This window comes from Eublepharis macularius, chromosome 1 (genome assembly GCF_028583425.1).
Source record: "Eublepharis macularius isolate TG4126 chromosome 1, MPM_Emac_v1.0, whole genome shotgun sequence".
NCBI classification, from domain to species: Eukaryota; Metazoa; Chordata; class Lepidosauria; order Squamata; family Eublepharidae; genus Eublepharis; species Eublepharis macularius.
In genome coordinates, this window is record NC_072790.1 from 26,995,269 (window position 1) to 27,283,626 (window position 288,358).

At 45.3% G+C, this 288,358-nt stretch overlaps 4 protein-coding genes across 5 annotated transcripts; 3 read left to right on the forward strand and 1 right to left on the reverse strand.

The window, feature by feature from the left end:
* Positions 1-36,445: 36,445 nt before the first annotated feature.
* Positions 36,446-56,197, forward strand: LOC129342261 (meprin A subunit alpha-like). Its single transcript, XM_054997945.1, has 13 exons — positions 36,446-36,554; positions 36,634-36,664; positions 36,815-36,871; positions 37,036-37,076; positions 37,163-37,238; positions 40,066-40,183; positions 44,823-44,998; positions 46,135-46,356; positions 48,141-48,287; positions 50,151-50,366; positions 52,334-52,801; positions 55,223-55,393; positions 55,843-56,197. The coding sequence occupies exons 1-13, from the start codon at positions 36,495-36,497 to the stop codon at positions 55,869-55,871; spliced, it is 1,812 nt and encodes a 603-aa protein (XP_054853920.1). The 5' UTR covers positions 36,446-36,494; the 3' UTR covers positions 55,872-56,197.
* A 5,933-nt stretch (positions 56,198-62,130) lies between these two features.
* LOC129323939 (meprin A subunit alpha-like) lies at positions 62,131-91,826 on the forward strand. Its single transcript, XM_054970814.1, has 13 exons — positions 62,131-62,155; positions 63,599-63,646; positions 65,797-65,837; positions 65,943-66,018; positions 67,735-67,852; positions 72,430-72,605; positions 74,834-75,055; positions 76,561-76,707; positions 79,355-79,570; positions 81,451-81,924; positions 86,806-86,976; positions 89,560-89,758; positions 91,679-91,826. The coding sequence occupies exons 1-13, from the start codon at positions 62,131-62,133 to the stop codon at positions 91,824-91,826; spliced, it is 2,061 nt and encodes a 686-aa protein (XP_054826789.1).
* Positions 91,827-110,755: 18,929 nt separating this feature from the next.
* On the forward strand, positions 110,756-133,866 carry LOC129323947 (meprin A subunit alpha-like). The gene is made up of 13 exons (XM_054970825.1): positions 110,756-110,768; positions 111,099-111,146; positions 112,304-112,344; positions 112,447-112,522; positions 115,880-115,997; positions 116,369-116,544; positions 122,267-122,488; positions 124,183-124,329; positions 127,423-127,638; positions 128,778-129,254; positions 129,876-130,049; positions 130,613-130,692; positions 133,684-133,866. The coding sequence occupies exons 1-13, from the start codon at positions 110,756-110,758 to the stop codon at positions 133,864-133,866; spliced, it is 1,971 nt and encodes a 656-aa protein (XP_054826800.1).
* A 1,863-nt stretch (positions 133,867-135,729) lies between these two features.
* On the reverse strand, positions 135,730-234,852 carry ADGRF5 (adhesion G protein-coupled receptor F5). Of its 2 annotated transcripts, none has more exons than XM_054996617.1 (21): positions 234,631-234,852; positions 196,453-196,586; positions 188,880-188,946; positions 187,013-187,171; positions 181,280-181,459; positions 179,645-179,763; positions 179,057-179,115; positions 174,674-174,819; positions 171,947-172,159; positions 163,691-163,906; positions 160,217-160,381; positions 156,470-156,688; positions 154,237-154,461; positions 151,995-152,147; positions 149,837-150,030; positions 148,214-148,393; positions 145,348-146,706; positions 141,842-141,883; positions 141,681-141,740; positions 138,224-138,308; positions 135,730-136,536 (listed from the first exon to the last, which is right to left on the reverse strand). In XM_054996617.1, exons 2-21 carry the CDS (start codon positions 196,555-196,557, stop codon positions 136,460-136,462), a joined length of 4,023 nt encoding a protein of 1,340 aa, XP_054852592.1. In that variant the 5' UTR covers positions 196,558-196,586; positions 234,631-234,852; the 3' UTR covers positions 135,730-136,459. The 2 variants fall into 2 exon arrangements, with proteins under 2 accessions (XP_054852592.1, XP_054852584.1); XM_054996609.1 differs by lacking the exon at positions 234,631-234,852 and adding an exon at positions 205,057-205,162.
* Between the last annotated feature and the right edge of the window lie 53,506 nt (positions 234,853-288,358).

Here is a 288,358-nt window from a genome sequence, read left to right on the forward strand (position 1 = left end):
CTCACAGGGTGTTTGTTGTTGTGGGGATAATAATGTCATACATTGTAAACCGCTCTCAGTGGGTGTTATCCTGAAGGGTGGTATATAAATCGAATGTTGTTGTTGTTATGATAACTGCACTGTACATCCTTCAGGCTACACTGAAATATCTTCATGCATTCCAGTAGTGAACAAAAAGTAGACCTAGATTAAGCAGCGAGCAAGGATTTTTAAAGCCTTCCATGGACTTGAGATAAAACACAATTGTACTTTCAGTAGCAATCTTCTAGCTAGCATTTCCACTGCACTTTGCAAAATACAAAGCCCTATATAACTCATTTTTTAATTTGGTGTTGCCCCAAATTGATATCAAAGACTCCAGTGAAATGCAGCTATTTAGAATAGCTACAGAAACAAGATTAGGAATAGGTTTGCCAGCAAAGTCAGTCAACAGCATCAAGAGAATTGATAGGAAAGCAACAACATTGTTGACAAGAAGGGACAATATAATTATCACAGCCTGGAAATGGGCTTTGGTTTGGGAGCTTCTGTGGCCATCCAAACTCCCCAGCATCCTCCGATGGTGCCTCCAAAGAGAAAAAAGTAACAGGAGGGCAGAAGTAGCACAGATGCTTAAAGCTGCAAAACACCCAAGTCCCAATAAAACAAACACATGTGATGCAATCGTTGTTTGGTTGATGAAATTAGAAATGTTCTGATTACCCCTTATTTCAACAACATCACTGCACGCATAGGGCAGGCAGCTTGCTAAGGACAAAACCAGAGAAGCTAGGAGCCAGGTGGATACCAGTCCCGAGAGTCTCAGTTTCAAGTGGATGAAGAAGGGGTGGCTGAAGTTGGCAATCTTCACACAGAAGTAGGTGCACAAGAAAGCCGTGAGCCAGAGGTTCCAAACAATGAAGTTCCAGAGGATGAACATGAACACTTTGTAGATAAGGTCGAACTTAGCAATCCAAGGATAGATTTTTGCCAGGCTGTACCATATTATTGCAATGCACCCAAAACATATTCTGTTGCTTCCTTGTAAGGTCAAGATCCTATCAGTGAGCGTCAGGCATTTCTTGTTCATCCAGTCCCTGCAGTTGACAGCCAGTATGAATATGTCCATCCACATTCTTCCCAAACTTAAAATAGTCACCAGTACGACATGAATTGTGCCCCTATCAAATGAATCTCCTGTTGCACTGCTGTCCAAACTGCTTCCCATTCTTCAGGTGATTTAGATGGCACGCTGCGAGAAAGCTTGCCAAATCTGGCAGGATGGAAATATCAAACTCCCTAGATATCTGAGCAGTTGGAAACTGGGTTACAGATTCAGTATACTTTCTCCCAGTATAGCAATATGGAAAACACTACTTTGTATATTTTCCACTCAAAGGAAAATGTTTTTACTCATTATTTTCTGTAGTGTTCATGTAAATGCTGTCTGTATTCAGTTACTGACTTTTGGAGTCATTAATCTATATATTATTTGAACTGAAGGGTAATTTCCAAAAGCTCAATTTTCTTTTCCCTATAAGTGATTTTCTAAATGCTCAAATGGTTGGATTCCATTTGCTTGAATGAGATCCAGTGAGTAGTGGGCCATACAGCTCACATGTGGAACAAACCAGTCAACCCAAACTGTTGAAGTTGTGGTGTCAATTTATAGTTCCAATCCTAAACTGAGTTACATTCTTCTAAGTCCTTTGAAATCAATGGGCTTAGAAAGGTAAAACTGCAGAGCCTCACAATGTTTGGTTCACCTCTTTCTCACTACTAGTAGGACGTGAACTCCACAAAATAGTTGTTATCTTGACTCAGTTGTCTGACATTTTAAATAAACAACTTCAGAAGATGACCTTCATGACAGGAAATTCTAGTTTCATTAAAAAGTTAGTATCTTTGAAATTGTTCTCTTCACACAAAATGTACTTTCCTCCACCCTACACAAAGGACCCTTAGACTATCCTCAGAGATCTGATTCACAGAATTTTGTATCCACCAAAAGAGACTCATCTTTCCCATGTGTATATTAATTAGGGCTCTGCCATCAGATATTCATAGAATCATAGAATCACAGAGTTGGAAGGGGCCATACAGACCATCTAGTCCAACCCCCTGCCCAGTGCAGGATCAGCCTAAAGCATCTCTGACAAATATTCGTCCAGCCTCTTCTTGAAAACTGCCAGTGAAGGGGAGCTCACCACCTCCCTAGGCAGCTGATTCCACTTTTGAACTACTCTGACCGTGAAAAAGTTCTTCCTAATATCCAGCCGGTGCCTTTGTGCATGTAATTTAAGCCCATTGCTTCGCATCCTACCCTGTGCTGTCAACTGGAAAAGCTCCTTGCCCTCCTCCAAATGACAGCCTTTCAAATATTTAAAGAGAGCAATCATGTCCCCCCTCAACCTCCTCTTCTCCAAACTAAACATTCCCAAGGCCCTTAGCCTTTCATCGTAGGGCTCAGTCTCCAGACCCCTGATCATCCTCGTCGCTCTCCTCTGCACCCTCTAGATTTTGGCCACATCCTTTTTGAAGTGAGGCCTCCAGAACTGCACACAATACTCCAGGTGTGGCCTGACCAAGGCAGTATAGAGAGGGGCTATGACCTCCTGTGATTTCGATGCTATGGCCCCTTTGATACAACTCAAGATTGAATTAGCCTTTTTTGTCACCGCATCACACTGACTGCTCATATTTAGTTTACAGTCCACTCTTACCCCAAGATCCCTTTCACATATACTACTGCCCAGAAGTGTAACCCCCATCCAGTATTTGTGCTTCCCATTTTTGTGGCCCAGATGTAATACTGTGCACTTGTCTTTGTTGAATTGCACCCTATTCACAGCTGCCCACTTCTCCAGAGTATTCAGGTCTTGTTGAATTTTAATTCTGTCTTCTTGGGTGTTTGCTACTCCTCCCAATTTGGTATCATCAGCAAATTTAATGAGCAGCCCTTCCACTCCTTCATCCAGATCATTGATAAAAGTATTGAAAAGTACCAGGCCCAAAACCGAGCCCTGCGGCTCCCCACTGGACACCTCCCTCCAATCTGATGAAATGCCGTTGACCACCACTCTTTGAGTGCGGTCCTCTAACCAGTTCCCTATCCACTGAACTGTCCTATAGTCCAGTCCACAGTCTTCCAGTTTGCCCATCAGAATGTCATGGGGGACCTTATCAAAAGCTTTACTGAAATCCAGATAAATCACGTCAACAGAGTTTCCCCGATCCAGTAAACTGGTCACTCGATCAAAGAAGGAAACCAGGTTGGTCTGGTAAGATCTGTTAGGAACAAAACCATGCTGACTTCCCCGGATCGCTGAGCGGTCCTTCAGACGCTTACCGATTGATCCCTTTATAATCTGTTCTATCTTCCCAGCAACAGAAGTCAGACTGACTGGCCTGTAGTTTCCCGGGTCATCCTTCTTCCCTTTCTTAAAGATTGGGATAACATTCGCTCTTCTCCAATCTTGTGGCACATCCCCAGTCCTCCAGGAGGCCTTGAAGATGATGGACAGGGTTCTGCAAGTTCTCTAGAAAGTTCTTTCAGCACTCTTGGGTGCACCCCATCCGGCTCAGGGGATTTGTATTCATCCAGTGCAGCCAGATGCCTCTCCACAACCTCTCTGTCAATGTCAATTAGCCACTCAGGTGTCCTGCCACATTTTCTACTATCTCTAGATGTGCCTGAGTTCTTCAGGGAGAAAACAGAGGCAAAAAAGTCATTAAGCCTGTCTGCTTTTTTTCTGTCCTGCATCAGAGTTTCTCCATCTACTCCCAACAGCGGTCCAATTGCCTCTTTTACCTTGCGTTTGCTTCTCACATATCTGTAGAAGTTTTTCTTATTGTAGTGAGCCCTCCTGGCCAGACCCAGCTCGTACTGAGCTTTGGCCTCTCTGATGGCTGATCTGCAGTACCTAGTAACCCTCATATACTCCTCTTTAGAGGTCTGCCCTTCTCTCCATTTCCTGAACATTTCCTTTTTCTCTCTTAGCTTATTCTGGAGCTCTCTGTACATCCACATCGGTTTCTTGGAGCCCTTACCATGTTTCCATCTTGCTGGGATAGTGAGGGCTTGAGCTTGCAAAAGCTTGTGTTTGAGAAGGGCCCACTCTTCACTCGCTCCTTTCCCTTCTAGCACACTCCCCCACAGAATGACTCTCATCAAGCCTCTGAGTTCATCGAAGTTGGCCCTACGAAAATCTAACCTACGAGTCTGGCTACAAACTTCCTTGGCTCCCCACAGCAACTGGAATTCAAGGAGGACATGGTCACTTCTCCCTAAGGTCCCCACCACCTTCGTCTCATCTACCAATTCTTCCCTGTTGGTTAATATCAAGTCTAGTATGGCTGAGCCCCTTGTAGCTTCCTCCACCTTTTGAAAAAGGAAGTTATCGGCCAGGCAGGTCAGGAAATTGCGTGCTTCATGACGCTTTGCTGAGCCTGTCTCCCAGCACACATCAGGGAAGTTGAAGTCACCCATAATTACAAGGTTCTGATGTCTGGATACTCTACCAATCTGTTCAAAGAGGGCAGCATTCGTTTCTTCTCGCTGGCCAGGTGGTCTGTAGCAGACTTCAACAATAATACCCTTTGTCCTTCCTCGCCTTATTTCTACCCATATGCTTTCCACCGGGCTGTCCGCCCCATTCTCCATAACTTCTTGACAATCAAGCCCTCTCCTCACATACAACGCCACTCCTCCTCCTCTTCTACCCTTCCGGTTTTTCTTGAACAACTCATACCCATCCACTAGCACATTCCAGTCATGGGAATCATCCCACCAAGTCTCAGTAATTCCTACTATATCTTAGCCCTCTGTTTGCAATAGAAGCTCAAGCTCTTCTTTCTTATTGCCCATACTTTGGGCATTGGTATATAGACATATATCTTTATTGCTTCAGCACAGCCATAGCAAATAACAAGGAAATTACAAAATTATTAAAGTATATAGACACTTGTAGCCTTGTACCTTTGTTTGACCTTTCCTACCCAGGTGGGTCCCCACTGTTTCCACTTTGTCATTGAAATCACCATGTCGATCGTCCCCTTCCCCTTGCGGCATCAGTTTAAAGCTCTCCTGATGAAGTTCCCCAGGTTCGTTCCAAACGTTTTCTTCCCTGCCCTTGAGAGGTGAAGCCCATCATGTGCTAGAAGGCCTTCTCTAAGAAAACCTATCCCATGGTCCCAGAACCCAAAGCGCTCCTGCCGGCACCACCAACTCAGCCAGCGATTCACCTCAAGTATGGTCCGCTCCCGGCGTGCTCCTCTTCCTGTGACTGGAAAGATAGAAGAGAATACCACCTGAGCCCCCAATGTCTTCAACTGCCTTCCAAGAGCTTCGTAATCCTCTTTAATTCTTGCAACAGTATTCGCAGCCGTGTCGTTCGTTCCCACATGAATCAGCACAAACGGGTACTTATCAGCAGGCTTGATGAGTTTCACTGACTAGTCTGATTAGGAAAGATTAGTAAGGGTGGATTTCTTTTTTTGAAATTAACTTCTTTAGATAGAGCCAGATAGAGTCTGAATTCATTAAGGAGGAGGCACTTTGAAGCATCAGAGAATTGACTAACATTAATAAAGGTAATGGCATGATACATGTTAGGAACAGTTCTTTGGCGTTATTAAAGGTCGTCTTGGGTTATTAGAAGTAGTGATGAATCTCAACTCTCCATTTAAACCAGGGTGACACAATATGGTTTGTTTCTAGATGAATTCTAATCCAGCACTTTCACATTATATATGCCTTGTTTTTCTATAGAACGATGGCTTTCAAATCTGACCCAGTATGTCCAGGAAGATTAAAATGTTCGCCCACTGGTTTCTGAGCACTGCAATGATTTAATGTCAGATTTATGTTAATTGATCCTCTCATGTAGGAACTGACACATTTGTGCAATGTTGACAGTAGAAGGGCACTGTTGGCACATGGCATGTCTAAAACGGGATGATGTTCAAGTGATGGTGTAGCTGGTAGCCCTAGATCCTGTAACGGAGTTGTTAGCAGTCATACCCCTTCTCCTTACTGCAAGGGAAACTTATGAATATGAAATATCATAAGCGCCTTCCTCGTGTGCCATAAGCACATGGCACTGCCTAGTCAGGCAGAACAGATGCCAACCTCTTGAGGTAAGTCAGGGTGACCAGCTGCCTCTTCATTTATTATTTATTTAAGTTGTTTCTATTTCTATTCTGCCCTCCCCACATTGGCAGGCTCAGGGCGGATTACATTTATGCACATTAAAATTTACGGTTAAAACACAATAAAAACAATATAAATATTTAAAAATACAAATAGAGCGCAGCACTAAAATAATTCAGTTAAATCATTTCCACTGTCACTAAAGATAATTAAGCATTTAAAAGTTTCTTTGAAGGTGGATGTTCTGTTAGGGAGGGCTCTGTTCTACCCTATTCGGCCAGCAGGGACCCAACCCAGCATCAACCATACGCCTAGCAGAACAGCTCCATCTTACAGGCCCGGCGGAACGATAACAGATCCTGCAGGGCCCTGGTCTCATTAGACAGAGCGTTCCACCAGGTTGGAGCCAGGACCAAAAAGGCCCTGGCTCTGGTCGATGCTAGGTGGGCCTCCCTGGGGCCAGGGACCATTAATAGCTGCTTTTCACTGGATTGCAGTGTTCTCTGGGGCACATACGGGGAGAGGCGGTCCCAAAGATACGCAAGTCCCAATCCGCATAGGGCTGAGAAGCACTTAAGTGAAACAAAGACGTCTTCTGAAGTTCCTGCTTTATCTCATCAACACCTTCCTGTAACTTCCTTCATCCACCTTCCCAATCTGCACTATTCGGGGACCTGATAAGCCCTTCTCATCAAGCTATCGCAGGTCATCAGTCACTAGTCTCACCTATTGTTTCTCCCAGATACGTACAATCAAATCTTTTCCCAATTTATTTTTTCACCCCCCCCCCAGACCAAGCATTAAGTTACTGTTTTGGGACAGAGACACACAATCCTGCCTCAGGGTACAGTTTACACTATAACTTGTCTGCTCTCAGTCCTATGTAATGTGTGTGTTCTAGGCCCATCCACACACCCTCTGAGGCCTCTCTCCCTTTTTGAGAGATGCTGGCCATCCTCGCTACCACTTCCACGGACTTTTTTCCCTATCCAAGACTGGTAAATATCACCCCACCCCAAATGCTCTTTCCCATTTCCTCCCTGTTTTCTAGTTAGCTCTGTGTTTATGCTGTGTGTGTTCTCTGTATGCTTGCCTTTTCCCTCTCTGTTAATAAAGAAACCTTTCCTGTTGAACATCTGTTTATTTGAGAGTCCTCTAAGGGAATATTTTGGTATGTATTGGTGGAGATCCAGCAGTTACCCTCTCTCACTGTGTCTCCTTGAATGCTAATTCCCCCAACTCACAAGGAGCCCCTCATTATCCAAGTGTATGTGAGGACAGAGTTGGCATAGAGGTCTGTTGCAAGGTTTGGTTCCTGGGTTTGTATCTCATTTGCTGAACCATTGTTGTTGGTAAGAAGTGGCTTTAAATTAAGGGGCTGTCTATCAGTGCAGAAAGGTCTGCCTCCCCCAAACCCACGAAAGGAAATTCCTTGATCTAAGAGTGGCTGTGGTTCATTGATGCTGTGCTGTGCTGATTTAAGTTTTGAGTTGTTAGGCATGGGCACGAAGGGGAAAAAAACGAAAGGGGTGTTCGTGGTTTGTTGCCATCCACGAACAACAAACAACGAACATGGATGAACATAATCTGTTACTGAACATGTTTGTTGTTCATTGTTCGTGGGGGCGAGAACCAACCCCCCCTTAGTCCCCCTCCCCTCAAACCCACTTACCTGACCCTTTAAAGATCCCTTTAAACTATCAGCTGGCAAGCGACAGGGGGGGATTCCCCCCTGCTGCCTGCCAGCTGATAGTCTAAAGGGCCCTGTCCTGGCAAAAACAGCAGTGTCTGCTGGCAGCTACTTTGAGGGGTTACCAACTGACCTTCCCAATGTCCAATACCCACCAAATTTTCAGGGAACATAGTCCTCACTGTCCTCTGAAGACCCCCCCAAGTTTCAGAGAGATTGCACCCCAGGAAAGGTGTGAGCCGTGGGTCTCCCCTTTTCATGTCATTTTCTGTTTACAGTGGCAAAAACTGGACTGTCTGCTGCCTGGAAGCTACTTTGAGGAGTAACTTACAAGTCAGAAGGAAAGCCAGAAGGAGTTCAGACAGAGTTCAGGCAGTCCCTGCCTCTGGTTGCCAAGGGAATTGATTGCAGATGCCAGACTGTTTGGTTTGACGAACAGCAATGAAAAACAACGAAAGAGGCTTGCAACGATCACCTGTTCGTTTAGATTGGGGTCTTATGAACAGCTTGTTCGCGAATAGCCGTTTGTGGCTTTTTTTGCTTCATATTGCTGTTCGTGCCCATGTCTAGTTGTGATAATAGTGCAGTTCTGTACTGATATCTGTTCTCCAAACTGGTGGATTGGAAATTGAGTTTGGTTTCTGGGTTTGTGTCACGGTTCATTGACCTATTATTGTTGGTAAAAAGCTGTTTTAAGTTAAGGGGCTTTCTGTAAGTGAAGAAAGGCCCGCCTCCCCCAAGCATGTGACAGGGAAATACCTTTATCTAAGTGTGACTGAAGGTCATGACTGATCTGTTACGTTGGTTTAAGTTTTGAGTTGTGATAACTAGTAGGATTCTGTTGTTGCCTTTGGGATGTACTGATACCTGTTCTCCAAACTGATGTATTGGAAACTGAGTTTAGTTTCAGGGTTTGTGTCTCGATTGGCTGGTCTATTGTTGGTAACAAGTTGTTCTGTCTGTAAGTGAAGAAGGGACCGCCTCTCCCAAGCCTGTGAAAGGGAGATAGCTTTACTCACGAGAGGCTGTGGTTCATTGATGGTGTGTTGAGCTGGTTTAAATTTTGAGTTGTTATAACTAGTGGGGTTTTGTTGTTACCTTTTGGGCTTTAGGGATGTCTGTTCTCCCATCTAGTGGATTAGAAATTGTATGACGGGCATTGTTGTCTCAGTATGCTGCATATGGAAATCACAGTTGTGTGAGTGTATTTAAAGAAACGGCCACTGTTTTCATAGCTGAATTTTGACACACTCTGCATGTAAATGAAGGCAGTGTTCTGTTACATTGGTTGCACTGGCATTGGCTCATTCGTGTTTACTGCTGGTCATGGGGGAAGTGCACAGCCACGGAAAGTGTTCTCAAAATTCCTGGAAGCAAATCGCAATGTCTTCCACCCCCTACATTTTAATTCAGATGAAATTTAGAAATACTGCTGGCGTTTTTACTTTTGCTGCAGCTTGTAATAGCTTTATGGAGAGAAAACCATGTAGTCCCTCCCCCTCCTCCAAGGATGGTAACAAAACTGGGAGCCTGGTTTGGAATGAATGAAACTGAGAGGAGGTTGAAGGGTGAAGTTCCTTCTCAGTCTCATGCACGGTCTCCAGGCAGCTTGAGAATTCAATCTGCAGTTTATGAAGGAAAGCCTGAGGAGTCACCACTGAGTAGCTGGGGAAATTTATATGAACTAACAGTTTCATGAAAGTTTTGTCTCCAAGGGGTCATTACAGATCAGGAAAAGAGAGTGGGAGAGAGGAGGAAGCCCCTTCTGCTTGCATGCCACAGTTCCAATTCAAACCAGGCCTGCAAGCACCTGGGAATGAAGACCCATGTTTGCCAACTTTGCACATTTCCTGAATGCAGGCAGAAGTTAAAACAGCTGGAGGGGGGAGGGGTCTTAAGGAGAAGAGTCACTGAGAGGGAAAGGGTGAAGCACACTCCCACCCCTTCATTGCAGTCTTCCAGATCTTGAATGAGCTTTGCAAAAAAATCAGGAGCCATTAAAGCTGTGACAATCACCGAAGGCAGTTATAATGCTAAGAGCCAAACAACAAGCAACAGGAGTCGTGGTTCCATCCCATGGCTGTTATTGTCATTTTAGAAGCGTATGTAGTGCTTTAAAAATTGCTGTGAGGTCTTGGTCTAGGGAGCATGCACAGCACAGTGGCCCCAGGAGCTCTAGAATCCCCCCCAACACCTTTTCAGGAGCCAAAACAACAACTGGGGGGGGGAGAGAACCAGAGGCTGCCGTGCCACGTGGAAGCTTCAAATTGGGACCTCACAGCAATGTTAAAAAAACTACAAATGGTTCTCAAATGGTGTCAACAGCCACAGAATGTACCCGTGGCCTGTGTCTCTTGTAGTTTGGCTCTATGCGCCAGTATGGATTCTTCAAGAACAAGTAATGCCAAACTAGCCGTATCTCCTTTTTTGAGGAAGTGACTGCTTTGGTGAATCAGGGGAAGCTGTGGACATAGTTTATCTTGATTTCTGATTTCTGATAAGGTTCCATATGATATTCTTGTAAACAAGCTGGTGAAATGTGGTTTGATTCCTACGACTATTAGGTGGATTTGTAGCTGGTTGATAGATCATACCCAAAGAATGCTTGTAAATGGTTCCTTCTTCTCTTGGAGAGGAGTGACAAGCGGAGCGCCTCAGGCATCTGTCCTGGGCCCTGTGTTGTTCGACATCTTTATAAATGATTTGGATGAAGGAATAGGAGTGCTGTGAGAGGAACAAGAACTTCCCAGCTTCCCCTCTGCCCCTCTTTTGCCAGCATACAGTGCACTATTTAAGATGAATTCTGTCACCGACTGTGAAGCTGCTTGCTCAACCGTGACTCAACACATGTTGGCCCTATTGTGTATTTAGAAGTACATCTGGGAGAAAAGAAGGAATGTATTTCTCAAAGTGTTGTCTGCCATTTACTGTGTCATTATTTTTAAAAAGCTTTTGAAAAATCTGCTACCTACGTAATTAGGGGCATAGTTTTACTCAAAGAATTCAGATCAAGTAATGTGGCTGGTATAGAAGATATTCATCTTTACACCAACGAACCTAGCTTTTTGTTCTTCTTTTTCTATCTCAAAAGATGTGTGTTAGATCAAATTGTTACTCCAGGCTCTGTACCAATTCTAGATCAAAACTCCACATGCAACTTAACAATATACATCATGCTACAGTTAAATATCTTTAGGTATTCAAGTAGAACTAATCCACGTTTATTCTAGTTATTAAAAAAGTAGACCAAGATTAAGCAATGAGTAATGATTTCTAAAGCTTTCCATGGACTTAAGATAAAACACAATTGCAGCGTATGTGGTAATGGTCTAGCTAGCATATCCCCTGCGCTTAGCGAAATACACAGCCCTTCATAATTCATTTGTTAATTTTGTGTTGCCCCATACTGATATCAAAGACTCCAGTAAAAGGCAGGTATATAGAACAGAGGCAGCAACAAGATTAAGCGTAGCATTTCCTGAAAAGTAACTTGACAACAACAGTAGAATAGATATGAAAGCAACAATATTATTGATGAGGAGGGCCAATATAATAATCACTGCCTTGAAATGGGCTTTGGTTTGGGGGCTTCTGTGGCCATCCAAACTTCCCAGCATCCTCTGATGGTGCCTCCAAAGAGGAAAAAGTAACAGGAGGGCAGAAGTAGCGCAGATACTTAAAGCTGCAAAACACCCAAGTCCCAATAAAACAAGTATCTGTGATGTGGGCTTTATTTGATGTCAGATTCATTTTTATTTCTGAAGACATAAGAAATATTCCCATTATGCCATATTTCAAAGTCACTCCACACGCAGGGTAGGCTGCTTGCTAAGGACAAAACCAGAGAAGCTAGGAGCCAGGTGGATACCAGTCCGGAGAGTCTTACTTTCAAGCGAATGAAGAAAGGGTGGCTGAAGTCTGCAATCTTCACACAGTAGTAGGTACACAAGGAAGCTGTGAGCCAGAGGTTCCAAACAGTGATGTAACAGAGGCTGAATACCATTACACTGAAGACAAGGCCTAACTCAGTGATGCAAGGATAGAATTTTGCCAGGATAGACCATATCATTGTAATGCCCCCAAAACATATTCTGATGCTCCCTTGTAAGGTCAAGATCCTGTCAGTGAGCGTCAGGCATTTCTTGTTCATCCAGTCCCTGCAGTTGACAGCCAGTATGAATACATCCATCCACATTCTTCCCAAATCGAAAATAATCGCAACCAGAATGAAAACGGTGTCGAGCAAGTCTCCTGTTGCACTGCTGTCCAAACTGCTTCCCATTCTTCAGGTTGTCTAGATGGCCTCTTCGGAAGAAGGCACACTGGGGGAACACTTACTGTACCTGACAGGATGGTAATGCCGAACTCCCTGTATGTCCAAGTAGGCAGAAACTGAGTTACAGATTCACTATGCTTTCTCCCAGTACGTTGATATGGAAAACACTACTTTGTATATTTTCCACACAAGGGAGAATTTGTTATTAACTATTTTGTTGAAGTGTTCATATGATTCTGCCCTCCCGGCCTGCAGACTAAGGCTGCTGGGCCAGGGGGGCTGTGTTTGCCGCCCTGGAAGGGGGAAAGCGGCAGCGCACCCTTTCCCGAACATCCAGGATCAGCATGGGGGGCGGAGAGCAGAGCTCTATTTAAGCTGCTTCTGCCTTCCAGGCCAGCAGTTGACTCCTCGTGCTTGGATCGTGAAGAGTACGCTTGGCTCTCCCTCCCTCAGAGCACTTGGAGCAGCAACGGCGGCTGGTGGCGGCTGAAGTCTTAGGAGCAGCAACAGCAGCAAAACAGACGGAATTCGTTACACTGCTCTACTCTCAGCCCACTTGCCCTACTTCACGGCAACGCTATGGCAGGGCCCAGTGGGTCAGGCCTGCAGCCTAGCCGTTTATCAGGCCTGGGGCCTAGTAGGCCGGTTGCTCAGCAAGCCTCCAATGGACATGCTTTCCACCTAGCAGGCCTTTGGACAAGCAGGTTTTTGGTCCTATAGGGTCTATACTGACTTTACTGGTGCTTTTTGGAAGAATTTTGTATGAGGGCTGCCCTTAACAGAAGCTTGCCTTGGGATCAAATGTACCAGCAGCTGTGGCTGCAGGCTATGTCCCCTGCCAAACCTAACCTGGGTGACCACTTAGAAATCAGTTGCCTGGTCCAATGGCGTCAGTTCATTTCTGGACCCTATGCCCCCACAAGGTAGTCAGTTCATCCACACCTGCTTTGCTGGGAGTTCATCTCTCAGGGGGTGTGGTCCAGGAAGTCAAGCAGTTTAAATAACAATGCTCAATTTTTGTCGGCCTCCACCCATTCACAGTCTGCCCTAGAAGGAAAATCGGAAAGATTCCAGTAGCACCTTTAAGACTAACCAACTTTACTGTAGCATAAGCTTTCGAGAATCACAGTTCTCTTCATCAGATGCATCTTTTCTATTTTGCTACTACAGACTAACACGGCTAACTCCTCTGGATCTATGCCCTAGGAGGGTTAGGGTTACCTTACCACCCCTTCTAGTTTGCAGTTGTCACTTTATATTATATTTCATTAAATTTATAAAAAATTCCATTGGGTTATTTACCTTTATCCTCCAATTGTGGGTCTCCACTTTCCTATTCCAGTTATATTTGGAGGTGTCTCAGTTCTGGGCTTAATGAAGGAGGAAATGGCAGAGATGAAGGCACAACTGTAGAAAAAGAGTAGAAAGCTCTAGAGCTGAAGCTGAGCAGTTGAGAAGCTCAAGAGCAAGCCAACCTTGTCCACATTGAGCACCTGAAGTTAGATGTGGAAGATCAAAGGGAATGGAGAATGAGATCCCTCCACTCAGCTAGCAGCAGCAGGAGCAAAGATAAGAAATGTACAGAGAGCACTACCACATCATTAACATTAGCTGAGTTGAAGCTAGAGATGGGCATGGAACAACAACAACAAAAACAACAACCAGGAGGTTCGTGGGTTTCACGAACCACAGAACTGGACCAGTTACGAACCAGTTCGTGGTTTGTGGGGTTTAAATGCCCCTTTCCAGCCTTAACAGCAGCAGGGAAAGGGGCATTTAACAATATAAAGGGCCCTTTCCTGCCTTGCAAGTGGCAGGTCCTTTGAAACTATCAGCTGGCAGGGGGGATCCCCCCTCAGCACCTGCCAGCTGATAGTTTAAAGGGACCTGCCCAAACCCCAGCCCCTCCTACCCCTATCCCCCAGTCCCACACTTACTTTCCCCTGCAGCGCGGTGTCCTTCCTCTACTCCCAGGAGGGGCAGGAAGGCCATCTTCGGCCTCTTCTGCTGCCCTGGGGCCCCGCAGGGTGGCGTAAGAGGCTGAAAACGGCCTTCTCCACCACCCTGTGGGCCTCCAGGGCAGCAGAAGAGGGTGAAAACGGCCTCCCTGCCCCTCAAATGGCTGCCGTGGTGGCCATTTGAGGGGCATGGAGGCCAAAAACAGCCTTCTTGCCCCTCAAATGGCCACCACTTTGGCCATTTGAGGGGCAGGAAGGTTGTTTTTGGCCTTTTCCACCACCCTGCAGGCCCCCAGGATGGTGGCAGAGGTCAAATACAGCCTTCCCAACCCTCCTGGGAGGAGAGCAAGGATGCTGTTTCGCCAGGGAAGGTAAGTGTGGGGCTGAGAGGTAGGGGGTAGAGGGGGCTGGGATTTGGGCAGTTTAAAGGGCCATACCACCGGCGGGTCCCTTTAAACTATTACCTGGCAGGCAGCAGGGGGGAAATCCCTAGTTGAAACCCTATAGTGAAAGTGAACTGACTACGGAACTGGCAAAAGCACTCAGACGAGAAAAGAAACTGAATGCCAGAGGGCAGACACAGACTGACAAAGGGTCTCATCACATGAGACAAAATACACTCGAATTACTCGGGGGTAATTCGAGTGTATTTTGTAATTCGAGTGTATTTGAGTGCAATTTGAGTGTAATTCAAGTGTATTTTGTCTCATGTGGTTTGACCCAAAGAGCAGTGAAATCTGGCACCCGCAGTCTGCAGGGTTTGTTCATGACTTGAAAAGAGCAAACAGTAACCTTGTAGCTGCCTACGACAACACAAAGAAGAAGCATCAAAATGAGCTGAAGAAATTGGTGTCCCAAATGATAGCTATGGTTGAAAGGCATGAGACACAAGTGAGAATACTCAAACCAAGAATTGCTTTGCAGGAAGAGGAGAACTCAAGACCACATACCATTTGAGGGGCAGGGTGAGTCGGCCAACCCTTTAAGGACACGTGGGAACAGCCCAATTCTAGATCAAAACTTCATATGCAACTTAGAATGTACTATTGGCAACTGCACTGTGCATTCTTCAGGCTACAGTAAAATATCTTCATGTATTTCAGTAGAACTACTCCACATTTATTCTACTGAACAAAAAGTAGACCTCAATTAAGCAGTGAGCAATGATTTCTAAAGCCTATCATGGACTTGAGATAAAATACAATTGCAGTATGTATAGTCATCATCTACCACCGCTTCCCCTGCACTTAGCAAAATATAAAGCTCTACACAATTCATTTCTTAGTTTTGAGTTCCCCCACATTGAAGTGAAAGACTCCAATAAAAGGCAGGTATATAGAACAGACGCAGCAACAAGATTAGGAACGGGACTTCTTGCAAAGTCTCTTGACATAAACAGCAGAACAGATAGGAAAGCAAAAATATTGCTGATGAGATGGGACAAAATAATAATCACTGCCTTGAAATGGGCATTGGTTTGAAGGCTTCTGTGGCCATCTAAACTTCCCCGCATCCTCTGTCGGTGCCTCCAAAGAGAAAAAAGTAACAGGAGGGCAGAAGTAGCACAGATACTTAAAGCTGCAAAACACCCAAGTCCCAGCAAAGCAAGCCCATGGGATGCAGTATTTGCTTGGTTGTCGTCAGATGCATTTTCATTTCTGAAGACGTTAGAAATGTTCCCACTACGCCACAGTTCAAAGTCACTCCACACATGGGGCAGGATGCTTACTAAAGACAAAACCAGAGATCCAAAGAGCCAGGTGGATACCAGTCCGGAGAGTCTTACTTTCAAGTGGATGAAGAGTGGGTGGCTGAAGTCTGCAATCTTCACACAGTAGTAGCTGCACAAGGAAGCCGTGAGCCACAAGTTGCAAACAGTGAAGTACCAAAGGATGAATGTGAACACTTTGAAAACAAGGCCTATCTCAGCAATCCAAGGATAGAATTTTGTCAGGATAGACCATGTCATTGCAATGCACCCAAGACATATTCTGATGCTCCCTTGTAAGGTCAAGATCCTGTCAGTGAGTGTCAGGCATTTCTTGTTCATCCAGTCCCTGCAGTTGACAGCCAGTATGAATACATCCATCCACATTCTTACCAAATTTAAAATGGTTACGATCAGGACTGTGCCCATATCAGGCTCGTCTCCTGTTGTGCTGCTGTCCAAACTTCTTCCCATTTTTCAGGTTGTTTAGGTGACCTCTTTGCAAGGAGGCACACTGGGGGAAAGCTGACCAAATCTGACAGGACAGTAATTCCAAACACCCCAGATGTCCGAGTGGGCGGAAGCTGAGTAACAGATTCAATCTTCTTTCCCCCAGTATGGTGATATGGAAAACACTACTTTGTATATTTTCCACCCAAAGGAGAATGTGTTTTGTTACTATCTATTTTGCTGTAGTGTTCATGTAAATGCTGTCTGTATTTAGCAACTGAATTTTGGAGTCACTTATCTATATTTAGATTTGAGCCGAAGTGTAATTTCTGAATGATTCATCTTTTTTTTTTTTTACAATAAGCAATTTTTTAAGTAACAGAATAGTTGGATTTCTTTTGCTTGGAGAAGATCCAGTGAGTAATGGGCTGGATCACATTTGGAAAGTTACAACAATCTAGTCAACCAAAACTGTTGAGGTTGTGGTGTAATTTACAGTTCTAAACTGTGTTCACAGTCCTAAACTGGGTTTTTAAATCAATGGGCTTAGAAGGGCAGAACAACTTACTATTACACTGTTTGTTTCATATCTTTCCCACTACTGTTTGGATGTGAACTCCATAACATGCTTGCTGTCTTGACTCAGTTGTCTGACATTTTAAATAAATGTCCTAAGAAGTTGAGCTTGATGACAAGAAATTCCAGTTTCATGAAACAAGCATCTTTGAAATTGTTCTCTTCACACAAAATGTACTTTCATCTACCTTCTATGAATTTACCCTTAGTCTATCCTCAGAGATCTGATTCATACAGTTAAGTTTGCTTCCACCAAATGAGACTCATCTTTCCCATAGTTAAATACTAACTAGGGGAAATTGCCAACCCTAAAAGTCATCTCTCTTACTCATGTCAAGTTGGCTCTATCCAAGGCAAAGTTCCCCTAGAACAACTCCTGGTCATTTCTCCCCATTCCACAAGATACAGCACGTTTCCCAGACAGTCATAGCTCACGGACCCATCAGTGAGTTCCCTTGTCCAATCACACAGGGAGGAGAGAAAATTTAAAAATGCAGCTGTCCTGTCACTGCCGTGCATGTGCTGCAGTTGCTGCTCCTTGAGTCTTGGGAGAGATGCTTGTCTCACATATTTACCACGAGGAATATGGATTTGAAGAAAGGGATTTTATATACCACTTCTGTGCCTTTCAGTATTCTGTGCCTTTCAGTATTACATGCCTTGCACTTTTTGTAATGCTCAAGAGCCATTGTAGTATTTGTAATGCAACCTGTAAGAATATGACACTTGAAACAAGAAAACCAAAGAAGAATGTACGCTGAAACTCTGTAAGAACTGAGGACTAAACAATATACTGCTTTTAGAGATGCACCTGTAGAAATATTACACAAATGTTATATTATCCTATAGGATTCCAATAGGAATCAATACAAGAGAGCTTTTTGTAAAAACTGATTAATGTAGCAAGCTAGGTCAGCCACCTGTAGCATTATCTCTCTCAAGGCTGCGAAAGGGAGAGAGTGCAGAAGTGGGGGAACATTCATTCCTGCCCACGGATCTCAGCTATCTGAAAGCCCCAAGGTTGCCAAGATGAGACTTCATGGTGCCGTCGAAGGTAACATTGGCAAAAGGGAGGTGGGCAAAGAGGAGGCAGAAGGTGTCCTTCCTAAGGGAACAGGCACAAGGACAAGATAAGGAACTGCAAATCTTGGAATTCCCCCAATTTAGTAGCTGACCTAGACTTGCGTCTTCCAATCAAACTAACCCTAGACACCTGTGTCAAAGACTACGAGCCAATAAGATAACAAATATTAGAATATTGTAAAAAGCAAAACAATTTTGGGCGAATGTTGTTGATGTGATGTCAGATTTATTTCAAAAAAGTGTACCTAAAAGCCCAGAGTTGTTATTGCTATGTATGAAATTAGAAGATTTTGCGACCGATGATAGAATATTAATGTTTTATATGATAACCACCGCAAGAATTTTATATGCACAATTATGGAAGACACAAGAAATACCGACAATAGAAGACTGGATGCGGAAAGTACTACATATGGCGGAGATGGACAACTTAACAAGAAAAATAAGAGAACAAGATTCAGAAGGATTTATGAAAGACTGGGAGAAATTTAAGAGGTTTATGGAAAAAAGATGGGACGTAAGGGGGAAATTGTGGTCCTTGGACAACTATTGAAGAAGGGAGATAGATTTTCTTTACCGTTAGAAATAACAGATGAATAACAAAAAGATGATAATAGCATAAAATAGCTTTTTATTGTATTTTAGATATAATGAACTAGCGTAAAAATAGATATAGATAGACAAGGGGTTGGAAAACTGTTGGAAGTCTAACAAGAAAAGCGGGGAGGGTGTGGGTGGGGGAAACAAGAATATATGGGGGTGGGAAATGTATACTTAATTTGTATGTCAACTCACCCAATAAAAATTTATTTAAAAAAACCCCAAATATTAGAATATTGTAATATTATTATAATTAACCTGAGGATATTAATTGCCTTGCACTTCTATTGTAGCTTTGATGAGCTTTGGACACAAGGAGACTATCTACTCCTGTGTAAAATTGCTCCTCCATTGTTTAAATTAAACTATCTGTTTTGCTTCAATTCAACAGGACTCCAGGAGTGTCTTTTTCATTGTGATTTGGCTAAGAGGGAGAGAGATACCACAAAGGCACCAAGTTTGTGCATAACAACCACACTGCACATCAGTCGGTACTGAGTGGAAGCCCAGGAAGGAGGTGGGGAGGATGTGGAGCTGGAGCAAAAGCAAAGATGGAGCTTTGGTCCTTCTCATCAAATACAGCCAGAAGCAAAGCAAAAGAGCACGGGCAGAGGTCTGAGGTAGACGCTCACCACAAGCTTTCCTACTCCATGTTGTTTAACAGCCAATTTTATGTTGGTTCAAAGCTGGAACCAGAACGGGGCAGGCCTGAACCCCCAATCAGCTCACACCTTGATCACATCACCTGACAGGTACGAAAAGGGAGGGGTGACAAGTCTGCAGCTCTTGGCACATGACCCAAATCTACAGGTGCAAAATTAATTACCAATTAGCCAGCGAGAACAGCTTATCTTGACTCAAGGAGAGAAGCAAAAGTAACTTATTGCTAGCAAAAACGAAGAGCCTCTCCAAGGCGGGAGGGAATTTTCTCTGGACAAGGAAGCTTCTAACTAGCTCTTAAAAGGGCTTCCCATATACTCTTAGACATAACGTTTTTTTGGTTACAATGCCAGCTCTCCTTATTCGAGAGGGCCCACGCATGCCTTCCTCTCCCTGATGCTGAGATGCTAGCCAGCCATGCAGTGCAGCACCAGCCACAAGGTGCTGGCGTTGCTGCCTGCCCGCCAAAGTTGTTGCATGCACAGGTGCAACGGGCAGAAGCAGCTGACACTGATGTTCCTGTGGGAAATGAATTTCATAGGCTGAAACATTTGCATGTACCTTTACTATTTTGATGTGATTTTACTGTATTCTCAGGTGCATTTACCATATTCTTACTATGCAAGATAGAAGAGGGAACTTGAGGTAGAGCAATCAGAGAGAAGCGCCTGTTATTTGTAGTCTGATAAAAGGCTGCCCACATATACACATACTGAGCTAGCCTACCAAATAGTAAAATATACATATATCACCATACATTATGTTATACTTATAGGTTAGAAAGGCAAACCTTTTTAGAATTAAGTCCTGTAGCTGTAATATTGAGCAGAGAGTGAGGGCCAAACTACAAGTGACAAATGACACCAGGTTGGACACTTGTCAGCTTCCCTCAAGTTCTGATGGGAAATGTAGGCAGCTTGGCGGAATGTTGGACAAGTGACAGTTGAAAAGTCTATTGGACAGCAGTCGGAGAGCCAAACTGCAAGACCAGGATGCCTACATTTCCCATCAAAACTTGAGGGAAGCTGACAAGTGTCCAACCTGTGTCATTCGTCACTTGTAGCTTAGCCCTGAGAAGCTTCGAGAAGGACCAAAGAAAGCTAATTAAGGGGGGGGGGAGAGAACAACGGCTGAATTCTGGTCAGAAAAGCAGGATGGATGGTAAAGAGGAGAAAGTTACATCTGGAATGCAGGAAAGTGGGGACTGGGGAAGAGAGCCATAAACAACTCAGCAGAAAGAAAGAAACTTGCTTCAGCTCTTCGTATCAGCAGAGCTCTCCAAGGTATTGAGGTCCTCCCATGACATTCAGGTGCCAGAGGAGGGGTGCTTGAATATCACCAAATGTATTTCAGGAGAGGGCAGATTGCTCACACAGTAACAGATGGCCGAATACAAAGGGAGATTATTTGTTTAATAACCATAGAGGCACCCTGGTCAAGTGATACACTTTTGCTAGAGCAGGAACTGATAGTAACTCTATGGATGGGAAAGTAACAAGGGAAGAAGACGATGTTCTTTGTAATTATAAACAATGTTTCAGAAGTGATAACTGATGTTAATTGGAAAGTATGCATGGCTAATGACGGTCCGAATTGATCTACCAATGTGAGACCGCCAGATCATTGGGGTGGTCGCTTGTGTGGACCAATGTGGACCTCAAGATTATAATCTGTGCTAATGAACCAAAGGATACAAAATGTCTTGCACGGCCCTTGGAGCCTCGAGGAGTGACTGGCACTGAAGGGCTTTCACTTTCTGTACATCTGTACTCCTCCACGTTTAATAAACATTGTAGTCTCTTTACTCACTCACAGGACTCCTTGTGTGTGTCTCTTCTTCTAATTGGCCGAGGGACACTCGGTCCACCAGTTGTGTGGAACATTCCCTTTGGTTGCCTCGGCCACTCCTTCTCCGTCCACCACATGAAAATACAGGACTAGCATTGCTTGGATTAGACTAGATTATACCAGCCAGACAGCCCTTCTTGACAGATTGGTCAGGTTAATTTAAAATTACTACTACCTATGCTTTCCTCTGTCCTCTGTTAGTAAGGGGGGACCATGTGGTTGTTCATGGTGGGTTTTCAGGAGGGCATTGTTTTCATTATTGCTTTGGCCTCTGTGGGGTTTAATGTTTGATTTGATCTCCTTCTTTCCTATTTCGTGCTTTTGATACTGTTGTTTTGGTGAAGGAGATTTTCCCCCTGACATTCAGTTCTTTGGATAAAGTAAGTCTTATACTCTCTTTTATTTCTGATTTAAAAGAGGTGTTTATCATTTCTTTCTGCTTGATTTCTCTGTTGGAGCCAGTGTGGTTATACCGGCTAGAGTGATGGAATAGGGTCTGGGCCACCCATGTTTAATTCCCTGCTCGGCTGCAGAAGATCGCTGGGTGACCTTGGGCTAGTCTCACTCTCTCAGACTAATGTACCTCACAAGGATGTTGTGAGGAAAGAATGAAGGGGAACAATTGGGGAGAAAGGTGGAGTGTCAATGAAGTTAAATAAATATAAAATCAATACAATACATTCTCGCTCGGCAGGGAATTGGTTTGGAGTTGTTTCCTGCATCAAACACGCCACTACCAGACAGACTGGACAGCAGAGGATGGGAAGGGGGTAACTCGTGCAAGGCTGCAGCTGCCTCTCTCTCACTCTCTTTCCCTCTCCAGCAATGCTTGTTTCTAAATGGTCTACCTCACAATCAAAACCTATGGCATGCAGAGAGATCTACATGGTACCAGTATGCTTTGCCCCATTGAGCAGCTGCCCTCCAGGGTACCGGTGGCAGGGCCCTTGCTGGTTTGCTCTCTCTCGCTTGTGGTGGGGTCCATGTAGGATTGGTAAGCCTGGAAGTTTGGGGAGGGGAGGGACCACAACAGAGTATGGTGCCATAGAGGCCACCCTCTGTAGCAGCCATTTTTCTCCAAGGGAACTGATCACCACAGCCAGGAGATCAGCTGTAATTCCAGGAGCTCACAAAGCCCCACCTGGAGGTTGACAACCATAGGCCCATGCCTGGCTTCTCAGCTTGACATCCTCTGCTCTCGTCCCTCAGCACCAGGGCTTTTTTTCAGCGGGAACATGGTGGAATGGAGTTCCGGAACCTCTTGAAAATGGTCACATGGCTGGTGGCCCCGCCCCCTGATCTCCAGACAGAGGGGAGTTGAGATTGCCCTCCGTGCCGCTGAGCGACACGGAGGGCAATCTCAACTCCCCTCTGTCTGGAGATCAGGGGGCGGGGCCACCAGCCATGTGACCATTTTCTCCAAGGGCAACCCACTGAGTTCCACCACCTCTTTTTCCAGAAAAAAAGCCCTGCTCAGCTCTCAAGGAGGTGCCTGGAGGTGAGCAAAGACAGGTAGAGAAATGACATTAAACTCCATCACCAACATTGCAGTCCCCCCTCCACAAAAGCAAGATGGCCATCATGTGTATATGTATGTGCAGGTGGGTGGGGGATTCTCTCCTTTCCCTGCAGCCAACTTCCTCTCCTCCAGGGTCTTGGGCCATCTCGTTCATTGCCTCGAGGGATCGAGCCAATGTTTAAGTTCTCTGTATAGAAAGGATATATAATTGCTTATAAATTGGATGGTCATCGGTTCATTCATCTTGCCTTGCCATCTTTGACAAAAAATGGAAACGGGATTGAAAAGAACCGGTCCACCCATCAGATGGTCAGTCTTGATTGGGTCACAATTCAGTGCCGTCTACAGAACCCTTGAACTGTACATCAAATTGGACTTCCTATGGACTTAGCACCTTGGTGCATTGATCAGTGAATGGCATTAATTGGCATTTTTGCCTTGGTGAAAATGGTGGGTGGTGGTTGCAGTACAAGTTTAGTGACATTATTAGCAGTTAGATCTGCCCTCACATTAACAAGGAAGCTTATGAACATGGCTATATCATAAGCCCCTCTCCTTGTGTGTTTTAAAAACACAAAAGCACTGCCTGGCGAGGCAGAAAATGGCTGCCAAGCCCCAGCTGGACATGTGAGTCACGAGGTAAGATGAGCTTTCAGCCCCACAGCCCCAGAGATGTGCACAGATCCTAAGACAACAGGGTCTCCCAGGACTTCGTGAATTAATCACCTCCACGCCCTGCCCATATTTCTTTATCCACTCTCCTCACCTGGCTATTCAGGGATCTGATAAGCCTCACCTGTTCCAGCCATCACAGCTCATCCAGCAGCTTTTTACCTTTAGTAACACCCAAAAAAGCTTAATCAAACTTTCCCCAATTTTATTGTCTCACCCTGGAGACAGCCATCAAGTTATTGTTCTTGGGCAGAAGACGTCATCCTGCCCAGAGTACGTTCCACAGGATAATTGGCTACCCTCCACCACAGTTATGTGCTTGCCTTTGGATCCCAGCACCCACCCACACATGCCCGTCAGCCTCTCCTCATGCTGAGAAGTGCTGGTCGCCTCAAAGTCGCTTTCCTATGGATGCCCTCTGCCATCTAGATTGGTAAAAATTATCCGATCCCTTGGACTTCAATCTCTCAGTTTCCTCCCTGTCTTCTAGTTAGCTCCAAGTGTGTGCTTGGTGCAATTGGTTTTTATCATTTTATAAATAAAAACTCTTTTTGATCCAACATCAGCCTGTTTATTAAAGAGTTCTCTAGATGAACACTATACATTGGTGGACGAGCTTGCAGTTTCCTCCTTTTGCTGCCTCTCCTTGCGCGCTAATTCCCCCAACTCGCAAGGAGATCATCCATTTGGGTAACAACATTACTTCTGGGCAAAACTCAGAATTGATGGCAGTTGCTCTAGGAATAATCAAAAACTCTATACCAGAGAGGTTTCAGTGATTCCTTAAGCTACTATTGCTGCTTTCAGGTTTTCCCTAGAAGGGATGTCATTAAGCCTCAGATACCAGTGAGGTTTTTTTTTTTTTAATTTTAATTTAAGTTTTTGGCAGCCGTGTTGCCAAATGGCTTGGAGAAAACTGTTCTTCTCTTTAATAGTAGCTTAATGTTATTATTTTACACCACTATTAAAAGGACAGGATATTTTTCTCCAAGCTCGTAGGCAACCATACTTGCATCAGGAACCCAGAGAGCCTTTTACTTCCCTCACTGCCTTCTCAATAACTGGAACATTGACTTGGAACCTCCCTTCCCCCAAATCCTGCACCGGCGAAGCCTTAAGCATCATGACTATGCTGTATCAAGGCCAGGTTTACCAGATTTCGACTGATGATGACATGGGATCCCCTGTCACCAGTAGGCACTTCCTGCTGCCACTCAGCAGGAAAAAAACAGCTGGGAAAATGGGGAGGCGACGGGCTGTGTCTTGATGGGTTGACATTACTCCCTGTGTGTCTGGATGTGACAACAGCATATCACCAAGGACACTGTAGTGACTGGGCCAAATTCAATGGTTAAACCATAAAGTTTTACCTTAATGCTATAGCATCCCTTGTGACACACTGACATCACTTCCAGCACATGTGGAGTGATGTCAATGTGTAGTCGGCGATGTTTCCTTCCAGTTGCCAGCCTTGTAGATATCCAGTGATCTATTTCAGATGGGGTTGATTTTGGGGGGGCTGCTCCCATACTGGGTATTTTCCCAGTATTGTCGCATATGGAAAACACACCTTTGTTTAATTTCAAGAAAATAATCTAACCTCGATGGCTTTGAATGTATATGTGTGAAGTACACGGTTACTGATACTTATATTTGCACTTGGCTTAAGTGGAGTTGTGTAAAACAATTACCGGATTATCTTGATGACACTTGAATGCCTGATTCATCTCTCCCACCACCATATTTGCAAAATATGCCAGTTCACACAGTATTGAGCAAGATAATCCATTTGGTCTCCTTCACATGGTGATCACTGATGTGTAAAGCCCAGCATTGCAATCCTAAACAGATTACATTGTAGTTCTCCTACTTATGCAGGAGGGATTCTGAAAGGGATTCATCGATTGATAATATTTGCATATAAAGAAGCAGCAGAAGTGATAAAAGCTACTTTTATTATTTTTTAAGGTGTTATTCCTCTACACCAACAAAGCTTTAACTAAATTGGCTAGTTTTCCATGTAGGCCTAGTCTAATTTTAATGCCGTATTAGAGTAAAACCCTTTTATTCGCTCCAATAGCCTACTATGTATTCCAAGCTTGCACAATTTCATTCATTGATGCTAATTTAAAATTTAATCAAATGCTATTTTGAGATCTATAAGTTTTAGAATCAATCAATGTGCCTGATACAGAAAGTATTGTCCTTTACACCATTGAATCTAACATTCTGTACTACTTTTTCTATCTCAAAAGATGTGCGTTAGACTGTCTCATTATTCTAGCTTCTGTATCAATACCAAATCAAAAACTCCACATGCAACTTAAACGATACACTGTGCATCCTTCAGGCTACGCTGAAATATCTTCATGTATTCCAGTAGAACTACTCCACATTTATCCCAGTGAACAAAAAGTAGACCTAGATTAAGCAGTGAGCAAGGATTTCTAAAGCTTTCCATACGACTTCAAATACAACACAATTGTACTTTCAGTGGCAATCTTTTAGCTAGCATTTCCCCTGCACTTTGCAAAATGCAAAACCCTATATAACTCATTTTTTAATTTGGTGTTGCCCCAAATTGATATCAAAGACTCCAGTGAAATGCAGCTATTTAGAATAACTACAGAAACAAAATTACCAATAGGATTGTTAGCAAATTCAGTTGACAACATCAAGAGAATTGATAGGAAAGCAACAACATTGTTGATGAGAAGGGACAATATAATTATCATTGCCTGGAAATGGGCAATTGTTTTGGGACACCTGAGGCCATCCAAACTACCCAGCATCCTCTGACGGTGCCTCCAAAGAGAAAAAAGTAACAGGAGGGCAGAAGTAGCACAGATGCTTAAAGCTGCAAAACACACAAGTCCCAATAAAGCAAGTATGTGTGACACAATCCTTGTTTCATTGATGAAACTAGAAATGTTCTGATTAGCCCTTATTTCAAAGCCAATACAAACATAGGGCAGGCTGCTTGCTAAGGACAAAACCAGAGAACCGAAGAGCCAGGTGGATACCAGTCCCGAGAGTCTTAGTTTCAAGCGGATGAAGAAGGGGTGGCTGAAGTCTGCAATCTTCACACAATAATAGCTGCACAAAGAAGCAGTGAACCAGAGGTTGCAAACAACCAAGTACCAGAAGCTGAAAGAGAACATTTTGATGACAAGGCTTATCTTAGCAATCCACGGATATATTTTTGCCACGATATACCATATCATTGTAATGCACCCAAAACATATTCTGAAGCTCCCTTGCAAGGTCAAGATCCTGTCAGTGAGCGTCAGGCGTTTCTTGTTCATCCAGTCCCGGCAGTTGACAGCCAGTATGAATGCATCCATCCACAATCTTCCCAAACTTAAAATAGTCACTACCAGGACTTGAATTGTGTCCCTGTCCAGTGAGTCTCCTGTTGCACTGCTTTCCAAACTGCTTCCCATTCTTAAGGTGAATTAGATGGCCTCTTTCGAAGAAGGCACAGTGGAAGAAAGCTTGCCGAATCTGGCAGGATGGGAATTTCAAACTCCCTAGATGTCCGAGCAGGCGGAAACTGGGTTACAGATTCAGTATACTTTCTCCCAGTATGGCGATATGGAAAACACTACTTTGTATATTTTCCACCCCAAGGAGAAAGTGGGGTTTTTTACTCACTATTTTGCTGTAGTGTTCATGTAAATGCTGTCTGTATTAAGTTACTGAGTTTTGGAGTCATTAATCTATATTTACATTTGAGCCAAAGGGTAATTTCCGAAAGCTCAATTTTCTTTTCCCTATAAGCAATTTTTTAAATGACCAAGTGGTTGGATTCCTTTTGCTTGTATGAAATTCAGTAAATAGTGGGCCATACAGCTCACATGTGGACAAACTAGTCAACCCAAACTGTTGAGGTTGTGGTATTAGTTTACAGTTCCAGTCCTAAGTACAGTTATACTCTTCTAGGTCCAATGGGCTTAGAAAGGTAAAACTGCCAAGCCTCGCACTATTTGGTTCACCTCTTTCTCACTACTATTAGGACATGAAATCCACAAAATAGTTGTTTTCTTGATTCAGTTATCTGACATCCTACTATATATATAAGGCTAACCATGATCCTGACAACACACATCCTACCCTGGTGTGCCTCCAGAGAGGGCTGCTGCAGAGGAAAGCCCAGACAAGGCAGCCTGAAACTCAAGAGAGCAGGCTACAGAGGGAAGCCCACGCCAGGATCAGGTGCATATCAGGCACCAATGCTTGCCCCCACCTTCACCCAGCTGGGATCAAGAGCGGAGCAGGTGGCAATGCTAGCCCCCCAACTTCACCCAGCTGGGATCAGGTGCTGTATCAGACTGGAAGCGGGAATCCGCCCAGGACTAAGAAAATCACAAATAGTCAGTGTCCAGTTATCTCATATAATTATACACAGACCTAAATATGACCAGTAACACAATACTTCCTTTTCTCACAAGAGGTCATGTGTAACAGAACAATGTTATTACTTATAGGCTATTTTCATACATTACTTTAAATGCCACAATAAACAGCTGTTACATACGAGTCCCACGCAAGGAGACCTCGGGAGTGCAAGGTAAGTCCAAAAAGTTCATACAGGTTCATATGGTTAGTTCATATGGTAATCTTCTCTTATGTTTCATTGCAGGTATCGAGTGGAGAAGGCGCAGATCCAAACTTTGCCCAGAGCTGGGGCTGACAGATTTCCTCACAGCTTTTTGTCTGAGAAGACTTCCTCAGGGGCAACAGCCTAACCCACTGTACAATAAAGATAAATATAATACACGATACAGTGTATAATACATTTCTTTGCACAACTCCAAATGCTTTTAAATTGAAGGAGCTTACCCATACGCATTCCTACTGTCTCATCCACCTTTTGCAGCACCCGGAAGCGATGCCGGAAAGGTCCGGCGTAACCTCAACCATCCTGATGTTACTCATATACCCTTGGTAATTCATCCAATTAAAGCTACAGCTTCCTCCTATATCCCAGGGTCCTAGCCAAGAAAACACTTAAACGATATCTCATTATTGAGCCCCTGTGGTGTCAGGGTGTTCAACAAATGTATCCAAAAAGCCTCTCTACGTAGCAATTCCCGTTGCAAGCCCGGTCCTTTGCACGCTAAATGCAGACCAGCGACTTTCACATCAGTGGCATTGTGATTATGGTCCATATAATGCTGGGTTAGTGGTGCTTCGAGCACTCTATTTTTTACCCTGGATACATGTTCCAATATTCTTACACGCAGTGGCCGTATAGTATTGCCAACGTACAGCTTCGGGCATGGGCAAATGATTAAATAAACGACGCCTTGCGTCTGACAGGTGAAAAATTGTTTTAACCTTAATTGCCTGATTGGTCCCGGTAAATCCAATGACCCTCCTGTCAAAATGAAGCAGCATGCCGCACAATGCCCGCGTCTGTAAGTGCCTATTCGGAGATTCTCTATAGTGAGGCTGGTCTCATGCCTGTCTGTTGGTCTCATCGTGGAGTGTACAAGGATATCCTTAATACTGTGTGTTTTTCTGTATCCTATAGTCAGGCAAAGTTCACAGCCGGTAATATCTGTCAGAAGCGGCCAATGCCTCCTAATTATTCCGCCAAGCTCTCTAGACAGCGGAGTGTAGTCCATTGCCCACCTAATTCTACTGTCCGTAGATCGGTGCTTAACGCCTAACAGAGAGATCCTGGAAACCTTGGAAGCCCTACGCTGAGCTGCCTGCGGGACCTCCTCTGGATATCCCCTATTCTGAAAGTCCTCTATCATGTCCCTGCAACCCGTTTGATAATCCATTGCGGTGGAAGAATTTCTTTTTAAATGCAGCAATTGGCCGAAGGGGTTATTTCTTTTTAAGTGGGGAGGATGAAAGGAATGGTATTCTAAATAGGAGTTGCTGGCTGTGAACTATAGAGAATTTAATCATTTGCTCATGCCCGAAGCTGTACCTTAATTACCTCTCTCTTTTCCCAGTGTTGCTGACTCCTTTTCCTTAATCTTGCACCAGTACTCTCAAATTGCCTGAACAATGCAATTCCCCCCTTTCACCCTTCTCTCCTCCCTCCCTCTCTCACCCCAAAATTCAAAATGTAATTAGAATATAAGTAAAATGCAAAATTTATAATTCTCAATAGTCAAGAAGTTAAACAGTAAGCAAGTTCTGTGTTTTAATTACAATTATAACTGGTAGTCTGTATCACTCACTCCAGTTGTTGCGTCACAAACTATATTATTATTAATACTACAGTATCTATCGCAGCTTATTCCGTACTTTAAGGTATTCTAAATTTACAGCCTGGGCAATCCTGAACTCTATCAACTCTCCCTACTTCACACTTCTAACTCAACTGCAATCCCTTCCCACCTCTTGTCTATACTTCTACTCTATAATGTATATATATATAAATATATCTTTTGTATATTTCTCGTATTTCCTTTTTTTTAAAAAAAAATCTATCTATCTATCTATCTATCTATCTATCTATCTATCTATCTATCTATCTATCTATCTATCTAAATAAATAAATAAATAAATAAATAAATAAATAAATAAATAAATAAATCTATTTTAAAATCTTTTTCTTTTTAAGTGCCCTTATTTGTTAATTAATTTATTTTTAATCAACTAATGTTTGTGGTAAGTATATATATATATATATATATATATATATATATATATACACACACACACACACACACATATATATATATTATTCTGTTTCAATTTAATACTATTTTATTTTCCCTTTCCCCTCCTATTCCTTTTTGTAACTTCCCAATTATTTCTTCCCTCCCACCCCCTCCCTTCCTATCAATCAATAAGACAAATTGATTTGATCAAAATGAATTAAAAAGCAAAATTCAAAGTAAAGAAGTTTTCTTATATTTTGATATGTTATTTATTCCGATTAAATGATTAGTTTTTTTTGATAACTTTACTATATTATAAAACACCACTTCCTAACTTTAGCTCTCTTAGACCAGTGAGTTGTATTCGCTCACTGGTTTTGGCAATCTACCTTTCCCCTTCCCCAAATACTTGAGAGCAGTCAAACCATGAGGGCCGTGTTACGAGAATTCCCCCCCTCCCTCCAAACCTCAATATTTCTTAAATTATTTAAATCAACTACAACTTTATACATTTGATCTTCCCTTTACATTTACAAGATTGAACTTAAAGTCAGTTATTCCTGACAGGAATTTTGTTCTACTTCTGAGGTGATAAAAGATCTGTTGATTTCCTTTTCTGATTCTGTTTGGAGCCCGTTGTATTTTTTCCTACAACGGGCTTTGTTACTAGCGATACATGTTAAGAACAGTCTTTTGAAGTTATTAAAGGTAATCTTGGGTTATTAGAAGTTAAAAGTAGTGAGGAATCCCAAATCTCAATTTAAACCAGGGTGACACAAGATGTTTTGTTTCTTAATGAATTCTAATCCAGCACTTCCACATTACGTATGCCTTGTTTTTCTGTAAAACAATGGCTTTCAAATCTGCCACAGTATCTCTAGGAAGATTAAAGTGTTCACCCACTGCAATGATTTAATGTCAGATTTATGTTAATTGATCCTCTCATGTAGGAACCGACACATTTGTGCAATGTTGACAGTAGAAGGGCACTGTTGGCACATGATGACAAGTCTAAAACGGGATGGTGTGCAAGGGATGGTGTAGCTGGTACCACTAGATCCTGTAATGGAGTTGTTTGCAGTCATACCCCTTCTCCTTATTGCAAGGGACACTTATGAATATGAAATATCATAAGCCCCTTCCTCATGTGCCATAAGCACATGGCAGTGCCTGGCCAGGCAGAACAGATGCCAACCTCATCTCGAGTTCGAAAATTACCAGAAGGCAAGTCAGGGTGACTAGCTGCCCCTCCGTGCCCCGGAGAAGCACAAAGAGGCCTTCCGAAGATCCTGCTTTATCTCATCAACACCCTTCCGTACCTTCTTCATCCACCTGCCCAATCTGGCCCAGGGATCTGATAAGACCTTCTCATCCAACTAGTCATCGCAGATCATCAATCACTAGTCTCACCCAGATGTGCACAATCAAGCCTTTCCCAGTTTATTGTTTCACCCCCAGACCAAGCATTAGGTTATTGTTTTGGGACAGAGACACGCAATCCTGCCCCAGGGTACAGTTTACACTATCACTTTTCTGCTCTCAGCTACATGCAGAGTGTGTGTTGTAGACTCATACACACCCTCAGCCTAAGTCTGAGCCCCCTCTCTCCTTTTGTGAGATGCTGGCCATCCTCGCTACCACTTCCACAGATTGTCCAAGGTTGGTAAATATCACCCCACCCTAAATGCTCTGTCCCATTTCCTCCCTGTTTTCTAGTTCGCTCTGTGTATATGCTGTGTATGTTCTCTGTATGCTTGCCTTTTACCTCTCTGTTAATAAGGTAACCTTTCCTATTGAACATCTGCCTGCTTATTCAAGAGTCCTCTAAGGGAATATTCTCGTATATATTGGTGGAGATTAGAGATGGGCACGAATTGAATTACGGCCCCAAAAAATGCAGGAACCAGGCCAGTTCGTCGTTCACAAACCAGTGGTTTGTGGAAGCTCATTTCCACGAACTTCCACAAACTGGTCTACTGGTTCGTTGGGTCGTATTTAAAGGGGCAGTTTAAATGGCATATAAACTTTTCCTGCCACTTGCAACAGGCCAGTCCCTTTAAACTATCAGCTGGCAGGGGGCAGGGGGGTGGATCCCCCGTTGCCGCCTGCCAGCTGATAGTTTAAAGGGACGTGCTGCAGCAGGACCCTTTAAACTGCCTAAACCCCAGTCCCCCTCCCCTCTAGCCCCAGCCCCAGCCCCACACTTACCTTGAGCTGTGGCCTGTGGCGTCCTCCCCCTCCTCCTGCGAGGGGCAGGAAGGCTGTTTTCGGCCTCTTCCGCCACTGTGTGGGCCTGCAGGGCGGCAGAGGAGGCTGTTTTGGGCCTCTTCCGCTGCCCTGCAGGCCCACAGGGCAGCGGAGGAGGCTGAAAATGGCCTCCCTGCCTCCTGCACAGCAGTGGAGGAGGCCAAAAAGGACCTTCCCACCCCTCAAATGGCCATTTTCAACCTCCTCCGCTGTTCTGCAGGCCCACACAGCAGCGGAAGAGGCTGAAAATGGCCTTCCCGCCCCTCACGAGAGGGAAGATGCCGCAGGAGGCACTGGAAGATAAGTGTGGGGCTGGGGCTGTGGGGGTGGGGGCTGGGGTTTGGGCAGATCCCTTTAAACTATCAGTTGGCAGGCAGCGAGGAGGGGATCCCCCTCTGCAAGGCAGGAAAGGGCCCTTTAAACTGTCAAATGCCCCTTTCCCTGCTGCTGCTAAGTGGCCAGAAAGGGGCATTTAAACCCCACGAACCACTACCATGAACTGGTTCGTAAACTGGCCCGAGTTTGTGTCAGTTTGTGGTTCCCGGTTCGTGAAAACCCATGAACCACGAACCTCATGGTTTTTGTTTTTTTGTGTGGTTTGTGCCCCTCTCTAGTGGAGATCCAGCAGTTAGCGCCTCTTGCTGGTGTGTCCTTGAATGCTAATTGCCCCAACTCACAAGGAGACCTCCCATAAGAGTAACAGTATTACCCAAGGATATGAGAGGACAGAGTTGGCATAGAGGTCTGTTAAGGGGCTATCTATAAGTGCGGGCCTGCCTCTTCCTAGCCTGTGAAATGGAAATACCTTTATCTAAGAGCCAAGCTACAAGTGACGCCTTACACAGGTTGGACACTTGTCAGCTTCCCTCAAGTTTTGATGGGAAATGTAGGCATCCTGGTTTTACAGCTTGGCTCTCCATTACAGCTGCAAGACCAGGATGCCTACATTTCCCATCAAAACTTGAGGGAAGCTGACAAGTGTCCAACCTGTGTCAGGTGTCACTTGCAGCTTAGCTCTAAGAGTGTTTGAAGGTCATGGCTGATGTGCTGTGCTGGTTTAAATGTTGAGTTGTGATAACTAGTGGGTTTGTTGTTGCCTTTGGGCTATACTGATACCTGTTCTCCAAACTGGTGTACTGGAAATTGAGTTTGGTTTCAGGGTTTGTGTCTCGATTGGTCGGTCTATTGTTGTTGGTAACATGTTGTTCTGTCTGTCAGGGAAGAAGGGACCGCCTCCCCCAAGCCTATGAAAGGGAGAGAGCTTTATCCAATAGAGCCTGTGGTTCATTGATGGTGTGCTGAGCTGGTTTAAGTTTTGAATTGTGATAAACATTGTGGCTTTTTTGTTGCCTTTTGGGCTTTACAGATGTCTGTTTTCTAAACTGGTGGATTGGAAATTGTATGACGGGCATTGTTGTCTCAGTATGCTGCATATGGAAATCACAGCTGTGTGTGTATTTAAAGAAATGGCCACTGTTTTCATAGCTGAATTTTGACACACTCTGCATGTAAATGAAGGCAGTGTTCTGTTACATTAATTGCATTGGCATTGGCGAATTCATGTTTACTGCAGATCATGAGGAAAGCACATGGCCACGAAAACTGTTCTCAGAACTCCTTGGAGCAAACCATAACATCTTCCACCCCAACATTTTTATTCAGATGAAATTTAGGGATACTGCTAGTGTTCCTACTTTTACTGATACAGTGGAACTTGAAATACCTGTATGGAGACAAAACCACGCCCCCCCCCCTCCCCATGATAATAAAACTGGGAGCCGTTTGGAATAAATGAAACTGAGCGGAGGTTGAAGGGTTAAATCCCATGCATGGCCTGAAGGCAACTTGAGCCTTCAACCTGCAGTTTATGAAGGAAAGCCTGGGGGGGGGGGGGCACTGTTAACTAGCTGAGGAAATGTACATGTACTAACGGCTGCAGGTAAGTTTTGTCTCCTGGGGCCCATTACAGGTCCAGAAAACAGTGTGGGAGGGAGGCGGAAGCTCCTTCTGCTTATGTGCCACAGTTCCAATCCAGATCAGGCCTGCATAGACTTTAGAATTAAGATCTATGTTTGTCAAGTTTGCATGTTTCCAGAATGCAGGCTGTCATGCCTCAGGTGGGGTGAGCCACCTTACACTGCCACCACTCTGGGATTTAGTGTCCCTTGGGAAGGCCCAGAGTACCCTCCCAACCCTTCTGACCTCCATAGCTTGGCCAATAAACAGGAGTGAGGACCCAGCTAGGGTTGCCAGCTTCAAGTTGGGAAATTCCTGGAGATCTGGGGGGTGAAACCTGGAGAAGGTGGGGTTTGGGGAGGGAAAGGACTTTGGCATGGCATAATTCCATAGAGTCCACCCCCCAAAGTAGCCATTTTCTCCAGTTGAAGTGATATCTGTGGCCTGGAGACCAGTTGTAATTCCAGGAGATCTCCAGGCACTACCTGGAGGCTGGCAACCCTAGACTCAGCACAGTAACAACAAACAAAAGGATTTATTTACAAGGAGGTCAGTTAATCAAACAACAAGCAAGCAAGCAAGCAAGCAAGGTGCATTAGCAACAATAGAGGGGTGAAAATAAACAAAAGGCCCTAGAGTGACTGAACTCCCTGTCCCTCTGCCTGCCAGGCCTGTCTTCTCACCCTACCTGGATGAGGGCCTCTCCCCCCTAGCAGACACCTCCCCTGGCCTGTTCTCCGGGTGAAAGAACAGAGGTGTTTTTCCTCTCAGACTTATATAGCACTAGCCCCTGTGTTCTGATTGGCCAAAAAGGGTGCCAAAACGGCCCAGGGGCTCCTGGGAATTGTAGGCAAGCCTACTCCCACTGCTAATAGGCTTTTGAGGCCTTGCTAGGCCTTCCTGGCACAGCCAGATCATGACACAGGCGTTAGTAAAAACAGCTGGAGAGGGCCTTTAGGAGAAGAGTCGCTGAGAGGGAAAGGGTGAAGCTCTTTGCCCTCCCTGCAACTTCAAGGGAGCTATCTTGCAAACTTCCAGGTCTTGAAGGTGTGTTGCAAAAAATGAGTCATGTGATAATCACAGAAGGCAGTTATTATAATACTAAGAGCCAAACAACGAGTAATAGCAGTCACAGTTCCATCCCATGGCTGCATTTGTCGCTTGAGAGGCATTTGTGGTTCTTTAAAAATTGCTGTGAAGTCCTGCTCTCGGGAGTTTGCACAGCCCCATTTCAATAATCATATGAGCTTGCCCCCAAACTCACCCATTCCCCGCTTGGTACCAATCCCCTCTTTTGGTGGTGGCAAGCGCCAAAATTGTAGCTGACGTACAGTGACCCCACCTGAGGTCAAAGCAAGGAAGTCGCAATTATTTCCAGGATCTTGCATCACCCCTTCTTCCCCTTTGACCTGTCAGGAGACTCACCAGACCCACGTACCTCCTTACATTCTGCTGTTTTACATGCTGTTTAGAGGACAGGCTTTGGTTCCGTGGGAGAGCCACTCATCATCTCCAATAGGTGATGTGAAAGACCTCTGCCAGAGACCCTGGAGACCCTCCGCCAGTTTGAGTGGACGGTACCGATCTTGGTAGTCTGATTCAGGACAAGGGAGCTTCATATACGTTTATAACTGGGGTCAGAATTTGACACAAGGCGTGTGCTTTGGTTGTATTCTGTAGCAGCGGAACTTCTTTACTGGAGTAGTTCTAAGCCTAGACCTTTTAGATGATTTGTTGTCCAGCCATCTGGACCTCATTGGAAGTCAGGATTGGTAGCTATCATCTGTTCTTTCTGCTTCTTGGCCACTTTCTTCTCCTCTTGACGGGAATACCTTATTTGATGTGATGGGCTCTTGAGTGGACTCATGGTATTAGGTATGGTATGGACCTTGAGTGCTAGATACTTCGACACAGGGCTTTTCTTCTGGGAAAAGAGGTGGTGGAACTCAGTGGGTTGCCCTTGGAGAAAATGGCCACATGGCTGGTGGCCCCGCCCCCTGATCTCCAGACAGAGGGGAGTTGAGATGGCCCTCTGCGCCGCTAGAGCAGCACGGAGGGCAATCTCAACTCCCCTCTACCTGGAGATCAGGGGGCGGGGCCACCAGCCATGTGACCATTTTCAAGAGGTTCCGGAACGCCGTTCCCCCACGTTCCCCCTGAAAAAAAGCCCTGCTTCGACCACTTGAGGCACACTGACCTCTCCAGGTATTTGTACTTTTCCCCTGCAAGAATGCTTTTCACTGTCTTCTGTCCTACCACTCCACTGAGCCAACTGTGAAGTCTTCTAAGCTTCTCCTATCACAAAAAGGCTTCTTGGGCCAAAGAGACTTGGCTGAGCAGAGTGATAGGATACAAGCTCCAGAAACGGAAGAGCGGCTTAAACATTAGCTTATGGCTGCATCATCATTCTTAATGAGTATTGCATGCAAAGTCCACTCGTCGATATGGGTTGTTATAGCAGTTTCCCCATAGCTTGCCACAGGTAGTCTTTCGGCATGGTTTCCTCGAGGCTCTTGTGCTTGGCAGCCTGGCTTTCTCTTTCTTCTACCTTCGTGGTATGTTCCTCGCCTGCGAGCTTTCTGATTTGAGGTTCTGTTTTTGTGGGTTTCTAAAAGTGTCCTGTTACTATTGCAGATCAGGAAGACGGAGGAGGACAGTGATGAAGGTACACCAGTTAAAAGATTACAAGTGTGATTGTTTTTTTAAAAAAATAGGACAGCCTTTTCTGAGGTGGGAGATGCATGAGCGGAAATAATTATCTGGAAAGAAGTAACTCTACCTTGATATTCATTCACATTCTTCTCAATCCATTTAGTTGCATACGCCTTAGATGAAGGACAGCCAAGGCGTGGGATCCCTGAAATCAATGCAGGTGAGCCAATTTACTCTGAGGAAATAATATATTTCTTAGATACATGGCCCATCTAAAACTCAAGGTAGATAATATCTTCCTTTGATATATTGCTTCTCAAGATGTGATCGAATCCCTTGATATCAAGGCATTGTTCTTGACCCTTTTAAATCATCTTCTTTTAGCCACAGGAAGGAAATTCTTTGAAGGTGACATTATCTTGCCGGTATGTTTGATTGATTTAATCCTTGGGGGACATTTTAAAGAAAGAAGAACTGTTTAAAGCTGACATGTCCTTCAACTTCTTGACAGTCAGAGAAAAATGCACTGAGGAACGACTCCTACAGGTGGAAACTTCCGATTCCTTACATAATGGGTAAAACCTTGGGTAAGAAAATCCTATATATCCTGGCAAACCTATTGATGTATTTTTATTGCAGGCAACACTTCCCTCCTCTGACATACACAATGGATTGGGTCCCACAAACCTATAGTATTCTAGTGGAACAGCTCTGTGGGACCCAACTAGCGATGCTTTATTTCTGCCGATGGTGAAAGATCTTCCGGCATTGCTGCCTGATGCTGCTCAGCTGGGCAGTGGGAGGAAAATGGTTGGTGATGCAATTGGCAGCCCAGCATGTTAACACAACTTCTGGCATGACCATGAAATGACCATAGAGTTTTGAGCAAATGTTAGAGTTATCACTTGGTGATACTCTAATATTTGTTCAAAACTCTATGGTTACACTATAGTTTGGGATGAATGTTAGAGCATCATCCCTAGTGCAATGATGTCACTTCCAGGTCACACCATCAATGAAGTCATTGAGCTGGAAATGCCAATTGCTCCCTACCTATCTGTAAGTCCCTGCCTCCCCTATCTTCTGCCAGTTGCCAGTATCTGCATGGCTACCCTCGGTCCAGTCCATAATCATTAGATTTAAAATCATAAACTGATTGTTTAATATAGAAGCACTCTGGCACCATATATAGAAAGGTATTTTTTAAAAAAACTATCTGCTAAAATTATTGCTTAGTTTTGTAACTGTCATTACAGAAGATGTTCAAAGTTCTAACGACAACCAGAATAAATATCTTGTGAAAGCAGATCTGTGTGTAATCTTTCAAAAGGGAATGAGATTAGGTATGGCGATAAAGTTTATGATATGCGGCAAAAGAAATCTTGCAGCGACAGCCTGAAGCAATCAAGCAGTTTTACAAGATTGTTACCATCAGGGTCCTTTGAATAACAGCCCTCTCGATGTATTGTTGAAGGCTTTCACGGCCGGAGAACAATGGTTATTGTGGATTTTCCGGGCTGTATTGCCGTGGTCTTGGCATTGTAGTTCCTGACATTTCAGCACTATGTTCAGAAAGACACTGCAGACTTGGCCATCTGGAAAAATCAGCAGTGGCTGAACATAGCCTACTTCAAACAGGACACAGTATCCTATTCCAGGACACTAAAATACTGGACAACACTTCCAACTACTTCGTCAGACTGCAGAGGGAAGCCATTGAAATTCATAAGCATAAGCACAATTTCAACAGGAAAGAAGAGCATGGTTTCCAGTCCTGAAAAACACCAGGCTAACAAAATACTCTGTACCCGACAATAGCCCTGCAGAGAAAATTAGCATATCAATCACCAATCCATATGCAAAAGAACCTCCTCAGGATGCAGTGAAGCCTCCTTCCATTAGTATTCCACACCCAGGGAAACTCTTACAGGATGACTCAGCCCAACCCCACCTTCCTGAGTAGATATAAATTACCTGCCAACATCTTTTCCACACTGTGACATCTCTATCTTCTGGTGCTACACCTCTGAAGATGCCAGTCACAGCTGCTGGCAAAATGTCAGGAACTACAATGCCAAGCCCACGGCTATACGGCCCAGAAAATCCACAACCAACAGCCCTCTCCTTCTTCACCTTTTCCCTCACTTCAAATAATTCTTTAATATCTTAATGATAAACTACAAATAAGGATTAAATGTTCATAGCATCATAGTTTTCTGTTAAGGACATCTGGGCTATAGATGAGCCTTTTATCTTGGATTATAGCTGGCAATGAATGCCTCATTGCTAAAGTCATACTCAGGGCTTTTTTTCAGCAGGAACGCGGTGGAACGGAGTTCTGGCACCTCTTGAAAATGGTCACATGGGCGGTGGCCCCGCCCCCTGATCTCCAGACAGAGGGGAGTTTAGATTGCCCTCCGCACCATGTGGCGCGGAGGGCAATCTAAATTCCCCTCTGTCTGGAGATCAGGGGGCAGGGCCACCGCCCATGCGACCATTTTCACCAAGGGCAATTTAAACTTAAAATAACTCCCCCCATGTTCCCGTTGACCCAAAGTGACATCATTGTGTGGTCCTGAGTTCCATCACTGAGTTCCACCACCTCTTCTCCCGGAAAAAAAGCCCTCGTCATACTGAATAGTTACACCTGGGGTGACTGCCTCACGTTAGCCAGCAAGCTTTATGGCCAAGCTGGGGTTTAAGCCCACATGTCCCTGGCCCAAGTCAAAGTGATGCCACTCAAAATGTATCACTATGGTGCGCTCTCCTCCCCCATAATGCTTAGGGATGCTCATCATGTCACCATCATGCCACAACTTTGTCCTACCTGCTTTGCACATTACCTGAAACTGATGACAGGATGCCTCCATGTCACATGACGGTATGCATTCTTAAATGTTGCAGGGAAGGAGGCGGGGAGAATTTGCCGCAGGGATGCCATTTTGTTTGGCAGACCTGAGGTGGGTGCAGCATCTGCTCCAGCTCTTATACTCACTTCTCTGCATCACGCTGGTTTTCATGGGAGGTGCAGAGCTATGAAAGGAGTAGAGTTGCTGCTTCTTTACTTCTACGGCAGTCATTCTTTGCTACAGAGATGGTGTCAAAATGGCCGATTTTCAGTGAAAAATCACATGGTCTTGGAACTGGCATATAAAATTTTCCAACTTCAGGATTACAGTATTTCCCATAATAATTATATCACCGAACTCTTGCCCAGAATAAATTCCTTAAACATCCATTGAGTTATTTACCTAAGCAATTCAATGCTTTTGACAATGAAATTTGTCTATATAATATTACAGACAAATGTCGTTGTCAAGAGTGTTGAATTACTTACGTAAATAACTCAATGGGTGTTATTTGAAACTCTGTTCCCATCAAAGACCTCATTCGTGTATTTCCCCTTTCTTTCAGATCTGAATACTAGAGGGGTTATCCTGCAGGCATTTGAAATGTTTCGACTGAAGTCCTGCATCGACTTCAAGCGTTATGAAGGAGAAAAGTCGTATCTCCAGTTTGAAAAGCTGGATGGGTAAATTGACCAGAAAGGCTGTTCTATTGTGCATGCGTTAGCCAAGGTCCATTTCATATGGGATCTTTAAACCTACTTGGGCTTCTGAAGGGAAACAGATTTTTTTACAGTTTTCACACAACTAAAGGATAAAGTGCAACAGCCACTACTACCTCCCCGTATTAAAACAGGCTTTGGAAAACCTGAATTAAGGCTTCATTGACTGTGGAAATGCCCTGACCTGGATGGCCCAGGCTAGACCAATGTCTTCATATCCCAGAAGCTAAGCAGGGTCATCCCTGCTTGGATGGGAGACCATCAAGGAACTGCAGAGTCACCACTCGGAGGTGAGCAATGGCAAAGCCTGCCCTGAAAACCGTACAGGGTCGTCATAAGTTGGATGTAACGTGACATCAATTTACACACACAACTTGGGAGGACATTGTTTTATCCTTAAGTTACATGAAGCCTTAAAACATCTGTTTGTCTTCAGCAGGGCTTTTTTTCAGCTGGAATGCGGTGGAACGGAGTTCTGGAACTTCTTGAAAATGGTCACATGGCTGGTGGCCCCGCCCCCTGATCTCCAGACAGAGAGGAGTTTAGATTGCCCTCCGTGCCAAGCGGCACGGAGGGCAATCTCAACTCTCCTCTGTCTGAAGATCAGGGGGCGGGGCCACCAGCCATGTGGCCATTTTCTCCAAGGGCAACCCACTGAGTTCCACCACCTCTTTTCCCAGAAAAAAAGCCCTGGTCTTCAGAAACCTTTATGAAATGGACTCGAGCGATTTTATTTGATGTATAAACATTTAGAAAAGTGTATAGTTTATACCCATGGAAATGTTTTACTTTTTCTTTTTGTACACACAACTTAAGTGTTCCCTTTAGATATTCATTTTTTTTTCACTTACGCATCTGCATTCAACTCTGATGTCGATGGCTGATTTCGATAAAAGTGGATTATCATTAGTAGGGATGTTAATTTCCCATGGAAGGTCATTTGCTCTACTTTCCATTCACAATCTAATTACTTGCAAATATGTGAGCTTATTCTCTTGCTTTGATACATGTTAGTTCATCATCACACTAATTAATCACTCGTGCAATTTAGTCTGGAGCAGTCCTGTGATCTGTAAAAGGAATTCACTTCAGATTTTTTCAACAGGGTTTTTAAACTCAATGATGAAAAGAAGCACCTTCCTAAAATTGCTCTACCTCTTTCCCACTCACTCAGAGCCAAGCTACAAGTGACGAATGACACTTGCCTGGCAAGTGAACAAGGAGGAATACACGTAAGCCTGTTCACTTGCCAGGCAAGTGTCATTTGTCACTTGTAGCTTGGCTCTCAGGCATTGGACATGTAGTTAGAGCTTTGATCAGATGGCCATTTTAGACGGCTTCTCATTATGAAAGTGAGCCTGTAAGTCTCTGTGCACGAGACATTTTACACGAGAATGCTCAAGTGTAGGGAGATGCAATGTTAGCCGGGAAGTGTAGTTTTAAAAGACAGAGCTGGCAGAGATCGCTCCTCAGAGGGTTTGTTAATTCCATCTTCGCCTCCCCAAAGACTCTGTCAATTTCACCTCCCCAAGATAAAATTAACAAACCCTCTGAGGAGTGATCTCTGCCAGCTCTGTCTTTTAAAACCGCCCTCCTGTAGAGAGGTTAATTGACAGAGCCTTTGGCTCTACCTTTTTAAACTACACTTCTCAGCTAACATTGCATCTCCCTACACTTGAGCCTCCCTGCGTCAGACGTCTCATGTAGAGAGACACTTGGTTTCACTTTATCTTTACAAGCAGTTTTGGTAATTGTATACCTCTGTAGTCATTACTAGCAGATGCATGAAGCTGCCTTATACTAGCCCTGTACTGGTGACCTGTCTGTGCATTGAGTGACTATGCGAGGAGGGAGAGTGGGCACAAACATGCTGGCCCCACACCCTGTCTCCATCAGGTGGTCTGCATAGTGCAAACACATGGAGGAAGTGTCTGAGCAAATGTTCCTTCCCCGTGATCAATGCCATTGCTTTCTGCTCGTTCTCCCTCCCTGCATACCAGTCTTGCCAGATCTCCTGCTGAAGCAGCTACAGATGCCAGGTCTCCTGCCTGGGAAATGGGAGTGAGGATGCATTGTGTGCTGGTGTAAAAAACAGAACAGATCTATGGACATTCTAGCATTTTTCAAAAACTCTATGGTAAAACCATAGGGTTTTTTTTGTAAGCATGAGAGCATCCACAGGTGTCATTTCCAGTTTTTTACTGGAAGTGACAACCGGGCTGACATCACACCACCATGCTAGATGCCCAGTTTCTCCCGGAAGCTGCCAGCTGTGGCCTAGCAACCCTAGAAGCAAGAGACCTCTCCTCTAATGGCCCTTCCCACCACCATTCATCTGGATGGTGGTGAGGAAGTGTCAGGGAAACAGGGGGTGATTGGTATCATCCTGATGCCATGACATCACTTTGGTCAAGACTCGGAAATAATGTCATATCAGGTGATACTCCAGCATTTCCCTAAAGCTCTGTAGTTAAACCATAGAGTTTTGGGCAAATTCTAGAATGTTGCCAGTGCTGTGATGACATCATTTCTGGGTTGTGACAGAAGTTATGTTACTGCCTTGCCAGCAATATCACAACATCACCCGCAAGGGCTCCCTGGTTTGCTAAGTCTTCCACCAGGGCTGGCAACACTTCTTGCTTGGTCAGTCAAGGCACGGACAGGTCATTTGTACTGGGCTACTGATCAGACTAGTGGTCTGTCATGGTCAATACTTTGACTGATAGAAGTTCCATAGGATCTCAGTTAAGGCCTTTCATATCACCAACCCAGATCCATTTTACTAGAGATTCAGGGGACGAAACCTGGGACCTTCTACAAACAAAACAGATGCTCTACCATGAAGCCATGGCCCCTTCCCTAAGAAAAGGCAGCCTACAAATATTCTAAATAATATTTGTCCATTGCCTGTACAGTGTCTATTACTTTAAATCAGTGTTTGCTATCTGTTCTACATTGGTGATCTCCTAAGTAATTGGGGTCATAATGTGACTGGAGGCAGCCTGTTTGGGTTGGGAACCAGCTCTGCAGTTTGCTTCGTATAATCATTAACCCAACCTAACCTTGATCATTATCATCTTATTATTGCCTGGCAGAGTCCCTCAAATTAAGCTGCTGAAGATTCTCCGCTCTGCCGCTTGATTCACCTCTACTGGAGATCTCAAGGGAAACCAAATAAAGGAATGAAATCTAGGGTCTCGTACTAAACTCCTCCACAGAGGAACAAAAAGGCTGCCAAGCAGTAAAGCTGTTGACCCCCACCCAATCATAGAACAAACTGGGAAGTAGCTGGCAAGAAATTTATACCAAAATAATGCATGGGAGATCAGAATAGAGGACCTCCCAGATAGACTATAAAAATAACATTTTTTTCCCTCTGAACAAAGTTTATTTGAGTGATGAAATGTCTGATTAAACTAACATTTAGATGCCTGTTATTAATATTATTTGACATAGCATCTATTTAACAACAACAGAGAGAGATTTTGTTTTAGGGCTACAAGGCAACAGAAAGCTTCCTTCATTTGTTCCTTCCTTCCTTCCTTTATAGAGAACATTTCTATGCCACCTCTACAGAGAACAGTTATAACAATACAAGAGAGTATCACGAAAAGACAAAAATCTTAACGATGTATATTGTTAAATAGGTTTTCATAGAAATAATAATTGATTGAAATAGAGTTAATATATTCTTTATTGCTGGTGTGAGTTATTATTGCTAGTTAGGTTCACGAAACCTTTTCCTTGGATTTTTACCTCTACAGAGAACCTGTTCCAAGCAGCTTACAAAGTAAAGCATAATAGTACCATAAAGCCCCATAAAAGTCATCAGTAATTAATAAACTGTTACAACCCCAGCATTAAAAATTCATCCACCTCATACAAGCAGGACCAAACATTTAAGAGCGTAAAGCAAGACTTATAGACCAGTTCTCAGTCTGGAAGCAGATACTGAAAATGATGTTGAAAGATCAAACTCCTTCATTAAAAGGATGAACAAAAAGAAAAAATTAGAAGACAGGGGTGTAGGTGCCAGGCAGTTCAGCCTGAAGAAGATGGGCATTCCACAAGCGAGGTGCCACCATTTAAAAAGCCCTTCCTCTGGTCTTCACTTCCTCACTTTTGAGGCAGGGGCACAGAGAGTAGGGCTTAAGAGGCAGATTTTAACTGGTGGGCTGGAGAATATGGGAAGAAGCAGTCCTTCAAAGAATCTGCTTCCAAGTCATTTAGGGCCTTAAAGGTAAGAAGTAGTGCTTTGAATTGTGCCTGGGAACAGCCAGGCAACCAGTGGGAGAGCTTCCAGCACTTGAGTGACAGGTTCTGGTATCCCGCCCTTGGAAGTAGCCTGGCTTCCTCGTTTTGAATGAACTGAATTTTCCAGGCAGTTTTCAAAGGCAGCCCCACGTACAGTACATTACAGTAATCTAGCCTGAATGTGGTCAGAGTACAGATCAGTATGGCTGGACCATTTTTCTTAAGGGATAATTTGAGGGAGTGGAACCTTTTCCATTTTTCTTGTGATCAGGTGCTTCTAAACTGATGCCGGGCATGTGCGAGGGACTCTAACAAAATAGTTTTAAACATCTATATCCTTGTCCAACAGATGTTGGTCTTACGTGGGAGATTTTAAGACGGGCCAGAATGTTTCTATCGGACAGTATTGTGAATATAAACATACCGTGGAGCATGAAATCCTGCATGCGCTGGGATTTTATCACGAGCAGTCACGGAGTGACCGAGATGATTATGTCAATATTTGGTGGGATGAAGTTATAGAAGGTAAGTGGAAATTCCAAGAGGATGGAAATATTCTGGATTGTGGGGGTCAAACTGGTCTGGGCCATCTTAGGACACTCCCCTGGGCCTCCTCTCAGGAGGGTAGGAGGCTCGGCTGCACCCCAGGTCCTTCCCTTCCCACCTGGCCTTTCCCTTTTCCTTTCAGCACCAAGAGATGGGTAGGTAGTCCCCCTCAGCTTGCAAGGGCCCAAAGCTTTATGATGGGTTTGAGGAGAATCACAGGTTTCAGATGGACCTCAGAACCTGGCCCAGATTGTCTCCTGGAAACATCTGCCTAGGGCTGTCTTCCACTCCCTGCTCTTAGCCTCTTGTGCCTCGCCCAAGGTGAGAGCGGTGCCACCCACCAGATGCGGCCTTTGCAGGGCCAGGATTACCGCTTGAAGAGACCTCCAAACATGAGAAGGTCCAAGTCCTCTCAGATCTTTGGAGACCAATTTTGTACGTTGATTGTTTCAACTGGATACCCAGTTTAGATCTGACTTCTCAAAAATCTGCCCCTTAAAGGCTTTACAGGAGTTGGTTGTTGGCTCTAACCCACTTTTTACCAATCATAATGCAGCAGCTCTATTCTTCTGACAGGAACAAGGAGGAAGCAGATAGACAGCTGCCTTTTGGACCCTCAGTGGTTTCAGGGCCAACCCTAAAAGTGTATTTCCAAGACTGACTAGTAAAGGAAGACTTTAATTGATCAACAGTGTGGATAACTATGGCAATGCAGTGTTGCAATACACTTTAGAAAGGTGCTAACAGTGCAATCCTAAGAATGCTTTCCTGGGAGTAAGCTTCATTGAGTAGACCTGAATAGGATTCTGAATAGACTTGCTTAGGATGGAAGCATCGTAGTCTATGAGGGGTGGTGGAGCGTGCCCTCAAGTCAGAGTTGACTTCTGGTGACCCCAGTGGGGTTTTCATGTCAATAAACTATCAGAGGTGGTTTGCCATTGCCTGCCTCTGCAACCCTGGTCTTCGTTGGAGGTCTCCCATCCAATTACTAACCAAGGCCAACCCTGCTTAGCTTCTGAGATCCAATGAGATCAGGTTCTCCTGGGCTATCCAGATCAGGGGATGGTATTATAATCAGTCATCTCTAATATTGCGGTCATTATTTTTTTCCCTAGGTCAGACACATAACTTCAACAAATATGATGACAAGTTCGTTTCTGACCTCAACACCCCTTACGATTATGAATCTGTGATGCATTATGGACCTTACTCATTCAATAAAAACAGTAGCATCCCCACAATCACAGCTAAAATTCCAGAATTCAACGATGTTATTGGATCAAGCCAGGATCTGAGCAGGATTGACCTCCAAAGGCTGAATCAAATGTACAGCTGTGGTAAGCTGAAACCTTCTTTGCACATAGAAATTGTGGTATCTTTCTGCAGTAAGGAAAAATTAAATTTTGTCCTTTGGGTACAAATTTGTGCTGTTTTTGGTAGCAACGAGTGGCAGGTTGACATCTGCGTTACCCAATAATTCTGCAGCAATGCAATATATTATTCACTCTATTGTATCATTTTACATCAGTGTAATTGTGCAGTGCTGGGACAAGACAATATGAGTTTGTGGGTATTATTGTAGGGCATTATTGAAGCTAGGAAGTCCAAAGGAAAAGAAGAAGGTGACACAAAAGAGGCCTGAGTGATATAGGCATGTACAGCAGTTACCATCCCATTATGCTGTGCAGATTTTGTTGTTGTCGTCATTGTTGAGGCTAAAACATTTGCAGAACAGAGTGCAGATAAACTGTCCCCAGTTCCAGCCAGCTGCATCTCCGTTAATTTCTAGCCCTTTAGAAATGTTACAACACTTTAATGTATTGAGGTGGTGGTGGTGGTTCTCCTTGCATTGTTGATGATATACGTTTGTACTAGACCCTGAACTCTGGTTGGCATGGGACACAGGCACAAATATTGCCTAGTTCCCAGTGAAAACACTTTGCTGTGGAAAAGAACTATATTGCAAGGGAGCTACCTATGGGGGAATGTTTTTCATGTCCTTATAGGAACGTATGCATCAAGTCGTACCATGATATGACAAAGGTGCCCCCAGTCACAGAACTTGGACTTCAAGTTCTTGGGTAGGTAGATGATGAGGTTCTATCCTACCTCTCTGCTCAGTTAAGAAATTTCCCTTCAAGGACAAGTCTCTTCTGCTAGAGAAGCCTCCTTGGGGCTGTGGTATATTTATTGTATACATGTATGAATGTAATGGAACAGTCTACTCCTCCCCTGTTATCTGTGTGATTTAGTTTGGTCCTATTGGGTGGAGCTCCTGTCTCAGTTTTCCAGGTTTTGTATGTTAGCTGAAGTTGTTGGTTGTTGGAGTTGTCTTCTCGCAAATAAACGGCTGATGTTTTGGACCAGCCTATCTCTGTTGAATGGACCTGGGGACAAGTGCCTGAGTGAATGCTTTAACTTGGGAACTCACAGCCAAAGGGGGACAAGAGAAGGTACCTCACTTAGCTGAGTGAAGGATACAACCTGATATCTGCAGGATTTGAGTCCAGTGGCACCTTAGAGACCAACAAGATTTTCAGGGTATCTGTTTTCAAGAATCAAAGCTCCAGAGACCTTCTTCAGATACTTCAGATAGCTTTGACTCTCAAAAGCTTATATCCTGAAAACCTTGTTGGTCTCTAAGGTGCTGCTGGACTCAGATCTTGCTGATCAACGCAGCTACCTACCTGAAACCCAGAATCTGTTATCTATCGTGTCAGTATTTATGTCAGATTTCACTTTACAGAAGCCGTTGCATGATACTCAACAGCTTCACATTACAGAGTGGTGGCCAAATTTTGATTTTAGTAAAAATCGAGGTCAACTTGAAAGGCAAACTTGGCCATTTGTTCAGACATCTGGAAAAAGTTGAAGGTAGTTAAAAGAGTTTCCAGAAGAATTGGGCTTTGGGGGTGGTTCATATGTCTCCAGGTTGTCCCCAAATTTAGATCAAGCAAAATTCAAGGCTAATTTGAAGACTCTTTTTTTTTTTTGGTGCAAAACAGCTGGGAAGTTTGATGGAAACTGTTTAGGAAAGATTCACATTTCTTGGATGCTTGTGTGTTGCCCATCTCCACCAGGGAATTGGTTTTCATTTGTCATATTTGTCCATATTCTACAGCTTCGAGCCTTACTCTCCTTGACCAGTGTTCCTTTGAGGCCATCAATATCTGTGGACTGGTGCAGAGTGTAAAAGATGACGCTGATTGGCAGCACACCCTGTCTACACCTGAGGATAAAGACCACACCTTGGTGGGCCGCTGCACAGGTAACATATTACCTGTATATTTTTCAACTGAAGAGGAAAAATGTAAGTGGGGTTTGCAGGAATTAAAGTACATCATCCAGCCAAAATCAAGCACTTGTAGCTCTCATAGAGTTGGGACTTGAATGGGAAAGACTTTATGGGAGAGATTAAATTCATGGGTTGATCTCTGCTATTGAAACATATAAGATCAAAGTGCTTGTTTTTGCTGGATCATGTCCAAAGTTTCTCAGAAGGTTGTTGTACCACAGTCATTAAGCATCTTGGTTGAATTATCTGTCAGAAGTGTGCTTTATTAGAGTGAAACATATAACAAATAAAGTCAGAAATGGTCCTCTGATCATTCTTGCTTAACTCTAATCCAGTTACTTAGTCTATAAATTTTTGTCAGCTGCTCCACTTATGGCTGGACTTCTGTTGGTGCCCCAAATGGCAATCAGCTTTGCAATTTAGAATTATTATGGGTACAGTGAAGTGGATTTGAGAATCTACATGGGCTGTTGATAGGCAGCCCCTCTGTCACCTGCTTTGTTATGGTTCACTGAAATAATTGTGGGCAGTTGCTACCCAGCCAAATGTTCTCATGACAGTTCATGGTGTGTGCTGGAATAGAGGTGGCTCCATATGCCTCGATACTGAGGGCACTATTTTTCCTTTTACATTAGAAGCAGATTGTGTATTGGTGTGATGTCTCTCTTTGTCTGATCTGGAAGCTCCTCCTTCTCTTTCTGTGCTTTTGTTCTCTCTCTCCTGCTGGTCTTGCAAGAACCAAGAGAGTTCTGCAGAGCTTTCCTATTCAAGCTTGCAAAAGGCACACCCACACTCCCACTCATGTGAAAGTGACCACTTGTAATAAGGAATAGTGATTGTAAGAGGGGATAGTGATTGGATTAGGTTTCTGTGTTTCTTCTGCTACTACAAAAGAGCAAAATAATGTGAATCCTATTCAATAATAGTAAGTTTCAGCTGTTTTGATATACTGCCTTGGAGAGTGTTTGACTGCACATGATTCCATGCTTTCCTGACTGTGCAGCTTTGCTACAACAACTAACAAATATCCCCAGTAGTGTGAAGCACTGGGTGACTACGAGGCAGCTACAATGGGATAAAGAGAAGAGCACTCTCTTTCTCTCTCTCCACAAGAACTGTGCACTGCTGTGTAAAGGCTGTGGCTTGCCATCCGTGGAATGCATGTGGCCCATCCGCAAAGATGGCTGAATTTTCACCCCAACAAGACTATATCCCTCTACGGTGGCTTTACTTAGAATTTAGCTTCATTGTCGCTGTTTAACTGTGCACCATATTTATTATTTGTAACTTAAAGAGACTGCTTTAGCTTCTCTTATTTGTGCCACTTTGAAAAAAAAAACAAGGGCAATAATCTTTCATTTCATAGTGATATTTCAAGATGGGTAGCCGTGTTAGTCTGTCTGTAGCAGTAGAAAAGAGCAAGAGTCCAGTAGTACCTATAAGGCTAACAAGATTTGTGGTACAGTATGGGCTCTCGTGAGTCACAGCTCATTTCTGACTCACGAAAGCTCATACCCTACTACACATTTTGTTAGTCTTATACAGGGCTTTTTTTCAGGGGGAACGCGGGGGAATGGAGTTCCGGCACCTCTTGAAAATACTCGGCAATAGTGCTTGAAAATAATATGACTTCAAAGAATTCCATGTGTTTCTTCCTCATTTCCCTCTTGAGAGCTCCGCCACCTCTTTTCCCAGAAAATAAACCCTGGTCTTATAGGTGCTACTGGACTCTTGCTTTTTTCTACTTCTATAGTGTTATTTGTTTAGCTCAGTTGACTCCTACTCATAGTAAGAGATTCAGATGGTTAAAGCTACCTTTCTGCATTTGCTATGGAGGCAGGGGATACTTCATGCACTTGAATACCACAGCAGGACGTCCCGGAGAATCAGCTGTTTTAGAGTCCCGCATCCTCTACCCGAAAAGAACAGCCAAGTGTCTACAGTTTTTTTACAAGTTTGACGGAAGTCAGCAAGATAAACTCATTGTCTGGATGAAAAGAGATGATGGGACTGGGAATATTAGGAAAACAGTAAAGCTGCAAACGTTTTATGGTGAGTTTTGAAAACCTTCTTTAGGACTTGGTGCCCTCACTGGTAACGAGAGTGTTGGCTGTCTTGGCCTGCCATCCACACATGGTTGGAAAGTGCTATTACCCTTGTCCAGGGCTTTTTTTCTGGGGAAAGAGGTGGTGGAATTCAGTGGGTTGCCCTCGGAGAAAATGGTCACATGGCTGGTGGCCCCGCCCCCTGATCTCCAGACAGAGGGGAGTTTAGATTACCTCTAAAAGGCCCTCTAAAACTCCCCTCTGTCTGGAGATCAGGGGGCGGGGCCACCAGCCATGTGACCATTTTCAAGAGGTTCCGGAACTCCGTTCCACCGCGTTCCTGCTGAAAAAAAGCCCTGCCCTTGTCTCACAGCAATCATTTACAGCTCGATTTTCCTGCATGCATCATGTGTGAATGGAGTGTTGATTTTGAGGTTCTTCCTTTGTTTTATCAAACTGAGAATGAAATGCTTCTAAGGGGAATTAGAAGCCTTTAAAAGGCGTTTGATCTGTGCAGGAGGCAGATCACGTCTATCACCACAGAACTATTCCAAGGAATAGTATTTCTGCCAGTATCATCAAGGCAATGTGGATTAGGCTATGAAAGGGTGGGATAGATGCCCCGGAAGAGTTTTGTAAAAAACCCTTCAGTGATATAGACCATTTCCACATGCTTTGAAAGGGACGGCCCACTCACCGAACATTAGCAACTTTCCCCCAGGAATCCACATGGCTTCATTTGCAAAATGGCTGCGTGCCATTTGGCTTCCATGTTTTCAGTGCCTTTTTTGGGAGCACAGAAAGTGCGTTCCCAGAAAAGGCACCGAAAACATGGAAGCCAAAGGGAAGCCAAACAGCCCGCAGACATTTTGCAAATGGAGCCGTGTGGATTCCTGCATTCGGTGAGTGGGCTGTCCCTTTAAGAGCATGTGGAAACAGCCATATAGATGCATCCACTCAAATTGGCATGGATGAGACAGGGCAGAACTGAAAAATTCTGTCAGAATTAATGTGCTGATTGAAGTAAGCTCTGATGCACATCAGCTCTCTGGAGTCTTAATTCAATCAACAAATATTACTTAATTTATTGAAATCTGAAATCAGGAACCTAAGGGCCAATTCAAATGTGAAGAAACAGATGTGGTACAGTCATCTAGGACAGTGACATGCATGCTTTGTAGCTGATGCATATATTTTACACATGAAAAACAAATCATACTCCGTGTACACTCGTGTACACTCGAAATGGTAAACGTAAGTAAGAGGATTGTACCATATCATTTTTTCTGTGTTCAAATGAGGCCTGATAAATGGCTGGGAAAGGTAAATTCAGACCCTAAGCCATGAACTTGATCAAGAAGCTTGCTTGTGCTGCCGCAGAGAATGGATGTTTCCTTGGAAAAAAAAAGTTGTACAGCCATATTTTTCTAGCAGAAAATCCAGAAAAGAGAACAAAATACACGTGATGCCTTTTATTGGACCAACCAAATTAGTGCAAAAGTCTGTGCACAGTTTCAAACTCACCAGAGCTTGATGTTACAAAATAGCATCGATAAGCCTGATTGGAGTCAGTGGGATGTATCCCCAGGTTAAGTGTGTACGGGATTGCAACCTTAGCCTCTGCTTGTATCTCACGGTGCTGTTCTTGTGAACAGGGCTTTTTTTCTGGGGAAAGAGGTGGTGGAACTCAGTGGGGTTGCCCTCGGAGAAAATGGTCACATGGCTGGTGGCCCCGCCCCCTGATCTCCAGGCAGAGGGGAGTTGCGATTGCCCATTCAACTCCCCTCTATCTGGAGATGAGGGGGCGGGGCCACCAGCCATGTGACCATTTTCAAGAGGTTCCGGAACTCTGTTCCACCATGTCTCCGCTGAAAAAAAGCCCTGCTTGTGAAACCCACTAAAAAGCATCAAGCACTCCTGAAGCTGTTTGTGATACTTTTAAAAGATCACAAGGTTTTCACTCTCCTTTTACAGCTGATGAAGAACAGCACTGGAAGTTAGCAACCGTACCCTTCAGCAGCCAGACCAAATTCCGCTACGTATTTCACGGCATCAAAGAAGACCCCTCCAACTCTACTGGCGGGATTAGCATTGATGATGTCAGTCTGACCGAGACGCAATGCCCCACGGGGGTTTGGCAGATAACCAACTTCGCTTCCCTTTTAAACAGCACTTCCCAAGGCGAATATATTTCAAGCCCAATCTTCTACAACTCAGAGGGCTATTGCTTTGTTCTGAGACTCTATCCCTATGGTTATGTCAGCTCTTCGGGGAACTACCTGGGTGTACGTTTTGCTCTGTGTAGCAGCCAGAATGATGGCATTCTAGAGTGGCCAGCAGGGAACCGGCAAGTGACGTTCACCATTGTGGATCAAGATCCTGATATCACCCAAAGGATGTCAGCAAGCAGGGTTTTTACTACAGATCCTAGCCAACAAAACAGTAAGTTGAAGGATGGTGCAGCAACTGAAAATACATTTGGATTTTTTGCAGGATCATGCGTTGTGGGCTGTTCGGCCCTTAACTTGTGTAGAGTTTTGGAGTGGAGCTTGGAGACAGTGGGATTTGGGGAAGGGAGAGACCTCAGCAGGGCAATGCTATGGAGCCCATACTTCAAAGAAGCCATTCTCTCCAGGGGAACTGGAGTTGCAATCAGGTTTTTTTTTTCTGGGGAAAAAAGGTGGTAGAACTCCATGGGTTGCCAGCAGAGGGGGCCACTCTTGGCGGGAGGTGGTGCCCCTGGTACCACATGTGCACACACAAATTGTGCGCACGCTCCCAGGGCCAATGATGTCACTTTGGGTCAGCTGGAATAAGGGGGTTGTTTTTTAAAGTTTAAATCACCCTCGGCGAAAATGGTCCCAGAGATTTACATAAAGACATTATGAAACTGATCGTTTTTAGTGGCAATTCCTTTCTTAATAAATTCCAAACATGGATTTACAGTGCAATCCTAAGAAGAGTTACTCCAGTCAAATCCATTGAAACCAGTGGGATTAGACTGGGGTAACTCTGTTTAGTATTGCACCGTTTTAGTCTTTTCCTCACTCAGAGGCAGGGGTTTTTTTCAGCTGGAACATGGTGGAACGGAGTTCCGGCACCTCTTGAAAATGGTCACATGGCTGGTGGCCCCGCCCCCTGATCTCCAGACAGAGGGGAGTTGAGATTGCAGCAGGTCCTTCCAGAAAGCAGCAGATAGTGGTAATATAAGGACCTGCAACCTAGAAAGTCAGGATCTGTGGCTTACCTGATGGATGACCTGTGGGTTGAAGAGCATTGCAGGAAATATAATATAAAAAGAAGGGCAGCAATTCATAGTTTCTCACATAAAAATGTGTTTCTCCCCTCATCAGTGCTATAGGAATAACCAAATCCACTGTAGGAGAAGAATGTTTATAACTACATTTTCAATTTGTGAACAGAACAAGAGTTATCATTTCACTTAAAAAATATCTGCAGTCTCAGTATTTGACCTGCAGGCAACCTCAGTTTGGCACAAAACGTTCTAGGCTGCAAAACTGATTTTCTCTCTCTCTCTTTGCTCCTGTAAAAACCATATGGATTTTTAATTCCAATGTAAATTTTTCTCCATGCAATTTCTCAATATTTCAAAGATTATGTAATTGAGATTGTTTAATTCAGTTTCTTAAAAAACAAAATGAAACAAAAATCTGTTTAAGGGCTACAAATGTGGCAGTCATGCATAGCATTTATGATTGTATCCAGAAAAGCTCTTTAAGCCAAAGTGGTATAGTGGTTAGAGAAACAATGTGCCCTTTCAAAACAACACATTAGGGAGCTCAATTTTGAATAGCAAAACCAAATGGAAATGAAAGAATTAAATCCCTTCATCCTTCCCTGCATGGACGCCAGGAAAACGGAGAGGCTCTCTACACAAGACATCTGGCACATGAAGAACTCAGGTCAGGAGAGGCAATGTTAGCCGGGAAGGGTAGTTTAAAAAGACAGAGCCGGCGGCAGGGCAAAGGCTTTGCTATGCACTCCAGCTGTGTGAAGGGGCTGTGAAATGCCAGAAGGGAAACTTCAGCTCATTATAACCTCTCCAGGTCCAAGCCCGGCTCTGGAAGGCAGCCCCAGTCCATTTCCATTCTTCGCTCCCCTCTGGTTGCGATCCCACGCAGTTTTAGACTGGAGGGGTGAAATTGGCAGAGCCCTCTGGAGGCGAAGATGAAATTAACAAACCCTCTAAGGAACAATCTGCACCGGCTCTGTCTTTTTAAACTATGCTTCCCAGCTAACATGATGTCTCCCTACACTTGACCAACATGCGCTCATGTAAAGAGACTCAGGCTGCACAAAACTGCAGTTCACCTTTTATCTCATCTGTTTGAACGCTAATACTTTATAATATCACTGAGGTGAGAGTGCCATTTCCGGGGAAAGGCTGCATTCTGTGCCAGAGCCCTTTTTGATATAAATCAGTGTGACCAAACAGACTCTCCTTTTTTGGAAGATCATGGAATTAATGAAGCTGTAACCTGGATTTAGTACTGTAACGCAGCTTTGGTCAATGGCTAAGCACAAATGTGATCTCTGTAGAAAGCAGCAGTTTGGTGTAGTGGTTAAGAGCTGCGGGACTCTTATCTGGAGAGCCAGGTTTGATTCCCCACTCCTCCACTTGAAGCTAGCTGGGTGACCTTGGGTCAGTCACAGCTTCTAGTTGGATAACCACCACCCGTGTCCGGCAGGTAGTCTCCCAGTCACATTTATATGGACTAAATATTGTGTTATTCCTCATGCAAAATGTATGCAACAGCATCACCTCTTAAATCTTCATGCAATTTCTGCTTCCAGAGCATTTGAATCATACATTGATCTATTTCAACCTCTTTTTTCGTACAGCAAGTGGCCAACTTCTTTGGGATAAGCCGTCTGTTACAGGATCTTTTGATTCTTTCTATAATCGCCATGTAGGCCCATTTTATGGCTGGAGCAACATCCTGCATCACGGAGAACTGCAACGAAGGAGTTTCCTTAAAAATGATGCTCTGATCGTCTTTGCATCCTTCGAAGGTAGAATGCTATGTTCTTATGTCGATTAACCTTTCTAGAAAACACTGTGCTATAAGGTTCTCAAGGAAGACCTAGAACCATAGGCAGTCTTAGTTATGGGGCAACTGAGGCAGGTGCTCTGGCCTTCTGTCCTCAAGGACCCTGCACGGCAACCTCTGTACACCCCCACTGTCCCTCATTGTCATCACCTGTGGAGGTATCCCTCTGGCAGCCTCTGGAAATCAGCTGTACAGTGGTTGAGGTGGTAGTGACCTGGTTGTCACTTTGCCAGCCACACCCAGGGATTCTGGGGGCCTGTTCCATTCTAGACTAATTGTGTTATGGGGTGGTGGCTGACAGATGATCCTTTGTTTTATTTCCTTAGCTGTGGAGCAGGCAGCATGTCCCTCTAGCTAGTGAAAATAAGAATGACGACCTGCTATTTCCTTTCCTTTTTCTTGTATTTCTAGTTGTTGAAGATCCGGGGAGCATTTTATAGTTCGACGTCATATCTTTATGGAGTTCTTCAAAAGGAAGTTCACCTCTCTATGGTTCTTCGAAAGTTTAGAAGTCATTTTTCTAGGATAACTTTGTTCCTGGATTCAAGTTTGTTCATCTTGTGTCTTTTCTTGAGAAGAAGGAAAAATCATAATGTTGGTATTCTGATCTTCAAGGCAGCATTTCAACGTACAGTCCTACCCACTTTACCTTAGGCAAGGCTTGTCTGTAGCAAAAATTCAGATTTTCAATGAAGGCCACACAAATTCTGCACCAAGAAAATCGTTTATGCAAGCTGAATAAATTGTAATACCCAATTTACATATATCTTATGTGTAAGGTTACCTTCTTTGAAAAACCTGGGTTGGAGCCCACCCGCCAGTTATGAATGAACTTGGACTTTGGACATAGGAGATGCAAAGAACAGAGGCAGACTATGGAAGGATGGGCATTGGGCTGCTTCTGATTTTATTTATGCATAACCCTAGTGTGATTCCCTGATTCCCAGGTGAGCTTGTTTTCATCAGATCTCAGAAGCTAAGCAGGGTCAGTCTTGGTTAGTAATTGGATGGGAGACCTCCAGTGAAGACCAGGGTTGCAGAGGCAGGCAATGGCAAACCACCTCTGTTAGTTTCTTGCCATGAAAACCCCACCAGGGGCCGCCATAAGTTATCTGTGACTGGATGGCACTCCACCACCACCACCTGGTGTGATAGGAGAAGGAGGCGGCAAGAGAATTGAAGGGTGTGACTTCCGAAATGGAAGGTCCTCTGGAGTAAATGCTGCTGTCCAATGACCGCCTGCCCCAGTCTGGCCTCTCCTTTCCTTCCTCCAGCTGCCACAATATCCATAAAAAGGAGGGCACAACTTTTTATTTAGTAGATGGTAGTGTGTCGCTTTGTATTCCCTAACGGGCTTGTAGTTATGACCCTACGATTGTGACACAGTTGGAACAAAACAACCAAAGGTTTATTTACAGGAAATAAGCTATAGAAACCGTTAAAGATCTAGTGTTATTCAAATGAATAATAAGCACAAATGTACAACTGGCTCACAACTTCACTCCCCAGAGGCTATGTTTTCCCCACTGGGAGATTGCTAATTGAACCTGAGACTAGTTTAACACACACACAAAACTGAGAGGAGGGAACAGGGCTCCTCAGCAAATAATCACTGTTGACCGGCCTCTATTCAAATCCCAGGCTGTTTTATTAACTCTTAGAGAACCTGGATTCAGAACCAATACAAAACTCTTAGATTTTGGTGGGCTCTTCAGAAAGGGTGCTCGTTTACTTAATTAAAAACAAGCATCCTACCTAAGGTTGGGGGGGATTTCTGGGTGATTTGGGAAGTGAAGCCTAGAGAGGGTGGGGTTTGGGCAGGGGAGGGGCCTCAGCAGAGTATAATGCAATAGAGCCCACCCTTCAGAGCAGCCAGTCTCTCCAGGGAAACTGATCTCTGTAGTCTTGATATCAGTTGTAATACCTGGAGATCTCCAGGCCCAAATTGAGGCTAGCAACCCTAATCTTTCACTACCCTGAACCCCCAAATCCTAACTGAACCCCCCCCCCCCAAGAGACTGACACAGCTTATACCTTTATCCAAGGTCTCAATCTCCATTATGGAGAGCAGATAGAGAGAGATTATAGGGGTACAACATCACATAAAGGATGGGGTCTGTCTAAAAGAAATCAAACAATGATCTCATCTTGTGTCATGGTAGTGGAAAGTGCAGTTACGTTAAAGATGACTTATGGCAACCCCATAGGGTTTTCAAGGCAAGAGACTTCAGAGGTGGTTTGCTACTGCTTAAATAGCCTTATTTGGTGGTCTCCCATCCAAGAACTAACCAGGATCAACCATTCTTAGCTTCCAAGGTCTGATGAGTTTGGGCTAGTTTGAGCCATCCATGCTAGAGCTGTCTCATATCATACCCAGCTATGAAATTTAAACAAGATGAGTTAGACACTACCTCTATCGTATTACTCTACTGAGCAAAAGTTTCTTTACTTATTCATTCATCCATTAAAACGTTCATACCCCATCTTCCCCTTCAGCTCATGTTTGAAGTCCTTCTCCAGTTTAAAGAATCTTACTCCAACTTCAGTGGCTGTTTGAGCAGAATGCCTACTTTTATAAAATTATCCACAGCCTTTCAGGGGTAGCACTCGGGGGGAAGGTCGGGAAGGGGGGGGAATCAAAGGATTATAGGCAGTATGAAGAGAAACTGGCAAAAACTGTCCCTCTTCAATTGGCAAAAGTGCTTTACTCTTGAAGAAAATGAGCCTTGGGTCCAATCCAATGTATTTGTTTATATAATTAACTTTGAATTACCAATCCTCAGAGTACTGTGTTCAATTAGTGGTACAGAGGAGCAAATGAGAAGTTTTTTAGGAAACTAGTTCTGAATATATGCAAACCAGAATAGGACCCCAGCTTAACGTCAGTACAGAACACATAAGTTGATATAGCCCTGCTGAAGTTCTCAAAATTTTCTTACAAGCTCACTTCAAAGGATTCTTCTCACTGTTCGTTCCTTTCTCCGTTGCTAAGGGAAAAGGCATCTTCAAAAAAGCTCTCTGCCCACATGTCTAGTGATAATAAAATTTCATGGGACAACTAGTATTCCTGATATCAAAAATGGGCCAGGAGTTCAGATCTAATCTAAGAGATGTCTTAGGACATAATGTTTCCTTCCAGTGCTTACTGTGCCCTTAAGTGATAAATGCAAATATCAGTTTGTGGAAACTTACTAGTATTTCAGGCTCACTTCAGCCCAGCTACACACATAGGAAAAGAAAAACGTAGCATTTCCTAGTAGATGTTAAATTCTGAGCTGGCAGTCTTTGGATATCTCATGCAATTATGTCTAACGTGCAGGGGTTTTTTTCAGCAGGAACATGGTGGAACGGAGTTCCAGAACCTCTTGAAAATGGTCACATAGCTGGTGGCCCCGCCCCCTGATCTCCAGACAGAGGGGAGTTGAGATTGCCCTACACGCTGCTTGGCAGCGCGAAGGGCAATCTCAACTCCCCTCTGTCTGGAGATCAGGGGGCGGGGCCACCAGCCATGTGACCATTTTCTCCAAGGGCAACCCACTGAGTTCCACCACCTCTTTCCCCGGAAAAAAAGCCCTGCTAATGTGCCTGGATGCATCTCCAACTAAGAGGTCCAGGACCTGAGGGAGACGAAGTAGCAGCCAAGCAAACTTCCATTGTGCTCAGATGCAGCTCCAGCTATCCACCTTCATCCGCATGAGGCAGAAATTTGTTATGGAGCCTCTTTAAATTATATTTTTAATTGACCTTTTTACTCTTTTCTGATCCATGTAAATGGCTTTGGGAACTCATTTGGCTGAAGAGCAGGGTAAAAATACAAATCAGTATTTGAAATTAGTGGCTCTGATTTGGTTATTGGTTATGAGGTCCAACAGGACTAGTTCATACATGTACTTGGTTAGAAAATATTTCTCTCTTGGGCATATCTCCCCTATGTCATGGATCTACTTAGTGTGATGCAAGTGTCTCCTGTAGAATGCTGATTTTTGCAGTTCTTTCCCTTGATAAAAATGTGTGTGTGTGTGTGTCTGTGTGTGTGAATTGAGCCTCCCTGCACACAGACCTCTATCTGATCCACACTATTTATGTCTCATGCAATGCCAGATGCTTAAGGAAGGAAATATGTTGGTGACTGCAACCAATCCTTCGCCATAGGAAAGTCTTATTTGGTGATTAAATCCCAAAGAAAGAAAGAAATCCAAATAAAAGAGTGGGAATTTATTTACTTATTCCACCTCATCCTTCTTGCTCCTTGCGACTCTAGACAACTTACATAAATATAAAAGACAATACAAAAGACAGTATAATACAGACAATGAACAATGCAAAAAATTGGATTAAATAGCTTAAAGAGCAACGAGATAGAAACAGTACAATTTGTCACATAAACTGGATTTCACAGTTTGAGAAGCACTGAAGTACTGACAGAAGTGTGGCATCATTTCCAGGTTTTTCCTGGATGTGACGACATGCCATGGCTGACGACACTGCCACGTCCCAGCCTCCTTTGGACCCCTGGTTTTTGCTAGGCCAGGCCTCACAGTCCTACAGTTCCATTATGTGATAACCACAACAGACAAAGCACGGATATGAACTGCTTTAGTTTTACTCTTTTGCAGGGGACTTTGCTCAGGAGACTTTGCTCAGATGCACGAAGCTATCTCTGTGGTAGATATCAAGAGAGGCAGCCCTGTAGATAAATGAATCCTAGGCCATGAGGGGCTTTGTAAGTAATAATCAGTAACTGGATTTGAGCTCCGGAACTACTCAGTAACCAATGAAGTGACTGCAGGATAGGTGTGATGTGCATACTCCACCTAGCTCTCAATAGTAAACAAGCCATAGCGTTCTACACTAGCCAATGTTTTCGAGTTGTCTTCAAGGGCAGAGGCTCAAGGTTACTCTGGCATGGGTCCATGTGCCTAGATTGCTCAGGTAGGGAGCCATCTTCCATGCTAATTAAAGGTGGAAAAAAGCAATTTGTAATAGTAAGATTAACTTGCTTCTCCTGCAGTTAATGCTGGGTCTAGTATAATATCTAGGCTCTTGATTGAGACAGCAAGGGTCAACCAAACCCCATCAAATGTGGAAAGTGCACTAGCCTTGAAGACCCCAGCTTTCTCTGTTTTGTCAGGTTTTAGGATCAACTTGCTCATTTTTTTTCATTTAACCAAAGCAACTAGGCAATGGCTCAGGATAGCTATACTTGCATCAGGCACACTAGACAAAGGAACGTAGAGCTTGGTGTTGTCAGCAAATTGATGGCACTCAACTTCAGAAGCATGATAGATCTCTCCCAAGGGCTCTAGAGAAATTGAATAGCATGAGAGATAAAACTGAGCCTTGTGAAACCCCACAAGACAATTCCCACTGACAATTGGTGTCTGAAAGCAACCACCTGAATCCAGTTCATAAAGAATTATTTAAACCAGAGCACATCCCTTGATTACCTATTTGTGCCTCCAGATGTCTCAATAGGATGACATAGACCATCATATCAAAACTGCTGATAGAGCCAATGACAACAAAAAAGCATGACCCCTGTCTAGACTCAAAGATCATTGACTATAGCTACTATTGTCTCTGTAACATAGCCTGATCTGAAACCCAGTTGAAAGGGGTCTAAGGCAAGTGTGCCATCTAGGAAGGCCTGGAGTTGCTTTGCCACCACTCTCTCAATTGTCCTGTCCAGAAGGGCAGATTAAAGCCTCTAAGAGGATTGGTTGCAATGTTTTTCTCTAGTAATTTTTTTCTCCCAGTAATGGATGAATAACCACCACCTTTAGTTTCTGAGGGAAAATGTCAGCGATTGATTTAGGATGGATACCAAGGCCTTGCTAGCCCTGCTACTTACAAGATTTCAGTAACCAAGATTAATGTACAACAATGGACACATAATATCCCGAAGAAGGTGAGTGTTGGCGGGCGCACACTATGGTCAGAAACTGGCTGACAAAGAGATGTGTGGTGGAAGGGGAAGCATAAAAAACAAACCTTGTTTTATATTTACTTTTTTTCTTTTTCCATAGTGCCAATAAATGATTACCTTCAGTGCTATGTTTCCTAAAAGCAAACCGAGATGCACGCCCCTAAACAGGTCGACTCAAATGAAAGATCCATGTTATTCAATAATGCTTACTTCCAGGGAAGTGTTATCCTATGAGGTCACCTTGTGAATTGGAAGAATTAGCAACAAGGTGAAGCTGCTAGAGGAAGGGTAACATAGGGATCTTTTACACCTATGTATACGAGGATCCCTTCCTCTAGGGAACTCTTTCAATGAAGAAGCAGGTGTTCAATCAAAAAAGAGTTTTTATTTAAAATAATAAAGATAAATTGCACACAAAATATATAGCACAAACACAGGGCTAACTAGAAAAACAGGGAGGAAAGTTATAATTACCAATTCCAGAAGATAGAGGGCTTCCAAGGAAGAGCAGCTTCAGTGACTAGCATTTTGCAGCAAGACGAGGGAGAGGGGGCTCAGAAATGCAGTCCAAGGATATATGAGAGGGTTCAAAGTACACATGCTGAATGTGTGGAACATATCGTGGGGCAGTACTACACCTTTTGACTAAAAACAATGACTTAATGGTTGTCTCCGGGATGAGACAAAGAATTGAGACACTGTCTCTGGGGTGGGACAATTAAACTGGGAAGGTTTGATTGTGCCCTCCTGAGAGGAACTACAGGTGTAAAAAGATGACTGATGACCCACAATGGCTGGGTGAGTGAGGCTATAATAGGAAAGTGGATAAGGAGGGGATTGGAAGGGTGTGTAGATTAATTCAAGTACTCTTGGAGACCTCCATTGTTCTATGGTTTTGCACATATCCGGGATATGAGGCTGAGAGCTAGTCCTACCTCAGTGCTCACATTCCAATACTTTTCCATCTCCTGCCTAGCCAGGCAGCTTGTCTGTGTTTAAAACACATACAGGGGTGGGGGCGCTTATGATATTGCCTTATTCATAAGCCTTCTTAATATCATGAGGGCAAGTCTGACCACTAACAGAAGTGTCTGTCCAATTACAACCTATGTAGTCTGCATATTCCCCCTTACAAATGTTTCCAAAACTGCTAGGCGGAGAGGGGAGGGGTGTCCCCTTGCAAGGACCAATTGGCAGGGAGACAATGTCATTGCCTGGGTAGCGACAGGGGGAAAGAATGCTCTCGTGTGCATTGTGCACATTCCCCCTTCCTGCCAACAGATTTAATTAATAACATAAGGGCTCTCTCTCCTTAGAGTCCGACTGGTGAATGCCATTGAGGAAAATAAGATGCTGCCATGCGGCCCCACTGCTGCTGCTGCGAGGTATGAACTGAAACTAAACACACCAGCTTATAACTCGGTTTCCCGGATTTGGTTCACCGTTCCAGAATCTGTTTTAACCGAATGAAACAGTGATTTCCATTTGAATTTCTGGCTCACTAGTTTCATTTTGCACACCTCTAATGAATATCTCAAGAGAACCAAAGAGAGAACAAGAAGAAAATTAATTAAGCTGGGAGGGGAAGAATAGAAGGGACAACAAAACAGATTTTTCAATCCATTTTTAGAAGATTGAGCCATAAAGTGTTTCTTTCTGTTGCCTCTTGAGGATGAATACTAACTGTGAAATATGTCTACTTGTATAACATCAGGAACTGGTTCCCGTAACTGGGCAGAGAAGCATAACAGTCTTAGATAGTTATACAGGTGAACTTAAATCAATGCTATTGCCTGAGAATGTACCGTTTGTAATTTTGGTAACACCCACAGGACCAAAAAAAAAAAAAACCCTCCAGGTATCTCCCTTGAGAATAACTTCCAAGTTCTTTTGTAAATTGGCTGTGAGAGATACGCAGGCTGATCTTCATCGGCACAGACATGGCTTTAAATCCAATCATCCAGTTCTTCAGCCTCACTCTGGTTTTTGCACATTGCACCTCATTTTCAGTAAGTCTCATTCAGCTGTGCTAATTCAGCGTTCCTGTCTGTGATTGCCTGCCATAATACGGATTTTTCTCTCTTTTTAGGTTAGGCACTCATTTGGGGAAGATGGTAAGGATATACCAAAGTGATCCTAACAAAAATTCACTTTTTTCTTTCAACGGGAGCTGAGGATGGAGAAGGCCTGAACTCCTGGACAGGAAGCTGAACATTTTTCTTTTTTATTTGCATTGGTTAGATGCTGATTCTGATGAACTGGGAAAAGATATTCCAGAAATAAATGCAGGTATGTTGCCTTTAGGATTTTCAAAGATGCAGTGCATTGAGAAATCAATGTTGTGGTTTTAGAATGAAACTGCATGATATGTGCAAGAGTCCAATAGTACCTAAGAAGACTAACAAAATTTGTGGTAGGGTATGAGCTTTCATGAGCTCACTTCTTCAGAAAGCTCATATCCTGCACAAATGTTGTTATACTTATAGATGCTACCAGACACTCTTTTCTGCTGCTACATACAGAGTGATTCCGCACACATTGGATAATGCACTTCCAATCCTCTTTATAGATCATTTGGAACGGGTTTTTGTGTGTGCGGAACAAAAAATCCACCTCAAACGATTGTTAATGTGCATTGAAAGTGCATTATCCAACGTGTGCGGAATCAGCCACAGACTAACACGGCTACCCATCTTGATCTATTGGCATGATATGTGCAGTTCTATGACTTTTTTGAAGTTTGCAACTGAGTAAACTTTCCACAATCTGAATAAGAGCATTTGGGTGGGGGTGATTTTTCATTTTGGCAAAAAAAAAAAAAGTGTAAAGAGGGTTTTTTTTTTTCCAGATTATCCAATAAATTCAGTGCATTTTCTTCTAACGGTCTAGAATACCATCGGTAGCTTTTACAATTCCTACAAAATCCTATAAAAAAGGAAGACACAGCAAAGAAATTTTAGCACAATCTTGAGCGAATATATTAAAACTGAGGGTAAAAAGAGTTGAAGGTAAAATGAGCTGGTTTCTTCCTTGAGATCACGGCCCCCAAAGCTGCAACCTGGGCTAAAAATTCCTTCTGGGAAATAAGCTGCTTACAGTGTATTTTCATCCTTCCCCCTTTTATTATTTTGATGGTTATTAACTAAAGATCAAAGAAACCAACTCTATTCCCGGTGACCTTGGTAGCAATACTGCATTTTGCCCAGGGGCTTTTTAGATATTCCGTTTTTGACCATAGGTGGCTGAAACGTTGTGTGTTTATGGTCCATTTATTGGAGCTTTGCAAAATGGGCCATGCATGGTTTCAAAAACTGTATTTTTCATTTTTGTGTTATATGATAAATGTTGTTGAAATCAGTGTTTAAATATCCACAGCAATATTCTTGATAGAATTCAACAAATGGTCCAGCCTACCAACTAAGATCTTTCTGAAAAGCCTTGAACTTTTTACTTCTGCTTTCATAAGTAGGATTACCATCTCTTACGGCAGGAAAACTCTTTGGGATTCAATCTTTTTTTTCCAATAAAGGCTCTGGCCTAGTTGCTGGCTTGTCAGGGTACAACCTGTAAGTGACAATGGTAGCTCTAGGAATTGCCATAGAGTTATACCATAGAGTGGTGGTCATTCCTAGAGCGCCATTGCCACTTCTGGGTTGTACCTCCATGGTCCCTACAACTCAACCCTTCTGCTGGTTGCCAAGCTTGACCTGGCAATCTTATAAGTAGAGTTCCCTGGTGCCCACTGGTAGTCGGCAAAGTCCTGGGGATTTGACCCATTTTCCCACTAGCAGGCAACCTGGATAAGTGCACTGCAGGTATGCTTCTGGTGGGGTGCAACATCATTTCCAGAAGTGACGTCAACGTGCTTCACACAGGAGTGTTCCTGCGTTTTGTGGGGGGCGAATTTGGCCCCATACGGACCAATTCTAAAGGATCTGCCCCATGGTAGCATTCCTATGGAAAGTGCAACAATGGCTGATTCCACACACGTTGGATAATGCACTTTCAATGCACTTTATCAATCATTTGAGGTGGATTTTTTGTTCTGCACACAAAAAAATCCATTCCAAATGATCTATAAAGAGGATTGGAAGTGCATTATCCAACGTGTGTGGAATCACTGGATGTCACTTCTGCAAGTGATGTCATACAAAAATCGAAAAAGTGATGTTGTACAAAACAATTACGATGACCTTTGGTCAAGCATTTTTTGTAGGTCATCAACACATTTTTTTTTCACTCATTGAAGTCTTTTGCAAAAGAAAAAACTTTGACAACATGACTCTATCTTTATTTTTTTAAGCAGAAAATAAAAGATACAATAAATAATAATACCCTATTATAAAAGGAGAGAAGGTCAGAGGCACACACACAACCAAAGCAAAACCTGTTTTGCATTTCGATTTAAACCCTTTTCTTCTCCATTGCCTTCTTTCCAGCTGCTGGCTTGAACCTCTTTGAAGGAGATATTTTACTACCCGTGAGTCATTTGTGAACCTCATGCATTTTATTCATAATGAACGTGACCCTTTTTAGGTTCCAAAGGATAAATACTCTAATCTCGATCTTTTCCCATTTTCAACAGAAAAAACGTAGTGCAATAAAAGACAAGAATCTCCGCTGGAAACTTCCCATCCCATTCGTTCTGGATAACAACCTTGGTAAAAGAAAGCTGCCGTTACTGCAGTTCTGTTGAAGTCAAACCTGATTCTTTTTTATGATTTAAGCATAGCATTTGGATATATGGAGAGAAAAATGTATTGTAAGTGTAAGGAAGAGAAGAGAGCTGGGAACCAGAAGTGCTGACACCCAAGAACACTAGTCAGGATCTCCCCCTGTGTAAATTCCATTGAATTAAATGGAGAGGAGGAGCTGTGTTTTCCCTCAACTCCCATTCAGTTTAATGGGGCTTCTAGAACTGTATGATTCAATTAACTTCACCTATGCAAGTCCTGTAGACGTCATGAATGGAAGTTGTGCAAGTCTGCATACATTCCCAATGGCCATGGCTTGCTCTGAGCAATCCCGTTGATCAAAGTGATAAGGTAAGACTGTCCCAGAATGCAACGGGTAAGGATCACAGAGTTTGAAACTTGGGGATCTAAGGGACCTCTCCAACCCTCAAGAGTGGAAAAGCCAGCAAGTGGGTGGAATGGCTTGTTCGTATGAGTGAAGCACCACTTGCGTTTCTATGAATCCAACCCAACTTACGGCATTTCGAGTCACTCATGATCATGAACACCCCCTCCAATGAACTCCTACGGAACAGGGATATGGGGATGGGGGTGAGGCCTGCAAGCAATTCTGGGGTGCCATATGCTCAACGGGGATTTGAGATCTCCCCCATCCCTCCAGCCTCCAACAGCCAGCGGGAGAAAGATTTATTTTAAATTGATGTCGGTATGACCAGATGAGACATCACACCTCTTCCTCAGTGGGCACAATGCCGGCATGGTAAATCCAGCGGCAGCTATATTGTAAAGGGACACAGGTGGAGGCCAGATCTACCTGACCACCAGATTTTAGTCAGCAACTCTCCCCTCGAGATGCTAACTCTTGTTTCTGAGGCCAGTTTCCTCTCTTTCCTGCCTCATTTTCACACCTCCCTCAACCCCCAAACACTCCCAAAGTTCTGGGAGATAGATTTTTGTTACTCCTGGAATTTTGGAAATATTTTAGGTCATTTCAGGTGTCCCCCAGTCAATCCAAATCAATTTCAGGTCTAGGCCGTTTCTACACAGCCCGTCATTCCCGCCTTTTTTCCACCTTAGGTTTGTGTTTCGCTGAGTCACTCCAAAAACTCATCCTCCACACGCAGTCCCCACAAGTGCTTACCTTTCAATGTGTCTCCAAACAGTCCAAAAAACAAAAGCAGTTTTGGAGGGGAGGTTGGGCACTTTCGTTGCCATAGCCTAAAAGTGCCCATTCCCCTTTTAAATTTTTTTGTTTACTTTGCTCATACGCAATTGTATGCAGCTCTTGTTGTAAGCAAGCTTCCATGGGTGAACAGAAATGTGAAGAAGGAAGGGAAAGAGCTTTGGGGAAAGAACTGGGCAGAGGTTGAGAGGAATAGGAAGTGCAAAAAACCCACAACATAAACCCACAATGAAAGAAAACACCAGAGCAATGCGCTCCCAGTAAAGATGCAGAAAACGTGGTAACAAAACAATATGCGTATATTTGGCAAACGATAACTTGCCGATGCTTGGGGAAAAGCCACCACAGTTCCAAGGGTGAACCATATGGTGGAAACAACCATAATTTCTATTTGGGTATACCAGAATGCACACCCCTACTTTGCGTGTTATATTCAGGCTTTAGAAATACAAACGTTTAAGGTGAATGCTAAAAATAAATGTTGTGAATCGTATTTTTAGATCTAAATGCCAAAGGGGTGATTCTTAAAGCGTTTGAAGGATTCAGCTTAAAGTCGTGTGTGCAATTTAAACCTTACGAAGGAGAGAGCTCATTTATAGTATTTCAGAAGTCTGACGGGTAAGTAAAGGACATGCATGAGCCAACTTACACAATGAAGACACCTTTTCTTCCATAAATATTTGGATGAGGCATGTTGGATCCAGTTTCAGATTTGTGTAGACAGAAATGGGGTGGAGCAAGTTTCACCATTTCCCCCCATATGGTGTTCCTGGGTGGACCCTGTTCTCCAGGAGCAGCACTGGGGGTGGTATTTTGGGCTGTAGTAGGAGGGGAAATGTGAAAAAATTATACTCCGTTCTAGGAACCGCTTCTATCGGTGGAAATTTCTAGTAGATCCAAGCTCCAGTCTTTTCTGCCGAGATGGTTGAAGACTGTATTAATAAGGCCATTGATGTTTCACTAGCTTCTAGCATTCAGGTTAGATCACATAAGGAATAGCACAAGTTAGGAAAGTTTCACCACCCTTTATCTTTCTTCTTGCTTTCTGAATATTTTTTGTCTTCTTGTTCAGTACCATTGGGGAGATTTTACCTGGAAATAGGTTTCCCTAGTCTCATTTGTTGTTGTTGTTTTTATTCCAGTCAATATGACTGATAGTCATATGAGAGCTGCTGTAGCACAGTGGATAAGTGATTTGGCTGTGAATCAGCACTCTACTGGTTCGAATCCCACTACTGCCATGAGCCTTGGGTCAGCCACTCCTCTCAGGCCCAGTTCTCCAGCTTTATTGTGGAGATAATAATAATACTAACTTGTTCACCACTCTGGGTGAGGCACTAATCCATCTAGAACAGCAGTATATAATTGCAATTGCAATTGTTGTTGTTGTTATATGTCAGAGGTTCCCAAGCTTTTTGAGCCTGTGGGTACCTTTGGAATTCTGACTTGGGATGGGCACGAACCACAAAAAAAACCAAACCATGAAGTTCGTGGTTTGTGAGTTTTCATGAACCAGGAACCACGAACTGGCACGAACTGGGGCAAGTTTATGAACCAGTTCATGGTTCGTGGTTCATGGGGTTTAAATGCCCCTTTCTGGCCACTTAGCAGCAGCAGAGAAAGGGACATTTGACAGTTTAAAGGGCCCTTTCCTGCCTTGCAAGTAGCAGGTCCCTTTAAACTATCAGCTGGCAGTCGGCAGGGGGGGATTCCCTGCCAGCTGATAGTTTAAAGGGCCCTGCCGCTTGCAAGCGGCAGGAAAAGTTTATATGGCCATTTCCCTGGGGAAATGGCCATTTAAACTGCCCCTTTAATACGACCCAAACGAACCAGTAGACCAGTTTGTGGAAGTTTGTGGAAACAAGCTTCCACAAACCACTGGTTTGTGAACCATGAACCGGCCTGGTTTATGCGTTTTTGGGGGTCGTAATTCAATTCATGCCCATCTCTAATTCTGACACAGGACAGTGAGCACAACCACAAAATGGCTGATATGTGAGGTAGATGGAGAGAGAGAGAGAGGAAGAAGAGGAGTAATATACAAAAATATACTGAGAGGGAAAAGAGAGAGAATAAATCCAACTCTGGCAACAGCTGCTGGCAAAGCAATGTTATTTTTATCTGTATAGCCAATCCGATTTTCAACGGCCAATCAAAAACTGTGTGGGGCAAGAGCCCCCGCTGGATGCTCCTGCTTTCTGAAAACACTTGGTACGTGCCAGGTGAGGTGCTGGTGGGAGCCATGGTGCCCACGGGTACCGCGTTAGAAGCCCCTGGTGTATGCACAAGGAGGGCTTCTGTTTGCAAAGTCCCCATGGGCTTGCAATGGGCCTGTATGTGCTTTATGCACACACATTGTGCCACCTTATCAACTAAACAAAACAGCAAGAGCAAAGCTTCCTAACCCTGTTGAGTCTACAGACTTACAGGAGATGCCTCGTGTGTTCTTCTAAAGAACCTCTAGCTCCAGAGTGCTTTGCTTTGGCAGAGAGAGACTATTTGGTTTTAGTTTCTGAGGAATGTGCAGGGCACCAGGAAACACACCGGTGGGTATCATAGCATCCCTGGGCAGGGGCTTGCTTTTCACTACACGCGCTTTCCTTTCTCCCTGACTTTCTAAACAAAACAATCTGAAACTGAAGTTGTCCAGGAGAGCCTCTTCCCACAAACATGATAACACAGTTCCCATTTCAAATTTTTTGTGGATAGAGGCAAAGATATGTCAGCGGAGAGGAGAGATGATTCAAAACCAGGCCAAGGGACTGCTCTGGGATATATTGAACATTAAAATGTGGGTGGGTATGTTGGAAGACATTAACATTCACAGCCTTAGTTGTGGTTGAATGTAGCCTGAAACATGAGGAAAGAGGGGGAGACTTCCCCTTGCCCTCCCTAAATGATGTTCTAGATTTATGCAAGTGATAGAGGCAGTTGTCAATTTTCTATAGAACCAGCAAAGATCACTCCTCAGAGGGTTTGCTAATTTCCTCTTTGCCTTCTGAAGGCTCTGTCAGTTTCACCTCCCCTTGTAGTTGGCAAAGAGGAAATAAACTCTCTGGGGAGCAATCTTTGCTAGCTCTATAGAGAGGGGAAATTGACAGAGCCTTCTGATCTGTCTTTTAAAACTTGGCTTCCCGACTAACATCGCGACTCCCTTCATGTGAGCGTCCTCGTGTCATTTTTCTCTTGTAGTTTAGCTCTAAGTGGAAACACACTTTCTATTTAGGCAGACAAACTGCATTACAACAGAGGATAAAATCCAAAGAGTCTTGAGTGGTACAGAATAAAACAAGGATCTTTGGGTAACTGCCTGCTGACATTTTGGAAAGGAGACTTGCAATTTGCAGCCACATCTCAGGCTGTGTGTCTAGATTACGGATTAAATTCCTGCTTTGATGACGAAGCCAATAAATTATTACTTGCGAGTCCTGCTGTGATGCCATATTTCCCAGTGCCTTGTAGTTTCATTTCCAGTATGAGGGGCAAATTTTCCTCACCCTAATCTGCTTTTTAGCAGACTGGGACCCCCTGTTTATACCCGCTGGCCTGGCCTTGTATTTTGTGTAGAAGTGCACGGAAAGGAATGGCTAGTTGTTGGTTTTCCCTTCATGGGAAGGGAAGTCGAGGGGGAAAACATGGCCCTCTTCCCCCCCTATTTTTTACTAGTTAAATTGGGAGACTGGATGATGAAGATGACGACAACAACAACAACAACATTCAATTTATATACCACCCTTCAGGACAACTTAATGCCCACTCAGAGTGGTTTACAAAGTGCGTTATTATTATCCTCACAACAATCACTCAGTGAGGTGGGTGAGGCTGAGAGAGCTCTGATAGAACTGTGACAGAGCCAAGGTCACCTAGCTGGCTTAAAGTGGAGGAGTGGGGAATCAAACCTGGTTCTCCAGATTAGAGTCCCGTGCTCTTAACCACTACACCAAACTGGACAGGTTGCTGGCTGCCAGTCTCCCTTTCTGACTAAAACTGTTCACCCAGAGCTGAATGAAAACAAAGATGAGAACTTGAAGGGCAGAGCTGAACAAGAGAATCCCATTGATGTGCCTGAAAATAAACAATCTGACTAGATCAGTGTTTCCACGTCAAATAGTGTTCTGGAATGATGTGGCGAGCATGCGTGTGTGAGTATGTAATGCGCACGCTTGCTACCTCCACGTCATTTGCTACCTCCACGTCATTTAATGCTGGGTTAACAGTTTTAATCAGAAAAGTCCCCAAAGACAGAAGGCTTTCTGGACAAATTCCTCCTGCTGCTCCTTGACCTGCTGTCTTTGGAGGATACGGCACCTAAGCGAAGAGAAGCAGCAGCAGACAGCCACTGAATGGCCATCAACCAGCTCCGGACACCTGGGACCTCCTCAGTGCAGCTCTCCTTTAATAATTTTTCTTTTTAATTTTCACCCTAATCTGTATAACTTGAGCCTCTGGGGCAGCTGGGGATGAAGGCTGGAGCAGACCCTTCCCTCCCGAAACCCATGACCACACGGATATTGCCTGCCTTTCCTTCCATTGTGCATAAAAATGCACAGAAAGGAATGGTGGCACTGGCACCGACAACACCATGCCGTGTGCTGCTCCCCTCCCTGGCACAAGGCAAACCTTTTGCAGTTCGATCCCTGTGAGCCGCTCAGGGCCAATGGCATTGCCCAGGAAGCGCTGAAGAAAAATTGTACTCATGTGCCCCATGCACATCCCCTTCTTGCCAACACAGTTATTGCGAAGGGCTCTGTCTCTCCCTTTTAAATACAATCGGTTGCATGATGAGTGCAGACTGGCTTGCTGTTAAGGAAGACAAGATGCTGCTCGATGGCCCACCACTGCCGGGCCTGCATGTGTGGCCACTGCACTGGCAAGAATCAAAACGGCACACAAAGTTTTTGGCAGGGGAGAGTTGTTATAGTCTTGAATTTGTTCTACTGTTCCAGAAGCCATGTTAATGAGCCAAACCAGGGATTTCTGTGTGTATTTTGGGCTTGTTTTTTTCATTACACGCACTCCTAGTCAGCACTACAATGTTACTGACAGAATACAATTACCACAAAACTGTACTGATTTGTTTGAAATTAAATTTTCTTCTAGATGTTGCTAGTTAATCAATCCCTCGAATGTGGATGAACAGACTAACCACTGAGTTATCTTGATTAAGCCCCATTCTTCGTGTTTCTGTTTTTCAGGTGTTGGTCCTCACTGGGCGATATGAAGACGGGCCAAAACCTTTCTGTCGGTCGAGGATGTGATAACAAAGGCATCGTGTCCCATGAAATCTTACATGCTCTGGGATTCTACCACGAGCAGGCAAGGACAGACCGAGATGATTATGTCACAATTTGGTGGGATCACATCCTTCCAGGTTGGTTTTCCATCTCATAAATTGCAGCTGACTTGCCTTTTCTCTTGAAGAAAGATGAAATCCTTACATATACCCCTTTTGATACTTCTATAAACATGGATACTCTGAGGAAAATGTTTGTGTGCTTTGTGCCAATCAGGTCGCCTCCAACCTATGGCAACCATATAAATGAAAAACCTTCAGAACGTCCTATTGTTAACAGACATGCTCAGATCTTACAAACTGGAGGACATAGGTTCTTTTATTGAGCTCTGCCTCTTTTCCTTTTGCCTTCTACTTTTCCTAGCATGACTTTTCCAGAGAGTTTTGTTTTCTCATGAATGATAGCCTTATTTCTGTCATTTTAGCTTCTAGGGAGAATTCAGGCTTTAAAGACATGCTATCGAAGATATGATTGAAAAATTATTCTTTGACAGCACCTTTGTGCATGAACATGGAGAGTGGGGAATGCTAAGATCATGTGAAATAGCTCATAAAACCATGACTGGTGGACTGAAAAGCATTTGGAACCTACTGAAGGTGATTCCCTGTAGTCAGCTGTAGAGATGGGCACGATCCGCATTACGATCGAAAAAAACCCACAATAATGGCGATTGCGCGATCGTGAATCAGCGGATCGTGATCGTCCACGGCCAATGATCCAGCGATCGAGAGGGGCCCGGATTGGGGCGATTGGGCTCAGATCAGGGATCCAGACACTCAGGCACCAGCAATCTATTCCCCTGGCAAGCGAGCCCTCCTTCTGTTTGCCCTCCTTCTGTTGCCCTGGAAACCCGAATGGAAGCCCAGCTTTCCTTGATCAGCAGGGCTTCCTTCCAACCACAGAGCAGCAAAGCAGTCACCAGCTGGGAGAAAACACCCAAGGTGTTTGGATCGTACCCACCTCTAGTCAGCTGTCCAAACTGATCATTTATTAATTACTTCAATTCCACAAGATCGTCTAAAGCCTGATTTACACACGTGCTTTGACCTGCCAATGACAATAAAACTGGAGCTCCGAACATTAAAAAATATCCTTTCAATTGCAACCATACAGGACTCCAATTCAGATCAGGGCCATATTGTGAGCAAGGGAAGAGTTAACACTTCTCTATATACTACATGGGGAGCCATGTTTATCGGTCTGTAGCAATAGAAAAGAGCATGAGTCCAGTACCACCTATAAGACTAACAAAATTTGTGGTAGGGTATGAGCTTTCATGAGTCACAGCTCACTTCTTCAGCTCACTTCTTCAGAGCTGTGAGCTGTGTGACTCATGAAAGCTCATACCCTACCACAAATTTTGTTAACCATATAGGAGCTACTGGACTCTTGCTCTTTTCTACTTCCCCATATCTTTTGGGAGCCTGCCAACTGTGTGTAGTAGGAGAATATTATACCTGCAGTCCCCCTGATGACACACAATTGCCAAGTGGTCTGAAAGAACCTCTGAATAGGGCATGAACGGGGGGAGTGGGGAACACTAAGATCATGTGAAATGGCTCATAAAACCATACAGCCTCTGAACTTGTTACCTGATTTTTAAGCATTCTAGGTTGCATGTATCATAACCAGGGCTTTTTTCCCCAGCTGGAATGCAGTGGAACGGAGTTCCAGAACCTCTTGAAAATGGTCACATGACTGGTGGCCCCGCCCCCTGATCTCCAGACAGAGGGGAGTTGAGATTGCCCTCTGCACCGCTCCAGCAGTGCGGAGGGCAATCTAAACTCCCCTCTGTCTAGAGATCAGGGGGCGGGGCCACCAGCCATGTGACCATTTTCTCCAAGGGCTACCCACTGAGTTCCACCCCCTCTTTTCCCAGAAAAAAAGCCCTAACCATAACAAAATCCATTTTAGCTTGTTCCCCAATATCTGCGATGCTTATGTTTGACTTTGAGTTTGCCCAGGTAAGTTGGGTATAAATATTTTAAATAAAGAGATTTTGTACACTCGCTCTATGTCTGGATTAGGGCAGATTGAGTGCAGTGACCTCCTAACTTAAGGAGACAGGGCTGCCTGTCTCCTTGAGTTAGAATCCCACCATTCTTGCGAGATTAACCATCTCAGCATGCTCCAGAAAAGACAGGCAAGGGTGCTGAAGAAAGATTTTTTAAATTGTCCTCTGAAGTTTCCTCCATAGAGGGCCTCGTTCAGAATCCAGTTGTGCTGCGGGACTCACTTGGACGGGAATCCCTTTGCAATCACTGCAGACACTTCTAGAGGAAGTAACTGTTTGTTTCTCCAACAGATCAAACACCCAACTTCCAGAAATATGGCCGTGACCTCCTCACAGACCTGAATACTCCCTATGATTATGAGTCCATTATGCACTATGGTCCATTCTCGTTTTCCAAAAATAGGAGTTTACCAACAGTTACCGCCAACATACATGAATTCAACAGCATTATTGGCCAACGCCTGGATTTCAGCAGTACTGATCTCAAACGACTCAACCGGATGTATAACTGCAGTAAGTTCATACAGAATCACAGAATTACAGAATTGGAAGGGGCCATACAGACCTTCTGGTCCAACCCCCTGCCCAATGCAGAATGAGAGGGTGACCTTAAATTTGCAGACGAGACACAGATAAAACACTGTTTGAATAATAAATCACTTTTTATTAAAAAGGTAAACGAGGAATGAGTTTTTGTGCAGTCTATTCCTATTTAATAGTCCCTTGACTTGGATGGCCTAGGCTCATCCAGTCTTATCAGATCTTGGGAGCTAAGCAGAGCTGACCCTGGTTAGTATTTGAACGGGAGACCACTAAGGTAGGCAGGGGTGGCTACACAGAGGCAGGCAATGGCAAGCTACCTCTGAATGTCTCTTGCCTTGAAAAATAGTAAAGAGTCCAGTAGCACCTTTAAGACTAACCAACTTTATTGCAGCATAAGCTTTCAAGCTTGCTATGCCTCTAACAAAGAGAGCTGTGGTTCTCAAAAACTTATGCTACAGTAAAGTTGGTTAGTCTTAAAGGTGCTACTGGACTCTACTGTTTGGCAACTACAGACTAACATGGCTAACTCTTCTGGATCATGCCTTGAAAACTCTCCAGGGTAACCATATTTCAGCTGTGATTTGACAGCAAAAAAAAAAAAGTATGATAAGAAAGTGTGGAATCAGACTGTGGACTGAGATGCATCTGACGAAGAGAACTGTGGTTCTCGAAAGCTTATGCTACAGTACAGCTGGTTAGTCTTAAAGGTGCTATTGGACTCTTTTCTATTTTGGAATCAGACTGAGGACAAGCCATTGTGAATGAGCCAAATATTCATTATCTATCCCATTCTTGGCCCTTCCAAATGTTCATCATCGATCCCATTCTTGGCCCTTCCTTCCTCAGAACAGTACACATGGTTTTCTTCTGTTTTATCATCACAACAACCTGTGAGTATGATCAGGCAGAGAGATACTAACTCAAAGTCTCCCATTTTCTATCATGGTTGAATGGGTATTTGAACCTTGGTCTTCCCTTTCCACAAGGGCTTATATTCTGAGAAAAGAGGTGGTGGAACTCAGTGGGTTGCCCTTGGAGAAAATGGTCACATGGCTGGTGGCCCCGCCCCCTGATCTCCAGACAGAGGGGAGTTTAGATTGCCCTCCGCACCACCACTTGGTGGCGCAGAGGGCAATCTCAACTCCCCTCTGTCTGGAGATCAGGGGGTGGGGCCACCAGCCATGTGACCATTTTCAAGAGGTTCCGGAACTCCATTCCACTGCGTTCCAGCTGAAAAAAAGCCCTGCTTTCCCTACCCTAATCTGCTAGATGGGTAAACATTATTATCCACATCTTGCAGGCGATGGGACCAAGGCTGAGACAATAGCTTGAGAGAGACCTTGGAGTGACTTTGTGGCTGAAGTGAGACTCATTCTCAGGACTTCCTGATCTCTATCTAGCCACCATGCTACAGCAGTATTGTGGCAAAGTCTCTTGGATTCTTTCCTCTTATGTGGCATTCTTTTCCCCCCCAGCAAGACCAGCCATGCTTTTGGACCAATGTGATTTTGAGTCAGCTGATATCTGCGGCCTGATTCAGGATACAAGAGGCAATGCTGAATGGATTCACCAAAAGAACATCTTTAAGGATCATGATAATACGCTCAGCGGAAAGTGTGAAGGTAACTTTGGTCTTGAGAGCCAGTTCCTGACTTATGTCACACTCTGGTGTGACCCCAAAGTAGACCCCGGGATGGGGCTATGCAATGAACAAGGCTTGGGCTGTTTTCACATGTCTTTAAAATAGGACGTTTACAAAATGGAGGCAGACAGTCACAAAAGCGCCATCATCATGGTCGGTGTTAAAAATCGCACAAGGAAGCTAGCAGCTTTCCGTGAGTATCAGGCTATTTTAAAGACATGTGAAAATGGCCTTGGTTTTATGATGCTGTTGCTGCCCAGGTGGCTGGGAGCAGGTTGGCCTTCCAATCCCATGATGCCCCCCGTTGCCATTTAGGTTGAGCTCTTTTATTGGACTGCATTCACACATCATTTCACAGTCCTTGCACTCTAGCCATCGTTCACATCAGAATTTACCTATGTAAAAAGCCAGTCTAGTTGGAAATTATTTTGTGTGTATGTGTATAAAGTGCCATCAAGTCACAGCCGGCTTATCGTGACACCCCCCCACCCCGGGTTTTGAAGGCAAGAAACATTCAGAGTTGGTCTGCCACTGTTTGCTTCTGATTACTTCCATGGTCGTCTCCCATCCAAGTAATAACCAGGGTTGACCCTGTTTAGCTTCTGACATCAGACAAAATTGGGCTACCCTAAGCCACCCAGGTCAGGGGCAGGGCTTTTTTTCAGCGGGAACGCAGTGGAACGGAGTTCCGGAACCTCTTGAAAATGGTCACATGGCTGGCGGCCCCGTCCCCTGATCTCCAGACAGAGGGGAGTTGAGATTGCCCTCTGCGCCACATGGCGCGGAGGGCGATCTCAACTCCCCTCTGTCTGGAGATCAGGGGGTGGGGCCACCAGCCATGTGACCATTTTCTCCGAGGGCAACCCACTGAGTTCCACCACCTCTTTTCCCAGAAAAAAAGCCCTGGTCAGGAGGGAATTATTACTTTAGCTCAACCATAGTGCAATATCCAGTGACACATGGAAGCCACCTTGCAGTGAAATTCTAAGCAGAGTTACTCCCGTCTAAGCTCATTGAAATCAATGGGATTAGACTAGAGTAACTCTTCTTAGGATTCACTGTTAATCAGCCACAACTGGGATAAATAAACCGGGTGGGTGGAAAGACCTCCTTAGACTGACATTATTCAACTGACCCTGAATTGAAGTATGAGCAACACTAATTCTGAAGAACAGCATAAAATGTAAGTGAAAAACGTGCAACTAGCCAAATTCCACTGTTTGCTTGATAGCTGACCAAACTGAGCGATGGTCTTCTTTTCCATAAAGTTTAACTACATTCACTGCAAGGAGTCTCAGCTTCAAAAACGGAACAAGTTAAACAGAATTTTTAAATAAACACAATTATTTGGTTTGCACAAGTTTTTTTGGACCCCAAAATAACATTTTAAATGCATAAACTAAAGGCAATGTCTATTGGAGCCAAAATAACATTTTTTTCTTCCTCTCCTTTCGAATAACCCATAGTGGAAGGTTTAAATTTTTCATTTCATAGAAAGGTTAATTCGACAGTTAGGGCTGGACAAGATGTTTTTGTTGATTCATAGTTTTCTTATCTCTGTGCTTGGTGTTCCTTGACTCATCCTTGAGTACAGATGTTAATATTAAAGCTACCAAACCTGTGATCTTTCAGCAATACCCGGTATGATCTGTGGACCCTGTCAGGGCTGTAAGAGAGGACAAAGACCATGTGTTATAACTTCCACAGGAGTCTAATTTAAAAAAGTGATGGCATATTATATAGGCTAAATTGATTTCCATTGATAAGTACAAGGAAAGTTGCTAATAAAAACTGATAAGTGTTTCTGAAGTAAATATGCCTTTTTGTCAGCAACTGAGGCTGTGATATAAATAACCATTAACGGCCTGACAATTGAAGCAGATTTATGTTGTATGTCTACGTTAAAAATATAGAGGAGTCAACTAGTTCAGTGCAGAGGAATTGTTCTAAGAACGCTCTGTTGAGATTTATATCTTCCTCTCATAGAACAATGATTCTCAGACCTCTTTTGGGAGGAGGACAGCGCCCTTAGGTTCTCACTTTGTCAGAACTTGAGAGTCCCTGATATATAAACCATTCACAGTATTATTAAGGGGGTAAAAGCAAGACAGCATATATAGAGAAATTAAACGCTATTGATGGAATAAGAAAAGATAAATCCTTATACGAGTTGTTAGAGTATTAATACAAGGATACTCTTCCTTCGGGTGACTCAGTTTTCAAGCCTGTGCATAAGTTGTATTAAATCTGTTCTGTAATACTCTTAGAAGTTGTAAGTTTTTGAGTGCTGACCGGTATGTTCTAATCGGTTCTTTTTTCTCGTTTCATATTTGTATATAATTATGTATTGCAAATTTGCAACTAACAAAAAAAAAATTAAAAAAAAGCAAGACAGCAGATAGTATCTTATGACTCCACTTAGCCAAGACTGAAGCCTTACCCTGGTGAAAGAGGGTCCTTCTGCCAGAGCGTGGCTCTTGGGGCTGGAGGTAGGTTTCAGACTTTGCAGAGCAGAGTGGCAGGATCCAAGCCCGTATTTTCTCATAAACCAGCAAGACTGATGCATGCCGTTACTTTAGTTGCACTAATTTAAGATTAAGGAGAGATGTCCCCGATCTTCTCCCCAGATGGTGGCTACTTCATGTTCTTCAACACCAGCTTTGGGAAGGCGGGAGAAACCGCGGTCTTGAAATCTCGTATTCTGCGCCCACGGAGGACGCAGCAGTGTCTCCAGTTCTTCTTCAGAATGACCGGAAGCCCCAAGGATAGGCTTGTCATCTGGGTTATGAAGGACGATGGCTCAGGAACTGTTCGTAGGCTGGTTAAAGTTCAAACTTTTCAAGGTTGTTCTGAAAAATTGCCTGGAAATCTCTCTCTATCTCTCTCTCTCTCTTTCTCGCTGTCTCTCACAAACACACACACACACACACACACAGATTTAGAAACAGTGCAAAGTTTTATATGATTTGGGCCTCTAAGAGCCTTGAAGGCTTTCCTTATTTTAGAGCTGCTGCTATGGTGGTTTTTCCTCCAGTGAAAGACCTTCAGCCTCCTCGCAGGAAAAAAAATCTGTAGAAAATGTGTCCAATGAATTCCACACGAGTCTCTTTCACCATGCGCACTCTTAGAAAGCTCCTACCTCCAACATCCTGTTTCCTATAGTAACCCACCAGATATCCTTGGAAGAAGTCCAAAATGACATAGGTCAAAGCTTCACATTTTTATTGTCCCCCACAACTGATGTTCAGACACACACACACACACACACACACACACAAAATGCTGCTCTCCATTCCCATCTGGTTAAAAAATGCTCACATCTTGCCCAAGGTCTGAGCATCAGTTTAGGGTTGGCATCTCTCTGCTCAGCTCCATCACTAACTGCTTGAAGGCACGCTCGTTTATAGTATTCAGGAACTTTGCCTCCTTGTCATGATGACCTGAATACGCATTTAGGTAGCCAATGTGAGAGTAGTTGAAGTTACGCATTACTGCAACATATTCTTTGTTCACTTTCCCTCAGCAATCTAGTCGGGTAGATTGGCCTGCTATTTCCACCCCTAGTAAATCTGAGTTTTTTCCTCTTAAGCTTTCACATTTTCTAGTTTATTGGACTCTGTGTCTTTCATGCACAGACCAACACTGCCCCAGAGAAAGATTTATCTGTCTTTTCTATAGAACTGATATTCCAGGATAACCATATTCCACTAATTTTCTCCATTCCACTCGATTTCTGAAATGCTCATTATATCTACGTTCTCCTTTAGTATCAAACACTCCAGCTCTCCCATCCTGGCTTGGAAACTTCTAGCATGTGCGTATCAACACCTATTTCTTGTTTCTCTCATCAAACATCACTAACATGCACATTTCCCCCTCCAGTTCTCTCCTTAAGCAGTTGTCATTTTCTTATACACTCTCAGCCGCCCTGAGCCCATCTGTGGGGAGGGCGGGGTATAAATCGAATTAAATAAATAAATAAATAAATAAATAATCACACATTTTCCAATCAAGACCAATTGCATTTTACGCCAGTTGAAGTTTCTAAATTATCTTCAAAGTCAGCTAGAATGTTCCTGGAAGGTACCACATCATGCGTCTGCAAGGCTAAATTTACAGGGCTGAGTTTATGAGGCAATGTAATATATGAGCTGAATACAGAAGGGGACAGGGATTTTATACACAGCACTGAACCTGTTTCTCCTATAGGCCCAAGAGCACCCCTGAACAAAGGACGTCACTGTATCACACCAAAAACATGGATCGATCAATAACCCTCTGAAGCTGCTTTGGACCATTAGTCTATCAAAACCTGTGCCTCTACAGGGTCTCAGGTGGAGGCCAGTCTTATCTACTACCTGAGTCTTCTAACTGGAAATGCCAGGGTTCGAACCTGGGGCCTTCTGCATGCACAACAGATGTTCTGCCACCAGGCCATGCCTCCATCCCTGCTCAGTAAACACATTCCCCGCTTCTCCACTTGAAGCCAGCTGGGTGACCTTGGGTCAGTCACAGCTCTTCCAGAGCTCTCTCAGCCCCACCCACCTCACAGGATGATTGTTGTGGGGATAATAATAACATACTTTGTAAACTGCTCTGAGTGGAGGTTAAGTTATCCTGAAGGGTGGCATATAAATGAAATATTAAATATAGAATGTCTGAAATAGGCTATGGAAACAGAGGCCACACGTACAAATCATGGTATCTGCCTTTCCTTTTTTAGGAGTAAGTGACAAGAACTGGAAAATTGCCCATGTACCCCTAAAAGCTCAACAAGAGTTCAGGTATCTCTTCCAAGGGCAAAAAGGAGACCCCGATCAGTCATCTGGAGGGATTCTCATCGATGACCTCACTCTCAGCGAAACTCAGTGCCCAAATGCAGTGTGGCTGATCCATAACTTCTCTCATCTCCTTGACACTGCTGCCGTGGAATCCTCCATGATAAGTCCTCGTTTTTATAGCCCTGAAGGCTATGCTCACTGTCTCACTCTCACCCCCAGAGTCTTGGATGGTTCAGACTCTGAAAACTACGTCCACATTTCTCTCCACTTGACCAGTGGAGAGAACGATGGTGTTCTTGAATGGCCGGCTCTGAACAGACAGGCGACCATCACCGTACTAGACCAACATTCTGATGTCAGGAAGCGACTGTCCATAGAAAGGAGCTTCACAACAGATGAGAGTCACTTTCTTAAAGGTATGTAGTCTCTGAACGGTGGGAAGGTGGCAGGGGATAGCTTGATCTCATCAGATCTGGGAAGCTAAGCAGGGTTAACCCTGGTTGGCACTTGGGTGGAAGACCACCAAGAAAAATGGAGGTTGCTCTGCAGAGGAAGGCAATGGTAAACCACCTCTGCTCCTCACTTGCCTTGATGACACTCACATACATACATACATACATCGTCTCTGAGCGGAGGAAGCAAGTCTGAAAATGAGGTAAAAAGTGCGCTTCTCTCTGTGAACAAGGAGTGATTCCACACATGTTGGATAATCCACTTCCCTTCCTCTTTATAGATCATTTGGAATGGATTTTTGTGTGCGCGGAACAAAGAATCCACCTCAAACGATTGATAAAGTGCATTGAAAGTGCATTATCCAATGTGTGCGGAATCAGCCACTGATGACCCAAATTTTCCTTCCTGAGCAGCTAAAGTACACAATTCAAGAAGCATATCTCAGAATTGAGCACACAGAAGATGCTAGGAGGTCAATGTAGTGCTGTCTCCATGGGAGAAAAAAAAACCTGTGTAAAACATTCTTGGTGTGTCTCCATCCGTCCATTGTACATTCCAACAAAATGCTCTCCCAACAGCTTAAAAAAGTTTTTTTAAAAAGCTACACAAAGATTTCAGATCCTACCAATAACAACATTTTTGTCAAAAAATTATTTATTTCATTATATTTCTATTCCGCCCTCCCCGCGAACAGGCTCAGGGCGGATTACATCAGTTAAAAACATAGTCACAATACAACAGTAAAAACAGTAGTCCCTTGTGCAAGCACCGAGTCATTACTGACCTATGGGGGACATCACATCACAATACAACAAGAATTTACAAATTCATAAAAGCATATTAAAATCACAGTTTACATAATAAATAATTTAAAAGGTATCAAGAGGGCTGCAACGACAGTATAACTTTAACTTATCTTCGCTTGGATAAAATGGAGTTCTAAAACAGAGTGGTGGTAAAAACATCTGGTGGGGGGGATTTAAGCATTCGTCGACTCCTCCCTCCCACATAGTCGACAGAGGCCAGGCCCAGCCTCAACCATACGCCTGGTGGAACATCTCTGTCTTATGGCCCCAGTGGTAAATAAAAGTAAAAATAAATAAAATAAATAAAAACTGCTCCCACACACCCTCCAAGAACACAGGTCTTCTGTAATAAAAAAAATCTAGGCGGTTAAAGACTAACCAATAAAATCACATTTTTAAGTGCCTTACCTCCTCCCCCTTTCTAAAAAAATTTGATGTAATCTGACCAAGAGTTAATCACTAGGGAAAACACAGCAAGAAGCAAAAGGCCTACCAAAGTTCAGATGCCTGGGGGAATTGCCCCAGGGCTTCTCTTACCTTGAAGGATGCCTGTGTGGAGGCACCTTAGGTTCCAGACCATTCAGAAATTTAAAGATCAAAAACTGCACTTCAACCAGAATCCAGAAATTCACAGGTAACCAATGCACCTCTTTGAGGACAGAGGTTATGTGGGTCTGACCAGCACTTGTCAGCAATCTTAAACAAAAAACAACCACAGTGTTCAGTAGCCAATGTGGAAAAATGCCACTGTGATAAGACTAACATTCCAAATATTTTTGGTAGTAGTCTTCTATTCAATATTATTTAAATTGTTATTCTCAGAAAGATACACAATGCTTAAAGGAATAGTACAACACTCCAAAGATAAATGCAAGGACTGATGGAGTCTCTCGTTGTCAGCAATCTAGCAACTGCATTCTGGACCACACTGAATTTTTGAACGCTCTACAAAGTATGCTTTGCAGTCACTCACCTTAGCGGTTTCCCATGGTGGTCAAGCTCTCGTTTCCCAGAAGATTTAGCTAGTATAATTTCTGGCCATATGGGTTCTACAGGGGCAAAAATAAAACTAGCAAGACCGTTTAATTGAAACAAAATTTCTTTAGCTCAAAAAAGCCTTTGTGGACAGAACAATGCAGGGAAAGTCCTTACAGCTAAACACATGGCTATAATAGCAAACAAAAGCATGCAACTGATATTATTTCTTAAGTACAAGTAAACACCTGGTTCTTGGACTTCCCTTCCAGTCCACCAAGGTTCTGAGTGAATATTTTTGAGTCACACCTCTTGCAAAACAGAGTCAGTGCCAAGTGATTTGGACAACAATAGGAGAACTATTATAAATTGCAGTTTCAAAGACATAGCCTTGTGTTAATAATACAATTAGAACAATCATATCAATTATAGTTAATCATCATCATCATCATCATCATAACAACAACAACAAAAACAACAGTGTGCTTACATACTGCCCTTCTGGACATATTAGTGCCATGTTCAGAGAGGTGAACAAATTCAATGTTATTATCTCCAAAATACAGCTGGGGCTGAGAGGAGTGGCTTACCCAAGGCCATCTGCAAAACCAATGGCAGTAGCGGGAGATGAACCAGCAGAGGGCTGATTCAAAGCCCAGCCACTTAACCACTACGCTACAGCAGCTCTTTATTTATTTATATTTATACCAGCTTTTCTCCCCAGAGGGGACCCTAAGCAGCTTACAATATTCTCCTCTTCTTCACTTTATTCTCACAACAACCCTGTGAGGTAGGTTAGGTGGAGAGTATGATGGGGTGATCCATTTGCCTGGCTGGCTGGGTTGCAGCCATTCCAATGGATGGCCTACACCCGGGGCTGTGGGACTCGCCCAGACAGGTCAAGGCGGAGGTCTGGGAATGACCCCGTGGCTTGACCTGTACCGCTTAGTTGCCCCCTGCCGTGGTTTATGTTTAATGGTCATGTTAATAAACGGCCCTTTAATTCCAAGCCTGTGTCTGTCTCTTCATTCTGGCTGGGGCTGCAATATGACTGGCCCAAGGTCACCCAGCAAGCTTTCATGGCAGAGCAGAGATTTGAACCCGGGTCTCCCAGATCCTAGTCCAACACTCTTACCACTGCACTACACTGGCTGAGTATACACTGAATTATACCGAGTCTAATGTCTCCTTTAACTATTCATAGCTGTAATGTACAGTTACTAGTTACTTTATACAAGGTGATAACAGCTCAGAAAGTCTTATCTACACACGTATGTGCCATCAAGTCGCAACCAACTTATGGCAACTGAAGCAAGGCTTTCAAGGCCAGTGAGAAGCAGAGGTGGTTTGCCAGTGCCTTCTTCTGCAGAGTCTTCCTTGGTGGTCTCTCATCCAAGTTCTGACCCTGCTTAGCTTCTGAGATCTGATAAGATTGGGCTATATTGAGTATGACAAGGACCATTTACACTGACCACCAGAAGTTCTTGGAGACCTACCTGATGCCTTACCTGGGATATTTCTTCACTGGGGGTGAAGCATATTGGACAAGGCTATTACCAGTTAATGCCACCTGGATGATGTCATCGATGTCAGTGGACATAGACTGGGCACTGCTGAGATAGAAGATGTTGTGAATACCCATGGTGCCGTAGCAGAGTCAGCTGTGATTGGGTATCCTCATGAGATCAGAGGAGAAGGAGCCTATGCATTTGTTCTGAACAAAGGCTCTACTCTGTCCAAAGAAAGTTTAGCCTCTGAGCTTCAAGAGCTGGTCTCAAAAAAGATAGCAAAATATGTTAACAAGCTTTAGAGGGTTTCTCTTTCTACTGCACCACGTCAGCACTTTGTTTAGCTGAGGGTAAGTTACAAGATAGACCGATTATGGCAGCTGCACAGCTAAATACAAATGTATGCACAGAGGTAGGTAGAGGTAAAGGTAGTGCAAGCACCAAGTTGTTACTGACCCGTGGGGGGACGTCGCATCACGACACTTTCTTGGCAGACTTTTTACAGGGTGGTTTGCCATTGCCTTCCCCAGTCATCTACACTGTACCCCCAGGAAACTGGGTACTCATTTTACCGACCTCGAAAGGATGGAAGGCTGAGTCAACCTTGAGCCGGCTACTTGAACCCGGCTTCTGCCAGGATCGAACTCAAATCGTGAGCAGAGCTTGGACTGCAGTACTGCAGCTTACCACTCTGCGCCACGGGGCTCTTGTACAGAGGTTAGTAATAAAAATGGTTCAAAGATGAAAAAAAAGATCAGGCTACCACATTTAGTCCTGTTTAGGATTGCCAGCACAAGACTCACATCTAGCCAAAGGGGAAGCCCTTGCTGGCAATGTAGTCACATTGCTAGTGACACAATGACATCACTTCCTATGAAACTGGAAGTGACATCAGCACATCACTGCCAATACCTTAGGATTTGACCAGATGCTCTTAGAATTTGACCAACCCTTAGAGCATTGTCGGTGACGCATAAATATTACTTCTAGTGCACAAGATGGGATGTCAGCTCATTGGGCTGCAGCAATCACACGCACACATTTCACTGACATTTCCCCCTCACTATCCCCCTGAGTGGTAGCAGGAACGGCCCACTGGGCCCACTGGGCCGAAAAATGACCAAATACCATTCCACATCCCTCACATGAAATTATGTACGTATGTGCCATCAAGTTGCAACCAACTTATGGAGACCCCAGCAAGGGGCTTTCAAGGCAGGCAAGAAGCAGAGTCTTCCTTGGTGGTCCCCCATCCGAGCACTGACTTTGCTTAGCTTCCAAGATTGGGCTATACCACACTGTCGTTCCTCCAGTCTTATCTAGCACCTCTGCATAAGAAGCTGAGACTCCCCACCTTGCTTAGCACCACAATCAAAAACTTAACTACACCTTATGCTGTTTATGCATTTGCTCTGGGTCCTGTGAAACCAGATGTGAGATGTTTTGCTCACTGCAGGGCAAACGAGAATATTATGATATGAAGAGAGCTGATATACTCTACTAGAGTATTTTCAGAGCACAACCGTAATGTTATGTATGCTGTGATATTTTGCAGGACAAAATACTTCCAGGTGGGAAAATCCGTCTCTTCTGGGAAAATTTGATCCTCTATGCAATTGTAGCAGGGGTGAAGATTGGGGATGGCGAAAATTTGCTACCCATGAACAGTTAAGACAAAGGAATTATCTGAAAAATGATGTCCTCGTTATATTTGTAGACTTCGAAGGTATGAAAATCTCATCTTTTTATAAAATTGAAATCATTTGTTTATCTCCAAAGGGCACAACAATGAAGAAATCATAACATTGCCGAAAAGCAATCCAAGAAAACTCCTACGGAGAAATAAAAAACAACCCATCATCTTACCAAACTAAAAGTTCACAAAAACAGTATTGTCCTCAAAAAACATTATCACACCGTCTCAAACTGCGCTATTTGCATTGCGCCCTCCTCTTCAACATTAATTAAAAAGCCCCTGGAAAAATCCATGTCCTTCAAAAACACCTCAAAGATGGAGGTTTTCAAGGCTGAGGCTGCTCAGGAAAAGGTCCAACTCCTGATTGACCCCAAATGGGTAAAACTGGGGAAGGAGCTGACCCCAGGAAATGCTGGGCAGATAAAGAGGGAGGGACGAACTTTCACAAAGAAAATCTCAGGAGGTTTGATTCCCGACTCCTCCGCTTGAAACCAGCTGGGTGACCTTGGGTCAGTCACTGCTTCTCGGAGCTCTCTCAGCCCCACCCATCTCACAGAGTGTTTGTTGTTGTCAGGGGTCATTTCGTAGAAAAAGAGCTGGAGGAACTCATTAGCATAACTCATTAGCATAATCCATCAGCATATGCCACGCCCCTTGCCATCACCAGAAGTGTAACCTACTAAACCAGGGGCGTCTCCTCCCACTCAAAGAGCAACAACAACCAAAGGGAAGATAGCACAAATAAATACTATACTATTCAATGACAAGCTATTCAATGGTCACCAGCTAAAAACCAAGCTGAGGACGCGGTCATGAAACTAACGTGCTGTATATCAATATATGCCCGTGAAGAAGCGTTGCTCGTGAAACAGGGATGGACATTTTGCTGGCGTAGACTCGTAGACTGCCTTTGAATGACGATATGCAGTTCCCTTCTATTTGGAGGATGGTCTACACATGAAAATAACAACTTGTGTATTGAAGACTGTACCAGTTGGATTATTTGTGCTTGATATTTATCGCTTGGAATTTATATGGTCCAATGATATCATTCGATGTATCTGTATGATGTACTTATGATTGCTGTATTTATCACTGTAAATCATGCACTTTGCACCTTAAATTAATAACAATATAGAGGAAGTTGCTTGTCATTGAATAGTATAGCATTTATTTGTGCTATCTTCCCTTTGGTGGTTGTTGTATCACCAGGTGTGTCATTAGCATAACTGATTTGCATATGCCACACCCCCTGACATCACCTATCCTGGCTGTTTTGGACCCAATCCTGGCCATTCAGGGCTGAAATTGGGCGGGGCCACCTGACATGTGACCTCTTTGGGGAACTGCCGGAACTGCGTACCTGTGCGTTCCCCCTTTAAATGAGCCCTGGTTGTTGTGGAGATAATAATAACATACTTTGTAAACTGCTCTAAGTGGGCATTAAGTTGTCCTGAAGGGCGGTATGTAAATCAAATGTTGTTGTTTAAAAAAAGTGTTTTCCAACATGCCCTAAGGTCGCCAGGTCCCCGTGCCCTCCCAGCGGGGGTGGTACTGGGGACCTGGCACTTCCCTTTCTTGTTATCTGCATGCATATGAAGAGCGCATGTGCTCCCAAGTCGTTGTGATGAAGTCGCTTTGGGGAAGTGGCATCATTGTATAGGGTCTGGGAACGCTCCAGCGCTTCGCAGTTGGCCAATTTGGGCCCCACACAGGCCCCGTTTGGCCCATTTGAGGTCTACATGGGCCCACTGCGAAGCAGAGGCGCACTCCTAGGACCTGTGTGATGACATCACTCCCAGAAGTGACACTGTCACGCCTTCCAGGGGCGCACCTGGATTACCTGTCCCTCTGCCTTTCCCTCCGGCCAACCAAGTGAGTGGTGGCGGGGGTGGAGGCTGGGAGTAGGGGAATCCCTCACCCCCACCGAGGACCTGGGAACCCTAACATGTCCCTATTTCCCACTGGAAAAATTCAAAAAATCCCCTCTAAAACTTCCCCCTCCATAAACTTTTCAACCCCCTCTCACAAAGGCCTTCACATCTCTAGACAGAAATAAAAACAGTGCTTCTGAGCATGAACAAAGTGCCTTTCCTTTATTATCAAGTAGCCACAATTATGTCCTACACAGGATTTCCAGGAAAGAAGGTTTGATTCCAGGAAAGAAGGCTTGATTCTGAAGTAAAATGATATATATTGCTACTTTAAAAATTTGCTACCTGGCAATATCAGGGCTTTGTGGATGCTGGACTAGATGGACCACAAGTCGAGTCCCATAAGACACAATTAATGTTCATTTCTGGGTCTATTTGCAAATTTTTCCCCAGTGAGTAATAGTAGTTTCTCTGCAAAACAGATGTTTAGTTGGGAGGAGGATTACAATTATGTTCAAAAATAATGCAACATAAGCACTTCATTTCAATCAGTGTAGCACAGCAGCAGGTCAATTTTCATTTAATTTTATCTGTGCATGCTCTTTTGAGCTTTATGAGCTCTTTAAGCTCTATATAATATTAAATAAAGTGGACAATGTGGATACCAACTTTCAGTTCATTTTTGACTGACGATCTCTGCCGTATTTATCCCCCCTGCCCCTTTCTTTCTTTGGATAAGATTTAACCCATCTCAAGAACAGTGAACAATCCGTTCTCAAAACCTGGCATCGCTCTCATGATCATGACCTCCTTCCAGCTCAAAGAAAAAGACGGGCCCCGCTGGAAGACTTGCCAACTTTCTTGGGAGAACCATGTGACCCAAATCCCTGCCAAAACAATGGTGTCTGTGCCAGCTTCCAAGGGAGAGCAAGCTGCAGGTATCCTAGACCATTTTTCCAAGTGTCTTTGCGTGCTGTGGTTGTGTTGGATCAAATGATGGGGATGTAAGTGCCTCATCACAGAGACAGTGTTATGCAGAGTTCTGGACGTGGCATAAAGCAAAAATCAATTTTCAGTATTCTTTACATTGTTTTGCCAAAATCCCAGTCCTGGACATCCCTGCTATTGGACATAAGATCTTAAATTATTGTAGCATGTGCTGCCGCAGTCAGGGGTTTAAAACAGGCCTCCTATGGCCATATGTTGTAAAATCAATTAGGGTTTCTACTGAAGGATAAAAACGGCCAACCTATCAGTGAGGCAATCTCACAACTCCAAATGAGGTATCAAGAGTAGAGATGGGCACGAACAGAAAAAAACAACGAACATGGTGTTTGTTGTTCATTGCCATCCATGAACAGGGACTCACGAACAACCACAAACATGACCCTGTTCATGAACATGTTCCTGGTTGGCTGTTCGTGGGGGCCAACAGGCTCTCCTCCAGCCACCATCCAAGTTTGGTCAAGATCCCTACTACACCACTCCCAGAAACCTGACCTGAGCAGGCACCAGGAAAGGTACCAATCATAAATAATAGCTTGGCCCCAGAGCCTGGCAGCAACCCTGGAACTTGAAGGGGTAGATTACTACCGCACCACTCCCAGGTAGGGTAGATCCATATCCCACCACACACAAAGAAAATTCAAGCTCCAATGCACTCTCTCTATCAAAATGCCAACAGCAGCTGTCTCTCCCTCTCCACTGTCTGCAAAGACTAGCCAGAGCTGGGAGCCCCCCTGCCATGTTTTTTTCTCTCTTGTAACAAATTTGGAGCTCTACACTTGGAAGGAAGACCTGCCTATCAAGCTAAATTGGGCTTCGATTGGGATTTCCAGGGCAACAGCAGAAGTTCAGACAGAGTTCAGACAATCCTTGCCTACGTTGCCAAGGGAATTGATTGCAGGTGCCAGACTGTCTGGCTTGACGAAAAGCAACTAACAAGGCTTGCAACGACCACCTGTTCATTTAGAATGGTGCCTCACGAACAGCTTGTTCTCGAACAGCAGATTGGGCTGTTCGTGGCTTTTTTTTTTGTTCGTATTGCTGTTCATACCAATCTCTAATCAAGAGAAGCCTTCATTTTTTCCAATGTTCCTCCAAGGAATCCATGTTCCTCCATTTCATGAGAGAATCACTGGTCCTCTGTAACACAAGGCAAGCAGGTATTTCAAGGCCTCTGTCTGAGTCTCTCTACACAGTTACTTCTTTTACAAGTTCTCCATGGAGCCATCCTGTGCTCTGCGCAGACATGCATCCCTTTGGGGATTGGCTTCTATTTCAAAAAAAAAACAGCATCCAAATGGGCTCAGAAAGCGGCTGCAGGGGGAGAGAAAGTTCCTGCCTTTCTCCCACGCTTTTTTCCCCACGCAAAAATAGTGTGGAGGGGAGATATTTCCCCATTTCTGTTGCTCCACAAGGAGGTATTGTGTGCATGTGCGGCAGCAGAAAGGGGAAAGCTCTCCCATGCCACATGTTTTTGCATGGGTGGGTGGGGGAGCTTGGGAGAAAGGTAGGACCTCTTCCTCCCCTGACAACAGCTTTCCGAGCCCATTTACACTCTCATTTTTTAAGAGAAGCCAATCCTCAATCTGGTGTGTGCTTGCACAGAGCACAGGTTGGCTCCAGGGAGAACCTGTAAAAGAAGTGACATGTAGCGAGACCGTCACACTCTATCCATGACACCAGACTGGATCTCTAGCCTCTGTTTTGACCTCAATTTAATGTTATCATCTGACCGACTTTATAGACGCTCTCGATTAGAAGAAATTCCCTTCATTTTTAAGTTGCTGTGATCTTTCACAGTGGGGAAAATACAGGCCTCATAATCCATATTTGTCCCTGGTTTATGTTCACAGGTGTACCACGAGCAAAATTTTCTTCTACACTGGGGAGAGATGCCAGACAGCACATATTGATGGGACCATCCTTGGAATGCTGGCTGGCATAGCCGCAGGAACTGTTATATTAACCCTTGTGATTGTTTCTCTGCTCATTCAGGGATAAAATGTTTTTCCAGACTCAATCTGAGCACGGTTTTAGGGTGATATTGTAACTAATGACAATCACGTAACTGCAATTTTCTGTTGATCTTCTTAGAATATAAAGCCGAGGCCATTCCATCCTCCCTTCCATTCAGGCAAATATTATGTATTTCTTTCTGCTACGAAACAGGGGGCCAAAAAGTGAAATGACAGAGTGAAGTCACCAGCTTGTATCCTATTACTCTTGGATGTAAGGCTTTCAATGATAATAATTTCAGAGGGGTTGGTCTACTGCAACAGAATTAAAGAGGGGTCCAGTGGCACTTTGGCGGATAACAAAATTTATTCCAGAGCAGTCTTTTGTATATAGGCCTCACCTCTTCAGGATGGAGGGTGCATTTGTAGCAGTTTGCTATACTTAAAGCCCCAAGCGACAGACAACTGAGAACAGGGAGATGTTACAAAGAGAGACCGGTGCAAACAATAACCAATCAAAGAGAAATGAATCCATTCCGAATGGGGAGGACCACTTCTATTGGTTGAAGAGGAGCAGAAGAGGATCAACACAGGCTCAGAACTGACCACAGAAAGTGCCCTAAAAATTCATTAATTTTGCGTTGAATTCTGTCTTTGAAGTTCTTCTGTAGGAGAACAGTAATCATTAAATCAACAGTAGCGTGTATTAGAAGATGAAAATGTTCCCCCATTAATTTCTGAATCTTCCTATTTCATGTATCTGATGAGCTTTGACCTGTTCAGAAACCCGTGGAGGAACTCTTCCCAGAGGTCATTTACTATCAGATATGAAAACGGGAAAACTTGAAAGGCAAAAAAAATTTTCTGACAAGAACATAATGTGTCTAGCCAACCATTCTAAGCAGTCACATCCTCAGCAGTCATTTGGATATATTTTCTCCCCGTAATGTATGAACAAAAAAAAGCCAGACATATTATATCTGGCTGAGAAACCAGAGCACACAGCACAGCCTTACATTAAGGCTTGTATCCGCTTCATAACATATAGTAATCTAGTTAACAACACCCGTTGCAATGCACTTTATTAAGGTGATACCTCTAATAATTTATCAGCAAAATAAATTCAGAGCATTGTAGCTGGATATGTTACATATGCAATGTTTGAAAACTCAGGTGCCAAATGTTTATGGCAAGTGTTTCAGATCTCCTATGCCTGTACGGTTTGGGAACCTGAACTGTTTTCAAGGCATGATTTGGATTTGGACAAAACACTTAAAATCAAGTTGAACATAGCTTGCAAATAAATGCATGTGTAAGCAAGTAGGTCTCTTCTGCGAATCGATGAAGCGATAGCTCTTGTAACAGTAGTCACTTTCAGGGATTGTATTAGATCATAAACCAGTGGGGGAACATTTTAACCTTCCAAGTAGCAGTTCTCCTGCAGAGGAATTACAAAGGGAGTTTAGGGAGACTGCTGAATTACAACTGAAAATGAAGCTCAAGACATTGCATCCACCAGGATTGAATCGAGACCTAAGTTTCCCATCTTGTTACCAATACTGATTTCTCCATACTCACCACCCCTCTGCATACCCCACCCTATCCAATCACACCTGCTACTGCTGTTCACCAGCTTTTGTCATTTACCTGCTATTGTCATTCAGCATCTGAAATCACTCCAAGATATAAGGACAGATGGACTCACAGTCTAGTTGTATCTGAAGAAGCGTGTCATGTATGACTGTACCCATTCATCCATGCCAATGTTAATTCTGATGCTTATGTTCTAATGCCAGTTATTGCAACCCTAATCCTGGTATAACTCAATTTCCTGTTGCTAGTATTCTAACGGTTTCTCAGGCTTTCACAGGTGGCTATCTGGTGAGCTCAACTATTTACGACCTTGGAATTTCCCTCGGACTATGATATGTCTTTCTTCTTAGTGGCGCAGCGTGATAGCACAAGCATGCAAAATGTTCTCACGCCGAAAAAGCGGCAAGGGATTGTTTGGGAATTGGGAGGGGGAAGAAAAGCAGGGTAGAAAAGAGATGTATTTTTCCCAAGTTGCCATTCTTGTCAAACTTCTACTCGAGCTTCTTAGATGCTTACCTTATTCCTAAGTAGACCTTTGGACCTGAATATGGAAAAGATCTGATTTCTGAATAAAATTCATTTAACCAAGGACCTGTGTCTTGCTATAATGATCCAGGGATCTGTCTGCCGTATCCTGTCATCCAGAGCCTGACAAAGTGAGCTGTGACACACAAAAGCTTATGCCCTACCACAAACGTTGTTATAGGTGCTACTGAACTCTTGCTCTTTTCTACTGCTATGAGTTGTATTAACATATTAAAATGACAGGATGCTGCTGGCATGTTGTGGGGTACTTCTGAGTTTCTTTGGGTAATGATAGCAAAGCCAAACGCTGGCCTGGATTCTGAGTTGGTGAGGAGAAAAGCAGATGTATAGATATATTTAAAATAAATAGATCCCCAAGTAAGTTCTAATGGTGGTGACAGAATGCCAGTACTCTTAATGAGACATGACAAATGTCTCATTAAGTACTCTTAATGAGGCTTTGACAAATTTTCTTTGAATTTAGAAATGGCCTCAAAAATTTAGGAGCCAAATTTATTTTTCAGCCTTAAAGTTTTTATATTTTAGTGACCCTTCTTTCTTATTATTGTTACCAGAGAACTTAATCCTAAACTCTTCACAGTTGGTTGTCATTTTTATTAAAGCTGTGACAAAAAGCATTATTGCCCCCCCCCCCCAGTCGGAATAAGAGGCAGACACAAGGCTTGGGTAATAAAGGGCCACTTTTATTTAGGTAACAACATGAACTGCAACAACTAAAAAAACCCTGGCAAGGGCCTAACCAGTGGTACAGGTCAAGCCCTGGGGTCACTCCCCTGGACCCGCCTTGACCTGTCTGGGTGACACCTGCTGCCCCGGATGCGAGCCATTCACATGCATGGCTGGGATCTGGCCGGCCTGGCGGATGGTTTCCCCCTTAAAGCTCGAAGCACCTCCGCCGTGGAGCATGAGGGAAGGACTTGTCCAGGAGATCCCACCAGGCAGCCCGCCCTCTCAACTGGCCGCCGCCAAGCATGGCAGCCGATCCTGACAGGCCCTTAATATCCCCACCAATGGGGATGTGCCAAGGGTACTCTTCGTCCCGCTAACATTCCCTCAACTAAATTTTGCCATTGACGGCCTATACAGCACCACTGTAGTCCAATAGCCACAGCTCCAGCAAGCAGTACAAGGTAGGCAAAAAACTTCCTTCCCCAAAGCCAATTAGGGAAAGAAAGGAAAAATTCCTACCTGGCCCCCCCCAAAGGCAACTGGTCAAAAACCTGCACTGCTACTGGGCAGGCGGATCGGGCCCAAAACAGGCCCAATCCGGGCCAAAATGGCCCCATTTTGAGGCGCTGAGGAGCGCTCCTGCGCTCCTCAAAATGGGTCTGATCCACAGGCGCGTTTTGGGACACTGTGGGGTGCAGGAGCATTCCTGCGCTCCACAGCAGCCCCCAACGTGAGCCCCTATGGAGCGTGGGGCACGCTGGGGGGGCATGCACAGCATGATGATGTCACTTCCTGGAAGTGACGTCATTGTGCTTTCCGGGAGCACCCCCCTCGGCATACAAGTAGGAACCAGGCCCCCAATCCCCCGCTGGAAGACTGAGGGGGCCTGGCAACCCTACATCCCACACCGGGTCCACAGCCACCGCCACAGGTTCAACATCAGCCCTCCAGCCTGGATCGCCACTTGAAGGTTCAAAACTGCCTGCTATCCTCCTCAACCACAGTGTCTGTTGAAACAGAAAGCCTCTCAAGGGCAGAAAGCCGTTTAAGAACCTCAGCCTGAAAAGCAGCAGCTGACGTCAGCCGAACAGGCCTACCACGCTTTGCTTGCTCCTAGGCTGCAATGTGGCTCAAAATAGCCTGGCGACTAGCGCTTTCATCCTCATCTAAAGATGACAAAGTGGGTGGAGGCCTCTTAGACGGGGCCTCTTAGCTGGTTGTTTTCCTTTGGAAGGGGCAGACCCCTCTTTGGGTGGTGTGGTTACGTATTTATTCTGTCTTAATAATATCAAGAACAAGTATTGTTGTTATTATTATTATTATTATTACTATACTCTTATTATTATTGGTAAGATCACCTATTCAAACCATTAATGCCGCTGCATGTGAGGAAAGGGATCACTCCTTTTGATTGAAGCTTGAGTAACCACATTACTAAACATGCTACCTAGATTGCTACCTCTGCCAAGTTGCAATCTAGTTATCTGAAAGGGAGAATAACCAGAACATCATTTTGCATTGTCACTTCTAATCAAAGAACACTCTGTGACTTTCTAGTACCCTCATTATGTCATTAAAGAATGAAGCTGTCATTCTTTTAAAATGCACATTGTTTTAGAGATGCATTATGAAGGAAAGTCATTTTAGCCAAACAACTGTCAGGTCCAGTGTATATTTAAACTGTACTGACTCCATTTTCTAATGTTTCTAGTGTCTAAGTGCTTTCCCCGCAGGTGCACCAGTTCCCAGGCAGCTTTCCCACCGGAGGAGACTGTTTTGTCTAACACCGTTCCACCAGGCATTGGCCTTGACGGAGAGCAGCTTCCCAAGACTGAAAGATGTTGTTTTGAGAACTGTGGGGGGAGGCTGATGCAGATGGGAACTGTTACTCTGTACCTCATGCTTTGCCCTTCATTGGTAACAATGACTGTGTACCATCCTGAGTCTCCTATTCAGGACAGTGGACTATAATGGACCTTTTCTGCAGTAAAGTTTCCTTATTCAATCAATGGACTCTTGTTTGCTTTTGAAGGGGAACCTGTAGGAAGAGCCTTATCTAGCCACAAGCTGACATTTTTGTTACCAATCATGCCTGAGTCGGGCCCAGCGGAATCCAAGGTAGTCCCGGACAGGGATCCTTTGTTTGATCCGTATGCGTCCCCCGACAGTCAAACAGCGCAACCCCAAGAATCTCAGGTGCCAGCCGGGGCCGGAGCTTCGACGTCTACACCGCCTCTCATCGACCTCGGCAGTGAGGGGACAAGGCCGACGGCTACCGCTCTCCCCTTGATCTCGCTACCCACCCCGTCGGAGTGGGGAGCCAGACCCCGAGAAACGCGAGAGCGCCGGGCCGGAGGGCTACATCCAAGAGTTTCGATGGACGGACGCCGAAGCCTAGAGACTGTCCCTGAGCTGGATAGCAGCCAACCGTGGCTGTTTTGGAAAAGGACGGCCGAACAGACGAACGGGAACACATCTCGCCGCGGCGCCCTGAGTTGGGATTATTCGGAACTTGCCCCATGGAAAGAGCCTACGGAAGTTCCTGAACAAAGTTGGGTGCAAATGCAAAGTCGCACCCATGCTGTAGATTCCGGCATCTCGGCAGTGACGGGCCTAGCCAAAGGAATTCTAGCAGCGAGATCGCGAGTCGATCAAGGAGATCCTCCGCCTTGGGGGCCGTTTTCCCCGGTGAGTACAACCGAGGGAGGTTCCGTGATGGGGCAACCGGGTCCTAGCCGAATGCAACAGTTGGAAGCTAGGCTGATCGATATGGAGGAAAGTTTGGCTCATGCCATTCACTTAATCTCAGCGATGGGGGCAGGAGAGAGAATCTCACCTGAAGAAATGGCGGTACAAATCGCCACCATCCAAAGTGTTATGTCCTATCCAGTGGAGGACGCCCCGCAGCAGCCGCTGCCTTCGGGAGAGGAGGAATCCTACCCTGGAGAACCGGGAGAATCGCCCGCGGAACTCCCTAGAATAGACGAAACTCCGCCGAGCGGGGATACTCCAGCTGAGGTACCTGGAGAGACTCCGACGGAACCCCCTAAATCGGACGGGGATCCATCTCCCGAGGAGACTCCAGCGGAGGAGCCTAGAGAAGGGGAAGAAGGGCCAACCCGTCCAACCGAGACGACGGTGATACCCCCTCCCGCTTCTCCAACAACAGTTCGGCCGGATCAGACGGAAGAGCCTCCGGCCCCTTCTGGGGAGGAATTACCGCAACGACCGCTAGAAGTGGTTCCCATTCAGCAAACCCCGAGGGACGGTCTACCGGCGCCACAAGACCAGCCTTTGCGTCCCAGAGACACGACGCTGGGAGGGGCAAGCCCGCGCGGCCCACCACCCATCAGGCCTTCGCCGCTGCGGCCCCTTCCGCTTAGACCGCAACTAACCCCTTTGCAGCAACCGATACGTTTGCCACTTGAGCAGCCCGTAATACCACCTCCGAACCAACCGGTGGGGCCTACACCACTACGACCCCACCAACCCGCCCCTCAGCGGCCGGTCATTACTCAGCCGCACCGGCCACCTCCACCTCAACCGCTACTGCCAGCACCTCCGGTATTGCCACCACCAGCCCGACCAAGATTGCAGCCGCCTGCCCGACCACGGCTGCAGCCACCGGCCCAGCCGAGGGCACCACCGCCAGCCCAGCCGAGGGCGCCACCGCCAGCCCAGCCGAGGCCGCCACCCCCGGCTCAGCCGGTGATGCCGCCGCCAGCGCAACCAGCGCCGCTACCACAACCGGGTCCCCCCGTACCTCAAGTGCCATTGATGCTTCCGACGGACTTCTACCCAGCACCGGCTCCGAGGCAAGACCTCCCGATGGGCTGGGTGAAACTGGAAGCTACTTTTGATGGGGATCCCTCCAAACTGGGATTTTTCCTAGTGCAAGTCGTGCAATTCTTCAACCGGTGGGGGCACCTCTTCGGCAGCGAGGCCAGTCAAATTGAACATCTCGGCTCCCGCTTACAAGGCAAAGCAGCGGACTGGTATGTAGGACTATACAATATCGGGGCCCCGGAACTCAATACTCTCCAGGGGTTGGTGGATGCTATTCGAGCGCAATATGAAGACCCCTTAGAGGAAACCAGGGCCCGAACAGAATTGCAAGCCATTAAACAGGGCAGCATGTCGGCGAGAGACTATATCACGAAATTCCGACAATTGGCTGCCAAATGCCCTAGGTGTGAGGAGTCCACCAAAATCATTCTGTTCAAGCAAGGGCTAAACCCGAGACTTCTGGACAGAGCCCTTATGCAGGACAATCCCCCTACGTTGTTAGGTTGGATCCAACTTGCATGCGAAGTTGAGAATCGCATTTTGGAAGTCCGTTTGGTTGAACAACAACAACAAACGGAACAAAGAAGACCCTTGACTTTACAGAAGGGAGGACGGGGAGCTGGGTATGCCACCCGTGGAGCGAGAGATGCTAGATGGCAACAAGGGCTGTGTTTGCAATGCGGACAAGCCGGTCACTTTGCAGCACAATGCCCCTACCGGCCTGTGCAAAGACCTCCACTTCAACTACGGCGTCCAACCCTTGCTCCATTTCCTACTCTCCAACGCCCGATTCCCGCGCCACGCGCAAACAGAGGCCGCGGCGCTTCCCAAAGGCCCGCCTCAGAGAGAGGACTGGAAGCGGAAGAAGTTATGGAATACGACCCCGCTTCCCCAAACGCAGAAGTCAATCCAGAAAGCCCCCAGTCGGGAAACGAGATGGATCTGTCGTAAAAGGGCCCAAACGACAGATCCGCCCCAAGCCCGTCCCTGCACGGAACCGGCCACCTGGGTCCATCTTATTCATGCCAGTGACTTTACTTAACCCGGAGAGGAAGATGCACATCCGAGTGCAAGCCCTCATCGACTCGGGTTGCTCGAGAGACATTATCGCCCCGGCCCTAGTCAACGGACTAGTTCTACCAACTCGTGAATTGCAAAACCCAGTGATTTTTGAACAAATGGATGGCACCAATATGAACCCTGTTACTACTGAAACCATCCCAATAATCACCGGCATGGGCCAACACTGGGAGAAAAGGTCTTTTGTCATCAGCGCCACTGCCAAATACCCGTTAATTTTAGGCAGCAAGTGGCTATGTGATCACAATCCCTACATAAATTGGGCAGAGGGGTGCATCACCTTCACTCACTCCAACTGTAAAAAACATCGCTGGAACCAAAACTGGGGTAGTGATCCAACTCACACCGAAAAGGCTCTTCTCACCCAAGAAGAAATAAACCAAATTCCCGAACCGTACTGGCCCTTTCTGAATGCCTTCTCCGAAGAAGAAGCTGATACTCTACCCCCGCACCGACGAACTGACTGCGCGGTGGAAATTGTACCTGGAGCCTCATTGCCCAAAGGACGACTCTATCCCATGAGTCTCCATGAACGAGAGGAGCTCCGAAAATTCATCGACACCAATCTTCAAAGAGGGTTCATCCGTCCAGCCAATAGCCCCCATGCCGCTCCGGTACTCTTCGTGAAGAAAAAAGATGGGGGACTTCGACTGTGCACGGACTTTAGAGGACTTAATGCTGTGTCTACCAACAACGCCTATCCCATCCCACTCATCCGAGATCTTCTCAACGTCGTGGCCCAAGGTAAGATCTTTACAAAATTAGACTTAAAAGATGCTTACTTCCACGTCCGTATCAAGGCAGGGGATGAGTGGAAAACCGCATTTAATACACCCCTCGGACAGTATGAATATTTAGTTATGCCCTTTGGATTGGCGGGAGCCCCGTCTGTATTCATGTCCATGATAAATGAAGTTCTACACGAATTCCTCTATAAAGGTGTAGTGGTGTACCTTGACGATGTATTAATTTATTCAGACTCGGAGGAGGAACACGTTCAAATGGTGCAAAAAGTCCTGTCCACTTTGATGAACAATAAACTTCCCATTAAGCTGTCCAAATGTGAATTCCACAAAACTGAGCTCACTTACCTTGGGTACTGTATCTCCCAAGAGGGGTTAAAAATGGATCCAGCCAAAATACAAGCAATCCAAGAATGGCAAACTCCCACCACCCGCAAAGAAGTGCAGTCCTTCCTGGGTTTTGCCAACTTCTATAGAGACTTTATAGCAAACTTTGCTCAAATCACGCTCCCCTTAACCGAATTGTTAAGGACAAAAAATAAAGGGGACCAGGCTAAAAAACCCTCCTCCAAAATACAGTGGACATCCGATTGCCAAACTGCTTTCGAATGCCTAAAAGAACAATTTGTAACGGAACCCATCCTCTGCCACCCCAACGAAAATTACCCTTTCATAGTGCAAGTCGACGCCAGCGATACGGCGATAGGAGGGGTATTATTGCAGAAGGGGGAGGATGGGAAACTACAGCCTTGTGCATTCCTGTCAAGGAAATTTTCAGAAGCAGAAAGGAATTGGAATGTGTGGGAGAAGGAAGCTTTTGCAGTAAAAGCGGCCCTCACTAACTGGAGACATTGGCTGGAGGGGGCGCGATATCCCTTCGAGGTCTGGACAGATCATAAAAATTTGGAGGCCCTTCGCAGCCCTCGCAGACTGAACGCCAAACAATTGCGATGGGCAGAATTCTTTTCCAAATTCAACTTCACTTTAAATTACCTCCCGGGCAAAACTAACTTTCTTGCAGACGCCCTATCGCGCATGCCCCAACACAAGAGCAAACGGGAGGAGACTGTAGACACGGTCTTCTCCCCTACGCAATTGGGAGGCGTGGTAACTACACGCAGCCGCGCAAGACAGCCCCTCCCGCATAACCAGGAGTGGAAATCGAAACTTAAAGCTGAGGTGGAAAAGGAGGGGGGTAAAGCGCCTAAAAGCAAACTGGCTCAATCCCCACAGGGGGACTGGCTAGCTGGAAGCAAATTTTATGTCCCAGACAGCCTCCGACGGGAGGTATTACAACGATGTCACGATGCCCCCACTGCTGGTCATTATGGGTATCTGAAAACGTTGCATCTAATACAACGGCAATTCTGGTGGCCGGGCATGCGCAAAGACATTTCCCAATACGTTAGCTCCTGCCCCATTTGCCTCAGCGCCAAAACCCGGAAAGGGAAACCTCCAGGCCTCCTACAACCATTGGAGACGCCTGACAGACCGTGGGAAATAATATCTATGGACTTTATCACTGATTTACCTCTTTCGAAAGGACATAATTGCATTTTAGTCGTGGTAGATCTGTTCTCCAAACAAGCTCATTTTATTCCATGTACTGCTATACCCACTGCTCGAAAACTAGCAGATTTATTCTTAAAACACATCGTAAAATTACATTCTTTTCCGTCCAAGGTGATTTCGGATCGCGGCGGACAGTTCGTTGCCAACTTCTGGCGGGAGCTTTTGCGAATGTTGAATATTGAGCAGGGAATCAGTTCAAGCCACCACCCACAAACCGACGGACAATCCGAAAAAACTAATCAAATTTTAGAACAGTTCCTTCGTTGCTACATTAATTTCCAACAAGATAATTGGGTGGACCTTCTTCCTTTAGCCGAGTTCTCATACAACAACAGTGTGCATGCTTCCACTGGGGAAGCCCCTTTCAAAATTGTATATGGAACTCACTTTAATCCCTTCCCGTTGGACACTCCCCCCCGCCATTCCTCTAATTCGCCTGATGTATCTTCCTGGTGGTGGGAGGCCAAGCAGCAATGGACTCTCATTAAAAAACACCTCGAGAAAGCCAAACTGGATTACAAAAAGTACGCAGATCGCCATCGTGTGGCCGAATGGGATTTACAACCTGGAGATCATGTTTATATTTCCACCAAAAACCTGAAATTAGCTCAGACGAGCCGCAAACTAGCATTAAAGTTCCTTGGGCCTTTCCCTGTCCGCAAAGTAATTAATAAAGTTACTGTTGCTGTAAATCTACCCAAGAACTTGCGCCATGTTCATGATACATTTCATGTCAGTCTCCTTAAAAGAGCTCCCACCGACGACAAGTGGCACATCAAAGCTCCACCCATTCCTACTTTGATAGACGACCAAATACACTACGAAGTGCAACAAATTTTGGACTCTAAGATCAAACGGAATCAGCTTTTTTACCTCATTAGGTGGAAGGACTTTGATTCTGGATACGATGAGTGGGTGAACTCTGTACATGTTCATGCTCCTAGATTAACCAAAGCTTTTCATACTCGTTACCCATATAAGCCAGGGGGGGATCTATTTTAAGGGGGGCAGAATGTCAGGTCCAGTGTATATTTAAACTGTACTGACTCCATTTTCTAATGTTTCTAGTGTCTAAGTGCTTTCCCCGCAGGTGCACCAGTTCCCAGGCAGCTTTCCCACCGGAGGAGACTGTTTTGTCTAACACCGTTCCACCAGGCATTGGCCTTGACGGAGAGCAGCTTCCCAAGACTGAAAGATGTTGTTTTGAGAACTGTGGGGGGAGGCTGATGCAGATGGGAACTGTTACTCTGTACCTCATGCTTTGCCCTTCATTGGTAACAATGACTGTGTACCATCCTGAGTCTCCTATTCAGGACAGTGGACTATAATGGACCTTTTCTGCAGTAAAGTTTCCTTATTCAATCAATGGACTCTTGTTTGCTTTTGAAGAGGAACCTGTAGGAAGAGCCTTATCTAGCCACAAGCAGAACTATATTTCTGAAGAGCTGCATCTTACCAACCTGTATTGTTTCATCAAGACTTTGAATAATGCCACCGTACAAACCATAGCCATAGACACTGATAGCCCAGTATTTCCTTACTCCCTATGGCCACTTCATCATCCTCAAAGGTTAACTATGCAGGTAGGGCTGCTTTGCAGGATACGTATTTGGTGGCTGTTTGCCCTTAGCAGAGCTGCTAGCCTTTTTTTTTTTAATACTGGCATGATGGAAATGTACAGTAATGGAATGTACTGTAGTAACCCATACCCCACAAAACGGCAGCCCAAACACTGTGTAAGCTGCAGAGGTCGCTATAAAATGGCTGCCAGTGCTAGGAGGCTAAGCAGGCCACAGGGTGACACACTCAAAATGGCCACCCCAGCACAGCAGAAGCTGTAAAAGCCCCACCAAAATTGCCTCCACTGCCAGTAAGCAGGAGGCAAATCAGACCATATAAAACCCACACTCAAAATGGCCGCTGCTGGAGCTGTGCATATTGTAGATGCCTTCTCAATAAGGCTGCACTGCCAGGAGGCAAAGCAGGCCACTGGTGCCACACTCAAAATGGCTGCACCCAACTGAATAAACTGCCAAGCCTTTTCACAAAATGCCCGCCCTGCTGCCTGAAGGCCTGAAGCCGAGCTATTGCTACTAGAAATACTCCCTCCTATGTAAGTATAAACGGGGGGAGGGGGGGAGCCTAGACAGAGAGGAGGCCTACCAGCATCCGCCCTGCTAAGCCAGTGGCAGTAATGTAATCCACCCCTCAGGTGGCTGCAATTCACCCCTGCGGCCTACAGCAAAGCCTAGTCCTGCTTCTGCTGGAAGTCCTCCGTCCCAACAAAGTAAGGGGGAGGGGAAGAGGAGCCTAATTAGGCCAGAGGCCTGCAAGGACTGGATATAACTCTGCTTTAGCCCTCCTGACTGATAGACAACAGTCCCCAAATGTAAATAAGAAGGGGATAACAACAACAACAACAACAACAACAACAACAAATCTCTGCCAAACCACTGAGCCTGGCGCTGGGCCCTGGCTCTCCTCCTGTTGTTTGAAGGTGTCAAGCAGGGGAATATCACAGCTTTCCCCAAGGCAGCTGTAGCCACCTAGCCCTGAGGGACTTCACTAAAACTGGCCTCAGAGGAGCTCGGCTGAGAGAGCTTGCTCTATGCTTGAGGCGGCAAGTGAAGGCCCCTTGAAAAGGAAAAAGGCCTCCACATAATGCACAAGGCAATTTAGAAAGGCCTCAAAACTTTAGGAGCCAAATTTATTTTTCAGCCTTCAAGTTTTTATATTTTAGTGACCCTCCTTTCATATTATTGTTACCAGAGAACTTAATCCTAAGCTCTTCCTTAGGATTAGTTCCTTGTCATTTTTATTAAAGCTGTGACAAAAAGCATTATAGTGTTTAAACAAATATGGGGCAACCCTGTCATAACAACATAAAATTAACCTCTGTCCCTCACCTAAGTAAGCCTTATACTTCTGCTGAGAATCACCAAGCCTAATAAATGACTAATGAAAATACTAGGCGCAACAATGAAATTTCTAGATGTCCTGGCACCCTGGCGCCTGGGATTTGTCAAGCCCCATGATAATGAGCTCTTGTTTCTTGATCATTCCCCAGTGGAATGTTTTGGTATTTTTGCTGCAACCACAATGCTAATAATAATATTAATAGCAACGATCATCTGGGAGGGAGTTCTCCTTTGTGTAAGCATGCTGTGGTAAAGTAATGGCTATTGTGAGGACTGAGATAGCCAGAGGGCTATCCCAAGCATAACCCAAGCAGATGGCAACAGCTTTCATGACGGTTTTGCTTGTGTAAAATGAAGACTAAGTAGGAGATGATCATAAGGCTCAAGGCAAGCAAATAAAAGAAAATATAGTGGTATGAACAATCAGGGCTTTTTTTCAGCTGGAACGCAGTGGGACGGAGTTCTGGAACCTCTTGAAAATGGTCACATGGCTGGTGGCCCCGCCCCCTGATCTCCAGACAGAGGGGAGTTGAGATTGCCCTCCGCGCCACCGAGGGCAATCTAAACTCCCCTCTGTCTGGAGATCAGGGGGCGGGGCCACCAGCCATGTGACCATTTTCTCTGAGGGCAACCCACTGAGTTCCACCACCTCTTTTCCCAGAAAAAAAGCCCTGTGAACAATGAACAAATAATGTTCCTATCTGAGGTTGCCAGGTCCCCTCACCCTCCTGGAAGAAGGAGGGAGACCTGGCACTCACTTGTCTTGTATTCACGGCTCACTTCTTCAGATACAGCTACAATATGAGTCCATCTGTCCTTATATCTTGGAGAGAGGAGTGATTTCAGATGCCAAATGACAATAGCCAGTGAATGAAAAAGCTGGTGCATGACAATAGCAGGTATGCTAGTATAGGGTGGGGTCTGCAGAGGGGTGGTCAGTGTGGAGAAATCAGCATTGGTAATGAGACAGGAAGCCTAGGTCTGTAGCAAAACAAAAAAAAATCCAAATGTTGTATGAAGATAACACAAATTCAGTGCCAAGGACATCTAAATTGTAACAGTTGAACAGTCTCGATAGATCTGATATATTTTTTATAACTTAAGTTGCTTTGAGGGTTCTAGAGTGGATCCTACCCCCTGGTTTTGAAAGAATTGAGACTTTTAAAACATAATGAACTTTATTTAAAAGAGAAAGAAGAGGCATTTGAAAGTGCATAAAGGATCTTGAACAGAACACAGAATAATAGATTTAAGCTACAGGAGCAGCAATAGTGGCTAACAGAAAATGCCGGGAAGCCCCTTGTCTCTTCTTTATTGACTCTCTTCTGCCCTCCCCTGAGAACTTGAGGCCCTTACTAGCATTAAGCAACATTGCACAGTCCATTCCATCCAATACGAACACCATCCAGACCTGCAAAGTTCACGAGAGAAGAACTTCTAGATGTACTGGGCAAATTTAAATCAAGTTCATCTCTCATCACCTCAATTTGACTCTGTCATTCAGACGTCCTTCCCAAAAGCTGCTGCTTCATTGTGGGTACATGCCCCAGATTTTCCACAGTGAAAAAAATTACAAAGAATCTATTTTGTTTCTTGGCCACCTCCTCTTTAAACAATCCTTCCACTCTCTTGTCGTCCAGTGGACCAGCTGCCTCCTTGGTTGTGTAGAGTTAAGATTTAATATTCCTTTTATCATAAGGGTTTATAATCTTTCATTCTTTCATATACATATTCTTAGAATGAATTAATAGTGCTTGCAACCCCCCCCCCTCTCTTTCACTGTTCCATCTTTGCTGAAAGTTGTTTCAGAACAGCATAAGTAATGCCGAAAATGTTTCTCTTTTCTCAGTTGCCTAGGGAACTTAGATAAGGCCACACATTCTTTAGGCTATTGTCTCATGAGAAGGGAGAAATAGATACAAGAAGAGCACATTCACTGTATCCATAACTTTTGATTCTAAGGTATGGAAGTCAGTAAGAAGTGAGAAATTCAGAGTCAGCAATAGGTAGTGACCAAATAAGGGGAATGAAAAGGTTATATTGATAGATGCAAAATTGCGAGATCAGCTAAAAGAACTGAGTAATAGCCAATCAAAATAACTGGGCCCTTTTCACACTGCTTACCAGCTGCCGCAACGTCGCGAAATATCACTCAAAAAACGCAGAAGGTAGCGTCTTCTTGCGAGAGTTTTGCGTGACATTGCACAAAACTCTCGCAAGAAGATGCTATCTTCCGTGTTTTTTGAGCGATATTTCGTGACGTTGCGGAAGCAGGTAAGCAGTGTGAAAAGGGCCCAGTAGAGATCAGATGTATGTAAAGGACCAATTACAAATTGTTCAGCAGGTAGTTCCTTTTGTACTGAAAAAAATGTCTTTAAAACTGCTTGTAAGCTTTATGTTCTCTCATGGCTCCTTTCAAAGCTGGGTACCCATATTGCAATATTCAATGTAATCATTGAAAAGAAGCACTTGTCTGTCTCCTTCTTTAGCTCTGAAAAATCTGGGTAAGGGCAGAAGGGCACCATTTGTGTAACAGCTGGATTCCTGCTCCCGATATATTTGAAAAAAAATGCTTGTTGTTCCTCTTACTATTTTGAGCAATTCTCTCCTCGAATTCTCATTTTGTTTGCCTTCTTCATCTTCTGCCATAGATCTAGAAGAGTTAGCCATGTTAGTCTGTAGTTGCAAAATAGTAAAGAGTCCAGTAACACCTTTAAGATTAACCAACTTTATTGTAGCATAAGCTTTTGAGAACCGGAGCTCTCTTTGTCAGATGCATCTAAAATCTTCCTTCTAGCACAAATTCTCATCCACATGCCAAGACCTCTAGATCTGTTAAGAAATGATGTTCTGTTAAGAAATTATGGTAAGAAATTATGTTCAACAGGCCTTAAGCATAACTAGATATTTTGTCTCAGAGCACAGCCAACAACAACACTGAACTCCACTCTTTTCTGTCATTCCCCAAAACTATCAGTCCTGCTGTTCCACTGCAGACCAACGCTGCTATCCATCTGAAACTACCTGTAAAACGACAGGGGCTGAAGAAGTTCAAACAACCCTAACTAAAAGGCACAACACCCTCACACGGACACAACTACTTTATTATTTATTTACAACATTTATTTTATTAATTAATTTATTTTATATTCCACCTTTCTGGCCTTGGCCATTTTTACATGTGTTTAAAAGAGCTCGATACTCACGGAAGGCTGCCGGCTTCCTTGCATTTACAAAACGGAGGCAGACTGCCACGAAAGCGGCGTCATCACTGCCTGCCTCCGTTTTGTAAACTGATGCCGTTAAAAATTGCTCGAGGAAGCTGGCAGCCTTCTGTGAGTATTGCGCTGTTTTAAAGACATGTGAAACCAGCCCTTGTAAGGTTCACGAAGTCAGTTTTATAACTGAGTCTGTCCAAAGTATATCTGCCTTATTTGTACCTATTGGGTTAGATCCAAAAGTGGTTTCTGCTAGCATACAGCATGAAGGGGTTGATTTTATGATTTTTTTACCCATGGCAAACCCCCACTTGCCAGCACTCTGGTCCTAAGTGTCCTTCGTCCCCCAACAATGGCATTTCAGGAACCTCAATAGGGGAAGAATCAAAGCGGGGGCTTCGAAATATGAACAGAAATTGACAAAAAATGGGTCTCTCTAGGACTGGTCGAAGAAAATGAACTTTGGGTCCAACCTAGTATATTTCTATATATAATTAACTTGGAATTACAAGCCCATCTGATTGTAATGAATATGAAGGAGCAAATTAGGATATGAAGGAGCAAATTAGAAGTTTATAAGGAAACTGATTCTGATTATATGTAGCCAGAACAGGGCCCCAGCAGATTTCAGTACAGAACATAATGGTTCATATAGCCCCGGGTAAGACTGTTCTTACAAGCTCACTTCAAAGGATTCCTCTCTATAAGTCCCTCTCTCCATTGCTAAGGGGAAAGGCATCTTTAACAGAGCTCTCTCTCTCTGCCCACAAGTCCAGGGTTAATCAAATTTCATGGGACAATTAGTATACTTGATAACAAGAATGGCCTGGGAGTCCATATCTAATCTAAGAGATGTCTTAGGACATAATATTTCCTTAATGAACCTCTCTGTGTCCTTAAGTGGAAAATGTGACTGTGATCTCAATTTGTGAAACTGGTCAGTACTTCAGCCCACGTTACCTCAGCTATGCATACTGGAAAGGGATCATCTAGCATTTACTGGAACATTCTGAGATCGCAGTCTTTAGAGATCTCATACAATTATGCCTAACATAGCTCCAATTGAGAGCTCTGGGACTAGAAAGAGAAGAGGTAGCAACCAAGCAAACTTTCAGTATTCCTGGATGCAGCCAGAGCTACCAGCTTCTATCAGCAAGATCAAAGAGAGAGACGTGTCACTTAGGGATCACTGTAAAAAGTCCTGTAGCACCTTAAAGACCAACCAACTTTATTGTAGCATAAGCTTTTGAGAGCCACAGCTCTCTTCAACAGATGCATCTGATGGCTAACTCCTCTGGATCTGTGACTTAGGGATCACGGAGCACCTTCTACATTATATTTTGACTGTTCACGCTGAAAAGCCTGGTGCTGCAATTGCCTTTTGTGTTTAAAAAAATGACAGATAAAAAGATGGGAAAGAAGGGAGTGTGCTTCTACCCCCTCTCATTGCTTGTTTTGTTTGTATTATTTTTTAGCAAAGAATACTTTCCAAAACGTGGTTTTCCACGTGTAAAACAGTTCAGTCCATCCTACAGTCCATTTTTACTTTGCAAAATATTTCTGCCTTGTTTTGATTGACGTTAAGAGTCTTAATTGGGGTCTCCCTCTATCGGGACATTGGTAATAATCCCCTCGCACCTACCACTTCAGTATTTTACCACCTGATTTCCATCTCATTGTCTTTCATGTGTAAATTGGGCCTAAAGGGGTAATGTAGACGTTTTTGGACTGAACTCATCACTAGGAGTTATTAACAAAGGGGAGGTGTTGCCTTCCAGAATCTTCTTCCTCCTGACCCACAACAAGACCACCTTCAACCAAACAGCTTTTTCTTTCCATTTATTTTAAAAGGATTAAACCAGAAAGTGATTGGCAGCAATTCAAATATTTCTGCTGGCCTCTTGGGATGGATGGATGTGTAAAATGTGTGTGCTTATATCACATTGGGAATTGGTCCTGTAAAACTGAACAAGGAAGTATAACGGAATCAAAAGTCACAAACTATAATGTTCCACTATTGCCAGAACTCATTTTTTTAGACCAATGGGACAATTGTCAAGTTTGCATACCCACAATAAAGAAGGACCTTATTGCTACTTTACTAGTGGCTGTAAAGAGCATGATTACCGCTCTTTGGAAGCCAAACACCAGCCCTTCAATAGACAATTAGTTCGTAAAAATTTGGGATCATTTCATCTCAGAGAAATGACACGATAAAGTCTTTCAAATTGAGCACTTCCCAAGAGTTACAAACTTTTTAGAAAAATGGCTCCCATTCCTGGACTACCTTGAAATTAACAGATCCCGTCCAGGCTTAAAACAGTTTTATACGTATGAATTTGTGTACGTCTTCTTCACGCTCTTCTTCTGTGGTTTCTTATGTTGTGTAACACATAGCTCACTCTCTTTAAGATATTTACTAAGAAATTGGTATAAGTTATTGCAATTTATTGTACTGTATTTTATCTCAGAATTTTTTGTATTTGCCACGGTGTAAACTTTATTTTCTGAATTCAAGTTTTAAAAGTCTTACATGGCCTGCGAGTGCCTACATTGTCCCGGCTGTAATTTTGGTAACGCCCCCATGGAACAAAGTTCCAACTGAGTTCCCTGAGAGTCACAGGAACGTTCAACTACCTCCGTGAGTCTTTACGATCTAAACCTTCCAGCCACTTCAGCTATGACTTCAAAGCCAATCTTCCAGTTCTTCAGCCTCACTCTGTTTTTTGTATATTGCATCTCATTTTCGGTAAGCCTCATTCAGCTATGTGACTTTCTCATTTCTTTCTGTGATTGCCAAGCACAAGAAACACATTATAGACTTTTCTCTCTTTTTAGGTCAGGCACTCGATGACGATAGAGGGTAAGGTGGCGCCAAAACTGTCTTGAGAAGCCATTGTTTTTCTTTCTTTGGGTGTTGGGAACAGAGAGCTAAGCTACAAGTGATGCCTGACACAGGTTGGACACTTGTCAGCTTCCCTCAAGTTTTGATGGGAAATGTAGGCATCCTGGTCTTGCAGCTGTAATGGAGAGCCAAGCAGTAAAACCAGGATGCCTACATTTCCCATCAAAACTTGAGGGAAGCTGACAAGTGTCCAACCTGTGTAAGGCGTCACTTGTAGCTTGGCTCAGAAAAGGCTTGAACTCCTGGACTGGAAGCTAAACATTTTTCTTTTTCATTTGCATTGGTTAGATGCTGATTCTGGTGAACAGGAAACAGATATTACAGAAATAAATGAAGGTTTGTTACCCTTAGGATTTTCAAAAGATGCCGTGCATTGAGAAAGTTAAATGCTGGGGTGATCTTAGAATGAAACTACATGATACATATAGTTCCATGATTTCCCTCCCCCCTTCAGTGAGAATAAAAGCAAGGTAATTTTTAGGAAGGACAAGTCATGATTCGGTAAAAAGTGTTAAATTTTTTTCTTCACTTGTCTCCCCTTTAAATTGCAGCTGTCATAAATCCCTTGTGGAATATAATCAAATTATAATAAACTGTTTGATATATAGTTCTGTCCTTCACGGTCCATTATTTGGAGGTCTGAGATATGAGCTCATATATGGGTGGATGGGATATTGCTTCCGAGATTCAAAGATGGAAACTGACAGTGCAATCCTAAACAGAGTTACTCCAGTGATTTCAATGGGCTTAGATTGGACCAGGGCTTTTTTTCAGCGGGAACATAGTGGAACAGAGTTCCGGAACCTCTTGAAAATGGTCACATGGCCAGTGGCCCCGCCCTCTGATCTCCAGACAGAGGGGAGTTTAGATTGCCCTCCGCGTTGCTGAGCGGTGTGGGGGGCAATCTCAACTCCCACCTCTTCCCAGAAAAAAAGCCCTGGATTGGACGAACTCTTAGTATTGTACTGTGCTCGCATTACAACTTCTCTAGTCTTTAGAAATGATTTACTGATGGCCTTCTAGAGATTGGTTAAAACAATTCCTTTCTGGAGGGCCTTTGAAGGGGAGGGGAATAAATCCTCCCAGGTTTGCTCTTTGGGTGCCCTGCTATGAACGAGACAAGAAATTACCGCTTGCAAAATCACAGCCTTCCTCCTACATGAACTTGACTTTGAACGGCTTTATGTGGCCCCATCTGAATTACTTGAAGCCGAAGAATCCAGCTTGAATATAAGAGACAAGGTTAGATGAACCTCAGATACATTCTGCATTGTCATTCCTCAAGTCTCTTAATGTTTCCTCTCTTTATAATAGGTTATTATTATTGATTGTATCTTTTAGTTTTCTGCTTTTTTTGCTTGGAAATAAGAGTCACGTTGTCTTTTTTTTTTTGCAAAAATCTTCAAAGGGTAAAAAAAAAAATTAATAGCCTAAAAGCCCCCACTTTTGCATTTGGATTTTAACTACCTCCTTCTCCATTGCCTTCCTTCCAGCAGCTGGGCTGGACCTCTTCGAAGGGGATATTGCACTGCCCGTGAGTCTTTTTGAACTGCTTACTCCGTTTATTCATAATAGACGTAACTCAGTTTATGTTCCAAAGGATAAATACTCTAATCTCAATTCGTATTTCTAACAGAGAGAGCGTAATGCATTAAGAAATGAGAAACGCCGATGGAAACTTCCGATTCCATTCATTCTGGCAGACAACCTGGGTAAAAACAAAACAAAACAAAAAAACCTTGTGTTATTGCAATGCACTAAGGTCAAACCTGATCCTTTTGGTGATTTCAGAAAAGCATTTTGATCTATGGAGAAAAATAAATACATATTCTTTTTTAAAAAAGAGAGAAAGGAGCAAGGAATTGGATGCATTGATAGTTAATGCAATATCCAGCCTGGAAATTCCCCTGTGAAAGTCCCATTGAACTGAATGGAAGGGAGGAACAGCACTTTGTCACAATTCTCATTCAGTTTAATGGGGCTTCTAGAACCATAGAGTTCAATGAACTTCACCTATGCTAGTGCCACAGATGTAATGAATGAAAGTCATGCAAGCCGGCAGACATTCCCTGAATAATCCCTTTGATCAAAGTGATATGGAAGGACTGTCCCAGAAGCACTGGGATTGGAGGCATTTCAACCTCAGGATCAGGGCTCATTTCGAGGGGGGAGGCGCAGGAACGCAGTTCCGGCAGTTCCCCTAAGAGGTCATCATGACAAGTGGCCCTGCCCACCTGACTCTCAGCCATTTGGGGCCCATTTCAGCCTGGATTGGGGCTGAAAAAGCCTGGATTGGGCCTCTGATGGGTGGTGGATCACTCTCCCAGTCAGCAGCGGCTTGATCCTGACCATTTTGGGCCCCTTTTTGGCCATTTTCAGCCCCTTTTTGCCATTTTGGGCCCAATTTCAGACCTGAATGGCCAGGATTGGGTCCAAAACAGCCAGGATAGGTGATGTCAGGGGGTGTGGCATATGCTAATGTTATGCTAATGAGTCCCTCCAGCTTTTTTTCTACGAAATGACCCCTGCTCAGGATCATGGGAACACAGGAAGCTGCCTTACAGTGAGTTCAACCACTGGTCTATCAAGATTAGTATTGCCTACTCTGCCTGGCAGTGGAATTTCCAAGGTTTTTAGTAGAGGTCTTTTCTATCACCTACTACTTGTTCCTTTTTAAAAAACAACTGGAGGCATTGGGAACTGAACCTGGTACTTTCTATATGCAAAGCAGATACTGTATGATTAAGCTGCCGCCCCTTGCCCAGGGTTGTTGGAAACTATTGAATTAAGAACCAGATTTAGGCTCAGAGTTGTCTTTCAGCCAAAGTGTCCTACATATAAAATGGGAGTATGAAAGTCCTTAAAGGTCTGTTAAGAGGATGTACTTCCTGCCCGGGGCTTTGAAACCGAACCCCAAAGAACCCCTTGCATTGGGATGAAGGTGGGTTCCCAATTTCTGATTCTCCCTGCAGTCCCCACAGTGCACCCCATGCCTCCACAGAATCTCCCGAACCCTCAAGAGTGGTTTTCAGGGTGCTAAAGGGTCTGCAAATGGAAGGATGAGGTGGGATGGCACAGCTGGTACCAGTGAAACTCCATTTGCATTTCTCTGAATGCAACCCAACATATAGCATTTCAATTCACTCATGAGCATTCCCACCTCCCCACGAACTCCTACAAATTTGAGGAATGGGTGAAACCTGCAAATGGCAGCTAAAGCAATTCTAGGGTTGCCATGATCCCAGAGGGGACATAAGCATAACTGGCATATAATTAAGTGGTTAAGAGCAGCAGGACGCTAATCTGGAGGAGCAGGTTTAATTCCCCACTCCTCCACTTGAAGCCAGCTGGGTGACTTTGGGTCAGTCACAGCTTCTTGGAGCTCTCTCAGCCCCACCCATTCACAGGGTGTCTGTCATGAGGATAACAACACACTTTGTAAACCACTCTGAGTGGGAGTTAAGTTGTCCGGAAGGGCGGTATATAAATTGAATGTTGTTGTTGTTGTTGTTAATCCTGAAACACTATATTCTGGCCACTTAAAAAAATGTATTATCTAAATCATCTATCTAAGATGGTCTCACAACTGAGCCCACAAATTCCATGTTGCTTGTAGGACAGGCACAGCCATCACTCAATAACTCACTAAAATGGGGTTGCCAGGCCCAAATCAGGGGATGGGGGATGGGGGGGTTTGGGGGTGGTGTGTATTTACATCACGTTCTCCTGAATCGTACCAGAAAAGTCATCATTTTCTAGGATGTGAGCGCAAGCCCTGTCATTTGTGCTGCGTGCCACCCACATGGAGTACATGTAGTCAGGCAGTTACTGCACCTCACCCACCCTCCCGTCGGCCACTAAAATGAGCTACACATTCAAATATGACCCTGTAACTTCTCCTCGTATGGGTTCTATGGGGCTTAGGAAGCAAACTTTCATGCAAATTTAAGTTAAGAAAAAAATCTTTTAAAACCCTTTTAACAATTAATACAATACTTCCCCCCCCCTTTTACTAAACTCTTAAGTGCAACCAGCTTTGAAAAGGTAAACAGTTCAACTTAGTGGAATCAGACAAGTGATAGAGTCCTTTTTTCACTATCCTTCCAATTCGAAGCAACTGCAGCCCAGGCTTCTGTCCTCTTGCTGGGGAACTACAGCCCTGCAAAAATAAGATAATCCCAGTAACACCATCCAAACGCAATACACAAACACCACTTTAAGTCATATTGTTCACATACAACATTTGACTACCTTATTCACAGCGATAAGAGCATTTTAATTATTATTCAGCTCCCCATCAACCAACTTCTTCCTCAGCTGCCTGGCTCTAGCTACTGACTACACCCTGCTGGGCTAAACCAATTAACTCATGGAGGTTACAATCCCATCAACTTTAAATGAATTTATAACATGGCTGAGTTTAGTGGGAGCATCAACACATCCCAGATCTAGCATATCCAATTAAAAGGTCTCAAGAGCAAAGCAGGGTGAAATGTCTGCCTGAGATCTTTGGAGGTCCTGGACTACTTGGACTAATGGATTCACCCAGAATAAGCAAGCTCCAAGTGTCCTACTTGAATGTGCCTCAACAAATAAGGCCACCCAGGGCTTTTTTTCTGGGAAAAGAGGTGGTGGAACTCAGTGGGTTGCCCTTGGAGAAAATGGTCACATGGCTGGAGGCCCCGCCCCCTGATCTCCAGACAGAGAGGAGTTTAGATTGCCCTCTGCACCGCTCAGTGGCGCGGAGGGCCATCTAAACTCTGCTCGGTGGAGCAGAGGGCCATCTAAACTCCGCTCGGTGGTGCGGAGGGCCATCTAAACTCCTCTCCATCTGGAGATCAGGGGGCGGGGCCACCAGCCATGTGACCATTTTCAAGAGGTTCCGGAACTCCATTCCACCGTGTTCCAGCTGAAAAAAAGCCCTGAGGCCACCCGTTAAATACTGCTCCCCCATTTATTAGCATTTACTTAGGGAGAATAAAGTATCTTGCTTTGTGCTGTATCCAGTCTTCAGATACAGAAAGTTTGAGTATGAATGCTAAAAATACTTGTAATGAATTATATTTTAGATCTCAATGCCAAAGGGGTGATCCTTAAAGCCCTTGAAGGATTCAGCTTAAAGACTTGTGTGGGTTTTAAACCATATGAAGGAGAGAAATCGTTTATAAAATTTCAGAACCTTAAAGGGTAAGTAAAAGACCTGTGTGATTCGAATTACATAATGGAGATACTTTTTTCCTCAGAAATGTCTGAATGAGGCATATATAGTTCCAGCCAGTGCCTCCTCACAAGGCAGTGAGATTGAGTAATCCTTTTCCCCTCAGGTTGAACTTGATTTTATAGTCTGAGTAACTGCTAGTATGGACTAGCACAAACTGGGAAGACATTCAACACCTTCTAGCCTTCTCCTTTCCTTCATGATTTTTTTTTTTGGTTTGCCTTCTCTTTACCATGCTTAAGGATTCTCTTGTTCCACTGTCTTCTTCTATTATTATTTTTGTTGTTGTTGTTCTGCCAGTTTGACTGATAATGCCATTCTCTCTGCTTCTGTTTCTCAGGTGCTGGTCCTTCATTGGGAATATGAAGAATGGCCAAAACATTTCTGTTGGTAAAGGGTGCGAAAAGAAAGGCATTGTGACACATGAACTCTTACATGCGCTGGGATTCTACCACGAGCAGGCAAGGACAGACCGAGACGATTATGTCAAAATCTGGTGGAATCGCATTGTTCCAGGTTGGTTTTCAATCTCATTAAATGATTTAGAAGACAAAAGTTGCAGCTGGTTTGCCATGTCTCTTGAAGCACGAGGAAGCAGGTGGATCATTTCATTATTTCATTTTCTTGTTTTGTTCTCTTTGGCAATGAAGATTTTATTCACAAATAATTCTTTCAGGACAATGTATGTGGACATGGGGGTTGTGCAGATCACATTCATAAAGCCACAGCACAAAAGTGTGTGTTGTGTACCATCAAGCTGCTTCTGATTTATGAAGACCCTATAAATTAACAACTCCAGAATGTCCTAACGTTGACAGCCTTGATCAGGTCTTGCAAACTGAAGGTGGTGGCTTCCTTTACTGAGTCAAGCCATCTCCTTTTGAGTCTTCCTCTTTTCCTGTTGCTTTCCATCTTTCCTAGCATTGTTGCCTTTCCCAGTAAATCTTGTCTCTTCATGATTTGACCAAAGTGCATTAGTCTTAGTTTTGTCATTTTTGAATTGCTGCCAATCACTTTCATGGGGAAAGTGGGGCAGAGCTCAGTGCAGCGTTTGCGAGGAGGGGTTATCCATGGCCCGCCATTGAATTGGCGCGCTCCAGGGCAATGGCCACGCCCCGAACGGACCTTTTAAAACCCAAAAACTGCCTCAGAAGTGGCTCGTTAAAATGGGCCATGGAATATACCTACCTAACTACCCATATCCGGAATATAATAAAAGCACATTGGCATTTGGTAGCTGAAATTCCGGGATGTGAACAACCCCCAGAAATAGGCTATCGGCGTACGCGTTCCCTTAAAGACATATTAACACGTTCAGAGTTTAAAACAACTAACCAAGTGGGAACTATGCCACAGGGCCACTTCCCATGTGGGGAATGCAACGTTTGCTGCATGATGGTAAAATTAAACAATTTAATAGACGGACCAATGGGCAATCAAAGAAACTTTACCACATGCAAGACCTCGAGTGTGGTATATGTAATTAGGTGTAGTTGTCAGCTGTACTATGTTGGTAGCACCCTGCGCCCCTTAAAAACAAGAATACAGGAACACATCTCCCGGGTCAGAAACAGAGTGGAGGAGGCTCCTCTGGTCAGCCATTACTGGGAGAAGCACGGAGACCTTAAAGATCTAAAAAGCCTTAGAGTCTCTGTACTAGAAGTCATCACGGACCCGTGTATTTCAGACTGCTCGAAGAGACTGTTACAGTTAGAGGCACAATGGATTTTTAAATTGAAGTCTCTTGCCCCTTTGGGACTTAACAACGAGCTAAATTTAGCTTGCTTTATAGGATAAGAAATTAGGCACAGAGACTTAGGCTGTTCTTCTGCTGCTAGATCCTATGGAATACTGTGAGATCGTGGGATATTGGAATACAGGGGGGTTTCCCCTTTAACCATGAGAAGATGATCATGTAGGTGATTAGCAAACGATGTTAATAATGAGGGCATGGAATGGGAACTTCCATCAGGTGGTTAATTGGAATGTCCAGTCGGGTGCTATGGGAATTGGAGCGTCAAGGATTAGTGAGTGAGTAGAGTTTAAAATTGAATTTTTGTAAATAATAAATAGTGTAAATTTAAAATTGTTTTATATTATGGATGTAATTTCTTTCCAGTCTAATGTAATATTGCCCAGGAAGAAGTTATAGAACGAAACGGGAATTGAGAATTGCATGCACAAGCCCGTCGGCAATATGCAATTTGGTTATGTGGTTCCATTCTCAGATTGTGGACTATTTTTCATTGCAATCTGTTCCTGACGCGTCTTCAAGCACTCCGGTTCTTATACAGTGGACATTGCTCATTTGAGCTAAAAAATTGACAACATTGTGGATGACAGATTTTGTACACAGTATTTATTGTATGTATTTATTTATCAATTGATGTATTTATTGCACAATTTTGCACTTGGCACTTTGATAACATTAAATACTAAAAGTTGGTTATAATAGAGTATTGATTCCCCGGTTGTGTGTTAGCAAGTTGTACCTCTTTACCGGTGGAACTCCCTGGTTGTTTCAGCCAATCACTTTCAGGCTTGTGTGTTTGTTATAGGCTGTCAAGTTGCCTCCAACCTATGGCAACCCTATGAATGAAAGATGTCCAAAACATTCTATCATTAACAGCCTTGCTCAGATCTTACAAACTGGAGGATGTGGCTTCCTTTATTGAGTCAAGCCATCCCGTTTTAGGCCTTCCTTTTTTCCTACTGCCTTCCACTTTTCCTAGCATTATTGATTTTTCCAGTGAGTCTTGTCTCCTCATGATGTGACCAATGTACAATAGCCACAATCTTATCATTTTAGCTTCTAGGGAAAATTCATGCTTCATTTGATCTAGAGCTCACTTACTTGTCTTTTGATCATCTACGAAATCTGTAAAACTCTCCTCCAGCACCACATTTCAAGTGATTCAATATTCTTCCTGTCAGCTTTCTACACTTCCCAGCTTTAACATCCATACATAGTAATGGGAAATACCACAGTGTGGATTATGTTGATTTTGGTCCCCAACAACACTTCTTTGTCCTTAAGGATCTTTCTAGTTCCTCCATGGCTACTCTTCCAAGTCTCAATCTCCTTTTGATTTCTTCATTGCAGTCTTTCTTTTGGTTGATGATTGAGCCAAGGAATAGAAAATCTTTAACAATTTCAGTTTTTTCATTGTATTTTTCATTGTATAACTTGTATAATTAAACTTGTATAAGTTTTCAGTAGTGATTACTTTTGTCTTCTTGATGTTCGTTTGTAATCTTGCTTCAGCACTTTCTCTTGTAACCTTCACCAGTTTTCAAGGCTTCACTATTTTCTTCCAGTAATGTGGTGCCATTTACATATTTCAAGTTCCTTCCACCAATTTTCACTCCATTTTCTTCTAAATCTAATCCAATTTTCCTTACATGTTCTGCAAATAGGTTGAACAGATAGGAAGATAATATACTTCCTTGTCTGACAATCTTTGCCAATTAGAAACCATTTTATTTCCCCGTATTCTGTCCTAAGAGTAGCCTCTCGTCTAGAGTACAGGATGTGTGTCAACACAATCAGATGTTGTGGTACCCTCTCATATTTTTAACTGTCCATAACTTTTCATGATTCACACAGTCAAAAGCTTTGTAGTAATTTATAAAAGACAGGATAATTTTCTTCTGAAATTCTCTGGTATGCTCCATTAGCCATTGTATATTTGCAATATGATCTCTTGTGCCTCTTCCTTTTCTGAATCCAGCTTGCACAACTGGCATTTCTTGTGCCATATATGGTATGAGTCTGGGTTGTAGAATCTTGAGCATCACTTTACTTGAGTAGAAAATTAATGCTATCGTCCGATAATTGCTGCAATCTTCGGCATCTCCTTTTTTCAAAATAAAGAATGGCACAAATTGTCCGGGGTCTGAGCCCCAGCCCCCAGACTTGCCAGGAGGGAACAGTGGGAGGCAACCAGGAGGCAGCGGCCCTGCCACCCCAGCCAGCAACCAGGTCCAGAACCTGCCTACTCCAGGGGGAACGGGCGAAAGGCCAAAGCCTCAGAGGGCTGGAGGGAGCAGGGAGAGACCAGCTAGTCCCACCCTCCAGGGGGAGGAGAGGGGGCTAAGCAGGCCAGAGGAAAAGGGCCAAGGCAGGAGGAATAGGGACCCAGCAGCAGCCCAAACAGAGTCCTTACCAGCCAAGGAGGAGAAGCAGCCACTACAGCCCAGAGCCACACCCTGGCTAGAGGACAGTAGCCTGGTTCAGGAGTTGCTAGGAGCCAAGCCCCTCCAGGTGGAGCTGCCACAGGCATTCTGGGGGAGGAGATGGTCAGACCCGCCCAGCAGCAATGAGCAGGCGGCCCAGAAGCTGGCCAGGGCAGCTCCTCGTGAGCAAGGCCAAGGAGACCTCAGCTGGGGATGGCTCACATTCAACCCCACCCTGCCAGCAAGGCAAGGAAGCCTAGAAGGGGTTAGTGATAGGAGGGAAACACCTGAGGGAAGGCACAGCTGGGCCAAGACAGGAGAGGGAACAAGCCTGGAAGGAGGGCAGGGCGGAGAAAGGAAACCCTATAAAGGGTGGCTAGGAAGAGCTCTGAGGTGGTGGGTGTGAGTAAGGAGTGATGGTGTGGAGTGAGAGCAGAGCAGTGCGAGAGTGGAGGCTTGGAGGAGAGTTCTGGGAGGAGGAGATGATGGAGGACGCAGGGGGTGAGCAGGCCAGGTTGAGCAGGCCAGCGAGTGGACTGAGAGGGAGTCTGGGTGATGTATACCGCCCCTCCTTCCACAGAGCAGGGTCCTGCAGCATCCCTGGCGCCCCTCTGACGTCAGGGCCAGCCCAGCCGGTGCCCTGCCCAGTGGCGGCAGCGACAAGCCCTGACACAAATAAGAATTAATATTTTCTCACAAAAATTTGGAAGTCACTGAAGTGCTTTCCTAGAATCCACTTTCCATGGTGGTCTCTTGTAAATTGCTTCCATTCCAAAGGAGTCTATATGGCGTGATTCACACATTAACCTGCAGCAACAAACTCAGTTTTGCCACTGACAAACAGAACAGACAATACAACAGAAAATCCGTGACTAGATATCCTGCCATTTTTTAAAATTTAAAACTCATATTCTAAGAATATTAATGCTTTGAGTAATTCTTGTTAGTCTCTAATTAATTGCATGGAAAAGAAGATGCCTAACTAAGTAATTTTAACTGATATTTTATTGTTTTTGCATTAATGTTTTGAAATAGGGTTACCAAGTCCAGGTTGGGAAATTCCTGGAGATTTGAGGGGGGTGGAGACTGAGCGTTGGGGGTGGGGGGAATTCAGCAGGTTATAATGCTATAAAGTCTACCCTCCAAAGATGCCATTTTCTCCAGGGGAACTAATCTCTGTTTTCTGGACATCAGCTGTAATTCTGGAAAATCTACAGGTCCCATCTGGATACTGGCAACCCTATTTTGAAATGCTATTTGTCACCATTTTTAAATGTTTTACAGACAGTGTTTATTGTTTTTCTACAACTGTATTCTGTATATGTGTATAAAATTCTTAAAAATTAAAAAAAATAATGAACTGCAGCCACAAAGGGCTCTAGTTCAGACTAGAGGCAATAATTTCCCATATAATCTTTGTTAGAATCAAATTTGCCCTTCCAGACTATTTTCTTCCTGAGGGCTGGATACTCAATGTCCCTTGTGCTGTGGCCTTAATCTGATTCTCCAAAAACTTAAAAGTTTAAATATTTGCAGGGGTGAATCACTCCAAGATCTCTGATAGTGGTATACTGTGTAATTTGGTGCTGACTGTACACTTTACAGGACATACAGCTAATCCCACTTCTCTAATGAGTGAATCTAAGGCTACATCTACACTGCCAGTCAGAGAAGAAAATATTGGACTTATAATAGAATGATTTAATGTAAGGTAGCTTTATGCAGGGCTTTTTTCCAGCTGGAACACGGTGGAACGGAGTTCCAGAACCTCTTGAAAATGGTCACAGCGGCGCGGAGGGCAATCTCAACTCCCCTCTGTCTGGAGATCAGGGGGCTGGGCCACCAGCCATGTGACCATTTTCTCCGAGGGCAACCCACTGAGTTCCACCACCTCTTTCCCCAGAAAAATAACCCTGGCTTTATGTGTTCATAGGCCACTGTCCCGATCATAGTAACCTGGCTTAGAATCCTGTTATGTCACTAGGCTGGCCTTGCTTGGGCAAGAACCCCTTTGCAAGTTTTGTAACCACATCCAGTAACTATTTGTTTCTTTTGGTAACAGATCATAAAAAAGATTTCAAGAGAAAGAGCAACAGGTTTGTCACGGACTTGAATACTCAATATGATTATGAGTCCATGATGCACTACCGCCCATCGACGTTTTCTAAAAATGAAGGGTTACCAACAATTACTGCCAAGATACCCGAATTTAACAGCATTATTGGTCAACGTCTGGATTTCAGCCGTACTGATCTCCAAAAAATCTATCAAATGTATAAGTGCAGTAAGTCCATATTGAGATGCTGACGTGGAATTTGCAGACTATAATATAATAAATAAAATTATTTTTTAGTAACATGGTAGATAAGGAATGCAATTCTGTTGAGTATATTTCCTATTTTAAGATTCATTATTTGTGTAGTACTGCCAAATGTTCATAGCACTTAATATCTATCTATCCAGGGCTTTTTTTCTGGGAAAAGTGGTGGTGGAACACAGTGGGTTGCCCTCGGAGAAAATGGTCACATGGCTGGTGGCCCCGCCCCCTATTTCCAGACAGAGGGGAGTTTAGATTGCCCTCCGTGCTGCTCGGCGGCGCAGAGAGCAGTCTAAGCTCCCCTCTGTTTGGAGATCAGGGGGCGGGGCCACCAGCCATGTGACAATTTTCATGAGGTTCCGGAACTCCGTTCTACCACGTTCCTCCTGAAAAAAAGCCCTCTATCTATCCATCCAATCTATCCATCCAATCTATCTATCCAATCTATCTCTCTCACTTGTGCCCCATCTTTCCTCTGAGGAGCTCAGAAGAACATCATACATAGTTTGTCTCTGCAGCCCCGTGAGGTAGGTTAGGCTGAGAGACAGTAACTAGCGCGAAGTCACCCATTTTGTATAGTAGTTGATCAAGGGACTTGAACTTGTTTCTTCTGGGTCTTCGTTCAACGCCCTAAATTCTATGAGGGAAACTACATGAGATGCTTGGGCGCATGTCAGGTCCCACAAGGTTCCCTAGGTAGCGTTACCTTACAAAGAACAGCTGCTCGATGCAATTCTCCACCAGGGGAAGGGAGGGATTTTCTCTTTTGCAAAAAGTCTCGGCTCGGGTTTTCCTCTGAGAGCTCAGGGGTGGGGTGGGGGGAACATGAGGCAGGAAATCTAGTGCTGCTTTTTCTGAGAGAATCCGTAACGTGATTCTTCAACAAGGAGAAGAGCAATGAGAGTGATTCTCTCTCTCTCTCTCTCTCTCTCTCTCTCTCTCTCTCTCTCTCTCTCTCTCTCTCTCTCTCTCTCTCTCTCTCTTGCAAAAAGCCATCCTGGATTTCCTCCTCCTGTTTCATTACCCACCCACCCTGCCTCTGAACTCCCGGAGGAAAACCCAAGCCAAGGCTTTTTGCAGAAGAGAGAGAATTCTTCCCATTGCTCTTCCCCCAGAGGAGAATCACGTTGAGCGGCTGTTCTTTGTAAGACTACACTACCCAGGGAACCTTGCGGGACTCGACACATGAAGAACACGAGTCTGGCGTCTCATGTAGTTTGGGTCTATATAACACTGACTCAATACCACCAGATCATAATCCTTACAACAACCCTGTAATGTAGGTGAGAATTATTGTCCTCATATTGCAAGTGGTGGGATTGACGCAGAGTGTGGATACAGTTGCCAACTGTGCTTTGGGAAATTCCTGGAGATGTAGAGTGAAGCCTGGAGAAAGAGGGGTTTGGGGAGGGGAGAAACATCTGTGGGGCATAATGCAGCCATCTTTTCCGGGGGAACTGATCTCTATAGCCTGGAGATGTTGTAGTTCCAGGAGATCTCCAGGCCCCGCCTGGATGTTGGCATCCCTAAGTGTGGGGTGAGAGTGAGGTGAGACTCAGCCTAGGCACTTCCTGGTGTGTAGCCACCAGGCAACAGCAACATTGTAGTCAAGTCTGTTGCATTCTTTCTTCTCATTTTGCGTTCTTTTCTTCCCCCCTCAGCAAGACCTCTCACCCTTCTGGATCAGTGCGATTTTGAGTCAGCTGATGTATGTGGCCTGGTTCAGGAAACAAAAGATGCTGCTGACTGGCTTCACAAAAAAACCGACTTTAAACATCAGGATCATACGCTCAACGGAAAGTGCAACGGTAATTTCAGTCCGAAAGTCGTTTGCGTTTTACATGTAAGAGCCAGTTCCAGACATACCTTCACAGTGGAGTAACCAAGTTACAGAACCCCAAATGGGGCTAGGCAGACATAAGCAGGTTTGTTTTTAAAGACTGTCATCGGCCAGAATGGAGCAGGTTGCCCACTCGACCCCATAGCAGCCCCCTGGGGTTACCAGCCTCCCGGAATTACAACTGATCTCCAGGTGACAAAGATCAGTTCCCCTGGAGAAAATGGCTGCCTTGGAAGGTGGACTCTATGGCATTATACCCTTCTCAAACCTTGCCGTCCTGAAGCTTCACCCCCCAAATCTCCAGTAATTTCCCAACCTAAAGCAGGCAACTCTAGATCCTGTACAGCAGTCATGCATGAAGCAGTGGAGCTGTGAAGCTTACTCTTACTGAAGTAGGTTCAAAACCGCTGTAGCAGGAGCAGATAAAATCCTAATCTAAAACAATCCTTTCCCCTAAAAGAACCGGCTAGCTTCTCTAGCACTGGGTGTGTGCCAGTCTGGTTTGCTTCCACATGCCTGGGATTGCTCAATGTGGGCTTTCACAGGATGGATCCAGAGAGACAATGGCCTCTTGTAAGACCATGCAGAGGATGGGAGGAAGCAAAACAGGAACCGAAGGAGGAGTCTGAGGCTAAGGAATTCTTAGTTTAGACAAAGAGAGTCTCCTTATTCAGAGTCTCTCTGCACAAGATATCTTACACGGGGATGCTCAAGTGACTTACTTTCTGTGTGGTCATATATTCAAGTGTACTTTGTCTCCATAGCGGTGCATGTGTCTCCAGATTTCACATGGTCATAGATCCAGAGGAGTTAGCCGTGTTCATCTGTAGTCGCAAAATAGTAAAGAGCCCAGTGGCACCTTTAAGACTAACCAACTTTATTGTAGCATAAGCTTTCGAGAACCTCAGTTCTTGGCCATGCATCTGACGAAGAGAGCAGTGGTTCTCAAAAGCTTATGCTACATAAAGTTGGTTAGTCTTAAGGGTGCTGCTGGACTCACATGCTACTGGACTCACATGTTCGGTTTGTGTCTGTTAGCTTCTGCAAGCGTATGCTATTGGCACCACTGAGTTGGGAAGCAAGAGCGTCAGTTCTTCTCCATTTCAGTCTCTGTCTCCTCTAGCATTTCCCATAATATTCAGCACTCTAAGATTGCTATCTCCTGCCCAGCCTGCAAGAAAAAAGGTGCGGAGATTAGATGTGTTTTGCAGAAGAGAAAGGGAGAGCTCCACCTGGTGTCTGTTTGCTGCTAAATACTGGATTGACAGAAAGAAAAAATGAGCACCTGCAAATACACAGTACCCCATTGGTTTGGATGCAAGCCCTCTCGCCCACCCCACCCCAGTGGAGGAATAGACCTCCAACCCGTGTACATCAGAGAAACGTATGACTGTTGCCAGCAAGTGAGGAGCCCGCAGTGAGAGAACATGTGCAGGATCTTTCACTTGAGCGTGTAAGATGTCTTGTGTAGAGAGACTCTCAGTAAGGAGATAATACACCCCACCTGATTCCAAACCAAAGAGAAATATAGCGCCCCCTGCGTCCAGGCACGCTGAGTCACTTTTACGCCCAACAGAGATCTGGTGCAGCAGCAGTGAATGATTGCTTTAACACAATAATAGTGTAATCCTCTTGTGGATCAAAAACTGGCTAATGAATAGGAAGTAGAGAGTGAGTATAAATGGGCAATATTCACAGTGGAGGACGGTAAGCAGTGGGGTACCGCAGGGCTCAGTACTGGGTCCGGTGCTTTTTAACTTGCTCATTAATGATTTGGAGTTGGGAGTAAGCTGTGAAGTGGCTAAGTTTGCTGATGACACTAAATTGTTCAGGGTGGTGAGAAACAGGGAGGATTGTGAGGCACTCCTAAGGGATCTGTCGAGGCTGGGCAAGTAGGCGTTAATGTGGCAAATGAGGCTCATCGTGGCCAAGTGCAAAGTAATGCACATTGGGGCCAAAAATCCCAAATATAAATACACAATGATGGGGTCCAAACTGGCAGAGACTGACCAAGAGAGAGATCTTGGAGTCGTGGTGGACAACTCACTGAAAATGCCGATACAGTGTGCGACAGCAATAAAAAAGGCCAACACTATGCTGGGGATTATTAAGAAGGGAATTGAAAACAAATCAGCTAGTATCATAATGCCCCTGTATAAATCAATGGTACAGCCTCATTTGGAATACTGTGTACAATTCTGGTCACCACCACCACACCTCAAAAAAGATATTATAGCAACTAGAATGATTAAAGGGATGGAACACTTTCCCTATGAAGAAAGGTTAAAGCACTTGGGGCTCTTTAGCTTGGAGAAATGACGACTGAGGGGTGACATGATAGAGGTTTACAAGATGTTTATCCCCAAGGAGTCTAAATTTCAAAAGCCTTGTTCCTTTGGCTTGTCTTAATTGAATGGCTGCGGTCTATTCTTGTAGGCTAAACAAATTGCACAATTTGGTGTAGTGGTTAAGAGCGCGGAACTCTAATCTGGAGAGCCGGGTTTGATTCCCCACTCCTCCGCTTGAAGCCAGCTGGGTGACCTTGGGCTCGTCACAGCTCTCTGGAGCTCTCTCAGCCCCACCCACCTCACAGGGTGTTTTGTTGTGGGGATAATAATGACATACTTTGTAAACCAGTTTGAGTGGGCATTAAGTTGTCCTGAAGGGCGGTATATAAATCAAATGTTACTATGTTATTATTATTGAATAAATACAATTATTCATTTGCACAAGTTCTTCAGAATCCAGAATTACCTCTTTTTAAAAAAAATGCAGAGTACTTTTTCTATTCAAATCACTTTGTCAAAAATATATAAAACATTCACAGTATTAAGGGGGTCAAAACAAGATAGCAGATTGTATCTTGTATCTCCACTGAGTCAAGTCTGGCCCTTCTGCCGGAGCGTGGCTCTTGGGCCTGGAGGAAGGTTTCAGACTTTGCAGAGCAGAGTGGCAGGATACAAGCCCGTATTTTCTCATAAAGCAGCAAGACCGATGCATGCTGTTACTTTAGTTGTACTAGTTTAAGATTAAGGAGAGATGTCCACTATCTTCTCCCCAGATGGTGGCTACTTCATGTTTTTCGACACCAGCTTTGGTAAGGCAGGAGAAACCGCTGTCTTGAAATCTCGTATTCTGCACCCACGGAGGACGCAGCAGTGTCTCCAGTTCTTCTTCAGAATGACCGGAAGCCCCAAGGATAGGCTTTTCATATGGGTTATGAAAGATGATGGCTCTGGAACCGTTCGTGCTCTACATAAAATTCAAACTCTTCAAGGTTATTCTGAAAATTGCCTGGAAATCTCTCTATATGTATCGTTTGAGCCTGGAATAGCCACGAAGGCTTACATTATTTTTGTGCTGTTGCTGTGTGTGAGCACATGATGAGTTGGAGTTCCTCTCTGGTGCTGCAGCACCCTTCAGAGTTCTACTCCTCTAGGCAGGCCCTCATATAGTATGGTGGGGAAGAAAGAATACTTTATTGGGTCCCGGAGGTCATGAAGGGCCTGGCCCAGGCTGTAACCCTGTTACCACGAGGAGGAACATTTTAGGATAAACTGTAGATTATGCTTGAAGATATTGATAGAAACTTGTTTCCTTGTCTTTGTTATCCAGATCTTGTGAGATTTGTTGGAGCTAATCAGAAGCAGTGTTAGAGCAGCAATCTCAAGCAACGTGGTGAACTGTTGGGCTTCCTGGGTTTATCACAAAGTTCAAGCAAAACTGGAAAAATAACTATCCTCGCATGGTTTTCATGCAAGAAAACTGTATTGGGGGGAGAGTCAGGATGGAGTAGAGATGGGCACGAACCTGAAAGAAACCGAACCATGCAGTTTGTAGCTCATCAAATTTCACGAACCACGAACCATGAACTTGCACGAACCTGCCCCTGGTTCGCAAACCGGTTCATTTGGTTCGTGAAAACGTCATATCCAGGTCAGAAAATTATCACTTCCTGGTCAGCAGAAGGTCACTTTCAGGCCAGCAGAAGTTCACTTCCAGGTCAGCAGAAGGTCTGCAGGAAGTCCATCCCCTGTTGCCTAGGAAACCGATTGGTTGGCACCAGGCTGTCTGCAGTGATGAACCAAAAAACGAACCAAATGAACCAGCCTAAAAGTTCATGGCAGTTCGTCAGAAATGGGATCTGACGAACCATGGCCTCCTCCCCCCAGCACCGTTCCAAGCCCGTTTGGGATCTCCTTTTTTAAAAAGAATGCAGTTCCGTATGTGACTGCAGGGAGCATGTTAAAATGAGCGCATGTCTATGCAGAAAAGAAATATCTAGCGGCGCACCTTATTCCGCCCATATCAGACTCATCATTTCCCTGTTCAGTAGGCACACACAGAACATCAGAAACGTTTTTGGTAAAGATGATGATATCGGGCATATCATTGTATCTGCTTTTACTTTCTCAGGTGACAGTGACAAGAACTGGAAAATTGCCCATGTGATTCTCAGAGGTCAAGAAAAGTTTCGGTATCTCTTTGAAGGGCAAAAAGGCGATCCCGAGCACTCATCTGGAGGGATTCTCATTGATGATCTCACCCTCAGCGAAACCCGGTGCCCGAACGCGGTGTGGCTTATCCATAACTTCTCTCTTCTCCTTAACTCCTCTGAGGACTATGCCGCAAAACTGAAAAGTCCCCGATTTTATAATCCTGAAGGGTACGGTTATGGTATGATGCTTTCTCCAAGATCCTCAGGCAAGCCTGATCATAAAAAACACGTCCTTATTTCTTTTCACTTGGCCAGTGGAGAGAACGACGATGTTCTTGAATGGCCAGCTCTAAACAGACAGGTGACCATCACTGTGCTAGACCAACATTCTGATGTCAAGGAACGGTGGTCCATAGAAAAGAGCTTCACAACTGATAGTGCTCACGTTTTGAAAGGTATGTAGTTTCTGAACAATTGTCACAGGAAACAGGAGTGAAAAGGAGGTCAAAAATGCAGTTCTGTCTATTGGAATATGCAATGTCTTGTGTACAAAAATAAAGAGAGGGCAGAGGGCAGCATAATCTATCTAAATAAGACTGTAGGAAGAGTACCTTCTTTCTGAAGGGGCTTTTCCTTGTCTGCAGAATGCTATTCTTAGGCTTTCTTCTAGGACTCTGCAATTCTCTTTCAAGTAGCAAGGCAGCTAGTTTATTTCCTTCTCTTTCCAATCCAGTTTGTTACTTCTATTAATAAAGCTTTTGCTACCTTTAATTGGTTCAGTGTCTTGACTACCGCATAGGCACTCTGCCAACACTGTCTGCAAGCAAAAATGTTTTCCTTCCTGAGCAGCTGAACTGCACAATTTAAGATGTGTACCTCCAAACCAAGTGCACCACTATCCATGGCTATTTCCAGGTAGAAGAAGACTGTGTCAAACTTCTGTCTGATGTCTTCATTCATTTGTTGTTTTGTCCATTACTTAACTTCATCCAGAAGATTACCATATGCAGAGAGTACTTGAATGGAGCATTTGCAGAGTGCAACCACAGTATTACATAAGATGTGGTGTTTTGTAGGCATCAAGAATGCCTCCAGGTGGGGAAACCCCTCTGTTCTTGGAAAATTCGATCCTTCGTGCGATTGCAGGAGGGGTCCAGGGTTGGAATGGAGAAGATTTGTTACACACGAACAACTAAGACAAAGGAATTACCTGAAAAATGATGACCTTATTATCTTGGCAGACTTTGAAGGTATGGAAGTCTCATCTTTTTATAGAATGATATCATTTGTTTTATTTATTTTATTTTGAAACCAACTGAACAGGCCCAGGTCCTACACCTGGAATCCAGTTCCAGAGCTTCTTTGCTGCCTTCCTTCTCTTGGACTCCTGGCCTTCTCTCTTCATCTGTCCCCCTCTACTCTGCCTCCTCCTTTGCCTCTTCCACGACATCCACCATGCTTGTGGTTAGGGTCTCCCCTCTTATAGCTGGAGCTGATCAGGTGAGCTTGGTTTCACACCCCATATCTATGTTCCGTGATCTTTCCCCAACCTTCGATACTCTAACGGGCATTGTTTTTCCGACCCTGACTCGTAGGCTTCCCAGTTGCCTGCCAGTGATGGGCAATCTCCTGGGGGTTTGCCTCATTGCCCAGCAATCAATGAGAGGTTGCAAACCCCCTGGCAATTGCCCACCACCAGCAGGCAATGAAGTGACGTCACCGCTAGAGCCAATTTTGGCCCCAAACAGCTGGATTTGCCCTGTGTGAGGCATGGGAGCATGCTCATGGCCGACTTGATGACATCATTTCCCAGGAGTGATGTCATCGCACAAGCACTGTGAGCGTGTGTGCACTTCCTGCAAGTGTGAGAAAAAGACTCCTGGGAGGCACAAGGTAAGTGCCGGGTGCCGGGTCCCCCACCTCCCACCAGGAGGGTATAAGGACCTGGCATATCCTTACTAGTCTTCTTGAAGAATCAAGAATCAGCTGTGCTGGGTTTGTTCCACAAGGAGATATAGATAGTAGGGATCCCAGCAGGCATCTCAGGTTCCCCAGCAGGGGAGAGGGAGCCCTCACCCCCATCTTGGGAGTGATGTCATCGTGCCACCCTGAGATCACTCCTACGCTTTGCAGTGGGCCAATTTTGGCCCCAAATGAGCCTGCTGAGAAGTGCCCACCCTCCCACACCTGCGTGATGATGTCACTTTCCGGAAGTGATGTCATCTGTCATCGTCAGATGCATCTGAGGAAGAGAGCTGTGGTTCTCGAAAGCTGACGATGCATCTGATGAAGAGAACTGTGGTTCTCGAAAGCTGGCAATGCATCTGAGTAAGAGAGCTGTGGTTCTCGAAAGCTGATGATGCACCTGATGAAGAGAGCTGTGGTTCTCGAAAGCTGATGATGCACCTGATGAAGAGAGCTGTGGTTCTCGAAAGCTGATGATGCACCTGATGAAGAGAGCTGTGGTTCTCGAAAGCTGATGATGCATCTGATGAAGAGAACTGTGGTTCTCGAAAGCTGGCAATGCATCTGAGTAAGAGAGCTGTGGTTCTCGAAAGCTGACGATGCATCTGATGAAGAGAACTGTGGTTCTCGAAAGCTTGTGCTACAGTAAAGTTGGTTAGTCTTAAAGGTGCTACTGAACTTTTTTTTATTTTACTATTAGAATAAGGATATGAAAACTGAGAAGAAACAGTATCTGGTTCATTTTCTATTTCTTTTAAATGTTTTTCTCATCTATTTCTTTTTATGAAATGATTTAGTTCCTTAGTAAATCTAATCTGCCCAGCTTCCCCCCAAATTTCTTTAACACTGCAGGGAATTTCTTAGCACTGCATGCTAAAATGCTCAGCTATGTTCCCCTACCCAAAGAACTCCTTGCAAATAGAAATCTAGCATAGCAAGCAAAAAAACCCTGGGCTATAACTCTCCCTGGTGGGCTAGTTTTCTGTTTTCTGCTAGTTAGCCACTGTGGAGTACTCAGCGGGGACTAGCTGGATCACAGGCTTGATCCTGTAGGGAATCATTTACATTTTTATGTAGATAAATTCACAAATGTTTTCAGTGTCTTATTAATAGTGGATCCAGGGCCGGTGCCAGAGGTTTTGGCGCCTGCGGCGGCGTACGCACGCTCTGCACGCGCGTGCCACAGACTGCGTGATGACGTCATTGCAGACGTCATCACGCGCTGCAGGGGGGTGGGCGGCACGCGGAGGACCGCCGAGCGCAGAAGCTGCGAGCTGCTGCTGGAGCGGCTCGCGGAGGCTGCTCTGTGCGCTGCCCCAGCAGCAGCTCACGGCTTCTACGCCCGGCTGGGGTGGAGGAGTGCGCAGAGGAGCTGGGGTGGCTGGCTGCAGCTGCTGCTGCAGCCATCCAGCCCCGTGCTTCCACTGCCGCCGCCACCGCCACGCGCCCCAGCGGGAGCAGAAGCTGCGAGCCGCTGCAGGGGCGGTGCGCGGAGGCTGCGCCCGGCTGGGGCGTGTGACGGCAGCAGCGGGGCTCGAGCGGCGCACAGAGGCTGCACTCGGGTGGCGGCGGCAGCAAGGGGCTGGCTGCAGCAGTAGCTGCAGCCCAGTCATGCCAGCTTCGCTGCGCGTGCCTCCACCCCCAACACCCCCTCCAGCGCCCCTCCAGTGCCCGCGCGCCCGAGGCCACCGCCTACCTGGCCTCCATGGGCGCGCCGGCCCTGAGTGGATCCTCTCCAAAAAAAAATCGGGGGGATTACAATTGTTTAAAAATGATTTTGTCTTGTTAATGTAACTTAAGTATTTGATTTCAATCAGTATTGCACAGCCAGGCATGACGGCAGGATTTTTGGTGCTGAGGCCGCCTGGCGGGCTGGGTGTGTGTGCGCATGCACACGCATGCGTGCATCAGCCTGTGTGATAACATCATGTGTGCTGTCATCACAGGCACGTGTGCAAGCCGGCCCGATTGCCGCGATGGGCAGCTGGGACGGTGCACGGGTGGCCTCCTAGGTCTCCCACTCGGTTGCCGTACGCCACCCCAGACGTCTGCCCACAGCTGCTGCACCCAGCTAGGGGTGTGTGCTGGTGGTGGCAGCAGCATGGGGTGGGAGGGCTGGGAGGCTGAAGCTCTGTAATGCGTGGTCCCACCCCCAGCGCCTCCTCCGGCACCCCCTCCGGCACCCCGCGCCCTGAGGCAATCACTTACATGGCCTCAATGGGCACGCCGGCCCTGTGCACAGCACCATGCCAATTTTCATTTAATTTATTTGTGCATGCTCCTTTGAGGGTGCGGTTATGCTCTATGTAATATTAAATAAAGTGGACAATGTGGATACCAACTTTCAGTTCTTTTTTGGCTGAAGATGCCTGCTGCATTTATCCCCTCTCCTCTTTCTCTCTTTGGACAAGACTTAACCCATCTCAAGCATAGCGAACGCTCCTTTATGAAAACCTGGCACTTCTCTGATGACTTCCCTCCACATCGGAGGAAAGGACTGGCCCCTCTGGACGACTTGTCGACCTCTCTGAGCGAATCACATCACTCGAAATCCCTGCTAACCTGATGATGTCTGTATCGATGTCCAATGGAGACCAAGCTGTAGGTATCCTAGACCATTTTTCCAAGTGCTTTTTTGCTTTCGTTTGTGTGCTGCAGTTCTGTTGGGTCAAACGATGGAGCTATAAGTGCCTCGTTCCAGTGCTATGTACGGTTCTGGACATGGCATAAAGCACAGAATATCTGGCTTCTCTCTTGAGCTCACTGTAATGTTATCGCCAGACCGTCCTTAATAGAGGCTCTCGATTACTTTAGGAGAAATTCCTTTCTCCATAAGCTGCTGTGAACTTTCACATTGAGGAGAAAAAACAGGCCCTGCCTCATAATAACCTGAATCCTCTCTGTGCTTTATGTCCCCAGGTGCGCCACAAGCAAAATTTTCTTCTGCACAAGAGAGAAATGCCAGACAGCACGTATTCATATTCTTCTTCCTCAAATATTTATCTGCTGTTCCTTGCATATACAAGCAACAACAAGGGATGGAGGCAACGACAAGCCTTCCTCCTCTATGTGCTGTACGAAGCAGCCAGCTTGGAGACTTAATTGCCAACTAAAACACAGCCTTCTGCAGGCATCTCCCCAGCTAGGACACAGATCATGTTTCTGCCCCCGGCAGGTGTCAAAGGCTTGCACAGTTGTGGCTTGTATTTTCATGGGTTCCTTAGAAGCAAGGAGTTTGAATTTCTGGACCAATTAGAAAGTGGGCAGCTCACTCAAAGTTACCATCAAAGTTAACAAATAAACTTTTCCCTTATGAGCCTAGAGTAAGGAATCTGAAAAATTGAGCTGTGATTAGAGGCAGGCCCGAACCAAAATACGAACCAAAGTTCGGCACGAGCTGGACCAGCTTGTGGTTCGCAAACCAGCAGTTCGTCAGAGCCCATTTCTGATGAACCGCCACGAACTTTTGGCTGGTTCTTTTGGTTCATTTTTTGGTTCATCACTGCAGACAGCCTGGCGCTGAGCAATCAGTTTCCTAGGCAACAGGGTGTGTGTGTGTGTGTGTGTGTGTGTGTGTGTGTGTGTGGACTTCCTGAAGACCTTCTGCTGCCCCAAAAGTGACGTTTTCACGAATCAAACGAACTGGCTCACAAACTGGGGCAAGTTTGTGAAAGTTTGCGGTTCGTGAAACGTGACAAACCACAAACCGCATGGTTTGGAATTTTCCCGTTTGATGGCCACCTCTAGCTGTGACTCATGGAAGCTCATACTCTACCACAAATTTTGTTAGTCTTACAGGTGCTATTGGACTCTTGCTCTTTTCTGATCCGAGAGTGTTTTTGCAAACAACCTGAAAATGATGTAGTGGGCAAACAGAAAGCAAAATGCAAAGAAGAAGGAATAGGTGTCAGACTGGGGAAATTCTCCAGTTCCCCTCCATGCTGATGGTTTTCAGGTCAGTGTGGCTGATGTCAGATGGGTCCTCTGAAGCTGATTGCTCTCCGCACACACACACCCTGATGCTTATGCGAGCTGTTCATCTCCATATTATTGAGTTCTGTGTGTCATTGCAAACTCTAAACAGGGCTGCTTCCACCCAGAGATGATGTTCCATGTAGCTTTTACACAGAGCTTTTTTTCTGGGAAAAGAGGTGGTGGAACTCAGTGGGTTGCCCTCGGAGAAAATCATCACATGGCTGGTGGCCCCGCCCCCTGATCTCCAGACAGAGGGGCGTTTAGATTGCCCTCCACGCCATGGTGCGGAGGACAATCTAAACTCCCCTCTGTCTGGAGATCAGGGGGCAGGGCCACCAGCCATGTGACCATTTTCAAGAGGTTCCGGAACTCCGTTCCACTGCGTTCCTGCTGAAAAAAAGCCCTGTTTTTACACATGGGCGGGATATCAGGGCCAACTCCACTACAATTCTAAGAGTAAAGTCCAACGTTGGGCTGAGGATTTTGGAAGGGGCAGGGATTGCTCATTGATAAAAACCCAGAACAGACCATAGTAATATTGCCAAGGTAGGTGCGTGCTTCAGGGTTCCCAACCCTGTGCTGGCAAATGCTGGGAGATTTTTGAGGTGGTGCCTGGGGAGGATGGAGTTATAGGAGGAAGTGATGCCACTTCCAGGTGACACTCTAGGATTCTCCCTTAATGTCTGTGATAAAGACCATAGAGACTAGGTGAAATTCCTAGACTGTCACCATCAAAGCCACTCCCTCCCCCACCATTTTCTCCAGCTTTTCACTTTACTGAGAGCTTGGGATTGAGAGTGGGCGATTGCCTGCTGCCATGTTTATGCTACCATGTTGATGGCTTTGTACTATATGGAGTACTTTTAGTATGCATCTAGGTGAGCTCACCCCAGGCTGCCCACACTATACAAGATCTCTCCCATGGCCCTGCTGCATAAGAATTTTAACTGTGGGCCCCAAAACAGAGTAATGTTTACGCATTATGCAAGCAGCTTTTATTGAATAGTGTCATAAATATGCATATTTACATGTATACAGAAAAAGAGACTCCATCTCAGTATGACTGGTAATTCTTCTATAGTACAAAAATAAAGTGCTTCTCTTTGTATGGAATTTAAAAGGCTGAAAGTGGGACCCTGGTAGAGGCGTTACTTTAAACTGTTGGGGGAATGAATATACCGACGAACTGGTGCAGCAAGGGAGAGCTGGGTGTGTAAGCTGCCTACTGCATACGTAGCCACACACACAATTGTGGCAGGGTGTACACGTCCTTCTGCACTGCAGTCCTTACTTGAACTCACTGAACTTTGTGGATGTGTTTTTTGGTACAACTGGGGAAGTGCAGCCTCATCAGCGACCACCAATTGTTAAAATACAACTAAAATACAAAAAATACAACTTGGTGTCCATGAGTCCAACTGGTTCCAGGCCAAAATGACCTCAGGGAGTGGGGGACTGCCACTGCTCTGAGACACGCGGCATCGAACCACAGTGGGGGGGCTTCCATTGCTCACTTCCTTCTCGCGCAAAGTTGGTATTCAAATTCGCCATCCGCACATCTCACGGCACATTGGGGATATAATGTGTTAAATTAATATGTTGCCATCTTTTGCAATCAAGGCACAGGCTAAATTTCCATTATTCACAGGTTCTTTCTTATTGCTTTATCCGGAAGGAAAGAATACCCTGAGGCCTTTCAAAAAGGCAGGTGTCCACACGATCAGGTCAGCAACGAATAAGCCTTGGAAGTGTTTTCGGAAGATGAAGATGCCGATTCTGTAGAGACTTGATATTTTCCTGGAACATAGAAGCAAAACGGCACTTAAAAGGTGCAGTTCAGTGATGTGAACTGTGTGAGAGGACAATTCCGTGTAGAGTTATTCTCATTTAGAGTTATTCTCATTTAGTTCAGTGGGTAGACTGAGAGTCTCTCTACACAAGATCTCTTCCACGAGGATGCTTGAGTGTAGGGAGATGCAATGGTAGCCAGGAAGTGTGGTTTTCGGCTCTGTTAATTTCATCCTTGCCTCCTGAAGGCTATGTCAATTTCACCTCCCCTTAAGAGAGGCGAAGAACAAACCCTCTGAGGAGTGATCTCTGCTGCTCTGTCTTTTTCAACTACACTTCCCAGCTAACATTGTGTCTTCCTACACTTGAGTGTCCTCATGTAAGATGTCTCATGTAGGGAGGCTCTGAAATAATTCTGCACTGGATCTGGCCCATGCTGTTGCCTGTAGCCAGTTGGCTATGCAGGGTGCCTCCCTCTCTGGTTGTGGAGGACGGCCTAAATCTAAAGACTGAAAACTGAGATTAATTCACATAGGATTTATGTTTCCAGCATGGATAGTACGATGCAATTCTAGACAGAATTATACCCTTCTAGGTCTGCTGAATTCACTTCCTCAAGGCCAGAGATTTGAAACTGGGACTCACATTTGGCCACTGAATCCTACTCCAAACTGCTTTGTAAAAATATGGTTTCATGTTTTCTTTCCACAGTTGGGGGGCAGCCCAGAAAGTGTTAAGCATGCTGAAGCCCATGAGTTCCTTACTTGGGCTAGGGATGCATTGGTCCACACTGTTTGCGTGGAACATTGTGTACCTCATGAATATAACCTGTGATGGAGCAGTTGTTACAGTACACGGCCAACACGTGTCTCAAGTCATTTGCCCCAGTCCACAGACTATGCACTACTATGTGTTTTAAGCAGCACTTGCATTGCATATATCAGGTTTTATCCTGCCACTCTGCTTAGTGAAGCACAGACTGTTCACCTGTTCCAAAGATCCTTCCTGTAGCAGAAGAGGCTCTTCCTCAGAGGAAGGCTCTGCATTTAGCTGAGTGGAGGGGTGGGATACAACCCAATGGTGTCCCCACTCATTTCAAAAGAGGGCAGCTCCAGACATGCAAAGAAAGGTCATTGGGGGCAGTGACCCACAGTGTTAGCTCAGCACCAAGGGGACGTTCCCCCCCCCTTTTTTTTGCAGACAGCTTGTGCAAGTGAAATTGACTGACCTTTGTCAATTTCACCTCCTAGCTAAGGGGATGCAGGTCAATTTCACCCCTAGCTAGGAGGTGAAATCCAGAAAGGTAAATTTTGCACAGGGCTCTCTTTAAAAAAGAATAAAAAGGGAACTTCCTCTCGGTCCTTTCAAACCAGCAATTCATCTAGCGGGTGATGTTTGTAACACTATACTTCCCAGGGAACCTTGCAGGACTCAACATGTCGTGTAGTTTCCTTCCGAGTAGAAAATGTTGGCCTTGATATGGTCTTCTTCCGTATAAGGCCATACTTATATATACATCAGTATAAATCCATGCAAGGAACTGTTTGGGCACGATGGGCCTAGGGAACCTGGATGGGCCTTGCACTGCATTAATACTACTGACATTTGAAGATCCACTTCATGGAATGAGCTGAAGCATTTGGATTTAACTCTTATAGAGCCCTCTTGGCTTTGCTTTTGTTTCATCCTCACTCACCTGCTTTGCCAAACAAGTTGTTTAATGCTCTGGAGAAGGGATAACTGATGGAGAGCATGGGAGCTGAAGTGCCTTGGGTTGATGACTGCAAGACAGAAACAAGTATTGATCAAGAGAACTCTTTGTGTGTGCAGAACATGGCTTTTATTTATTTGCAGGGCTTATTTTCAGGGGGAACGCGGGGGAACGGAGTTCCAGAACCTCTTGAAAAGGGGCACATGGCTGGTGGCCCCCCCCCCCCCGATCTCCCGACAGAGGGGAGTTGAGATTGCCCTCCGCGCTGCTCAGCGGCGTGGAGGGCAATCTCAACTCCCCTCTGTCGGGAGATCGGGGGGGGGGGGCCACCAGCCATGTGACCATTTTTGCCGAGGGCAACCCACTGAGTTCCACCACCTCTTTTCCCAGAAGAAAAGCCCTGTTTATTTGTGTTTGATTTCGCCATCATTTTAACTGCAGGAATAAATCCTTGAATATAAACGCTTTATGATGTTAAGCTACATTTCAATGTACAGACTTCTGAAATACCAAAGCACTAAAACTTTACATGACAGACAAGGGATATATTAAATCTAAACTTTAGTAAATAAATATAAGTAGTTGCATCATGTATTCAAAGCACCCAGGTATATTCTTACTCATATATCCGGCTCCCCACACACAAATGAGCCACCATCTCCATTAAAACTAAAGCTTGTGTCATTTAGTAGAAATGCCTTGATCCAGCTGGGTCTCAGGGAAGCATGCTTTTGTGCACAGAGTGAGAAAAAATTGCACATAAATTCTACAATGGGCTGCAGGTACATACACCTATTGAGATCACTGCCACTAATTTTTAGGGCAGAGCGGGGGGATCAGGGTGCACCTCCGCAGGTGGATGAGGATCTCAGCTGTTAAAACTATAATGGAAATAACACACAAATGAGATACTTCCTGAGATTATGTGGGTGTAAAACAACGGGTATTTGGCAAAATTAGAAATGATATTCACAAAAATGCTGCTTGGTTCCTTCCTTCCTGGCTTTCCAGCACAGACCAGGGCCGTTTCCAGATGGCTTACCTGAAGCCGCTCCATGCCGCAATGTTGTGGATACTGCCAGGGAAAACGCGAAACATCGCGTTTTCTTGTGCGAGTTTTGCGCAATGTCGTGCAAAACTCACGCGAGAAAACGCGATATTTCGCATTTTCCCCGGCAGTATCCACAACATTGCGGCATGGAGTGGCTTCAGGTAAGCCATCTGGAAACGGCCCAGAAAGGAAGGACTGAGTATTTAATGGTTTCTTGGACCATGTGCTGGTTTATATGTTTTTTTGTAAAAGTCCTGGTTGATTAATATCTGTAGTACTGTTTCTGATTTTATTTATTCCTTTTGTATCAATGTTGTGTTTTTTTATTCTGTTCTATATCATGTAAAAATCTTATCCTCTGTAAGCTGCTTGTGCTGAACATAGTAGGTGCCAGAGTATGAATGTTCAAAATAAATAAACACAATAAGAAAAACGTTTAAAATAAATTGCAAGATGAGCTGAGAACAGCTCTCATTTATTGTGGAAAGGCATATTGACCAGTATCTGGGGTTTTAGTGAGTTTCGAGATTAATTCTGTGTAGTGTCCCAGCTGCTGGCCATTCACTTTTTTGTTCAGTTCATTGGAGCTACTGATGTTAACAACTCTATCGATCCATCCATCCATTCATTGATCCATTGATCCATCCACCTGTCCATCTATCTATTTTTATCTTGTTCATCGTCCATGGAATTCAGGCAGCATCCATGGCCACTTTCTCCATGAAATAGGTAAAAGGTAAAGGTAGTCCCCTGTGCAAGCACCGAGTCATTACTGACCCATGGGCAGGTGGGGGGACGACGACATTGCATCATGACGTTTTCTTGGCAGACTTTTGTTGCCTTCCCCAGTCATCTACACTTTACCCCCAGGAAACTGGGTACTCATTTTACCGACCTCAGAAGGATGGAAGGCTGAGTCAACCTTGAGCCAGCTACCTGAACCCAGCTTCCACCAGGATTGAACTCAGGTCGTGAGCAGAGCTTGGACTGCCATACTGCAGCTTACCACTCTGAGCCACGAAAGCTCATTCTCCATGAAACAGATAAAAAAATAAATCATAGCTGCAGTTCCTGTGTCATTACATGACACATTTCTCCATGCTGCCATTTGGGCCTCCAGTAACTTGTATATGCATTGGGTTGGATCCAGACAGCTTTTTAACTCCATCTTTCCCAAGACCTTTCTTACTGTAATCCCCATCTCATGTGCTTTTTGTCCATACAGGACTCATGATCTCCAGCACAGCCATTTTGGTGGTCAAAGGGGACTTCCTCGTCCCTTTTTCACTAGCAGAAAAGCAAACTGGATCCAACCCATTTTTAATTTTTTTTTAATATTATTTTTCTGCATTCACTTAAACTGAGGCACAACTGATCACATCTGCTATGTTCGTATATGGACACCCAATATTAGTTTAAATAGCCTGCTCCTGGACTATTTTAATGACTTTTTAAAAATTATTATTGATTTTATGTTTTTGTGACTTTTAATGTATTTTTTGAATGTTATCAGCCTCTCTGAGCCCATCTGGGGGTGGGGGTATAAATCGAATCAAATAAATAAATAATAAACAATATTCTTTCAATGGAAGCATAAAATGAAAAAAAAATACACAAAGAGCAGGGAGCTAAAACACCACAGACTTAATTGCTTAAATGGACACGAATTTAAGGGTTATGAAATGACAAGAACTGTCAAGGGAAACTTTGCCTATTGATAGCCCTTCGAATTGAGTCATGGCTTTAAAACATAGGAAGTAATGTTTTTAAGTAGAAAAATTGGGACAGATCTTGGTCTAGGCACTGTGTCTATTTTACAGTTAATTGAAACACACACACACAAATACAGCAGGCTGGATTCAAAGCACCGGGGCTTTTTTTCAGCAGGAACGCGGTGGAACGGAGTTCCAGAACCTCTTGAAAATGGTCTCATGGCTGGTGGCCCCGCCCCCTGATCTCCAGACAGAGGGGAGTTGAGATTGCCCTCTGCGCCGCTCAGCGGTGCAGAGGGCAATCTAAACTCCCCTCTGTCTGGAGATCAGGGGGCGGGGCCACCAGCCATGTGACCATTTTCTCCTACGGCAACCCACTGAGTTCCACCACCTCTTTCCCCAGAAAAAAAGCAACCAGCATTGTTCGACAATCGTGTGCACAGAAATTTGTACTGGAGACAGGAAAGTTCTGTCGCAGTTCACATCCTTCATTTACACAAGAGGCTGTTTAAACTCCTGTGCAAAAGGAAGAAAATTTTTCGATTTAGCATCTCTTTTCCCAGGCAATGCACAAGTTATGGAAGACTTAAAACAGCTCTTCCATGAGAAGGGGTTACCACCCATCTGAAGAAGGGTACTTTGGAGCCAGCCAGTGAATTATCCCTGGATTGTGTGTTACCTTTGATGTCTGTGAACTCCATCTGGACAGTGAACACTTACTCAGCAAGGCTTCTCGTACCTGTATATTTGAAAGAAGAAAAATTGAAGCCACAATTTAAGCAATGGTTGTTACTGTTATAATGGTGAAACTGTAATATCTTAACATGATTCTTTCCTTACCTTTCTGTCCCAGAGAATTCCAAACAACAGAATGAATAATCCCTGTAAAATATTTGGAAAATTGAAATTATATAACATTACGTAAAAGTGTGTTCGACATTCTTATACAGCCAGATTTGTAAAGGTAATGGGATATCTCTAATGTCCACCTGTAGATAACTGTGTCCACACCATTTTGCTCTGACTTGGCTTCTTAACTGCAAAGGTTTTTCACCTCCCTTACATACTGTATTGTTTGCTGGTCAATTTCTTCCCCAAAAGCTTTCAGTGTTTTGTCAGCCTACCCCAAAAACCTGGTGTGGACAAGCCCAAAGTAAGAGCATTTCTCAACTCTGAATGTTCCAGAGTGTGAAAAATAACAACAGAAAGTTGAGCGATGAATCATTGGCTCAGCGAGAAAAATGAGTCAATAGCTTTGCACCATATTTCAAGGATACCAACGGGCACAGAACTTTCAGAGTCTGAGAACTGCGGGACCAATGGCTTGAAAGGATGCCAATTCACAAAATATAGCTGGATCAATGATGTGCAATAACGGTGACTGAGAAAACTTGGCAATACAGGAAGGAGAGTGGTTATGCACCATTTCTAATTCTCAGAAGCTGATAGCACAGTCTTTTCAGAGCAGTAATGAGGTAGTTCACAATTATTCCTAACCCTGTCTACCTTTTCTGTACATCTGGGAGAACATACATGGCTGACTTTTAAATCAGCATTGCTAAAGTGGAGTGAATAGGAATCAGGGTAGGTCCAGGGAAACCGGCTGACGAAGAACGCTTTGGTCTATGGAAAGGGTAGTTTCTCAGGCCAGGGGATACATTTTTATAACTCAAGTTGCTACCAGAACAGCTCTCATCCAGGCACTGACCAGACTCGGATCAGCTTTGCATCCGGTAGGATTTCTTGGATCATGTATCCTTCAAGTGAGATTTTAAAAGAAATTACAATGCAATCTTAAGAACACTTTCCTGGGAGTAAGTGCCATTGAGTAGACTTGAGCAGGATTCAGAGAACACCTGCCTAGAATTGCTCTCTTAATCTATTAGTAGCAAAAGGACAAACCGATTAGATTTCTACCATGCATGTAGCTTCAATCAATCTGTACATGAGGTCTCTCATTTCTCTGAATGAGTGTATACACCTTATGGCTTGGATCCCACAAACCACCAGCAGAAAGAGCCGATGGCTCCGGGTCTTCCTCATCTTCATCTCGCCCCCAGAGCCCTTTTGATCTGGGAAAGTTTATGACTTGAATGCTTTAATAGTTGCATCAGCTGGACAACTGAAGTTAGAAGGGGAAATTGAACAAGCTTGCCCTTTCTGCCTCTTGCGTGAGCCGGGGTTCTATTCATGGAAGATAGAGGAAGGAGTGATTTCGCCCTTTCTCCTCTCCCTGCTGCAGCTGCCTGACTTGAGTGGCAACTAGTGCACACAAGTCCCTGACCCCTGACACTATATTTTCCAGGGTAAAAAAGGGCTCCAGGGGAGAAGTGGGGAACAGTCATGACCAGGGCTTTTTTCCAGCTGGAACGCGGTGGAACAGAGTTCCGGCACCTCTTGAAAATGGTCACATGGCTGGTGGCCCCGCCCCCTGATCTCCAGACAGAGGGGAGTTTAAATTGCCCTCCGCGCCGCTGAGGGCAAACTAAACTCCCCTCTGTCTGGAGATCAGGGGGCAGGGCCACCGGCCATGTGACCATTTTTGCTGAGGGCAATTTAAACTTTAAAAACTCCTTCCTTCTTCCAGCTGACCCAGAGTGACGTCATTGTGCGGTCCTGAGTTCCACCACGGAGTTCCACCACCTCTTTGACCAGAAAAAAAGCCCTGATCATGATCCTTGTGTAACATGAGATCTATTCCTATGTATCGTCATCCTCAGTACCTTTCCAAAGGTAAGGATTAATGTACCAATTTGACCTGAATGTGGGAAAACTTGAAAGGCTGCCAAGGACATAATGTGTCTAGTCAATCATTCTATGCAGTCTCATCTTCAGCAATAGCTTGGCTACCTTTTCCCCATAATATATGAACAACAACAAAGCCAGACATCTCATATTTTGCTACCTGTCAGATTGGCCAGCTCTGCACCTGGCTCAGCTTCATGCCAGATAACAGCAACAACAACAATAACATTCAATTTATACACTGCTCTTCAGGACAGCTTAACACCCACTCAGAGTGGTCTACAAAGTATGTTATTGTTATCCCCACAACAAGCACCCTGTGAGGTGGGTGGGGCTGAGAGAGCTCTGGAAGAGCTGTGTCTGACCCAAGGTCACCCAGCTGGCTTCAAGCAGAGAGGAATCAAACCCAGTTCCCCAGATTAGCATCCCGCTGCTCTTAACCACTACACCAAACTGGCTAGTGGAGCAATTTGAGTACTAGCAACAATAACACCTGTTGCAGCGCACTCTGTTAAGCTGATGCCTCTATTAATTAATCAGTAAAGATAAATTGATAGCCTTGTAGTGAGATCTGTGATGTATTCTATAAGCAATTTTGAAGTTTTGAAATTTGAAATATTGAAATTTGAAATTTCGAAAACCCAAATGCCAGATAGTTATGGTGAATGTTTCAGATGGAGCTTGGATGTCCTAGGTCTATATGATTTGGAGATGAGCTATTTTCAAGGCATGCGTGCTTTGGTTAGGTTTCGAAAGGCAGCATGGTAAACCCCAATCTTTTTGGCTCTTGGAAACTACACAGGGTTGGCCCCAGTTAGTACTTGGATGGGAGACCACCAAGGAAGACCTGGGTTGCTCTGTCATCACTGGTAAACCATCCCCGTTCCTCAGTTGCCTTGAAAACCCCTTGATGGGGTCCCCAAAAGTCGGTTGCAACTTAATGGCAGTCATGTTAATATATGAATTGGTTTCCCCCAAAGTACTTAAAATCAAGTCAAGCATAGTTTGCAGATGAATTCACGTGCAAATATAGATAGTTCTTCTCAGGGCTTTTTTTCAGGGGGAATGCGGGGGAACAGAGTTCCGGAACCTCTTGAAAATGGTCATGTGGCTGGTGGCCCCACCCCCTGATCTCCAGACAGAGGGGAGTTGAGATTGCTCTCTGTGCCGCCGAGCGGAGATCAGGGGATGGGGTCACCCCCTGTCTGGAGATTAGGGGGTGGGGCCACCAGCCACTTGACCATTTTCTCCAAGGGCAACCCACGGAGTTCCCCCACCTCTTTCCCCAGAAAAAAAGCCCTGGTTCTTCTGCAGATCTACAAAGCCACAGCCCTTGTTAATAGTAATCTCTTCCCCTTCAGCCGTCACAAACAGTATTAATCTATAACAATAACAAGATGCTACTGACATGTTTTGGACCATTGTAAGATCATTGCACCAAATAACATTAAAAATACATTCAAGTTAACTTCATAGTACAAAAACAGAAGCTATAAATCCCCCGTCTCTTATCTATGAAGTGTTATTTTCTTTTTGGTGGCCTCAAGAACATTTTGGCTATATTTTTGTTATCAAGCAATCGGTATCTTTGATCGGCTCACCTGAAAGGCGTTGAAGAAGTTGAATAAAATATGGAAGACGAGTGAACTTCCTTCGAAAACGGTAGCTAAGCCGAATCCCCAGGTAAGTCCTAATAGTGGTGTCAGAACACCAATACTCTTGGTGATCCGATATAATGAGCTCCTTTCGTCATTTCTTGACCTTTCCCCGATGGAACGTATTGGTATTTTCCCAATGACCACAACAGTTATTACAGCATTAATGGCAACAATGACCAGGGCGGGGACAACCAGAGCCAAGAGCGCTTTGCTTTCATTCCAGTTGAGGATACAGAGATCGTCCCTTGTGTAAGTGTGCTGTGGTAAAGTGACAGCTATTGTGAGGGCTGAGATAATCAGAGGGCAACCATAACCCAAGCAGAAAGCGACTGCTTTCATGACGGTTTTGCTTGTGTTGTGTAAAATGAAGACCAAGTGATAGAAGAGCATTAGGCTCAAGGAGAGCATCCAAAAGAAAACACAGAGGTAGAAAAAATGGACGAAAAATGTGGCTGCTATGCAGATGTTCGCGTCCATTTTTTTTTTTGCTGCAACCACAATGAACCAGACGTCCGCGATCAGGAGAGAAATGGCAACGTTCAGTATACAAACGTGGCGCATGTAGGATATTCTTGTTTTGGTCACTGATTTCCACACGAGAGCTTCGATGACAATGCAGGCCACCAGGCTCAATATGGAAATGCCCAAGCCGATGTAAGTGATATAACTCAGTGCATCATGGTTGTTATGTCCGTCGGGAGACATCAGCACAGAAAATGAGGTCAAGTGATTGCAAGTGCAACTGACATTCTCTCCGTTATTTTCACTTTCACAGCCAGTGTTATCCCAGCCACCTTGGTCCCCCGAAAAACTGAAATTCCAAAAGACACACCGAGGATCTATCAGAGACTTGTTACTCTTTGCAAATGTCATTTTGATCTGGAAGGAGTTATTTGGGCTAGGCTTCGCTACTGTAGATATTACCAAACCATTTATTAATTCTTTTTTCTGTTCATCCTGTGGGATAATAAGGCTGAGATTTGAGTAAGCCACACTGATGATTGTGGACTGAGATAGGTTCCCAGTTTTAATTTGCCTCTCATCGATTAGCACATTACCACTGAGGTTTGAGAGGCTGGAGAAAATAAAATCCTTGTTGTAGTCTGAATAGTTGGTTGAGTTCACGACAACTCCTTGGAGCTGAACATTCTCCAGGGTGACAGAAGGAATAGTGTTGTTAATAGCTAAGAGAGAGTTTGAAAATTGCTCTACTGAATCCAATAACTGAGAGCTCCCATTCTTAACAGCACTCCACGTATCTGTTGGATTGCTGATGATGGTATCAACTGTGGATAAAAAATTCTGTAGCAGAGAAAGAAAAAAGTTATTATTAAACGTATGGAACATAATTGTTATTATGCAGTGGAAACTCAAAGGGCTTGTTCTCAGCCTAAATTTTCCATTCCATCCAACATCTGGACAGTAACTTCAAGACAAAAATGCCAGCAAAGAGGAAAGAATTGTTTAAAAAATAGGCCATTTTCACACTGCTTTCTGGCCACGGAATATCGCTCCAAGCTCCCGGAACGACAGCATCTTCCTGGTGCAATTTCACGCAAGAACTGCAGTTCTCACACGAAATTGCACCAGGAAGATGCTGTCGTTTCAGGAGCTTGGCGCGATTTTCCGTGGCCAGTAAGCAGTGTGAAAACAGCCATGATTTATGCTGCAGTGGGCTGGCTTGATCCTGAACTGGGTGCACCTGCCATTTAGTCAACCTCTTTCTGTCCTAATCGTTATGCCCTTTACTTCCTTTGTAAGGCAGAGAATGCCAGCAGATCCTTTATGATCACAGCAGAACTTTCCCAGGGGTGAGAGCTTTCCCTGGCAAAAGAGGCTCCTTCTGATGGTGAGGAATATGGATTTGAAGAAAGAGATTTCATACACCATTTCTGTGCCTTTCAGTATTATATGCACGTTTGTTATGCCCAGGAGCTATTGTAGTATTCGTAACGTAACTTGCAAGAAAATGACATTTGAAACAAAGGACCAAAGAAGAATGTATGTTAAACATGTTAATCACTGTGAGAACTGAGAATTAACAGTACAACTTGCTTGCTATATGATAGAGATGCACCTATCTATCGCACACCTGCTGTATGATTCTGTATGATTCTAATACAAAAAGCTTTTTGTAAGAACGGTTAATGCAAAATGTTGCAAATTAGGTCAGCCAGAATTAGCAACATCTCTCTCAAGGGCTGGGAAAGACTGCAGAACTGGGGGCACATTCCTTTCCACTCACAGACTTCAGGGCGCCACCGTTAAAAGCAACATTGGCAAAACGGGGGGCGCAGAAATGAGCCCATAAGAAGGAAGATGTTCTTCCTAGAGATAATGCCAAGGACAGATAGGAAATGGCAATCTTGCAATTTCTCCAATTATGCGGCTGACCTAAGTGGCTTCTTCCAATCAAAGTATCCCTAGACATTTGTGTCAAGATAGGAGGTCCTCTTTCTATGCCAATGGGGGACCCCTGCATTCTGCGAACCAATAAGATAACAAATATTATAATTAGCCCAAAAGTATTAATTGCTTTGCACTGCTATTGTAGCTCTGAGTTGGGCACAAGGAGACCTTTTACTCCTTGTGTAAACATCGCTCCTCCATTGTTTAATTAAACGATCCATCTTGCTTCAATCAACAGGACTCCTGGTGTGTCTGTCTCATTGTGATTTGGCTAGAGGGACACTCAAGGTACCGAGGTCGTGCATAACAATGGGAGCCAGTGGATCCCATCCGAAAGAGGAATGGAACTAGCCGTACATAAAACAAACAACAACCACTTAAAAAGTCATCTGTCACTTACTTCCACATTCTTCTTCTCTGCTTCTACGGGTATAACTGAAATTGTATTCAAAATTTTAATCACAGCTCCCAGGTCTGCCGATGAATTTCTTATATCTTTTTTTTCATTCTTTACAGTGTCGCTCAGGTTTTTCAGGTATGCGGGCAATTCCTGAATGGGAGCAGGGCTGGACACCAAAGACTGGAATGAAAAATAAAATGTGTTAACACAGATAAAATGTCACAAGAGACTTGATCCTCAGCGAAATGACGCAGTAAGCTTATAGTGTTCTGTTTGGTATAAACGGTTGGGAAATCATTTCCGGGCAGAAGAGTAAAGGCATGTCTATTAGCTTTGCTTCACAGACTGGTCACTATTTCTCCAGTTACCACCTGGTTTCTGGCATGGCTTCTGTACCTTGAAGAGCAGCATGGTAGACATGCGTCAAATAGGCATGTCCTTTTCTGACAATGAGAAAGCAATAGGGGGAATTGAGCTCATCATGCAACTGTTTGTCCTGCTGAAAACAGGTGGAAATCCTAATTGCTGCTGCACAGTTTTGTACCACTTCAATTTCCAGTTCCAAAGCTACCCACCTAGTAGAAGTGGGTTGGTTCTATTTCAAATTAGACCAGTTTTGCCTGGGGACAATTCACTTTCTTTGGATGCATGAGTCTCGCATAAACGACTTGCTAACAAGCTTGAATTAGGTATTTTATACTTGGAAATCTAACTTGGGTATTTATACTTGGAAATCTATACTTGGAAACTTGTTAGCAAATAGTCAACTATCAACCATTAGCAAGGACAGAGTTGTTATCAATGAAGTCATTAACGAACAGGGCCTGTACAGTAAGTTTCAGAAGGGGTGCTGGGGGACTGCTACACAGCTTGACTTCTGGCCAATGGGATCCTGCAAAGTTCCATCATGTCCCCCATCCTTTTTCATATCTCTATGCTACTGCTGGCTGAGGTCATCCAGAAATTTGGGCTGGGTTGTCACCAATAAATGGATGACACTCAGTTCTATTGTGGGCTTTCAGCAGATCCCAGGGAGGGGCAGGTGGGCTGTTGAACAGGTACTGGAGGCAGATTTTACATGAGTGAGGGCTGATAAACTGAATCTTAATCCCGAGTGCTACTACTGGCCAGAAGGACTGACCAGAGAACTGATATGTCTTTGGGTTTGGATGGGGTTGCAAAAGCTTGGGGGTGTTGTTGGATGAGCAGGGGGCAGCGTTGGCCAGCTGCAGCAGGTGAGCTAGCTGTGGGCTTTCCCAGGTTAAAAAAAAACCCTTACCACTAGATTAGATTACTGCAATGAGCTCTGTGTGGGGCTGCCCTTGAAGAGTATCTGGAAACTACAACTTTTACAGAATGCTGCAGAAAGAAATTTGACTGGAATGGGTAGTAGGGGCCACATAATTGCAGTCTTGTTCCATCTATACTGGCTTCTTCGGCATTAATGGGGAAATGCAATAAGATAGAAAGTCTCCGATTTTTTTGGTAAAAAATAGCAGTTTTGTAAATGCCAAAAACTTTTGTAAAGTGATTAAACACACAAAGCTTCTATTCCTTTTGAGACAGATTATCCGACAGGATCGTTCCCAAGATTACTGAAACGTGGCAGAGGCTTGTACTTACCTCGGCCTTAAGGACAAGATCATTTACTGGGACAGACAAACAGCTGTTTCGAGCAATGACCCAATGCTGCGTATGATCACACTTGTAAGTGACTTCTCCTTGGACAGTGATGTTCTGCTGTGGACAAGGCTTTATGGCTTCTGCTCCAATCCCTCCCAAACCAACTTCTGAAGAGTTACATGTAATAGTATCTTCTTCAGAAGAAAAGAGAAAGAGAAAAGTCAGTTTCATTTTAGGTTGGGAGATGCAAAGCAAACCTCCCTTTATTTTTCTCACATGGAGTCATAGCTGACTTACGGCAACCCCTGGTGAGGTTTTCATGGCAAGAGACGAACAGAGGTGGTTTGCCCTTGCCTGCCTCTGAAGCCCTGTTTTTTGTTGGAGGTCTCCAATCCAATTACTAACCAAGGTAGACCCTGCTTAGCTTCTAAGATCTGACAAGATCAGGCTCTCCTGGGCTATCCAGTTTAGGGCTCTTCTCACATGACACTTATGCTTTTAACTTTAGCAGTTGTTTGAGATATGAAATTTGGCAGGTAAGTGTACGGACACAAAAAGTGCCCTGCTGGGTCAGAACAGCAGTCCACCTAGTCCAATATCCTGCATCAAACAGCAGCCAACCAAGAGCCCTGGAGGTCCAACAAAGAGGGTGTACTAGAGGCCAAGGCATTTCCTTGATGTTGACTCCTAGCCTTGACATTCAGAGGTTCACTGCCATCTTTCCCTGCTGTCTCTGTACCAGAAAAAGCTTTGCTTGCTACATTTCTTTAACAGCTGGCGACCCTTGGTCTCCAACTCGATATAGTAGAAATTGACAGTCATGTCTTCCTGTCAAAAGAGAGGAAATATGAACTAGGGGCCCAGCAAGTGAGGTGAGTCATTTCACCAGATGTGATGAACATGGTCAGCCATTCCAGACCATTAAATCCTGCAAGGAATCGGTTAATCGAGATGGGGCTGCTATGCTTTCAGTGTTGCACACACAATGTCAGGTACTCCCAATGACATGTGCAAATCTTTCAAAGTGCACAGTGCAGACAGTAAGAATTTTGCCAAGGGGCTGTAAAGGCTTTGTGAATGTTTTTGAGATGTGAGGCGCGTGGTTTGATTTTGTGCCACATACTCAGTCCCTTGAGATGTGGGCCTTTAAGACAATTGGATTGGAGGGAAAAAATGTACATCAAGAGGACTGCTCATGCTTTGAATTGTTTGACGTTCACGGGATCGAGGAGCAGGCGCCTCCTCATGCCCGGATAGCAGCGCAGAAGCAGGGTGACCTGGTGTTTCCCACATCTCACCGCACATGCTGAGCACATGCCTTCTGCTGAGACTGAAGAAAGACTTTGCATGAGTAAATGGTCAGTTATTTACCTGCTGCTCATTCCCCAACTTTTGTGGCAAGTGCCAGGAGTAAACATTAAGCAGCTGGTAGAAAATGCTCACAATGATGCGCATGTAGGCTTGCCAGGCCTCCTTCTACGGCGGGAGGATTCCCACTGGCAAGTCCTGTTGCCTGCTGCCACTCAGAGTGGCGGCAGGAGAAAAATAAAATAAAAAAACAGCAACCTCACTGACATCACTGTGTCACTTTGGGGCACAACCTGGAAGTGAAAAAGGGTAGCTCTAGGAATCACTAGCAACTCTACGGTTTTACTATAGAGTTTGGACCTGAAAATGACATAGTGATGTCATGGATGTCACATGCATACCGCTTTGTTCCCAACCCCAGCCCTCCCACCATTTGCCAGGCTTGGCCTGACAACCCTGTTAGCATGCTAACAAACACTTTGCATAACATGCAACCATGTCCCAAGTTAAATGTGATGCTGGCTGGCCAAAAGTGCTAGGTCCCGCACCAGTGACTTTGGAGGGTCTCACTACATGTAAAGTAGCTGTATGCACTTAGCATGCCAACACGGTGCCTGCAAGGCATATGCATATCTGGAGTGCAAAACTAAGCAGGCAGAGCTGTTTTCTGTTGCTGCTGCCCAGGGAAAAGAAGACCCTGAGTCCATGCCGATTTTCACAGGGAAGACCTTTGCCTTGTCACCATCACAATGAGATCTAAGTGTGCTTTGTTTTGGAGGGTCGGGGAAACTGGGGTACATGCAATACTGCAAATACCTATATGACTACCCACATTCATTCTCTGACTTACTTGGTGCAAGCCTTAAGTTCATGGGTGAACTCCGAACCCTCCCGTTAATTTGGTTTGTGAATTCACAAAATACATTAAAAGGTTTGATGTCTTTGCAGTCATTAAAGCGGAGTGTTCCATTGTAGCAGATGAAGTTGCCTTCATTTTTCATTTCTGCAGAGGAAGATTTTGCACAGCAAGACATAACACATTATCAGCCTGGGAACAGAAATTTCATCTCTGGCTTACTTAAAACTTTGCTTGCCTAAATTAGGATGGGGAGATGCAAAGATTCTGGGTGAACACACAATCTGCATGTTAAAAAAAAAACCCATATAGCATATTTGGTTTCATTTAGATTTTTGAGCGGTATAAGGCAAAATTAAGATTACTGAATGAGAATAAATCTGCCTGCTGTATAGTTTTCTGAGATGTGTTGCCATAAACCTACCATTGCAGCCTGTATTCATGACTTAATTTTGAATCATAACCAGGCATTTCAGCATAATTTGAACACTTTCTTGCCCTGAGAGCCAATATTGGGGTATATTAAGAGTGGATAAAGATCTTGAAGGATATTGCTGCTGAAGTACCATGTTGACATTGGAGTGATACACCATGATCCCTCCATGCTCTCCTTGCCCAGGAATACCTGAGAAGTGTGGGGGGGGGGAGGGGGGTGACAGCCTGGGCAGCAGGAAAAGAGTCAGTTTTACAGACCCCACATCAGTTCCAGCAAAGGGTCTGTGAAATTGACAGCCTGGGCAGCAGGAGAAATGGACTGTCCATTTCACAGACCCTACACTGGGTTCAGCCCATCGGCTTCAGCTGCTGGTGCAGGGTGGTTGAAATGCCACGGAACAACTGGGAAAAGGTTGGAAGTTCATGGTTTGAGGTTCTGTGGAATGCTACAAACCATGAATCATGTGGTTTGTTTTTTTCCGTTCCGTGCCCATCTCTAGTCTGGAGTCACTTGGGCTCTTAGTTGCCCTCCCTCAGTTTGAGACATTGACAATGGTGACCCACAAGCCAGCACTAATTGCTACATGTCCCCCACCTCCACCCCACCTGCTAATCCTCCAGCTAGTTTATTTGGTATATATATGGATTAACAACAAGGTGCCTGGGTAAGAATCCTTTGGACATGGTTTGAGAGCTTTACAAGGAAAAAGAAATTTTTATTTGCTATCATACAGAAAACCCATTTCAGAGCATTAGCCTCGGTACTCCAGAAATCAATCCAAACAAACAAAATCATGAAGCTAACTTGGTTGTACAAGTCACTGGTTTTACTTGGACATTCCTTTCTGAGAAATGGACACAAGCCAAGCTGGAGCTTTGAAATAGAGGTCTGGTTGATGCAGACTCCATCCATTTCTCCCTTGGCTTGTACACCTTTCACATTGAAAGTTCAACTTTTTAACTGTGGTTGTTGTGGATTTTCCGGGCTGTATTGCCGTGGTCTTGGCATTGTAGTTCCTGACGTTTCACCAGCAGCTGTGGCTGGCATCTTCAGAGGTGTAGCACCAAAAGACAGAGATCTCTCAGTGTCACAGACTGGGAGGATTTCTCTCTGACCTATCAAATACTCAGATTTGAGTATTTTGCCCTGCGCATTTCCCCAATCATAACAAGATGCACATCCTTTATTTGTATGGCCCTCTCTCAAGATATCTGGACATCTTGCTGTGGGCAAAGTGGAGGAATGCATCTGGAGGGAGGAACTGGTGGATATTACCCTCCCCCACAGAGGTGCCAATCCATCGTTATTAATGCTGTCATGCATTCAACCTTTGCATTCAACCCTAGCAACATAACAAAAGAAAGAAACCATCATGTTGGATTCCTCCCCATCTAGGCTTCCCAGTTTGCTTGTTGGGGCAGGGAATCCCCTGCCCTCATTGGGCTCTATCCACCACTGCTCAGCTTGGTGGTGGGGGGAAAGTAAGGGAAGGAATGGGGGAGCAAGGGCAGCCTCCCAATATGCTGACATCACTCCCTTTGGGACTGAAAGTGATGTCGACACATCGCCAGATATGCTCTAGCATTTGGGCAAAACTCTATGGTTTAGGCATACAATTTTGCCCCAGTGCTAGAGCATTGGGGCCTCCCCCACAGCTGGCAAGTTTCCCTTCAGATGCCATCCTTGTGCCATTTGTAGTAGTATCTCATTAGTTAAAAAACAGAAGGCCTATTGGGTTTTTTTTTAAAAAAAAATAGATTTTGAGAGGGGTTAGGGCAGTGCCCTTAGATTCTTTCTTACCATACGGGATATCGGAAGGGTTTTTGTCGGACTTGAATGTCACAGCATAATTCTCTGCTTTGCTTGCGGCTACACAGCACTTCAGCGCTTGTTCTCCTGGGCAAGAGACAACAGCTTGGATGGGATCTCGGGTGATGTCTTGTTCCAGAGGCAAAGAGAACACTTTCATTGCCAGACGCGCAGAGCTGGCCAGAAACTCTTGGAAGAAGGTACAAGTGTAGGTGCCTGAAAAGAAATGAAACCCAAACACGTATTTAATCCACAGCTCTGAAGTGCAGAGGCCAGCAAACAACTGAGGGTAGAAATACATGTTACCAAGTACCGAGGGACACTCAAGTGAACCTCATTTCACGTGTTCCCCCTCCCACTTCCTATGCACTTGCTCGCAGAGTCACACTTCCACTTGCTCTGCATGAGTACATTCACACATTTGATATTAGTTCCTCCTCAACTGTTAGAAATATCCCATTTATTGTGAGGCACCAGTGTTTCCCATTTTTCCCTTCTGAGAACAATGATAACAATGTGGTTTGATATTCATGCAAACTATTGCATTACATTTCTATAAAGAAATAGCTCTGGCTATGCCTTTCGTTGTAACCCCTGTAGGCAACCTTTGACAAGGAAATTCTCTGATTAGAACTGCCAAAATCCCATTTCCCCCCACCTGCCACCTCCATTCATTGAAATGCAGATCTTAACACTTTCTCACACCTAGAATAAATGCAAATCGACAAGTCAGAGGAGCCAACAGTACTTGTTCTTGCAGCAGAAAGAGAGCTGAATTGGTGCTCTGCCCTCCCGATGCAATCACATAAAGGGAGCTCCTGTATAAGCAGCATACATGTGCACCAAGCAAGACACAGCTTGCACATGAATTGAGGACTATACATACAATCTTACACTTAAGCATTCCCAGGTACTTAATAACATGTATTTCCACTCTGAGTCTGAGGCAGTTTAAAGCATTGCCCCAACTGCAGTTCACCTGCATAAATGAGTCTTATTGAGAAAGGCGGACTATAAATGACATAAATAAATAAAATGGACATATTGTCGAAGGCTTTCACGGCCGAAGAACGATGGTTGTTGTGGGTTTTCCAGGCTGTATTGCCGTGGTCTTGGCATTGTAGTTCCTGACGTTTCACCAGCAGCTGTGACTGGCATCTTCAGAGGTGTAGCACCAAAAGACAGCGATCTCTCAGTGTCACAGTGTGGAAAAGATGTAGGTCATTTGTATCTACTCAGGAGGGGTGGGGTTGAGCTGAGTCATCCTGTAAGAGTTTCCCAGGGTGTGAAATGCTAATGGCGGGAGGCTTCACTGTATCCTGAGGAGGTTCTTCTGCATATGGATTGGTACTTGATGTGCTAATCAAAAAATCAGCAGTGGCTGAACATAGCCTAATGCAAACAGGGCACAGTATCTTATTCCAGGACACCAAAATACTGGACAACACTTCCAACTACTTTGTCAGACTGCACAGGGAAGCCATTGAAATTCACAAGCATAAGCAAAACTTCAACAGGAAAGAAGAAACCTTAAGAATGAACAGAGCATGGGCTCCAGTTCTGAAAAACACCAGGCTAACAAAACACTCTATCCCCGACAATAGCCCTGCAGAGAAGATTAGCACATCAAGTACCAATCCATATGCAAAAGAACCTCCTCAGGATACAGTGAAGCCTCCCGCCATTAGCATTCCACACCCTGGGAAACTCTTACAGGATGACTCAGCTCAACCCCACCCCTCCTGAGTAGATACAAATGACCTACATCTTTTCCACACTGTGACACTGAGAGATCTCTGTCTTTTGGTGCTACACCTCTGAAGATGCCAGCCACAGCTGCTGGCGAAACGTCAGGAACTACAACACCAAGACCACGGCAATACAGCCTGGAAAACCCACAACAACCAAAATGGACATAGCTGTCGAAAATATGTGGTGCTACATTCCTTTTCAGGCTTGGGACTGACCCTCCCTCCCCTCTTTTCGACAGTAATGTATACTTCAACTGCGATGCTACCGTCTGCTTTCCACCCTCCACTGAGCCCATGAGCCAGGGTCCTGGAATTCCAGGGTCCTGGAATTCTGCAAAGCCCTGAAGGCCCCCTTGGAAACTGGAGTGCAAAGAAGATTTCCCTTGGTATACTAATTTATTTGGTATCTTCATTTGTGTGTGTGTGTTCAGAACAGCAGCAGCAGAAGAGTCAGTGGTTCCCATTTTACTCACCATTCCAGTCCTGGTTAGCTTTCTGTACAGCCAAAACTGACACTGCTTCGTTTTCAGTACTTTTGGTAGTGTACCACAAACTGTCGATATCAGTAAGGTTTCCATTTTGGATTTGCCAGCTGACTTTGTCATAGTTGCTGACATCACTTCGGCACGTTAGGAAGAAACTGTACCCCTCCGAAACTTGGCCATTTACGTTTGAATCAAGGGCTATGTTTGCTGGAGAAACATAAAACACGCGAGACTCTCCTTAGGATTTGGCCAGGAGTACGATATCCCAAGTCAGATTCTGCTCCTTTGGATATACAAAAGCACAGGGCCAGCCAACACTAATTGGCTCATTCAGAGGAATCAGGTGGAAAAGCTCCCTTTTGGCGCCATATGGCTTTGGAGGTGGAGGGATTGCAGGACTGAATATTCCCACTCTGAAATGTCTTCCAATGCAGGGGAAACTAGCACGTCGGGGTTAGACTACAACCCTTCTGTCTCCTTGACATGCTAGTTTTTCACAAGGAGTTTTGGAAACAGGTCAGCATTTAAATACGCAACCGTCCGCATGCAATCTGAACTGTCAACGTGACAGCGCCTGGCTGTCACCATTTTTATTGTACATTATGACTGCATAACTTAGGCTGCCATTGATTTTATTTGTGGCTTGGTCCTGATATGATGGGTGGAAGGAGAAGGAGGGAGAGCTCTGAGGTAAAAGGCTATCCTATTGAATGCTACCCTATTCCTTCATTTTAAGCCCTAGCAGCCACAATATCCATAAAAAGGAGGTACCGAAGCTTTTATGAACTGGATGTTAGCGTGAAGCTTTGTGTTCCCTAAAGGGCTTTTATTTGTGACCCTTTTAATGTGGTACTTGATATTGAGGTGATGGTGTGTGTTATTTGCCATCAAGTCGCGGCTGACCTATGGCGACAAACCCCTTTTCCGCAGGTATTTTGACTGGACAAGTACACAGATGGAACCGAACAACAACCAAAGATTTAGTTACAGAGAATATGTAACAGAAACAGTTATAGGTTTTGTGCGGAATAAATAGTAAGAGCAAAGGTACAACTGGCTCGCAAATCTACTCTCAAGAGTTATGCTTCCTGCCCTCCCCCCCCCCCCCCCCGCCAACTAGGAGTTAATTATTGAACCTCAGCCTGAGGGACAAACCACACGAGACAAAATACATTTGAATTACACTTGAATTACACTCCAATACACTCAAATTACAAAATACACTCAAACTACCTGTGTAATTTGAGTGTATTTTGTCTCGTGTGGTGAAACCCTAAGTTAACAACACAAACGTTGAAGGGAGAAATTAATGCTTTTCCTCCTTACAGGGCCCCTCAGCATTTAAAGTTCCTTTTAGGGGTGTGCAATCTGGACCCAAGATTTGAGGGGAAAGCTGGATTTTTGCCAATTGAGCTACATCCAGCTTTCCTGGATTAAAACAGAGAATCTGGGATCCAGTCTGGGAGCCCTGATCCAGACCCCCAGATAAATCTGGGAAACATGGCTTCAGCCTCTGCCTGGCTCCTTCCTGGGCTTCTCCAACTTTTTTCCCCAAAAGGAAGGGGGAGGAGGGACAGAGGAGTGACTGGCCAAACTGTGAAGGAGCTCTCCTTGTCTGCCTGGCTTCTGTGAATGACACTGCTTCAGTTGGGCTAAGAGCAGAACTACAAGTGACAAAAGGCACAGGTTGGACACTTGTCAGCTTCCCTCAAGTTTTGATGGGAAATGTAGGCATCCTAGTCTTGAAGCTTTGCTCTCTGACTGCTGTCCAACGGACTTTTCAACTGTCACATGTCCAACTTTCCGCCAAGCTGCCTACATTTCCCATCAAAACTTGAGGGAAGCTGACAAGTGTCCAACTTGTGCCTTTTGTCACTTGTAGTTCCGCTCTAAGTTGCAACGGTATCCCTTGCTTCAGTTTGTTTGGGGTGGAATTCTCTGTTTTGACATTATTCTCATGTCACGGAAGTTCCAGGAGCTCTGATTGGCTGTCCAGTTTCTGAAGATTGCTTGAGAATCCCCTGGATTGGTTTGGATGAAGCCCTGGAGAGAGGTGGAATCTGGGGGATGATTGCCACACCACCATTTCAGGAGAACCGTTCCTCCTGATTCTTCAGAATACTTCAGTTCGGATAACAGAGTATAGAGGTAGGATAGAGCACACTTAAGTTTGTTCTGCCCTATGATTACATTCCATATCTAGGTTTTTTTAAAAGTCTCTCAAAAGTTTACATCTCAAAAAAGAATTCCAAATCTTCCCATAATTAGCCCAGACAGGCAGTTTGCCCTTTCCAACATCTTGCACCTCATTCAGTGTGGTGTAGTGATCAGAGTGTCGAACTAGGACTTGGGAGATCCCAGTTCAAATCCTCGCTCTGCCATGAAGATCACTGGGTAATTTTGGACCAGTCCCTGTTTTCAGCCTGACCTGCCTAACAAGATTGTTGTGAAGACAAGGCAGAGGAAGGGAGAACTGTGTGTGCCAACCTGAACTTCTTGTGGGAAGGGTAGGATAAAAATGGAGGCAGGCAGAGAGTGGATTCTCTCCTGCATTTTAAAAAATAACAGTATACAAAATAATAATAATAACAACATTCGATTTATATACCGCCCTTCAGGACAACTTAATGCCCACTCAGAGCGGTTTACAAAGTGTGTTATTATTATCCCCACAACAAAACACCCTGTGAGGTGGGTGGGGCTGAGAGAGCTCCGAGAGAGCTGTGACTGACCCAAGTTCACTCAGATGGTTTCAAGTGGAGGAGTGGGGAATCAAACCTGGCTCTCCAGATTAGAATCCTGCTGCTCTTAACCACTACACCAAACTACACCAAAGAGGCTCTTTCCCATCTTTTCAATAGATGCCCATTCACTCTGCCTTTGTGTCTTCTCCACATTTATGGAGCAGGGGGGGGGCATTTTTGGCCTTGCAAAATCCTAGACACTGCATAATGTTGTACCAAGTCTCCATGCCTGTCCCCTCCCCACTCCAACGCCATCCCAGATAAGCATGGGGCAAAAAAGGCAAACTCACTTAAAACCCCTAAATCACACTATCAAAGATATGATGTGCAAAGCATAGAATGATCCTTAACATGGAAGCTGGAATTCATGACAAGAAATGGCACAAGAACAATGAAAAGAAAGCCTCCATAAAAAGTAGAAGAAGAGAGCAGGAAAATGTTCATATCAGGTTAGATGATGGTTTTTAGACCTGAAGTGGGACTTTGGAGGCAACAGCTACAGGACTTTGAAGTGGGCAGTCCTGCCCCTGATGTGGGCAGGACTTTGGAGGCAACAGCTACAAGCCCCCTCCCATCCCCTTTAGCCCACTGCCTCTGCATTATATCATCCCTCATCCTTCACAACTCCAAGTAATCTGTTAGGTGAACATGTTCATCAGGAGTATTTATCACTCTTAGCCTAAAGGTAAAGGTGCAAGCACCAAGTCTTTACTGACCCATGGAGGGACATCACATCACGACGTTTTGTTGGCAGACTTTTTGTTATGGGGTGGTTTGCCATTGCCTTCCCGAACCCGGCTTCCACCAGGATCGAACTCAGGTTGTGAGCAGAGCTTGGACTGCAGTACTGCAGCTTACCACTTTTGCGCCATGGTGCTCTTTACTCTTAACCTAACATTTCATTTTTCCTGGGGTGATTTTTCTGCTGATTGCCTCCAGCCCTGGACACGTACAACCAGGGTCTTAGCGGCTGGCCCCAAAGGATGCTTACCTTTCCGCAAATACTTCACACTGATGTGTTTACTTTGGCGGGCACCATCTGCCGTGCTCAGTTCACAGGTATAAGTTGTGATGGTTCCTGACTTGCTTGCTGGGCACTGGGTCTCATTCGCCTGCAAGAGGTAGTAAGTGCAGTTGGACGTGGAATAGTTGGTTCCTGCAATAAAGCAAAACGGTCGAGATGACAAATCAATGGATGAACCATCTCCGGACTGGTCTCCATCTTGACTAAGGTGCTGCAACATTAATGCACAGCAGTGCCCTTGCCGCATCAAGGTGACAGCATGCACCACCAATCATGGCTGGCTCCACCCACCACACTGTGCCCACCTCTTTTAGGGGTTTTGCTCCTGGGAGAAGGGTCTGCCCCAACCAGCAAGCGCATCAGGCAGAGATGGGTGGATTTCTCAAACCAAAACTAAAAATGAAGGGGCACGTGTCACTCAGTTGTTCTGTCTTGATATTCGTTCTCAGGCTCTGCATCTAAGCCCAGCCCGAAATTTCAAAACCATCTGTTATTGGTGATAGTAGGCACGGACGTCAGCACCTCTTCCTAAGGAACTCCACACCTACAATGCAGCCCAAAGTTTTTCTGGGCACCACCAAAAGCAACCACCCCTTGCAACTCTGCAGGCACCTAAACAAATGCTGGACCCAGTTACCAAGGGGCTGGGTAATAAGGTTGCCAATTCTGGGTTGGGAAATTCCTGGAGATTTGGAGGTGGGCCCTGGGGAGGGTGAAGTTTAGGGATGGAGCTCAGCGGGGGTGTGATGCCATAGAGTCCGCCCTCTGAATCTGCCATTTCCTCCAGGGGAACTGATCTATGTAGTCTGGGGATCTGTTGTAATTCTGAAAAAAACTCCAGGCACCCCCTGGATGTTAACCAAGAATAAGCAAGAGGGCTCCTCCGAGTCGGAAACAAACCAACAGCTAAGGAAAAAACCTCAAAGGTCAAAAGGAATAAATTGAAGAAGAGCCTAGACGAGCTTCTGGAGATGAAAATCTTGGTGTTGGAGTAATTTATGTAAAATTAAGAACCTTTGATAAAGATTTTGCCGAAACAGAATAACAAGCGGGCAGTACCCAAGGCTCTTGGGCGAATGGTTGGCCATCAACTATAACCATTGGACTGCACTGTCCTTTGAAGAAAACTCCATATTAACACCAATGAACCTATAAAGGAACAAGCAAATAGAACTACACCACATAGTACATCTCTGGAAGACTTGTATTATCTTCATAGGATGGAACTTTACCGGCTGAACTCTTGACTGTATTTGTATATAATTGTATATTTAGATATTTATTGGATATTTATGGAATGATTTGTTGATATGTGTAATATTTATTAGAAATTGCATGCTGACGCCTTAGCACTTTGCACTTTGAATTCAAAAAATATATTTTTAAAAATTTTAAAAATTTATAATATCAATTTATTTCTTTTGACCTTTGAGGTTTTTTCCCTTAAATATTGGTTTGTTACCACCTGGATGTTGGCAGCCCTAGAAGGTAGGCTTTTCCTCACACAGGCTGGACAACCATCCATTGGGAATGGATTTCCTGCACTGAGCAGGGAGCAGATGGCCTATACAGCCCCTTCCATCTCCAGGACTCAATAGTCTGGGTCTTTTTGCCTTTCAGGCCCAGCAACGCTTTTCACTGAGGGACCAGACAGCTGCCAGCCACTATAGTGGGAGACCTCCTGGTAATCCACTGTTTTGCCTGCTTGTGCCTAAACTACTGGAGGAAGGAAATGGGGGTGGGGGATTGGAGTGTGCACTGGCATGCTAATGTCACTTCCAGTTGAAACTGGAAGCAATGTCATGGACACTCTAGGTTTTGGGGGGGGGGAATCCTCAATGGTTTCACCATAGAGTTTTTGTAAATTCTTGAGCATCCCATGATGTCACTTTCAATTTTCACAGGAAGCTGTGGCATCATGCTGGCATCATGGTGTGCCAGTCCCTACCCCCTAATTGCCCCTGGGGATCGCAGGCTGTGGCTTGGCAAGCCTACTCATATCTGATGTGTTCAGGATGACACTTCTTCATAAAAGGATTATGCCCTATTCCTCCTCATACTGCATCATCTTCTACTTCCGTAAGTCCATTTTTTGCACTTTGGCTGGCACCCTGGGGATCCCTCCCCCCTAAAGCAAATAGGTCTTTGGTCTATGCAGTGAGCTGAGCCCAGCATGCAGATTATTCCTCACTTTGCATCCATGGAGCTTGCTTCTACTTCAAGTGGCTTTGGCTAGGACAGAGATGTGGGAAATGAAGAAGTGCAAGGTTAGCACTGGTCTACTCCGACTGGCAGTGGCTTTCTGGGGCCTACCATAGAGGTCTTTCACATCCCCTATAGCTAGATACTTTCTACAGGAGATTCCAGGGACTGAACGGGCAAAGCCAGGGTTTCCTGGTCCCCTCAACAAACAGCAGAGGAAGAGGAGGTAGGGGGGTTTACAGGCTCAAGGAGCAGTTCACTAGTGATGTCATTATATTGCCCACAATGCATTGATGCATCTCCCCATGTGCCTGGAAGTGACATCAGAGTGTCGCTGGAGGATGCCAGGGATGCTCTAGCTTTTGAGGAAAACGCTGGTTAAACCATCGAGTTTTCTCAAATGCTAGAGTGTCCCTGGCATCCCCCAGTCGCATGCTGATGTCACTTCCAGGTGCACGGGGAATGATGCCTGCGCATCAAGATGCTATAACCCCCCCCCATTTTTGTCATCCTCCCTCCCAGCAGAGGGAAGCCCCAGCCAGCAGTAAGCCCCAGCAGTAAGCCCCAGCCTCCATCCCGCGTGGGGGAATGGTAAGCCTGGGCAAAGCAGATGCTTAGCCATTGAGAGCCAAACTACACGAGACGCCAGACGTGTGTTCTTCATGTGCCGGGTCCCGCAAGCTTCGCTGGGAGGGGTAGTCTTACAAAGACTAACTGCTCAATGGGATTCTCCACTGAGGAGAATCACAACTGGAGGATTCTCTCTCTCTCTCTCTCTCTCTCTCTCTCTCTCTCTCTCTCTCTCTCTCTCTCTCTCAGAAATCCTTAAGGAGCTCAAGGGGGATGACAACAACATAACAGGAGACAGGAAATCCACTCCGAGCGGAGTGGATTTTCTTACAAAGAACAACCGTTCAACTGGAGAGATTCTCTCTTTCAGTGATGGCTCCTCCCTGTAGCTGCCTCCTGATGCCTGAATGTAGCTATTTCTGTGTTGACTCAATCCCAAATCATGTTGTCCAGCTGCTGTTTAGATAGAGGTACCCAATGCTTCCAGTTGTGCGCTTGTGGGGTGTCCTGCAATTCCCTGCACTTCCCAACTGCAAAAGCCTATTATCAGTCATTTATACAGCCCTCCATGTGCCTTACACTCTTTGCACAAGCATTCAGAATTGCAAAACATCCTCACAGTTGACTTCTGAAACCCCCACCCAAGGCAGAGAGATGGCTTGCTCCTACCTGAAATGTTGATCGCTCCATTCGGTTTCCATTGAACATTGAAGAAACTCATTTCTGTATCGACGCAGCAGCTCAGTTCTCTCTGTTCGCCGTTGCACTCCATTACAATGTCCCCGGACTTCACGATTTGGATTGAAGAAACTGTGATGTTAACCTCACCTAAGTGTATCGTGGTCGGTGAACGATCCCTTTCAGTAAAAGCGCAGCTATAAAGGCCTGCAACAGGAACGAAATGGGTGACTAATGGAATTTCCCACCCCCATTCCCTAAATTTTTGGGGATTCAAAGACTCATTCATCAACTTTCTAGCCTGTCTCATCTCCACAAGGCAGCTTGCGGTGAAACAACACACACTGGATGTCAGCCAAACAACGGGCCTGGTGTAAGATTCCATAAAGCTTTACCCAGGGCTTTTTTCCTGGGAAAAGAGGTGGTGGAACTCAGTGGGTTGCCCTCAGAGAAAATGGTCACATGGCTGGTGGCCCCGCCCCCTGATCTCCAGACAGAGGGGAGTTGAGATTGCCCAGTAATCTAAACTCCCCTCTGTCTGGAGATCAGGGGGTGGGGCCACCAGCCATGTGACCATTTTCAAGACGTTCCGGAACTCCGTTCCCCCGTGTTCCCCCTGAAAAAAAAGCCCTGGCTTTACCCATTTTTCTTCTTTCATGAGCTACAGCCTCTTTTTTCCAGGTGCACCCTGGGGGAATGAACTCTAGTCTAGCAAAGTGTATGCTAGTAGAAACTTATGGCAGAGATCAGGAAAGCCCCAATTCTCCTGGCTTTCCTCAAAGGATGCAAAACTGATTTATTCAAGAGGGCTTTCTCACAGATAGGAGAGCGGTACTGTAAAGAAGCGGTCTCAAAGAGAGACTTCCCTAAAAAGATAGGGACCATAGACTGCACTAGTGTGTGCTATTGCTGTTGCTTTAAGTATGTGCTAGAATGTTGTTTTGCATACGATCTTACAGGGTAGTTCTGTGTTGTTTAATGTCAGTCTTACAATTTCTTAAGCTCTGTTTCAGCATTTCCTCAACTCTGTATTGGATTTCCACTGATGTTATGTCTTTGCAAATTCACATTTATATACCCTATAAATGTCTTTGAAATCGACTGTACTAAACTCACACATGGAGTCTCTCTACATGAGATGCCTGAGCGCGTGTTCATCAAGTGTCGGGAGATGAAACGTTAGCTGGGAAGCATAGTTTTAAAAGACAGAGCTGGTGGAGATCACTCCAAAAGGGGACAGATTCTCTCACAGCCCTCTGCCACCTCTGGCATGCCAAACTTTCTCCCCTTCCAGAGCTTATACCCTGCCGCCCTCGCTGCTTAAAACTTTGAATTAACCAAGTCTTAGCAGGGCAAAGGCTCCCAAAGTGGAGATGCCAGAGGCAGTGGAGGGCTGTGAGAGAATCCATTCCCTCTGAAGTGATCTCCGCCGTCTCTGTCTTTCAAAACTACATTTCCCGGCTAACCTTGTATTTCCTGACACATGAAGAACACGTGTCAGATGTCTTGTGTAGAGAGACTCTATGTAATCCACCCTGAATCTCAGTGCAAAAGGTGGGCTATAAATGACATCAATAATGAATAAATAAGATGCCCGTTTGCTTCTGCCGTAACGGTTGAATGGTGCCATTCTAAACTGAGTTACATGTTTCTAAATCCAGCGGTGCCAACGGGCTTAGAAGGGTGTAATTCTGCTTAGAAGGCAGTGCTGGGGAACATGCCTAAGCAGGTCTACTCAGAATCTTATTCAGGGCTGTTCAAATGGGGCTTACGCCCATGAAAGCATTCTTAGGATTACACTTCCATGAAGAGCGTTACACGTGGGTAGCTGTGTTGGTTTGTAGTAGAAGAACAAAATTCATGTCCAGTAGCACCTTAAAAACCAACTACATTTTCTAGCTCCCTAAAGAAACCCACTGGCAATGAGGCAACACAGTACACACAGGGCCAAGCTACAAGTGACACATGACACTTGAATGGCAAGTGAACAGACTCACGTGTATTCCTCCCTGTTCACTTGCCCTCCACTTGACCTCAACTCGATCACTACGACAAATGGAGGGCAAATGTACAGGGAGGAATACACGTGAGTCTGTTCACTTGCCGTTCAAGTGTCATTCGTCACTTGTAGCTTGCCCCACAGTGTGTTGGAACAGAGAGGCCACATGGTGGCAGCAAGAGCACTCCGTGGCCAAAGGGAATGCCGCCTCCAAAACATGGCCAAAACAAAGGGCGGTACATCGATTTAATGTAAAATGAGGAGAATCAATAGAAGGAAGCTCAAGGGGCTACACTGTGGGGAAAACCCAGATGTACAGTTGTAGTTGAACTGACTGCAGATGAAAGAAAGGAGAAGCTGGCAGAGAGAGAACAAATTGTTTTTCACATGGGGATTTTTTTCCCTCCAGGTGGCACACCACTTGCCACCACTTTATTTGGGAGCTTCCAAACAACTTGTGGGGCTCTCAGAGCCGGGCCAGTTAGGTTTTGTGGCTGATGGCCCATGACTAGGCTCCTCTTCTTGCCCTCCAACCCACCTGCCCCCACCTGCCTGTGTGTCTTCCTTTGCCATTTACAAGGTTTCCAAACATCTGCAATTGCAGGGCCCTCCACTGCCTGGACGCCCTTTCCCTGATGTTGCTGGATGGTGGATGCAGCTAGGACTGCCGTTGCCATGGCTACCAGAAACACGGATGCTTTGTGCACCACACGCATGCCCTTCTTCAGCTAGGCAGCATACGCAGCTGGGAGCAGGGGTGACAAAGCACTCACCATCAGGAGGTGGAAGGGTGTGAAAGGAGGCATCGGAGGAGATGTGTCAGTAGGGGGTCAGCATCCGTGGGCCCCACCAGAAGCCACAGGCCCTGACAGCTGCCCCCCCCATCACCATGTTCAGATGCCAACAGCGCCGGATTCAGGCGCGCGGACGCCCGGGGCAAACCTTGCCCGGGCGCTCTGTGTGCGCACAGCGCATGCGCACTCCCGGCGCTGCGTGATGACGTCACTTTTGTGATGTCATCATGCAGGGTGGGAGCCATGTGTGGCAAGCCGGCCGCTCCAGCGCCCGGTGAGCCATGGAACTGGCGACGGCACGGGCGTGCGCTGGGGCGGCTGGCTGGCTTGCCACGCGCGCAGGACCTCCCAACCCGGCGCTCAGCCATCCCGCACGGCAAGCCAGCTGCCCCAGCACACACTCTTGCTGCCGACAGCTCCATGGCTCACCAGGTGCTGGGGTGGCCGGCTTGCCGTGCGGCCGGCTGAGCACAGGACTAAGAGGCCCTCCGTGCAGTTAGCGTGCCCCGCTGCCCTGTGCCGCCTGCGCGGCAAGCCAGCCGCCCCAGCGCCCGGTGAGCCGCAGAGCTGGCGGCGGCGAGGGCGTGCGCTGGGGCAGCTGGTTTGCCGCGCTGGTGGCTGAGCGCAGGGCTGGGAGGTCCTGCGTGGCAAGCCAGCCAGCCGCCCCATCAGCGGGGCTGGCGAGGGTCTCCCAACCCTGCGCTCAGCCTCCTGGGCAGCTGGCAGCCGTGCCCGGCGCCCCCTCTTTGGCGGCGCCTGGGGCAGGCTACCCCCCTGCCCCCCCTTGATCCGGCCCTGGATGCCAACCCTGCTTGGGGCTTGTTTAAAGGTGGAGCTACATATTTTAAAGTTGACAAGGAGGAAATGGAAATGGTTCGAGCTTTTCTATTCCTTGGCTCAATCATCAACCAAAAGGGAGACTGCAATGAAGAAATCAGAAGAAGATTAAGGCATAGAAGAGCAGCTGTGAGGGAACTACAAAAGGTCCTTGAAGATAAAGATCTAGAGGAGTTAGCCATGTTATTCTGTAGTTGCAAAACAGTAAAGAGCCCAGTAGCACCTTCAAGACTAACCCACTGTATTGTAGCATAAGCTTTCAAGAACCACAGCTCTCTTCGTCAGATGCATCTGACGAAGAGAGCTGTGGTTCTTGAAAGCTTATGCTACAATACAGTGGGTTAGTCTTGAAGGTGCTACTGGGCTCTTTACTATTTTAAAGATAAAGATTCTCTCTAGGAACCAAGATCAAGATCATCCATACTGTGGTATTTCCCATTACTATGGGCCAAGCTACAAGTGACAAATGACATTCGTCACTTGTAGTTTGGCCCTATCTATGGATCTGAAAGTTGTACAGTTAAGAAAGTTGACAGGAAGAAAACCGATTCATTTGAAATGTGGTGCTGGAGGAGAGTTTTGCGGGTACCAAGGACAGCCAAAAAGACAAATAAGTGGGCTCTAGATCACATCAAGCCTGAATTCTCCCAAGAAGCTAAAATGACAAAACTGAGGCTATCGTACTTTGGTCACATCACGAGAAGACAAGATTCTCTGGAAAAGTCAATAATGCTAGGAAAAGAGGAAGACCTAAAATGAGATGGCTTGACTCAATAAAAGAGGCCACGACCTCCAGTTTGCAGGATCTGAGCAAGACTGTTAATGATGGAGCATTTTGGAGGTCTTTCATTCATAGGTTGCCATAGGTCGGAGGCCATTTGATGGCACATAACACACAACACACACATGCAGCGTCCCAATAGGGTAAATAACTGCCCACTTAGCCCCTGAGGCTATTTTATTTATTTTTATTTATTTTTATTTATTTACGTCATTTATAGTCCGCCTTTCTCACTGAGACTCAAGGCCGATTACATAGTGTGAGATTAGAACAACCAGTAGCAAGGACGAGGGCATGAAAAGGGCAAGAGGGAAGGGAGGAGCCCCTTTTCCCTCACGGTACAGTCTTGCTAGAGCACACCCCACATGGTACAGTCTTGCTAGAGCACTTGGAAACTAAGGGCCAAGCTACAAGTGAGGAATGACACTTGAACAGCAAGTGAACAGGCTCACGTATATTCCTCCCTGTTCACTTGCGCTCCACTTGATCACGTAAGTGCAAGTGGAGCGCAAGTGAACAGGGAGGAATACATGTGAGTCTGTTCACTTGCCGTTCAAGTGTCATTCCTCACTTGTAGCTTGGCCCTGAGTTCCCAGCAGGATATGTGCAGCTTATGTGTGACTGACTGAAAGGTCTGAGAATACAGACACCACTGGTCTGTTCACTATGCCCAGTTCGCTATTAGTAGGAATGACGATGACAGGCTAAGGGCTTTTTCTGTGGGGGGCGGGGGTGGGGAGGGAGAAAGAAGAACCATCAGAAAACACCCAAAGAAACTGTCAGTGGCATGCAAGATGAGACAAGAGAACATGACAGATTCCCATTTAGGCCTTCTGTCATGCCATTAATGTACAAATGAAATGGAAAAGGTCACTCGAAATATGTGAAGACTTTTAAAGGGCCTGGGAGCTTTTCGGGATGTCTCGTGCTTGTCTGTGATCTTCCCTGAATAACAAAGCATGGCGTTGGCCATTTCCCTCCCTATCTCTACTGGCACCCTTTCTCTCCATCTCCTCTCCTCCCGGCCCACAGCTCATTCCCTTCCCTTCCCTTCAGCTTCTCTTCCTCGTGCAGTCTCTCTACACGAGACATCTTACATGGGGACGCTGAAGCAAAAGATTTTACACTTGTTCTCCCATGGTGGATACACATGCCCTGCTAGGGAGACAGAGTACACTTGAACATAAGACCACACAGAAAGGAAGTCACCTGAGCATCTCCGTGTAAGATGTCTTTTGTAGACAGACTTGTGGTGCTGGTGACAAGCACCATCAACTCCATGTTGGGCACCTTTTAGGATTGCTACAGTAACTCGAAATGCAATCCGAAAGTACTTTTTTCTGTACACGTGCAGACATCAGTGCTAACGATGTATTGTCGAAGGCTTTCACGGCCGGAGAACAATGGTTGTTGTGGGTTTTCCGGGCTGTATTGCCGTGGTCTTGGCATTGTAGTTCCTGACGTTTCGCCAGCAGCTGTGGCTGGCATCTTCAGAGGTGTAGCACCAAAAGACAGAGATCTCTCAGTGTCACAGTGTGGAAAAGATGTTGGCAGGTCATTTATATCTACTCAGGAGAGGTGGGGTTGAGCTGAGTCATCCTGTAAGAGTTTCCCAGGGTGTGGAATGCTAATGGCGGGAGGCTTCACTGTATCCTGAGGAGGTTCTTTTGCATATGGATTGGTGCTTGATGCGCTAATCTTCTCTGCAGGGCTATTGTCGGGTGTAGAGTGTTTTGTTAGCCTGGTGTTTTTCAGAACTGGAAACCATGCTCTGTTCATTCTTAAGGTTTCTTTTTTCCTGTTGAAGTTTTGCTTATGCTTGTGAATTTCAATGGCTTCCCTGTGCAGTCTGACAAAGTAGTTGGAAGTGTTGTCCAGTATTTTGGTGTCCTGGAATAAGATACTGTGCCCTGTTTGAGTTAGGCAATGTTCAGCCACTGCTGATTTTTCAGGTTGTCCAAGTCTGCAGTGTCTTTCATGTTCTTTTATTCTTGTCTGGATGCTACGCTTTGTGGTCCCGATGTAAACTTGTCCACAGCTGCAGGGTATACGGTATACTCCTGCAGAGGTGAGGGGGTCTCTACTGTCTTTTGCTGATCGTAGCATCTGTTGTATTTTTCGGGTGGGTCTGAATACTGCTTGAAGGTTATGCTTTTTCATAAGCTTTCCCATCTGATCAGTAATTCCTTTGATATATGGCAAAAACACTTTTCCTGTAGGAGACTGTTTTTCCTTGGTTGTTTGATTCATCCTGGGTTTGATTGCTCTTCGGATTTCATTTCTGGAGTAGCCATTTGCCTACAGGAAAAGTGTTTTTGCCATATATCAAAGGAATTACTGATCAGATGGGAAAGCTTATGAAAAAGCATAACCTTCAAGCAGTATTCAGACCCACCCGAAAAATACAACAGATGCTACGATCAGCAAAAGACAGTAGAGACCCCCTCACCTCTGCAGGAGTATACCGTATACCCTGCAGCTGTGGACAAGTTTACATCGGGACCACAAAGCGTAGCATCCAGACAAGAATAAAAGAACATGAAAGACACTGCAGACTTGGACAACCTGAAAAATCAGCAGTGGCTGAACATTGCCTAACTCAAACAGGGCACAGTATCTTATTCCAGGACACCAAAATACTGGACAACACTTCCAACTACTTTGTCAGACTGCACAGGGAAGCCATTGAAATTCACAAGCATAAGCAAAACTTCAGCAAGAAAGAAGAAACCTTAAGAATGAACAGAGCATGGTTTCCAGTTCTGAAAAACACCAGGCTAACAAAACACTCTACACTCGACAATAGCCCTGCAGAGAAGATTAGCACATCAAGCACCAATCCATATGCAAAAGAACCTCCTCAGGATACAGTGAAGCCTCCCGCCATTAGCATTCCACACCCTGGGAAACTCTTACAGGATGACTCAGCTCAACCCCACCCCTCCTGAGTAGATATAAATGACCTGCCAAGATCTGGTCCACACTGTGACACTGAGAGATCTCTGTCTTTTGGTGCTACACCTCTGAAGATGCCAGCCACAGCTGCTGGCGAAACGTCAGGAACTACAACGCCAAGACCATGGCAATACAGCCCGGAAAACCCACAACAACCATCAGTGCTAACATTTGGCACACGCTCTTACCAAACTGAATTTTTCTGAAGACCAGTTTAGGGTTTGCAGAACCCTAAACTATGGCGGGCTGGCAGTGGCTGCCTCCTTGTTCAGATGTTTTGTTCCACAGAGCCACCCCTTGGACAGTAGTTAGAGCCAAGCTACAAGTGACGCCTGACACAGGTTGGACACTTGTCAGCTTCCCTCAAGTTTTGATGGGAAATGTAGGCATCCTGGTCTTGCAGCTTGACTCTCTGACTGCTGTCCAATGGACTTTTCAACTGTCACTTGTCCAACATTCCGCCAAGCTGCCTACATTTCCCATCAAAACTTGAGGGAAGCTGGCAAGTGTCCAACCTGTGTCAGGCGTCACTTGTGGTCCCGCTCTTAGAGAAGCAGGATTGAGTGTAAAAGTCGTCCTGAACCTGGGTCTGGAGGGATGTCAGACTTAACTTAACTTTGCTCCGAGGAGGTAATGACAGGATAACCGCAGCTCAAAGAGCAAGGAAAAAGCCTTTTGCTAGGCTGGGGGATTTGTTGCTGCTTGATCCCTAGAAAAGCTTCCCAGTTAGGCCTGCTGACTGCTGTGGGTGGCTCATTGGTACTGCTCATAACCAAGTGCCCGACTGACCTCCTTCCTCCCCACTCCTGCCCTCTTAGCTCTCAGATCAAGCACCGGTCTGGCTCAACCTAGTCATCATTTTGTCCTTGGTTTAGAATTACCAGAGTCAGTCGGGGAAATGTTTCGGATTTTCAACGTCGATGATGCATTTGTGTCTGAAAAGGCACTTGTTACGGAGTGCTGGCTGCCGTTGGAGATTGCATGTCCCCCAAAATGCCAGGTCACGTTGCTCGAAGCCACTCTCGAGTCACACCTGATGGTTACCGTGTCCCCCGTGAAAAAGGGTTTGGGGGAAATTGAGATGTTTGTTCCACCTGGAGAGGGGGAAAAGAAGACGTTTTCAAACCACTGGGAAATGAGCATTGCCCTCTGATTTTAAAAATTATACAGAGTGCCCCTAACCCAGAAAAATCATGCTTCACAGAGATACATGTGGGCCTGATCAAAACATATCCAAGGGGGAAAAAATCTGTGTGTTGAAGGCTCTGGACGTGGCACTGAACCAGTGGTACCTGGAGATGCTAACTAATGTGTGCATTCCTTCAAAAATACCATGGATTCACGTGAGATGTGGGTTTCCCAAAGCGATGAATAGCAATGGATTTTGTTTTTTGAACCAATCTGCTTCTCACCAATATGTGGCAAAGGAACGGCAAGCTCCTATTTTTTGCTTACTCAGCAAAACTCAACCATTTTCCTGTACAAAAACAGCACTCGAGTGGAGGGGGGGTGGGGTGAGCAACAGGGTGAGTTTAAATTTCAACCTTCTTTACAGCCAGCAGTTAATAATGTTTCTGATCCATCCAGGACTAACAGATGCTTGGACAGGGCAGGCATGGCTATTTTACAGCTTCATGGTATAAATAATGGTGCCCCCAAGGCTTTCTATGACAGTCAGGGCTTTTTTTCTGGGAAAAGAGATGGTGGAACTCAGTGGGTTGCCCTTGGAGAAAACGGTCACATGGCCGGTGGCCCCGCCCCCTGATCCCCAGACGGAGGGGAGTTGAGATTGCCCTCGGTGGCGCGGAGGGCAATCTCAACTCCCCTCTGTCTGGAGATTAGGGGGTGGGGCCACCAGCCATGTGACCATTTTCAAGAGATTCTGGAACTCCGTTCCACCGTGTTCCAGCTGAAAAAAAGCCCTGATGACAGTGACTTTCGTTGTGTGGGTGAAGTTAACAACAACAACAACAACAACAACAACATTCTATTTATATTCTGCCCTTCAGGACAACTTAACGCCTGCTCAGAGTGATTCACAAAGTGTGCTATTATTATTCCCACAACAGTCACCCTGTGAGGTGGGTGGAGCTGAGAGAGCTCCGAGAAGCTGTGACTGACCCAAGGTCACCCAGCTGGCTTCAAGCGGAGGAGTGGGGAATAAAACCCGGTTCTCCAGATTAGAGTTCTGGCGCTCTTAACCACTACACCAAGGAGCAACAGAGCCCCTTCTGCGTGGTAGGAAGAAACTGTATGCACTGCCGGTGGCAGGGTCTCTGGCGCCTGCAGCAACCCCCCACGCGTGCCACGGACTGCGCGATGATGTCATCGCGCAGCACAAGCCGGGGGCATTCGCCGGCGGATGGCTGGGGTGATGGGTGGAGGCTGCTCCGTGCTCCGCACGCCACCCCGGCAGCAGCTCGTGGCTGCTGCGCCTGGCTGGGGGCATGTGGCGGTGGTGGCAGCGGCGGTGGCAGCGGCACGGGGCTGGCTGGCTGGCTGCAGCAGCTGTGGGCCAGACACACCAGCTCCATGGCGCGCGCCTCCACCCCCGACACCCCCTCTGGCACCTCTCCAGTGCCCTCGTGCCCTGAGGCCACGCCTACCTGGCCTCAATGGGTGTGCAGGCCCTGACTGTATGGCAGACATAACTTTAGAAGGTGGAGCCCTGTTCACCTAACAAAGCATCACTGTTTACTGGTTCTGGCAGCAGTCGGGGCATTATATCAGAGTGATGATGTTTAGATGCAAGAAACTTTTCATTCCATTAGGTCCAGCTCTTGAACAAGCCTGCAGGTCTCAATGGTTGACTACCCATGCTCTGTTCATAGAGTACTTCCGGGTGGTTCTATAGGCACTGTGTAAACAGGAATGACACAGTGGGTTGAGATGGCATTCATGAACACATGACGCTGCCTTCAATGGAATCAGAAGGCTGGTTGATCTTGATGAGCATTACATGCTTTGAGTTTCAATAGCTCACCACCAGCATCTCAGGTAGAGAAAAGCTTTGCACGTGACCAGTATCTAGTCCTTTTAACTAGGGGTGCCAGGGATTGAACCCCGGACCTTGCGCTTCCAAAGCATTTACGTTGTCATTGAACCACAACCCTGACTTCCACATCGCCTACTACGTGATCCTTTTAAGTGGTGATGCTGAGGACTGACTCTGGGACCTTCTGTATGAAACTGGCAGGAGAGCCATTTTGGTGTAGTGGTTAAGAACAGCAGGACTCTAATCCGGAGAGCCAGGTTTGATTCCCCCCTCCTCTGCTTGAAGCCAGCTGGGTGACCTTGGGTTAGTCACAAGTCTCTCAGAGCTCTCTCAGCTCCACCCACCTCACAGGGTGATTGTTGTGAGGATAGTAATAACACACTTAGTAAACCGCTCTGAGTGGGCATTAAGTTGTCCTGAAGGGTTGTATATAAGTATATTGTTATTGTTACCACTAAAAGCAACAGCCTTTCCCCTAAGAGGATCATGCAAGCAATTTCTCTAGAAGGGCTGTGTGGTGTTGGGACATATATGCATGTGTTCTTTGTTTGGGGAGAAAAACAGTGTTGGTACCATCAAAACAACATTTCTACAAGCAGAGCTTCAACATTACCATAGATTTCCACTGAATAGTTCCCAAAGGAGGTAGGATCTAAATGGTAGGAGGTGTTTAAGGCTTCGGCTATCTTTGCATTAGCTTTTGCAACCGGTATGTCCCCTGCTGATGTTACCTTATAATCAACCACAGTACTTCCGTTCCTAAAGAGACAGAAACATCAGCCAAGGTTATTTCAGATTCATGATAAAATCAATGGCGCTCCAAGGCCTTACTATGGTAGTATTTCAGTTATTTATAAAACAACACCAATAAGATTGCAGCCCCACCTTCAATCTTTCCTCCTGTCCTTTCCTTACTACTTGATCCACAAGAAATGGAGCACCGCACTGCTATGGCCAGCGGCTAGCAGAACAGTTATTAGCTAAAATGTAGTTACTGTACCTAATGGTGTATATTAGAGGCGGGCACAAACCGAAATTCGACCAAAATTTGTCACGAACCGGGTTGGTTCATGGTTCACGAACTGGCGGTTATCAGAGCCCATTTCTGATGAACTGCCATGAACTTTAGACTGGTTCGTTTGGTTCATTTTTCAGTTCATTACTGCAGACAGCCTGGCGCCGATCAATCGGTTTCCTAGGCTTGTGAAAGTTCATGGTTCGTGGTTCATGAAACGCAATGAGCCATGAACCACATGGTTCGGTATTTTCCCAGTTCATGCCCACCTCTAGTGTATATCCAGTCATTACTGACTTCTTGAAGAGGGAATTTTCTCCCTCCTGCTGCAGCCTTCTGAGCTCCCTGAAATTTTGTTCCGGGGTTTAGCACACCCTTAGGAACAGGACTGGGGGCAAAGTGGGAGGCCTGCAGTGGGAATGGGGACTCAGCAGAAATCCTCGCCCCCTCTTCTGCAGATAGAAATGCCATTGTGTCATGGCAACAGTGTAGCTGGATACATTTTTATTTATTTTATTTACAAAATTTATATCCTGTCTTTCCACCCTCATGAGGGCCACCCAAGGCGGCTAACAAAACATACGCAATAAAATCAAATTTTAAAACCAACCAAACAACAACACATCCCAAAAAAACAATTAAAACCAGAGCTTAAAAACACATCAAGACATTAAAAACAACAATTAAAACATTCAAAACAATTAAAACATGGGGCAGGAAGGAAGGATCACTGAGGGCATGCCAAATGAAAGGGGGGGAAGTCTTCTTCAACTGTTGGTGGAAGATGGCAACAGAAAGGGACAAACGAGTCTCCATGGGAAGAAAGTTCCAGAGTTTTGGTGCCACAGCTGAGAAGGCCCTCTTCTAGGTTGCCACCCACTTCATCTCAGAAGGTGGGGGCACCTGAAGTAGGACCTCCAAAGTTGACTGCAGTGATTGAATAGGTTCATAAGGAGGTAGGAGGTCCTTCAGGTATACTGGTTCCAAACCATAGGGCTTTAAAGGTCTAAACCAGCTTCCTGAATTGTGCCTGGAAACAAATTAGGAGCCAGTGTACATGGGCAAAGATTGCAGTGATATGGTTCTGTACCAACTGAAGTTTCTGAACACTTCTCAAGGGCAGCCCCAAGTAGAGACCCTTGCAGTAATCCAATCTAGATGTAACCAGGGGGGTCATGCACCACAGCAGCCAGATCTTTTCTGCCAAGTTAAGGCCACAACTGGCTATCCAGACGAAGTTGGTGAAAGGCACTCCTCCTGGCCACAGCTGCCACCTGCTTATTGAGCAGTAGGCATGCCAAAGATGAAAAAAAAATGGGAGTTGTTTATGGTCATAGCTATAATATTTTAAGTACAAAGAATGATCCCCATGTAAGCCAGAAAATCTGCTCAATGGGGCCGGTCCTGGTTGCAATTTAAGGGCCAAGCTACAAGTGATGAATGACACAGGTTGGACACTTGTCAGCTTCCCTCCAGTTTTGATGGGAAATGTAGGCCTCCTGCTCTTGCAGCTTGGCTCTCCGACTGCTGTCCAATGGACTTTTCAACTATCACTTGTCCAACATTCCGCCAAGCCGCCTACATTTCCCATCAAAACTTGAGGGAAGCTGACAAGTGTCCAACCTGTGTCATTCCTCACTTGTAGTTTGGCCCTAAGTTTCTGCAAACCCAGGGGAATGCCTGGATTTGCAGAAGCATCTGCTTTTTGTAAAAACAAAAAAGAGGAGTTAACCCCACCTCAAATGGCAAGAGCAACATTTGCACATGTGCAGACCCTGTGAGGAAACAAGTTTGAGAGGCCTCTTGGGTTGCCCTAGCAAACCAAACTGGCATCTGACATTGCAGTAGCAAACTTCTTCACCACCAGAAAGAGGCGGTCGGAGGGGAGCTGAGGAGGAGGGAAGAGGCAAACGAGAGACCATGTGAGGGGATGACAGTGGCCAAAAAGGAGGAGGGCAAAGAACGTAGAGCCGGATGGGAGGTGATGGAGGAAACTGTTGAAGCCAGGAGGGCAAGTGGGAAAGAAAGTGGATCCAAAGTCAGGAGGAAGCTGTGAGGGCAGAGAGGGAAGCAGGAAATGTGGCTAGCAAGGGAGGTGGGTCCACGAGTGAGGGTGGGAAAAGAAGGATCTAGGAAGGATGTTAGTTCAGCTAGTGTAGAGAGAAGGGTCACTTGGGGGGGGGGATGGAATTTCCTCTCCCAAGTGGAAATAGGAGACTCAGCATGCCTTGGACATTGGGGGGCGCTGCAGGTCTCTCTCTTATACGTTTATGTAACTCTAGCAATCTGCTACTCTTTTGTCTAAGGTGGGAACGCCTCCTCCTCCCTCTTGGGAGAATCCCTCTCTTCCCATGTGGTCTTCCAAGAAGAAAGATGTCAGTTCTCCATGGAACTTTGTCCACAGACCCGCACTTGCCAACCTCGCCGCCTACCTTTCAGGCCATGGTTTAGAATTAGGGAATGTAACTCTTTAGATTAGGATCTTTCCCTCTTCTCCAAGATACTGCTATGGAAGGAATCTACTTCAACAAAACTGGAAGTTGTATCTTTCTATGATTTTGTCTGAAGACTAATTAATGCACGTTTTAGGGGGGTCAAACACTTCTGCCTAAATAACTATAGTTTCAAACCAAGAAACCTAAATATAATTCCAGTAGGGTTATGGAAGCCTAAACATAAATCTAATATAAAACTTCCAATACCAAGCAAGTCCTCATAGGTGTGTGCGCCTGTCCACTTACATACATATGTGCTGTCAAATCACAACCAACTTACGCAAACCCCGGCAAGGGGCTGTCAAGGCAAGTGAGGAGCAGGGGTGGTCTGCCATTGCCTTCCTCTGCAGAGTCCTCCTTGGTGGTCCCCCATCCAAGTACCGACCTGCTTATCTTCCGAGATCTGATGTGATCAGGCTATACCATGCTGCCTTCCCTCCCGCCTGTCCACCCACACAATCAGGGATGCACAACCTGCCTTCCCAACCAAAAGTAATGTTATCCAGCTGCTGGCATTCCTACCAAAGTTCACTCATAAGGTAAAGAAAATGGTTGTAAGTGAGAGAGGCATTTCCGTCCTGGCTTCTCTGTTTCTTGTTGATGCTGGAGGGCAAGCGCCTCCAGGTCAACAGTGCAGCCTCCAAGAATACACACCTCAGATATCCCTTTTGCAGGTGAACGTGTAGCAATACACGTGTGTGCCATGCCTGTGTTTCTTCTGTCACCCTGCTCCGTATCTGTTGGCTTTATTCCACCAACAGATTTCAATTTCCAGCTGTGCAAACTGGCTGGTGACAATAAGCGGGTGTAACATATGCATAAGCAGGTATATACATATCTGCAGGGCTTTTTTTCAGGGGGAACGTGGTGGAATGGAGTTCCGGAACGTCTTGAAAATGGTCACATGGCTGGTGGCCCCGCCCCTTGATCTCCAGACAGAGGGGAGTTTAGATTGCCCTCCGTGCCAAGAGGCGCGGAGGGCAATCTAAACTCCCCTCTGTCTGGAGATCAAGGGGTGGGGCCATCAACCATGTGACAATTTTCTCCGTGGGCAACCCACTGAGAGCCAAGCTACAAGTGACGCCTGACACAGGTTGGACACTTGTCAGCTTTCCTCAAGTTTTGATGGGAAATGTAGGCATCTTGGTCTTGCAGCTGTAATGGAGAGCCAAGCTGTAAAACCAGGATGCCTACATTTCCCATCAAAACTTGAGGGAAGCTGACAAGTGTCCAACCTGAGTAAGGCATCACTTGTAACTTGGCTCTGAGTTCCAACACCTCTTTTCCCAGAAAAAAAGCCCTGCATATCTGTCTGAGTAAGCCGTATTTAGAAAAGTATTTATTTTGTGTGTATGCTTTCTGATGACCTTTCCCTGCACTCCCCCTCCTCAAATGCCTAGCATTCAATAATTTGGGTGGTACTATTTTATTCCACTCCCTTCTGGAATTTTCTCAAACATAATAAAGAAAAAGACGTTTTCCTTACCTGAACCCTGTGACTTGTGAACTTATGAAGCATCGCAACGTTCCATAGCCCTTAGTAAACTGGAAAAAAAGAATAATAAATAAATGCTTTAAAAATATTAGAGAATTAAACCACATAGAAAAGAGGACTATCGCATCCATTTATTGCCATTGATGAGACCAAATTGCTCAGTTACGTGATTTCAGTAGTTCTGATGAGGCAGACGTTTCATGGGATGAGTGGACTTTCGTCCAAAAACTTTGATTCTAAAACAATCCCTTGCCATTGGATTAAGAGGGGGCATGTTGGGATTCTGAAATTCGTCTTTTTTGAATTTTGAACTGAACCTTCCTCACAGGGTTGTTGTGAGGATGAAATGGAGGAGAGCAAAATGACGTAGGCCGCTTTGAGACTGCATTGGTGAGAACGACAGGGTACAAACGAAGTCAATGAATAAAAATACAAAGATACTTCCACCCAGGGCTTTTTTTCAGCAGGAACGCAGTGGAACAGAGTTCCGGCACCTCTTGAAAATGGTCACATGGCCGGTGGCCCCGCCCCCTGATCTCCAGACAGAGGGGAGTTTAGATTGCCCTCCGCGCCACGTACCGCATTCTCCAAATCTCTTTTGTATTGCTTATACAACTTAGAAGATGGATTCCTGAGATCGTTCTGAAATTTTACATTGAGTCGGACGTACATTTTTCTTATGAAGATTTCTTCAGGACCTGTGAGAGAAGAGAAGAAGAGGAAAGCTCAAAATATAAGAATATTTTACAACAGCATTATTTCAATTGATGGACATTTTTAAACATTTTGTCCACATCCAATTATTTTTTCACATGTGCTGCCATCTGAGATTGCATGACACTTTTCAGGAATAAAAAGGACAACAGTCCTAGCCAGGAAAGTTACAGTCTGAAGTCAGAAGAAAAAACAGCAATTGTATAAGCAGCCACAACTGCATGTACTAACTGTATGGCCAAAACAGCCGTGGAACTGGGGGTGCCACAAATGAGCTCCCAAGAGTATTTTTCCTTTTAAATAGAAGGCACGTGGAACTCAGTTTTGGACTGGGATCATACTGTGGGGGAGGGGAAGCTAAAACTTCTCCCTGCAAATTTTCTCAATTTGCACAATTTCTCTCCCGCCATTTCCCCAGCCTGAAATGACCCTACAGATGTGACCTCTGAGGTAAACATATGCAGGTTCTGATCGGGGCTGGTATGCCTCAGCTCCTAAAGGTGTATTTTATCTTGGAGGAGTGGTTTTGGCAGGGATGGACTGTCCACTTGGCTGGCCTAGGCAGTCGCCTAGGGTGTACGGTTTCCAGGTTTCCTTACCCTCTCGGACGGAGGGGGAGACCTGGCCCTTACTGTCTTCTTCTCCTCTTGAATGTCTACTACAGCAGCTGAGCGGTGACATCACTTCTGGTGACATCACCACATGGGCGCAGGGGTGAGCATGCGCTTCACAGCAGACCGATTCGGGCCTCAAACAGGCCCAATTTGGCCCATATGGGGCCCAAATTGTCCCTCGGGGAAGCAGAACAGTGCAATGACATCACTGATGTCATCACGCCAGTCCAGGAGCGCACCCAAGATGCCCATTCTTGTGCCTTCCTCCTCCGCCAGCCAGGTATGTGGAGGCAGGGGATCGAGGGTGAAAGCAGGTGATCCCCAGCCCCCACCAGGAGAACAGTATCCCTAGGCTCCAGAGATGGAGGGACATTCATCAGCCCACCCCTCAAGAACAGCCTGCTCCCTCCTTCCCTCCTCCATTGGGAGGGTAGGCCCGAACTGGCCCTCCTCCTTCTTCTCTGGACCACAGTTCACCTTATCTGAAAGTGAGGGAAGGGCAAGGATGCAGGCGGTGGATCTTTACTGAGCTGCATCTCTTGGGATGAAGTAGATGGCCCCGCTGTGTCCTGCCACTGAGCCTAGCCCTACCACTGGGGGACAACGAAGACAGGGAGCAGTCCTTGAGGGGGGTAGGGTGAACGCCATCTTCCTGCTTCACCTAGAATGGAAAGGGAAAGTTTGGGTGCCCCAAATCCTTGGGCTGGTTCTGGTTTTTGGTTGCGGGAGAGATTTCCCAGTTATTTACCCCTCCAAGATTCCTTCTCAGGTCCCCAACTTATTTTATTTGCTTGCCACAATGCTAATGTTTTCATTTTGCACCTTCATCGTTAAGAAATTATCATTCCTTGACAGCTACTGCCTATCAGCCATTGCCTCCTCTTACCTCCAGGATCTTGACGCAGGCAGTAGATTTCTTGAGAAGGCAGTTGTGAAATACAGTTGCGGTGCTCTTCTGACGCTGTTGTGGTACTGGGATATGCTGGATTCCTGCATACTTCATTGGACCACCCATAACCATCTTCACAGCAACAATTAGTGCTACGATTACCAGCTGAGTTGCACACTGTTGCAAAGACATTAAACAGAATGAGCTAAAGTTAAGATTGGCATTTCATTGAGACATGCCCTTTTGCAACACAAGCAATTTTTCATTAATGTTTTATTGCTTATGATCAGTCATGCAATTATGATGAATATTTTTTTAAAAAAAATATGTTGCAAGCTTGCACTAATGTTCGCTTTGGACTTGGACTACAGTGGCCAGAGCGAATGAGAGATTCTCTCAATTGGTCTTAAGTGTTAAGAAGTAGCTCTGACCATTCACCCATCAGGGCTTGGAAGAGGTGACCTTCCACCCAGCTAAAGGCAGGGGGAGGTGTGTGTGTGTGTGTGTGTGTGTGTGTGTGTGTGTGTGTGTGTGTGTGAGTGAGTGAGTGAGTGAGTGAGTGAGAGGGGAGGAGGGAGAGAGAATGGAGCAATTTACATTCTGGAAAAGAGAGAGATGCAAACAGACACTGCTGTGAGATGGCTGAAGCAACTGGAGAGTGTCGGATTTTTATCTTTTCCCAAGGATCTGATATGGACTAGTGGGTGTGTGATACTGCAGTAATGCTCTGTGCCTCCATCTGGATTCCACCATGTATATTTGCAAAAAAAAAAGCCAGTCCTTCAAGCCCCTCATTATCTCCACTGTTGAGGGAATCGGCCCACGTAAACACTGCTCCTGGAAGTCCAGGTTATTCTGAAGAGTTGCCAACGCTCAGTTGGGAGTTCCCTGGAGGTTTGGGGGTGGAGCCTGGGAAGGGAGAGGTTTGGGGAGGGGAGAGACCTTAGCAGTGTGCCATGCCATAGAGTCCAGTCTCTAAAGTTGCAATTTCCTCCAGGGAAACTGATCTCTGTTGTCTGGAGATCTGCTGTAATTCTGGGAGATGTTCAGGCCCCCCACCTGGAGGTTGGCAACCCCATTGTTCTGGGAAGTAGGACGAGCACCACAACATTAATGGGCACACTTCACAAAGAGTCGACCTGTAATTGAAGCCTCCCCCTTCCCACATCAGGAACTGAATAAGGGTTTATACCGGTAAGCCTGGGTTGCAGGACCATGAACGAATAGTACACAGTTAAGCATAGAGAACTAAAATTTCTTTGAAACAACCAGTTTAGCAACCAAATGGAAAGACCAATCTCCACCTACTACAGAACTTTGGTTTACAAAAATCTGGAACCATTTGATAATGGAAAAAATAACTGGCAATCTACATCAGACGGAATATCAATCTTCGGGATCAAACTTCTCGGAAAAAAGGATCCCATTTTACGAATTCATAGAAGCAAGAGATCTGTAACCTTCCTCTTCACACCAATCATTGTCGATGTATTAAAGTTGAAGCACTGTGTTAATATTTGTAAATGCAATGTATTATATTGGTTTGTTGTTTGATTATTGTTACAGTTCTAAAATTGAATAAAAATATTAAAAGGAAACAACCAGTTTTCTCTTTGGCTATAAAGTGTGATCACTGATATACAACTTGATTGTCAAGACTTGTAGCTGAACAATTACGATAATAAAAAACTAAAAATGAATTATTTCTTTTGCTGACGAAAGGAAAAGAAGTAAGGAATGTCCCTCCCCTATGTAAAGGGGTTCATTAAAGAATGCACAGGTGATATTTAAGCACTGAGTATCCGACGTTTTAAAACAACAAAAGGAAGAAATGTATACATGGAATGCAACTTTGAAAAGTCTTAGTGGCACTTGGTCAGTCCAGGGCCGTTTCCACATGGCTCCCCGCTGCTCGTAACAACCCGGAAGATCACGCAAAAAACCGCGGAAGATCGCGTTTTCTCACATGAGATTTGCGCGACATCATGTGACGTTGCGCAAATCTCGTGCAAGAAAACGCAATCTTTCGCGTTTTTTTCATGATATTCCGAGTTGTTACAAGCAGCAGGGAGCCATGTGGAAACGGCCCAGATGTGGATGAATGTTTCTGAAGAATAAAATCACCACCAATTAGGTCTGAAAAAAACAGAATGCAAGAGACAGAGCCTTGCTACAAGTGACGTTTTACACGTGAAGGATAAAGGATCATTTTCGCAAGTCTTTCTGGGAACTGAAGTTCCTCTCCCCCACCCCTTTTCCTTCTGTTCCTTCCCCTCGCTGTCTGAAGAGACAGAGCCTGCGGCAACAGCAGCTTTTGCAAATCGTTCCGCCAGTCACAAGCCTGCTCTCAATGATCTTTGGGGCAGGCAGCTGCAACTTTCTCAGCTTTCTCCGGAGCATTCTCCCCACCCCCCAGCAAGACAAGTTGCAAACGCTGCTGTTGCCGTAGGCTCTCTCTGTCTCTTCAGGCAGCGAGGGGAAGGAACAGAAGGAAAAGGGGTGGGGGAGAGGAACTTCAGTTCCCAGAAAGACTTGCGAAAATGATCCTTTATCCTTCACGTGTAAAATGTCACTTGTAGCAAGGTTCTGACTGTGCCATTGTCTGGATTCCCCATGAAAAATACCAGGGAATTCCGAGCAAGACGGCAACAGGGACAGACTTGCCCATGATCAGCCCCTTTTGCCAGCTGTTTCCCATCATCTCTGCAGCTGCAGAATCGGACGCTAGTAAATGAAGAGCTGGCCACGGCTTAGTGGGGTCAGCACTTCTGGCTGCTTCCACACACTTTGGATAATGCACTTTCAGTGCACTCTAGCAATTATTTGCAACTGGGTTTTCCAGTTTCACATGCTCCGTCGAAGGGCACAGAAAGTGCAAATTGAAACTGAACCCAGACAAGACAGAAGTGTTGCTCACTGGAAAAGGAGATAACTTGAAGAACATTGTGCTTTCGATCTTTGATGGGGTTCAGCTGGCCCTGGTTGACTCAGAGCCAAGCTACAAGTGATGAATTACACTTGCCTGGCAAGTGAACAGACTCACATGTATTCCTCCCTTGTAGCTTGGCTCCCAGTTAAGAGCCTAGGAGTTATACTGGACCCAGCACTGCTGCTAGAGAAGCTAGTAAATGCAGCTGCAGAAAAGGCCTTCTGACAACTCAAACTAGCCTGAAAGATAGCCTCCTACCTTGACACGGCTGATCTGGCCATCTGGAGTCATGCCGCAGTAACATCAAGACTAGACTACTATAATGCACTCTTCATGGGTCTCCCCTCAAAGTTAACTTGGAGACTCCCGTTGGTGCAAAATGGTGCAGCTCATTTACCTTCAGGAGCTAGATGGAACACGCATATCGCCACCATTCTGCAGTAATCTGCCTTAGATCTCGGTGAGAAAGGCAGTGTGTGTGTCTGAAGAGGAGAGCACTGATTCTCAAAAGCTTGGTGGGGTAGAGGGCCCTAAAGTCATAACTGACTTATGGCGACACCTGGTGGGGTTTTCACAGCAAGAGATTAAGAGAGGAGGTTTACCATTGCCTGCCTCTGTAGGCCTGGTCTTTGTTGGAGGTCTCCCATCCAATTACTAACCAAGGTTGACCCTGCTTAGTTTCTGAGATCTGACAAGATCAGGCTCACCTGGGCTATCCAGATCAGACTAGAAATAAAATCATTGTCATTATATCCAACATGTGTGAAAGCAGTTAAAATACCAGGCCTACAATGGCAAATAACACTCTACAAGGAAAAATAAACACGGTGATAGAAATACTGTGTATTCAACATCTTTCTGAGAAGTCTAAGAACTTTTTTGTTGTTGATAACAAAGGCCATAGTTTACGTCTCCAAGGAAGACCAGAATCAGATAGCAGTGTAGAGAAGAAATGCTTAAATGATTCAGAATTAGCAACGGTTTGACAAACTAGAATGAGCTATTTTTCCTCCAGCAGATAAGCCCACGGAACCATCGCTGGCTCCCTCCCCTTCCCCGGCTGCATTTCCCACCCATTTCCAATGTTTTTGAATGAGACTTTCCATCCTGTTTTAAGTGGAATCACATTCCGAGAATGTTTTTACACCTTTGCAATACAGTCACCCTTTAATGACACTGAGCGACTTGGCATCAAGAAGGAATTTTACCCGTGATGTGTGATCACAGCTTGAGACATTAACAGGGAAAGGAAATGTGTTGGCAATGCATTGCTACAGCTTCCTGAGACGTGAAAGCAAAGCTCCCTGAAGGAGAACGAGCCCCAGCCTTGAGGCTCATGTTTTCCCAGCCGGCTTCCTTTCCCAAAAGCTTTCAGTTTCCAGCTGGGGCAAATGTTTATAAGGGAACATTTCTGCAGAATGTGAAAGGCCCCGGGTGCTTCATCCATGGGGGTGGAGCTGATTCTTTTGCTACACACGTTCTTGAAACGTGCTGAGAAGGGCGCTAAAGACGTGCATCTTTGACACTCTGCTTTGGCTGGGTTGAAACGTGCAAATCGCCAGAGGACAAAACATATCTTACAATGGTGCACAGTCAGAGCAATGGAGAGGGAATCAGGATTGTGTCTACTGACCCCTTCTCCATCCTTACATGCACTTTAAATACATTTGTGTGACAGCTTATGTACATCTGTGCTGTGTGTGTACAAGCAGGGATGTGCTTTTTGCAAAGGGTTCCTGAGCTCATGGGCAGAGCCTGTGTGCATAAAGGTGGTTGCATGTTGCAGCTCTTTCACACATTACACTGAACTCCTTTAGGAACACGGCCGCAGTCTTGCTCTCCTTCTGTGCACAATGGCCAAATGCCAATGTAACTTGTGGACAATCATAAATTACATGCAACCGCTCTGGACTCCCGTATGCACTTTAATGAAACCTGTAGCCAATCTTTGGTGGGCCCTCTTCACTTGACTCAGAGTCTCTCTACTCAAGACACCTTACATGGGGATGCTCAAGTGTAGGGAGATGCAATGTTATCCGGGAAGGGTAGTTTAATAAGGCAGAGCCAACAGAAATCACTCCTCAGAGGGTTTTTTAATTTTATCTTTGCCTTCCCAAAGGGGAGGTGAGATTGACAGAGCCTTCCAGCAGGTGAAGATGAAATTAACAAACCCTCTAAGGAGCGATCTCCACCAGCTCTGTCTTTTAAACTGCGCTTCCCCACTAACATTGCCTCTCCCTAAGCTTGAGCGTACCCATGTAAGACATCTTGTGTAGAGAGACTCTCAGATGTCAGTAGAACTGGAGAAAGCAAATGAAGTGGAACACACAATGCTGCCTTACACTGAACCGTCAAGGTCAGTATTGGTCTTGGTCCATCAAGGTCAAGACTGTCTACTTGGACCAGCAGTCTCTCACCTCACCTATTACCTGATTCTTTCAACTGGTTCAATGAGCAGGGCTTTTTTTCAGCAGGAACGCGGGGGAACGGAGTTCTGGAACCTCTTGAAAATGGTCACATGGCTGGTGGCCCCGCCCCCTGATCTCCAGACAGAGGGGAGTTTAGATTGCCCGGAGGGCAATCTAAACTCCCCTCTGTCTGGAGATCAGGGGGCGGGGCCACCAGCCATGTGACCATTTTCTCTGAGGGCAACCCACTGAGTTCCACCACCTCTTTTCCCAGAAAAGAAAGCCCTGTCAATGAAGACTGAACCTGAGACATTCAGCATGCTGAACAGATACCCTACCATAGAGCCACGGCCCCTCCCTCAAATTGATGGTAACTGAGTACAGACGACTCACCTGTGGTAAGCTGAATGCTTGAAATCTTTTCAGTTGAATCAGAGGCATTTATCAAGATTGGAAGACTAAGATTGCTCAGGTAACTTTTGATGGTGTTCTCCAGGGAAGAATCCGCAAAATGTATCTCAACGACAATGGTGTGGTTCACAGGTAAGCCGGCTGAAAAACCATTGGAGATATTAGAACCCATCATAATTGATCAGAAACATTTCCTTTCCCACAAGCCTTTTAATATTTCGTATACGTAGAGACAGACCCAACAGTGGACGCTGGGAAGCCTTGCATAGGAACATGTCCTCTGTCCTTCCTTATCCAGCAGCCTTCTGGCTTTTCCCCCTCTCTGCAATTTTCTGATCCTTAATTCTGAGTAACATATGGGCCGTTTCCACACAGATTATTTGCTCCAGGTTCAATGCTGATGGTAAGCAGACTTTTTTCCTGCTTCCACACAGCATCACGGTACATTTGTGCACCTCTTGGGGTTTCCCTAGCTTTTTTCTGGTCTTTCTTAAATCTGTTTTGCTGCAAATTTGGGGGAAATAGTCGGGATGAATGGGTGAGAAAGTTCAGATTTTTGCACCCACATAGCAACCAATTTCCCTGCCCCCCCCTTGCAGCAGCCATTTCTTCCCCCAGCTACTTGGAGACTTCTTTGTTTTAAACTGGCAATTGAGTATTTTTATAGTGACATTACATTAAAACAATTTGCAGTTTCAGAGTCTCAATTTCCAGCTTTCACTTTTTTTTTAAAAAAAAGTAAGTCTCTAGGGCTTTTCATTGCAGAGATATAAGGGGAAAGGCATATCTCTGCAACAAAAGGGGATGGAGACGAACTTTTTTTTAAAAATCAAGTTGGGAATTTAGAGAACTGGCTACATTAATTTATATAACATTATATCGCTATACCAATATTCAATTGCTGGTCTGATACATATCATGTTGCTGGCATGATGCTGACTTGATGTTCAAGGATTCTGACAAATCGCTATGGTAAAACCAAAGAGTTTTGCCTGAATCCTAGAGTGGCATGTCAGTGGCACTCTGGTTATTTGACATCACTTCTGGGTATTTGCTGGAAATGACAGTGCATGAATGAGATGAGCCTTTCCAAATATCCCCCCTTTCTTGCCACCAGTCCTCAACACACTGGTTGACAGTGGACTGGGAGGATGAGCGGTCTTTCACAGAAGACCTAGTCTTCCTACAGCTGGCAACACCTTCCAGCTTGTCTACATATTTTTTCTTCACGCTGTCCATGTTTGCAACAAGAAGCACCTGAGTCCTAAGCTGTGATATAAAGTATGATGTTCAGAGATCAAGGATGCCTGCGGGGCAAAATAACCAAAAGACTTATATCCTTCCTAAATATGTTATATTGTCGATACCCTTCCAAAATTAGTCAGGCGATTGAAAGGCATTCCGGTACCCCCATATACTTATGGGCTCGTACCCTAGCCAAGCGCAGAGACATTTTCTGTCCCAGGGAGCCTTTCTTATGTGCAACAGGCAGTTCCCCCAGCAGAAGGCCCCTTAGGCTTGGTTGGGGACCTACAATTAGTTGAGCAGAGTGGCAGGACACAGCCCCTGATTTCTGGGTTTTATCCACGCAACTCACAACAGGAAGCCAGTCTGCAAGTCCACTCTGTTCATTTCTTGCTTGTGACCAGTGGGTCACTGAGTCTTCCCCCCTCTCCCGACGTGATGAAAGTGGCAATTCGCACTTGTGCCAGGTGATCCTGACAGCCCACTAATCAGGGGCAGAGCTCAACCACAGCTGGAAGAAAGCAAAGCGACTGCACAAATTGTCTGACCAAGAATAACGTTTCCACCTGATATGAACACGTGCTCCTCAGCAGGATGGACGTACCTTGACGCTTCTGCCTGTGCAAGCCTCTCTGCACGGTTACCTCTTCTCTGCCTCTGTTGCCATGAAGCTGAAAGAATAAAAAGGCAAATGTCCCTCTTAGGAAGAGCCAAGTGTAACCCTCAAAGCATTCCTTTCCCGTATTATTCTGCACCTTCCAGGTCTTTGCTATGTGCACTCTCTGTAGTGACCCACGCCTTATGGAAGGCCTGCCTGAAGAGGTCAGGAAAGCTCCCATTCTCCTGGCTTTCTACAAACTATGCAAGACTGATTTATTCAGGAGGGCCTTCAAGCAATAGGGCTGTAATGAAAGGAAATGGTGCAGAGGTGGTATGGTAAAGGGACAGGGACTGTAGACTATACTACTGGGTACTGTCTATGGATGTAGATATGATTTTACTGGGTAGTGGTTCCCTGTCGTTTAATAGGTCACGTCAAGTTTGTATGCTTTGTTCCAGCAATACTTCATCTCTGTATTCCTGTATTTGAATTGTATGCTTCTTTTCATATTTCTGCCATGCATACCCTATTATATTGTTTATTAGTTGTCTCAGCTGTTGTTCACATGGACTTACACTGCGTATTCCTCCTTTGGTCTCTGTGAGAAAGGCGGACTAGAAATACAAATAAAAATTAAAAAATTAAAAAGGAGAGTGGCAAGTTTGGTTTAGGGTTGCCAACTTCTGGGTGGGGTCAGGAGAGCTCCTAGAATGCAGGGATCAGTTCCCCTAGAAGAAATGGTTGTTTTCGAGGGGGGTCTTTATGGCATTACACTTGTGATGGTACTCACCGATGCTGAGTACTGGCCCCTTTTTCGGGGCTCGCCAAAGTCCTTAGGAGAAATGGGTAAAAAAATCAATGCATCTTTATATATGGTCACAGAGCCAGAGGAGTTAGCCATGTTAGTCTGTAGTTGCAAAATAATAGAGTCCAGTAACACCTTTAAGACTAACCAACTTTATTGTAGCATAAGCTTTTGAGAACCACAGCTCTCTTCATCATATATCTGACGAAGAGAGCGGTGGTTCTCAAAAGCTTATGCTAACCAATAAAGTTGGTTAGTCTAAAAGGTGCTACTGGACTCTCTATGAGTACTGACAGAACTGGTTTTAATAAAACGGAGAGTTGGGAGGGAAATAAGGCACTTCCCCTTGTTTCTACACAAACTGAGTAGAAAGTAGAAAGCTATCTAGTATTAGAACAGCAGAGGTCATATTGGGCTACAGCTGCCTGCAGCATCTCTTCCCAACATTTTGAGAGTGCTCTCTCCCTCCCTCCCTCCCTCTGTTGTTCTTGGAAGAAAAGCAAAAGAGATAAAGGGGGGAGGAGATAATGGTTTCCTGGCATGGGCAAGATCAAAAGATCCTTCCACCATTCCTTCCCCCGCTCTTGCGGCACTCGCTCGCAACACACAAACACAGGTAGAAAATGCACAATTTGCGTGCTTCCTTTTGCAAGATTAGCATATCATTTACATCATCTGCAAATTAGGCGTCCTGGATTTGGGAAGCTGAGACAGGGCATACTGTCTTCAAGTAGCCAGGGAGCTTTCCACATAGGTAGGGTTGGCAACGGGCTCTGGAGAGGAAAAAATTGTGTGGAAATGGGCAGCTGAGTTTTCTCATGGTGTGGAGGAAAATGTCACCTGGTAAATACCCCACTTCTGCCATTTTGCAAACTACGTAAAGCAGAAGAGTTTGAGACAGCATTCTTAGAAATGGAATAGGGCAAAAGTATAGCAGAATGATTCAGGAGGGTGCTTTATCAAAGGAAAAGAACTGTGAACATCACCGCTTAGAATTTATTAGCAGCCTGCGGAACCCAGACTAGCCCAATCTCGCCAGAGCTTGGAAGTTAAACAGGGTCAGCCATAGGGATCCCATTCCCCCGGTGGGGGCAGGGGATCCCCCACTTTCACCCTCTTCCCCCTGACCAGTGGACCAGTCCCATGAGTGACATCATCGTGCCACCCCGAGTGCGTTCCCGTGCTTTGCAGTGGGCTGATTTGGAACCTGCACGATGCTATCACCGGAAGTGACATCACCGGAAATGACATCACCACGCAGCTGTGGGAGCCGGCGCACAAAACAAACATAAAGGCAACAACATGGAGGTAAGCACCAGGTCTCTCCCCGCTCCCCGCCAAGAGGGCGAGGGGAGCTGGCAACCCTAGTCAGCCACAATCAGTATGTGGATGGGGGACCACCAAGGAAGACTGTGGTTGCTGTGCAGAGGAAGGCAATGGCAAACAATCTCTGCATGTCTCTTGCCTGCAACTTAACAGCACGTCCTTCTTCATAGTATGTATTCTCTATTTGCTATATTATTTTCCTGCTCTCACTGCTTTGTTTTTATATTTTTATATCCCCATTTTCTGCATCATTTAACATATCATATCTACAGCTCTACGCTTTGTTTCCGACTGCTGTATCCCTAGTCTTATTACATTGCTTATTGGCTGTCCTGTCCTATTTGTTGCTTTGACTTACACGGCGGACTCCGTCTTGAGTCTCAGTGAGAAAGGCGGCCTGTAAACAAAGTCAATATAACAAACAAGCACTGAGAGATCTCTGTCTTTTGGTGCTACACCTCTGAAGATGCCAGCCACAGCTGCTGGCAAAATGTCAGGAACTACAACGCCAAGACCACGGCGATACAGCCCGGAAAATCCACAACAACCATCAAACAAGCAAATAAATCCCATCCAGCCTCTTTAAAGGGACAGGACATTTTCTCCTGCCGGCAGCTGGGACAACTCTACAAAAAGAGTAGATGTTACGGTAGGTCGTTTCTGAAACCGATACAAGGAAATTGTGCGTGCCCCAAAGAACTGACATATGATTTTATTTAATGGATGACTGAGCACAAAATGCACAATGGGCAGGCCTTGGCATCTCAAATAACATAATCCAGGCTTTGAGGCAACTCTACTGCTTGGAGCTACCTGTACTGCCTTCAGTAGAACATGCTCTGGGCCTGTGTTGCGCACAGCTATAAATTCATACTTGATGGAATCCTATAAATTTAGACCAGTTTAAACTGCCACAAGACCTTCATTGGCATAGAGCTGCTTTTTCACTTGAGACAGATTAATTAAGTCATCCAAGTGCTTTCATTTTTAAGGATAACTTCCTGGAATTATGTCTAGAGCCCCCACAGAAAACTTCCTTAGGGTGAACATTCTCATCCCAGGACAACATGATTATAAATAATTATTTTCCAAAGGAAGTTTTTCAGGGCTATTTAATTGATATGCAGCCATTTGGAATCTGGATTTTAATGTTTTCATTCCCCAGTGTGACAGTTTGCGAGAAGCCTTGGGTCACAGCAAGAATGGCAGGGTAGAAATGTTTTAAATAACAATAACAACAACATTTGATTTATATACTGTCCTTCAGGACAACTTATTGCCACTGTCAGAGCAGTTTACAAGAGTAGTTTGCAAAATGTGTTATTATTAAGCAAGACAGCCTCCTATCAACAGGTATGGGTCAGCGACAGGCGCGTTGTTAAATATGTGGGCCCAATACAACTCACGGATGTTGTATAGGGCCCACTGTAAACCTAGGGTTGCAAGACTGAGCCTGGCAACTGTCAGGAGGGTTAGAGGCAGAGACATAGTGTGGGGGGTGTTCTGAACATGATGGCATCACTTCTGGGATAAACCTAGACGTGATGGCAGGTAGGTCTAGGGAGCACCAGAAACTCTATGGTAACATCGTTTCCTGTGATTCCTAGAGCTGCCATTACTTCCAGGATAGGGGCCCAAAATCACTGCCACTCCCTGCCTGTTCCCCCTTCATTCCTGTCTCCTGCCATCGAGGCTCAAACGGGGAGCTAAAAGAGCCCCATGTGAGGCAGACAGGAGCTGCTGCTGCCTCCCAAAGATGGTTGCCCAAGTTGGGCAGATGTGTGTGGCCACTGCTGCTAAGATGGCTGCCATCATCCACTGCAGGGACCACGGCAGTTGGTTCTCCCCATTATGAGGCCCGGGGGAGCTGCTCCGTTTCCCATTGGTGAAGGCCGTCCCTAGTGAAGCCGTACCCTGAAGAATTCTCTCGCTCTCCTCCCTCACAGAATGACAGTCAGAGATTAGGAGAAGAATTATAACAAGCACAACTAGCAACATCAATGCCTGTGTCATCTTGGGGGAAACGGATCCGCAGCTCTGGTTTATTCATATGAGCTGGTGAGGCAAGCCAAGCGGACGTTTTGGGAGCAGGGAAAAGATTCTTGGCCGGGGCTGAAGAGAATGGGGAGGTTGGCGCCTAGTGAGGTACACAGGAGATGGCCCCAGATCATCTCTGCAAGTCACTGATCCTGAAAAGGAGCATGGGAAGCATGCAAGGAAATCCCTAGGAGGATAAGATCATCTCAGTAATAACATTTTCGAGCAAAACACTCCGCTGTTCACACTGGGTCAGCAATAGCCCAAATCCCTCAAGAGTTCTGTTTCTTCGAAGTGTCTATTTATACACACGCTAGCGGAGACCCATAAGGGGGGAATCCAGTCCCCCCCCTCTAGCCCCCTTCATTTGCTGGTCCCATTTCCCTCCCTTTCCTGCTAAAACTAAAGCAATACCTCTCATGTTTTATCGTATGCCTCCGAGAGACAGAACTAGTTGGAAATTTAAATTATTTTCACTCCCGAGTTTTCTGTCGGTTGGGTTGCCCAGTACCTGGGAGGGGGCATTAAACCTATCCGAAGATTCCCAGCACACTCTATGTGAGGCATGGTTCTTGACATGGTGGGGGGTTGTCTTGGCAACCCCAAAAAGTGCTCAAGACCTCACAAAGGTCTTTTTGTGACCATTTGCTTGTCAAATCGTTTTTGTATTTTCGCTCCCTAACCTTTAAAAAGAACAACACCTTTTCCGCAAACCTGGGTGTCCCACTAGGTTTGCAGAAGACTCTAGCGTAGCCCTGGGTGAACCTGTTGTATAGATTTGTTTTTTTTAATCTGCATGGATTTGCCTGGTTCTGCCAGATACACTTCTACTCATACTTCCACTCAAACTCGCGCAAGAAAAAGCGATCTTCCACGTTTTTTCCGGCATGATCCGCAATGTTCCGCAACGTCCCAGCTTCAGGTAAGCCGTGTGGAATCGGCCCTGTGCTCAAATGACTGGCCAGGGGGGAAGTGGGGTGGGGGGAAGGCACATCACAGTGCTCTAGGCATCCCCCGAAATGCTAACCAGAACTTTTGGGGGACATCCTACAGTCTAGTGTTTTCAGGTCCCCTGGTGGAAGTGGGGGATCCCCCACTACCAGCCTTTGACCCCTGCTGCCATTCACCTGGCTGGCGGGAAGAAACGGCCCGGAGAATGGGCCCAGGAAGGAAAAAACATCCCAGGCCAGCCATGATGATGTCACTTCCTTAAGTGATGTCATTATGCCCGGTGGTGGGCATGCTCCCACTGGGAGCGATGGCATCACTTCAGGAAGTGATGTCATCGCGCCTGCTGGGAGCACATGAGAACGTTGCCTCCAGGTAATGCCCGGTCCTCCTGCTCCCGCTAGGATGTTAAGGGGACCTAGCAACTCTACATGAGTCACTTCTGTGACATTGTGATGTCAATTGAAATTTTTCCTCTGGTGCCGCAGCTTCAAATCTCCTGGGGATTGAGGGCAGAGACCTGGGAAGAACCCTAGCACGCAGGAAAGGGGAATTCGATTGCTATTAGATAACCACACAGAGACACAGAAACAATATTTTAGGGTGAAATGACGTACGATTAAGCTACAGTATTTCTGGGTAATATATCCAGGTCAGCAAGATAAGACCGAGAGGCATCATTGGAATTAATGAAAAGTATCACAAGAAAGAGAAACGTGGGCTTCAAGCCTCCCTGGAAACCACTGCCTCTGTACTGCAAGACCTATTGCCTAGTCCCAGACATGTGGGAATGTGATGTTGTTACTAGAAGACACAGGGTTAGATCCAGCCAGCTTTCCCAGTCAGCTCTTTTCTTTCCTACAGCCCCATCCCTCGCGCCTTTTGTCCACGCAGGTCCCATATGTATCTACACAACAATAGTCACACGAGTAAAGAAAGTTTATTTAGGAACTAACACACTTGATAGTAAAGTGGAGAGACAGAGATAGACTTCTAGCTATCTAGCTAAGAGAGAGAAGTTCTGAGAAGAAGCAAAATATTGCCCTGTGAGAAGCAATCTGGAGACAAGACTAGGAAATGTCACTCAATAGAGAGAGATGCTGCTGACCTCACGTTCCCGTCTGACTAGCCCTTGCTGTCCCCTGTAGGGTCTTCTTCTCTTTCTCTTTGTACACCAGACATTGCTTCTTCCAGCACCATGATCCCCGGCATAGCCTTTTTGGTGGGTAAAAGGGACCCCCTCCTCCTTTTTCCACCAACAGAAAAACCTGGCTGGATCTAACCCCAGAATGGCCCCAGAGTACACAGTCTATGTAATAATGCGAGGTGCGTAATGTAATGTGCAAAGCCTACTTGGACATTCCTGTTTGTGAGGAAGCCCTGCCTATGCAGTTACTCTCTGCAGGAAAGGGTTACCCAAAGGAGGAGAGCAAAGCCTTCTCACGTACAGGGGTGCACAGCTAAGAGTCTTTCTACATGAGACATCTGACACATGAAGAACACGTGTCGGGAGATACAATGTTAGCTGGGAAGGGTAGTTTTAAAAGACAATCGGAGGCAGGGCAAAGGCTTTGCTATACACCCCAGCTGTGTGAAGGAAATGCCAGAAGGGAAAGTTTAGCCCATTATAACTTCTCCAGGTCCAACCCTGGTGCTGGAAGGCAGCGCCAGCCCATTTCCATTCCTCGCTGCCCTCACAGTTTGAGACTGGAGAGGTGAAATTGACAGAGCCTTCCAGGAGGTGAAGATGGATTAATAAACCCTCTGAGGAGCGATCTCTGCCGGCTCTATCTTTTTAAACTACGCTTCCCAGCTAACATTGCATCTCCGTACACTTGATGAACCTGCATCGAGGTGTCTCGTGTAGAGAGACTCTTAGTCTCATATCACAAGTTCTCCTCTGCACATAGGCCCCCAGTTCCATGGGTCTCAGCTGCATGTGTATTGAAGGAGAAGCCACGTTCCCAGAAACACTCCTCTTGCACCTTTTTCATCTGCCTTGGAAGAAGGGCTTTTTTTCTGGGGAAAGAGGTGGTGGAACTCAGTTGGATGCCAGCACAGGGGGCAACTCTTGGCAGGAGGTGGTGCCCCTGGTACCACATGTGCACATGCAAAGTGCGCACATGCTCCCAAGGCCAATGACGTCACTGTGGGTCAGATGGAACAAGGGGGGAGTTTTTAAGTTTAAATTGCCCTTGGAGAAAATGGTCACATGGCTGGTGGCCCCGCCCCCTGATCTCCAGACAGAGGGGAGTTGAGATTGCCCTCCGTGCCGCTGAGCGGTGTGGAGGGCAATCTAAACTCCCCTCTGTCTGGAGATCAGGGGGCGGGGCCACCAGCCATGTGACCATTTTCAAGAGGTTCCGGAACTCCATTCCCCTGCGTTCCAGCTGAAAAAAAGCCCTGCTCTGAAGAGCACATTCTCACTCAAACCAGCTACATACAGTGAAGGCTACTCACCGGTGAATGGATGATGGAGCCAGAATTCGATTCCCACAACCCCTGAGTAGACCCTTGGATGATCTGGAGCAGGGCGCAGAACAAAGTTATTCTCCAGGAGAGCATGTTTTCCCCGTGTTTTATGGATGCAGAACCTGCAGACCAAGGCCAAAACAAATGACATTTTAAAAAAAAAATTAAGTTGAAAGTCCTGCCCTGAAAAGGAAATGCAAGTTGCCGTGTAAATTAATCGGATTTTTTTGTTTGGGACTCCTGATTTGTGGAATCATATAAGATATTAACTGTTTATTAGCTGCTGCTATCCCACCGCATCTTGTTTAGGGGTTTATATTTGTAAGGCTTGCCTCTAAAGGACTATAGCAGTGCACTATATTCGGGGCGACCCTTGAAGACGGTTCAGAAGCTGCAGTTGGTGCAGAATGCTGCAGCTAGACTACAGGTCGGGCCCAGCTAGTGGGAGCATGGGACCCTGGTATTACGACACCTCCATTAGCTACCAATCCACTCCTGACCCCATTCAAGGGGTTGGTTCTATCCCATAAAACCCTGCATGGCTTGGGACTGGGTTATCTGATGGACAGTCTTCTCCCATATGTTCCCGCCCCATCATTAAGATCACATGTAGAGACCCACCTGACTGTCCCGTCAATCAAAGAAGCTTGGTTGGTGGGCACACAGGACAGAGACTTTTTGGTGGCAGCCCCACGATTGTGGAACGATCGCTTCAGAGCGGTGTGCCTGGCCCCCCACTTACACTAGCTTCAAGAGGCAGATGAAGACTCTTTTGTTTAGGATAGCTTTTTCAATGTATTTGTTAAACTGTTTTTTTTTAACTTCTTTGTTTAACCATGTTGGTTGTTTATATATTAATTTCTTGTTTTATATTGGAGAGAGCATTGTTTTGTTTGTTTGGTTAATATATTTTTATTTGAACAGTAAACAATACATAAGAAATAAAAACAAAATCGTCTAACAAACCAAACTAGCAATACATATATACAAAAAGAAAAGAAAGCAAGAAAGAAGGAAAAGGAGAAAAATAAGAGAAAGAAAACGTAGAAAAAGAAAATAATAAAAAAGAGAAAAAAATAATTAAACTATAAGTGGGGTTTTGATATGTATCATTTTCAAATGTTCACTTGTTTTCCCTTAAGAATAAAAGCTCGCTTTTTTCTAAAGTTTGTATTCCTTAATCCATAAATCCACATACCATCAAATCATTATTATCTATTTCATGTAAAAAGTCTATAAAAGTTGTCCCTTCAACCAAAAAAGTAGATATTTTATATTGTAAGCTGCCTTGAGAGCCTTTTTGATGGAAAGGAGCCTAATACATATTTTAAATAATAAATAAATACATAAGGGTTGCCAACTCCAGGTTGGGAAATTTCTGGTGATTTGGGAGTAGAGCCTGAAGATGTTGGAGTTTAGGGAGGGGAGGGAATTCAGCGGGGATGTAACGCCACAGAGTCCATCCTTCACAGCTGCCATTTCCTCCAGGGGAACTGATCTCGGTAGTCCAGCAATCACTTTTAATTCCAGGAGAACTGCCCTGAGTTCTCCTGGAGGTTGGCAACCTCACTGTGAGGTGTGTGGCCTACTTTCAGGTAGATGAAGGAATTATTGTTTCATGTTGTGGTGTGAGGCCAATTGCTTTAATTAACTTGTTTTTTTGCAGTGTAACAGAACTGTCTTCCTCCCAAAAAGTGGGCTCCAAACGGTTTGCATAAATTGGCGTACATCATAGTATACACCAAAACAGCAAATAAAGTCCAATGTACAGGGCTTTTTTTTCTGGGAAAAGAGGTGGTGGAACTCAGTGGGTTGCCCTCGGAGAAAATGGTCACATGGCTGGTGGCCCCGCCCCCTGATCTCCAGACAGAGGGGAGCTTAGATTGCCCTCTGCGCCACTTGGCGCAGAGGGCAATCGAAGCTCCCCTCTGTCTGCAGATCAGAGGTCAGGGGCCACCAGCCATGTGACCATTTTCAAGAGGTTCCAGAACTTCGTTCCACCGCGTTCCTGCTGAAAAAAAGCCCTGCCAATGTATATTATAGGTTTGCCATTCTCCTCAGACCTGGCCTGGCAACCACTGGGAAATGAGGAGAGCTGTGGGGGGGCAGCCAGTGGCAACAGTGTGATGTCACTTCTGGGAGACCCCAGAAGTGATCTTATGCCCTCTTGGAATCACTGGAAACTCTATAGTAAACCCATAAAGTTTGTGGACCTCATTGCAGTCAAATGATGCTGAGAGGACCAGAGCAGAAATCAGGGTTCTCAGGTGCCCGCTGGTGGTGAGCAAACCCCTGGGAGTTGGACTCCTTGCCCCCCGAGCTGCCAGTGATTGGTGGGAGGTGGCAAGCCCCCTGGAGGTCACACACCACCAGCAAGCACCCTGGGAACATGCACGGTGCACACACTCCCGGGGGCATAACAATGTCACTTCTGAGAGTGACGTTGTCATGCTGGCTGTGCCAATGCTCCTGTGCTTCATTTTGGGCCGATTTTGGCCCCAAATGGGCCGAATCAGCCCCGCATAGAGTGTGGGAGCGCTTGCACAAATGGCACATTGACGTCACCCCTGGAAATGACATTATCATGAATGCTCCGAGACTCTGCACATGCTTTGCACGTGCGATAGGGAACATGCTGCCAGCTCGAGGTCTCCCCACTCCCACCGGGAGGGTAGAGGGACTTGGCAACCTTAGCAGAAATCCTTTTGCCACCAGCACGAAAGCCTTTCTGCCAACTCCTCCGGAAGAGAAACCTCTAAAATACTAAAGATATTTTTGTGATTAAGTCACAGGGCCTGTGGTTTGAATGGGCAGCCCCTCCCGCTGCCCTCGGAACCTTCCCCTTCCCCAGTAAACAGAAGTTTTCACACCCTCGATCTATTAAGCAAATGAATAGCAGCAGCACAGATGAAAAATGTGCTGTTTAAGTTAGCTGTTCTTTTACTCCTGGTAATGGTTCTCAATTACTTTTTCATTACAGCTGCAACCTTCAGGATTCTCGGTGAGAATCCATTCCCTGCGCAGCTGTGCACAAAGCAAGGCTCTTCATTTTACGCTCTTTATCTCTGGAATGCAAGAAGAACCCTGTAAAAAAATATACTGAATATTTTAAGACCAATAAACCATTATCACGGCACCATGCGCCACAATGTACTGCCTTGACTCTCTGCTAAGTATCAAATATTCCCAGAATGATGTTTAGGAATAACCTTATTTAATTAAAATGGCCTTGTAAAGATGGACAAGTAGGTAAATGATAAGAAATACCTCTGCTGGAGAACCCAAAGACCTCTGCCAGTTTGAGTAGACAGTATAGACCTTGGGGAGGGGCTGTGGCTCAGTGGAAGAGCATCTGCTTGGCACGCAGAAGGTACCAAGTTCAGTCCCTGGCATGGTCAAATAAAAGGACCAGGTTGTAGGTGATAGGAAAGCCCTCCACCTGAGTCGACCCTGGTGTCAAACTGTGGGGGAGATGTTTGCAGGTGATTTATATCTACTCAGAAAGGTGGGTTAGGTTGTGTCATCCTGTAAGGGTTTAAATCAGTTTGACACTGAGAGAGATCTCTGTCTTTCGGTGCTACACCTCTGAAGATGCCAGTCATAGCTGCTGGCAAAATGTCAGGAACTACAATGCCAAGACCATGGCAAAACAGCCCGGAAAATCCACAACAACCATCGTTCTCCGGCCGTGAAAGTCTTCGACAATATAGTCTTCAGAAGGTTTGTTAATTTTATCTTCCCCTCCTGAAAGGGGTGGTGAAATTGACAGAGCCTTTAGGGAGGTGAAGATGAAATTAACAAACTCTCTGAGGAGTGATCTCCACCAGCTATGTCTTTTTAAACTACCCTTCCCAGCTAACATTGCATCTCCCTACACTTGAGCTTCCCTGTGTAAGATGTCTCATGTAGAGAGACTCATAGTGAGCCACCATTTTCCTTATATTTCCCCCCTGCCATGCCACCAGTTGGCTTTTTACTTTTTGTTAATATTGATAACTGCTGTTGTGCCAATGTGAACTAAAGTCTAATGGTCAAGCGTTCCTGGAGGAAGTGGGTTATGTGGACATATTTCAATCTGGATTTGGGTCTGGGTTTGGGACAGAAGCAGTCTTGGTCACCTTGATTGATGATCTTTGCTGGGACAGTGACAAGAGGAGTCCATTCCTCTTGACTCACTTAGACCCCTAGAGGCTTTTGATACTGCTGACCACGGTATCCTTCCAGAGAGTCCAGCTGAGCTGGGGAGAGCACTGTAATTCTGTGGTTCCACTCTTATTTGGCTGACCAGTTCCAGAAGGAGGTGCTTGGAGACTGCTGCTCAGCCCCATGGCATTTATCCTACGGGGTCCCATAGAGACCTATCTTGTCCCCTGTGCTGTTTAACATCTACATAAAACCACTGAATGAGATCATTGGGAGGTTTGGAGTGAAGTGTCACTCATATACAGATGACTCCCAGGTCTATTTATCCCTAGCAGCCAAGCTGTGAGTCTGAAAGTCCTAAACAGATACCTGGATAAATGGGAAGGATGAGGGCCAATAAACTGAAACTTAATCTAGACAAGGTGGTTTCGGTCAATGACAAACCTGCTCAAAGACTGAGGAGGCAGCCTGCCCTGGAGGTGATCGTACTGCCTCGAAGGATCAGGATTGAAGCCTGGGGGTTCTGCTGGATCCTGGCTTACATTTGGAGCCTCAGTTCTCCTCTGTGGCATGAAGCACCTTTCCCCAGATTCAGCTGATACATCAGATGCAACCCTTCCTTGCAACGCGTGGTCAGGCCACAGTGATCCATGCACTGACCACATCCAGATTAGATTACTGCAGAGAAGTGTGCTCTGCATAGGGCTGCCTTTGAATACTGTTTGGAAACTACAATTGGTCCAGAATGTGGCAGCCAGGTTGGAGTTGGATACAGGAATCATATCATCCCCTGCTGAAAGAGCGACAGGGGAAGCTCAAAGCAGCCTTTTTCTTGCCGTTTGCAGTTGCAAAAGGGTTACATCCAGGGCTTTTTTTCAGCTGGAACATGGTGGAACGGAGTTCCGGAACTTCTTGAAAATGGTCACATGGCTGGTGGCCCCGCCCCCTGATCTCCAACCAGAGGGAAGTTTAGATTGTCCTCCGCGGAGTTCCGGAACCTCTTGAAAATGGTCACATGGCTGGTGGCCCCGCCCCCTGATCTCCAGACAGAGGGAAGTTTAGATTGTCCTCCGCGGAGTTCCGGAACCTCTTGAAAATGGTCACATGGCTGGTGGCCCCGCCCCCTGATCTCCAACCAGAGGGAAGTTTAGATTGTCCTCCGCGGAGTTCCGGAACCTCTTGAAAATGGTCACATGGCTGGTGGCCCCGCCCCCTGATCTCCAGACAGAGGGGAGTTGAGATTGCTCTCCGTGCCGCTGAGCGGTGCGGAGGGCAATCTAAGCTCCCCTCTGTCTGGAGATCAGGGGGCGGGGCCACCAGCCATGTGATCATTTTCTCAGAGGGCAACTCACTGAGTTCCACCACCTCTTTTCCCAGAAAAAAAGCCCTGCTGTCTCAGCATATGAACTGTTTTATCAACATAATTTGAGTCTTCTCGGTTTTAAGTGCTTTTATACTCTGGCTCGCTTTAATTGGCTTTTTTATTGGAGTGTTTTTATTGATATTGGTTTTATTTTTATTTGCCCTTTTCAATACAATTTGGTTTTTTATTGCCTTTCCTCTTTTACTTGCGAGCTGCCTCGAGCAGGTCTGGAGAGGCTGCAAAAAATTTTTCTCAAACAAACAAAAATTTTCTCAAACAAACACCCCCAAGCTCTGAAGTCCCAGCTTTCATTTTGGGAAAAAGTGAGTAACCCTTTTCACTGTGGAGCTATAATGAGAAAGGTTCAGACAGCTATTCCCACTTGAAATTGACAAGGAAAAGGAATAGAGACTTAACTTTTAAAAATGAAACGTGGGAATTCAGAAATAATTCCAGTACTTTATTAACGTGCACTTTTGCAACAGCAGTTACTGATGTTTTTTTAAGTCCTCAAAAAGCTCTCAGGTGACACATCAGTAAAAATGGCAGCATGGCTGCCAATTGTCCTGTACTGCACTGAAGGAAGAGATACAGTGAAACAACCTGTCAAGCAGCCACAAGAAGATCGACAAACAGTTGAACTGATTATCCAAAACTGTGCTCCTTGTTTGTTACAGACTAATAGAATGAGAGCCAAATCAGCAGGTGTTCAAGCATCTCTTGTCCAGATTACTATGAGTGGAAGTCTACTGGTAGGCAGGGCCAGCGTGCCCATTGAGGCAGGTCCAGCCCCCGCCTCGAGCACTAAGGCGCTGAACGGGGTGTCGGACGGGGCACCAGATGTGGGGGCGTGCGCTGCGGAGCTGGAGGCTGAGCAGGAGGGATGGGAAGCTGCCTGCACGCTGCCCCAGACACCTGCCGAACCTGGCACACAGCTGCTGCAGCTTGCCAGCCCTCCCACCCCATGCTGCCACCGCCACCAACACATGCCCCCAGCTGGGCACAGCAGCCACGGGCCAGGCGCAGCAGGTGTCCGGGGCGGCATGCAGAACAATGGAGCGGGAGGGCTGGGAGGATGCACATGCACCTCTCCAGCCACCCGCCGCATCCGACTGGGAGCACGGGCAGCCTCGACAAGCTGTCCCAGCTGCCCACCAGACAATGGGGCTGGCTTGCTACGTGATGATGTCACACTCAGTGATGTCATCACACAGTCTGGGGCACGCGCACGTGCATTCTGTGCATGCGTGTAGGGGCAGCCTCAGGTGCCAGAAACCCTGGTGCCACCCCTGTTGGTAGGAGAGGGCAAATAAAGCTTGAGATCATGGCTACAGTGGTGGGAGGGGAGTATTTCTGCAGATTTCCCTTTCCCACTGCAGCCCCTCGTGCCGAATCTCTCATCAGACCCATGGCACCCCTTGGGAACAGCTTTTCAAAGAATGCCAGGAGCTGCAGAATGCAGGCGACAAAAATCCCTTCTGTGATCTCCGCTCCTCTTGTACTGGTCTGGATTCAACCCTAAAGGGGGGGCATTAAACCCCGTTGAACACAGTGAGATTTCCTTCTGAGGAACCATGCACTGGAGGTAGTTGTACCTGTACTATGGTAGCTAGCAACTACGGATATTTGGAAGGAAGCTGGAAAGTAAAGCATCCGCTAGTAAAGAAGATGGAGTCATGATAAAACCGACTACTTCCCTGGCTTCCCCATCTTTGATAACAATATAAGCTGCGAAAGACTGCCTGTGAAGAAGTTGTTCTTATTTTATCTCAGGATCAAAGGAGGCCAGTACAGACTACCAGTAAAAAAGTGGCTGAACCCTCATCTTCTGTTTTTGATCACCAGAGATATACTGGCAAGAAATTGCATTTCCTTTCACCCCTGTCTTATTCTCACCTTTTGTTATATTCATTTAGTACCTTATTACTGCCAAGGTTCTCAAGAGAACATGCCTGGTTCTATTCTCTCTTCCATTTTACCCTCACACCAACCCTTTGAGGTAGGTTAGGTTGAGAAAGTGATCAGCCCAGAGTCACCCTGTGAGTTTCATGGCAAGCATGGATTTGAACCCGGGTCTCTCAGGCCTCAGTCCAGTACTGTAACCCCAGTACCGTTCTGGCTCTCAACTCTTTAAAATCTTACACCTTCAAAAAATGAACATACTTCCATGCAAATTTTGGACATACCAGAAACTATGCAAAATTTGCAAGAGTTCTGGACTTTTCAGTTCTATCTATTAGTACTGCTCATACGGCTATTGCTTTAAGCAGATATTAAAATGGGAAGCACCTTACTTGATAGTAATTGTAAATTATAAAGTATTTTTATACAGCGGGAAGTGTATTTGTCCCTTCGGCCTTAAAGGTATATAACGCCAAGGTTCTCAATCAATTTTTGTATGGCGCAGAAATTTAGATTCAATCCGCTTCCGAGAGAATGGATCACACCCAGTGTGACTTTTTCCAATGCTTATTTGACTACTCCCAAATGTGTTTCGGGAATAGCTCTGAGAGCAGAATTGGGCAAAATATCAATGGAAGCTAAGGCATGGATAAACGCATTTCTTTTTAAAGTAAAGATTTTAAAATCTGAGGGAGGACCTACTCTGCTTGGACTCATCCAAGCAGATAAATATAATAGTCCATGGGATCAACTATCGGGAAAGAAAATGAAATGCCTTGGAATAACAAACAATATGGACTTTTCTGTTTTTAAACACACACACATAGACCTCTTTAAATTAAAAAAGAAAACCCTCTTCTCCCAAAATTGCTATGATGGGATCGCCAGATTTTGTTTTCTCCCAGTTTAGAGGGAAAAGAAACAGGCAGGAAACTTCTTTCCCAAAGCATCTCTTCTTCTGAAACGTCACAAAAAAAGTCTTTTAAGGAAAAAAAAACACAAACCTGAAATCCTACAGAAGAATTATCCTCGAGACAGAGGCACCTGTTCATCCCCTAACCGGTAGTCCACATCTGATAAACTAGCACCGTTTTACACAAGAGCTATTTAGTAGCCTTAAATGTTTCTGATGCCCACCCTCCCTCCAAACACACACACCCAGACACACACTTCTTCTTTTTTACCTGCCCAGTTTTCTCCGGCGCCAACTCTCCTGCTTAGAAAGGAGGTGTCTGAACACAGCTTTCCCCGTGCCTTGCTGCGCGTCTTGCTTTTGTTGCTACCCAAAAGGAAGCCACTCCAAAGCAGCATGTGAATGAAACTCCAAAGGGCGGTGCTGCCCAATCAGAATCCGTCGTTGGATCCTCAGGAACGTGAGGAGCCCATTCTCAGTTCCAGCATGAAACTGGCACACTTTCTTTTTCAAGAGGAGCTCTTTCCTGATGCCCTTTGCCAGGCCCAGCCTTCTCAATCGCCGCTCCTAGCCCTTAAGCCCAGAAAGGGTTAAGGGGAGTGGACTAACTAACTGGTTTGGCAGGCAATCGTTCCAGCACATAGATTTTTCATTTATCATTTCTGTTATTAATAACCAAATAGCAAGAGGAACAAGGAACATAAGAGGACATATTTAAGGCTGACCTGATAGCGATAGAGTGGATTTGCTTATGCACTTTCCGGGAGTTGACAGATTGGCTTTAACCTTGCAAAGCAAATAACAGAAGGTTCTAAGGAAGAGCCCAAATCCTATCAGAGTGATTTATTTATTTAGATACTAGCTTGATACCCGTGCTTCACTACGGTATTTAACTACTTTAAATAGCAACTGCATACTGTTTAGAATGTGGGGGGTGAGGACCAATCAGGTCACATACACGAATGATCTCTGTGTTCCAACTGTCTCTGGGGGAGGGGATGAGGTATGGAATGTTGTGAGCCCCAATCAGCCCACATATGCAAATGACTTTGAAAGGCTGGCCCAATTAGGGAAGAGTGGCTGAGCTGGCAGTGGGCAAGGGTGCAATCAGGGCCGGCACGCCCATTGAGGCCAGGTAGGTGGTTGCCTCAGGGCACGGGGTGCCGGAGGGGGTGACAGAGGAGGCGCTGGGGGTGGGAGCGCACACCATGGAGCTGCAGCCTCCCAGCCCTCCCACCCCACACTGCTGCCGCCGGCACGCCCCCAGCCGGGCTCAGCAGCCACAGGCAGGTGTCTGGGGCGGCGCAGGGCTGGCTCGTGTGCAGCAATTGGGCCGGCTCGTGTGCACTCCTGTGATTACGTCACACGTGACATCATCACGCAGACTGGTATGTGCGCGCACACATATATGCATGCACGCGCCTGGCCGGCCGGCCGGCCACAAACACCAGAAACCCTGGCACCGCTCCTGGGTGCAAGCAGGCAGCATCCTGCCAACCACACAGGGAAGCTGTATCCCTTTGGGAAAACACATTGGACCCCTTTTTACCTTAGGGGGCAAATTTCTTAAAATCCCTTCTTAGTGGGTGTTTACATGATGAAAGGAATGTTCTTTCCAAATGTCATGTTTCTAAGTCCAGGAGTTTGAGCTGGGAGTTGGTGAGTCAGCCAGGATGCTTGTCTTTATATAGATAGATTTATACCCTGCCGTCTCCCTTAGAGGGACCCCAATTTGCTTACAGTATCATTCCCCCCTCTTTTGTTTTATCATCACAACAACTCTGTGAGGTAGGCTAGGGTGAGAGAGAGGATTTGGCTCAAAGTTACCCAGAGGGGCTTGCGTGGCACAGTGGGGAATTTAACCTGGATCTTCCAGATGGTAGTCTGATACTCTAACCACTATGCAACACTGTCAGAGGTTGGGGATACTGGCTGCAGCAAAGATGTACAGCTAAGCCTGTCAGGGAGGGAAGATGGGGAAGCAGCATCAGTGGTGATCAGGAGGTGGCCGAGGGGGCAGCTCTTCTCCCTCTATGAGTTTCTCACACAGGGCTGCCAACCCCCAGGCGGGCTCTGTTGTTCTCCTGGAATTAGAACTCATCTCCGGATGACAGAGATCAGTTCTGCCAGAGGAAGTGGCAGCTTCAGAGAGCAGACCCGAGGGCACCGTATCCCTGTCGAGCTCTCTCCCCCAACTCCACTCTCCCCTGGCACCACCCCAAATCTCCAGAAAGTTCCCATGCCAGAGTTGGCAACCACACATGGGTCCCTGCATGTTGTTTTACATTTTTCTTCTCCGCCATCCTGAGTGGGTTTTTTAAAAAAAAGATAGATGGGTGTGATATAAATCTTCTAAATAAATAATAAACAATGGCTGCTTCCACACACGTTGGATAATCCACTTTCAATACTCTTTAGTGAACATTTGAAACTGATTTTCCATGTGCGGAACAAAAAATCCGCTTCAAAAGGATTGTGAAAGTGCATTGAAAGTGCATTATTCAAGATGTCTAAATTTCAGGCCCAAAATGTTTGCATTCAGGGGACTTAAAACTTCTTAAATATAACCTAGTCTCCATGCCAACTCAGTTCAAGGGGCTGGCTTTGACCTGCGATGCCCTTTATGGCCAGGGCTTTCAAGCTGCCCCCCCCCCATGCTGCTGGACGGTGAGAAGTTGGCACCGCCATCTTTAACCACCCCCCACAAGGGGGCGGTGAGAAGCTGCTGCCTGTCCTCTTCAACAATTTATGGTAGGGTGCAGCCTGGTGGGAGGGCACAGTGGTGTGCCCATGGTCCTTGTTCTCCTGGTGTTTGGTGTGGCAGTGCCTTCCTGCCCTCGTCTCATTGCATCGTGTCAGGAAGCCGCCACCCACCTCCTGGCTTCTGCATGGTCAGGTGAGTTGAGTTGGCAAAGAGGGAAGGAGGAAGGGGGAGGGGGAGGAGGGAGGGAGCAGGCTGTTCACTGGGGCTGGGCGGGGGGCAGTAGCTGGGCTGGTTGGTGACTCATCTGCTCGGGCTCCCTTGGTGATCACTTATGGCTACTTAGTGGACAGACTGCCCCTAACAGCACGTGGGATTGCGCAGAAGACCCCTCAATGAACAACAGTTACAGGTAAGTGCAACCCTGTTTACATTGTTGTGTCTTCTGCGCATGCGCAGTTCCCATGTGGGATTGCGCAGAAGACCCCTCAATGAACAACAGTTACAGGTAAGTGCAACCCTGTTTTTCTGAGCATTTTCATTGGTAGCCTCTGTTTGATCAAATGGCTTACTTGACAAGATGATTACAAAGGGGTAGCCGAGTCTGTCATTATCGAAATGAAACAAAAATCTAGCGGCACCTTAAAGACTAACAACGTAATATTCAGTATGAGCTTTCTGTGGGTCACAGCCCGCTTCCTCATAGATGTATGATGGAAAATCATCCTGGGGAATCTTTATGGGGCAGGTTGCAGGGGGAGAGGGGACAAGGCGCGGTATGAATTACACTATAAGTCTTTCAAGTGTAAATTCTCAACGTATGGGGGAAAGTGAGGGAGTTGATACAAAAAGGGTAATTTTGAGCCCCAACTTAAATCAACAGAACTAGCAATTACACACACTGGACGGTAAGAGAGGTCAAGTTCAAACAGATAAGCAAACAGTTTAAGTGAAAATTAACTTGTATTGGAACAAGATTATAGTCTGATAAAATATGTTAAGAACAGTCAATTAAAATTTCCAATAAGCAGGTCCTATAGCGGTGGTGGAAAGTGCTGTCAGGCCATAGATAACTAATGGTGACACATACACACACACTGTGGGGTTTTCAAGGCAAGAAACTAACAGAGGTGTATTATCATTGCCTGCCTCTATGTACAGACCCTGGTCTTCCTTGGAGATCTCCCATCCAATTACTAACCAAGGCCAACCCTGCTTAGCAGCTGAGATCTGACGACATCTGACGTTGTGTCTTCTGCACGTGCGCAGTTCCCATGCGGGATTGCACAGAGGACCACTCAACGAACAACAGTTACAGGTAAGTGCAACCCTGTTTACATTGTTGTGTCTTCTGCGCATGCGCAGTTCCCACAGCTATCAGAGATTATAGAGAACTAGCAACGAAGTCTGTTGTGTGAAAAAATACAACGGGCTCTAGAAAACTGTTGGTCATTTTTTTCATGAAATATAACGATCAGTAGAGCTTACTCTGAGGAAACTGCCTTCAAGATTGTAGCCAGGCTTCTTTACAGAGGGGAGAATAAGCTCCACACGATCCAGTGGGGATCCGTCCCAGGCAAGAGCAGACAGGCGTCCGACACCACCAGAGCTTCCATCTTCTCCTCAGCAACCCTCAGGTGAGACGTGGGGAGGAGTGCTTAGGTCATCAATTTGGCGGCCCCCGCTCGGCAATGTGCCTGCACAAAGATTAATTTGCATTCTGCTCTTCCTCTCCTCAGCGCCCTCCCGCTCTGGCCTGGGGGCCACCACAAAGTGCCCACTTGCCACCACGAGGGGGCCTGGTGAATCGACAGCCTGAGCCCTCCTCCTGGTGGCAAGCAGGCACTTTGCAGCGGCCTGGAGGCCAAAACAGGAGGGCGCTGAGGGGAGGTGTGAGGTGTGAGGAGGAGTGCTTAGACCAGTGATTCGGCGTACCCCCTCCTGGTGGCAAGTGGGCGCTTTACAGCGGCCTCGAGGCGAGAGTGCACCTGCACGAGGATAAAAAGTGAGCTGTTGGCAATATGGCTTGCCTTTTATATAGTAGGATAAGGAAACCCAAGTCTTTGCTTAAGACAGAATGACATGCAAAGTTTAATTTTTTGATGAGTTCTAATTCAGCACTTTCATGCTATACATTCTCTTTGCATTTTTTTTTTAAGAAAAGTGATTTTTCAGGTCTGAAACAGTATGTCCAGAGATAGAAATGCCTTCCTTGGGGTGACCAAATGCCTCAAACCGGCGCTAAGTGAGGCCAGTTCAACTTGACAGGAAACGGCATTCAAGTTCAAGGAATTAAAAGTTCACAGCAGAAAATTCACACCTGTACTTGCTGCTAATTTTGCAGTCCCTTCTTTCTATGATCCCTCAACATACACCGAGAGTCATTTCGTCCTTCTTGGGCCCTGTGCTATTATTGTGCTATTAGTCATCAGGTTCCAAAATGACCTTCTGAGAGTCCACAACATGTCGAGCGAGCAGTCAGTGTTTCGGAGGCACAACTCCCAGTGACCTTTCTGAGACAAAGCTCTAGACCAAACAATAATTCATGGGAGAGCTTGTGAAAACGGGGCTTGGAGGGAGTATATCACCCTCACCCTTTGAGATAACGCAACCTAGTCAAAACAGCCATAACAAAAATTATTAAAAGCCCAAGTGCTAACTTTGTAAGCGATAAGGATTCAGGGGTTAAAAAGCAGGCATTGACGTATTTCCGGCTTCTATGTGCTAGACGAGAGAGCAGTCAACGGCAGGTCATTTGGCTTTTGCTGGCAGACGCAGCTATGGCTTCAGAATCTATCCATTTGAATTACAGTTAAGGGGCTTGGCTCAAAGGACCCCGAGCGCAGTAAAAATGATGGAGCAGGATTTCCTCATGTCCTCGCTCCTACTGAGGCTCACTCAGAGCCAAGCTACAAATGACAGCAGCCACAAGTCCATCCTATGGCTGTATACAGGGCCGGCGCGCCTATTAAGGTCAGGTAGGCAGTGGCTGCAGGCGCGGGGTGCCGGAGGGAGCGCCGGAGAAGGCGCGGCGGGCGGGAGTGCGCGCCACAAAACACCAGCCTCCTATCCCTCCCACCCCGCGCCTCTGCCGCCGCCAGCACAAGCCCCCAGCCAAGCGCAGCCACCGTGGGCAGGCATCTGTGGCGGCGCAGGCAACCGAGCGGGAGAGCTCAGAGGCCACCCACTGCAGCAATTGGGCCGGCGGCGGCAGCGCGCGCTCCCATAATGATGTCACGTGTGATGTCATCACGTGGGCTGGTGCGCGCGCGCGCTCGTGCGCGCGCGCGGGTGCCCAGCCGGCCGGCTGCGAGCGTGGCAGACCCTTGCGCCGCCCCTGGCTGTATACACCATTATAGAAGCAGTAGAAAAGAGCAAGAGTCCAGCAGCACCTATAAGACTAAAAAAGATTGTAGTAGGGTATGAGCTTTCGTGAGGCACAGCTCACTTCTTCAGATAGAAGAAGAAGTATCTGAAGAAAGCCATTTCCACACGCCCTTAAAGGGACAGCACACCACTAGAAAGCTGGTGATGTCTCCATTTGCAAAACAGACGCAGGCCGCCTGGCTTCTGTTTTTTTCCGGTGCCTTTTCTGGGACCGCAGAAAGTGTGTTCCCAAAAAAGGTGCTGAAAAAATGGAAGCCAGACAGCCTCCAATTATTTTGCAAATGAAGACGTCTGGATTCATGAGGAAAGCCGCCAGCGTTCAGTGAGTGGGCCATCCCTTTAAAGGCATGTGGAAACAGCCGAAGTAAGCTGTGACTCACAAAAGCTCATACCCTGCCACAAACTTTGTTAGTCTTGTAGGTGCTACTGGACTCCTGCTCTTTTTTACTGCTACAGACAAACACGGCTACCAATCTTGACTCATTTTAGAAGCATTTGTACTTTAAAAAAAATGCTGTGAGGCCCGGTCCGAAGAGCACTTCACTCAATAGCTAACGATGTGTGGATCCAACTCCAGGGCCGATTCCAGACGGCCCTCCCCATCCCAAAACGTCGCATGTCGTTGCGCGAAAAATGCGAAATATCACGTTTTCTCACGCGAGTTTTGCGCGACATCGCGCAAAACTCGCGCGAGAAAACGCGATATTTCGCATTTTCCACGCGACGACGCGCAATGACGCGTGACGTTTCGGGATGGGGAGGGCCGTCTGGAATCGGCCCAGATTTGGGCTATCTGCTGGAACACAGCTTTACTAGTTCAACTCACTGACAACGGAACTGTTGAATACCTTTATAAACTTGGTACACGATCCAATAGCTTTTCAAAATGAACAGCACGAGTTAATAACAACAACAACATTCTATTTATATTCCGCCCTTCAGGACAACTTAACGCCCATTCAGAGTGGTTTACAAAGTGTGTTATTATTATCCTCACAACTATCACCCTGTGAGGTGGGTGGGGCTGAGAGAGCTCCTGGAAGCTGTGACTGACCCAAGGTCACCCAGCTGGCTTCAAGTGGCAGAATGGGGAATCAAACCGAGTTCTCCAGATGAGAGTCCCGCCACACTTAACCACTAAACCAAACTGTACTCCTTGATCTTGTTAAGGAGATGTTTACTGTCTTTACCATTTGAATGTTTCATCCGCATTGACACACAATTATAGAAGGGGAAATATCTGCCCCTTGGAGTCCTTTCCCCCCGCACAAGTGGTGTTGCATGGAGCAATGGTGGAAATACATGAAATGTGTAGCTCTGCCCTTACTAGAAGCACTCTTGAATATGGTGTGAGCATTCTCCCTCCCCCTGAAATTTTATTCCACCCAAGCGGTTGTGACATGTTGGGTGGGGGGAAGTAAAGATACCCGTCTTGCTGTCCGGAAGAACATAGACAAATTCTTTTTTTAAAGAAACCCTCTGCTTCCAGTTCTAGGGCACATTCTGCTTGCCAGAGAACCGGTCAATTGCTTTGCTTTCAACATTCAAGAGAAGCAAGGCCACGTTGCTTGTTTGGCAAGCCTTTTAGGTAACAATATTGGGACAAGAGACAACAGGGTGAATCAGAGGCTCAACGAGTTAAGAGGAAAGCAAATAATTTATCAACAGAGTGCCCAACTAAAGTAAACACTGAACTAGAACCAGGATATTATCAATTCATCAAATATACTCAGGGCTTTTTTTCTGGGGAAAGAGGTGGTGGAACTCAGTGGAGGAACTCAGGACCCGCACTTTGGGTCAGCTAGAACAAGGGGGGAGTTTTTAAAAATTTAAATCACCCTCAGAGAAAATGGTCACATGGCTGGTGGCCCCGCCCCCTGATCTCCAGACAGAGGGGAGTTTAGATTGTCCTACGCGCCACAATCTAAACTCCCCTCTGTCTGGAGATCAGGGGGTGAGGCCACCAGCCATGTGACCATTTTCTCCTAGGGCAACCCACTAAGTTCTACCACCTCTTTTCCCAGAAAAAAAGCCCTGCTTGTGGAGAAAACTACGACTGAACACCTGATTCAAAGTCCTTGTGTCATTGACCAACAAATCTGAAGACCATACATCCCGGAGTGTTCCTATATCAAAAAGCAGATCAAAAACTAGATGTGAGAGTTCCCTGTATAGGGGGGGGGAGGTGGATGGGACCTTGGATGCAGGCTTTTTGTTTCTTTACTGGCACTAAAGTTTGATGCATGAAACCAGGACTTTTTTTCTGGGGAAAGAGGTGGTGGAACTCAGTGGGTTGCCCTCGGAGAAAATGGTCACATGGCTGGTGGCCCCGCCCCCTGATCTCCAGACAGAGGGGAGTTGAGATTGCCCTCCGCGCCGCTTGGTGGCACAGAGGGCACTCTCAACTCCCCTCTGTCTGGAGATCAGGGGGCGGGGCCACCAGCCATGTGACTGTTTTCAAGAGGTTCCGGAACTCCGTTCCACCGCGTTCCTGCTGAAAAAAAGCCCTGCATGAAACCCAAGTGTTTGGGGAGCAGATTTTTAAAGTTATGAATTCCATTACATTGTTTGCCATGGATATTACAATTGGTCTTTTGACAGGATATTTCAGTAGCAGGAATCAAGCGGTACGAGGATCTTAAGAAGTCTGCACATTTATTTTTCTTGTTGAAACTCAGTGGAAATACTACGTTATGGTTTCCCAAAAGGCCTGTGAAGGACAAGTGAAAGGGCACAATTCAATAGTTATTTAGTGTTAATATTTCTGATATCCTTTTGCATTGATTCTCTGTACTCATCAGAACAAGTTTGGTATTTTATGATTTTTTTTATGTGAATGCTGTATTGATTAGGAACCTTATGTGTATCCATTAAAGAACATCGGTTTTATTTGGATTACTCATGTTTCTGGAATTGACTTGATGGGTTATTCAGCATTCTCTGGTTTACTGCTAGGTGTGCAGGTGGAAGACTTACTCCCAGCCACCCTTTTGGCTGAACTGATTCATATCGGGAACATGGCACATGAATTGGGGTTTCCCTCCCCATGCACCTTTTCCCTTACCTGAAATGGCCTGGGAGGGCTGCTACTTGCCTCCAGTGTGTACTGATGAGGTACTCGTAGGTTTACCCAGCATTACAAATAGCGGCACTCCCAGGGTTCTTTCAGGGCATGAAAAGGAGGCTGAAGTCTCACCTCCCTTGATCTGTATCAGGGTCACATGCAAGTGGGAATTGAGTTCCCCGGTATAGAAGATGTATCCTGTGGCTAGAAGCTTGACACTTACAATTAGCTTATGAACAGCCAAAGTCAGAGGAAGGGACTGCCTATCATTTTATGGTTGCATTAGCAAGGCAAGGGAGTGAAATGCCACCAGATTGTTTTTAATGTAACAGGCTGAGAGTCTCTCTGCACGAGACGCCTTGGCTCGTGTTTGTTAAGTGTCGGGAGACTCAATGTTAGCTGGGAAACGTAGTTTAAAAAGACAGAGCTGGTGGAGATCGCTCCTCAGAGGGTTTGTGAATTACTTCTTTACCTCCCTGAAGGCTCTGTCAATCTCACCACTCTCAAACTGTGTGGGATGGCAACTAGAGGGCAGCAAGGAATGGAAATGGACTGCAGCTGCCTTCGAGAGCCAGGCTTCAACCTGGGGAGGATATAACAGGCTGAAGTTTCCCTTCTGGCACTTCACAGCCCCTTCACACAGCTCCAGTGTATAGTGAAGCCTTTGCCCTGCCACCTGCTCTGTCTTTTTAAACTACCCTTCCCAGCTAACATTGCATCTCCCGACATGTCCTTCATGTGTCAGCTGTCTTGTACAGAGAGACTCTGAGGGTGAAAAAAACAAAACGAGGATCATGCATTTCTTGTTCCGTTCCCCAAATGCAAAGGGCAGGCAGTGCGACTTCAGTTTGCATCAAGGGTATGCAGGGAAGGAAAAGGGGGGTTTAACCCTTCACCCTCTGCAGGGTATTGCTGAGTGACACCAGCTCCCCTCTACTTCTGCACTTTAAAGGAAAAAAGACTGTCTTTAAAGGATTCGTATCCCCCTTCCATGCTAACAGCACAGTGGGAAAGCCAGTTTCGAATTGTAAAACAGAGTGGGGATGGGAGGGTTAAATCCTGCTGTCTTTTCCCCGCTAGTCCACAGGCAAACTGCAGGATTCTGCACTTTGTAGGAACAAGACCTTTGGCCATCTCATCTGCTAGAGAGAAAGTCTCTATTCCTTGTACTCGGGAAGTGCTGACTAAGGACACGTGGCATTTGGGTACCAGTGCCAGCAGGGCTGTAACTCCTGATACCATACATGCCAGTCCTGAAGACCTCTGGCATATTGCCTCAGTGTTGTGCAGTGGCTGGACACCAGGGTCTCCGGACAGCGCGTGCTGGATCTTTGGCAGAGCTCTGAAGTCCTTAGAAAGCCTAATGGCCGGATGCTTCTTGCTCATTGCAACTTGTTAACCTTTTAAATCCTTTTTCCTGTTATTGTCAGCAAAGTTGCTGAGAAGACATCATGGCAGCCAGACCTGGCAAACTTGGTAGGAAGCTGTCGAGCGGGTCATGTAGGTGTAGAGAGAGCGTGCCGTGCATAGAACTCAGCAGTGGATGCTCAAGCTACTTCCTCGATGAAATATTAATGCTGTGACGCCTAGCAACCGCCAGCTCTAAGTACAAAATAATACTCCGTGCCCAACACGTAATGAAAGCCAGTTTCATTTTTTTTTAAAAAAAAGCATAGTTTTATTCATTGGCGAGGATACAACATAATGCACATCTGATATGGTAACCCACAACTTTTTCAGTGGTGGCACCTCTCCTGTATAACGTTCTCCCCATTGGCATGTGCCTGGCACCTAACCTATTCTCCATTAGGCTCCAGGCCCAAACTCAATTTGCCACCATCCAGGTGGACCACTATATACAAACAAAGGCTGTCCTGGTACCCCAAGATGGCAATAACAACAAGAGAAAACTCCCTCAGAGACAAAATCAGTTAACACGAAATATCCAATCAAACAGTCATGTGTAATCAAAGTGAAACTGCTCGAGATGAAACTGTATCCTATGTTCATAAATATCATACGTCAATCTATATATATAAAGACACGTGTCCTGACTGACTCATCAATGCCCAGCCTAAACCCCTGGACCTAGAAACATGAAATTTGAGAACATTCCTTTTGTGATGTAAACACCAACTAAGAAGGGATTTTAAGAAATTTGCCCCCTAAGGGGGTAAAAAGAGGTAAAATGTGTTTCCCCAAAGCCTATGTGGCTGGCAGGCTGCTGTCTGCTTGCGTCCCACCCACTGCCAGCTCAGCCACTCTTCCCTGATTGGGCCAGTCTTTCAAGGCAATTTGCATATGCGGGCTGATTGGGGTTCACAACATTCCACACTTCAATTCCCCCTGCCTCAAGATAGTTGGAACACAGAGGTCATTTGCATCTGCGGCCTGATTGGTCCTCACCTTCCACATTCTAAACAGTATGCAGTTGCTATTGGGAGTCATTAAAGTTGTCCTGAAATAAAATGCACCTCCCAGTCTTCCCCTTAAAAGCTCATTAGGGTTGCCAGTCTCCCTGTGGAGCCTGCCATAAATATTATAACTGGATTTAAAGTAGTTAAATACGATAGCGAAGCACGGGTATCAAGCTAGTAAATATATATAATTACAATCTCAGAAGATTGATTTCAAATACAAAATGGCACTACCCAAGTTCCCTGCATAATAACAACTTATGTCACAAAGTCCTACAAACCAACTGGTTCCAGGATGTGCTCAAGATAAATATAACAAAGATAATTTTGTCCATATAATGGTGATGTTCTTTATCCTTTTTTAATTACAACAGCTTGACTTACGGCAATCTATAAGTTTTTCAAGGCAAGAGGTGATTGTCGTTGCCTGCCTCTGCAACCCTGGTCTTTGTTGGAGGTCTCCCATCCAATTACTAACCATGGCCAACCCTCCTTAGCTTCCAAGATCTGATGAGATCAGGATAGCCTGAACCATCCAGGTCAGGGTAGGAGATCCACTGAGTTCCATCCCCTCCCCTCCCCAAGCTCCACCTACAGAGCTCCGGGATTTTCCCAGTCCAGAACTGTTTTTACAACTTACAAGTTTTTACTTGCTTCTGACCTTGAGGATTGTTATGCATAGCATTTTGGCTGCTGAAGGTTTTACGCACTGGGATTTTATGCTATCATTTAAGCTGTTTTATTTCCTGGGGTTTTTATAAAAAATGGTTGTTAATTTTAATGGTTTCATTGAGTTTTATTCTGTGAGCTGCTTTGAGAAGGTCTCAGAAATGAGGTTGCCAGCCTCCAGGTGGTGGCTGATCTCCTGAAATTACAACCGATCTCCAGGTGACGGAGATCAGTTCCCCTGGAGAAAATGGCTGCCTTGGAAGGTGGATTCTATGGCATTATAGCCGGCTGAAGCCCCTCCCTTCCCCAAACTCTGCCCTCTCCAGGCTCCACCTCCCCCCCCCCCCCCGCAAATCTCCAGGAATTTCCCAGCCATTTCCCAAATGTAAATTCATATGTAAATTTGACTCAGTCAAGCTGGGATTGAATAGAGACTATGAATGGTTATCTCATTATCAGAAGTAACTGACTTCCTTAACAGAAGCAAACTGATCTCCATATCAGAAGCTACTGTTTGCATCTACTCTGCCCTCCCCTCTCCTCTATATCTGACCAGTTTCTTCTTGCCCTCCATGCATCTGACGAAGAGAACTGTGATTCTCGAAAGCTTATGCTACAATAAAGTTGGTTAGTCTTAAAGGTGCTACTGGACTCTTTTTGATTTTGCTACTACAGACTAACTCGGCTAACTCTGCATCTATGTGAAGAACAGTTGTGTGTGATGGGGGCTGTGCTAAAAAGGGGGGCCAGGTGAGATCAAAAGAAAAAGCTGTCACAATCCAACCTGTCGTATCACCCATCTCCACACTGCTATCAAACAGCAAATCTTCAACCCATGCTTCCAATCCCCTCCCTCAATAAGACTGCACCCTAGTCACAGCTAATTCTAGTGAGAAGCTCCACCCTCTCCTTCTCAAATTCAGATTTTCACTTTGGGAACCACACAGAAGGGGAGGTGAAATGGACCCTTCAGGCGGCGAGGATGAAATTAACAAACCTCTGTGGAGAGATCTCTGCCAGCTCTATGTAGAGAGGTGAAATTGACAGAGCCTTTGACTCTGTCTTTTTAAACTACACTTCCCAGCTAACATTGCATCTCCCTACATGTGAGTGTCCTTATTAAATTTGTGATTTTGGCCCATAGTGGGCCAAAAACTTGAGGGAAACTGACAAGTGTCCAGCCTGTGTCAGGCATCACTTGTAGCTTGGCTCTGAGACAGTCCATCTGTTGGCCCACACTTCCCTTCCACAGCCAGGCAGTGATTTCCACTCATGAGAACATCTTTATTACAAATACAATTAACAACCATGCTCCCAAAAGAGCCAGATATATACACCCAAACTACATCCCTTTTCAGTGACCCACCAATAGGAACGCATGCAACTAGGATCCTTCATTTGCATGCCCTGCATACAAGGTAACTTGTTTACCAAACAGCAATTGGCCCGCATCCCAGAGAATCGATTGGCTGCTGCTAATTTACTACCCAATAGCATTTCAGACCAGAGGAGCCTAGTTTTACTTGAAGCTAGCCCAATATTCAGATTTTCACTTTGGGAACCACAAAGAAGGGGAGGTGAAATGGGCCCTTCAGGAGGCAGGGATGAAATTAACAAACCTCTGTGGAGAGATCTCTGCCAGCTCTATGAAGAGAGGTGAAATTGACAGAGCCTTAGTCTTTTTAAACTACGCTTCCCAGCTAACATTGCATCTCCCTACACTTGAGCGTCCTTGGGTAAGATGTTTCTTGTACAGAGACTCAGAAACGGCGCTAATTGTCAGTGTTATAGCAGCAATATATTTTTTAAAACAAATAGTTGCTGCGCTTTCCTGAGGTGGCCGATAAGCTGAGAAATGGGGCTTATTCCAAAAGAGCACCTCAAAGACGATTCACAAAGGTGGAGATTCCGTTTCTCACAAGCAACAAAAACCCACAAATGACATTGACTCCTGGACAAATCAGGAATCTACTGGGAAAAGGACAAGGCAACAGTGGATGGTTGATGCCCCCATCAGGAAAACACTATTAGAAAGGTTTGTGTTGCCCAAATTCGTTGGATGTGGGACCTCCATGAGATTGGTTCTCACAAACAGCAAATGAGAGCCAAGCTACAAGTGACGCCTTACACAGGTTGGACACTTGTCAGCTTCCCTCGAGTTTTGATGGGAAATGTGGGCGTCCTGGTCTTGCAGCTGTAATGGAGAGCCAAGCTGTAAAACCAGGATGCCTACATTTCCCATCAAAACTTGAGGGAAACTGACAAGTGTCCAACCTGTGTCAGGCATCACTTGTAGCTTGGCTCTGAGACAGTCCATCTGTTGGCCCACACTGGGAATGCCCATCCCCTTCCACACACAATCATTCCTCGAACTTACAAAAGGAGTATGTCAGCCTAGGCACAAATTTCAAAATGAGTATGTCAGATTAGGCACAAATGGCTCCCTTTAGGTGGAGCCAGGCCATCGTGTTGTGCTGCTGCTACAGATCACACTGGGATGTTTGCCGGCCAAACAGCAATGTTTCAACCCCACTCTATGGATCCTGATGCCCTCCCCAGCCACAGCTGCCATACACAAGGGCCGCATGCCATGAAACACCCAACCCACATACCAGGAAGTCTCTTTGTAACAAATCCGGCTCTGCTACATGGTAAAACTGGGGTTTCCTCTTGGCAGCTGTCCTGGAGTGAGTGAACTCAGCCTTGAATGGTCAGGATGCCTCTCTGTGTCCTTAGGAAGAAAAGAGTGGCCCGCCTGGAGCAGAATAAAAGGCTTAGAGCAGGGATAGGCAACCTGTGGTATGTGTGCTGAACTACAGGCACGCCGGACCATTTTGCCTGTATACAGGGATGCTTCTTTACCCAAAGTGGCACAGCCAAGACCCCTGAACGCCTAGTCCAAGACTACCTTTGTCTCTCTCCTCTCTTTTGTCTGCAGGCACACCAACGTCTTCACAGGTAGATATTGCAGTGGGTTTGGGCACTCAGGTTAGAAAGGTTGGGTACTCTGAAACTCTTCCCAGTGGCCTTCTAAGCACCAGCTAGCCAGCTGTGGTAGGGTCAGGGCTTTTTTTTAGGGGGAACGCGGGGGAACGGAGTTCCGGAACCTCTTGAAAATGGTCACATGGCTGGTGTCCCCGCCCCCTGATCTCCAGACTGAGGGGAGTTGAGATTGCCCTCCGCGGAGGGCAATCTCAACTCCCCTCTGTCTGGAAATAGGGGGCGGGGCCACCAGCCATGTGACCATTTTCTCCGAGGGCAACCCACTGAGTTCCACCACCTCTTTTCCCAGAAAAAAAGCCCTGGGTAGGGTTGCCAGCCTCCAGATGAGGCCTGGAGACCTTCTGGAGCGTCAACTGATCTCCAGGCCATACAGAACAGTTCCCCTGGAGAAAACGTCTGCTTTGGAGGGGAGACTCTATGGGATTATCCCCTGCTGAGGCCTCGCCCCTCCCCAAACCCAGCCCTCTCTAGGATCCATCCACAGAATCTCCAGGGATTTCCCAACCCAGAGCTGGCCATCCTAACCTGTGGCCATGTGACTCTATGTACACATTACACTTACAAATTCTGTGCCAAGAAAAACTGACTCTCGTGACCTGTGTTGGCTTATTCAACCCAATTTATTCGACTTCTTCTGCTCTTAGAAAGGTGCACAACGTGACCTCATCCTGATAACTTGAAATCCTGCATCGTGGCATTTCTGGCTTGCAAGGTCCCACCAAACACAGGATTTCATTTTGAGTACTGGGGAGGGCATAAGGAGCATTGAGGGCAGGGGCACGGGGACGCGCAGTATCATCAGGGCCAGATCAAGGGGAGGCAGGGGGTAGCCTGCCCCTGGCACCACCAAAAAGGGGGTGCCGGGACCAGGGAAAAAGAAACTATTTCAGGAAATTAAAATACTTCAAGAACAGCTGACAGCAATGAGTAACAAAGAATTGGAGTGGAACCTTAAAAGATTGAATCAGAAAGCATTTGAAGGTGCAAATAAACCTGGGAAATACCTGGCATGGCAATTGAAGAAGAGAAAGGAAAAGAAAATAATAAACAAAATTTGTGAAGACAACAAAACGTATTTGGAACAGACTACCATTAGTAGAGCCTTTTATAAATTCTACGCTAGGCTGTACAATAAGAAAGAAGTAAAGAAAGAATCAATAGCGTTATACTTGGAGAAAATGAAACTTCCAGAAATCTCGGAAGCTTGGAGAAATAAACTGAACGGTGAAGTAACAGATGAGGAAATAAGTAAGGCAATACAATCTGCAAATCTAGGAAAGGCGCCAGGGCCAGATGGACTTACGGCTAAATTTTATAAGACAATGGCCAATGAACTGGCACCATTCCTAAAAGAGGTGATCAATGGAGTTTTAAGGGATCAAAGGATTCCAGATACCTGGAGTGAAGCGAACATATCATTGATCCCAAAAGAGGGCCAAGACTTGACTAATGTGAAAAATTACAGACCGATATCGTTACTTAACAATGACTATAAAATCTTTGCGAAGATACTGGCGGAGAGACTGAAGGGGTGGCTCTCGGAAATCATAGAGGAGGAACAAGCAGGTTTTTTGCCAGACAGACAAATCAGAGACAATTTAAGGACAGTGATTAACGCTATTGAATATTATGATAAGCGTTGTGACAAAGAGGTTGGTTTCTTCTTTGTTGATGCTGAAAAGGCGTTTGACAATTTAAATTGGGATTTTATGTTTGCCACTATGGAAAAGCTACAACTGGGAGAAAGATTCATCAGAGCAATCAAGGAAATTTATAGAGACCAGACTGCAGCAATTGTGGTGAATGATGAATTGACTAAGAAATTGACTATTAGTAAAGGAACAAGACAAGGTTGCCCGTTGTCTCCACTGTTGTTCATTTTAGTATTGGAGATCCTGATGATACAAATACGACAAGACGAGGAAATTCGAGGAATAAAAATTAAGGACTATTCATACAAGGTCAGAGCATTTGCGGATGATATAATGTTAATCGTAGAGGACCCACTGGAGAACATGCCAAAAGTGATTGATAAGATTAAGGAGTTTGGAGACTTGGCAGGTTTCTATATTAATAAAAAGAAGTCAAAGATATTATGTAAAAACATGACTAAGCAGAAACAACAATTGTTAACGGAAATAACGGACTGTGTAGTAACAAGCAGGGTGAAATATTTGGGAATTGAACTGACTGCAAAGAATATAGACTTATTTAAAAACAATTATGAAAAACTATGGATTCAGATAGAGAGAGACTTAATTAAATGGAATAGACTGAATCTGTCATGGTTGGGTAGGATTGCAGCAGTTAAGATGAATGTGTTACCAAGAGTTATGTTTTTGCTACAGACAATACCAATCATCAGAGACTCTAAACAATTTGAAAAATGGCAGAGGAAATTATCAGATTTTGTATGGGCAGGCAAGAAGCCTCGAGTGAAAATGAAAGTTTTAGAAGATGCAAAGGAAAGAGGCGGAATGCAACTGCCCAACCTGAGACTCTATCACGATGCAATCTGCCTAGTGTGGCTGAAAGAGTGGATGATATTAAAGAACAAGAAATTATTAGCCCTAGAGGGATACAAAAAAATATTTGGATGGCACGCATATCTATGGTATGATAAAGTAAAGGTCAACTCGATGTTCCTGCATCATTATATACGGAGAAGTCTATATACAATCTGGAAGAAGTACAGAATTTATTTACAAGAAGGAACTCCTTTGTGGGTAGTTCCATATGAGGTGATAGACCCGAGAGTTGTTGATAATGAACAACAATGTTTAACTTATAAAGAAATAACTAGAATTGAACTATCTAAACTCAGAATAAAGACGCAAGAGGAACTATCACCTCATTATGATTGGTTCCAGTATAGACAGATCAGAGACTTATATAATTCGGACTCTGTAAAGGGAGGCATACGAATAGAGAATTCGGAACTAGAGCAGACCATTCTTAAAGAGGACAAGAAAAGAATATCCAAGGTATACCAAGTACTGTTGAAATGGTATACTGAGGATGAGACAGTTAAAACACAAATGGTGAAATGGGCTATAAACTTTAACAAAGAAATAACAATGGAGGCATGGGAATACTTGTGGAAGACTACAATGAAGATAACGACATGTACTAGCATTAAAGAGAACATTTACAAAATGATTTATCGTTGGTACATGACACCAAAGAAAATTGCGCTAGGGAATTTGAACACTTCTAATAAATGCTGGAAATGCAGGAAGCATGAGGGCTCCCTCTACCATATGTGGTGGTCGTGTGAGGTAGCTAGGCAGTACTGGGCGGAAATAATAAGGGAAATGAGTGAAATTTTACAATTTCAAATTAATAAGAACCCAGAACTCCTGCTACTAAACTTGGGAATGGAGGGAATTCCAGCCCATCATCGGACATTGATATTTTATATGACGGCAGCGGCTAGACTTTTGTACGCGCAAAAATGGAAAGTACAAGAAGTACCAACCACTGAAGATTGGATTTACAAATTGCTGTATATGGCTGAAATGGACAAGATGACAAGAAAACTGAGAAATCTGGACTCAGGGCAGTTTAACACAGATTGGGAGAAGCTGAAACAATATTTGGAGAAGAAATGGGAGGTGGGAGGAAAACTGTGGCAGTTTGAGAACTACTGATGTATAACAAAGTGCAGAGGAGGGTGACTTTACCGGGGGGGGGGGGGGGGAAGAGATAAAAGTGAATTTATAAGCAGTTAGATTAATAGATGGATATATATATAGATATATGAAGGTTAACAAATAGAACATTGATAGAAAATAATTAATTATAAGGTTTAAATATAAGGATTGAGTAACCAATAATATTTTCTTTCTTTGGTATGATCTGTATAATGCCAAACTGAATGTCTAAGGTTAAAGATGAGTCAAATTGATTGACTATATGATGAGAGTTATACTGAATTATATTGAAGAACTATTATAAGAAGATAACAATATATGGAGTATAAGTTAAATTGTTTGACTTAAATGAATGTATGATGGTTTATAGAAATATCTGAATTATAGAAATTGGGATAAATTGTTTATCCAAGATGGAAACAAGGACTTACAGTTTAGGCATAGAATATTAAAAATAGTTAAGGATGTACTGCTTAGAATAAAGGAGAATATATATTTGTTTTAGATAGAGAAATTAAATTGAAGTAAGGGAAAAGGGACAAGGGGTTGGAAAGCTGTTGGAAGTCAATAAAAGGGGGGGAAAGGGAGGGGGTTAGAAATGAAAAATTGGGGATAATTGAATGTAATGTAAAAAATAATGGATTCTAACCCAATAAAAAAATTTTCAAAATAAAAAGGGGGTGCCGGGTGCGGCTGCCAGCTGCCGGGAGCATGCTGCGGCTTGCTGTGTGGGAGGCTGAGCACAGGGTTGGGAGGCCCTCGCCTGCCCTGCTGATGGGGCGGCAGGCTTGCCGCACGCGCAGGACCTCCCAGCCCTGCACTCAGCCACCTGTGTGGCAAGCTAGCTGCTGCAGCACACACCCACGCTGCTGCCGCCAGCTCCACAGCGCACCATGCACTGGGGCGGTCGGCTTGCTGCGCGGGCAGCACAGGGCAGTGGGGCAGGCAAATCGCACAGAGGGCCTCCTAGCCCTGCACTTAGCCGCCTGTGCGGCAAGCCAGCCGCCCCAGCACATGCCCGTGCCACCGCTGCCAGCTCCGTGGCGCACCATGCACTGGGGCGGCTGGCTTGCTGTGCAGACGGCACAGGGCTGTGGGGCAGGCAAACTGCGTGGAGGGCCTCCTAGCCCTGCGCTCAGCCACCTGCACAGCAAGCTGGCCGCCCTAGCGCACAACGCTGATGCCGCCACCAGCTCCATGGCGCACCAGGGGCTGGGGCGGGCAGCTTGCCGCATGGGTGGCACGCCTCCCACCCCTGCATGATGATGTCATCAGGCACCAGCAACCCTATATTCAGCCCTATCATGTGTGCCATGACATCACTCCTGTAGAAAATCCAGAAGTGAGGTTGGGTAGCTCTAGAAATTGCCAGAAACTCTATGCTAATCATAGAGTTCTTCTGGATTTTGCCCAGAAGTGACATCGTGGTGCACATAAAGGTGACTACCACTGCCTCTCCAAGCAGCTGCAGGAAATGAGAGCGGCTGGTGGGAGGTGTCCTGGCAGCCCTCGGAGGCCTGGAAGCCCATCTGCTCGTGAAGACAGGGAAACAGTTGTGTGGTTTCTTCAGATCTCAGTCCAGACCCCAATTAATCAAGCTGCGTCCGATTTTACCATCTCTCTGCTGATTAACTGTCCAAACAATGTTCGGCGGTGTGATAAAATATGGGCACACATTGAGAAAAAAATACTAGGATTTGACCGCACAGGAAAGCAAGCGAATGGCTGCATCACAGATTAGGAAAACTCAACCCAGATACCATCAATACCTTTTCCAGCAGGTGTCCAGGGTGGTATGAAGTAGCTGTGAATCCATTTTGAAAGGAAGAAAAATAGAATGAAGAAAACAAAACATCTTGCTGGACATATAAAGGAATTTCAAATGGAGATTTTTTTTTAATGATATGATTGAGCTGAAGTAGGATGTTCAGGAATGCTGAAAGATTTGCTCTGCATTTTAACAATCAAAGGAAGCACTGCCTTGCCTGGGTAAATCCCAAGGGCATACAAAAATCTGGATTCCATTAGAACTCTGCAAGAATTGTTTAAACAGCTTGGGGGCAAGGGGAGGATTTTAGATGGCTGAGTTTAAAACGGTTTCCCAGGGCAACTTTTCATTTTTAAAAAGGTCGGGGGAAATTCTCTGCCATGTTTACTTTGGCCTTAAAACAAAGAGGCTCAGGGTAACAGATTACAGTAAGACGGTACTTGTGTGATTATGACTTTCTAGCAAGTTATAGAGTTTTCATTTGAGATATTTCCTACAAAAGATCAGGGTCCTTATAGAAGTGGCAAAGGTTAGGTCTGGAATTCCCAGTGCCTGTCTTGTATGTCTTATTCCATATCTAGTTGACAGCAAAAATTAAAAATTCACAAACTTTTCTCCCCCCCCCTTTGTGCTCATGGGAGCTCAAGGTGGCTTACAAAACCCCACACCATCATTTTAAAATATTGTGGGAACAATGCTAAACGGGTCTACTCATAACCAGGGCTTTTTTTCTGGGAAAAGAGGTGGTGGAACTCAGTGGGTTGCCCTCAGAGAAAATGGTCACATGGCTGGTGGCCCCGCCCCCTGATCTCCAGACAGAGGGGAGTTTAGATTACCCTCTGCGCCGCTAAGCGGCGCGTAGGGCAATCTCAACTCCCCTCTGTCTGGAGATCAGGGGGCGGGGCCACCAGCCATGTGACCATTTTCAAGAGGTTCCGGAACTCCGTTCCCCCGTGTTCCCCCTGAAAAAAAGCCCTGCTTATAACAGAGTCCGATTTTATTCATTGGGACTTACTCCTAGGAAAGTGTTTTTAGGATTGCAGCTGGTACCAACCAAAAATTAACACAAAAACATCACAAAACTGCAGACACACAGCAAAACAGCCTTTAACTCAGTTGCCCAAGCAGCTCAGTGAAAATATCATATGTTACTTCAATGTTCCGTTTGTTTCCGAACAGTTTCCTAAAAACCAGGAAGAGGTGGAGTATGTATAACATATTCTAGAAAACTGTTGCACAAGGGGAAATTCCAATGTAAAATCACAAGACCGGTTGGGGGCAGATCTAACTAAGTGAAAAGACAAAAGGACCTCGTAGAGATGAACAAAAGGGCCACACAGGTTTGCACAGTGAGAGGTGGTCCTTCAACAACAACAACAATAACAACATTCGATTTATATACAGCCCTTCAGGACAACTTAATGCCCACTCAGAGTGGTTTACAAAGTATGATATTATTATCCCCACAACAACCACCCTGTGAGGTGGGTGCAGCTGAGAGAGGTAGAAGCTGTGACTGACCCAAGGTCACCCAGCTGGCTTCAAGTGGAGGAGTGGGGAATCAAACCTGGCTCTCCAGATTAGAGTCCTGCGCTCTTAACCACTACACCAAACTGTAAAACATAGAACTTTTGGTGAATGATAGAGGGTCACCCAATGTGATGGCATCATTTCCAGGTTGCACAGGAAATGCAATGACATCACTTGTGGGTTGCACTGGTAGTGGCGTCATTGTGCCAGATGACATCGTTCACCACCCCGTTTTACCTGGCACTTTTCTCCTGCAGCCCAGCTGAGCAGTAGCAGTCAGAGGGGGCAGGAGAACTTTCATTGTAAGGAATAAAAGAAGTACTTTCATTCATCACATCCACCAGTTTTTCTGCCAAAGGACTCCTAAGCCAGCTGTAGAGAGACAATTTATAAATTAGATACATTCCCTTGTGGTGTTATAGAAGTAGTAGTTTGAGGACTTGCCCTAAGATCACATGACTTTAACAAAGTGCAGAGACCTGTTGTCTGAGATGTTTTACTCACCACATATCAAAGCCACTTTAGGCCATTCCTCATTTGATTAGCCTATCAGCAGACCCAGAAATATCACACCACTGAAAGCAAGATCCAACCCCTCTAAAACAGGCAGCACGATTCCCTCCAGCACATCAGCCCAACCAGCATCTCCTCTGCTTGATATGGATGTCATTTCCAACAACTACGTGGCAGCAGTCCAGCAGAGACAGGCGCTTCCAGAGGTTTGTTTATTGACAGAGTTGGGTATCAACAGCATACTGATGATAACCTCTCTGAAGCTTCAGACCTGAGTCATCCCGGATGTTCTGGTTTTATTATGCATGTATACATCATTGAAAAATCCTGAGCATTTGTCCATTGTACTGGATTGGAGAGTTCCAATTTGAAGAATTTGGATTATTATTGTAGATGCATGTGTATTGCATGGAAAGTGTTATATTTGAAGGGTCATCTACCTGTTTTTTTCTAGGCACCTCCCTAGATCCATCAATTCCTTCTTTCAAATGATCATTAAATTGTTGGATGTGAATCATACAGAGACATCATTTGGACAGGAACATTGAAAGCCGGAGAATTGTTTGTTACGAGTATTTAAGGTACAAGAGAACACCATGTCTCGGAACAGGGGTAAGATTAAGTGGCCTATTTGTCCCTTCAGTGTCTCTAATTTTTTATCCTTGTCATGGGGGTGCATATGAGAGCGGAGGAAAGGCAGCATAGTATAGCCTGATCCTGTCAGATCTCGGAAACTAAGTAGGGTCAGTTCTTGGATGGGCGACCACCACGGAAGACTCTGCAGAGGAAGGCAGGGACAAACCACCTCTGCTTCTCACTTGCCTTGACATCCCCTTGCTGAGGTCGCCGTAAGTCGATTGCCACATGCACACACATATGAGTGCACTGGCAAGTAGGAAATCTACAAAAGGACAACAGAATAGGATTTCTTTAAGGTGCCGCTGGACTTGAATCGAAGGTCAGTGATCAGTTTAGCATGGCTGTCAGTCAACTAAGATGAAGTGCAGCCCATTTCTTGTTAATATGTTGACCTAGATGCAGGGCTTTTTTTCAGCTGGAACGTGGTGAAACGGAGTTCCGGCACCTCTTGAAAATGGTCACATGGCCGGTGGCCCCACCCCCTGATCTCCAGACAGAGGGAAGTTGAGATTGCCCTCCACGCCGCTGGAGCGGCGCGGAGGGCAATCTAAACTGCCCTCTGTCTGGAGATGAGGGGGCGGGGCCACCAGCCATGTGACCATTTTTGACAAGGGCGATTTAAACTTTTAAAAACTCCCCCCTTGTTCCAGCTGACCTAAAGTGACATCATTGTGGGGTCCTGAGTTCCACCACTGAGTTCCACCACCTCTTTCCCCAGAAAAAAAGCCCTGCCTAGATGTGTTACTAAATAGACCTCTCCGTTTCCAGGCGTATTATAATTGATTCATTTGAAATGTGGTGCTGGAGGAGAGTTTTGTGGCTACCACGGACAGCCAAAAAAAAAATGAGTACATGCCAAAGACTGAAAAGAACGGCAGTTGTTTATGGCCGTATCTATACTATTGGGGGTACTAGTGTACTAAGTCGGTACTAGATCAAATCAAGCCTGAATTCTCCCCAGAAGCTAAAATGCCCCTCCAAAAAGGCTATTGTACTTTGGTCACATCATGAGAAGACAAGATTCTCTGGAAAAGTCTATAATGCTAGGAAAAGTGGAAGGCAGCAGGAAAAGAGGAAGACCTAAAACGAGATGTCTTGACTCAAGCCACGTCCTCCAGTTTGCAGGATCTGAGCAAGTCTATTAATGATAGTATGTTCTGGAGGTCTTTCCTTCATAGGGTCGCCATAGGTCAGAGGCAACTTGTCGGCATATCACACACACATAATGCCTCATTAGGCAAAGGAGGGAGTTTATTGTTGAGGCAGAACGTCCTGTCACAAGCAGTGACACTGGAGGGCTGTGTTTTCAATCAAGGCAAACGGGTTAAAGAGACAGGAACTGGAGCCGAACTTCAGCTCTTTCCCCTTTGTGCTTCAACAATCAGAGGAAATGCAGCCTGCTTTGAAGAATTTCCCACGCCTTTAATCCAGACATTAGAAAACTGCTCTGGTGAACTCATGTGAGAGACGTTCGCAGGAAAAGCCTCCCCTCCCCAAAACCTCCCCTCTCCAGGCTCCACCCCCAAATCTCCAGGAATTTCCCTACCCGGCGCTGGCAACCCTCGACTGGGTGCTTTTTTTGTTTTGCTGCATTTGGGAAGGATCTGCTAACAGTATGGTGTAGTGGTTAGATTGTCAGGCTAGGATCTGCGAGATCCAGTTTCTCACTAGGTGACTGTGGGCCACTCTCAGCCTAGCCTACCCCGCAGGATTGTTGAGAGGGTAAAAGGGAGGAGAGGAGAAAGATGTGAGCCGCTTTGGGTCCCCCTGGGGGAGAAAGGTGGGGTATTAGTAAAGTAAATCAAATAAATAAATACCGGCCCATGCTGAGAGGCGCCCTGAGCAGGAGGGAGAGGTCAAGTGACGCCTGACACAGGTTGGACACTTGTCAGCTTCCCTCAAGTTTTGATGGGAAATGTAGGCGTCCTGGTCTCGCAGCTGTAATGGAGAGCCAAGCTGTAAAACTAGGAGGCCTACATTTCCCAACAACACTTGAGGCAAACTGACAAGTGTCCAACCTGTGTAAGGCGTCACTTGTAGCTTGGCTCTCAGGGAAGGAGAAGATTGTTTAGCCCGCATGGGCTAAACACATGACTGATATGCCCAGTGTTTGCAGTTCAGAGGGTCCTATGATGCTACTTGGGGGCTAAAGGTGGCTCTTGCGTCTACAAAAAAAAAGCCACGGGGAAATCTACCTGGATAATTGTTGAGCCATACCTCTGTAATTGCCTGTTGGGTCTGTGTATCTTGTTCCGGGCTGCCCTTTCTCGGATTAGATTGTATAAGAATCCCACAACAGTTACCGGGTCTGAGAGAACGGAGTCCTCTTTTGATTGGTTCTGGTTTTAATCCAGCCCCCTCTTGCTGTTCTGTTGTTAATATAAATGCATCTGCAGAGTAGATATACACTGTGAGCATCTGACAGTGAGGCCTGACTCTCAAAAAAGGTTATGATGGAATATAGTCTCTTGCCAGACGTACCGGGAAGAGTGCTTAGATCAGCTGATAAACACCTACTGGTGGTCCCTGGTCCCAGGGAGGCTCGACTGGCCTCGATCAGTGCCAGGGCCTGTTCAGTCCTGGTTCCAAACTGATGGAACTCATTGACTGTAGATACTCAGGCCCGCCAAAATCTCTTATCCTTTCAGCAGGCCTATAAGATAGAGATGTTCCACCAGGCTTATGACTGGCACTGGTCTCATATAGAATCATAGAATCATAGAATCATAGAGTTGGAAGGGGCCATACAGACCATCTAGTCCAACCCCCTGCCCAGTGCAGGATCAGCCTAAAGCATCTCTGACAAGTATTCGTCCAGCCTCTTCTTGAAAACTGCCAGTGAAGGGGAGCTCACCACCTCCCTAGGCAGCTGGTTCCACTTTTGAACTACTCTGACCATGAAAAAGTTTTTCCTAATATCCAGCCGGTACCTTTGTGCATGTAGTTTTAGCCCATTGCTTCGCGTCCTACCCTCTGCTGCCAACTGGAACAGCTCTTTGCCCTCCTCCAAATGACAGCCTTTCAAATATTTAAAGAGAGCAATCATGTCCCCCCTCAACCTCCTCCAAACGAAACATTCCCAAGGCCCTCAGCCTTTCCTCGTAGGGCTCAGTCTCCAGACCCCTGATCATTCTTGTCGCTCTCCTCTGCACCCTCTCGATTTTGTCCACATCCTTTTTGAAGTGAGGCCTCCAGAACTGCACACAATAGTCCAGGTGTGGCCTGACCAAGGCAGTATAGAGAGGGGCTATGACCTCCTGTGATTTCAATGCTATGGCCCCTTTGATACAACCCAAGATTGAATTAGCCTTTTTTGCCACCGCATCACACTGACTGCTCATATTTAGTTTACAGTCCTCTCTCGCCCATCTGGTGAGCCTCCCTACTGGTCTTCTGTCAGGGAGGGGGCTGTATAGTCATCTTGGACCCCCCACATGAGTCATAAGGTGACCAAAACGGCTGTTCCCTCCCCCCGCACCATTGGCAAGGGTGGATGGTATGTACCGCTATGTTGGGAACTGTATCTTATGATCACTGTGATAATGTGGTTTTATTGTGATTTTAAATGTATTTATATTCTGCTGTAACCTACCCTGAGCCCGCTTGCAGGGAGGGAGGGCTAGAAATCAAATAAATAAATATAAGGTCCCACAGGTCTCCTGTTTTATTAACTGGATACAGAAATGGCCCAAACTAGCCTGGTCTTGCCAGACCTTGAAAGTTAAGTAGGGTGAGCCCTGGTCAGTACTTGGATGGGAGACTACCAAGGTTGCTGCTAGGCAAAGGAAGGCCAGGGTAAACCATCTCTGCTTATCTCTTGCCTTGGAAACTCTATGAGGTTTCATGAGTCAGTTGTGACTTGACAGCACTTAATTGTTATATTTGAAGAGGGAAATGGAAGGCAGCCAAAGCGTCACTCAGGGAGCCGTTGGAGTACTACGCCTGTCCAAGCCCAAATTATTATACATTCCTGAAGGAAATAAGTGAGCCAAGTGTCACTGGTAACTTATGCTACAATAAAGCTGGTTAGTTTTAAAGGTGCTACTGGACTTTTTACTGGTAACTTTGCCAACCTCCAGGCAATCTCCCAGAATTACAACCGATCTCCAGGCGGCAGTTCAGTTCCACTGGAGAAAACAACTGTTTGGGAAGCATTACGGCAGGGTTTTTTCCAGAAGGAATGTGGTTGAACAGAGTTCCGGAACCTCTTGAAAATGGTCACATGGCTGGTGGCCCCGCCCCCGTCTAAGCTCCCCTCTGTCTGGAGATCAGGGGGCGGGGCCACCAGCCATGTGACCATTTTCTCCAAGGGCAACCCACTGAGTTCCACCACCTCTTTCCCCAGAAAAAAAGCCCTGCATTGTGGACTCTGTGGCATTATGCCCAGATGAGGTTCTTCCCATTCCCAAACCCAGTCCTCCCCAGGCTCCACCCCCCAAATCTCCAGGAATTTCACAACCTGCAGTTTGCAGACCTACTTACTTGTATTACTTGGTTTGTAGGATTTATGACGGACGGTGCCATCATTCAAAACCAAGAGGCTTAAAATATTAAACACGATAACATTGCTGTACCACAGATGCACATGTGTGCAGAACTTTCTTCATTCCCCTCATTTTCACTTCAGTGTCAAAATAACAACAGCAGCAACATTCGATTTATGTACTGCCCTTCAGGACAACTTAACACCCACTCAGAGAAGTTCACAAAGTATGTTGTTATTATCCCCACAACAATCACCATGTGAGGTAGGTGGGGAAGAGAGAGCTCTTAGAAGCTGTGACTGACCCAAGGTCACTCAGCTGGCCTCAAGTGGAGGAGTAGGGAATCAAACCTGGCTCTCCAGATTAGAGTCCTGCTGCTCTTAACTACTATACCAATCTGGAATGCTTTTGGTAAAGACTGACATTCAGGAGAAACCAACATTTGGGGTGGAGGAAATAGGCTGAGAATTCTCCAGGATGCCCAGATAGAGCTGCTTGATTAGTAGAATCTACTCACTTTTGTTTGGGATCATTTGGATAGTCTAAGCCCTTGAATTCCAGGCGTGGGAACTAAAAACGTATTTTCTTTTAAATGTAAGAGTGGAAGTTCCAAAGATTCTGTACATCTTCATACTCTTGCCACCAACAATGACCCAGAGAGAAGGAGGCAGGGATACACAAAGTGTGATGGCATCGTGGCACACATATTGCATAATAGGGCCTATGAGGAAGAGAGAGAAGGCGATATGGCAAGGGGGCAGCTCTGCATCGCTTGTAACATTTTTCAGCTGAAATCTGAATCATACTCGACAAAGAATGCAATCCCTAGGAGTAAGCCCCACTGAACAGACCTGTTTAGGATGACATTGAAAATACGGTAGGTTCATTTCAAGATATATATTACTGTACGGTTCAATATGAAACTGGGTACAGCACTCTTGATTCCCAGATCCCTTTGCTTAAATAAGTGACCATGAAGGCAAGATGCTTTATTAAGCAAGCAAAGTGTCAGGAACTAGAAGATGGGAACTAGAGTGCTGGGAACTAGAGGATGTTATTGGATGTCAGGGAATGTCCAATGAAATTCCAATTACAGGACACCAGTTTGCTCCCCCAGGGATATCTTTGAGGTCTTCTCTGCTAAGTTGAGACACTGAAAAGAGGAAAGGCGTAAAAGCAAAAAAAGTATGTGTTCAAAACCCACGAAATCAGCTAAGTGCAGAAGCACCGTCTTTCACGGTAACTCAAAAGGAGCAAACTATTAAAATATAAAACTGAAAAGAATGTCTTTTGCTGAAAATTACAATAAAAGGTGGTTGCAATATCTGGGATATTCCCAGGTTCAAACAATAATACAGTACCCTGATTTTTTGAGATTAGTCCTAAAATCCTGATTTTTTAGGATATTGGGCAGTATATTAGGCAGAGTAGCCATAAGCATATTAGGCAGAGTGGACATAAATATTGAATGTTATGGCATACTTTTTATTAATACAGCGTAATCCCACCAACAAGCTTTTCTCTTCTGAAATCTTTTCTCTTCCTACAGAGATGAATAACCAGCAAGATTGTAATTTTACTCAGAAAGAGTACAGCTCCCCAGCCCATCTGGAAGACTGGAGGAATAGTATGCATCCTTTCTTCTTGCAGATCTTAAGCCTGGGACAGTGTTGTCAAGTTTTGCACAATTGCTAGAGTCGACTGTAGTTCATTGACGATTTAATGAATTATATTTTCTCTTTTTATATCTTCTCTGCATCGGATTCCTAAAAAAATATGTTTGCTAATTTATGTTACGTCTTGCTGGTCTGTGACCGTAATAAGCAATTCAGTTTGCTTCCCCAAACTGTAACAACCATCTCCTTCACGGTGCCCGTCCTTGAGAATATTTTGAGACGAGTTTCACGCTAGTGCCAAAAGTCAAGAATTCCAACTGCAGTACGAGAATCTCACTAGACCGTCTCCTTTCCCATATTCTAAAGTCACGCTTAACTACCGTTACTTTCCGAGTCCTTACCTGAAGGTCAAGCCGAGTCCAATCTCATCTAGATCCAACTAAGTTGTTGGGAGTCCCATCCAATATACTCCAACCCTTGCGCGCCTTCTGGCTTCTCGCCTTCTCATAAAATCCTCTGCAGCGTTCCCAAACCAGCCGGATTATTTTGTGTTAAGCACAGGATTCCTGGCAAATCAGCAGAATATTTGAGAGGGTGAGGGTAAGTTTTCAAGTGTGCCGGATAAATCAACAGAAATACCTCCTCCCGACCCCCACACCCCACCCTTTCCTGTAGCCCATAAGGATGTCAGCAGCCAGATGCCTGGGCAGGGCTTCAGTAAACAAAGCCTTTGGACGGGCGTTCGAAAGCAAAGCAAAGCAGCCAAAGGGTCAGCTTGGCTGTGCATCACCTTCCGTAGCTGTCTGCTGTGTCCGAGCAACACAGCTACATCACACCTTCTAATAATGTTGCTAGTCAGAAATACTTGGTGTTTTGGGAAACGAACAAAAAGCTTCTGTTCAGCTTTTCCTGTGAATTATTAACAGGGCTGATTAGTCGGGTTGCCACTTGCCACCTTCTTTACAAGCTCCTGCTTCTATGTCTTCAGCTGTCGAACTTCACATCTTGCCTGCCATGCTAGACTTCAGTAGCTGTGGCTCCAGCTGAGCAGGATCAGGCCAGGCATGTTCTCTTCTGGTTAGCTGGCTGCAGTAGAAACAAGTTGCTGCTTATTGGTTTTGGGATGTTTGTTGTCTTGTAGCAGGACTAGGGATTTGCCCAAGGACTTGAAACCAAACAGAATTTCTAGAAGGAAAATTTATTAAGCCGGCTGGCTCAGATGTGATATCATATCACTTCAAAATCTCTTCAAAATCTCTGAGCCTCGAATAGAGAGAGTTCAGATGCTGAAATAGTCAAGCTTGCTTACATCACATAGCATGTGGTACATAGTTGATTACAAGTTTACAATATTTTAGCTTCATCATCAGAATCAATTGACCCAGACATGACCTTTTCTTAGTGCAGCATAAATCCAGACAAATTCTCTTAATTCAGCAGTTTCATTAGCTTTCAAGCAGTCTATTCTGAGATATACAATGCAATATACTTCTTCTTTTCTCAGGGTACAAGTTTCCTGTTCCAAAAGTATCTAGCTGACTTGACAGCTATATTTTACTCTGAAGAAGGATTTTATTTAATCTTTCTAAATGTTAGTTAATCAGAACAATATTATAACACTTATTAGTTAATAATCAATATAATATAAAACATTTTCCTTGAGGCTTGCTACAGTCCCACCGCTTTTTATTTTTGTTGTTAAGCTGTACCAGGTTTAGCTTCTTTATTAAAACCTATGCTGCTTTGAGTATTGTTTTGTTCAGGGCTTTTTTTCTGGGAAAAGAGGTGGTGGAACTCAGTGGGTTGCCCTCAGAGAAAATGGTCACATGGCTGGTGGCCCCACCCTGAGCGGTGGCCCCATGCTGAGCGGCGCAGAGGTCAATCTCAACTCCCCTCTGCCTGGAGATCAGGGGGCGGGGCCACCAGCCATGTGACCATTTTCAAGAGGTTCTGGAACTCCGTTCCCCCGCGTTCCCTCTGAAAAAAAGCCCTGGTTTTGTTCAAAAACAAGAAACAAGTGGTCTAGGGGTGTTTGAAATAAAATAAAAGCTATTGCAGAGGGAAGTAAAATGGGAGCATGGTACAAAAGAATGTGGAGTGTGGCTTTTTTAGACGATGATGACGACTTCCAATCAGCGCAGTCCCTAGTCCCAGAGCCAAAAGTGCTTAGAGAGCTGATCAATGTATCCCTGACAGGGCCGTATTAACCCATTAACCCTAGGCTTTGGGTTATTTCGGGCCCCGTCGAGCACTTCAGTCTTTCACCCTAATACAGCTGACAGCATTACCCTGGTATGGCTAGGGTTTCCAGGTCCGGGTCGGGAAATTCCTGGAGATTTGGAAGGTGGAGCCTAGAGAGGTGGGGTTTGGGGAGGGGAGTGGAGTGGACTCACTGGGGTATAATGCCATAGAGTCCACCCTCCAAAGCAGCCAGTTTCTCCAGGGTAACTGCTCTCTTTCAATTGGAGATCAGTTGTAATTCCGGGAGATCTCCAGCCACCACCTGGAGGCTGGCAACCCTAGGTATGGCAGGTACTAGCCCTGTATCCCTTTTGAGGGTCTCCTGAAGAATTCTTTTCACAATTTTCTATATATTTTTATTGCACGAGTAGAACTCTTCAGGAAAGCACATTTTGGGGGTATAATTGTTCAACACTGTAATATTTTGAAGTGAATAAATTTTTTATTATTTATTAAAATATAACAATTATGGATAATTCTTTTAATATGAGACAATTTGATTCACTTCAATAAGGAAGCAGTTAATTAATAGAGGTTATATAAGAGAATCAATTAATTGTAGTTTATGCGGATGTGTACCTCAGCAAAAAAAATGGACGGTCCCCTAGTCCCCGCAGGGTCCCCAGGCTTCGGCCTAGTCAGCCTTATGAATAATACAGCCCTGGTCCTGGAGTTATATCAGAAGATCTGGAATTGTCAGGATTGTGCTCAGGGGTCATTTCGTAGAAAAAGAGCTGGAGGAACTCATTAGCATAACTCATTAGCATATGCCATGCCTCTTGCCATCACCAGAAGTGTGTCATTAGTATAACTGATTTGCATATGCCACACCCCTTGGCATCACCTATCCTGGCTGTTTTGGACCCAATCCTGGCCATTCAGGGCCTAAATTGGGCCCAAAATGGCAAAAAGGGGGCTGAAAATGGCTGAAAAGGGGCCCAAAATGGTCAGGATCAGACCGCTGATGAGTGGGAGAGTGATCCACCACCCGTCAGAGGCCCAATTCGGGCCATTTTGGCCCCAATCCAGGCCGAAACTGACCCAAAATGGCCGAGAGTCAGGTGGGCAGGGCCACCTGACATGTGACCTCTTTGGGGAACTGCCGGAACTACATTCCTGTGCGTTCCCTCTCGAAATGAGCCCTGATTGTGCTACTCACAAGGGAAATAAAGATGTTTCTGCACAGATTATTTGCCCCAAGTTCGGAAGTTGTTTTTTTTCCTGCTTCCCCCCAGCCTCATGGTGCATTTGTGCACTTTGGGGGTGTCTCCAGTTTTTGTTCAATCTTTCTCAAACCTGTTTAATGTTGAAGTTTTGAGAAATAACACAGCAAAGTCTGGGTGGCTGCTGTGTGCGTGGAAAAGTTTAGATTTTCCTTGTTCTGCCTCACAGTAGCCATTTCCCCCACAGTATCCATTTCCTTTCCCTAACACAAAGGGTTTTTTTTCTTTTTTAAAAAATTGGTGATTTAATAGTGTTATATCAATATACCATTATACCAAAATATGCATCAGGTTCTCTGAATTCCAGTTTTCACTTTAAAAAAAAAAAGGGCTTTTTTCAGCTGGAAAATGGTGGAATGGAGTTCCAAAACCTCTTGAAAATGGTCACATGGCTGGTGGCCCCGCCCCCTGATCTCCAGACAGAGTGGATTACCCTCCGCAGCACAGAGGGCAATCTAAACTCCCCTTTGTCTGGAGATCAGGGGGTGGGGCCACTGGCCATGTGACCATTTTTGCCAAGCCTGATTTAAACTTTTAAAAATTCCCCCCTTGTTCCTGCTGACCCAAAGTGACATCATTGGTCCTGGGAGCACGCACGCACTTTGCGCGCGCACATATGGTACCAGGGGCACCACCTCCCGCCAAGAGTTGCCCCCTGTGCTGGCAACCCACTGAGTTCCACCACCTCTTTTCCCAGAAAAAAAGCCCTGAAAAAAGTAAATCTCTAGCCTTTTCCCATGTGGAGTTATATTTTTTTTTAAAAAACTCTGCTGCAACAAAATGGGCGACAGACTTGGTTTTTTGTGTTGTTTTTTAATGAAAGGTGGGAACTCAGAGAATGGATCCATATTCTAGTGTAACCGTATAAGTGTATTATCAATATAATGCTGTGAAACTGCCCATTTAAAAAAATCTGCTAGAGAAACCTGCCATGTGGAACTTCTGTTGCCACGGCTCTGTATTAGCAACCACAGCAGCAACACGAAAACTACACACGTTTGTCTCCTTGTGGAAAACCCCTAAGAAATACTTTTATTATAACAAACTTTTATTTACAGAGGACTGGATTCCATGAAAGGTTTATTGTATTCTCTTATTTCAAATAAGAAATTTTCTTCCTTCTTTCCTGAAGCAGCAACTGAATTTTGGTTTTCATGGTTTTACAGCACCCAGGCAAAGAGGAAAAGTCAACCTTGAATTTAATTTTGATTCTGAATGTTTTGTATACGGTTGGATCCAAAGAGAGACTTTTCCACTGCCGGGGGAGGGGGGGTGTCCATGTGTGTAAGTGTTTGTGAGTGTGTGTGTGTGTGTAATTTTTGTAGATTCCAGTCTCTGCTCAGAGTACTTTGGATATAACCTTGTGCTCTTTTCTAACATTATAATATGCCAAAACTTTTCCCAAATTGGTATCAGAAGGGTTTTAAAAAAAAGATTGTCTCTGAAGCAAACCCATGGATGCTACACACCAATCCATATCAGTTCACAAAAAGTATTGCGTTAAAAGAAAACAGTACTCATATTTGGATTCACGACATTTATTTGTTTACTTGGAGAGGGCGGAATAAAAATCAAAAATAAATAAATAAATAAATAAATACTTAGTACTTTATTATCCTATCTTTCTTCCCCGTTGCTTGGGATGGTACACATTTTATGCCACAAGAACTCTGTGAGGCAGGTTAAACTGAGAGTGACTGACTCAAGTTCAGCCAGCAAACTTCATGGCACAGTCAGGATTTGAATTCGATCCTAGTCTGACATTCCAACCACTGCCACTACTTCATAGAAAAATAATGTGGGTAATAATTAATGAGTGCAATTCTGAGTTTTGTCCTGTGCACAAAAATGTGTCCTACTATAAGCAATTAGACAGCCTTTGGATTTTTTTTGTGGTCATTGCTAAGAACTTATTCATTACTCATTTTGACTCATCTACCTCAATTCATTTCCTGGTGAACAGTTCGATAACACAGCAGACAGAACTATGTCATTTTGTATTTGCTCCGGGAGGTGGGGACAAGAAACAGAATAGAGCAGGAGCAAGCTGCTTTGCCCCAAGGCCCAGGGGTACTCTCAGTCTCAGCTCACTTCAGGGTCACTTGCAGGTGCTCAAAAAAAAAAAACCCAAAACGTATAACTCTTTAATAGGAACATACCTGAAGTTGGGCTCTCAGACTAGATGGAATAACTGCCATGATCAAAGAAAACATCTCAGATCTGAAGAAGGGGGCTCTGATTCTTGAAAGCTCATACCCTGAAAATCTAGTTGCTCTTTTAAGATGCTAGTGGACTGAGATGTTGCTCTTCTATTACAGACCAACATAGGTACCCACCAGAAATCACCTTAGATCAGTTTTTGGTGAATGAAATGGCCTCCTTAATCAGTGGTCCATCTAGTCCAGTATCGTTGCTTACACAGTAGCCAGGCAATTACTCTGGAGGGCCAACAACAGGGCATAGAGAGAGTTGCCAGATCCCCTTACCCTCCCAGCAGCACTTACCCTGGCCACACTGCTTGCGTGTGCGTGATGTGCATGCTCACTCCCAGCAGGCGCAATGATCTCACTTCCGGAAGTGACATCATCACCACACTTGTGATGACACCAAGGCCGTTTCCAGATGGCTTACCTGAAGTCGCTCCATGCCGCAATGTTGTGGATCGTGCCGGGGAAAACACAAAATAGCGCGTTTTCTCGCACGAATTTTGCGTGATGTCGCACAAAACTCACCCGAGAAAACGCAATATTTCGCGTTTTCCCGGGCACGATCCACAACATTGTGGCATGGAGCGGCTTCAGGTAAGCCATCTGGAAATGGCCCAAGTGGGGACCCTGTAAAGCACGGGAGCATGGGCACAATGATATCACTTCTGGAAGTGATGTCATCATGGCCAGCGGGAGCTAGTCCCGGAGACTTTTTTATCCCGGGCCCATTCCCTGGGCCTTTTCCCCGTGCCAGCCAGATGAGTGGCTGTGGGGGGCAGAGGCTGGCAGTGGGGGATCCCCTGACCACACTGGAGGACCTGGCAGTACTGGGCATAGAGGCCAAGGCCTTGCTCTGAAGTTGCCTCCCAGCACTGGGATTCAGAGCCTTTGGTCACCAAGGCTAGTAGCCACTGATAGACCTCTCCTCCACAAATCTGTCTAACATAAGAACAAGCATTCATTCAAATAGTAATTTGAGTGCCCCTGTGCTAAACCAGGAGTTTCCAAACTGTGGCTAATTCCGCACACATTGGATAATGCACTTTCAATGCACTTTATCAATCATTTGAAGTGGATTTTTTGTTCCGCACATGAAAAAATCCGTTCCAAATGATCAATAAAGAGGATTGGAAGTGCATTATCCAATGTGTGTGGAATCAGCCTGTGTTCTGGAGAACTGTGGAAGTTTATCAGGAATCTCTCGATGAAAAGCAACATCAATATCCGTGAAGGTCAACTCTTTCATCACTGCCTGCTGGATATTTTGGCCCATGTCCTGTAGGCATTCTAGAACATGCCCTATAATCCTCTGCAACATGCTGAGTTTTGTGACAGAAGCCCGGGAGTTCCTTGCCAAACGAGTCTTTCTTTACAAGTAGAGCATCCGAAAACCGCTGTCTTAAGCATTTGTTCCAGAGATGTCATAGCAGCAAAGAAGTTGGAAATCCCACCAGATTAACACTGATTTGGGTCTGTTCAAAGTTTCTGTTCCAATCTGGGCCACTGGCAGTCACATGACTTTGCTTCTCTTTTCCTCATTCCTTCACTGGGTCCTGTTCCTTTTCTGACGAGGAGTGCCTTTTATCCTTTGTTTGCGTTATCACCCAGCATAATGAAAAAGAAATCTTAGCATGTCCACAATATGGATCATCATTGCTTACAAATCGTTGTGCCTCTGCGTCACATAATAATAAAAAATAAATAATACCCTTTATTCCAGGAACTCTTTCTGGTTCAGTAAAAAACACTGTTTGAGCCAACAGCTCCAACCTAAGAAGTGAACAGCTTGGCATGCCATTGGGGCGGCTCTCTATGGGACAAACCCCCCTTTTGTCTTCATTGAAAAGATTGTATTTTGTTGATACATACAAATAGCAAGAGGATTATGTAGAGCAACAACAGAAAGGATGACCAAGAAGTCGTTCCAATGGAGTGAGCACTTATGTGTTCACTGCTTCTGCAGGTAGTTCAGGGAAGAATTGGGCCGACCCATTCCTCCAGAAGAATTTCAGGGTCTGAGCCTTCCACACTCGGAACTACTGACAACTAGAGATGGGCACAAACAGCAATACGAACCAAAAAAAGCCACCAACAGCCCAATCTGCTGTTTGCGAACAAGCTGTTCGTGAGGCCCCATTCTAAACGAACAGGTGGTCGTTGCAAGCCTCGTTCGTTGCTGTTCGTCAAGCCAGACAGTCTGGCACCTGCAATCAATTCCCTTGGCAACTTAGGCAGGGATTGTCTGAACTCCTGCTGTTGCCCTGGAAACCCCAATCTAAGCCCAATTTAGCTTGATAGGCAGGTCTTCCTTTCAAGTGTGGAGCTCCAAATTTGTTACAACAAGGGAGCAAAGACCAGAGGGGAGGGGGGCTCCCAGCTCTGACTTTGCAGACAGTGGAGAGGGAGAGAGACAGTTGCTGTTGGCATTTTGATAGAGAGAGGGCATTGGAGCTTGAATTTTCTTTGTATGTGGTGAGATAGGGATCCACCCCTTTAAGTTCCAGGGCTGCTGCCAGGCTCTGGGGACAAGCTATGATTTATTATTGGTACCTTTCCTGGTTCCTGCTCAGGTCAGGTTTCTGGGAGTGGTGCAGCAGGGATCTTGACCAAACTTGGATGATGGCTGGAGGAGAGCCTGCTGGCCCCCACGAACAGCCAACCACGAACATGTTCGTGAACAGGGCCATGTTTGTGGTTGTTCGTGAGTTCCTGTTCGTGAATGGCAATGAACAACGAACATCATGTTTGTTTGTTTGTTTCTGTTCATGCCCATCTCTACTGTCAACAGAGGTTATTTCTGCAGAAAAATTTTTCAAGGTCATTGCCTTTGTAGCAAAGCTAGTCTTCCCTCTTCCTGTGGTCTTCAATTTATTTTATTACCGTTGTTGTCGTTTATTTATAGTCTACCTTTCTCACTGAGAGCCAAGCTACAAATGATGAATTACACGAGGACTGTACATGAAGGAAGTCACAATGTTAGCCGGGAAGCTGAGTTTTAAAAGAGATTGGAAGGCTTTGTCAATTTCCCAAATCTACAGAGCCCTCTTCAGAGGGTCTGTTAATTTCCTCTTCACCTCCTAGAACAAGAGGTGACAGGGACAGGGCCTTCAGAGGCAAAGAAGAAATTAACAAACCCTCTGAGCAGTGGGGGGTCCCTGGCTCTGTAGAGAGGGGAAATTGACGAGGCCTCCCGATTTCTTTTAAAATTCAGCTTCCCGGCTAACATTGCGACTCCCTTCACGTCTTCGTGTAATTCGTCATTTGTAGCTTGGCTCTGAGATCCAAGGTGGATTACGTACTGCAAGTGAATACAATATAATCAATAACTAGAACACTCACAGAGCAAAAATACAATATGATCAACAGTTAGGGGCATTCAATGAAGACATATACAATAGGGTATGGTAGTCGCAAATCTGAAAACTAGCATAAAGCCTAACACATAGGCGAAACCTTTCTGAATTAAAATGTAAACAATTAACATTTAGCAATATTGAGCTACCCAACAGAGCTTATCTACATCAGCAGACATTATTCAATAGCCTAGTCTCTGTTAGCTGAGTGTAAACAGAGCAGAGAAGGTACGCTGTGCTGATTAAAGAGGCAAAAAATTTATTTGAGGAAATACATACTTGATAGTGAAGAGAGAGATAGGGATAGAGTCCTTGCTATCTGACTACATCTTGCAGAGAGAGTGAATGAGGCAGGAGAGAGAAGAAGCCGGATATTGCCCTGTTTAGCCCAATAGGAGACAAGACAAGGAAATGACCCCCAGGAAACAAGAGAGGTGCTGCTCTCACTGTCCTAACTCAGTGATCCTTGCTTCCCCCTGCATGGTAGGCTCTTCTTCCCTTCGTGCTGCTGCAGTACACCAGACATGGCTATTTCCAACACCCCTTCTCAACATCTAGTGTACAAAGTCCACAAAGTTCAGTTTTTCACGTAGACTTTGAAATTTCTCTTTGGCAAGTGGCTTGGTGAGGATTTCTGCTATCATTTCTTCTGTAGGACTGTAGCTCAACAAGCCCTTCTTCTTGCATATTTCTCACAATGTGATTCTTTATGTCAATGTGCTTGGTTCTTGATCCAATTCTTTCTGTATTTGCAAGTTTTATGCAAGATTGATTATCTTCAAAGAGTTGTATAGGCTTGGGTTCATCTATCCCAAAGTCTTCTAACAGTTGTAGAATCCACTTGAGTTCTTGGCATGCTTCTGCTGCTGATATGTATTCAGCTTCTGTAGTTGATGCCACTACTAGGTCTTGCTTTCTGCTTGTCCAACTGATTGCTCCTCCGCCATAGAAGAACACTCGTCCACTGGTACACTTTCTGTCTGTGATGTCTTCTGCCCAGTCAGCATCCATGAATCCCACTAGTCTGGGATTGTCGCTTGCTGGTAGCTTGAGCTTCAGTTGTGCAGTACCTCTCAGGTATCTTGCCAGTCTTTTGACTGCTTGCCAGTCATTCACACTTGGTGATGCACTTTTCTTGCACAGTATTCCAACTGCTGCTGCTATGTCAGGTCTGGTTACTGTACTTACGTAGAGCAATTTTCCAATTGTTTCTCTGTATACTTTGATGTTTCTCAGAGGTTCATTGCTTCCATCTTGCTTCAGCCATGTGACCATTTTCAAGAGGTTCCGGAACTCCATGCCACCGTGTTCCAGCTGAAAAAAAGCCCTGTGCCTTCTACTTATGTACTCCATCATAATTTTGCTAGTATATTGAGAATCGCATGCAATATTTCACGGACTTGATGTTTGTTCCCCGGTAGAGTACCTGCTTTGCATGCAGAAGTTCCCAGGTTCATTCCCCAGTATCTCCAGTTGAAAAGGATCCAGTTGTAGGCAATGAGAAAGACCTCAGCCCAAGACCCTAGAGAACTGCTGCCAATTTGAGTAGACAAGGGTGACCTTGATGGACCAATGGGCCAATGCAGAATAAGGCAGTTTCATGCATTTATATGTGCGTACATTGTAGTTGTATGCTAGGTCTCTGGGCTGCAAAGAGAGTTATCTTGTGAATAATGTGCCAAGAGAAGAGTTTTCAATAGGTAGCTGTCTTTTTTTTTTTTTTGCAAAATATATTTTTTATTTTCTAAAAAAATAAAAGGGATACAGGGAAAAAAAGGAGCAGGAATACAAAATACACTAAAGAAGGATAGATACCCATTACAAAGATTATAACCATTAATCATTTGAATATCGTATTCAGGTTTATAACAGCCATTCTCAGAGGGCCAAGCTACAAGTGATGAATGACCCTTGCCTGGCAAGTGGACAGACTCACATGTATTCCTCCCTGTTCAGTTACTCTCCACTTGATCAACTGGAGCGCAAGTGAACAGCAAGTGAACAAGAAGGAATACATGCGAGTCTGTTCACTTGCCAGTCAAGTGATATTCCTCACTTGTAGCTTGGCTCAGAGACATTTCCTCTCTCTCTCTTACTATATCTCACTATAGTAGGTAGCTGCCTTGGACAGCAGGATTTGGGTATAACGGCATCTTAGAGACCAACACAATTTTCAGGGTATATACTCTGAAAATCTTATCGGTCTCTAAGGTGCCACTGGACCAGATCCTGCTGTTCTATAGCAGAGTTGCAGACCACATCTTTGGATTCTGTAATCTGTTCTGAATGATATCAAGTTTCATTGAAATGCTTAGCCACTGAGTCTCGGTAGCCTTTCTTGTAATTGATGTTTCGCCTGCCGAGATTTCTTAAATCAGTTACAGTTATGTACAGGGCTTTTTTTTCTGGGAAAAGAGGTGGTAGAACTCAGTGGGTTGCCCTTGGAGAAAATGGTCACATGGCTGGTGGCCCCGCCCCCTGATCTCCAGACAGAGGGGAGTTGAGATTGCCCTCTGCGAGGGCAATCTAAACTCCCCTCTGTCTGGAGATCAGGGGGTGGGGCCACCAGCCATGTGACCATTTTCAAGAGGTTCCGGAACTCCATTCCACCACGTTCCAGCTGAAAAAAAGCCCTGGTTATGTATGAATGAAGTATGGAGGAAAAGATCTCATTCACCGATGGATGGCAAATGTCTACCGTCAATTGTCAGAAGTGATAATCCCAAAGGGTCTGAAAAGGGAAAAGGAAGTAAGAAAGGAATTGGTATGTGTTGCTGGCCAACATGAACTGTGCACTCACTCAATTAAATTCTGGCCATATGTCATCTCCTCGCTCTTCGGGATCAGGAGAAAAAGGAAGAAAACATTCTACAGTGAAGGTTAGCAAAGACTGGGGAATAGTGTGTAGAACTTATGCAACAATATAGTGCAAAGGAGCAACGTAATGTGGCTTAATCTTGGATATGCAAAATGAGCAATCTATGAAAGGGCCTCTGAGCACATGCTGAGTGTGTTTTTCTCACTACTTGAGTCATGACAAGCCTGTCTTCCAGAGCCAGGTAGGCTCATGACTTTCTATTGCTGTTTGCAGAAGTTAGCCCCACTGAAGGCAAGGACTTTCAGAATCCAGAAGATTGTCTATGTACATGCATAAGGGGCAGCAGAACCTATTAGCTATGTGTTGGCAACATCCCCTTCCCCTAGGCTTCCCAGAGTTTTGCCCCATTGCCTGCTGATCAATAGCAATTGGGAAGAGGTGGCAAACCCCACCCCACACCGGCGATCAGCAGCCACCAGCAGGCAATCTAGGAAAGTGCGCACCAGAGGCACTCCCAGTGAGGAGTGACAATGTCATTTCCCCAGGGCTCTTTTTCTGGGAAAAGAGGTAGTGGAACTCAGTGGGTTGCCAGCACAGGGGGCAACTACGGGTGGGAGGTGGTGCCCCATGTGCGCGCAAAGTGCATGCATGCTCCCAGGGCCAATGGCGTCACTTTGGGTCAGCTGGAACAAGGGGGGAGTTTTTAAAAGTTTAAATCACCCTCAGCGAAAATGGTCACATGGCTGGTAGCTGCACCCCCTGATCTCCAGACAGAGGGGAGTTTAGATTGTCCTCTGCACCACTCCAGCAGTGTGGAGGGCAATCTCAACTCCCCTCTGTCTGGAGATCAGGGAGCGAGGCCACCGGCCATGTGACCATTTTCAAGAGGTTCCAGAATTCCGTTCCACCATGTTCCTGCTGGAAAAAAAGCCCTGCATTTCCTGAAGTGATATCATCACACCACTCATGAGCATGCATCTGCAATTTTCTGGGGCTAATTTGGGCCCCCAACAGGCTGGATTGGCCCCGCACGAAGCACAGAAGCATACCCATGGCTGGCACGATGACGCCACCTCCTAGAAGTGACGTCATCACAGAAGCGTAGGTCGTGTGTGCACTCCTGCAATCAGAACACTTTTGGGAAGTACCAGGTAAGTGCAAGGTCCCCCCCCCACACACACACACCCAAGAGAGTTTAGGAACCCAGAAACCCTACCTCCCCCCCACACACACACACACACTTGGTTAAGTCTCGATATTCCTGACTTACTAGTTTTATAGATTCTGAACAAAGAAGACCGGCAGAGTACACAGCAGATTTTGTTAAAAAGTGTATCCCAGTACATGCAATTTCTTGGGGTAATTCAGACGCTATCCAGTGCATGTATCACCTGACCTTTATGTGCAATCATACATAGGTAATGCAGAAGGGGAAAGGTCATAAGAACCAGTGGCCCATCTAGTCCAACAACCTGTTCCGAACAGCAGCCCACCAGTTGCCCGGAAAGGCCAGCCAACAGCACCACAAAAGCCTGCCCTGTTGCTGCCTCCGGACACTGACATTCAGAATGTTTCTGCCTCTAAATACGAAGTTCCTTTTACAAGTTATGGGGACTTTTCCCGAAATATGTTTTTTTTAGAGGTTAATCAAAATCTGAACCAACTTACCCTGTTATTTCATATCGCTGTGCTAATGAATCCAAAATTAAACACTCAGATCTGCGGCCTGCTTGTTCCGGGAGGCCAGAGGGTAACAGGGAAAAGAGAGTGGCTCAACAACAGCTACATCACTGATAGGGATATTTACCAATCAACAGAGTTACACATAAGCCTTGCCCTTAAAGGGATTTGCAACAGTTGCTCTGTTGTTTCCACCAAGCACATGGCTGCCTCACTGTCTTGGGGAATGAGCTTTGATTTGATTCTATATCAGCTCAATTGCTGCTTTTTCTGGCTATTCTGTTCCCTCTTGGACTGCGACTGCTAGCCTCGGGGCAAATATTTTCCTTGCAAGCGCTTATTTATCTGAAAAGCTGGTAAAGTGCAGATTTTTCAGGCTCTCACCTTTAGCCTCGTGGGTAGGGATGCCGAGCCCCCCTATCCTCCTGGTGGGAGGGTAGAGGGCCCACCACTTACCTCTCAGACCTTCCTGGGTGTTCCTCGCACGTGTGCACTTCTGGGAAGTGATGTCATTGCACAGGTACGGGAGCATTTCTGTGCTTCTCAGTGGGCTGAAATCAGGCCCCAAATGGGCCTGATTCAGCCCGTTTGGAGCCCAAATGGGTTCGCCCAGAAGTGCAGAAGTGCTCTCAGGGGCAACACAATAACATGACTCCCGGAGGTGACATCATTTTGCTGCCTTAGGAGCAGGGCTTTTTTCCAGCGGGAACACGGTGGAACGGAGTTCCGGAACCTCTTGAAAATGGTCACATGGCTGGTGGCCCCGCCCCCTGATCTCCAGACAGAGGGGAGTTTAGATTGGGAGCAGCGCAGAGGGCAATCTCAACTCCCCTCTGTCTGGAGATCAGGGGGTGGGGCCACCAGCCATGTGACCATTTTCTCCGAGGGCAACCCTCTGAGTTCCACCACCTCTTTCCCCAGAAAAAAAGCCCTGCCTAGGAGCACTCCCAGGCTGGCATTCCCTCACCTTTCCTCCCCCACCAGCTGGTTTTAGTAGAGGCGGGAGGCAGAGGGTGGGAGCAGGTGATCCGCCATGCCCAACAGGAGAACGGCATCCCTACAAGAGGTTTTGATATCAAATTCTGGCAATTCCCTCCCAACATGCCTGATGTTTCCCTCCCTAAATACTGGAGAAGGCTACAGAAAGAGGCTCTGTGTTAGGGCTAAATTGCTAGGAATTTTGTTTTGAAAGCAAGATGGAGTGAAACTCTCAAGTCTGGGGCTTCCCCGTAGGGTGACAGGATAACAGCCCCACCTGGGCTGTGTATAAATTAATAAGATTGTCCTGGCTGTTTACAGGAAGGAATGCATCACCTTGATCTTTCCATAATGAGAAGAACTGGCCACTTCACATTCTAGACACGCACTCTGAAGAACATGCCACAGTATGTTATTTTTCCCCCCCTCTGGAGCGCACTTCCTGCAGCTAAACCGTTTGTATCCTCAGCGTGCAAATATTTTAACTGTGGCCAACTTTCAAGCAAACTTGATCTGTTCTTCCCTTCCCAGGGCAATTGTTGCATGTCCATCATTGCTACAGCACTTCCAGTCTTTCACAGTACAGAAATAAAAAAGGTCATCGTTCCATGTGACCCCACCAGCATGGCTCAAGTCAAATAGCTGCTGAAGATCTATGAAGCGAAAACAAACCCATAAGAGGCTTCTGCTGCGAGGCAAGTTCAGCTCCTCGCTAACACTTTTTGGAAGCGATGGAAACAAGAGTACCTCCTATCTCTACAATGCCGACGCAAGTGGGAGAAGTCTGAGCCCAATCTACGAGAAGGTGATGTCGTCCTCCTGAAAGACAAGGACGCTCCTAGGAACTCGTGGCCCACGGGACTTATAGATCAAGTTCTACCCAGCGCGGACGGGTTGGTCCGCAAGATTGACGTTCGGGGTGCCGGTTGCACTCGGCTTTTTGGCATTGTCCCCCTTGTCTTTAGTCTTTAACAGTTCGGTTAGGGGGAGAGTAAGTTGAGCAAAGTTTGCAATGAACTCCCTATAGAAGTTGGCAAAACCTAAAAAGGACTGTAGTTCCTTGCGAGTAGCGGGAGTTTGCCAACTTTGGATTGCTTGTACTTTACTTGGATCCATTTTTAAACCATCTTTGGAGATGCAGTAGCCCAAATAAGTGAGTTCTGTTTTGTGAAATTCACATTTAGATAGTTTAATGGGCAGTTTGTTACACATTAGTGTAGTCAGAACTCTTTTTACCAGATCCACGTGTTCCTCCTCAGATTCCGAATAGATTAAGACATCATCTAGGTAAACCACAACTCCTTTGTACAAGAATTCATGTAAAACTTCATTGATCATGGACATGAAAACCGACGGGGCCCCAGCTAAACCAAACGGCATAACTAAATATTCATACTGGCCGAGAGGCGTGTTAAAAGCGGTTTTCCATTCATCCCCTGCTTTGATACGAACGTGGAAGTAGGCATCTTTTAAATCTAATTTTGTAAAGATCTTACCTTGAGCCACGACGTTGAGAAGGTCTCTGATGAGCGGGATGGGGTATGCGTTGCTGGATGATACAGCATTAAGTCCCCTAAAATCCGTGCACAGCCTTAAGCCCCCATCCTTCTTTTTGACGAAGAGCACTGGTGCAGCGTGTGGGCTGTTAGCCGGTCGTATAAATCCTCTTTGAAGATTAGTGTCAATGAATTTGCGGAGTTCTTCTCTTTCGTTGGGGCTCATTGGGTATAGGCGGCCCTTAGGCAGCGAGGCGCCTGGTAAAATTTCCACAGCACAGTCTGTCCTCCTATGTGGAGGTAAGGTATTGGCCTCTTCTTCTGTAAAGGCTTGGATGTAGGCTCTATATTGCTTGGGTATTTGATTAATTTCTTCCTGGCTGAGGAGAGCTGATTCTTTGTGGGTAGGATCGACACCCCAATTTTGATCCCAACAGTGATTTTTACAGGCGTCGTGGCTGAACGTGATGCTTCCTTCTGCCAGTTTATATAGGGGTTGTGATCGCACAACCACTGGCTTCCCAGGATCAAGGGGTATTTGGCGGTGGCACTAATGACGAACGATCGCACCTCCCAATGGTGTCCCATGCCGGTTACGACCGGAGTGGTTTCAGTAGTGACTGGGTTCATATTGGTACCGTCCATTTGCTCAAAAATGACGGGCGTTTCCAATTCTTGTATAGGAAGCACTAATCCATTCACCAAGGCTGGGGCAATAACGTCTCTAGAGCAGCCCAAATCTATTAGGGCTTGCACACGGATGTGCATTTTTCTATCTGGATTTACTAATATTACGGGTATGAAAAGTATGGACCCTGGAGGTCTGTTCAAAGCAGGAATGGACTGAGGTTTGATCTGCCGTTTGGGTCCCTTTACGACAGATCCATTTCGTTTCCCGAAGTGGGACTTTCTGGATTCTCTTCCCCGGTTAGAGCTGTGGAATCATACTCCATAAGTTCTTCCAACTCTAACCCTCTCTCGGGGAGGTTCTTCCGAGGAGCTCCTCTGCCCCTCGCTGATCTGGGGGCTGGTGTTGGGCACGGTGGCGCCGAGTAGGTTGCGGGGGCTGGACGTCTTAGTTGGAGCAGAGGTCTTTCCACAGGCCGGTACGGACATTGCGCTGCAAAGTGACCACTTTGGCCACACTGCAGGCACAAACCTTGTTGCCATCTAGCATCTCTCGCTCCACGAGTAGCGTATCCAGTCCCTCGGCCCCCTCGAACGAGAACTGAGGAGCTCCTTTGGCTCGCGGGTTGTTGATGTTGTTCCACTAAACGAACTTCCAGCATGCGATTTTCTACTTCGCAGGTTAACTGGATCCATCCTAACAGCGTAGGAGGGTTATCTTGCATAAGAGCTCTATCCAACAACTTAGGATTTAATCCCTGTTTGAATAAAATGATTTTGGTGGATTCTTCACACCTAGGGCATTTGGCAGCGAGCTGTCGGAATTTTGTAACATAGTCTCTAGCTGACATGCTGCCTTGCCTAATAGACTGTAATTCAGTTCGGGCCCTAGTTTCTTCTAGGGGATCTTCGTATTGGGCTCGGAGCGCGTCCACTAGCCCTTGAAGTGTATCCAACTCGGGGGCACCAATATCATAAAGTCCTACATACCAGTCAGCAGCTTTGCCTTGAAGTCTCGATCCCAGGTGTTCGATTTGGCTGGCTTCACTTCCAAATAGATGTCCCCATCGGTTGAAGAACTGTACTGCTTGGACAAGGAAAAATCCCAGTTTGGAAGGATCTCCGTCGAACGTAGCTTCCAGCTTAACCCATCCCATGGGAAGTTCTTGCCGGGGAGCTGGTGCCGGCATCGGGTAGACGTCGAGCGGGGCAAGTTGTAGAGGAGGCTGTCACGGTGTTGGTGGACGCGGCTGCGGAGGTTGCTGAGGATAAGGTTGAGGTTGTTGTGGGGGAGGCCCTCTCGGAATCGGCTGGGGAGGCCCTCCAGGTACGGGTTGTAGCGGCGCTGGCCGTAAGGGTACCGGCTGCACAGGCGGTGGGCCTTGAGGAGTTGGTAATCTGGGCGCTGGCGCTGGTAGAAGAGGAGCAGAAGTTGGCCCTTGGGGTGCCGGTTGCAACGGGGATGGGTGAGGAGAAATAGGTTGGAGAGGCGCTATAGCCCCCCGCGGCCCCGGCGTTTGGTGTGGCCTGGCAGTAGTACCTCTTCCAATTCTGCTCGTCCCCGGGATGACTCGCGGAGGATCCCCTCTCAGGAGGCTTGGTGGCTGATTCGCTTGGGTCGTGGGTGGAGGTACTATAGGGGACGTGGGCCTCAGGGGTGGTCCTGGTTCCTCACCTCCTCCGGTTCCTCCATCCACGGGAATGATTGGACGGTCGGGACGGGGGTCTTCTGGGCTCGGTTCTCCATCTCCTCCGCCGGTTCCGTCATCCCCTGGTACGATCGGCTGTTCAGGACGGGGATCTTCTGGACACGGGTCTTCAGGACAGGTCCTTCACCGATTGCAGAATCAGAATCCCCCGTCTCCGGTGGCTGTTGCGGCCACGGTTGGATAGGGCCTTCCGGACGGGGCAAAAGATTTTGTAGGTTTGACAAACTTTGGCTGATGTCTGGTAGACCAGCTGGCGGTTCACGTCCACCGTCCCCCACCACGAGTACAGATAGCAGGTGGACTGCGTGGGCTAAGCTTTCTTCCATGCTTGCTAGTCTGGTCTCCAACACTTGCACTCTGTCAGGATTTACTTCCTCTTGTTCAGTATAACCAGTAGCTTGCGAGGTGGGCACATATTCAGTACGTGGTCTCGGTAGACCAGGTATGATTTCGTCCACTTTTTGTTCTTCTTCAGATCTGGCGGCTAAGATCCCTTTCGCCAAACCAGTGATTGCCGATATTCCAGAGTCAATGGCAATCATTCTGCTTTGAAGCTGCACCCACTGGTGCTCACTTACTTCTTGTTGCCCCGACCACGGGGTGACTTCCGAATAATCCTAGCTTAGGGCGTCACGGCGGGACGTCTCCCACTCTGTTTGTTCGGTAGTCCTGTTCCAGTAAAGCCACGGTTGGCTGCTGGCATGCTCGGGTATTGACTCCAAACTGCGCCGACTGTCCACCTGTGTTTGCGTGAACATCGTGCTGGCCCTCCGTTCTCTCGTCTCCCTGGGTCTCGCACCCCACTGTGTCGGAGTGGGTACGGAAAACAGTGGTTCGGCTGTAGCTCTGGGCCGGGTATCTGCACTGCTTGGAGCGAGAGTGTAGAGAGCAGTAACAGAGGAGCTGGTTCCTCTTGGTACAGATTCTTGAGGTTCCAATCCTTGGGAGCCGGGGGAGACATATGGGTCAAACAAAGGATCCCTGAGCGGGACAGCTTTGGAGTCCGTTTGATCTGGCTTAGGCATTGGAAAAGATGATTGGTAACAAAATGTCAGAACTGTGGCTAGATAATGTCCTTACTCCAGACTACCTTCTGCAATCAGACAACGGTCCATTGTTTCCAAAAGGATTTTACTGAAGAGTTAGTTCATTATAGTCCACTGGCCTGAATACAATATTCAGGATGGTACATAGGCATTGTTACCAATGACAGGCAAAGCATGAGGTACAAAGTAACAGATCCCCGCAGGCCCAACCTCCCCCCACAGTTCTCCAAACAGTCCCTTTGAAGCTAGGAAAGCGAAAGTCTCTCAAGGCCGGTTCTTGGTGGAACAGCAGTAGCCAAAACAATCCGTCTCTGTGAGACAGCCGCCTGGGAACCTTGGCACCTGTGAAGAAAGCACTTAAACACTGAAAGGATTAAAGATGGAGTCGGTTAGGCAAGGATATACATGAGAGCACTCTGAACCTGACAAAACAGGGGGTGGACATTGCCTCCTACTCTGTGCCTTATCCTGGTTGGGTGAAGAGGTAGGAATCGCCACCTGCTCCACACCTGATCCCAGCCGGGTGAAGTGGGTGGGCATTGCCACTTGCTCCACTCCTAATCCCTGCCCGGTGAAGTTGGAGGTGCTCTTGCTCTGTGCCTGATCCAGGCTAGGGGAAGGGGGATGGGCATTGCCTCATGCTCCACTCCTGATCTCGGCTGAGTGAAGGGGCGGGCATTGTCACCTGCTCCTCACCTGCTCCTGCCTGGATGAAGGGGGTGGGCATTGCCACCTGCTCCATTCCTGATCCGAGCTGAGTGGAGAGGAGGATGGGCATCGCCATCTGCTCTGTTCCTGATTCCAGCTGGGTGAAGGCAGGGGATGGGCATTGCCACCTGCTCCCCTCCTGATCCCAGCTGTGTGAATGTGTGGGGGTGGGCATTGCCACCTGGTCCCTTCCTTATCCCAGCTAAGTGAGGCAGGGGGCAGGCATTGCCACCTGCTCCACACCTGTTCTCAGTCAGGTGAAGTGGGCGGGCATTGCCACCTGCTCCCCTCCTGATCCCAGCTGGGTAAAGGCTGGGGACGGGCATTGTCACCTCCTCCATTCCTGATCCCAGCTGGGTGAAGGTGAGGGGCGGGCATTACCACCTTCTCCACTTCTGATCCCAGCTGGTGAAGGCAGGGGGTGGGCATTGCCACTTGCTCCGCTCCTGATCACAGCTGGGTGAAGGTGGGGGCAGACATTGCCACCTGCTCTGCACCTGATCCTGGCCTGGGTTTCCCACCATGGCATGCTCTCTGAAGGCTGCCTCATTTGGGTTTCCCTCCACAACAGTGCCCTCTGGTGGTGCACCAGGGTAGGAAGTAAGTTGTCTTGAATACGGTTAGCCTTTTACATGGAAGGATGCTTTGATGAATGTACATTGAGTTTTTTGTTTAAGTCTCCTGTATGGGTTTCCCCTTTTGATTACTGACCTATTTCAGGGGAAGCTCCTCTTCATAAAGAAGAGAAAATGTCCCTCAGAGGCTCAAAGGGAGTTTTTATGTTGAAAGAGGAAATGCCAGCATTGCTCAGGTAATCAGCCCTTTGGCAGCCTTGGGGCCCAAAGGAAAAACAACAATCATGAAAGCTTACTAAGATGTCTAAATCAATGCCAGTTAACCTTCAATAAAATAATTACTACAAAAGTGTGTCTGTTTTATGGGTACAAGTCTTATGTCCAAAATACACATTTGTGAAAACACACTCTAAGTTAACCTCCAAATCAGTATGCAATTCACTTTACAATGAATCCCTCTGTGACAATTAAGGGCTAGTGCTTGACATACAATGAATACATTTCATAAATACAATTCATAAATATATCTATAACTAATTCAATATTGCACTAGTCAATACACTGTTACAGTCCCAAAAACCTAAAACAACATGCAAGGAAATATACGTATTTAGAGATCTATATTTCCCTCAGAATCTTCAGTGGGTCATATTAAAGTCCAGTTTCAGTTCCCAAGCCGCTGTTGTGTATTTTTTGTCAGTTATTTCTTTCTTTGTAGAGCCCAAAATACTAGTTAATGGGTCGTCTGGTGCATTTGTCCCGTTTCATTGCTTTTTCTCAAAGCAGTCGCAATATGAAATAATATTCATGTAGCTCAAACATTGTTGCAAAGCTCCTGCATGAGGCTGAGAGCCAAGCTACAAGTGACGCCTTATACAGGTTGGACACTTGCCAGCTTACCTCAAGTTTTGATGGGAAATGTAGGCGTCCTGGTTTTACAGCTTTGCTCTCCATTACAGCTGCAAGACCAGGATGCCTACATTTCCCATCAAAACTTGAGGGAAGCTAACAAGCGTCCAACCTGTGTCAGGCATCACTTGTAGCTTGGCTCTGAGATTCATAGCCTTGGGACCCTAGCAAATATCAATACCACCAGGGTTTTTTTTCAGCTGGAACACAGTGGAACAGAGTTCTGGCACCTCTTGAAAATGGTCACATGGCTGGTGGCCCCGCCCCTGACCTCCGGACAGAGGGGAGTTTAGATTGCCCTCCGCACTGTGGCGCGGAGGGCAATCTACACTCCCCTCTGTCTGGAGATCAGGGGGCAGGGCCACCAGCCATGTGACCATTTTCACTGAGGCCAATTTAAACTTTAAAAAACTCCCCCCTTTGTTCCAGCTGACCCAAAGTGACATCATTGCGTGGTTCCGGAAGCACGTGTGCACTTTGCGCGTGCACGTGTGGTACCGGGGGCACCACTTCCCGCCAGGAGTTGCCCCCTGTGCTGGTAACCCACTGAGTTCCACCACCTCTTTTCCCAGAAAAAAAGCCCTGAATACCGCCAATACCTATACCACCCTGCTGGAGACCTCATTGACTGGGACCTACACATGACCATCATATTTTGAAGGTACTGATTGAGTAATGGCCTACATATGACATGTGGTACATGAACACAGTTTCAAGTGAATTTTCCCAGGGCTTTGTACAAACTGGACCTTGAATCCAATGGTGGTCAAGGGTGGAGTGCTATCACTATCAGCTCTGTAGAGGTGTATTTATGGGCTTCATGCACCTCTGCTTCTGCTTAACACAGGGAATTGCCCAGTACCCAAAAGGACACTCATTCTATCAGTTTTAATTCAGTTTAATATGATATGATAGTTAAGAAGCAAATTGATAATCAGTCCACAATCTCCTTCTAGCAACTTTGTCCTGCAAAGAGTTCCTTTTTTGTCTGTGTTTAGAATACACTCTCTATTGTTACGCAAACCACACCCATTTCCTCCCGTCGGAAATTGCTCTTGATTGCGGAGAATCTGTGAGAGAGATCTCAGAGGTCATCTATGGAAGGTACAGATATTATCTTTTAAAAACAAAGCAAGCATTTTTAAAAAATGAAAAGTTTGAGGGAAGTGGCTAAATTCCAGAGTCTGGGAAAGGAGGAAGAAATCATTTGAACTTTCTGTAACAGCTCTACTGTATGACTGTATATGAGGAAATACCAGCACCTATCAAGAGCTTACACAAGGAAGCAGGGCAGCTCTTTGCTCTCCCCAGTGGGCACCACAGCTGCAAGTACAGCTGCGTGCCAGGGTGGTGCAGGAGTAGAATAAGGAAGGCACACGTTTGGACCCTCACTCAAGGCCAAGCTACAAGTGGCGAATGACGCTTGAACGGCAAGTGAACAGACTCACATGTATTCCTCCCTGTTGATCAAGTGGAGCACAAGTGGAGCGCAAGTGAACAAGGAGGAATACACATGAGTCTGTTCACTTGCCGTTCAAGTGTCATTCCTCACTTGTAGCTTGGCTCTCAGCCATTCATTCACTAAGCACTCCTGGGCCTTTTGCGTTCTCTCTCTGCCTAACCTACCTCACAGAATTGTTGTGAGAACAAAACGGAGACAGGGCGAATGATGTATGGGCTCCTCGGAGGGAGGCTGAGGTGGATACAAATCCCACAGAGACCCACCCCCCTCTCATTTTCCCATTAGCAAAGGATATCCTCAACTGCAAGCACGTAGGCGCTGATTGGTAGGAATGTCTTCTTGACCTCGTTTTTTGTTTGCCGCAGGACACTGTGACGGCCAGCGGATTTCCCCCATTTACGAACCCATCCTTGCCGAAAACGCTGAAGATTCTCACATAAGCAACTCAAAAGAGGATTACCTCAGGCAAACCAAGGGCCAAGCCGGACGGGACTAAAGGTCTCTTCCTGTATGCATTAACATATCCACCTGTTCACATATAAAGCAGGGGGTGGGGCCTATTTTTTAAAGAATGGGTCTAAAGGCCTCCCTTGCCGTGTCCTGTCACTTTTCGGCGCTTTCCTTTCAGCCAGTTCAGTTTAGTAGGGTGGGGGGATCTCCAGGAATCTTCCAACATGGATTTGGCACCCCCTATATATATGGGGAGGGGGCTGTAAGAGGGTTCCCCTTGCCTTCAAGCTCTGTTTTTCTTCACTTAAAAATTAGACCCTTCTCAGAAATTAATGGGCAGGCATATGCATAACTACACAGCACTGCCAGCTCTCTACTTGTTTCCCTCTTAATGAATATAAAGTAAGGTGTGGCACCTCTGTTTGCAATGATAGGCAAAGGGAACTCTGGATTCCCCTTCCCTTCCCTTGCTGTGCTCTGCTGCTTACTCAGGAGATGTTTTGAGCACAGTCCAACCAAGGGGGAGCACTTTACTGAGTGTGGGGTTGTTGAGCATGTGTTTAAACCTTTCCATATGAAATCAGTGCGGGATGATGGCCTACAGTTGAAGGTGGTGGAGGAAGTGATGTCTAGCAGGGCTTTTTTTCAGCTGGAACGCGGTGGAATGGAGTTCCGGCACCTCTTGGAAATGGTCACATGGCTGGTGGCCCCGCCCCCTGATCTCCAGACAGAGGGGAGTTTAGATTGCCCTCCGCGCCGCATGGCGCGGAGGGCGATCTAAACTCCCCTCTGTCTGGAGAGCAGGGGGCGGGGCCACCAGCCATGTGACCATTTTCACTGAGGGAGATTTAAACTTTAAAAAACTCCCCCCTTGTTCCAGCTGACCCAAAGTGTGCAGTCCTGAGTTCCACCACCTCTTTTCCCAGAAAAAAAGCCCCGATGTCTAGTGTATGAGAGAAGAGAAGAAGGCCCTGCAGGACGCAGCAGGGGCTAGTTAGGAATATGAGGTCAGCTCCCTCTTTTCTGGTGTGATTTCTTGTCTGTCTCTAGATTGCTAATTTCAGGGCAATAGCCTCCTTCTCAGAAACAGTATAGAATTCTCTCTCAGCTAGCAAATGCTTGGGACTCTAGCTCTTCTCTTTACTATCAAATACGTTAGTTCCTAAATTAAGCTTTCTTTACTCTTTAATCAATTCACGTGGCTATTGATGTGCAATCACTCCGCCAACAGGAGGCTCAGGTCTCCTCCATGGCATGCTGCCACTTTTATCAGCTTCAGTGGATATTCCAACCATGGCTGAGCACACCCAGGTTAGATTACTGCAACGTATGCTACGTGGGGCTACCTTTGAATACAGTCCAGAAGGTCTAAAATGCGGGAGTTGGGCTACTGTCAAGGGATCATATCACCGCTGTGCTGAAAAGTCTGCTCTGGCTGCCCATTTGTTTCTGGATTCATACCTTTCAGGGCCTAAAAAGCTCTGGGAGACGATATTGAAAGGGCCACTTCCTCCCATCCTGCCCCGTCCCGTCCCCCATTCAAGATTCTCTTAATACATAATAATAACATACCACCCTTCAGGACAACTTAACGCCCTCTCAGAGCGGTTTACAAAGTATGTTATTATTATCCCCACAACGATCACCCTGTGAGGTGGGTGGAGCTGAGAGAGCTCCAGAGACCTGTGACTCGCCCATGGTCACCCAGCTGGCTTCAAGCAGAGGAGTGAAGAATCAAACCTGGCTCTCCAGATTAGAGTCCTGCTGCTCTTTACCATTACACCAAACTGGCTCTCTTCTCAAGACATGTTCTCTGTGTACCCATCTTTAGATGGGAGGAGGGTTGCAACTAGACATGAGCATGAACCAAAAAAAATGAACCATGAGGTGCGTGGATTTTCACGAATCAGGAACCACGAACTGGCATGTAACTGGGTCCAGTTACGAACTGGTTCGTGGTTCATGGTTCGTGGTTCGTGGGGTTTAAATACCCCTTTCCAGCTTCTTAGCAGTGGCAGCAAAATGGGCATTTAACAGTTTAAAGGGCCCTTTCCTGCCTTGCAAGCGGCAGGTCCCTTTAAACTATCAGCTGGCAGGTGGCGTGGGGGGATCCCCCCTCGCCACCTGCCAGCTGATAGTTTAAAGGGACCTGCCTGTGGCAGGGCCCTTTAAACTGCCCAAACCCCAGCCCCCACCACCCCCATCCCCCAAGCTCCAACCCCAGCCCCACACTTACCTTCCCCTGTGGCATGCAGTGCCCTCCCTCTCCTCCCACATGGGGCAGGAAAGCCGTTTTTGGCCTCCTCTGTCCTTCTGCAGGCCCGCAGGGTGAAGGAGGAGGCTCACCCCTCAAATGGCTACCGCAGCGGCTGTTTGAGGGGCAGGAAGGCCATTTTCAGCCTCCTCCACCACCCTACGGGCCTGCAGAGGGATGGAGGAGGCCAAAAACGGCCTTGCCGCTCCTCACAGGAGGAGGGGGAGGAGGCCACGGGGCACAGGAATCATCAAGGTAAGTGTGGGGCTGGGGCTGGGGGGTGGTTTACTACTCTTTTCAATGATATTTTATACAGATTTCATGTCCCTTTGTGGTATATTCCTAGTTTTATTGCTAGTTTTATTGATGGGCTTTGAGTCGTGCGTTATTTCATGATCTGATTGCTGAAGTGTTTGTTTTTCTTTCATTTGCCTTCCTGGTCTGGTCTCTGGAAGGGGAAGCCCATAAATTTTATAAGCAAACAAATAATGAAAGTGTTTAACTTGAGCTCAGTCATGCCCTTTGCTCTGAGATATTGATATCCAAGTAGAAAACACATGCAAATAGTTTTGTTATTAAGGGTGGATATGTGTCTTCAAGATGCCCTTTCGCCTTTAAAAATGCACAGAGGTAGAAGCCCAGTCTTGGTTTAGTTGCTGCTTTGTGGCTTTAAGGGGGAATTCCATGTTTGATAGATATACATACTCCTAACCTGGATTACCAACTCCAGGTTGAGAAATTCCTGGAGATTTGGGAGGCAGTGCTGTGGAGAGGGTTTGAGGAGGGACCTCAGTGGGATAGAGTCCACCCTCCAAAGCAGCCATTTTCTCCAGGGGAACTGATCAATTGTACTTCTGGGAGATTGTACAACCTGGGGGTTGGCAAACCTAACTGATATAGGGTTGCTGTTCCCCCAGTTGGAGTGGGGGATCCCCCACTCCCAACCTCTGCCCCCCGCCACCACTTACCTGGCCTGTGGGGGTGGGGAGAAGGGGAACAGGCCTCCAGGCAAAGCCGTATTAACCCATGGCTGGGCCCCTAGGTTTTCAGGTATTTCGAGCCCCCACTGGCACTTCAATCTTTCATGCCGCTACAGCTGACAGCCGGACCCTGGTACAGTAGGTACTAGACCGCAGTACATAGCCCTGTATCCCTTTTGAGGGTCTCCTGCAGAATTCTATTCACATTTTAAAAAATATTTTTATTGCATGAGTAGAACTCTTCAGGAAAGCACATTTTGGGAGAATAATTGTTCAATGCTGTAATATTTTGAAGTGAATATTTTTTTTTATTATTTATTAAAAATACATATAATTTATGGATAATTGTTTTAATATAAGAGACAATTTGTTTCACTTCAATAAGGAGGAAGTTAATTATCTTATTAATAGAGGAACTTGACGGGGGACATGATTGCTCTCTTTAAATATTTGAAAGGCTGTCATTTGGAGGAGGGCAAGGAGCTGTTCCAGTTGGCAGCAGAAGGTAGGACGCGAAGCAATGGGCTTAAATTACATGCACAAAGGTACTGGCTGGATATTAGGAAAAACTTTTTCACGGTCAGAGTAGTTCAAAAGTGGAATCAGCTGCCTAGGGAGGTGGTGAGCTCCCCCTCACTGGCAGTTGTCAAGAAGAGGCTGGATGAATATTTGTCAGGTAATATAAGAGAATTAATTAATTGTAATTTATGTGGAGGTGTGCTTCAGCAAAACAATTGACGAGCCCCTAGTCCCCGCAGGGCTCCTAGGCTTCGGCCTAGTCAGCCTTATGAATAATATGGCCCTGCCTCCAGGGCGTGCTGCCAGGGCAGTGTGACGTCACTGATGTCATTGCGCCACATTGAGAGCACTCCCGTGCTTTGCTTGGGGCCAATTTGGGCCCCAAATGGGCCAAATTGGATCCATTTGGGGCCCAAATTGACCCATTGCAAAATGCGTACACACGAAGAGGAAAAAGAAGGTGTGCGCTGAGTCCCCCTCACCAGGATGCGAAGGAGACTTGGCAGCCCTACGATGAGGCACACACCTGTTTGTCTCTGGCAGCCCACACTAAACTGCAGGCACAGCCCTTGGTGAGGAAAATTAGAAGCTCAACCCTGGTAGCTAAATTATGTAATAGGGCAGTTACTCAGTTTACTAAAATATAAGTGTTTAAAGATGTCTTGAATATCAAAGTCTCCACTTTGGCTAAGGCCACATGATATAAACAGTAAAGAGTCCAGTAGCACCTTTAAGACTAACCAACTGTATTGTAGCATAAGCTTTTGAGAACCACAGCTCTCTTCGTCAGATGCATCGCCAGCTTTTGAGAACCACAGCTCTCTTCGTCAGATGCATCTAATGATGCATCGAAAACTTCAACTTTATTGTAGCATAAGCTTTCGAGAACCACAGCTCTCTTCGTCAGATGTCCGTTAGCACCACCTCTTCACAAGCCATAGGAGAGCATAACTGGAGATTGTAACACATTGTAAGTGATCATGTATTTGAGTTTTAAATGTATTTTTATATGTAATATTATGTATGTATTTGCTGATTGCATTTTATATTTACAGTGTGTCCAGTCCTGAATTCTTTCATGCCCAGGATGAAGTGAGTTTTACTCACGAAACGGGTTAATGGTACTTGCCTGCACATCCCTGTCGGCGTTTTTTGAATAATTTAAATTATTGGACTGTGAATGACATAACACCTCTCTATGAATCTCCACCTCCGGCTTTCTATCAAAATAAGACACTTGGCACTTAAACTGAATATAATGAACTGTACGGACGACAAAGATTTTTCAATGATAGGTTTACTGAATATGACCATATTGTGTATTTTTGTATTGTGTATTTATTAACTGTACAATTGCACTATTGCACTTTTGCACTTTCATATGATATACAGATTACACAACTATTGTGAATTGGTTCCCTGGTGTTGTTGTTTTTTCCCTGTAATTGACGTTCCAGGGTTGCCCGTATTTTTCCCTCCTTAGACCTTTCAGGGCAGTATGGCTGATTTAGCCGAGTGTTTTGCATATTCTACAGAAGAGAGGGAGGCAATTTTGTCTTGTAACTCTTCCCTCTTGGGGGCTGACGCTCCAATTCCGCTGGAGGATTGGTCTACCTTAGAACAATTGGAATTGAAACGGTGCCGCTTGCAGCTCAATGCGGCTTCTTTAACTGACTATTCAGTCCATAAGTTCATCCCACGGGGCTTGCGGGTCCACAAGCCGCCGGGGATGTTTAAGGAGGATGAGGACTTTAAAGCTAAATGGGTGGCGATATTAAATAAGTGTGCGTTTGATCTCATGCTTCTCCTCATAAAGACTTCAAACGCCCAAGCTGATACTTTGTCTACAGAAATTGACAGGACTGCCATGGAGTTGAAGTCCAAGGTTTCTCAGGCAGAGTTTGATTCACGAACAAAGGAGATTGCCCGGCACATTGCTGAGAGCAAGGAGAAATTGAAGGAACTTAAGGTTAGAAAATTCGAACGGGACAGGAGGGATTACACATCTGGTAGGATTTACCAATGGAAGGAGGATATGTACATGAGACCACGTAAAAAGGTTTCGTGGGCTAAGAATATAGCAGTGAACTCTGAATTTGAAACAACGGAACCCTCTGAGACAGATACTTCTGGAGACGAGGGCACCAGTACCCGTAGCCTTAGGTCCCGCAATGTGCCATCGCGGTCTTTTTTAGGGAGAGGGTACAACTGCCAGAAACGCCCTTACAAGAGAACTTAGTCTTTAATTTATCCTCAAGGACTCTTACTGCTTCTGAATTATCGGCACTTAACAAGGGTGTGGGCTTCGTGCCCACCCCCCAATACAATGCGTTTCGGACAAGAGTGGATCTTTTCAAATTAATACGGCTGATTGAACTTAGGAGCCTCTTTGGGCAGGGGGACCCCCCAGCATCCACTGGCGTTACTTACAAATCAACGTTTTGTCCTAATGTATCTGATCCTATGATAGACAGTTTTGAAAGGGTGGTGCTAAGGGACGTGACTAAATTGGAATCTGGTAGGGTTCATAAAAGATATAACCTCTCTAAATTGGAGTGGGAGGCTTTGCAGGGGCTCAAAAATGACAAAGACATAGTCATCAAGACCGCGGACAAGGGTGGGGGCATTGTCATACAGAATACATGTGACTATGTTCAGGAATGTACCAGACAACTTAATATCGAGACAGAATACAAGCGGGTGTCCATCAACCCGACTTCACACATCCAACGGATCATCAAGATTGTTTTGGATGAGGGGTTGGTGGAAAATGAGATAGATAAAAAGACCAGAGATGCCCTGATTAACCCCAGCCCCAGAATACCTGTCTTTTATACATTACCGAAAATCCACAAGCCAGGACACCCTCCCCCCGGACGTCCTATAATTTCCGGCTCCAATTCAGTCCTGGAACCTCTATCGCGTTATCTGGATTTTTTCCTGCAACCCCTAGTTATAAATACGCCTGCCTACCTAAAAGACACTATGTCTTTAATTTCTTTAGTGGAGTCTATAGATATTCCTTCAACGGTATACCTGATGTCCCTAGACGTGAGGTCTTTATATACCTCCATCCCTCATGATGAGGCGAGACATGCAGTACAGGATGCCCTTCTTTCTCGCGATGTCCAAAAACCGTCTACTCATTTTCTTCTCAATATTTTAGACATCATAGTGGAGAAGAATTATTTTCGATTTAATGACGAATTCTATTTCCAGTTGAAAGGGGTAGCCATGGGGTGCGCGGCTGCCCCGAGTATCGTGAATATATTTATGTCTTCCTTGGAGAATCAATGGATATTTAATGACAACTCAAACCCCTTTAAAGAGCATATTCTCCTTTACAGGCGATACATAGATGACGTCATAGTCTTGCTAAATGAAGAGGGGTGCGCTGAGGAACTGGGCAATTGGTTCAATACTTGGCACCCTTCGATCCAGTTTACCTGGACCGGTAGTACTAATAGCATAGACTACTTAGATGTCACCATCTATCGAGAGACGGATAATAAGCTTGCGGTGCGCCCCTTTAAGAAAAGTACGGACCGATGCGCCTATTTACACTATCAGTCCTTTCACCCAAAAAGCTTACGGGACAACATCCCCGTGGGCCAATTCTTGAGGATTAAACGGAATTCCACCAACCCATATTTTTATAAAATTGGGCGCAGGGAGTTAGGGGAGAACTTTGCCACAAGGGGTTACCCGAGCCATGTTATTGAACAAGCTAGGACACGCTCTGATGTAACTGACAGGGAGACTTTGTTGACTCCTAGACAGAGGAGACTGGATGATAAAATCAAGTGGGGACTGGAATATACCCCCCTAGCCCCTAGGATCACCTCTATTATAAGGCAGCATTGGCACCTCATAGCTGACGTCCGTGGGTGTGAATCGGGATTGGCAGTTGGTTACAGACGGACCAAATCAATCAGAGACCTTCTAATTAGGTCTGAATTCTCCAGCACTCCCCCACGCTCTAAGGGCCATTTCGCATGTGGCACATGCAATGTATGTAGTCACATGGTGGGGCTTGATCAGATTTTGACCACCCGCACCTTTGCACGGCGTGATTTTACAAACTGTAAGTCAGTAAATGTGGTGTATATCATCCAATGCCAGTGTCCCTTGTTATATATAGGCAGTACCATTTGCCCACTTAGAACAAGAATCCAAGAGCATATATCTAGGATCAAGAACGGGGTAATAGAAGCACCTTTGGTTGGCCATTTCCACCAGTGTAAACACTCACATCATGACTTTAAAGTCTCTGTCATTGGACTTCCGGTTTGGGATTTATGGAGGTCTAACGCAGCTCCATTTGTGGAGCTGACCGGATTGCCGTTTTAACCGGCCGGAGGGGTGAAAATAACCCGCGGCCGACTGCTCTCAGGCGGGGAGCAGGCAAAGAACGCTCAAGACCCTAGGGTGAGTTAGATCTCGGACGAGGGGGGGCTCTACACAAGGAGTCTCCCCCCCGATCCTTGAGGTCCCACCTTGCGACGGGTCGGCTATAATCTCTGCGGCAATTTTGGGGCCAATTCGGCTGGCATAAGACCTACATACCCAAGCTTCGATCGGGGAGGGAAGTCGAGAGGAGAATTTAAGATCGAAACAGCGATTACAACCCGAGAAAGCTGGAGAGAAGGTAAAGATCGCTATCTCTTGAAACGGGACAGATTGACAAAAACAGAGAGGAAAGAAAGTAGACTTTTAAACTGCAACAGACTAGCGAAAAGGAGGTGAAGACTCGGCAGGAGTTGTATTTTAAAAGAGATTAAGTTTAAAGAAGTTATTACAAAAATCGGACTATTGTTTTGAATACCTGTGGTTTTGGAGCTGTGGGAAAAAGACACCATCGCGAGACCTGCTGTGGGAAGACGGGAGACAGGAAGTGCGTAACAACAATAGAGTGGCTGGAGGGAAGCGGCCCCTGCCAAAGGACAGGAAGTGGGGAATCGCCATCTTTGAAAGTGGAAGGGTCGTGGCTTCAGCAGAAGAGGAAGTAGGCCATCTTGGATTATAATAACATAGAGAAACCATAGAGAAAAGACGCCCGACATTTTGGATATAAAAAATTAATTTTGGCAAAGATTGGGACATTTAAAAAAAAAGGAAAACGTTTAATTATACGCCACGGAGCTGAGGAAGAGAGCAGATTCGTGGGAGCGAGCTAAAGCAAGCCCCACGATGTCGAAAAAAGAGTGGCAATCGGCAATAGAAAACTTGGACAAAAAACTTATAGACATGATGAAAGAACTTAAGGACACGAAATTGGAGCTTATTAAAGAGGTCAAGGAAGTTACACAGACAGTAAAGTCGGAGCTGTCAGAAGTGAAAAAAGGTGTGGAAACGATTAGCAGTGAATTACAAGGAACGCAGCAGAGAGTTAAAACAGTAGAAGACGCGATGGAGAATTTAATAGACACGCAACAAACAGAGATGAGGCTGGTGAAGGGGAGGATGTCAGTTGCAGAAACTAAACACATGGAGAAGCAGCTTCGTTTTCGTGGTCTGCCAGAAGTGGAAGGGAAGTCAGCGCAAGAACAGATGACTGAGGTGTTGGCTGATTACCTGGGGAAAGAGGAGGAGGAAATTGTGGCTATCCTAGATGTGGCGTATCGTGTGAACTCGAGAATTGCAACCCAGAGGAAACTACCAAGGGATGTGATTGTGCAGTTTACAACTAGAAATATGAAAGAGAGGATTGTGACCAAACAATTTCAAGATCCATTGGAGATTGATGGCAAGACGATTATTATAATGAAGGAACTGCCCAGATCAGTGTTATTGGACAGGAAAAAATATAGAGTGCTAATTCAGACTTTGAAGGACATGAATATCAGATACAGATGGGAGTTACCGGAAGGAGTGTCCTTTGAGTTTGGAGGGGCAAAAAAACGTATCAGATCTGAGCGGGAGATGGAGAGATTTATCAAGGACAATGAAAAAGACTTACCAACAAAACCATGAATATGGAGTGTAAAGTATTATCTTGGAATGTAAATGGACTAAACTCACCGAATAAGAGAAAAAATATTTTTCATTGGCTACTAAAACAAAAATGTGATATTGTTTGTTTGCAGGAGACCCACATTAGAAAACAGGATGTAAAATATTTAAAATCTGGAAAATTGGGCAAAGAATTTGTAGCGGCTTCCAACAAGAAAAAAAGAGGAGTGGTGTTGTATATAAAAGAGGAGCTGCAGCCAAAATTTGTTATGAGAGATGTGGAAGCTAGATTTGTAGCAGTGGAATGTAATTGGAACTTAAAGAGAGTGTTGGTAGTCGGACTTTATGCACCTAACGGTGCAAAGGAAAGCTTCTTTGAGGACTTAAGGAAGTACCTAGACGATCTTGTATATGACCAGATAATTCTTGCTGGAGATTTCAATGGAGTGACAGACTTGGAATTAGACAAAAAGACTACAAAAGCACAAAAGAAAAGAGGACTATTGCCAAAGCTTTTTTTTGAGTTGATTCAACAAGAGACTCTCGAAGACGTATGGAGGAGAGAATATCCTAAAACCAAACAGTTTACTTTTTATTCTGCAAGGCATCTTACATTATCAAGAATTGATATGATCTGGGCCTCAAAGGACTTAGCGCTATGGACTAAGGAGGTAGAAATAATGCCGATGGTAGGCTCAGATCACAACCCAATTATGTGGAAATTTGGAAAAAGGAGAAAAAGGAAAGCCTGGAGAATAAATGAGGACCTGTTACAGGAAAGTGAGAATATGGAAACACTGAGAAGAGAGACTAAGTTTTTTATACAATACAACGTGAATAAAGAAGTACCAACCAGTAAAGTTTGGGACGCGTACAAGGCGGTTGTAAGGGGCATACTAATGGACTTAAATGGTAGAGCAAGGAAAAAGAAAGAGGAGAAAAGACAAGAGATTGAGGAGAAAATAAAGGCCAAAGAAGTACAGTTAAAAAAGAGACCAGGGAAAAAGAAAATACATCAGGAAATTAAAATTCTTCAAGAACAGTTAACAGCAATGAGTAACAAAGAATTGGAGTGGAACCTTAAAAGACTGAATCAAAAAGCTTTTGAGGGTGCTAATAAACCTGGGAAATATTTGGCATGGCAATTAAAGAAGAAAAGGGAAAAGAAAATAATAAATAAAATTTGTGAAGAAAACAAAACGTATTTGGAGCAGACTACCATTAGCAGAGCCTTTTATAAATTTTACGCTAAGCTGTATAATAAAAAAGAAGTAAATAAAGAATCAATAGCATCATATTTGGAGAAAACCAAACTTCCAGAGATCTCGGAAGCTTGGAGAAATAAGTTGAACAGTGAAGTAACTGATGAGGAAATAAATATGGCAATACAATCCGCAAATCTAGGAAAGGCGCCAGGGCCAGATGGACTTACGGCTAAATTTTATAAGACAATGGCCAATGAACTGGCACCATTCCTAAAAGAGGTGATGAACGGAGTTTTTAGGGATCAAAGAATTCCAGACACTTGGAGCGAAGCGAATATATCATTGATCCCAAAAGAGGGCCAAGATCTGACTAGCGTGAAAAATTATAGGCCTATATCACTACTCAATAATGACTATAAAATTTTTGCGAAGATATTGGCGGAGAGATTGAAGGGGTGGCTCTCGGAAGTCATAGAGGAGGAACAAGCAGGCTTTTTGCCAGACAGACAAATAAGAGACAACTTAAGGACAGTGATCAATGCTATTGAATACTACGACAAGCGTTGTGACAAAGAGGTTGGTTTCTTCTTTGTAGACGCTGAAAAAGCGTTTGACAATTTAAACTGGGACTTTATGTTTGCCACTATGGAAAAGCTACAACTGGGAGAAAGATTCGTCAGAGCAATCAAGGAAATCTATAGAGACCAGACTGCAGCAATTGTAGTGAATGATGAATTGACCAAAAAATTGACGATTAGTAAAGGAACAAGACAAGGTTGCCCGTTATCTCCATTGTTGTTCATTTTAGTATTGGAGATTCTGATGATACAAATTCGACAAGATGAGGAAATACAAGGAATAAAAATAAAGGACTATTCATATAAGGTCAGAGCATTTGCAGACGACATAATGTTAATTGTAGAAGACCCACTGGAGAACATGCCAAAAGTGATAGACAAGATCAAGGAGTTTGGAGATTTGGCAGGTTTCTTCATTAACAAAAAGAAGTCAAAGATATTATGCAAAAACATGACTAAGCAGAAACAACAATTGTTAATGGAAACAACGGATTGTGAAGTAACTAGTAAGGTGAAATACTTGGGAGTTGAGCTGACTGCAAAAAATATAGACTTGTTCAAGAATAATTATGAAAAATTATGGACTCAGATAGAGAGAGACTTGATCAAATGGAATAGATTGAACCTGTCATGGTTGGGCAGGATTGCAGCAGTTAAGATGAATGTGTTACCAAGAGTAATGTTTTTGTTACAGACAATACCAATCATCAGAGACTCTAAACAATTTGAAAAATGGCAGAGGAAAATATCAGATTTTGTTTGGGCAGGCAAGAAGCCTCGAGTGAAAGTAAAAGTTTTACAAGATGCAAAGGAGAGAGGCGGAATGCAACTGCCCAATCTGAGACTTTACCATGATGCAATCTGCCTAGTTTGGCTAAAAGAGTGGATGACATTAAAGAATAAGAAACTATTAGCCCTAGAGGGATATAAAAAAATTTTTGGATGGCACGCATACCTATGGCATGACAAAGTAAAGGTCAACTCGATGTTCCTGCATCATTTTGTAAGGAGAAGTCTATTTACAATCTGGAAGAAGTATAGAACTTACCTACAAGAAGGAACCCCCTTGTGGGTGGTTCCATATGAGGTGATAGATCCGAGAGCTGTGGATAATGAACAACAATGTTTAACGTACAAAGAAATAACTAAGATTGAAGTATCTAAACTTAGAATAAAGACGCAAGAGGAACTATCACCTAACTATGATTGGTTTCAGTATAGACAGATTAGAGACTTATACAACTCAGACTTTGCAAAAGGGGGCATACGAACAAAGAACTCGGAACTAGAGCAGACCCTTCTTAAAGAAGACAAGAAAAGAATATCCAAGGTATACCAAGTATTGCTGAAATGGTATACTGAGGACGAGATAGTTAAAACACAGATGGTGAAATGGGCTATAAATTTCAATAAAGAAATAACAATGGAGGCATGGGAATACTTGTGGAAAACTACAATGAAGACAACGACATGTATCAATATTAAAGAGAACATTTTCAAAATGATCTATCGTTGGTACATGACACCAAAGAAGATTGCGCTAGGGAATTTGAATACTTCTAATAAATGCTGGAAATGTAAGAAACATGAGGGCTCCCTCTATCATATGTGGTGGTCGTGTGAGGTAGCTAGGCAGTTCTGGGGGGAAATAATAAGAGAAATGAGTGAAATTTTACAGTTTCAAATAAATAAGAACCCAGAACTCCTGCTGCTAAACTTGGGAATGGAGGGAATTCCAGCCCATCATAGGACGTTGATTTTTTATATGACTGCAGCAGCTAGACTTTTGTATGCGCAGAAATGGAAAGTACAAGAAGTACCAACTATTGAAGATTGGATCTACAAATTGCTGTATATGGCTGAAATGGACAAGATGACAAGAAAACTGAGAGATCTGGACTCAGGGCAGTTCAACACAGACTGGGAGAAGCTGAAACAATACCTGGAGAAGAAATGGGAGGTGGGAGGAAAACTGTGGCAGTTTGAGAACTACTGAAATATAATAAAAGTATAAAAGAGAGGGGTGACTTTACCGGGGGAGGAAGAGAAATGTGAATTTATAAGCAGTTAGATTAATTGATTGAGATATATATAGATATGTATAGGTCAACTGATAGAGAATAATTAATGATAAGGTTTAAACATGAGGATTGACTAACTAACAATATTTTCTCTCTTTGACAAGATTTATATGCACCAAACTGAATGTATAGAAGAGTTAAATTGATTGAGTATCTGAGGAGTTATATAGAATTACCATAAAAAGTTGAAATGAGTAATATATAGAGAACAAATCAAATTGTTTGATTTAAATGTGGGAAATTTTTATGGTTTATGATATATAGGTTTATATAGAATGATTCAAAATTGGAAAATGGGATAAATTGTTTATCTAAAGACGTATAGTTTGGGTGTATAATAATTAAAGGAGTTAATGATGCACTGCTTAATATAATGGAGAATGTATATCTGTTTTAGACAGAGGAATTTAATAGAAGTAAGGGAAAAGGGACAGAGGGTGGGAAAGCTGTTGGAAGTCAACAAAAGGGGGGGAAAGGGAGGGGGTTAGAAACGAAAAATTAGGGGAAAATTGATTGTAATGTAAAAATAAAAATGTTCTAACCCAATAAAAATTTTTCAAAAAAAAAAAAAAAAAAGTCTCTGTCATTGAACATCTAGACTGTCCATACGCTTTGGACATAGGTAAAGTACTCATGCAGTTGGAATCCAAATGGATTTTCCAACGTAACTCTCTTTCACCGCATGGATTAAACTTAGAGATTGTTTACTCTTGTTTCCTATGAGAATTGTGATTCATTGTAAGTAGTGGAGTTCCCCCGGATCTTCCTCCAGCTGCAATTGGTTTAGATAGAACATTGATTGATTCGGCCCCGAATGAGAGATATATACACAGTCATTACCTAATCAATTACCTGTCCGTTAGCACCACCTCTTCACAAGCCATAGGAGAGCATAACTGGAGATTGTAACACATTGTAAGTGAACATGTATTTGAGTTTTAAATGTATTTTTATATGTAATATTATGTATGTATTTGCTGATTGCATTTTATATTTACAGTGTGTCCAGTCCTGAATTCTTTCATGCCCAGGATGAAGTGAGTTTTACTCACGAAACGGGTTAATGGTACTTGCCTGCACATCCCCGTCGGCGTTTTTTGAATAATTTAAATTATTGGACTGTGAATGACATAACACCTCTCTATGAATCTCCACCTCCGGCTTTCTATCAAAATAAGACACTTGGCATTTTAACTGAATATAATGAACTGTACGGACGACAAAGATTTTTCAATGATAGGTTTACTGAATATGACCATATTGTGTATTTTTGTATTGTGTATTTATTAACTGTACAATTGCACTATTGCACTTTTGCACTTTCATATGATATACAGATTACACAACTATTGTGAATTGGTTCCCTGGTGTTGTTGTTTTTTCCCTGTAATTGACGTTCCAGGGTTGCCCGTATTTTTCCCTCACTACAGACTAACACGGCTAACTCCTCTGGATCTGTGATATAAACAGCAACTGTTGTCTGTCTGTGATCAGGAGCATAGGGCAAAAGAGCCCCCTCCCTCACAAGACAAAAACCCCAGTGGATGGGGAAAGATGGGAGAAGGAGGAGGTCGCAGCGAGAGGGAAGGGTACAGAAAGGTGGCGGGGTTTATGTGTTAGAAGCCAGAGCACAGAGCCAGGACCAGTGAGGGGATATTCCTGTGAGTTTCTCACAGGTCTCTGCTTGAAGAATTCAAATTTCTTGGTCTCAGATACCACTAGGCAGTGACGTGGGGCAGAAAATTTTCCTTGGAAAAAATTTCTAAAATGGAAGATTTCCCAAAAACATTTCTAATGCTACATTTTTTTTTCTGTAGAAAAATTTCCTGCCGTTGTCATGACTGTTGTGCTGCATGACAGTTATGTTAGATGGCCTAGTAGGCATAGGATACAAAGCACGGGCCGCTTCCGACGGTGAACTTGACATTGGGCTTTGTGTGTCTTCAACCCATGCAGATTGGATCCGCTTTATTCATCAGTTCTGGCCCCGTACCGCTTCAGTTCTTTAATTCTATACTTTGAGGGAGTTGAACTGAACTGGTGTCTGTTTTTTATTTCCGCACTAGCAAAATGCCCTGATTCTGGGCCAAGCTACAAGTGACAAATGACACTTGAATGGCAAGTGAACAGACTCACATGTATTCCTCCCTGTTCACTTGTGTTCACTTGCATTCACTCCCTGTTCACTTGTGCTCCACTTGCACTCCACTTGATCATGTGGTGCATGTGCAAGTGGAGTGCAAGTGAACAGGGAGGAATACACGTGAGTCTGTTCACTTGCTGTTCAAGTGTCATTCCTCACTTATAGCTTGGCCCTCTGTTGCAGGCTCTGAGGACTCGTCAGTTTCCTCAATCCATTGGATGAGGACTGGTCAGTTTCCTCAGTTGATTGCTGAGGAAACTTACAAAGGGTCTTTTTCAATGGCTGCAACATTGCCATTTATTTATTTTTTAAAGGAAAAAAACTTGATTGATGTTCAACCAATCAGGATGCAGAGCAATAAAGAGGCGGGTGAGAGGCAGGGCCAGGGCCAGGGTTTACACTGAGGAAAGCATTCTGCACTTTTAAAAAGCCCTGATTTCACTTTGCTGAGGAAAAAAACATCAGGGTATGTCCTCAGGGAGAAAAGCTGCAGAAAAGCCGGGGAAAGATCGATTCTGCGGCAGTTGCATCCGTGTGGAATGCAAAAATTCTGAGAAGCAGTTTGGATACTGAATCAGAGTATTTTGACCATGTGTGCAGAAGTCTGGAGAGAAATTGATGGACTATGGGGTCAGAACCGATGAAACAGCCCTGTATGAAAAAGACCGTAGACTCACTTCAGTTACTGATGAAAAATTACAGTCCCTCCCTGTGCACAAATCCATTGGATCCAGGACTGGACTTTTTCAAGGCTTGTCCATGGTGTATTTACCTTCTTTTCGTAACATTCAGTACCTCGCTGAAGTAAAACTGAAACTAAAACTATGATTACTTTTTTATTCACTTCCCTCAAGCACACAGAACCGTACCTCATTTCTTCTCTTCAGCTGGGGATTCTAATGCTTATAGTTACTTTGAATTATTTACTTTGAAATAGTTCTGAATCGGCTTTTATTCAACCTGAAATGGAAGTAAACCCATAAACAGAGCAAGTAACAGTGAAACTGAAGGAGCAACAATTACCTCAGCAAAAGGAAGTTAAACTCTGTCAATATAACCATCCTAAAAATGGTACCGTCAGTGTTAGTTTTCAGAGTTTTAATATAAACAAACAGCATAAAGGAAGTATAAACTATTCATTTTTATGAGTATTCCAATAAAATAGTTCCTACTTAAAGATTTGAATGTGTTTCAATATAACATTTTAACTATATTGTGGGCTGAATGTAATTTTCTTCTCATCAAATGTTTCTGTTCAAATATTTTGTGGTTGTTGGGAAAACTTTTTGATCTATTTTACACTTCTCATAAAATTTTTAGATCTGCTTACGAAATATGAGCTCTTTCAGTGTGCCTGTTGAGGGAGCGTGTTTATTGGAGAGTATTTATTTATTTATTTATTTATTTATTTATTTTATGTATTGTCGAAGGCTTTCACGGCCGGAGAACGATGGTTGTTGTGGATTTTCTGGGCTGTATAGCCGTGGTCTTGGCATTGTAGTTCCTGACGTTTCGCCAGCAGCTGTGACTGGCATCTTCAGAGGTGGCATCTTCAGAAACTCTTACAGGATGACTCAGCCCAACCCCACCTTCCTGAGTAGATATAAATGACCTGCCAACATCTTCTCCACACTGTGACACTGAGAGATCTCTGTCTTTTGGTGCTACACCTCTGAAGATGCCAGCCACAGCTGCTGGCGAAATGTCAGGAACTACAATGCCAAGACCACGGCTATACAGCCCGGAAAATCCACAACAACCTGTTTGTTTGTTTGTTTGTTTGTTTGTTTGTTTGTTTGTTTGTTTGTTTGTTTGTTTGTTTGTTTGTTTGTTTGTTTGTTTGTTTGTTTGTTTGTTTGTTTGTTTGTTTGTTTGTTTGTTTAATTCGATTTATGCCCTGCCCTCCCCACAGATGGGCTCAGAGTTAAACAAATACACTCAATCAGATCACTTTATTTAGAGTATCAGAATTTTTTCCAATTTAGAATTTCCCAGAAAAACCCACTTCGGTGTCCCCAGTACTCCTCCCTTTATTAGGAAGCATGCTTTTGAGACCTCATGACTTCTCTTGCCACGGCTGTCTGAGATGCAAGAGATACTCCAGGTTGGCTATTATGCCAAAGAATTAAGAGTCTCTCTGCATGATACTAAGTACCTAGGGACGCTCAAGTGCAGGATTGTACGTCTAGTCCTCATTTCACGTGCAGGCTCTTCTTGCTCAATGCACGTGAGTGCCAGTTTCACAGGAGCCCCCTTTGTGTGACTGCATCTGCAAGTGATTCCGGAAGGCAAAACCCTAATAGAACAAGTATTGTAGGCGCCTTTGAATTGCCAATTGGCATTTCTTTAAGGTGAGAGAAGATGTCAAGGTCTGCATTTCAAAGAATGGATGGATGTGGGGGAAACTGGGATACTTTTAGCAGTTGAGGAGGAACTGATATCAAATGCATGACGTGGAGCAAATTGAAGTGTGACTATGCAATCGAGTGTATGGAAAGTTGGAGAGGGGACATGTGAAATGAGGTTCACTTGAGCATCCCTAGGTACTTATAAACATAATAATAACCACATTGGACAGGTGATTTCATCTTCTGGCCAACTGATGCTGAGTACCTACCAATGATTCAGTCATGCCATTCAAACCGCTTTCATATTAGCCTATGTGACAAAGAAAAATCCTAATCCCACAATAGCAAGGACAGATCCCAGTAATTCCTCCAAAAGCAAAACAGATCCAAACAATCCCCCAATGACAGATTTCCCCCAATGGACCCAGATTTCCCTCATGACAAACAGGAGCCAAACAACCTGGCCCAATAGTGAAACAAATCCACACATGCAGCCAATGACTTTTTGTTCCGATCGCCAGATGAAAACAGTATATCCGGGGCATCCCTTGAGCAAGCAACCTTGGGTTCTGTCCCATCCCCAAAATGGCTCCTCCATCATCGGAACTTCAGGACAGAGGAACTCTTGCCTGAATCTTTCCCAGAACTCGGATGCTATAATTGTGCTGCAGAATGGGATTGCAATTGAACTTTCTGTCTTAGCTCGTAATTCCTTCTTCTCCCCAGTATGGTTGCCAATCTCCAACAGGGGCCTGGAGTTCTCCTGGAATTCTGGAATTACGACTGACCTCCAGACCACAAAGATCAGTTCTCCTGGAGGAAATGGGAGCTTCAGAGGGCGGACGTTATGGCATTAAGTCCCTGCCAAGATCCCTCCTTTCCGCAAGCTTCACCCTCCCCACGCACTGACCCAGGTATCCAGGAATTTCCAAAGCAGGAATTGTCTACGCCCCCAACCTCCCCACCCTTCATTCCAGCTCCCTTCCCTTCCCGCATCCTGCTCAGAGAGAACATTCATCCCAGACCATATTCCTCTTCCCCACCTCCTCTTCCTTCCTCCTCCTTTTTCTGGTGACACTATACATACATACCAAAAACAGGAGTATTTCCAGTTCTGGGACTAAGCCGTAGGAGGATACATCTCCTTTAAAAAGAATCCCATCTATTATCCTAATGTGGCTTGCTGCTTTGACTAGCTTCAGAGGTTTTGAATTTATCTCATTTACGCTTCGCGTATCATGCCCCCTAATTTTAGGACAGAATTTTAGTTTATTATCTAAAATATTTCTATCCTCCCTTATCTTTTCTGACCCCAAAGTGGCTAACAAAGCAGCAGTAACTATAAGGACACAAAAACAACAAAAGAGTCCATAACTGCTTGAAATTTTTTTAAAAAACACAGTTAAAAACAATACAAATACAAAATACACAACTAAAAACACGAGGCCCACAGTTTACTCTCCACCAAATGCCCCCTGGAATAAAACAGCACACGGCATTTCCTTTGTATCTACCAATTCCCACCACCCCCTCCCCGCTTTTCCTTTCTGTTTTATATGTTCGATAAGATTGAAAGGCAGTCATAAGAATGCAAGAAGAGCGCTGTTGGACCAGACCAGCGGTCCATCTAGGCCAGCCCCCTGTCCCGTACAGTGGCCAATAACAGGGTATAGAGGCCGAGGCCTTCCCCTGATGTTACCTCCTGGCACGGGGATTCAAAGGTTGACTGCCTCTGAATGTGGAGGTTCTATTTAGTCACCATGGCTAGCAGCCACTGATGGATCTATTCTCCATGACTCTGTCTAATCCCCTTTTCAAACCATCTGTGGTCATCTCATCACTACAGTTGCTGTCTCCTCTGTCTCCTTCCACAATTCCACCCGAAATATTGCATTGTGTTTGCACCAGGGCCTTTTTTTCTGGGAAAAGAGGGGGTGGAACTCAGTGAGTTGCCAGCACAGGGGGCAACTCCTGGTAGGAGGTGGTGCCCCCGGTACCACATGCGCATGCACAAAGTGTGCGTACGCTCCCAGGACAGCACAACGATGTCACTTTGGGTCAGCTGGAACAAAGGGGGAGTTTTTTAAAGTTTAAATCGCCCTCGGTGAAAATGGTCACATGGCCGGTGGCCCCGCCCCCTGATCTCCAGACAGAGGGGAGTTTAGATTGCCCTCCGTGCCGCTGGAGCGGCGCGGAGGGCAATCTCAACTCCCCTCTGTCTGGAGATCAGGGGGTGGGGCCACCGGCCATGTGACCATTTTCAAGAGGTGCCAGAACTCTGTTCCACCACGTTCCAGCTGAAAAAAAGCCCTGGTTTGCACTTGTGTAAAAATAGACAAGTGCAGGAGAGGGTTTGTGGGTGTAGTTCAGTTGCTCCTGTAGTAACAGAGTGGTCTGCAGCAAACAGTTGCTTGCTAAAAGTCTCAGTAGAATAGATGTAAAACACAATGGCTCTTCGTTTTTGGTGGGGGGGAGAATCTTTTATTTTCAAGAGCCCCTTATCCATAAAACTTAGTATGGTGGTGGAGAGTGCCGTCAAGTCATAGCTGACTTATGGCGACCCCTGGTGGGGTTTTCAAGGCAAGACACTAACAGAGGTGGTTTGCCATTGCCTACCTCAGCAACCCTGGTCATTGCTGGAGGTCTCCCATCCAATTACTAACCAAGGCTGACCCTACTTAGCTTTTGAGATCTGATAAGATTAGACTCACCTGGACTATCCAGGACAGGGCAAAGTGTACATCATCTTTGAAGTGACCATCAGCTAATGCAATATTGTCACCTATAAAGCAGCAAGCAAATGTTCAACCTCAGGATCCATTACGTGCCTGCCACCTTCTGGTGAAAAGTATTCTTTCCTCATAAATGACTTCATCATGACTGTGTGTTATTCTCAGGACCAAAAATGCAGGACCAGAAATAGAAGCCCCCCTTTTTCTGCAATAATTGGATCCAGGCTTACCAAAGTTGGAGCCGACTATATTTGCCAACCATGTTAAGGATGTTGGGGGTACATATATTTGGACTGAGGGCTGACATGTATTTGCCAGAGTTCTCAGCCACAAATTCCTCGTTTTGTCTGTTCACACAGCTGTTAAGTGTGGAACTACTTTACTGCATAATTCCTTTTTTTTTTAATAAATTTTTTATTTTTCATAGCTACAAAACACTACACAAAACTATCACAAGGAAAGGGGAGAGGGAAGGGACAAAGGGGGGGTGGAAAAAGAAAAAGGGGGGGAATGAACTACAAACACTAAACACTACACTTCAATGTTTCCCTTCATACTGTCAATACAAAAATAGCTCCATAAAATAATGATGGAGTGGTTAATCATACAGAGAATAAACATTTCAAATTCTGGTTAAACTTTCCTCCCCCTTCTAGGTCCCGGACGCAATTCTCTCTGTGCAACTGCTGTTGCGATGCTCTCCTCCTCCCCCCCCCCCTCCGGCTCCTCCTTTTCTTCGTTCTTGGTGCAGCAGAGTTCTGGGTTTTTATTCTCAAAATCCTTTAGTTGATCTTCTGATAATATCTTATAGGCCTGATCTTTATATCTGAACCATATTCCTTCCGGGAATAACCATTTGTACTTTATTCCATGATCCCTCAGAAGTGCTACAAACTTTTTATATTTAAAACGCCGTTTCCGGACTAGAAATGGAACGTCCTTCAAAATCTTGACTTTCAAACCCATAAAGTCCAAATCCGCATTGTATGAGTTATATAGGATGGTGTCCCGAATCTTTTTAGATGAAAAGTCAATAATGATCTCACGAGGCAACTGTCGCTTTGTTGCATATTTTGAAGAAGCCCGACGGACCTCCAAAATGGCGCTTTTAACCTCTTCTTTAGTCGTCCTCGCGGGTGTCGCCAGTAATTCCGAGACCAAATCCCACAGATCCTCATTTTCCTCCTCTTTCACGTTTTGGAGACGCAAAATTGTCTGCGTTCGTTCCACCTGTAGCCCGATCAGCTGGTTCTCCACCAACTTCAGGTCCTTTTTTGTAGCCTTCACAAGTGACGCACTTTCCAGAGCAGACTTTTCTGCCCCCCCCCCCCGCTGCTGCCTTAATGGTTTTCACCTCGCTTTCAATTAAGCCCACCCTTTGATCAGTTTCGTTCAGCTTGTCAACAAAGGGTTTTATAGCTTCCACCACCGCCCTGCGTACCAACTCTTCGAGCGACTCCCCCTTCTGCAAGGTAGCCGAGATTGACTTACCGAGAGCGGGACTTTGCCTCTTTGCTGCCATTTGGGGGGGGGGGGCGCCAACAAAATTCTGGAACTCAACGAAGGGGAAGAGCGAGTCTTCTTCAGATCAACCTCTCCTTCACAAACGCTTGTAGAACAGAAGGGATTCGCTTGTTTACAGGCTTCCGCCTGTTTCTTTTACTTGCCGTTTCTCGTTGCCCGGCGGCACTCGAGGCGCCGCGCACATCTGCCGGCCTCCATAGGGACAAACGGGCAATTCCCCCCCCGCATTGATTTCGGGGAGTTCTTCCCGCCGCGTCCCGGACCCCGGCTCCCTCCCTGGGAGTCCTGGGGGCTAATCCTTGCGGGTCAGCCGCCCGGTCAGGGTGCCCGGTCGTTTCCTCCCAGACCAGCCGAGAGGAGCGTCCGGCATGGCTGAGAAAACGAAACCGAATCTTTACTGCATAATTCCAATACTGATTGCTCCTTCTTGCTTAGCCGGTTTAGCGTCTTTCGACCTCATGAGCCTGAAGCTCAATCCAAGTCCTGTCCCAATCAGAAGAAAGATAAAAAGCTGGTCTCAGATGCGACGTGGGAGCACCTGAACCACAGATAATCCATTTGGTTCATTTCACCAAGGAGATCAGGGGGAGGGGCCACCAGCCATGTGACAGTTTTCTCCGAGGGCAACCCACTGAGTTCCACCACCTCCTTCCCCAGAAAAAAAGCCCTGCATATAGAACAAGTGGAGACCTGAGGGGCATCCCATGTTCCCCTCGCACACCATGTCATCTTTTCTTTCCCTGCCCTCCGTAGCCTCTCCTTTTTTCCTGTTTCCTTTTCTCTGGTTTTCACTTCCCACACTATTTCCTCTTTCCTTCTTCCAGGCAGCCCCCATATGTTCACCTTTCCCCCTGCCCTTCTCTACTTCAAACCCATTAAATAACACCGTATGTCTGTCCCTCATCTTCATCTATCTTTACTAATTTATATACAGTGGGAACCCAAAGCAGCATACATCATGCTTCTTGCCACCATATTATCCTCACAACAACCCTGTGAGGTAGATTAGGTTGAGAGTGTGTGATTGGATCGAATCACCCAATGAGCTTCCATTGCAGAGTGGTGATTCCATCTTGGGTCAGAGGCTCTCCTGAAACTCTAACCACTATACTACATTGCCTTTTAGGGGTTGCTATTGAACAGTAACAAGTAGCCAGGCCTGGGTGAGTCATGCAAGTCACGTGGTATCAAGTCACCCAGTGGTTGTTTCTGGGCCTGGCTGCAATGAGTCCTCCTTCAAAGGCCAAAACAGTCCTGGAAAGGGCCCTGCCCCCTCCCCCCTGCCTTTTCCTGACAGAAACCAAGCCTGGAATACAGAACTAACTGTTACTGGGTTGCCTAGCAACAGACACTAAGGGCATCTGGTTAAAGCTACAGGAATTCCTTTAATCATTGGGGGGGGTTAATCCCCCAATGCATTTTTTTTAGATTTCAGACTTTTCTGCAAACCTGGGGAATTTTTCTGGTGTCTAGGAAGATTTATGGCCGTCATTTGAGCTTTTACCTTTGAAGAACAGGCTGGTGTGACTTATGGAGATTCCCTTGTTTGGGGTTTAGTTGGGTAATACTTTTTATACCTTTGAAAAAGTCCTGGATACAAAATGAGCTAAGTGGCTGGCTTCTCATTGTGGGGAGAGGGGTTCTACACCCCCAGTTTGCGTTATCAGGCCTTGGGAATAGAAAATAAGAAATAAGAAAAGTTTATGCTGGAGATTTGTTATGCTGCACTTACCTATTTGTCTTCCACCATCGGCACTTGTCACTTTAAGACTCTCATCCCGGCATTTCTGTGAGAGGAAGAATAATTTATCTATGGACTATTGACTTTCTATGAACTGTTGACTTTGTATAATGGCCATATATATTTACTTACGAAATTGCATTTGTATGTATTACATTTGATGTATTTACTGGACTCCTTAGAATGGTGTATGCACTGCATTTCTTGGGGTCTATACATGTGGAATATCTGTTCACTGTATGAGCTTGTCACTTTATATTCTGTAAATATGTTTATGACTCGTTCATCTATATTTTGAGACCCTGTATACGCTATAGTTGGTGGGGTACTTCCCCTTTTTTGTGTAAAGGAAGCTCTGCCTTGTCTGTTCATAGCTCCAGTCTCCAGATTTAAGTATCCTCAGATCAGAGCCACTTCAGTATTAGTATATAAGATATATTAAGAATTGGCTGTAAGCTGCTTTTTATTAAGCCAGACCATTTGTCTATCAAGATCAGCCTTGTCTACTGTAACGGGTCGTGACCTTTCAGGGTCTACAATTTGGAGTAATTCCAGAGGTCCATCAGGAACTGTATCTATTGCCCGTTAATGTCACCATATATGATAGCGATAAAGAGAGCTTTGTTCCTTCGTTGATTTGGGTTGTTTTTGTTATTTGATATCGAGCCACTAGGTGGCAGTAAAAGATACAGACACTGCTCTTGTTTACCTAGCAGCTTTGAGGTGGAAACTGTTGGGATTTGTCAAATAAATACAGGAATGGCTGATACTTAATTTTCATTTAATGTGTCCTAAGACTAATTTGGGGCATCCAGCTAATGCAGAGAAAACAGGGTAGCTTATGTCACACATTAGAACAGAAAGATTCTGGATAATGTTCCAGAAGACGAAACCGAATGGTAGATTGTACTGCTCCTGTGTACTTATTATCTGTTGCTGTATTTTTTTAAATCTTGCTCTTTCTGCACTTATTTATTTATTATTTATTTACATTATTTATAGTCTGCCTTTCTCACTGAGACTCAAGGCAGATTACGCGGCGTCAGTCAATACGATCCAAGCAGGGACGTTCAATAAACAGAGCGATAGGGTACGCAGATGCAAATTCGCAGAGATTTGAAAACAAACAGGAATCTGATACACAACTGAAGCAATGCTGAAATTGCATAAGAATTGCACAAGCAATTCTACCCAGACATATTAAACAATGCAGAAACTACCCAGTAGGATCATACTTGCAGCAACAGACAGTATGCAGTAGTAGAGTTTACAGTCCCTATCCCTTTACTTATGCATCTCTTTGAAACCTCTTCCTTACAGTACAGCTCTTCTACCTGTGTAAAAAGGCCCTCCTGAATAATTCAGTTTTGCATAGCTTGCAGAAACCAAAGAGACTGGGAGCTTCCTAACTTCATCAGGTGCACCATTCCATAAGGGTCACAGTGGAGAATGTGCGCGTATGGGCAGCTGTTGATTTTGTCAGTTTGCAGGGTAGCACCTACAGAATGCCCCATTCAAATGAGTATGACAAGAGTGTTGTATTTCTACTTATGTAATACATACATTGTGGTGCACGTTAATAAAAGGTTTTCTGTTGCTCTTATTTTGGGATTTTGCTTTTGACCAATTTGCTTACAAAAATGAAAGAAGAGGCTTGAGTCAACAGGAAACAGATCTAAATTTGCTTCTTTTGGTCCCAGCGGTGAACACTAACTCTCAAGATCTGCCTGGTTGTGTATCTATCCAACAACAGAATGGAGCATCTCCAGTCTTTTTTCTAAAAAAATGATTTTTTATTCATGCAAAAAAGAACACAAATATAAACACAATTAGACCCCCGGAGAGTGTACACTACCGTCAGATATAAGGACAGTCAAATAGAAAACCAAAGTTTGTAGTCTTTTCTCTGTTCTAGTATCCCTCTGAGTTCAAAATAATCAAAGGCAGGATTCCAGATTTCATAATGGCGCCAGAATGGAGCATCTGTAGTCTTGATCCTAAAGGTTTATACCAAATCATTTCATGTCATTTCCCATCCCCACCCCTGCAATCTGGGCGTTCTGTTTCCCGCTGTAAACACTTGGAAAGGAAATTGCTATCTGTTGTATAGATTTGTACCTGCCTGGAGTCCTTGAGAGGGTGGTGTGTGCATCAGCATTAAATCAGTGTATGTCTTTGCAACATTAGCACAAGTCAACGGCACATTTTCTTTCATCGTGCAAGTGGTATTGTAACAGATTCCGTCCGTTTCTCTGAATCCCGCCGGGCATTCTGTAAACACACCAGTCCTCCAAGAGCCAAACTGTTCATCAGACACATGGAATATTCTGCGCACAGCGCAGAGCAGCAAAAAATAAGGCAATACTCCCCATCCCCCACTGCTAATAGAGCTGACGCAAAAGGCTTGGGGGGCAGGCAGGAGCCTTTCCTCCCAGCACAGCAGCACTCCAAGCCCATTTGGGCTTTCCTTTTAAAAAAATCCATTCCCTGCAACTGCTGTGTGGCTGTGGGAAACCTAAATTAAATCCAGGCAACCAATGACAGAATGGAGCATCTCTGGAATCTACTCATTAAATACCCCAAAGTCTGGCCCTTAGATTCCAGGGAATTTACCTGCTGCTATCTGAATAAATTCTGCCTCGTCGCATGGATTGCTCTAGACCAATAATTTGTCGTGTGAACACAGGTCTGTGTATGTGTGCGAGAGAGAGACACACAAGGGCAGGACCCCTTCAACGTCCTCTTTCTCAAGTTTCCATGGTCATAGATCCAGAAGAGTTAGCTGTGTTAGTTTGTTGTAGCACTATAGAAAAGAGTCTTTAACTTTACTGTAACGTAAGCTTTCGAGCACCACACCTCTCTTCAAATGCATCTGACCAAGAGAGCTGTGGTTCTCGAAAGCTTGTACTACAGTAAAGTTGGTTAGTCTTAAAGGTGCTACTGGACTCTTTTTTACTTCTCAAGTTTGTATCGTCATGAGAGCATTTGGCTCATGGGGGTGGGGGCTCAGTCCAGAAAGCTTTGTTCTACTGACAGTCCACTATTAGGAAACTCTTCAGGGTGAACTACAGAATACACACAAAAGAAAAATAACAGTTTTTTTGCTAGTGAAAACTTAACGCTGTCTTCAGGCATCTCATCTAGGTCATCTTCCTTCTCCAGCACACATCTGGAGTGGACTTGGCAAAAGCATGCCAAAGGCTTGCATCTGTCTTGGCCTGTGTTTTCAAGGGTGCCTTAGAAGCAGCCAATTTGCTTTCTGGACCAGAAAATGGGAAGTTCTTTCAAAGCTCCAATCAAACGAAGAGCGACCTAATAAACTTTGCCCGTGTGATCCAGAGTGTTTTTGCAAACAGCCTGAAAATGGAGCCGTGTGCAAAAAGAGAGCAGGGTGCAAAGCGGAAAGAATAGGTGTCAGACTGGAGAAATTGTCCACCCATTCCCCTCTGTGCAGACAGTTTTCAGGTCGTTGTGACAGATGCGAGGTGTGACCGCTGATGCTGATTCTCCGAGGGTCACACACACACACACACACCCCGAGGGACACACATAGGGATGCTTATGCATGTTGTTCATCTCTGCATAATGGAGTTCATAGTTCAACTGAAAAACACAAAACAGGCCAAGCTTGTTTCTTCCAAAAACAAAGGAATCCGTCCATAACAGCCCCAAATTGTAAATGCAGACATTGGTTTGCTTCATCACGAACTTTGGGAAGAAGCAGGGGGCAGGCTGGTCCTTAAAATTACCAAAAAAGTTCCTGGAGGAGCATTGCCTAAAAGAGTAAAGAGTCCAGTAGCACCTTTAAGACTAACCAACTTTATTGTAGCATAAGCTTTCGAGAACCACAGCTTGCTTTCCATGCATCTGACAAAGAGAGCTGTGGTTCTTGAAAGCTTATGCTACAATAAAGTTGGTTAGTCTTAAAGGTGCTACTGGACTCTTTGCCCAGGAGAGCCACTGTTGGCCAACACAAAGGTGTGTGGAGCGGCCCCTGCAGTCTGGCAGTGCCTCAGGGCCTGCTCGCTTCAGGTCGAGGCCACGGTGACCATAACAACCACAAGTCCATACCTGTTGTCATCACCGTTGCGGTCTGGGTTTGAGCCAAACTGAGCCCAGTTCATTCCAAGGCTGGTTTCGCATCCCAGTCCACCATAACATTAAACGTGAGCCTCCTCGCGCCAAGGATACACAATGTTCTCCTTCAGATGTTGACATACTCTCCGAGCCCCAGAGACATCTGATAAAGCTTGCTTCCAGCTAAATGTGTTTACGTTGGGAGCAAAAGGTCCTGAATGCTTATTTTACATTTCTGGGGTGACCAAAGCCAACCTAGAGTTGTTTTCTCTTCTGGAGCCTGCAGGCCATTTCTGCTGAATAGGACCGTCAATGACTCGCCAGCTTGTCTGGAAAGAACCGACCCGCTTCAGTTTGGCCGCACAGGCAGGTTGGCTGTTTGTGGCCAGATTTTACCGGCAGCAAACCTGTTCCAATTTGCCTCTTGAGGCTGCACTCATATTTTGTATCCAGCAGGCATAATGTGGAGGAAGGTGTGGGAAGGAAGAGGAAGGAGCAGTTTCCCTTCCAAGCATCTCCCCCCCCCCCACACACACACACCCCACTGCTGCCATTGCCTGCTGCCGTTGCCTGCCTCTTCTCCTGGCAGCAGCCATCCGTCCCTATCTTGAACTCCCAGACTAGCCCACTACCGGCAGTGGAAATAGGCAGCCAATTGCCTCCCCTCAGCAGTTAAAATAGGTCCCCCGACACATACGGCTTCTCCTGGCTGTCTACACCTGCTGCTCAGACCAAGTGCCAAGGATTCTTGCCGAGGCTGACAAATAAGAGGCACCCTGTCCGTTGGGGCTTTTGTGAGATGTATGTTCTCTGGAGCATAGTTCAATGGACATAGGACTTTTACTGATGCCCTTGAAAAAGACTTGATCTGAAATGAGCTGAAAATATTAGTTGGCTCCTCGTTGGGCTGGGGGTGGTTGAGTTTCCTTGCACTCCCGAGATCATGGTCCATTCTGAAACTGAAAAAGGGAAATATCCATTAGAATTATACAAATATCCATTAGAACCAGGGGTGATTTCGTAGAAAAAGAGCTGCAGGAACTTATTAGCATAACTCATTAGCATATGCCATGCCCCTTGCCAGCACCGGAAGTTCTATTAGCATAACTGATTTGCATATGCCACACCCCTTGACGTCACCTATTCTGGCTGTTTTGGACCCAATCCTGACCATTCAGGGCCAAAATTGGGCCCAAAATGGCAGAAAGGGGCTGAAAAGGGCCGAAAAGGGCCCAAAATGGTCAGGATTGGACTGCTGCTGAGCGGGGAGAGTGATCCACCACCCATGAGAGGCCCGATCCTGGCCGTTTCGGGACCAATCCTGGCTGATCCTGGCCATTTTGGGCCTGAGTTGGGCTGTTTCGGCCCTGATCCAGGGCGAAATGGGCTCAAAATGGCCGAAAATCAGGTGGGCGGGGCCACCTGACACGTGACCTTTTTGGAGAACTACCGGAACTGTGTTCCTGTGCGTTCCCCCTCAAAATGAGCCCTGATTAGAACTATACAAATATCCATTAGAACTATACAAAACCTTCACCTGAGTATTTGCATTTGGATTCTACTTACCAACCTTCTGCAGACACCGGCAGGAGAGTTTCTCCAGATTGCCCCTATGAGAATAGAAAAAGACATCCATATATTAATATATAGGAGTAGAGACATTACAGCACAGGACTTACTTTCCCGGCTGGCAATAACAGAACCAATAAGCTGTAGATTGCGTATACCTTTAAATGTGACTTTGTAAACTGCAAACTGATGGAATTGGAATGGATTTTGCATGTATTTTATGGCTGACTATTTATTATATGTACTTATCACTTTATATGTGCTATATTCAGTCTATAGTTAAAAATTGCTATAATTGATTTCTTGCATACAAAGTCTTTATTGGTGAACTGTAGTTTTCTATATCCCCGGCGTGGGGTGTTGCAAGAAATCCAGCCCAGCAGATGCAGCCACACCTCACCCAAAGGCAGCTTAGAGTGGGGTGACCAGATGTTGGAATCCTTCATGACCGTGCCAAAGACAGGGATACCGTTGTGACGTAAGTCAACGTAGAAGAGCTCAACCCTGCCCTTTGGAACCAATGAAACTGAATCCCTTGGAGAACTTTGTGCCAACGGTTTGCCAGCTGTTTGTTGATTTATTACCTGGGAGTGGAATGTCCCAGCATACTAATAACTTGACCTGCGCCAAAACCAACTGGGTCAAACTCAGATATCATGAATGTCTGGCATAAAAATATCTCTCTAGTGCTTTAGGGTCAGGTTGCAGGATAGGTCTGTCTGACCCAGGCTGCATTTCTAGAGGCAAAAATCCCTTAAGATTCCATGATAAAGAAGTTGGCTCAGCTACTCAGAGGAAATCCTATTTTCCGAATGCATTTTTCATAATGATCCCTGTAGGCCCATTAAAGAACAATGGTTAAAGTACATATGCGAACATTTTGGGACAAAATACATACAAAGATGAATACTAAACCAGAGATCTCAGTATCTGGTCGGCAACAG

Coding starts and splice junctions, on each gene's coding strand:
- ADGRF5 (XM_054996617.1), bottom strand. CDS start 196,557: ATGCTCTCCTGGAGAATAACTTTGTTCTGCGCCCTGCTCCAGATCATC. Junction 188,947..196,452: donor GCTCCATCATCCATTCACCG/GTGAGTAGCCTT, acceptor TTATTCTTTCAG/CTTCATGGCAACAGAGGCAG. Junction 179,764..181,279: donor CCTGCGTCAAGATCCTGGAG/GTAAGAGGAGGC, acceptor CTTCTCTCACAG/GTCCTGAAGAAATCTTCATA.
- LOC129342261 (XM_054997945.1), top strand. CDS start 36,495: ATGGTTTCCTCGAGGCTCTTGTGCTTGGCAGCCTGGCTTTCTCTTTCT. Junction 36,872..37,035: donor GATCCCTGAAATCAATGCAG/GTGAGCCAATTT, acceptor ATCTTCTTTTAG/CCACAGGAAGGAAATTCTTT. Junction 52,802..55,222: donor AGATCCTAGCCAACAAAACA/GTAAGTTGAAGG, acceptor TTTTTCGTACAG/CAAGTGGCCAACTTCTTTGG.
- LOC129323947 (XM_054970825.1), top strand. Junction 111,147..112,303: donor TATTACAGAAATAAATGAAG/GTTTGTTACCCT, acceptor CCTTCCTTCCAG/CAGCTGGGCTGGACCTCTTC. Junction 115,998..116,368: donor AAATTTCAGAACCTTAAAGG/GTAAGTAAAAGA, acceptor TCTGTTTCTCAG/GTGCTGGTCCTTCATTGGGA.
- LOC129323939 (XM_054970814.1), top strand. CDS start 62,131: ATGACTGATGACCCACAATGGCTGG. Junction 63,647..65,796: donor TATTCCAGAAATAAATGCAG/GTATGTTGCCTT, acceptor CCTTCTTTCCAG/CTGCTGGCTTGAACCTCTTT. Junction 81,925..86,805: donor TGAGAGTCACTTTCTTAAAG/GTATGTAGTCTC, acceptor GATATTTTGCAG/GACAAAATACTTCCAGGTGG.